The sequence below is a fragment of the Phodopus roborovskii genome, unplaced genomic scaffold, assembly GCF_943737965.1.
Source record: "Phodopus roborovskii unplaced genomic scaffold, PHOROB, whole genome shotgun sequence".
NCBI lineage: Eukaryota > Metazoa > Chordata > Mammalia > Rodentia > Cricetidae > Phodopus > Phodopus roborovskii.
Window position 1 is genome coordinate 147,795 of NW_026126547.1, and position 227,316 is coordinate 375,110.

Below are 227,316 nucleotides of genomic sequence, written 5' to 3' on the forward strand. Positions count from 1 at the left end.
TCTCTCAAACTGCCATTACCCAGAGCTTCAGACCTGTATACATAATGAAATCCATCACTTAGAAAAGGGCATTACCAGCCTTGAAAAATCTTTTGTCTTCCTTTCAGAGGTCATCCTCCAAAACAGGCTAGGCTTAGACCTATTGTTCTGACAACAAGTAGGAATTTGTGCAGCACTCAAGGAGGAATGTTGCTTCTATACAGATCACACAGGAGTGACAAGAGACACTAAGGCCAAGGTCATAAGGACTAGTACATAGAAGGAAACAGAACAGGAACTAGACTGGTTCTAAAATTGGCTCTCAGCCTCACCCTGGCTTACCACCATCCTCCCATCCATTTTAGGACCCCCTTGCTGGCCTGTTGATTCTGCCTGTTTTTGGCCTTGGGCCATTAAGAGGTGAATTGCAGGGAGCAATTGTGACATAAGCCTTAGAGGTTGCAAGCTTCTTCTTAGAATAGCACATTGAGTTAGGAGACTGCCACCTTCTGTCCCAATCGATCTTCTCCTCCTTCTCAGCTTCCTGAGAAGTAGAACTTAGGGCTCACGAGAATGCAGTTAGGTAACCCCTCCTTATACGGTTATATAGCAACTCCAAAGACCTCTTCCCCTGCTAATAACTGTCTTATCTGCATATCCTGCTCACATTCTGAGACCTATGGTGAAGAACAACAAACAGTCCAGACACCAGGCAATGAACCCTTCTGATTCCCACCTTACTTAGCTTCCTGCCCTAACCACTATATAGCATGCTCAAGAAAAGTAAAACAGTCCAGCTTGATCAGAAAGCCTTTATTGCTGGCAGTTTCTATTGTCTCCCATGCATTCATTCCAGGTCCTTTGGGGATCAGGCCTTCCTTGCTAAACCCACTGGGCAGGGAAAATAATGCTAGATAATAGTCCATACCTACACAGCCAGCAACTAGGCCTTTTCCTTGGACATTGGAGTCACTCTTTTCTTGAGAACAATTGAGACTTCCTCCAAAATTAGTAGCATTAGTTACAACAAGAGCCAGAAAACAAGTGCCTGAAATGAAGGTGAAATTCTTATACTTTGGACCAAAATGTAAATTTATGGCTGCTTTTCCCAAACTATCATTAGTGGTCAGGAAAAAGGGCCACACCTGTAAGAATCTTATAGACCCTTCAGAGAAAAGGGAATGGCTAGCACCTGGCCCCCACTCAGTGTGGTTCTCCAGAGCTGCATCCAATCACGAATGATACAAAATGCTGTGAAAGACTCAAAAATTGCATGACCGAAAGGAGCATGAGGCCCAGAAGCAGTTTACACTCCCCTTGAGTTGTTTTAAATCCTTGAACTTTAGTGGGTTGTGTTCTGTAACCCTGTTCTCCTGAGAATCCATTGTCTCAGTCACAGGATAAGCTTCTCTTTCCGTTCCCAAGGCTTCTACTTCGGTTATTAAATCTTTGACCTCCTTCTCTATCCCTCAAGGCGCAGAGCTTCCACTAAAGGGATCACAAGAAAAGCAGTTGTGCCCTGGTGGACAGCATCTGTGCTCCTAAGCTTCAGCAATTCTTTGCTTTAATTGTTCAATTTCTGCTTACAAAGTATCTTCTACATCAGTTGTGGCAGGACTAACACCTCCTAGTTGGGATCCCTGTTGTTCCACGATAGATTTCACAGATTCTAAATCTTGTACTTCCTCAAAATCTTATTCATCCCTGCCATTTGTTCTTTTGACATTGTTGCTCAGGAACACATCCTTAACTAGATCCAAAGGGAAAAGGTGGCAATTCAGGAAATTATCAGACTCTTCTTTTTCATAAGGCCTTTTGAGATCTCCTTTTATCTGTTCCCAATCAGGGATGTTTAAGCCTGCACAGTGTATAACCAGGAACTATATTTCTCTAATATGGTAATGAATTCTTTAGCTGTCTTCTTTTATTCCCTTTTCCCTGTCTTTTCAATAGGGCCACTACTTGCCCACTGAGAATTTCCTTAGAGTTACTGGCACCCATCTTTCAGTACACCATCATTCACTTACTTTGCCAGCCTGCCTCGGAAGGCAATCCTTCTGAAAGGTGGTCCTTTCTTCCCGATCACCCTGAGACCTCCACTTGAAGTGCCCACAATACAGTCTGTTCTACTGATCAGGCAAAGGCCTAGAGATTGAAATAAAACACAAGACAGGGGGACATTGGTGCAGCTGGAATGCTAACGCTGAATGTCGTTTATTGAGGGGAAGGTGAGGGTTTATATACTGACTCACAGCACAGTGGAAAACAATCAAGGGTCAAGCATGCACGTTCTCAGGCTTAGTTCCTTTACAGCAGATGTGTGTTATAAATCAAGAAGATTACCAAAAACCACTGTGGTGCAAGATGTTCCAGCCAACAGCTTCAGACTTGATCAAAGTGCCTCAGGGGTCCATGCAGAGCCCTACACTACTTGATGCTGACATGGCAGTTCCAATGTTACAATGGTCCTGACAGATTTGGAGTTCTCTAATGGACTGGACCTCAACATAGTAAAGATAGTTCTCAGTGTGTTGGTTTTTGTTCCTGGATATGTTTGTTGCTCATATTTACATATACAAAGTTAGTTTTCCTTCTACGGTTATTTTGTGTTTATATTGTCCCTTTCTGCACTAATTATTATCTAATTTTCATTTTTGAAAATTAAGTCTCTTATTGCCATTTGGTTTCATTTTTTTTTCTGTACTAAAAGTATTTAAGTATATATCATAGATGCCCATTTTTATTATGCCTTTTGAACATGCCTGTCCTGGACTCTGATCATATTCACCTGCATTATTTCTCTCGTTGCAGCATATATTTGGATTTCACTAGAACTTTCATAAAAGCTCAGCTCTCTGCTTCATGACTCAGACAACACAAAATCTGTCTGATTTCTCTCTGTGAGACTCTTTTGTTTCATGTAAACCGATATCTTGTTCTACCTAATTTCATAAGTACACAAGGTTGTTCTAGTCACTGTGAGTAGTATGTTCTCTTCCCCAGAGTTTCCTTTTGTGCGATTCTATTGTCCAATGTGTTTACTTTGAAGTATCCTACTGTCCCAGTGTGAGTCCCTTTTGGATTGTGAATGAAGAGATCTGTAGTGTCTTGCTGAGAAGGGCGTGAAGTATCAAGGACTCTCATTAATGATTTTATCATCTATGTTTGTTGAAGAAAGTAGTTTATTTGTGCTGGTATTTGATTGCGTTACAGGGGAATGCTGGCACAGGGATCCGTTTGCAGACATTCCTTTCCTTTCTCTTTCATCAAGCATTATCTGTAACCTTGGTGTTTGGCCTACGGTTTCTAAGGCTGCAACAAAAGACCATAACCAAGAAGATAGCTTAGGATGAAAGGGTTTAATCATCTTACACTTGCAAGATTGCAATTTACCTCTAAAGAAAGTCAGGAGAGGAACTAAGAGGGAGCAGGTTCCTTGAGGCAGGAGCTGATTCAAAATTCATGAAAGAATGTTCCTCATTGACTTCATCTGTTTTAGAATATAATCCAGAACCACGAGTTCAAGAGCATCACCTTCTTTGGGCTTTACCTTCCCCCACTGATTACTAATTGAGAAAATGCCTAACAACTGTGTTTCATGGAGGCCTTTCCTCAACTGAGGTTGGCACCCAATTCCCTCCAGTACAGTGTTCATACTTGTCCAAAGTTTTTATAGATTCGGGGAATCCACGAAGCCTGGGCTCTGCCTGGTTTGGTGCCATTTTGTTATCTGCCCCCCCTGCCCCATTCCTTATGTTTTGTTTGTTTAAGTATTTTTCTTTTGCCTGATTTCAGTATTCACACATGTCTAGGAATTCCCTTTCAAGTTTTAAATGGTTTAATAGTTGAAATCCTTGAAAGGACCTCTGGATTATTAGATGTTTAGAATATAACAATTTTCCTATACCATGTATCTGCTGTCTCATAATCAGATTATGCATCACTTTGATGCGCTCTTGACTATGACCATATCATTGCTGATTTGTCCCCAGTACTACCCTTTCCATATACATAGCAGTGATTCCAGCTGTACTATTTACAATGATTTTCAATCTAATGTCTTCAGTTTGGGTTCTTTTAATATATGAAGTGAATCATTAGGGTTTTTTTTTTTTCGATATTTGTTCAGTAGTAGAAAATTCATAGTGTTTTCCTTCATAAAATTTCCTGAATTGACGTTTCTAGCATTGATTCCACCAGGAATTATCAGCAAGATAAAATGGTTGAAATTGAGATGAACATCATGGCCAGCCACTTGGAAGAGGACATCCTCCAACAGGACTTCAGAATCTTAATATCTCTAGGCTTTGGTTCATTTGGGGAGGTGATGCTTGCCTGCCACCTTCCTACAAATACACATGGTGCTGGAGAAAAATCCAAATGCTGTGGCTGACAACACCTCTGAAATTGAGATCCGTCAGTCTTTGAAACACAAAAAAATAGTTCATTATTTTCATGCCATTGACACAGTGAACATGACTTATATTGTTATGGAGTATATTCCAGGAAAGAATTTGGACATGTTCCTCAGGAACATAGCCTATCTGACAGAAGATGAAGCTAGACCAATTTTCCAACGGGTGGTGATGGTGGTGCACTTTCTCCACCAAAGACCCATTGCACATCGTGATATTAAATTGCAGAATATCCTTATTGACAGAGCTAGAAACGTCAAGCTTTGTGGCTTTGGATTGGCCATTCAGCTCAAAGAGGGGCAGATGTTGAAAAAGGGCTGTGGCTCCTTGCAATATATGGCTCCAGAGATCTTGGCAGGGAAACCCTATGTTGGGGTGGCAGTTGACATGTGGAGCTTGGGAGTTGTCCTCTATGTGCTGGTCACAGGACAATTTCCATATGCAGAAAGGACTTATCATGGTATGTATAAGGTCATCAGCAACACAAAGTATCCCATTCCTTACCACCTATCAAAGCCCTGTTGCCAAATCATTGCACAATTACTGGCAGTGCCCACACAACACAGGATAACAATATGTCAGTTCAGGGAAATAAGAAGGCTGGGCCACATTAAAGAGCATGTAGAACCAAAAATGAAAGAAATCCATCTCCAAATCGTAGACACTATGTGTAACATTGGATATACTTGGGGAGAAATTGTGCCAACCCTAACACAAAGACAACCAAATAATAAATTAATAGCAGCTATCAATATTCTTAAACATAATTTGAGATCTGGGGGCTGTCATCTGGGAAATGAGAAGTCCTGTTTAAACACCAGGAGCTCTTCAGCCCTTTTTCCCATTAAAGAGGGCAGCCAGTGCACTAGCATTTCCAAAAATTATACAAGCTGGGAAGTATAACTTTTAGGAGGAAGGTGAAGAAGGAAAAGGCAAAAGATTCCAAAGTTATAACATTCTCAATAAACTCTCCTGCTTGGAGTTGATTCCCTGTTCATAGGAAATAGTCAGGGAAGGAAAAGTCTGGATGGCTAATGATATCTGCAGTGCTACCAGGGACTTTGTAAAGCACATGAAGTCTGTGGACAGCCAGCCTAGTGATCTCCCCACATGTGAATCCACTCTTAATGCAATACATACAAAGATTTTGAGCACAGACTCCTCGTCAGAGCAACCATACTTGAGGACCAACATGTCCAATGACCAGCCTCAGGTTGGACCCACAACCTCTGGATTGAGGACATTCAGGGCCTCAAAACTGATGAAGAAGCAAATATCCCATGCACTCAGAGAATTGTGCTTCCTTCCTGAACAATCCTGGTGAGTCCTGGCCCTCATGTAATATAATAAATATAAATAAATAAATAAATAAATAAATAACAAGAAAGAACAAGAAGACAGTTCAGTTCATAAGAGACCTATGTGCTCCGACCACTAAAACGTTTTACCTCGTTTATATTTTGACTGTGTTATTTTAATAAACAATCTATTGTAAATAAAAAGAATCTGAAACAGTCTGCAAGAAGTAACCAAGCTAAGACTCCTAGCAATAATGGAGAGGAGCCCGAACTGGTGTAAGCTTGTAATTAGATTGGAGTGTACCTCAAGAATCATCATACAGCCATCATCCAGTAACTGACTGAACCAGAAGAGATCCACAACCAATCACATGGCCCAACCTCTAGGAAGGCAGTCCAAGAGAGTGAGGAGGGAATCTATGAGTCAGCGAGGACAAGATCATGAAGGAGAAATCTCAGAGACACCAAAACCAAGCTCCTGGAAATCATGAGCCCTAGACCATCAGCTCTGGAGACTCCAGGTGACTGAACCAGGCCCTCTGTACTTAAAAACACTTGTGAAACTTAGTGTATCTGAGGATCCCTGACTGAGGGTGGAACCTTGGAACTTGAGCTAGCTTGTTGGCACCCATTCCCTATGGTGGGATTCCATGCACAGACAAAGTGCTTGGCAGAGGTACTTGTGCTGCCCTAACTTAATGTCCCAGACTTGTTGACTCCTCATGGGAGCCCTTACCCATGAGGAGTGGACTGGGGGAGGCAAGTGGTTGGGGAAATGGTGGGTACAAGAGGGAGGACTGAGTTTGGAATGTAAAATGAAAATTTCAACAATAAACAACTTATTGAAAATTGAAAGCATCGTAGGACAATATCTTCATACCATAGGTCTCAACCATAGAATGTTTTCTCTACCTCTCCCCTGAAATCATCTCTGAAATCAAACTGACAAGCAGGACTGTGTGTCTCCACAGCTGAGCTTCACGCAACAACACTTGATTGAAGGATAGGTGAGCCATAAACCCCATGCCGAGGCAAAGCTAGACAAGTGGGTTGGAAATATTAACCAACAAACTAAACCCAGATGACTAAGCACCATTACAAACACAGAGCTAACATGAGAATCCAAGAAACCCTTGAGTCTCCCCAAATGACCATTCCCAATATATCGGCCAAGTGGAAGAGCCCCTGAAACAAAATCTGAGACTACCCATTTAAAGGAATGATTGTAAATATGTTCAGATAACTCAAAATAGTATATAAACTCATAAAGCAACAGGGCAGTGGTGTTGTTTGCCTTGGATCTGGGCATTCCTTAGGCAAGGGCAGATGGACTTCTGTAAGTTCGAGGCCAGCCTGGTCTACAGAGTGATTTCCATGACAGCCTACAAAGCTAAAGAGATACCCTGTGTCCAAAATACAAAATACAAAAAACAATCAAAGCTAATTTAAAGAATTAAAAATCTCATGATGCCTCAGGGGAATTAGTTTGCCTTTTTAAAAGCCTAGGGCTGCTATTTGTTGAATTTTAAATATATGGGGAGGCTTTTGTTAGATAAAATGTCTAGACAGTTTCACTTGAGTGAGTATTGGATAGTACCAATTGTATAGATTTTTAGAATGTCAGCAGCACCTAGGGAAATGTAATTATCTTCGCATAGTTATGCTGAAGATATACAATTTCATAGCTTTATTTCTAACATGGAATACCATGTTTCAATTCTAATGATAATATATGCCTTTTCCAGTGTTGGAATTGTGTGTGTGTCACCTAAGTCTATGCAACCCCAGTGTTAAACAACACTTTTAAAAGAATCCTATTCATTGATTTACTTTGTGTAGTGGTGTTTGACTATGAGTAATTATTGACTGTGTACAGGGTTGTGCACCTCCCATGTGCACTGTCCCCATAGGATAGAAGGGAGTGGCAGATTCACAGAGTAGATTTAGAGACCATCGTGAGCCTCTGTGGGTGTAGATATATGTAGGAAAATGTGTAGAAACTGATTTAATATCTGTGCTGTATAGTCTTTCATTAGCAACATGGCTCAAACAACAATCACCTGGTAATAGGAAATGGGCTCCATCAGATTGACTTACCAGCATGTCTGTGGGGCGTTTTCTAGATGGATGACTTTCAAAGCCTTGCTCTTCATATCAGGCTAACCTGACACCCCTCATTTTCATAACTATATTTGGAAGAGGAGAGGTCTGAATATTACCTAGTTACTGAAAACCTTGTCCCAATCTGTATGTTTACACCTTGTGTGAATAACAGTGCTCTTTGCTGTGCAGAGGCTTCGCAGTTTCATGAAGTCCAATTTATTCATTTGTTGATCTAGATAAGTGTGCTAAGGGTGATGTGTTCTCTAAGTTTTCCTGTTCTAATGTGTTCAAGGTTCCTAGGGATGGAGTTTTTCTGTGATAGGCCAGACCATGTTTTATTTGAAGGAATATTGACCTTGGGACTATGGATAAAAAGGCAGTAGAAAACTTTAAGTGCAGATTAATGGGTCATTCTAGTAAAAACTAGGAAGACAGTGCTATTGTGTTTGATTTGATCTGTGTGGATGACCGAACCAAGGGATTCCGGAAGAGAGGAATAGCAATTTGTTTGTATGAGCCTTAATTATGCTGATTAATATAGATGGACAATAGTCAAATCAGATGATATATCAAATGCGTTGTCAAGACAAACATTGTAGGGGTGAGAGATTGGAAGTGTGAGTAGGACATGATGGCATTACATTACTAAACTCCATGACTGGCATTCTGTGTCTTCTTGATGGCTTGCTCACTGTATGAATATACACACACCATATTTTCCTTTCATATCCTCCATGGATCTCAGAGCACCAGGTAAGAAGCTCATAAACGACCCGAACTCTCATACAACCTAAGTATTATTCAAGACCTGGCATTACCTTTTCAAAAAGAAAGGCATACTCAATATAAAATTAGAAGATAGCTGGGAAAAGGGGAGACAGGAGATGTGAGCCTGAAGTTGAAATTGGGAAGGGGTGAATGTTGGCTACAAGGGACATACTGCTAGATTTCTGGGAACATGCCCTCTTCAGGCATCAAAGAAAGGAGCCAATGGCTCAGCAATTTTTTGTAAATCGATATTTATATATTTATTTGTTACACTCTAAAACACAAAATCACAAGTTTCTAGAACATAAACCCACAAGGTCAGCAGATATACAGAGAAAGCAAGTGTCCACTGCAAATGCAGAGAAAGCCAGAATCCATGTCAAATGTTGCAGTTGAATCCTCTTGTCAGTGAAAGGCTGGTCATAGTCCTGAGTAAAATTTCCAGTTCCTCATGTCACCACCATTTGTTTCTTTTCACACAGTGTGAAAGCTCCAGGCTGTGGTACAGGGAGAGATAGAGTAGTCCTTTGTTGAGCCAGAGTGTCACCTGTGCTTAGGAGGTTCTCCTGTCCTTAGCTAGGAGTTGTCCCATGGCTGTCAAGATCTGTGATCTTCTCTTCTCCCTCCAATGAAGAACTCTGAGATGCACTGCCAGACAGATCCTGAGGGTCAGGTACTTGTCGTGGGACAAGCCAGCCCTCTGCAGGGAAGCCATATGCAGCCTGAGTGGCCATTCTGTAGAAGGTCTGAATCATGGCATTCAGAGACCCTGAGAGCTGTGTGAGCTCAGAGAGCTGTTCCCCAGGGAGCCGGGAATGATGCTGCTGGGCCTGCAGCTGGACTATGTCTCCATACACTGCCTCAGACATAGCCCGAAGGAAGAGCACCAGGCTCTTTCGAAGTGGTGGTGGGCTTGTGTGCTGAGATTCTGGAAAAGCTAATTCTTGTTGGCCATTGACTTTTGGTTCTGCCTCCTTTGCTGAGGTCTTTTTTCTCTTTTCTTTGTGGAAGGCCTCCTCGTTTCCTATGGAAAGCCATGAGCATGAGAGGATTAGCAGAAAAGTTCCAATCCACCCTCACCCAGAACTTCCCTAGCGCCTTAAGAAGCCCAGAAGGGGTGGCTGACCATTGTGCCCCTGCAGGTCAAGCCTCTGTGCTGAGATCCCACTAGTCAGGAGAACCTGGCCTCTCCGAGGTGATCAAAGGCACCATGACACCATCTTGCCCCAGCCTAGTGTAAGGCATGGGGGGATGACACTTGGGGAAAGGCAGCACTTACTCCTTTTCACCTTCCTGGAGTCCCTGGAACTGTGTTTTCTCTTCCTCGGGTTTTCCATCATCGGAGCTGAAAATTGATTGTGTGGATGAGGGCAGTGACAGAGAAAACCCCAAACAGAAGCTGGACAACAAGAAGTCAGCATGGCCCAAACAGATGCTACCCAGAGCCAGGAAGTGAAGTGACAGAGAAGCCTAAGCGCTCTCGGGATCTTTCAAGAACTATGACTTCACCCCTTGCCACCCTCACTGTACAATAGGAAAACCTACCTGGTCCATCACTGCGCTCTCTGTAATTGTTCTGTGATTCACTGTAGTTGCCCTCGTTTTCCTTTGGCTCTGATCCTAAAGCCAGATGGAGGTTAGGTTACAGGCTGCCTTGTGTCAAACAATCCCCCCAGTCTGGGACTAACCCACCAGGTTTGGAATTCCTCTGTGGACTCATAATTTCATGCTAGTACCAAGAGGCTTAAGTACTCATCCAAATCTGCTTCAGATGACTACTGTCCAGTGGTTCACACCCCACACATTCCACTTTGTACCAATCCCTGTAAACCTTGCCCCTTCATTGGCTGGGAATCTGCCCCCTACTGCTCCCGTCTCCCCATCCTTTTTGCCCATCTTGGGAATGCCTCCACACCCGTGATTTCTTCACAGGGCTCACTGGAATGGGAAGACAGTTTGTCCCTCTTTCCTCTCGGCTGTTTGTCCTCATCTGCTGTGATCTGTTTTTCTGTAGGTAGGGGCAATGGGGGGCAGCCAGCATCGGGGTCACGCGTTCCTGATTCCATGCTCATGTTGAAGAGTAAGGGCAGAACTTCCCTCTTCCCTGAACAGAAAGAGTGTGGGTTACTACATTTGGCATGGTTCTCTGAGAACAGAACTCACAGGATGGAAGTCTCCCTCTTCATACAAGGAAACCTATTAGAGTGAATTACAGGCTGTGGTCCAGCTCATCCAGAGATGGCTGCCTGTGAATTTGAGGCCCAGGTATCCAGTGGCTGTTCCCTCCACAGTGTTGCATGTCTGTGATGTGGATTAGTATTTGCTGGTTCTGGAATCCTAAAGGAGGAGGCTCTCATGCAAGTGAAGGAAGGCACTTGACTCCAGCAGAGAGCAAGCAGGAAAATGGAGACACTTCCATCCTTTGAGCCCCTCATAGACTTCAGACCTCCTGGCTTCCCTGATTCAATTAGAATTGATCCCTCACAGGGGTCCCAGACACTTATGCCTTATGTTGAATTGCAGATGCAGTCAAGTTGATAACCAAACTGTCCATGACAATTAGCCTCCTTCAGGAGGGTTTAAAAGTCCCCTTATGGGCAGTGCTCTCTCATTGAGTGCAAAGCCCCCTCATTCCTGTCACTCTCGAGGCCTTGCCTAGGGAAGCAATCTATTTTCGTGGACTTGAGTCTCAGAGAATGAAGAGTACCACTAGTACTTCTTCCTCTTTTCACCGGGAAATATTTTAGAAGAGAGAGCCAAGTCTTCTGAAAATTAAATCATCATTTCATTGTCAAGCCTGTGAATATTGTGTCCAAGAGGAAACCTGCCATAGCAGTCCCTCCTTCCACAAATCCCTTTGTGGACACATATTTTAAATATCTCATGCACTCCGCAATGACACAAAGAAGGCTGCAGAAGGGTGTGTTAAGTAAGCGGGGATATGATACAGCCTCTGCTCTTGAGCGCTGGTATTGAAGGTGTGTGCAAGCACAGGCCAGCTGACCACAGCAACTCTTACAAAGAAACCTTTAGATGGGGTGGCTGCTTACAGTTTAGAGGTTCAGTCTATGATCATCTTGACAGGGAGTATGGAGGCATGCAGACAGATGTGGTGACAGAGCTGAGAGGGCTACATCGTGCAGGCAACCAGAGTGGGAATAACTATTGCACTGAGTGAAGATTGAGCAGGAGAATGCAAGGCCTGTCCCCATAGGGACTCTTCCTCCAACAAGGCCACACTTCCTAATACTGCCACTCCCTTTGAGGGCCAGTTTCTTTCAATTACCAAATGTATTAGCCTTTTGGCTTCTGTAGTCCTGCTTATGGCTAACTGTTCTCATTTACTGAAGTATGTTACTCAGGATATGGTCTCTATGCTTAACCCCTGAGGTGAACGGACAGGGCTACACTCTAGGGCCACACAGCCATTGTAGTCCAAGGATGCCTGGTAAAAATTTGTATTGGCTTTGACCTGTGTCTGAGTAGTCTTCTCCAGTGGATTCCTCACACCTTTTATCACATCTGCTGTGGGTGTTCAATATCAAATGAGGCAACCATCAGCTACAATAGGTTCTTCATTTGTATTGAGAAGTATTGCAGTCTAACCCAACATTTAGTGTACTTTAGAGAATGCTCCATGATCTGCCCAGTAGATGCTCAATGCCAAAAGGATTGTATGGGACATTGGGTAGATGTCTGTTAATTACATTCTATCTCTCATGGAATTTGATTGTTATTTGTGTAAAAATTAAGGAAATTAAAATATTTTTTCCTTGAGTATACACATTTCCCTGCATATATGTCTGTTCACAACATACTTGACTGTTACCCATGGAGTCCAAAAGATTCTGTAGGTTGCCCTGCTAATGGAGTCACAGGCAGACATTTAAGCCAATGATAGGGTGCTGGTAAAAGAACCACTGGGTCTTATTGCACAGCCAGTGTTCTTAACCACAAAGCCATGTCACCAAGCCTGACAAGTAGCCTTGGCTGTTCTGGAACAAAATAAGTTGATCAGACTAGTTCTGAACTCACAGGCATCAGTGTGGCTCAAGTGGATAAAGATTAGATTAAAGTATTTCAGGCTTTCTTACTGATTGTCTAAAACAAGGTATCAATCTTTCTTGTCCATTAGTCTTTGATTTTTGTTAGTTTTATTTTTGGTTTTTTTTTTCTTAGATAAAGCTCTCTCTCTCTCTCTCTGTGTGTGTGTGTGTGTGTGTGTGTGTGTATGTGCGTGTGTGTGTGTGTGTGTGTGTGTGTGTGTGTGTGTGTGTGTGTGTTTATTTAAAAGATATGTTTCTATGCTTTGTCTTGTAGGGCCTGCTGCTCACTGTGAGCATTGGCCCAGAGTGCCTGCCCACAACCCCTCCACCTCTGAGAAACTTCCTGGGTCTACTCTGACACACTGGTCCCACATATTCACTCAGGAATGCCTTGAGGATGCACGAGCCTGATCGTTGGGAGTGCAGTGGGCAGTGAGGGCAGAGGGAGTTAGGAGAAAGACAAGAGGAGAGGACACGAGGGGCAAGGAAGATTGAGATGGTGCTCAGATAGTTGAGGATAAAAAAGAGATATACCAATACCATAATATGGGGAGCCATTATAGCTTTGAAGAGAAAACTGAGTATAGAGAAATGTCCAGACACTTATAAGGATGACCCCAACTCAGAATCTGAGCAACAGTGGAAAGGCTCCCTTAAATGCCCTTCCCTGATAATGAGATCGATTAACTTATATGCCACCATAGAGCCCTCATCTAGAAGCTGATGTAAACAGGAAACCCACAGCAAAACAATGAGCCAAACTCCTGGAATCTCTGTGAAAATGGAACCAGGATGTATCCCTGGTGCAGGAAAGGACTTTGGGAGCACATTCCCATGGAGGGATGCACCCTTAACCGAGAGACAGGAGAGAAGGCCTAGTCTACTCCAAATGACAGATTTAGATGACCCCTCCTGGAAGGCATCACCCTATATGTGGAGTGGGTGGGGGGATTGGAGGGGAGTGTGATGGGAGGCATGGGAATGTAGGAGAGAGGGAAAAGGGGAGGAAAGGGGGGAGACAGAGGGAACTGAGATTGAAATGAAAAATAAAAATAAAAAATAATAATAAAATAATAAAATTTGGCAGAAAGAAAAAAAGATAGAATGCAAGACAGACTGTATACTGTATGCTATTCTGTTGTCTTTATATTATTTGATTCATGAGGAAATAGCAACAACTGTTAAAAGAAATGCTACTAAATTCATACAATTTATATATTTTAAAAATGGTTTGACTTCGAAATTTAAGTCCAAGGACAGGTTACTGGAAACAAGGATTTCTATTTTTGTTTCCGCAGAATATAAAAAGCTGACTAACATGGTTTGATCAAGCAAGACCCCCCCAGATTATCCACCATTGAAAACAGCTAGGACAAGGAAGACTTACACACCACTACAGCCAGGATTTCTCTGTCTTCTTAGGATCTCAATGACAGCGCCCCCTACCTGCAGGAAGAAATTGAGAAAGAAAGACGCCCAAATTCCCAAATATTGGTTGTTAAATGTTCATTTTTCATCTAAATGGGGTTGGTTATAAATGGTTAATGACCACTACCAATCTTTTTTTAAAGGTTAAAAAAGGGGATTATGGCATAAAAATGTATACTTTGTTTTGAAATGGATTTTCATTTATTGATACAAAATTAAGGTTAATTTTGTGAAATGTATATTTCTCCTTTTGTTTAGGTTTTAGATATGTAATGTATAATTTAGTACAGATTTTAGATAATAATCTACAATAGACAAAACTTACAGTTAATTTAGTTAGGGTTTCTAGTTATACAGAGATGTATTTGAGATGGATAGGTATTCTTCAAACCTTTCAAAGACCTACAGAATATGGCATTTAAAGTGGTTTAGGGATTTTCTTGACAGTGAGACATAACTGATCCTGGCTACACCACCTGTGTCAGAAAAGAAGTTGGACATCAAAGAAACTCGTTGTAGAGTTTACTTCCAGTATTCAAGACTAACCATTTGGAAAAGAAACTGCTCTTGTCAGAACTGTTTGACTTCATGCTGTATAAACTGGACATGCCGGACCCCAGGAAAGTGACTGCTGATACAGATGGACATTGCTACAGGGATCTGGCTTCATGGAAGAATCGGCCAGACATTCTGCAAGACACAGAGAAAAGGGACTAGCAAAATGCCAATACAGATGCTCAGTTCAAATTTTCATGCTGTGCTGAGGAGTCTTCCAGACACACTATGGCCTATAGGCTGAAGATGGATCTTTACAGGACTTCAGGTGACTGACCAGAGAGTGAGAAGTCTCTGTCATTTCTACAGTTATATATTATCCTTCTGTGGTCTTTGATGGAGTTGAAGACGGATAGTTATGGTTATAGCTTTGCTTAGTTAGGATTAAAGATAAGTTACATACAGGACTTTAGACTCACAAAGATAGGATAGATGATTAATTCTTGCTTTAAATCTTGCTGAATGATAGTGGACTAAATATTCTTAACTATGGTTCTTCCTTGATAACTGTTTTGATATATATTTTGCTATGTTAAGGTTAAGACCTTTCTTTCTATTTTGGACAGACAAGAGGTGATCGGAAATGTCATTCTCTAAATGTTTCTCTTATTGGTTAATGAATAAGCACTGTTTGCCAATAGGAAAGCATGATAGGTGGGACTAGGAGACAAGGAGATTTCTGGAACAAGGAAGAGGAGATTCAATATAGCAGAGGATGAAAGCAGAAATTTGAGTCCTCTCTCTACTCCTTTACTTAGTAGCAGATGGAAGCCTATACCCTCAAGTAAACACTGAGCTGAACTCCTAGAATCCAGCTGAAGGCAGGAAGGTGTAATGAACAAAGGAGTCAAGCAACTGCTGACCTGAACCAATAGAGCTCACCAGAAGGACTAGGATACAAGGTGTATTCTAAGAGATTCATATAAAGTCCCTCACAGAACCGGGAAGGGACAAGTCCTCCAGAGCACAGGGGAAGTGAGGGGGGCAGCAAATGGAGAGAGAAAAGTAGGAGAAAATGAGGGGGAGGAAAGAAAACACGTGAGACCAGGAAGATTGAGCCCGGTTAGGAAAAGAAGACAGGAGAGAGAGAGAGAGAGAGAGAGAGAGAGGACATAAAAGAGGGAGCCAATATTGGTTTGAAGATAAAAATTGAACACAAAGAAAGGTCTAGAGAACTACAAGACTGCCACCAACTAACAACTTGAGCTTCCATGGAAAGGCTACCATAAATGCCCTTCCCAGAGAATGAGATCAACAACTAACTTCTCCATGGAGCCCTCAACTAATGCCTGTTGGAAACAGGATCCAACACCCATACATAAACCCTCGAAGTAGAACCCAGATGTAGCTGCAGAGGACAAGACCAGGTGGCAGAAACACATAGAGACAGCTTACCTGAACAAGGAGGAGCAAATGGGTCACCAGACTGATAGCTGGGAAGCCAGCATGGGACTGATTCAGGCCCCCTTGAATATGGTTCTCAGCCAGAAGGACTGAGCAGTCTAAGGGACCTCAGACAGTGGAGCCAGGATGTATCCCTGGTGCACTAAAGACCTTGCGAACACATCCCCCATGGAGAGATAACTGCCTTAACCTAGAAACAGGAGAGAAGCCCTAGTCCCTACTTCACATGACCTGTCAGATCTACATGACCCCAACTGGATGGCATTCCCCTACATATGGAATTGGGGTGGGGAGAGGGAGGGGAGGGTGGTTAGGGTGCATGTGAGATGGCAGAGAGGGTAAAAGGGAGGGATGGAGGGAGGGAAGAAGGGAAAGGGAACTGGGATCGACATCTAAAATAATAAATTAAATGAAAAAATGCTTTGACTCCAAAATTTTCAAGGACAAGTTGCTGGGGAAATGGATTTCTATTTTTGTTTCCACAGAAAATGAAAAGCTGTGGATTCCTTCCAGACTAATGTGGTTTGATCAAGCCAGACTGCCTGAAACAGAGTACCAGGTGATCGTACATTCTAAACAGCTGGACAAAGCAGCCTTGCAGACTACAGCCAGGATTTCTGCATCTTCTTAGAATCCCCCGTGACAGTGCTCCTTACCAGCAGGAAGTAGTTTGGAAAGAACGCCGCCCAAATTCCCAAATATTGTCTATAAATGTTTGTTTTCATTTAAATGGATTTGTTTATATAAAATAAATTTTAAAAAAAAAGAAAAGAAAGAAAGAAATAGTCCAAGGGAATATGATCACAGAACAGCACAGGACTTTTGTAAATGGTATAAAGACAATGGCATGTATGACATATTCTTAAAAATGTTTTAATACAGGAAAAAATTCAGAGGGGAAATAAGAGACTTAATTTTCAAAACAGAATATTAGCTAATAATTAATGAAGAAAGAAAATTATAAGCATACATTAACCATACCACCAATACTAACATTGTAAATATAAATAGGAAAGACCAAATATAACTCTAGGTAAGGAAAATAAAATCACTGGGCAACATCTTAACTATGTTGAGGTCCTCTCCATTTGAGAACTCCAAAACTCTCAGGAGCATTGTAACATTCCTACTGCAGTGTGGGAATTGGACAGTGATTCCAATGTCCAAGAAAAAGCCAAGTTGAAGAGTCTGTGGATGTGGACTAATATCTAGTGTTGCTCATGAGCCCTCTGTGCAGTTTCACAAGCAACAAAGCAATCATGAATTTGTGAATTTTGAGAATTGGCTGAGTTTGTGGGTTTTTTGTTTTTTATCTTTTTATTGTTTTTGTTTATTTTTTTCTCAGCATCTTTACCTTACCAGTGCCCTATTCATTTTCTTCAGGGCTATAATCAACCCCTAGTGTAAAATAAATTCTGGGAGGAAGGGTATATTTGCACTCATATATCCATCAGACATAGAAGGCATGGGGCTGGAAAATTGTGGTCCATATAGAGCTCGGTTGTTAGGTGACTGGTGCCACTGCATCAAATTTCTCTGCACATCAAAGACTTCTTTTCTACAGAGCTTCATCTATAAGCTTTCTACCTCATTCCCAGCAGCAGTAGCTCCTGGAATCCAAGTTGTCACAATGCCTGAGATAATGGGAACAACAACATTGTGCGCCTTTGAATGAGAAATGTCTTTATAATCTTGAGCATTTGAGTATGAGTTTTGTCCTATGTGGGGAAGTTCATGTTGTGGAGCCTCAGTAATGGTAGTAGTCAGGGTTCTCTAAGCCACAGAGAATTTTATCCAATAATTCAATCGCCAACCTCCTTTTAGAATTAATTGCAATGACTTACAGGCTGCAGTAAAAATCCAGGAGTTTTTCAATCTGCAAGGCTGTATTTCTCCACTGATCTTCAGGATATGCTGGAATGGCAATAAAACAGTCTGATTTCAAAGCTGGAATGGACTTGCTAACCAGGCAAGGGCAAGGGGAGAAAGAGCAACTCCTTCCTTCTTGCAGGTCCTTATATAATCATCCAGAAGGAGGTGTGGCTGTAATAAAGGTGTGTCTTCTGTCCTCAAGTACTGGATTAAAGGTGTGGATCTTAACACCTCCCAGTTCTAGAACCTCCTAGAGAGGTATTTCATTCCTCTTATTCCTGAGTGAATTCAACAAAAAAGGATCTCCCAGGGGTGATCTCCATGTCTGGGTTGAGTTTCACTGGAAATGTAGTGGAGTTGACACCCAACAATTGTCATCCCAAAGGCAGATTTCCATATCTGGGCTTGTCCTTGAGATTAAGGAGTTTGGTCTACTTCATTCCCCCATCTGTGTCCTGATTTAATTGGAAGTTCTGAGAGATTCACCTTCCACTCAACTTAATGACTTTGAAAGACTGCAGTGGGTCACACAGTACATTAATCTGCCCAATGAGCTTTACATGCAAATATGCAATGCAAATACCTGTTGAATTTGTTCCAGATTTCTTTACTTTTTTCTTACTTCCTTTGTTGCTTTTCTCCCTCTCTTTCTCCCTCTCTCTCTCTTTTTATCTCTCTTTCTCTCTCTCTCTCTCTCTCTCTCTCTCTCACTCTTTTCTCGTTTTTTTGAGACAGTTTTTCTCTCTATTGTTTTGGATTCTGTCCTGGAATTAGCTTGTAGTCCACACTGGCCTGGAACTCACACATCCTCCTGACTCTGTCTCCTGCTGGCTGGATTAAAGCTGACCCCACTGTCAATAGGCTCATGCTTACTTTCTGTCCAGTATTTTGTTTGTTTGTTGTTTGTTTGTTTTGGTTTTAGTTTTTTGAAAGAAGTTTTGTGTATATCAGCTCTGGTTATACTGGAACTCCATTTGAAAATCAGATTACACTTGACTTTTAGAGATCTGGCTGCCTCATGCTCTAGAATGGTGGGATTAAAGATGTTAGCAATTCCTATCATAAAGTTTTTGGGTTTTGGGGAGAATAAGTACTAGAACATTACTGGGACTTCTTTATTTTTTTTGGATACATCATGCCATTGCCCAGTGTCAAAGTGATCTTGTGACTGGGTAGGTATTGCAGGGGTTGTGGAATGATCCATGTGAGCTTGTGGCTACCTCACAACTCTCTTCCATTGACAGCCCTCCCACCCAAGACTTGCCAGGTTCTACCTGTGTGCCTGTAACCTACAGGAAGCACTATAAGCCCACTCAACCCCCCACACTACCGCACTGAATGAGTCTCTCACTGGCCAGCAGAGCTCTGAGTCTGAAGTCAGAGGCTGGCAGGTGGGCCTAGGGTGTGCACTAATTAGGGAGGATGTTTGGAACTCCAGGGCCAGTTTCTCCATTTGCTCCAGCAGGTTGTAGATGGAGGATTTGTGGGGCAAATTGACTCAAAGAACTGCATCTGGACCCTGATTCCCCCTGAGTGGGTCAGTTCCACAATATTACATGAATTGGTAAACATTCATTCATGTTTCCTCTTTTGAAAATTCTCAGTTTATATTGTTCCACACTTTCAAGGTGGGTTGCTGTATTTATTTATATCTAGTTGTTTAATTTTTGTATATTGTGAAAAGCTTAGTTTGATACATACATAGTGAAAATCTTGTCGCAATCTATATGTTTCCAATTCCTCTGAATGACAGTGTCCATTGCTGTCCAGAGGCTTCTCAGTTTCATGAAGTCCAATTTATTAAATATTGATGAAGGTTTTTGTCTTACCAGTGCTGTGTTCAGTAAATTTTTCTGTGCCAATGTATTCAAGACTACTGTGGACGGGATACTGCTGTAAGAGGCCAAACCATAAATTTTTTTGAAGAAATAAAACTTAAAACTGTGCATTAGGAAAGCAGATGAAAAATTAAGTAAACCTTAATGGGCCATTCTAGTAAAAACAAGAAAGGCAGTGTGCTGTTTTGATTTCAACTGTGTGGATGACTGGCCCAGGAGGTTACACAAGAGTAGAATATCAAAATATTTGTATGGGCCTCAATTATACTGACTAATATATGAGAACCATGGTCAAGAGGATATATCAAATGTGGTATTGAAACAAACCTTGTAGGGGTGAGAGCTGGGAAGTGTGAGTAGGACATGATGGTGTCACATTAGTAACCTCCATGCCTGGCAAGTTATATCTTCTTGATGGCTTGCTCCTTGTATGAATATGCACAGACCATCTATTCCTCTCATATGCTCCATGGATCCCAAAACACCAAGGCAAGAAGCTCATGAAACACCCTCATACACCACCTAAGTATTATTCAAGACATTGCCTTAACTTTTCAAAATTAGAAACGAGCAGGCAGTGTCCCCAGCAAGAGGCTCCTGGTGCTGTGATTCACCCCACCCTTGCCACTAAGTGCCTGCCCTCCAAACACCCTGTGCCATAGCATGCACACTGTCCCTGTGCTATGGTTTAGCACTGGAAAAGAATGTGGGTCCAACAATCCCACCAACTTCCGGGAAATTCCTGGAGCTACTCTGAGCACACTAGACGAGCCAATACACACAGGACCACCTGTATCCCTGCCTGCTTCATCTCTGACCCCTACCACTGGTCCTCTGCCAGAGTTCTGTGTCCTGGCCAGAGATCCCCTTATCCCCAAGAGACCACCCAGAGTCCCTGCCTACTATATATTTGACCCCATTCGTTGGGCCTCTCCTGGAACCTGATATTTGACAACCATCGCCAGGCCCATGCCTCAGGAGAGACTTCATAGATAGCTTGGGACACCCAGAGCTACAGGCATTGAACTTCTGACGCACCTAAGCCCACCAGGGTGGGGCAGTATCAGAGAGAGAGAGAGAGAGAGAGAGAGAGAGAGAGAGAAACAGAGAGAGACCACACATGCACACACTGGAAGAAGCAATGGGATGATGGCAATACAATCAAACACCTAACAATAGAAAGAGAAGCATGACACCACCAGAATCTAGGGAATCTACACTAACTAGACCTGACCACCCCAAAGAAAGCAGATGAAGCAGAAGAGAACGACTTAAAAAATATCTTCATAAAAATGATTGAGGCCTTCAATGTTGATAGGAGACAATCCCTTAAAGAAATGGAAGAAAGAAAAAACAAACAAAAATTGGAAGAAATTAACAAATCTCTAAAAAAAGAAATTATGGAACACCAAGAAAAAACAATTAAACGTGTAAAGGAAACAGTTCAAGACTTGAAAATTGAAATAGAGACAATAAGAAAACAGAAACTGAAGGTATGCTTGAAATAGAAACTCTGGGCAAACAATCAGGAACTACAGACACAAGCATAACCAACAGAATTCAAGAGATGGAAGAGAAAAATCTCAGGTGCTGAAGACAAACTAGAGGAAATTGATTCATTGGCCACAGAAAATCTTAAATGCAACAAATCCTTAACAAAAACATCCAGGAAATGTGGGACATGTGAAAAGGTCATACCTAAGAATAATAGGCATAGAGGAAGGTGAAGAAGCCAAGCTCAAAGATGCATAAAACATATTCAACAAAATCATGGAAGAAAACTCTCCCAATCTGAATAAGGCCATGCCCATGAAAATACAAGAAGCATACCGAACATCTAATACACTGGTCCAAAGAAAAAAAACACTCTTCGACACATAATAATGAAAACACCTAACATAAATAATACAGAAAGTTTATTAAATGCAGTCAAGGAAAAAGGCCAGGTAACATATAAAGGCATGTTTTTGAAAACTACACCTGACGTCTCCATTAAAATCTCAATGTCAGAATGTCCAGGATACATGTTCTACAAGTACTAAGAGTCCCTGGATGCAAGCCCAAGCTACTATACCCAGCAAAACTTTCAATCACGATAGATGGAGAAAAAAAAGATATTTAATGACAAAGCCAGATTTTCACAATATGCATCTATGTATGTACAAACCTAGCCCTACAGAAAGTTCTGGATGGAAAACTCCAACACAAGTGAGTTAACTATGCTCACAAAGACATCGGCAATAGATAATCCCACTTCCACAGAACCCAAAGTAAAGCTGGGCAAATATGTTCACAATACCACCGCAAACAACAAAACGAAAAGAAATAAGCCTTAACAATCAATTGCCTTTACTTTACCTCAACAGTAATGGTTTTAACTTGCCTATAAAAAGACACAGGCTAACAGAATGGATAGGAAGACAGAATCCATCCTTCTGCTGCTTACAAGAAACACATCTAAGCTTCAGAGACAGACATTACCTCAGGATAAAGGGTTGTAAAAAGATCTTCCATCAAATGGACCCAAGAAGAAGGCATGTGTGGCTATCCTAATATCTAATATGTTAGACTTCAAACCAAAGTTAATCAAAAGAAATAAAGATGGTCATTTTGTATTCATCACAGAAGAAATACATCAGCACAAGTCTAAATTCTGAACATCTATGTCCCAAATACAAAGGCACCCACATTCCCAAAAAAGAAAAAGCTACTAAAACTCAAAGCTTACATAAACCTCACACATTTATAGTGGGAGAGTTCAACATGGGAGGAAGAAAACATCATCCGCAAATGGTGTTGGCACAGCTGGATGATAGTGTAGAAGACTGCAGATAGACCCATGTCTGTCTCCATGCACAAAACTCAAGTCCAAATGGATCAAAGTCCTCAACATAAATCCAACCACACTGAACCTCTTAGAAGACAAAATGGAAGGTACCCTTGAAAAAAATTGGTTCAGGAGACTGCTTCCTGAACATAACTCCAGTATCACACATTGAGACAGACAATTAATAAATGGGACCTCCTGAAACTCACAAACTTCTGTAAGACAATGGACACAGATGCCAAGACAAAACAGCAGCCTGCCAACTGGGAAAAGATCTTTACCAATCCTACATCTGACACAGGGCTGATCTCAAAATATACAAAGAATTCAAGATACTAGTCACCCAAACACCAAATGACACTATTAAAAATGGGGCACAGAGCTGAATAGAGAACAACTTTGAGATACCAATGTACTCTCAGAATGGCTAAAATTAGAAACATCACTGACAATTTATGCTGGAGAGGATGTGGAGAAAGAGAAACACTCCTCCACTGCTGGTGGGAGTGAAAACTGGTACAGCCATTTTAGAGGTCAGTATGGCATTTCCTCAGGAAAATGGGAATCAGTCTACCATAGGACACTGCAATCCCCCTCTTAAGCTTATACCCGAATCATCCACATCCATGCAACAAAGACAAGTGCTCAACTATGATCATAGAAGTATTATTTGTAATAGCAAGAACCTGGAAGCAACCTATATGCCCCTCAGCTGAAGAATGGATAAGGAAGATGTGGCACATCTACACAATGGAATACTACTCAGTGGAAAAAACAATGGAATATTGAAATTCACAGGTAAATGGATGAAAACTGAATAAACCATTCTGAGTGAGGTAAAACACTCACAATAAGGAGAACATGGTATGTACTTGCTAATATATGGATTTTAGACATAGAGCAAAGGATCACCAGCCTATAATTCACATCGGAAGAGAAAGTAGGATACACGGAGTAATCTCAGAGTTTCATATATGGTCCCTCACAGATAAGGAAAGACACAAAATCTCTTGAGCATGTGGGAAGTTGTGGGGGCAGTGAGTGGAGAGGGAACTAGGAGAAAGAGAAGGGGTGGAGAGGAAATCACAGGACACTAGGAAGATTGAGTGAGGAGAGGAAGATATGAGAGAAAGAGAGAGAGAGAGAGAGAGAGAGAGAGAGAGAGAGAGAGAGAGAGAGAGAGAGAGAGAGAGAGACCATAAAGAGGGAGCCATTATAGGTTTGAAGACAAGTCTGAATGTAGGGAAATATCCAGAGACCTAAAGACTGAACCCAACTAACAATTTGAGCTATCACTAATTCCCTTCCCTGATAATTAGATAGAGGATTAACTTATCCACTATCTTAGAGCCCTCACCTAGTAGCTGATAGAAACAGAAGCAAACACCCAGAGCTAAACACTGAGCCGACCATAAATCCAGATGTAGAGAGCAAAGACAAGAGCAGGCTACAAAAACATAGTGACAGCTGACCTGAACAAGGAGGAGCTAATGGACCCCCAGACTGATAGCTGGGAATCCAGCAGAGGACTGACTCAGGCCCCCTGAACATGGGTCTAAGCTAGAAGGCAGTCTAAGGACCTCGGACAGTGGAACCAGGATGTATCCATTGTGCACATAAGGATTTTGTGGGTGCAACCCCCCTGGAGGAATACTCTGTAACCTAGAGGCAGTAGGGTGGGCCTAGTCCCTTCTACAAAAGACTTGACAGAACTACATGACCCCTCCTGGAAGGCATCACTCTGTATGAGGAGTGTTGGGGGGATGGGAGGGGAGCGTGGTCAGGGGGTGGGAGATGTTGGGAGAGATGAAAAGAGGGTGGGAGCGAGAGGGAAGTGGGATCAAATGTTAGCCTGTGTCTTTTTATAGGTGAGTGAAGACTATTAATGTTGAGGGTGAGTAAGGACCATTGATTGTTGATGCTTGTTTGATTTAGGTTTGTTGTTGGCAGTGGTATTGTGAATATATTCGTTCTGCTTCACCCTTGGTTTCTGGTGTAGTTGGATTATCTGTTGCCTACATTTTTGTGGGTGTAGTTACCTTCCTTGGGTTGGAGTTTTCCTTCCAATACTTTCTGTAGGGCTAGATTTGTAGATACGTATTGGGAAAATCTGGTTTTGTCATTAAATATCTTGTTCTCTCCATCTATAGTGATTGAGAGTTTTGCTGGATATAGTAGCCTAGGCTGGCATCCGTGTTCTCTTAATACTTTTAGAACATCTATCCAGGACCTTCTGGCCTTGAGGGTTTCCATGGAGAAGTCAGGTGTAATTTTGATAGGTCTGCCTTTATATGTTACCTGTCCTTTTTCATTCACTGCTATTAATATTCTTTGCTTATTATATATGCTAGGTGTTTTGATTATTATATGTCGAGGGATCTTTTTTCTTTGGTCCAGCCTATTTGGGGTTCGGTATGCTTCTTGTACTTTCATGGGCATATCCTTCTTCAGATTTGGAAACTTTTCCTCTATGATTGTGTTGAATATGTTTTCGGCACCTTTGAGCTGGGCTTCCTCACCTTCCTCTATGCCTATTATTCTTAGGTTTGGCCTTTTCATGGTGTCCCACATTTCCTGAATGTTTTGTGTTAAGGATTTGTTGGATTTATGATTTTCTTTGGTCGATGAATCTATTTCTTCTAGTTTATCTTCTTCGCCTGAGATTCTCTCTTCCATCTCTTGAATTCTGTTGGTTATGCTTGTGTCTGTAGTTGCCGATTTTTTGCCCAGCTTTTCTATTTCCAGCATTCCTTCAGTTTGTGTTGCCTTTATTTTCTCTATTTCAGTTTTCAAGTCTTGAACCATTTCCTTCACATGCTTAATTGTTTTTTCTTGGCTTTCTGTACTTTCCTTAAGGAATTTGTTCATTTCTTCCATTTTTTTTTGTTTGTTTTTTCCTCCATTTCCTTAAGGGATTTTCTCACATCTTCTTTCAGGGCCTCTATTATTTTTATGATGGTAATTTTTAAGTCGTACCCTTCAGCTTCCTCTGCTTTGTTGCTGTGTTCCATTCTAGTTGGTGTAGATTCCCTAGATTCTGGTGGTGTCATGCTTGTCTTTCTGTTGTTAGGTGTTCTCTTGTATTGCCTTCTTCCCATAGCTTCTTCAAGTAGGTGTTGGTGGTGTATACCCCCTCTCCCTATGGTACTTCCCCGATGGGCTTATGTGAGTCTGAGATTCAATATCTGTAGCTGTGTGGTCCAAGCTCTCTAGGAGGTTTCTCCACAGACAGGGATCCAGGGATGGGGTCAAGGATGAGGATCCAGAAGAAGATGCCAGCAGGTACTCACAGTGGTCTCGCAGAGATAGGTGGATCTCTGGGAGGGGTCCGGGACTCCAGCAGAGGACTGGAGGTGGGGTCAGAGACCAAGCAGGTGAAAATTACGGGAGGTCCCGCGTGGATAGTCAGGTCTCCTTTGTTCAGAGTTGCTCCAAGAAGTCTCCCGAGTAGGGTGTACTGTTGGCTCCACCCTCTGTCCCAGTGCTCAACCAGAGCTACAGGACCATGGGTAGGGTAGGGCACAGGGTAGGGGGGTAGGGTGACAGTGGGGATGGGTGGGGGTGTATCAGAGCTCCAAGGGTGCTCTCGATGGGGACATGAGACAGGAGCAGCAGGATCAGGGGCCAACCCAGGGAGTTCAGGCCGGGGAAGGGGGAAAAGAGGTTGTAGGGGACAGGCAGCCCCGATTGGACCCAGACTCACCTCTGGCCTATAGCCGGGGGAAGAGGGCAAGGGCTGAGCTGGAACTTGAGAAGGTTTTCCAGGATAGTTGGATCTCACTGGAACCTGGAACTCTCCAGATGAGGCCTCTTTCTTTGGCAGAGGCCTGGATTTGGGGGTCAAGGATCTTGCCCACAGGAACTCAGAGTCTATAATACCATTTTCATAAGTTTCACAAGTTTCTAGAACACAGACACACAAGTTCAGCAAATGTACAGAAAAAACAGTATCCACTGACAATGCAGAGAGAGCAAACATCCAGATGAGGAGAGATCCTGTGGCAGGCTGTCCAGAGAAATCATATTGCTAGCAATGCCCCTGGTAGCATTTTTGATGGCATTCACCATCAGGACAGCTACTTCTGGTATTATTTTCTGATCAATGCATCAGATCCAATCACTAGTGTGTATTGAACATGATACAGCTTAGGCATCTATTCTTCCTTCCACACCCTCCTGCTGAAAGTGAGTCTTCCCAGATTCTGTAAATGTTGGAAAAGCTGGTTGGCTGGCTCTCCTCTTGAAGGGGAGATGTGGGGGAAGAGCAGGAACAGGGCTGGCAATTAACCAGGGCTTCTTGTTTTGATCATGACACAACTCAATTTGTGTTTCAGAATAGGGAAGGTTCTTTTTCCTTTATTATTTGGTTGCCTGTGTTTTAGGGATTACAAAATCCCTTCACAGGCATGTATTCATGCTCTGTTTGGTCCTGGGAAGGATTTGTTTCTGAGCGGGTTCTACATGATCTTCAGAGTGGCCCAGCCATCTTCTTTGCTCAAGCTGACATACTGTTATCCTCTGCTGGGTTGTCTAATTCTTCAAAGATGATATCACAGGGTCTAGATGGGTGGTAGCGAATTCAAAGTTTATGGTGGTGATGAGGTCTACAAAGCATGGGCTATGTTTTATTCATATGGATATTGTCCTGTGAGAAGTACATAAAGCACAACTCCCAAGCTCCACATGAGGCAACCATAACATCATGGAGTTTTTCTTCAGCCAAGGACTCTGGAGATATATTGGGGAAGGATGGAAGACCTCCTCCAATGTCTGCCCCTCTGTGAGATGAGTTGTCATTCCAAATTCACATTCTTTGATTTTTCCATCTCTGTTCATAAGGATATTCTCTAAACTTAATATCATGATATGCAATGAGTCTTTGTTGGAAAAAGTGCACTGCTGACACAACCTGTTGAAATATTAGTCCATGTCCCTCCTTCTTTAGATAGCCTTGTCTTTGAAGAACATAGGATACAGAGACCTCAATTTGTCGGTCTCCCTGTCTTCTGGATTGAGGGGGTCAAAAGCACATGGATTATTTGCTAGTTTGGTTTAGCCTGGCATAGATGGGAAGAAACTGAGTTGGAAACAGTGCCAAGGATAATTTGGTGTTTTGAAGAGTTCAATTAAAAAATAGGTGTGTATATAAAATGCTGCTGGATATCTACACTTGACAATCAAGGGAATGCTTTACTTCCCAGTACCGAGGATTGCTGGTAACCTGGGATGGTACAGCTCAAGTGGGGAATAATGATAACTTGGCCCAGTGTGCCTTTCTTTAATTGTGTGTACATTTTTCTGGTCCTCTTTGAAGCATCAGGGAGTTTTGAGAATGAATAGATGATCCTGTCTGTAGGCCAGTTACAAGATCAGTCCATGGAGTTCTGGAGGAGGTTCCAGCAGACATAGCTCTGCAGCTCAAGAAGGTGAACCTTACAATTGGGATCCTCTGCCTACCTTCCTACATGAACTTTCCTTAATTCTACTCATGAGGAATAAAGAAAGTCATTTGGGCCCTCTGATGTGGAAGAACCCTTTAGTACTCTGTGAAGTTGTGACACTCTGATCTGTTTACTTAAAAGCTGGGATTTCCAGGCACAGAGGGTTCTGAGGAAAAGGGCAGAGACACCAGACTCAGAACAAAGAGCATGGCCACTGCAAAGTAAAGGTAACTGATCCATGTATAGGAACACAGGATAAAAGACATTGGCTAATTACTGTTATAAAAACTAGTTAGGAATCAGCCTAAGCAATTGGCCAAGCTTTCATACTTAATTATAAGTCTCCAGGTCATGATTATGATGCTAGGTGTTTGAACAGGGAAAGACCTCTATACCCAGCAAGAGACCTCTCCTCTTGCAATTGCAGTTAAGGAAAATAAGGGGTTACAGGTTAGCCTGATCTGGAGAGAGTGGCTTTGAAACTTATCCATCTACAAAACGCTCCACTAACATGCTGGTAAGACAATCTGATTGAGAACATTCCTCAATTGAGGTTCCCTATTACCTCTTATTTGAGTAATGCTGATGAAGAAAGACTGTATAGAGGAGATATTCTCTGTGTCTACACTTCTACCTACACACATCTACACTCACAGAGACTCACGATGATCTCTAAATCTTCTCTGTGAATCTGCCATTCCCTTCTATACTATGGGGCCAGTGCACATGGGAGGTGCACACAACTGTGAGCAGTCCATAATTACTCATAGTCAGAGCACCACTACACAAAGAAAATCAATGAATAGGATGCTTTTAAAAGTGCTGTTTAGCACTGGGGTAGCATAGACTTAGGTGAAAAACACACACATTCCAACACTTGAAAAGGCATATTTTCATTAAATGGAACCATGGAATTCCATGTTGGAAATAGGAGCTCTGAAATTGTAGATGTCCAGCTAATTTTGTAAACATAATTACATTTTCCTAGGTGTTGCTGACAGTCTAATAATCCATACAATTTCTACTGTCCCAAATTCCACTCAAGAGAACCCATCTAGGAAATTTGTCTAACAAAACCTTCTCTCAACATTTAAAAATCAACAAACAGCAGCACTAGGCTTTTAAAAAGGCAAATTAATCTCTCTTATGCATCATGAGGTCTTTAGCTTTTTAATTTATTTTTGATTATTTTGATAGTATGGATTCTGGACGCAGGGTTTCTCTGTACCTTTGAAGGCTGTCTTGGAAACTGACTCTGTGGACCAGGCTGGCCTAGAAATTAGAGGTACATCTGCCCTTGCCTAAGGATTGCTGAGATTTAAGGCGAACACCACCACTGTCCTGCTTGCTTCATGGGTTTATCATGCTATTTTGAGTTATCTGAATATATTTACAATGATTCCTTCAAAAATTTTGTCTCAGATTTTGTTTCAGGGACCCTTCCCCTTGGCCTATTGGTCATTTGGGGAGACTCAAGGGTGTCTAGGATTTCAAATGTTAGCTCTGTGTTTGTAAAGGGGATTAGTCTTTTGGGTTTAGTTTGTTGGTTAATTGCTTCCAACCGACTTGTATTGCTTTGCCTGGGCATGAGGTTCATGGCTTGGCTATGCTTTCTTAGGTGTGTGCTGCACGAGGCTCAGCTGTGGAGACACATAGTCCTGGTTTGTCAGTGGGATTCGGAGATGATTTCATGTGAGAGGTCAAGATACCAACCCAGGGTTGAGAACTGTATGAAGACACTGTGCTAGGATGTTTTCTATTTTTAGTAAGTTGTTTATTATTTTAATTTTGATTTTACATTCCAGACTCAGTCATTGCTACTGTACCCACCATTACCCAACCACTTGGCTCCCCCAGTCCACATCTCATGGGGAAGGGCTCCCACGAGGATTCAACAAAGTCTGGCACATTAAGAAGGGGCAGCACAGGTACCTCTGCTAAGCACTTTGTCTGAGCATGGCACCCCAAGATAGGGAATGGGAGGCAACTAGCTAGCTCAAGTACCAAGGTTTGCCCCTTGTGCCACTGTCAGACATCCTCAATAGTCCAAGCTTCATAATTTTTTATGAGTACAGAGTGCCAGGTTCAGACCCCTGAAGTCTCCAGAGCTGTTGGACTAGAGCTCATGATTTCCATGAGCTTGATTTAGCTGTCTCTGGAGCATTCTCCATCATGATCTTGATCTTCCTGGCTCATAGATTCCCTCCTTCCTGTCTTAAACTGTCTTCCTAGAGGTTGGCCTGTTGCTTGGTTGCCGATCTCATCATCTGTTTCAGTCAGTTATGGAATGATGACTGGATGATGATTCTTGACCAAAACCACAATCTAATTGCAAGCTTACACCAGTTAGGTCATCCTCTCCATTATTGCTAAATGTCTTAGTTTGGTTACTTCTGGCAGATTCTTGTCATTAACAATAGGTTCTTTATTAAATTAACATAGACAAACTAATAAAGAGGAAAACATTTTGATGGCCAAAGCACATAGGTCTTTTATACACTCAATTTTTTTGTTTTTTTGTTTGTTTGTTTGTTTGTTTGTTTTTTGTAGGTTGCAAGAGTGTCCAGGATTCACCAGGAAATTGTTCAGGAAGACAGCACAGTTCTCTGAGTGCATGGGATAATCGTTTCTTTATCAGTTTCCAGGCCCTGAATGCACTTGATCCTGAGATTGTGGGTGGAACCTGAGGCTGGTCATTGGACATGTTGATCCTCAAGGGTGGTTGCTGCAAAGAGGAGATTGTGCTCAAAATCGTTTTCGGTGTTGCATGCAGACCTGATTCACATGTGGTACCATCACAAGGCTGGCTGTCCACAGACTTCATGTGCATTGCAAGGTACCTGTAGCACTGTGGATGACATTAGCCATGCAGACATTTCCTTTCTTGAGTCTTTCCTCTGAACTGGGCAACATCTCTAAGCAGGAGAGTTTCTCAAGCATGTTTTCACTTTGGAATCTCTTGGCTTTTCCTTCTTCACCTTCCTCCTCCAAGTTATACTTCCCAGCTTATATAATTTTATGTAAGGAAGGTGTACTGGCAGCCCTCTTCAATGGGAAAAAGGGCTGAAGAGCTCCTACACGGCTGGTGTTTAAACAGGACTTCCCATTTTTCTGATGACACTCCCCAGAGATCAACTTATGTTTAAGTATATTGACAGTCGCTGCTAATTTAGTATTTGGTTGTCTGTGAGTTAGGGTTGACACGATTTCTTCACAGCTATAGCCACTGGTGCACAATATGTCTACGACCCTCAGAAGGATTTCCTTCTTTGCTGGTTCTACATGATCTTTAATGTGGCCCAGCCATCGTCTTTCCCCGGAGCTGACTTATTGTTATCCTGTGCCTGGTCGGGACTGCGAGTAATCGTCCAATGATTTGGCAACAGGGCTTAGACAGGTGGTAGGGAAGTGGATATTTTGTGTTGCTGATGACCTTATGCATACCATGATAAGTCCTTTCTTCATATGGAAATTGTCCTGTGACCAGCACATAGAGGACAACTCCCAAGCTCCACATGTCAACTGCCAGCCCATCATAGGGTTTTCCTGCCAAGATCTCTGGAGCCATATAGTGCAAAGAGCCACAGCCCTTTTTCAACATCTGCCCCTCTTTGAGCTGAATGGCCAATCCAAAGTCACAAAGCTTGACGTTTCCAGCTCTGTCGATAAGGATATTCTCCAATTTAATATCACGATGTGCAATGAGTCTTTGGTGGAGAAAGTGCACCGCAGTCACCATCTGTTGGAATATTGGTCTAGCTTCATCCTCTGTCAGATAGGCTACTTTCCTGAGGAACATCTCCAAATTCTTTCCAGGAACATACTCCATAACAACATAAGTCATGTTCACTGTGTCAATGGCATGAAAAAATCGAACTATATTTCTGTGTTCCAAAGACTGAAGGATCTCTACTTCAGAGGTGTTGTCAGCCACAGCAGTTGGATTTTTCTCCAGCACCTTGACAGCAACCTGTGTATTTGTAGGAAGATGGCATGCAAGCTTCACCACCCCAAATGAACCAAAATCTAGAGATTTTAAGATTCTGAAGTCCTGATGGAGGATCTCCTCTTCCAAGTGCCTGACCATGATGCTCCCTGCAATTTCACTCGTTTTATCTTGTTGATAATTCGTGGTGAAATCAATGCTAGAAACAGGAATGAAAGTAATTTTACATGGTGGTCCAATGCTATGAATTATCTTCTGTGAAATATGACAGATCAAAAAATGTATGATGCACCCAAAGTCTTAGAGATATACAGCCACCTTGTATGTGTAAGCAGCTTAACCCCTTTCATTATGAACTTTCTTGTTGGTCATTGTGTTTGTGGCAGCAATAGAACCACGAAGACAAACACCAAGTTCCAGAAAACACTTCTTGAAAGAAAAAGGAAAGGAATGTCTGAAAAATGATCCCAGTGTCAGTATTGCCTTGAGCCACCAAGCAAATGAGCACACAAATAAACACTAAACTCCTTTCCTCAATGAACATAGATGAGAAAATCATTTCAGAGAGTCCTGTGTACTTTACATTCATCTCAGCAAAACACGACAGATCCCTTCATTCACAAGGTAATGGACTCACACAGGAAAAGGATTGGACTTCACACAAAACAAATTAACAATGGCATAGCATATAAGGAGACTCTGGGAGGAGCCCACACTAAGCACATTGAGTTATGAACCCCAGTGTTATAATTCAAGTAGCTAGAACCAGATATAGTTTCACAAAAAACAAAGCAGATACACAAGCTGAAATCAGATCTATTTTGTGTTGTCTGGGTCAGGAGCAAGCAGGGAAACTGAGCTTTTTCCAAAGTCATGATATCTGACACAAAGATATGCAGGAAGGATCGAAAGGCTCCAGGAGAATATGATCAAAGTACAGCACAGGCATGTTTCAGATGGTATAATCAGGACCCCCATCTCAGGGCCTCTGCTAAGGAGGCCTCAGCTTTAGAGTGCAAGGCTCAGGCTAGATCTGCCTATCAGCTTAAGGAACACCCGGAGTTGCAACATTTGAGATCTTTGACTCCCAGCTCCAGTCTTTTGCTGGAGCCTGATCATTGATAACCATTGTCAGGCCCCTGCCTGCAGTAAAAACTCCTAGAGAGCTTGGACCACCCAGACCTACAGACATCCAACATCTGACCCAACAAAGCCCATTGGGGAAGTACCATAGAGACAGAGACACCTACCGGAATAAGCTGTGGGAAGATGGCAATGCAACAAAACACCTAACAACAGAAAGACAAGCATGACACCAGCAGAATCTGGGGAATCTACACAAACCAGACCATAACACAAGTCAGATGAAGCAGAAGAGAACGACTTAAATATTATAATCATAATCATGATAGAGGGCCTCAAAGAAGATGTGAGAAAATTCTTCAAAGAAATGGAAGAATAAACAAGCAAAAAATTGGAAGAAATGAACAAATTTCTTAAGGAAAATAAAGACAGTACAGAAAGCCAAGAATAAAACAATTAAGCAGGTGAAGGAAACGGTTCAAGACTTGAAATCTGAAATAGAGAAAATAAAGACAAACCTAAGGAATGCTGGAAATAGAAAAACTGGTCAAATGATAGGGAACTACAGATGCAAGCATAACCAACAGAATTTAAGAGATGGAAGAGAAAATCTCAGTCGCGGAAGATAAACTAGAGGAAATAGATTCATCGACCAAAGAAAAGTGTAAATCCAACCAATCCTTAACAGAAAACATCCAGGAAATGTGGGACACCATGAAATGCCAAACATAAGAATAATAGGCATAGAGGAAGGGGAGGAAGCCCAGCTCAAAGGTGCTGAAACCATATTCAACAAAATCTTTGAGGAAAACTTTCCCAATCAGAAGAAGGACATGCCCTTGAAAGTACAAGAAGCATAATGAACACCAAATAGACTGGACCAAAGAAAAAAAACCCTCGACATATAATAATCAAAACACATAACATACAGAATAATGAAAGAATACTAAGAGCAGTGAAGGAAAAAGTACAGGTAACATCTAAAGGCAGACCTATCAACATTATACCTGACTTCTCCAAGGAAACCCTCATGGCAAGAAGGTCTTGGATGGATGTTTTACAATTCTAAGAGTTCAGGGATGCCAGCCCAGGCTACTATAGCCAGCAAAACTCTCAATCACTATAGATGTAGTAAAGAAGATATTTAATGACAAAGCCACATTTTCACAATATGTATCTACAAATCCAGCCCGACACGGGCTAACAGAATGGATGCAAAGACAGAATCCATCCTTCTGTTGTATACAAGAAACTCATCTAAGATTCAAAGATAGACATTACCTGAGGGTAAATGGTTGGGAAAAAAATCTTCCTATCAAATGGACCCAAGAAGAAAAAAGGTGGGGCTATCCTAATATCTAATAAGTTAGACTTCAAACCAAAATTAATCAAAAGAGATGAAGATGGTGATTTCATATTCATCACAAGGAGTCCATCAACACAAAGTCTCAATTCTGAACATCTATGGCCCAAATGCAAAGGCACCCACATTCGTGAAAGAAACAGCACTAAAACTCAAACCTCACACACTTATAGTGGGAGACTTAAACACACCACCCTCACCAACAGAGGGGACCACCAATCACAAAGTTAATAAAGAAACAAAAGAACTAACAGAAGTCTCAACTGGGTTTAACAGACATCTATAGAACTTTCCCTCCAAACACAAAGAATATAACTTCTTCTATGCTCTACATGGAACCTTCTCTAAAATGGACCACATACTAGGCAATATAACAAACCTCAATAGGTACAAGAGAATTGGAGTATCAGCTGTATCTTATCAGACCACCATGCATTAAAATTGGAAATCAACAACAACACAAAAGGCAGAAAACCTACAAACTAATGGAAACTGAACATGTACAATGGCACCACACCTGGGTCAAAGAACATATAAAGAAAGAAATTAAGGACTTCCTAAAACTCGACCAGAACATACTCGAACTTATGGGACACTTTGAAAGCAGTGTTACGAGGGAAGATCATTGCACTAAGTGCCCATATGAAAAAAACAGAATTATCTGCACAACTGAAATCCTTAGAACAAAAAGAAGCAAACTCAGCCCGGAGGAGCAAACACCAGGAAATAATCAATTTGAGAGCTGGAATCAACAAAATAGACACCAGGAAAACAATACAAAAAGATCAATGCAACAAAGAGTTGGTTTTTTGATAAAATCAACAAGCTACAAAACTTTCTCCAAACTAACCAAATTGCAGAGAAAGAACAACTAAATTAACAAAAATCAGAAACGAAGAGGGGAATATAACAATAGACAAAGAGGAAATCCAGACAATTTTCAGGTCATACTTTGAAAACCTATATTCCACAATATTTGAAAATTCAAAGGAAATGGACAAATTTCTGGGTAACTATCTCAGCATTATTTGTAATAGCAATGAACTGGAAGCAACCTAGATACCCCTCAACTGAAAAATGGATAAAGAAGATGTGGCACATCTACACAATGGAATACTACTCTGCAGAAAAAAATAATGGAATCTTGAAAATTGCAGGCATTGGACAGAAGTTGAAGGAACCATCCTGAATGAGGTAACCCAGTCTGAAAAAGATGAAAATGGTATGTACTCGCTCATATATGGATTTTAGATCTAGAGCAAAGGATCACCAGCCTATAATTCACACTTCCAAAGAATGAGGATACAAGTTGTATTCTAAGAGAGTCATACAAGATCCCTCACAGAAGGGGAAAGGAACTAGTCCTCCAGTGCACATGGGAAGGGGGGTGTTGGGCAGTGAATAGAGAGAGAAGTAGGAGAAAGCAGGTGAGGAGAGGAAAGCACGTGCGAGTCAGGGGTAGGAATAAAAGACAGAAAAGGGAGAGATGGAGAGAGAGAGATGGAGAGAGAGAGAGAGACCAGACATACAAGGGGGAACCATTATTGGGTTTGAAGAGAAAAATGAACCTAAAGAAAGGTCTAGAGGCCTTCAAGACTGCTGCCAAGTAACAATTGGAGCAACTGTGGAAAGGCTACCATAAATGCCCTTCTCAGATAGTGAGATCAACAACTAACTCATCCCCCATCATGCAGCCCTCATCATGAACCTGTTGGAAGGAAACAGAAGCAAAGACCCACAACTAAACACTTAGTCAAACTAGAATCAAGATGCAGAGAGAGAGGAAAAGACCAGGTTGCAGAAACACATAGAGACTGCTGACCTGAACAAGGAGGAGCTAATGCCCTCCCCCAGACTAATAGCTGGGAATCCAGCATGGAACTACCTCAGACCCACTGAAATTGGGTCTCAGCTAGAAGGACTGAGCAGTCCTAGGTACCTGAGACAGTAGAACCAGGATGTATTCCTGGTGCACAAAAGGACCTCGTGGACGCATCCCCCATACAGGGATAATCCATTAACCTAGAGCCAACAGAAAAGTCCTAGTTCCAACTTCAAATGACTTGACAGATTTACATGACCCCAGCTGGATAGCCTAGCCCTATACAAGGAATGGGGGTGAGATGATGGGAGGGGAGGGTTGTCAAGGTGCACGGGGGGGGGGGGGGGAGAGGATGAGAGGGAGGAAGAGAGAATGGGAGGGAGGGAGGGATGGAGAGGGAACTGGGATAGACATGTAAAATAAAAAATAAATCAATAAAAATGAAAAAAGATGATATTATCAAAACGGCATGTGTGTTACATTAAAAATGTTTTAAGACAGGACAAAAATGCAAAGAGAAATAAGATAAAGTTGAACACAAAGAAAGGTCGAGGGAAATACAAGACTGCTCCCAACTAACAATCTCAGCTTCCGTGGAAAGGCTACCATAAATGCCCTTCCCGGAGAGTGAGATCAACAACTAACTTCTCCATGGAGTCCTCAACTAATGCCTGTTGAAAACAGGAGCAAACACCCATACATAAACACTGAGTCAAACTAGAACCCAGAAGCAGATGGAGAGGACAAGACCATGCGGTAGAAGTACATAGAGACAGCTTACCTGAACAAGGAGGAGCTAAGGGCCACTAGACTGATAGCTGGGAAGCCAACAGAGGTCTGACTCGGACTCCCCTGAATATGGGTCTCAGCCAGAAGGTCTGAGCAGTCTGAGAGACCTCAGACAGTGGAGCCAGGATGTATCCCTGGTGCACAAAAGGACTTTGCAAACATATCCCCCATGGAGGGATAACTGCCTTATTCTAGAGATAGGAGAGAAGCCCTAGTCCCTACTTCACAGGACCTGTCAAATCTACATGACCCCAACTGGATGGCATTCCCCTACATATTGTATTGTGGTGGGGGGTTGGGAGGGGAGGGTGTTTAGAGTGCATGGGAGAGGGTAGAGAGGGCAAAAGGGAGGGAAGGAGGGAGGGAGGGCTTGGGGGGAGGGAGGGAGGGAGGGAGAGGGAACTGGGATCAACATGTAAAATAATAATAAAAAAAAAAAAAAAAAAAAAAAAAACGCTTTGACTCCAAAATTTAAGTTGAAGAACAAGTTACTGGGGAAAAGTATTTCTATTTTTGTTTCCACAGAAAATGAAAAGATGTGGATTCCTTCCAGACTAATGTGGTTTGATCACACCAGACCGCCTGAAACAGAGTACAAGCTGATCCTACATTCCAAACAGCTGGACAAAACAGCCCTACAGACTACAGCTAGGATATCTGAATCTTCTTCGAATCCCCCAAGACAGCGCCCCTTACCAGCAGGAAGTAGTTTGGAAAGAACGACGCCCAAATTCCCAAATATTGTGTATAAATGTTTGTTTTCATTTAATTGGACTTTGTTATATAAAATTAAATAAAAAATACTCTATATGCAAAAAAAAAAAAAAAAAAAAAAAAAAAAGAAAAGTCCTAGTTCCAACTTCAAATGACTTGACAGATTTACATGACCCCAGCTGGATAGCCTAGCCCTATACAAGGAATGGGGGTGAGGTGATGGGAGGGGAGGGTTGTCAAGGTGCATGGGAGGGGGGAGAGAGGATGAGAGTGAGGAAGAGAGGATGGGAGGGAGTGAGGGATGGAGAGGGAACTGGGATAGACATGTAAAATAAAAAATAAATCAATAAAAATGAAAAAAGATGATATTATCAAAACGGCATGTGTGGTATATTAAAAATGTTTTAAGACAGGACAAAAATGCAAAGAGAAATAAGAGACTTAATTTTCAAAACTGAATATTAGCTGAAGATTAATAGCGAAAGTAAACTATAGGCATACATTAACCATAGAACATATACTAACATTGTAAAATAAATAGGAAAGACCTCACATAATTCTAGGGAAGGGAAATAAAACCACTGGGAGACATCTTCACTACGTTGAGGTCCAGTCCACTAGAGATCTCCAAATCTAGACCATTCTAACATTCCAACTGCAGTGTAGGAATCAGACAGTGACTGCAATGTCCAAGGAAAAGGCCCAGTTCAAGACTGTGTAGACACTACCTAATATTAAGTGTTGCTCATGAGCCCTCTGTGCAATTTCACAAGAACAAACCTATGGTGAATTTGTGAGTGGTGAGAACTGGCAGTGATTGTGGGATTTTTTTCTTTCTTGTATTTCTTTCTCAGAATCTTGACCATACCAGTGCCCTAGTCATTTTCATCTTGTCTGTGATAAAGTCCCATGGAAAAGTCAATTCTGGGAGGAAGAGTTTATTAGCACTCTGATAAGGAACAGACTTAGAAGCCCTGGAACTAGGAAACTGTGGTTTTTACAGAGCTGGGTGTTTAGGTTGGCTGGTGACAGTGAATCAAATTTCTCTGCTCATCAAAGTCTTGCTTCCTAGACAGTTTCAGCAGTGCAGCTTTGTGCAGTGTTCCAAGCAAGCAACACTTGCTACTGAAAACCAAGTGCTCACAATGCCTGAGATAATGTGAACTAAAGCACGGTGCTCCTTTAAATGAGAAAGGTCCCTGTGGTCTTAGTCATTTGAGTATGAGCTTTTGCCATATGCAGGGAATTTCATGTGATGGAGCCTTTTTAAATGTATTACTCAGGATTCTCTAAGCAACAGAGTATCTCATACAATAATTCAGTCACCACCCCCACCACCTTCCATAATTCATTGGAATGACTTACAGACTGTAGTCAAAACTCCAAGAGGTTTTCAATCCTCAAGGCCGTATCTCTCAACAAATCTTCAGTATATGCTGGAACACCAAAGAAATAGTCTCTAATTCCAGACGTGGAATGGACGGCTAACCAGGCCTGGGCAAGGCAGGAAAGAGCAAACCCTCCTTCTCAAATGGCCTTATATAGTCAACCAGTAGAAGGTGTGGCCATGATAAAGGTGTGTCTTCTGGCCTCAAGATCCGGATTAAAGGCGTGTGACTTCACACCTCCCAGCTCTAGATCCTCCTAGAGGGGTATTTCATACCTCTTGATCCAGGGTAAATCCATCAAAAAAGGATGTCTCCCAGGGGTGCACTCCATGTCTAGGTTGAGGTTCATTAGAGATGTAGTGAAGTTCACACCCAACAATGTTATCCCAAAGGCAGATTTCCATCACTGGGCTTGTCCTTGAGATTAAGGAGTCTAGCCTATTTCATTCCCCTCTCTCTGCTTCCTGATTCAATTTGAAGTTCTGAGAGTTTCTTCTTACACTAAGGCCTTAATGACTTCAGAAGACTGCAGTGTGTCACACAGTACATTAATCTGCCCAATGAGCTTTACATGCAAATCTTCACTGTAATTAATTCTTGGATTGGTTCCAGATTTCTTATCTTTTGTCTTTCCTTCCTTTCTCCCTTCTTTCCTTCTTTCCATCCTCTCTCTCTCTCTCTCTCTCTCTCTCTCTCTTTCTTTCTTGCAATCTTCCTTCCTTCCTTTGTTTCTTTCTTTCTGGTATTTTTGAGACAGGGTTTCTCCCTCTTGTTTTGGAGCCTGTCCTGGAACAAGCTCTGTAGTCCACGAAGGTCTGAAACTCACACACATCCTCCTGCCTCTGACTCCCGCTTACTGGGATTAAAGGTGGCACCACTGACAATTGGCACAAGCTTTGTTGTTGTCTTGGATTGTTTTTTTGTTTTGTTTTGTTACTTTTAGTTTTTTAAAGATGTTCTTATGTATATCAGCTTTGGTTTTCCCGGAATTCTATTTGAAAATGAGATTAAGCTTGACTTTTTGTGATCTGGGTGCCTCTTTCTCTAGATTATGGGATTAAAGATGTTAGCAACTCCTACCTGACAGTTTTTGGGTTTGGGGGATATAAGTACTAGACCATCACTGACACTTTTTCGATACATCATGCCATTGCCCAGCTTCAAAGTGATCAAGTGGCTAGGCAGTTCTTACAGGGTTTGAGGAATGATCAATGTGAACTTCTGGCTGCCACCCACCTCTCTTCCCTGATAAGCACCACCACGAGTTTCTACTTTATTCATCTCAGCAATCAAAACGATTTTTCTTGCCATCTAGTCCTCCATGGTGAGTTTCCTTCTTTTTTCTGGGGCTTTGAACTGTTTATTCTTTAATGTGACTATCCTCCATTTTCTTCATATAGGCATTTAGTGCAATGACCTTTACTCATTCTACTGATTTCAAAGTGTACCATAACCTTACCTATGTCATGTCTTCATTTTTATTGAATTCTAGGAAGTCTTTAATCACTTTCTTTATTTCTTCCTTGAGCCAGGAATTTTGCAACTGGGCATTTTTTCAATTTCCACGAGTTTATAGTATTTCTGCAATCTGTTGTTGTTGAATTCCAACTTTAAAGCATGGTGGTCTGATAAGAAACAGGAGGCTATTTCAAGTTGTTTGGATATGTTGACATTTGCTATGTTGCCAAGTATGTGTTCGATTTTAGAGAAGGTTCCATGTGAAACTGAGAAAAAGGTATATTCTTTGTGTTTGATGGAATGTTCTATAAATGTCTGTTAAAGCCAATTGGGACATAATTTCTGTTAGTTCTTTTGATTCTGTTTTAAGTTTCTGTCTGGTGGGACTGTCTTGTGGTGAGAGTGGGTTCTTGAAGTCTCCCACTCTAAGTGTGTAAGGTTTTATGTGAGATTAGAGTTTTAGTATTGTGCCTATGTATTTGTTCCATAGATGTTCAGAATTGAGACTTCATCTTCATGGATTTCTCCTGTGATGAAGAGAAATCCCCCAGTCAACTAGTCCTCTTCAGGGGCAATGGCTCCCATGAGGATTCAACAAAGTCTGGCACTTTAAGTAGGGGAAGTACCAAGCCTCTGCCTTGCATTTTGCCTGAGCATGGCATCCCATCATCAGGATTGGGCTTCAACAATATAGCTCAAGTACCAAGGTTTGATCCTTGTCCTACTGTCAGGAGTCCTCCGATAGTCCATGGTTCACAAGTGTTTCCCACATACAAAGGGCCTAACTCACAGCCCATGAGTTACCATAGGTGATGGTCAAAGAGTTCATTATTTCCATGAGCTGGGTAAAACTTTCTCTTTGAATTTCTCTATCATGATCTTGACCTCCCTGGGTCATATTTACTCTCCTCCCTCTCTTGGTCTGTCTTCCCTGAGGTAGGCCTGGTGCTTGGTAGTAGATCTCTGCATCTGGTTCCATAAATTACTGAAAAAAATGACTGAATGATGATACTTGGTGTATACCCCAATTACAGGCTTAGATCAGTTTGGGCATCCTTTCCCTTGTTGGTAGGAGTCTGAGTGTGGTTCCTTCTTGTGGATACTTGTCACTTACAATATGGTCATTATTAAAATAACACAGTCAAAATGCAAGGGAGGGGAACATCTTGGTGGCAGAACCAATGGGTCTCTGAGAGATGTAATGTCCTCTGTTTTCCTTGAAGCTTACATTAGGGTCCAGGGCTCACAATGCAATGGCTCAGGAAGAAGGCACCGTGCTCTGAATGCATGGGAAATTTGCTTCCTCACCTGTGTCCAGGACCTAAATGGCCTGGATGCAGAGATTATGGGCCTATACTGGAGCGTGTCATTTTCCATGTTAGGCATCAAGGTTGGTTGCTCTATAGAGAAGTCAATATTCAGGATTCTGGTATGTGTGGCTTCCAGAGCTGATTTGCAGGCGTGGAGATCACCATTCAGGGTCTCTTCAGACTTCATTTCGATTGCAAAGTCCTCAGGACCACTGTAGTGGACATCAGGACATTTCCTTCACTGACTATTCCGTCTGAGCAGGGCATCAGCTATAAGCAGAAGTATTTTTTTTTATTTCATCTGAGCAGGGCATCAGCTAAAAGCAGGAGTATTTTTTTTTTTGAGCATGCTATAACTTTGGCATTTCTTGGCTTTTCCTTCCATACCATCCTCCCCAAAGTCACAGGTCTCAGTTATATGAGTCATGGGCAACAAGTGTGTATGATAACAAAATGGCTCCAAACGAGGCAGAGCCCAGATCTCTTGGATTTCCTGAATGTATTAAAACTATGGACAAGAATGAACCCTGTACTGGAGGCTGGAGGGAATCGTGTGCCAACCTGACACAAGCTAGAGTCATCGGAGCTCAATGGAACTCAGTTGAGGAAACACCTTCATGATCACAGCAGTTAGGCATTTTCTCATTTAGTAACCAGTGGGGAGGGCCAAGCCCAAAGGGAGTGAATCTCGTAGACTTTGGTTCTGGCTTCTATTCTAAAACAGACTGATAAAGCCAGTAAGGAGCACCCTTCCATGGATTCTGCATCGGCTCTTGCCTCAAGGAACCTGCTCTATTTAGTTCCTCTCCTGACTTTCTTTAACGATAAACAGCAATCTTGCAAGTGTAACATGATTAAACCCTTTTTTCTGAACTTTCTTATTGCTCATGGTGTGTTGTTACAGTCTTAGAAACACTAGGCCAAACACCAAGGTTATTAAAAATACTTGATGAAACGGAAAGGAAAGGAATGTTTGCAAACTGATCCCTGTGCCAGTATTCTCCTGTACCTCAAGCAAATACTGGGAGGATGGAAAAATTTGCCTAATTTTCCCTAGACTCTGCCCCCTGGCAGTGAGTAGGCAAAAGGTCATTCTTGACTGTTTACAACAGGGTGGTTTTACAACAGCATGTGACTGAATGAGAACAGGAAATGAACTATGTTACACTACCCAGAAGTCCTAGCAAAAGCAGACTTCCTGGGCTAAACACTACCCAGAAGCCCTAGCGAAAGCAGACTTCCTGAGCTAAGTGCAGGCTTGGATAGCTCAAATTGATTGGTCCGCACTGGATGCTATGAGATGATTGGTTTGCGATGCGGGGCTTTGTTGTAACCCTATAAAAGCTGTCTGAACCCTGTACCCAGGGTTCCCAGTCCTCTATGCCACGTGGAGTATGGCTATGGACCCCAGTGCACTGGAATATAAAAGACCTCATGCTTTTGCATCAAGACAGCTTCTTGTGAGTGATTGGGGGCGGGGGGGGGGCCGTCTGTCCTGAGTAGCAGCATGAGGCTCCATCCCCTCCGCTGGTCATTCAATACCAACATAAATAAATATAACCTGCTTTTCTTAATAAACATAAATGAGAAAATCATTAATATGTGTCCTTGATACTTCACATTCTTTCAGAAATACTACAAATCCCTGCATTTACACATCCAAATGGACTCACACCAGGACAGGAATTTACTTCAAAGTAAACAAATTGAACAATATAATACCATAGAAAAAGTATCTGGGCAAGACAACATACTATGCACAGTGACTAGTGAAACCTTGTGTTATTATGAAAGTAGCTCGAGCAACATACTATTTTATGTGAAACAAAGGAGACACACAAACAGAAATCAGACAGATTTTGTGTTATTTGGGTCATGAAGAAGGAGAGAGCTGAGCTTTTGTCAAAGTTCTAGTAAAATTCCCAAAGATATGCTGGAAGGAGAGAAACACTGCAGGCGAATATCATCCAAGTCTAGCACAGACATGTTACCAAAGGCATAATCAAAATGGATATCTTTGATAAATACTTAAATACTTTTAGTACAGAAAAAAAAGGAGGCCAAATGGAAATAAGAGACTTAATTTTCAAAAATGAAAATTACATAATAATTAATTATGAAAGGTACAATATAAAAACAAAATAACCCTAGAAGGAAATCTAACTATGTATGTGTAAACATGGGCAACAAACATATCCAGGAAAGAAGCCCAACACACTGGGAACTATATTTACTATCTTGAGGTCTACTCTATTTGAGACTATCAGGACCTATGTAACATTGGAACTGCTATGTAGGAATCAAAGAGTGTTGGTCCCTGCCTGGACCCCTGAGGCACCTTGAGCAAGCCTGAATCTGCTGGCTGGAACATTTTGTGCCACAGTAGTTTTTTATAATCTTCTTGATTTGTTAACACACATCTGATGGAGAGGAACTAAGACCAGGAGCACTTGCACGCTTGACCCTTGATTGTTTTCCACTGTGTTGTGAGTCAGTATATATGCCTGCACCTTCCACTCATAAAACAGCATTCAGAATTCCAGCTGCAGGAATGTCCCGCTGTCTTTTCTTTTATTTCAAACTCTAGGTCTTTGTTGGATTAGTGGAACAGATTGAAGTGTGGGTACTACAAGTGGAGGTCCCACTGAGATGGGGAAGAAAGGAACACCTAAGAGATTGCCCTCAGAGGCCTGCAAGCAAAGTACGTGAATGATGGTATATTGAAGGATGGGTGCCAGTAATTCTAAGGAAATTCTCAGTGGGCAAGTAGTGGCCCTATTGAAAAGACAGGACACCGAGAAAAAAAAGAAGACAGAAAATGAATTCATAACCATATTAGTGAAACATAATCCCTGGTTTATAGAGTCTGGAGGCTTCAACATCCCTGACTGGGAACAGATAAAAGGAGATCTCAAAAAGGCTTATAAAGAAGGAGAGCCTGATAATTTCTCCAATTGCCACCTTTTCCCTTTGGCATCCACTTAAGGATGTGTTTCTGAGCAACAATGTCAAAGTAAAACAATAAATGGCAGGGATGAAAAAGACTTTTGAGGAAGTACAAGATTCATAATCTGTGTAATCTATCAGGAACCAAGAGGGATCCCAAATAGGAGACATTAGTCCTGCTATAACTCATGTAGAAGTTACTTTGGAAGCAGAGATTGAACAACTAAAGCAAAGAGTTACTGAAGCTTGAGTATAAATGCAGTCTACAAGGACATAAACCATTTCTTGTGATCCTTTTAGTGGAGCCTCAGTGCCTGGAGGGATAGAGTAGGCTGTCAAAGATATCCAAAGTAGAAGCCTTGGGAAAGGAAAGAGAAGCTTATCATGGGACTGAGACACTGGATCTTCTGAATAAGAGGGTTAGGGAACACAGCCCACTCCATTTCAAGAATCTAAAACAACCTAAGGAGACTTTCCACTGCTTATGGGCTTCATGCTCCTTTCAGTCAGGCAATTTTTTAGTCTTTCAGTGTTTTGCAACCCCACTGATTGGATACAGCTCTGAAGAGCCAAAATGAATGGGGATCAGGTGCTAGCCATTCCCTTTTCTATGAAGTATCTAAGATGCTCACATGTGTGGCCCTTTTTCCAGACCACTAATGATAGTTTGGGTAAAGCAGCTATAATTTTACAATTTAGTACAAAGGATAGGAATTTCACCTTCATTTCAGGCACTTGTGTGCTGGCTCCCTTATTATTTGTTGTAACCAATGCTACTAATTTTAGAGGAAGTCTCAATTGTTTTCAACAAAAGAATGACTCCATGTCCAAGGAAAAGGCCCAGTTATTGGCTGTGTAGATATGGACTATTATCTAGCACTATTTTCCATGACCAGTGGGGTAGCAAGGAAGGCCTGAAGCCCAAAGGATCTGGAATGAAGGGACGGGAGACCTAAGAAACAGGTATCAAGAGAGGCCTTCTGATCAAGCTACAAAATTTTATTTTGCTCTAGCATGTTATCTAGTGGTTAGGACAGGAAGCTAGGTAAGGTGGGGGGAATCGTAAGTGGGGGCTGTTCGTTTCCTCGTAACTGCACTGCCTGTCTGCTGTTCTTAATTATAGGTCACTAAAGATGAGCAGGATATGCAGATAAGCAAGTTGTTAGCAGGGGAAGAGATTTTGGAGTTGCTAAATAACTGCATTAACTGCATTCCCCTGAACCCCAAGTTCTACTTCTCAGGAAGTTGAGAAGGGGGGGGAGGTAGATTGGGACTGAAGGTAGCAGTCTTCTAACTCAATCTGCTATTCTAAGGAAAAACTTGTGATCAGGAAGGCTTATGTCACGATTACTCCTGGCAATTCCTCCCTTTTTTTCCAAGTAAGAATGTGAGCTATTGACACTATCTCACCATGAGTGGGAGCAGGGACCTGGTCCCCCTAGATGGTTATCTGATATATATCTTGAAGCAAGCCACCCCGCCTAGGTGGTGAGATTGCTCATGCCTGCAGCAATTTTTTTTGTGGTGGGAAGGGTTTTTTGACATTGACCTTCATGCAACCAGGTATACTCCCATGAAGGCCAGGGTAGGTGTCCTTGCTGGCCTCTCTTCATTGCACTCACAATGATGTTTTAGTTTTCTCAATAGCAGAAGGAGGCTTCCCTGGGAAGTGGCTCCCTTGATCATGGGTTATTTATCACCTTCTAAAGGTTCACTTTGACCATGATCATCGAGGTCATGCCCTTGATAACGTACCTGAATAGTCTTTCCAATTGGATCTGTTGCCAGATGAAGCCAGTTAACTTCATAATGGCCCAAGAACCTTAGTTAAGCAGAATCAATAAGCCAGCAATGGATGGGCGTATGATGGTAAGCTAGTGTGAGGATGAGAGCCTATTTTAGAATCAGCCTTGTTCCTATCCTCACTGCTTCCTTCTTTTTCAAACCCTTCCGACCTTGGCCATACTGTCTCTTGTCACTCCTGTGTGATCTGTATAAAAGCAACAGTCTTCCTTGAGTGCTGTACAAATTCCTCCTTGTTGTCAAAACAATAGGTCTAAGCCTAGCCTGTTTTGGAGGAAGACCTCTGAAAGGAAGACAAAAGATTTTTCAAGGCAGTTAATGCCCTCTTCCAAGTTATGGATTTCATTATCTATAGAGGTCAGAAGGTCTGGGTAATGGCAGTTTGAGAGAACAAGGGATGAAATCTCAATGCCTTCTACTGCTCCAGGTTCCGGACCCAAAAGCAATGCAAGGGTCAGTGCAGTCACAGTAGGGGTGAGAGCCCCTCCGGTTCCACCCAAATCTGGCTAAATTCTTAATCAGAATAATGGTTGAGTCAGGGAACTCACTCTGCCAAAATCGAACCCTAGGTGTAGTGTTTAGGAGGGGTGAAAAATGCAGGTGGTTAGGCCTTCCTGACATGCCTGCCAGGAATCTTTGTTATAAATTAGGTATAGAGAAGGGTCACCAGGTGACAGGATAAGATTGCAGAGATGGGGATGGGTCGTGGGGACTTGGAAACTGGGGGAAGTTAGAGTCCAGAGCCCATGATTTCTTTAAGGGTGAGCTTGGATGATGGGTTGTGGTTCCATCTTCAGTCAGTAGAGATGTTTGAGCAAGAAAAGTATCCAAGAAATGAAATTCCCCTGTGGAAGGATGAGGAAGAAAGATAGCAGAGCCAACATGATTCAGTGAGTTGGGGATTGATTTGTTCAAGGCCAAAATGATTTGATTAACAAGTTTTAAAATGAGCTCTCTAGAATTTGAATCAAACAAGGGCTCTTTAGGGTGAGGAGAGGACTGATTGTCACCAGATTTGAACAATGGGTTCTTGTCGAGGGGTGAGGACATTAGTCCCCAGTGATCTGTTAGGAACTATTTGGAATGGGTTGCCATATTAGGAACGGTTTTAAGGCCATCATTGTACCTCTCCTTATCGACTTGAAATTGCCAGGTAAATCCTGAGGTCCACTCCGTTTCTTGCCCTCAGTAGCAAAGGTAATGCTAACAGGGTGGCATAATGTGGAGCATTCTAGAACATTGGTCCATCCTGTATAAAGGACATCCTTGATAGTATAATTGGCTGTGACTATTATATAACCACAGGAGAAGGATGGATTCCAGAATGTCTGTCTACATGTTTCACAGCCCCAGTTAAGGTAACAAAACTAAAAAAAAAAAATCCCAATGTCACAATATTTGTAATATAGTGCTCTTTATCAATTGAATTATGGGCAAATGTAGAAGGGGAGGATGGGATCATGCTGCTCCTATCTTTAGTGCTACAGCCATCCCAGGGATCAAAGCCCATTTTCCCCAGAGGCAAGGGGGAAGTAGGGACCTTCAGAGGGTCAATATAAGATTCTAAGTCGCAATTGGTACCTGCCTCAAGGGCAAGTTTGCAAAGGTCAGGGTATAAGTTAGGCCACCTGGGGTCATGGGAGACATGGGATGCCTTCTCCTGGCCAAGGGATGACCACCCAGGTGTAATTAAGGGGCTGATGAGAGCTATCTAAAATGTGAACGGAGATCCAGAGGCGCAGCCTCGAACCAGATGTCAACGGTGGTGAATATAGGCCTAACAGTATGTGGAATGGAAGGAGAATTTATCTCAGGGCAGGGGGGACCCTGGCACCTGGATAGGGTGACATTAAATTGGCTGGCAAGCCTGTCTGGGAGCCATCTTGGACCTCCTATTTCTTGATCATAAGACCCAGGCCGAGCTTCATCCCCAAATTAGGACTGGATCAGGTCCTATCCATCTTGCGTTTAAGGGGTCCCACTATTTTACTGTGGTTTGTTGTGGTCTGCAGCCGATTTTCCATCGCTATCCACAACCAGGAAGTTAATCCCAAAGAGGGCATGTTGAAGATAGTTTCACAGGATACTGCAAATGTCATTTAAAAGAAAGTCCCCTTTTTAATTTGTGGCCTGCCATTAAGGAAAAGTTTGAGAAGGGGCACTGGGGCGAATCCTCTTGAACACAGTGTGTATGGGAGAACTCAGCAGGATGATCATTGTGGTCCCATTTGTGTTATTAAGCTGGTGAAGAGGGAGTAGAATGAACTGTGCCAGGCGCTCACCAGAGAGGACAGCATGTGAACCAGCCTGGACAGAAACAATTATCTTTATTTCTCCTGCAAAGTCATTATCAACAATTCTGGGGAAAATCTGAATTCCTTGGAGTAGAACTGGCTCTCCCTAGGACACAGCCAAACATACGACCAAGGAGTCCCATGCCTAAAGCCTAAGGAGCCTCAGCATGTGTGTCCTGTCCTGCTGTGGCCCACCTTGAAGTCTGAGATGAAACTTCTCAGCTGTGGGGGGTACTGTGCACGACTAAAGGGTTGGGAGTTTTTCAATGTGGGAGAAACCTGACACGTCCGGGGCCTGCCCTATGAGAAGAGTTTGACCCAGGCTCTTAGCTTGAGATCTGTATTCAGAAGCCCAGTGTTTGCCTTTGGGACAACTCTGGCATAGATTGGTAGGAGCTCCACTGCTCGGGTCCAAAAGGGGGGGATGGATGTATGAGGTGGGGGTCAGTATATGCTGGTGCTGAAATCACAAACAAGCAGGCTCTCATGTCAGTGAAGGAAGGGACTTAAGCAGGCAATGGAGGCACTTCCAGCTTTCAAGTCTAGCAGAGGGTGTGGCCCTGATTAGAGACAGATCTTTCACCACCAATGATCTGGATTAAAGGTGTGTGTTCCCACCAAAAAGTTCCAGGTTAGGAGTAGACCTCCCTACTTTCCTGATTCAATTAGGAAATGATCCCTCACACGTGTCCCAGAGTTTTGGCTTACGATGAATTGCAGATGCAGTCAAGTCGACAACCAAAATAGCAGAGAATCTTAGCCGCCTTCAAGGGGCTTTTATAATTCTCCTTTATGGTCAGAGTACTCATCATTGAGTACACAGCTCCCTCATTGCGGTCACTTCACGGACTTGCCTAGGGAAGCAATGTATTTTTATTGGACTAGCATCTCAGAGAATGATGAGGCATTTGTGGTGTCATGACATGATGACTCAAGATGGATAGCAAAGCTATAAGCAAAGGGATGCTCCCTGGACAGACAGACAGCAGACAGTTCTGCCACTTGTTCATTCACCACCATTCTCTGAACAATATTTTAGGAGAAAGAGCCAAGTCTCCTACAAATTAATTTGTCATTTTTTATCTTCAACACAACTAAGTAAAGATAATTACATAACCCTAGGTACTGCTGATAATCTAAAAATCCATATAGTGGGTAATTTCCCATATTCCACCTAGGTCAACCTGTCTAGGAAATTTCTCTAAATAAGCCTTCCTAAAGTATGTAAAATGTAACAAATAGCACCAGCCTTTTAAAAAGTAAAAGTAATTTCCTGAGGCTTTTTAATTTTTAACTTTTGATAATTGTGTATATTTGGTATTTGTGACAGGGATTCTTAGTACCTTTGAAGACTATCCTGAAACTTTATAGACCAGGCTGGCCTGGAACTCACAAAGAACCATCTGCATTTGTCTCCAGAAGGTGAGATCCAAGGCACATCCCACCACTGTCCTACAATTTTCATGAGTTTATCGAGCTATTTTGTGTTATCAGAATAGATTTACAATGATTCCTTCAAATACTTTGTCTCAATTTTTTTTTCAGTGGCTTTTACACTTGGCTGATATAATGGGATTGGTCATTGGGGGAGACTCCAAGGTTAGATCCTCAGCCTACTGTCACAGATCCTCAGATAACCCAAGATTCAAAACAAGTTTCCAAATAGAGAGGAACTAATTCAGATCCCTGGAGTTTTCTCCAAGTTATTCGTCTAAAGTTAATGATATCCATTACATGGTTCTGCTGTCTCTGTAGATTTCTCCATCATGATCTTGATCTCCATGGCTCATATTTTCCCTCCTCCCTCTCTTGGACTATCATCCTTGATCGTGCTCTGGTGCTTGGGTGGGGATCTTGGTAACTGGTTCCATCAATTATTGGATGAAGGTTGTATGATGATATTTGGGATCTACCACAATCTAACTACAGGCTTAGACAAGTTTGGGTATCCTCTCCACTATTGCTAGGAGTCTTAATTTGTTTCCTTTTTTGTGGATTCTTGCCATTTACAAGAGGTTCTTTATTAAAGTAACACAGTCAAAATACAAAAGAGGAGAAAATTTTGGTGGCCAGAGCAAATGGTTTTCTTGAGAGGCACTGTCCTCTATTTTCTTTATAGCTAACAAGAGAGTCCAGGACTCACCATGGAGTGGTTCAGGAACAAAGCACAGTACTGAGTGCATGGGAAATTTGCTTACCCATCACTTACCTATTTGCTTACCCTAAATGGCCTGGATGTAGATATTGTGGTTCTATACTGGAGCTTTTCATAGGCCATGCTGGGCCTTAAGGAAGGTTGCTCTGTCCAGAAGTCCATGTTCAGAATCCTTGTAGGTGTTCCATCTAGGGTTGAATCGCGTGAGTGGAGATCACCAGGCAGGCTGTCCACAGACTTCCATGTGGATTGCAAAGTCCCCAGGAGCTCTGTGGATGACATTTGGACACTTCCATCACTGACTATTTCATCTGAACAGGGCATCTGTTCAAAGCTGGAGTATTTCTTGAGCATGCTATAACTTTGCCATGTCTTGCCTCTTCCTTCCACATCATCTTACTCAAAGTCAAACTTCCCAGCTACTTTAATTGTTAGAAGTGCTGGTTCACTGGCTGTCTACTTCTAGGGGTGTGTGGGGGAAGACCTCCTACAGGGCCCCATTTTAAGCATGGCTCCCTATTTTGCTGACGACTATTCCCACAACTCAATTTGTGTTTGAGAATATTGAAAGTTGCTGTTAATTTATTAGGTTGTCTGTGTGTTAGGGATGACAATCTCTTCACATGTGTAGCCAGTGGTGCACATAGTGTGTATGACCATGAGAAGAATTTCTAATCTTGCAGGGATTACATTCTCTTCAATGTGTGCATCGGCCCTCAGGGACAGTTGGGGGTTACCACGGGGAGGGAGTGCAAATGGGGGGGCACAAGAGATGCAAGAGATGGACACAAGACTGTACTCTGATCAGGTCTCATTAAATGAATATAGCCACAGGGTTTAGGTCGTTGCTAAAGGAGGGAATGTGCCAAAGGGAGGATGAAGGGAGGCAGAATGTCTGAACAAGCAGGATGCATGTGTTCTGCTATAAGATAACTTGCCATACCATAAGTCTGCAGCTGGGACTCTTTCAGGGTCAGGCTGCATCAAGTGTTTAACAAGAGAACAGTCATAGAGTAATGGACAATTACCAGTATGTTTCTATCTAAGAGAGTAGTAGGATTGATGACTGTTAAGATGCTAACTTTGCTTTGGGTTGCCCCACATGCCCCGCTTTTAAATATAGTACAAAAAAGCCATGGAGTGGGATATGCTTGAGGGGGCTGTGACTGTCTTAGGTCAGAGGAATTCTTGGATCAGGAGTGTGGCGTAGCCTTACACATCATTGTAGATGGCATCTCCTGATGACCATTCCTGTCTTAGGGTCTATTGAGATAGAACCTGTTTACTGTCATTGGTTAACGGGCCCTGCTCACTAAGGGAGAATGTGTGATGAATTTATCCATACACAGGGTTAGCTGTGTATTACTTAGAATTCATCATAGCAGTCTCCCAAATTGGCCATATCATGGTAATGATAATATACCCAGTATGGGTTGTATTTTTATAGCATCAATTTGATTTTTTTTAATTTTTTAATTTATTTTATATAACAAAATCCATTTAAATGAAAACAAACATTTATAGACAATATTTGGGAATTTGGGCGTTGTTCTTTCCAAACTACTTCCTGCTGGTAAAGGGCGCTGTCATGGGGGATTCAAAGAAGATTCAGAAATCCTGGCTGTAGTCTGTAAGGCTGCTTTGTCCAGCTGTTTTGAATGTAGGATCACCTCGTACTCTGTTTCAGGCGATCTGGCTTGATCAAACCACATTAGTCTGGAAGGAATCCACAGCTTTTCATTTTCTGTGGAAACAAAAATAGAAATCCTTTTCCCCAGTAACTTGTCCTTCAACTTAAATTTTGGAGTCAAAGCATTTTTTTAATTTAATTTATTATTTTACATGTCGATCCCAGTTCCCTCTCCCTCCCTCCCTCCCTCCCTTTTACCCTCTCTGCCCTCTCACATGCACTCTAACCACCCTCCCATCCCATCCCCCCACCCCAATTCCATATGTAGGGGAATGCCATCCTGTTGGAGTCATGTAGATCTGACAGGTCATGTAAAGTAGGGACTAGGGCTTCTCTCCTGTCTCTAGATTAAGTCAGTTATCCCTCCATGGGGGATGTGTTCGCAAAGTCCTTTTGTGCACCAGGGATACATCCTGGCTCCACTGTCTGAGGTCCCTTAGACTGCTCAGTCCTTCTGGCTGAGACCCATATTCAGGGGGGCCTGAGTCAGTCCCATGCTGGCTTCCCAGCTATCAGTCTGGTGGCCGGTTAGCTCCTCCTTGTTCAGGTAAGCTGTCTCTATGTGTTTCTGCCACCTGGTCTTGTCCTCTCCATCTGCATCTGAGTTCTACTTCGACTCAGTGTTTATGTATGGGTGTTGGATCCTGTTTCCAACAGGCATTAGTTGAGGGTTCCATGGAGAAGTTAGTTGTTGATCTCACTCTCCAGGAAGGGCATTTATGGTAGCCTTTCCACGGATGCTCAAATTGTTAGTTGGGAGCAGTCTTGTAGTTCTCTAGACCTTTCTTTGTGTTCAATTTTATGTTCAAACCAATATTGGCTCCCTCTTTTATATTCTCTCTCTCTCAATTTGATTTTTTATGAAGGCCATCACTTTGTTAACAGAAAAGGTCCTAGACATAAAAGAATTAGTAGGCCAATCATGGGACCTAGCAGTTTACCTATCAGGGGAAGGTGGTAAGGCAGGAGTCCATACAAGGCGCTGCAAATGGGTTAATCAAACAGCTCTGCTATGCTTCTCAAGCTCTTCTTGATGTTTTTTGATTCTGTCTCAAACTATTCTGTATCTGTTAGTACACAAGTGGTATTTTTCCTGTAAAGTCAAAACAAATGCCTCCCTTGTCGACAGTGAGTAAATCGAGCCCTCTTCTATTTTGTAGAACCTTCTCTACTAGATATTCAATTTGGTCCTGAAGGTCCTGCACTGACCAATAGATGGTCTGTACAACATGAGCAAGCTTTGGAGACAGCTTGGAGTATGATTTTATTGTTGTTCCCATGCTGTGGAACCAGTGGCTAGGGCTCCTGAAATACCCAGTCCAACCAATATTGGAATGAATTGGACTGCTCTATTGTGCCTCAGAGTTTTATGGTCCATGCTGGGTAATGGGATTGGCTTATGCCCCGGTATCATTTCTATATCTGAAAGGAAGGTAGCCAGGACACACAACCCTGTCCACATAGCAGGCAGCAAGAAATAAGCCAAGCCATTGTCACAACCTAGGACTTGTCCAGACCTACCATATAGAACTGTGGATACATGCATTATTGAAAAGCAAGAGGTTAAGTAGGCTTGTGCTACATATATACCAAAATTGTCATTCTTAAACTGTTTATAAACGCATCAGGAATTATTAAATCTGTGGGCTAAACCTTAAAAGAACACTAAGTGTGTAGTTATCCTTCTGCATGAATAGGTAATTATGCAATAAGGAATCAGGAAGCACAGGGCTGCTAGGGGCCAGGAGGTTCCCATGGTCAAACACAACCAGCAGTCTGTTGCTAGGCTGGGGTTGGTAATGTTTAAAGCATAATGGGTAGGAAACAGTAAATCTGAGGTTTGGGAGTCGATGTCTGCATCTCTGGGTTCACTTATTTCTTGTCACATTTGTGGGGCTCACTTGTGAGGGCCTTGTACAGGGAGCCAACTCCCCTGAACAACTTCCTCTTTCTCTTTGTCTTCGTATGATTTTTGCCAGCACTTCCCTGCAGTGATCTTCACTGAAGCCCTCATACTTGAGCCCTATGTTGGCCACGAAATGTCCTCGTCCAGAGAGTCAGTTGACACGGACCCTGAGAAAGGGAATGAGAATGGGGGAAGGGGGTGGCAAGAGACACAAGAGATGGAGACAAGACAGTATTCTGATTACGTCTAGTTTTATGAATAAAACCACAGGGTTTAAGTAGTGGAGAAATGAGGGAATGGACCAAAGGGAGGATGTGAGGGAGACTGAATGTCCTTACAAGAAGGATGCAGGTGATCTGGTATAAGATAACTTGTTATGTGATAAGACTGCAGCTGGTGATTTTTCAGGGTCTGGCTGCATCATATGTTTAACAAGAGAACAGTCCTAGAAGAATGGAAAATTACCAGTATGGTAGTATGGAAGAGATTAGTTGCAAAGACGGCTGTTAAGATGATAACTTTGTTCTGGGGCTCCTCACAAATGTGGCCCAGCCATCGTCTTTCCAGGAGCTGAAGCATTGTTATCCTGGCTGTGTGGGGACTAACTATCATTAATCTTACAATGATTTGGTGACAGGGCTTGGACGGGTGGCTGGGAATGGGACACTTTGTGTTGGTGATGAGCTTGTGCATACCATGAAATGTGGATTCTACATATGGATATTCTGTGACCAATACATGTTGGACAACTTCAGGCTGTGGTACAGGGAGATGGAGTAGTCCTTTATTATGGCAGAGTGTCACATGTGCTTAGGAGCATCACTTGTCTTTTTCTCAGGACAAGTCCAGTGGGTTATCAATGTCTGTGATCTTCTCTCATCCCTCCAGGAACTCTGATGTTCACTGCCCGACAGCTCCTGGAGGTCAGATACTTGGTGTGGGACAAGCCAGCCCTCAGTGGCTTGGCATGGGCATCCTGGGTTACCATGCTGCATAAGGTGTTAAATATCAATTGAGGCAACTATCAGCTACAAGAGGTTCTATATTTGTATTTGTTAACTGTTGCAGTTAACCAAAACTTTAGTGTACTTTAGAGAATGCTCCATGATCTGTCCAGGAGATGTGCTGTCAGTGCTATGCCAAAAGGATTGTATAGGACATTGGGTAGATGTCTGTTTATTAAATTTTATCTCTCATGGACTTTGATTGTTATTTGTGTAAAAGTAGGGAAATTAAAATATTTTTCCTTGAGAATACACATTTGCCTGCATATATGTCTGTTCACAACACACTTGCCTGTTACCCATGGAGTCCAAAAGATTCTGTAGTTTGCCCTGCTAATGGAGTCACAGGCAGACATTTAAGCCAATGATAGGTGCTGGGAACAGAACCACTGGGTCTTATTGCACAGCCAGTGTTCTTAACCACAAAGCCATGTCACCAAGCCTGACAAGTAGCCTTGGCTGTTCTGGAACTAACTATGTAGATCAGGTTAGCAATGAACTCACAGGCATCAGCCTGGCTCAAGTGGTTAGATTAAAGACCAAAGCCAGTATTTCAGGCTTTTTTACTGATTGTTTAAAACAAGGGATCAATCTTTCTTGTGCATTAGTCTTTGATTTTTGTTAGTTTAAATAGTTTTTTTGTTTTGTTTTTTTTTTCTTGGATAAAGCTCTCTCTCTCTCTCTCTCTCTCTCTGTGTGTGTGTGTGTGTGTGTGTGTGTGTGTGTGTGTATCTCTGTGTGTGTCTGTTTATTTAAAAGATATGTTTCTATGCTTTGTCCTGTAGGGCCTGCCGCTCACTGTGAGCATTGGCCCAGAGTGCCTGCCCACAACCCCTCCACCTCTGAGAAACTTCCTGGGTCTACTCTGACACACTGGTCCCACATATTCACGCAGGAATGCCTTGAGGATGTACGAGCCTGATCGTTGGGAGTGCAGTGGGCAGTGAGAGCAGAGGGAGTTAGGAGAAAGACAAGAGGAGAGGACACGAGGGGCAAGGAAGATTGAGATGGAGGTAAAATAGTTGCAGATAAAAAAAAGAGAATACCAATACCATAATATGGGGAGCCATTATAGCTTTGAAGAGAAAACTGAGTATAGAGAAATGTCCAGACACTTATAAGGATGTGCACAATTCAAAATCTGAGCAACTGTGAAAAAGCTACCTTACATGCCCTTCCCAAGGGCAAGTTACTGGGGGAAAGGATTTCTATTTTTGTTTCCACCGAAAATAAAAAACTGTGGATTCCTTCCAGACTAATATGGTTTGATCAAGCCAGACCCCCTGAAACAGAGTCACTGGTAATCCAACATTCAAAACAACTTGAACAAGGCAGCCTTGCAGACTACAGCCAGGACTTCTGCATCTTCTTAGGATCCCCCATAACAGCGCCCCCTACCAGCAGGAAGCAGTTTGGGAAAAAAACGACGCCCAAATTCCCAAATATTGTTTATAAATGTTTGTTTTCATTTAAATGTGGTTGGTTATAAATGGTTAATGACCACAAACAATCTCTTTTAAAGGGAAAAAAGAGGATTATGGTATAGATATGAATACTTTGTTTTGGAATGCATTTTCATTTATTGATGCAAATTTAAGGTAAATTTTGTGATATATTTCTCCTCTTGTTTAGGTATTGTGTTTATATAGCTCAGTTAGAAATGTAATATATAATTCAGTACATATTATAGATAGTTACCTATAATAGTCAAAACTAATAGTTAAGTTACTTAGGATTTCGAGATATACAGACATATATTTGAGATAAATAGGCATTCTTCAAACATTTCAAAGACTTACAGAATATGGCATTTAAAATGGTTTAGTGTTTGCCTTTACAGTGAGACATAATTGCTCCTGGCAACACCACCTGTGTTAAAAAGGAAGATGGACATTGAAGAAACTCGTTATGGAGTTTACTTCTAATATGGCAAGACTAGCCATTTGGACAAGATACTGCTCTTGTCTGGACTGTTTGACTTTATGCTGTATAAACTGGACATGCAGAACCCACAGAAAAGTGACTGCTCATTCAAGATGAACATTGCTACAGAGTTCTTGCTTTATGAAAGAGTCTGCAAGACAGTCTTCAGGACACAGAGAAAAGTGACTGACAAACTGCCAATACAAGAAGACAGTTTAAAGTTTCCTGCTTTGCGGAAGAGTCTGACAGATACACTATGGCCTATGGGCTGAAGATGGAAGATTACAAAAGAACTTCGGGTGACCAGGCAGTGAGATGTCTCAGTCATTTCTAGAGTTTATATATTATCCTTCTGTGGTCTTTGAGGGAGTGGAAGACAAATAGTTATGGTTGTAGTTTTCCTTAGTTAGGATTAAAGATAAGTTACATAGAGGACTTTAGACTCACAAAGATAAAATAGATGATGGAATATTTTCTTAATCTTACAAAATGTTAATGAACTAAACATTGTTAACTGTGATTCTTACTTGATAACTCTTGTGTTATATATTTTGCTATGATAAGGTTAAAACCCTCCTTTTTATTTAGACAGAAAAGAGGAGATGATGGGAGATGTCATTCTGTAAATATGTTTATCATACTGGTTAATGAATAAAGCACTGTTGGCCAATAGGAAAGCAAGATAAGAGTGACTAGGAGACAAGGAGGAAAGAGGAAGTAGTAAGGAGTCAACATGGAGAGTCTGGAGAAGGCAGAACCACCAGCTGCCTCTCCCTGGTAAGACCACATGGAAATACATAGAAATGGGTTAATAATTAAGACAGAGCCAGCCGATAAGAAACAAGTAACTCTGAACAAAGGAGACCTGCTTATCCATGTGGGACCACCCGTAATTTCCACCTGCTTGGTCTTTAACCCCACCTCCAGTCCTCTGTTGGAGTCCCGGGCCCCTCCCAGAGATCCACCTATCTCTGCGGGTCCACTCTGAGTTCCTGCCAGCAAGATCCTTGACCCCCAAATCAGGGCCTCTGCTAAAGAAAGAGGCCTCAGCTGGAGAGTCCCAGTTTCCAGTGAGATCCGACTAACCTGCAAAACCTTTCCAAGTTTCAGCTCAGCCATTGTCTTCTTCTGCAAGCCATTGGCTAGAGCCATTGGCTAGTGGCATCTTCTACTGTATCCTCAGCCCTGACCCATCCCTGGGTCCCTGTCTGTGCAGAGACCTCCTATAGAGATTGGACCACACAGAGTTACAGATATTGAATCTCTGACCCACATAAGCCCACCAGGGAAGTACCATAGAGAGAAGAAGAGACCCCAAAACACCTACTGGAAGAAGCTATGGGAAGATGGCAATACAAGAAAACACTTAACAACAGAAAGATGAGCATGACACCACCAGAATCTAGGGAATCTACACCAACTAGAACGGAACACAACAACAAAGCAGAGGAAGCAGAAGGGAACAACTTAAAAATTACCATCATAAAAATGATAGAGGCCCTCAAAGAAGATGTGAGAAAATCCATTAAAGAAATGGAGAAAAAAAACAAACAAAAAAGTGGGAGAAATGAACAAATTCCTTAAGGAAAGTACAGAAAGCCAAGAAAAACAATTAAGCAGGTGAAGGAAACAGTTCAAGACTTGAAAACTGAAATAGAGAAAATAAAGGCAACACAAACCGAAGGAATGCTGGAAATAGAAAAAATGGGCAAAAAAAAAAAAATGGGAACTACAGACACAAGCATAACCAACAGAATTCAAGAGATGGAAGAAAGAATCTCAGGCACAGAAGATAAACTAGAAGAAATAGATTCATCCACCAAAGAAAATCATAAATCCAACAAATCCTTAACATAAAACATCCAGGAAAGGTGGGACACCATGAAAAGGCCAAACCTAAGAATAATAGGCATAGAGGAAGGTGAGGAAGCCAGCTCAAAGGTGCCGAAAACATATTCAACACAATCATCGAGGAAAAGTTTCCAAATCTGAAGAAGGACATGCCCATGAAAGTACAAGAAGCATACCGAACCCCAAATAGGCTGGACCAAAAAAAAAAAAAAAAAAAAAAGACCCCTTGACATATAATAATCAAAACACCTAGCAACAGAATAAGGAAAGAATATTAAGAGCAGCGAAGGAAAAAGGACAGGTAACATATAAAGGCAGACCTATCAAAATTACACCTGACTTCTCCATGGAAACCCTCAAGGCCAGAGGTCCTGGATAGATATTCTAAAAGTATTAAGAGAACAAGGATGCCAGCCTAGGCTACTGTATCCAGCAAAACTCTCCATCACTATAGATGGAGAAAACAAGATATTTAATGACAAAACCAGATTTTCCCAATACGTATCTACAAATCCAGCCCTATAGAAAGTATTGGAAGGAAAACTCCAACCCAAGGAAGCCCACAAAAAGTAGGCAACAGATAACCCAACTACACCAGAAACCAAGGGAAAAGCAGAACGAATATATTCACAATCCCACTGCCAACAACAAACCTAAATCAAACAAGCATCAACAATCAATGGTCCTTACTCACGCTCAACATTAATGGTCTTAACTCACCTATAAAAAGACACAGGCTAACAGAATGGATATGAAAACAGAATCAATCCTTCTGCTACATACAAGAAACACATCTAAGCTTCAAAGATAGACATTACCTCAGGGTAAAGGGTTGGGAAAATATTTTCCAATCAAATGGAAATAAGAAGCAAGCAGGCATAGCTATCCTAATATCTAACAAGTTAGACTTCAAACCAAAATTAATCAAAAGAGATGAAGGCAGTCATTTCATATTAATCCCAGGAGAAATCCATCAACACAAAGTGTCAGTTCTGAACATCTATGCCCCCAATACAAAGTCACCCACATTCGTAAAAGATACACTTCTAAAACTCAAAGCTCATATAAAACCTCACACACTTATAGTGGGAGATTTCAATACACCACTCTCAATACTAGAGAGGACCACAAATCAGAAACTCAACAAAGAAACAAAAAACTAACAGAAGTTATGTCTCAACTGGGGTTAACAGACATCTATAGAACATTCCATCCAAACACAAAAGAATATACCTTCTTCTCTGCTCCACATGGAACCTTCTCTAAAATGGACCACATACTAGGCAATATAACAAACCTCAATAGGTACAAGAGAATTGGAGTATCAGCTGTATCTTATCAGACCACCATGCTTTAAAATTAGAATTCAACAACACATCTGCAAACTCATGGAAACTGAACAATGTGCAATTGCACCACACCTGGGTCAAAGAATAAATAAAGAAATTAAGGATTTTCTAATATTCAATGAGAATGAGAACACAACATACCCGAACTTATGGGACACCTTGAAAGCAGTGCTACGAGGGAAGTTCATTGCACTAAGTGCCCATATGAAGAAAACAGAGGATAGTCACATACAGAAATTAAGAGCACAACTGAAAGCCTTAGAACAGAGAGAAGCGAATTCACCCCGTAGGAGTAGACGCCAGGAAATAATCAACTTGAGGGCTGAAATCAACAAAATAGAAACCAGGAAAACAATACAAAAAACTCAATGCAACGAAGAGTTGGTTTTTTGAGAAAATCAACAAGATAGACAAACCTTTATCCAAATTAACGAAAAAGCACAGAGAGAACATGTAAATTAACAAAATCAGAAACGAAAAGGGGAACATAAGAATGGACACAGAGGAAATCCAGACAATTTTCAGGTCATACTTTGAAAATCTGTATTCCACAAAAATTGAAAATTCAAAGGAAATGGACAAGTTTCTGGATAACTATCACTTAACAAAATTAAATCAAGAACAGATAAACAAATAGACTTATAACCCGCAATGAAATAGAAGCAGTCATCGAAAGCCTTCCAACCAAAAAAAGTCCAGGGCCAGATGGATTCAATGCAGAATTCTACCAGACATTCAAGGAAGAACTAATGCCACTACTCCTCAAACTCTTCTACAAAATAGAAACAGAAGGCTCATTGCCAAACTCTTTTTATGAGGCCAAAATAACCTTGGTACCCAAGCCTCACAAAGACACAACTGAGAAAGAAAACTACAGACCAATATCCCTGATGAACATCGATGCAAAAATACTCAATAAGATACTGGCAAACCGAATTCAAGAATACATCAGAGAAATCATCCACCATGACCAAGTAGGCTTCATCCCTGGAATGCAGGGATGGTTTAACATACAAAAATCTATCAACGTGATCCACCATATAAACAAACAGAAAAAGAAAAACCATAAGATTATCTCCCTAGATGCTGAAAAAGCATTCGACAAAATTCAACACCCTTTCATGATAAAGGTCTTGGAGAGGTCAGGGTTAAGCGGAACATACCTAAACATAATAAGAGCAATATACAGCAAACCAACTGCCAACATCAAACTGAATGGAGAGAAATTTAAGCCAATTCCTCTAAAATCAGGAACAAGACAAGGCTGCCCTCTCACTCCATATCTCTTCATTATCGTACTAGAAGTTCTAGCTGATGCTATAAGACAACAAAAGGAGATCAAGGGCATCCAAATTGGAAAGGAAGAAGTCAAACTGTCTCTATTTGCAGATGATATGATAGTTTACATAAGCGACCCAATAAACTCTACCAGGGAACTCCTACAGCTGATAAACACCTTCAGCAAACTAGCAGGATACAAGATAAAACTCAAAAAAATCAGTAGCCTTACTTTTTTCAGACGACAAAGAGACAGAGAAAGAAACCAGAGAAACATTACCCTTTACAATAGCCACAAGCAACATAAAGTATCTTAGTGTAACGCTTACCAAACAAGTAAAAGACCTATATAATAAGAACTTTGTGGCTCTAAAGAAAGAAAGAAGATACCAGAAAATGGAAAGATCTCCCATGCTCTTGGATAGGTAGGATAAACATAGTAAAAATGGCAATCTTGCCAAAGGCAATCTACAGATTCAATGCAATCCCCATTAAAATCCCACCACAATTCTTCACCAACCTAGAAAGGATAATAATCAACTTTATATGGAAAAACAAAAGATCCAGGATAGCCAAAACAACCCTTTACAATAAAAGAACTTCAAGAGGCATCAACATTCCTGACTTTAAGCTCTACTACAGAGCTATATATAGTTCGAAAACAGCCTGGTATTGGCATAAAAATAGACAGGAACTATACAATGTTTTCCACTCTCTCCATATCTATTCAATATAGAACTCAAAGTTCTAGCTAGAGCAATAAAACAACAAGAAGATATTAAGGAGATACAAATTGGAAAGGAAGAATTAAAACTTTCAATATTTGTAATGGTATAATAGTATATATACGTGACCCCAAAAACTCTACCAGGGAACTCTAATTGCTGATAAACACCTTCAATAATGTGGCAGGATACAAGAATAACTAAAAAAAATCAGCAGTCCTCCTATATACAAATGGTAAATGGGATGAGATAGAAATTAGAGAAACATCACCTTCTACAAGAACCTCGAATAATATGAAATATCTTGAGGTATTACCAAATGGGTGAAAGACCTGTATGCCAAGAACTGTAAGTATTTAAAGAAAGAAATTGTAGAAGACTTCAAAAAATGGAAAGCTCTCTCATATTATTGGATAAGTAGGTTCAACAATCTTACCAAAAGCAACCTACAAATTCAATGCAGTCCCAGCAAAATCCCAACATAATTCTTCACAGACCTCAAAAGAATAATACTCAGCTTCATATGGAAAAACAAAAACCCAGGATAGCCAAAACAACCCTGTACAATAAAGGAACTTTTGAAGGCATCACCATACCTGACTTCAAACTTTACTATAGAACTATAGTAATAAAAATAGCTTGGTTGAGACAGCGCCCCTTACCAGCAGGAAGTAGTTTGGAAAGAACAACGACGCCCAAATTCCCAAATATTGTGTATAAATGTTTGTTTTCATTTAATTGGACTTTGTTATATAAAATTAAATAAAAAATTATATAAAAAATAGCTTGGTTGGTATTGGTATAAAAACATATGCATGGACTAATAAAAGACCCTGATATTAATCCACACACCTATGAACAGTTGATTTTGACAAAGAAGCCAAAACTGTACAATGGAAAAAAGAAAGAATTTTCTTTCAACAAATGGTGCTGGCATAACTTCATGCTGACATGTAGATGAATGCTAATAGACCCATATCTATTGCCATGCACAAAACTCAAGTCCAAATGGATCAAAGACTCAATATAAATCTGGTTTCATTGAACCTGATTTAGAAGAGAAAGTGGTCGGTAGCCTTGAATGCATGGGCACAGGAGACCACTTCATAAATATAACACCAGTGGCACAGTCACTGAGAACAACAATTAGTAATGTGACCTCCTGAATTGGGAAAAGATCTTCACCAACCCCACATCTGACAGAGGGCTGATCTCCAAAATATATGAAGAACTCAAGAAACTAGACATCAAAATGCCAGATAATCCAATTTTTAAATGGGGTACAGAACTAAACAGAATTCTCAACAGAAGAAACTCAAATGGCCAAAAGACACTTAACAAATTGCTCAATATCCTTAGCCATCAGGGAAATGCACATCTAAACAACTCTCAGATACTATCTTATACAAGAAAGAATGGATAAGATCAAGAACACTGATGACAGCTTATGCTGGAGAGGATATGGAATAAGGGGAACACTCCTCCATTGCTGATGGGAGTGCAAACTTTGGAAATCAATATAGCAGTTTTTCATAAAACTGGGAATCAATCTACCTCAAGACCCAGCAATACCACCCTTGGGCATATGCCCATAGGATGCACAGTCATACCACAAAGATATTTGCCCAACTATGTTCATAGCAGAATTATTTATAATAAGCAGAACCTTGAAACAGCCTAGATGTCCCTCGACTGAGGAATGGAGTATTAAATGACAGCTTGAACTCTGATTGCAAATTGAGGGAACTAGAAAAAAAACCATCTGAGTGAGGTAACCCTGTATATACAAACACTGTATATACTCACAAGTGGATATTAAATGTAAAGCAAAGTATAACCAGGCTACAATCCACAACCCCAGAGGAATTAGGTAAAAAGGAGGACACTAAGAGGGACACACAAGGAAGGTCCTGGAAAAGGGAAATAGTTAAGATCTGGGTAAACTGGGAAGGGGAGTAGGAAGGAGGGGATGAGAACATGATGGTTCTATATGGCCAAGTTGGGTGAGGGATGAAGAGTGGGACCAATGAAAAGATATTTTGATAGAGGGGACATTATGGGGTTAGGCAGATACAAAGTGCTAGGGAAATTCCCAGGAATCTACAAGGATGGCCCCAGCTAAGGCTCCTAGCAATAGTGGAGATGGTACCTGAAGGCTTTCCCCTGTAATCAGATTAATGACTACCCTAATTTTCATCATAGAACCATCAGCAGATGCAGTGACCCACAGTCAAGCACTGGGTTGAGCTCCTGGAGCTTAGTTGAAGAGAGGAAGGAAGGATCATATGAGTAAGGGGTGGGGGGTCAAGATCATGATTGGGAAAACCACAGACAGCTGACCTGAGCTAGTGAGAGCTCAAGGACTCTGGACTGACAGCTGGAGGTCTTGCATGGGACCTTACTAAGCCCTCTGAACGTGGTTCACAGTTATGTGGTTTGATCTGTTGGAGGGGCCCTGGCAGTGGGACCAGGACTTATCACAGGTACATGAACAGGCCCTTTGAAGCCCATATCCTATAGTGGGATACCTTGCTCAGCCTTGATATGGAGTGGAGGGGGGCTTGGTCTTGCCTCAACTTGGTATACCAGAGTTTGTTGACTTCCCTAGGAAGGGAGGCCTTACCCCCCTCGGAGGAGGGGGTAGGGAGCAGGATAGGGGAGAGGAGAACGGGAGGGATGGGAACAGGACTAGTATGTAAAATGAAAAACAAATTTTAATTGTTTTGCCAAGAGAAAAAAGAAAAATCACCAAAGCAGCATACTGGTGCGGGGAAGGGGAGGAGGCGGGGGGGGGTTTAAACAGCCTGTATGGAGATTCGAGAGAATTTCTTTGCTTGTTGAGATAGGATCTAGCTATGCCATCCAGGCTGCCTGAGCACTCAAGATCCTGTCCTCATCAAAGTTAGACTTCTGAGACTAGTCTTCAGCATCCTAAAGATCCACTCTAATGGAGTTACATTCCAAGACTGTGAGCAGGCCTTGAGCACAGCATCTGTACAGCATCTGTACTCTCCTCCTAGTGGTGGACATGTTTGACAGTTGAAGACCCAGTAGTTCACGAGCTTGACATGCGCACTGAGCACTGCTGGTTGTCTGAAGTGATTGGTGCTCGAGGTCCCCTCTGGATCGTGTGCAAAGGGTGGCATTGCTGGGCAACGACAGTCCTGCCAACCGCCTAAGAGGTGGAGGGATGTTAAACCTTGGGGCTCCTCTGTGGGTGCCTTCTGGCGAGATTCCGAGACTTGGTTGGCTCTGCACTGAGACTGCCAGTGGCTAAGACTGGGACCAGGAGGAACTGGGTTACTGTGAACACTGAGACCGCTAATGGGAGGGAGTAAAGCAATATAAACAAAAGTCTAGGGTGAAGGGCTACAGTCTGAGCCATGAAGAAGATCTTCAAGGGTCACTCACCCTGGGGCTTCCTGGGCTTTAGGCAGGAGAATCAAGAACTGCCCTGGTACCTTACTGGGTACACACCTGTCAAAAAGATCCACAAAGCTGCAAGCGTTGGGGACATAACCCAAGTGCAAAGGATGCTCGAGTTTGGAGATGTTAATGTGAACATTACAGACCGGAAGAAGAGGTCAGAGAGTGTGGGGGGGTGAGGGGATGGCAGAACGGCCTAAGGAGAGGAAACACCACCTTTCTGATCTTGGCCTCAGGGTGGTGGAAAAGGGAGGCTTAGACCTGCTTTCACGGGGACACTGGGCTTTCTTCCCACCACAGGCTCCTCAGAACCCGAAACCTGCACACCCTTGGATGGGTCTGGAGCCCAGGTGTCCTTCATGAGAAGGAAAGCAAGAATTAAACCTTAGTTGGTTTTCAACCCCCATATAATTCTGCTTTGAGCGCACTTTATTGTCAATTTAAATGTGATTTCACCCACTAAGTTGAGATGCCCAGAATTTTCTTTAAATGTGCAAGTGGAAAAATTCCTAATGCTATGGGTATCAGGGCAAAACCAAAACGAAACAAACAAACAAACAAAAACAATCAACAAAATCCTATATTCATTTTATTTCACGTGAACCAAGGAATGCACTCATGTCCTGAGGGACTTACGTGGAAGCTGAAATGAGAGGATAGTTCCTTGGGTTTTCTTCACAGTCTGTTCTTCGGGGTGGCCATCTTCACTTACCACATGCTGCCTCAGCTTAGCTCTAGCCTCTAGGTGGCATAGTTTGATTAACATCTGTAAGGAGTAAGGTTTTTTTTTTCCCTCCCGCTGCGGTCTTGTCCCACCGCTGCGCCAGCCCCAAATAACGCACTGAGACTCTATATTTGATATAATGCTGTTGGCCAGTTACTTGTTTCATATCAGCTAGCTCTGTCTTAAGTATTAACCCATTTCTACTAATCTATGTATTTCCATGTGGTCTCCTCTTACCCTCTGAGAGCCCACTGGCGTCCAGCTCTCTCCAGACTCTCCATCTTGACTACTCCTTACTACTTCCTCTTTCCTCCTAGTCTCCTAGTCCCACCTATCTTGCTTTCCTATTGGCCAACAGTGCTTTATTCAGTAACCAATACGAGAGACATATTTACAGAATGACATCTCCCATCAAACATCAGTGCTCATCACAGGGTGTGTGATGCTCTGAACTTCCCACAAGTGCCTCATTGCTTCAGTTGTTTCCTTGATGCCAAAGCAGAAGGTTCACTGGAAACTTTCTCATCTTTGAGACCATCAAAACCATGGTGATTCCCAATGTGGTCCCTGCTTCAGGCAGACCACGGTCAACACATTCCAAATCTCCTTTGCAAAATCCTTCATTGTCTCTGTTGCGATGTCATCCCCTTTGGGAACATCCGGGTTTCACTGCACTCCATTCCCAGCACAGCTAAGTGGAAAGAAATCCCAATAGGTTACTTTGCTTCAGAGGAAAGGTGAATACAGCATTCTCACTGTAACTCTGTAGAACAGTTCTCAGGCATGTGCTCTGTCTCTCACAGGACGGCTCTACATTATGCCTGTGCTCATGGCCAGTCAGAAATGGTGAACCTCTTGCTATGGTATGACTGCAACATCGAAGCCCGAGACCGTGATGAAAGTACAGCTCTGATCAAGGTAATTAGGAGCAGCAGTAAATGAACTAAAATAGCTCCCGGATATTCAGGTGTGGGGAGCAGACATGGGGCCTGTATCCTGGTTTATCGGAGGCAGAGGCATGAGGACTGTGATTCAATACAAGCCTAGGATGTGCAAGTTTCATTACAACCTGGGAAACACAAGAAAGCAGTCTCAAAACGTTTTGTTTTTTTGTTTTTTTTTTAACTTGAATAAAAATGAATTGCAGGCATTGAAGTGTAACTGTTTGGTGAAACTTGTGGAAAGATTATCTTGAATTTCTGTAGTTGACAGTCTGTTCCCTTGGGATAATCCCCATAGGCAACACAGCGCCAGCACAAGGAATGTGTAAAGATTCTACTGGAAAATGGTGCTGACCCAAATGCCATTGATGCAAATCATAATGCTGCTCTCCACTACGCAGTCTACAATAACTCCATCTCCATAGCTGCCACACTCCTGGCATTCAATGCAGACACTGAAATTAAGACAAAGGTAACACCCAACTTTATTTCCCAAATACTTGAAAGTCATTTACCTGGAACTATTTCTACATATAGAAGCTAAAATGAGTATTCATTGACTAAAAATGTATGTACTGTAAATATTTATGTATCCATAAAAATATTTGAGAAAATTGTATTAATATAAGTTAAATGTAAAATAGATGCATGTTTTTTCAAATATGTCACCAAAGTTTTTTAATTGTCTTAGTCAGAGTTCCTATTGCTATGAACAGATGCCACAGAAACTCTTATGAAGGAAAACATTTAATTGAGGTAGCTTACAGTTTCAAAGATTTAGTTCGTTGTCATGGCAGGACATGGTAGCTTGCAGGCAGATGTGGTGCTGGAGAAGGAGCTAGCAGGCAACAGGAAGTGAATAAATGTCATACTAGACCTAGCTTGAACATTTAAGACCTCAAATCACACTCCTAGTCATACATGTCTTCCAACAAAGCCACACCTATTCCAACAAGGCCACACCTCCTAATAGTGCCACTTCCTAGGAGCCTATGGGGGCCATTTTCTTTCAAACCATTACAACATGTTTTTGATGAAAGGAAAAGATTTGTTGTGCAAAAGCCCCATTGTCCATAGTCACTTAGACACATAGAGAAAAACTCAAAGGCTGGAGTCAAGGTGATCCAGAAACAGTTGTCCACACCTAAACTTAAGGAGGCTCAGGTAGCTGAATCCCATGGGTCTGCCTATGGACAAGACATCACTTATATAAAACACCCATGTGTTCTCCAGCTTGCTAGGGACACCTGAGCATTTCACGTTACCAAATCTTTCTCTATGTACTGAAGTTTGCATCTTCTATCTGAAGCATACCATTAACAAGATTCCATGGTTTCCAACATTGTTTCTATTAATGGATAAAGATAAATGGAACTAGAACCACAGAGAATTTTAAGTAGTGCATTTTCAGGGGTACCATGTTCTAGTTCATTGTGAGGTAAATGTATTGAACTTACTACTAACACACCAACCTTTCACCTTGTGCTGAGTGATTAAACTCCATCTGAAGCCTATGAATTTTAATGCAGAGTTGTAGGGACCATATTGGAGGAGCATCAAATGACTTTGGAAGGATCAAGTGTATCTTTCCTGTGACTTGATGGAAATGTATTATTAGAACATGAAACAATGCATTGCATTCTTCAACAAATAGGAAGTTTTCAAACTACAGAAGATCTCTTCCTCCAGGATTTATAACACAAAGCCTTGCAGAGTTCTCCAAACATGACCACAGGATATCTGCTAAGCTGATATTTTTGAAGAGTAAAAACTGCTCGAGAGAGGGCAATCTTAATTAACTCAGGACAAGCACTTGGATCCTGAGCTTCCTGGCACTATGTAAAAGACAGCCCGGACCTTGGGCAGCTCCTAATTTACTGGGCACAGCATTGTATGGTGTGCACCGTATTGATGGGTTTAGAGAAGACTAGGTCTCTGGAGAGGGACAATTGCTGTCTTTTTTAGGGTTTCTATTGCTGTGGTAACACACCATGAACAAAAAGTGAGTTGGGTAGGAAATGGTTTATTAGGCTTACACTTCAGCATTGCTGTTCATCACTGAAGGAAGTCAGGACAGGAACCACCTACACCAGTTGAAAGAACAGGTGAGTGACTGCTCTCCTAGCTAAACAGCCCCCAAACTAAGCCTCAGGGCACATCCAGTGCCCCTTCCCATCTCAGACAGAGCAAGGCACCTAGGCCCAGCCCCACACTCTGGTGGATTTCCACTTCTCTGGAGCAGACTCCAGTGAGAGTGCAGCAGGAAGGCTTCACCACCACCCCTGACACCCAAAGAACTTTGTAACCTCTACAACACACTCTACTGCCCAAACCCACCAAATCCATCATCCTCCTCTTGGCCAACAGTCAGCAGCCCCTATACAAGCATTAATTACAGCAGTTGGAAGAACAGCAGACTCTATAGGCACAAGGGCCACCCATACCAGTAGGAAGAACAGAGTCTAAAGCACAAGTAAAGCCTACATAAGGCAGAAGAACTGGATGATATGCTGCATTTAGGCACCCAAACCCCCACAAACCTCAGTTGAGACAACCCAACTGGACCTGAGGATCAGACAACCACTAGAACCCTTGGCCATTCAGAAGAAAAGACAATAAAGGAAACAGACAGTAAGGGAGCAAAAGACCCATCCAACAAAGACTTCACATGAATCAACACATGTATCAGTCCCAAACCTAAATGGGTAAATGGCAGCATAAGAATACAAGCAACAAAAAGGGCAATAAAGCACCACCAGAAACCAGTGGTCCTACAACCACAAGACCTGAACACCCCAATGCAGATGAAGCAGAATAAAATTACCTTTACAATAACTATATGAAGATGATAGTAAATGAAAAATTCCCTTAAAGAAATTGAGAAAAAGGCTAACAAAAAATTGGACGAAATCAATAAATCCCTTAAAGAAAGCCAAGGAAAAAAGTATCAAACAGGTGAAAGAAACAGTTCAAGACTTGAAAATTTAAATAAAGACAATAAAGAAAATACAAACTTGCCAGGCAGTGGTGATGCATGTCTTTAATTCCCAGCACTGGGGAGGCAGAGGCAGGAGGATCTTTTTGAGTTGGAGACCAGCCTGATCTACAAAATCTAGTTCTAGGACAGACCCCATATCTACAGAGAAACCCTGTCTCAAAAGAAAGAAAGAAAGGAAGGAAGGAAGGAAGGAAGGAAGAAAGAAAGAAAGAAAGAAAGAAAGAAAGAAAGGAAGGAAGGAAGGAAAACACAAGCTGAGGGAATTATAAAATGGGAAATCTAGACAAGTGAATAAGAACTGCAGATGCAAGAATCACTAACGAATACAAGAAATGAAAGAGAGAATCTCAGGTGTTGAGGATATGATGGAAGAAATAGATTCGCTCAAAGAAAATGGAAATGCAAAAAAAAAATATTAAAATATCCAGGAAATCTGGGCCATCATGAAAAGACCAAACAAACCTAAGAACAATACAGACAGAAGGAGAAGAATTCCAGCTTAGAGTCACAGAAAATATATTCAACAAAATCATAGAAGAAAACTTTCCCAACCTCAAGGACATGTCTATGAAAGTACAAAGCTTACAGAACACCAAATTGACTGGACCAAAAAAAAAAAAAAAAAGTTCTCTCACCATATAATAATCAAAACACACAACATACAGAATAAAGAAAGAATATTAAGGGCTGCAAAGGAAAAAGGCCAAGTAACATATTAAATCAGACCTATCAGAATTACATCTGACTTCTCAATAAAGATTCTAAAAGGCAGAAAGAAGGTTGTGGACACTAAGAGGACAAATATCAGTCCAGACTAATATACCCAGCAAAACTTCACCATGGGCAGAGAAAACAAGATGTTCCATGACAAAACCAAATTTAAACAATACCTATCTACAAATCCAGCCCTACAAAAGGAAAATTCCAACCCAAAGAAGTTAGCTGCACTCACAACAACAGTCAATAGATAATCTCATACTAACAAAACCCAAAGAAGGAAAACACATATACACACAACCATAAACCCCCTCCACTACCACCACTGCCACCAAAACAAAACAAAAAAAAATAACAGGAATTAACAATCACTGGTCAATAATACCTCTTAATATCAATGGACTCAATTCCGCTATAAAAAGACACAGGCTAACAGAATGGATATGAAAACAGGATCCATGCTTCTGCTGCATACAAGAAACACATCTCAACTTCAATGACAGACATTACATCAGAGCAAAGGGCTAGGGAAAAAGTTTTCCAATCAAATGTACCTAAGAAGCAAGCTGGTATAGCTATTCTTAGTATCTAATAAAATAGACTTCAAACTAAAATTAGTCAATAGAAATAAAGGACATTTCATATTCATCACAGGAAAAATCCATCAAGATAAAAATCTCAATTCTGAACATTTATGCCCCAAATACAAGGGCACCCACATTTGTAAAATTACACATCAAATCCCACACAGTAATAATGGGAGACTTCAACACCCCATTCTCAGCAGTGGACAAATCTGCTATACAGAAATTTAACAGAGAAATCGGGAACTAACATATGTTATGACTCAAATTGACTTAACAGACAACCATAGAACATTCCACCCAAACACAAAAGAATATACTTTCTTCTCAGCACCTTATGGAACCTTCCCTAAAATTGACCGCATACTCCATTATAAAGCAAATCTTAACAGATACAAGAAAATCCTAATAACCCCGTGTATCTTATTTGATCACTATGGGATAAAGTTAGAATTCAACAACAACACATACTACAGGAGCTTAAAAACTCATGGAAACTGGACAACTTTCAACTGAATTACCACTAGGTCAAGGAAGAAATAAATTAATGACTTCCTAGAGTTCAATGAAAATGAATGCAGAAAAATACCCTAACTTATGGGACACAATGAAAGCAGTGCTAAGAGAAAAGTTCATATCACATCTCACACTAGTGACTTAGTAGCACACCTGAAAGCACTAGAACAAAAAGAAGCAAACTCACGCAGGAAGAGTAGATGGCGGGAAATAATTAAATTGAGGGCTGAAATAAATAAAATAGAAACAAAGAGAACAATGCAAAGAATCAATGAAACAAAGAGTTGGTTCTTTGAGAAAATCAACAAGGTAGGCAAACCCTTATCCAAAATAACCAAATGGAAGAGACAGAATATCCAAATTAACATAATCAGAAATGAAAAGGGGGTACAACAACAGACAGATTCTCTGAGGAAATCCAGAGAATCATCAGGTCATACTTCAAAAATCTTTACTACACAAAATTGGAAAATCTAAAGGAAATGAACAATTTTCTTGATAGGTACCACATACCAAAATTAAATCAAGACCAGATAAGCAATTTAATATACCTATTACCCCTAAGGAAATACAAGCAAACCAAATCCAAGAACATATCAGAAAAATCATCCACCGTAACCAAATAGGCTTCATTCCAGAGATGCCCGCCGGGATGGTTCAACATATGAAAATGTATCAACGTAATCCACTATATAAACAAAGTGAAAGAAAAAAATCACATGACCATATCATTAGATGCCGAAAAGGCCTTTGACAAAATCCAACACCACTTCATGATAAAGGTCTTGGAGAGATTAGCGGTACAAGGAACATACCTAAACATAATAAAAACCTATATAGAGTAAACCAACAGCCAACATCAAACTAAATGGAGAGAAACTCAAAGTGATTCCACTAAAATCAGGAACAAGAAGACAAGGCTGTCTACTCTCTCTTTATCTACTCAACATATCAAAGTTCAAGCTATGGCAATAAGACAACAAAAGGAAATTATGGGGATACAAATTAGAAAGAAGTCAAACTTTTGATAATTGCAGATGATAGCATACATCAGTGACCCCAAAAAATCTGCCATGGAACTCCAAGAACTGATTAACACCTTCAGTAATGTGGCAGGATAAAAGATAAACTCGAAAAAGAAAAAACAGTAGCCTCCCATATACAAATGATAAATGGGAGAAAGAAATTGGAAAAACAACACCTTTATACTAGCCACAAATAATATAAAATATCTTGGGGTAAGTCTAGCCAAACAAATGAAAAACTTGCATGACAAGAACTTTAAATCTTTGAAGAAAGAAATTGAAAAAGACATCAGAAAATGCAAAGAACTCCCATGCTCTTAGATAAGTAGAATCAACATAGTAAAAATGGCAATCTTACCAAAAGTAATCTACATATTCAATGCAATCCCAACACAATTGTTCACAGATCTCAAAAGAATAATACTCAACTTTATATGAAAAAAACAGGATAGTCAAAACAATACTGTACAATAATGGAATGTCTGGAGGTATCACCATCCCTGACTTTAAGCTCTGTTATAGAACTATAGTAATATAAACAGCTTGGTATTGACATAAGAACAGCCATGTGGACCAATGGAAGACCCTGACATTAATCCACACACCTAGGAACACCTGATTTTTGACAAAGAAGCCAAAAGTGTACATTTGAAAAGGGAAATCATCTTCAACAAATGATTCTGTCATAACTGGATATTGGCCTGTAGAAGAATGCAAATAAATCCATATCTATTGCCCTTTACAAAACTCGTCCAAGTAGATCAAAGATCTCACCATAAACCCAGTTACACTAACTCTGATAGAAGAGAAAATGGGAAGTAGTCTTGAACACATTGGCACAGAAAACCACTTCCTGAACCAGTAGCACAGACACTGAGATCAACAATTAATAAATGGGACCTCTTGAAACTGAGAAGCTTCTGTAAGGCAAAGGACATGGTAAATAAGACAAAACAGCAACCTGCAGAATGGAAAAAGAACTTCACCAACCCCACATCTGACAAAGGGCCAATCTCAAAAATAATAAAGAACTCAAGAAAGTAGACATCAAAATACCAAATAATACAGTTTAAAAATGGGGTGAGTTCTAGACAGAATTCTCAACAGAAGAACTGATTGAAAGACATTTAAGGAATTGCTCAACATCCTTAGTCATGTGGGAAATACAAATCAGAACAACTCTGAGATACCATCTTATACCTTGTCAGAATGGCTAAGAAACACACACACACACAGAGAGAGAGAGAGAGAGAGAGAGAGAGAGAGAGAGAGAGAGAGATGACAGCTTATGCTGGAGAGGATGTGGAGTAAAGGGAACACACCTCCACTGCTGGTGGGAGTGCAAACTGCAAGCAAGTGTGTGAGGGTTATAGCTCTGGACCTGCAAGGGAACAGCTCTGAAGTCCTGAGTTGCAATAGGACAGCTCTGGGGGGAAAGGTATCCTGACTTGTCAGGAAATCAGGCTATACCTGGAGCTGCAATACGACTGCTCTGAGGCTGGATAAGTATCCTTAAGCTGGGGTGTGGTGGGTGATGGTCTCCCTGCAGGATGAATAAATCCTGCTCCTCTCAAGAGCAAACCATTACAGCTGAATTCTGCTTGGTTCTCCTAAGGGAAAGTCCTACCAGAGTTATCTGTTTCTTCTGCTGGGGCCTCAAGATGATACTTCTTCTGCTTCACTCTGCTGAAGGGGAAGTCCCTGCAGAAACGTAACAATCTCCTCCAGCTCTGGAGTAAAGCTGCTTTTTCTGCTCAACTCCCAAGGGAATATCCTAGCAGATGTAATTTTTTCTGGCTTTTCTGCTCAGCCCCCTAAGGGAGTGTCATAGCAGAGGTTATTCTTTGGTTTTTCTGCTCGACCCAGCTAAGGGAATGTCTCAGCAAAGGTTCTTTTCTGCACCAGGGGAAGAAGATCTTCACCCAACTCTCTTAAGAAAGAGATTCATTTGGGAAGAAGTCCAGGAGAGTGGCTGCCTCTGCCATGGTGAGAAAGGACATCCAGCAAGTGGACAATCAGAGGGGCTTCTTAGGGGCAGAGTTTTCCCAGGGAAAATATTTTTTTGCTCAGGGATTGGTGAGTTTTCCTGCTCAGTACTGATTAGTTTCAATTGGTCAGGGGCAGAGTTGGTTGGTTCTGGTTTCAGGATCAAACTTTATTTCTTTCACTGGCCTTTTAAAGCTTTTTGCCTCTAGTTTTGGGTCAGGGCATATTTCTTTCAGTGGCTCTGGTTCCATGGCCAAAGTGTGTTTCTTTGACGCTGGTTTAAGAGTCAGTGTGTGATTCAGGGTCAGGATGCTAGATTTTGTGCTCAGGAATTTGTTAGTTTCTTTGGCTAGCTCTTTTACCCTACACAAACTTGTACAGCCACTTCGGAAATCAATATGGCAGTTTCTTGGAAAATTTGGAATCAATGTACCTCAGGACCCAACTATACCAATCTTGGGCATATACCCACAGGATGCTCGATTATGCCACGAGGTCACTTGCCATGTTTATAGCAACATTATCCATAATAAACAGCCAGAACCTGAAAACAACCTAGATGTGTCTCAACCAAAGAATAAAGAAAATGTGGTACATTTACACAATTGAGTATTACACAGCTGTAAATCACAATGACCTCATGAGATATGCAGGCAAATGGATTACCCTTGCCCACCCTTGACACAAGGGGAGGAACTGGATCCTGCCTCAACTCGTTGTGCCATGCTTTGTTCAAGTCCATTGAAGCCTGAATGGGGATGGGGGAGTAGTGGAAACCACGGGAGTAGATGAGAAGTTCATGTCTTTTAGCTGTGGGCTCCTTTAAAAATCCAAATTAAATACCTTCTTCAAGACAGAGGAACCAGGGTATTATCACAGTCTCAACCAAGCAAAACCAAACTCCAACAGCATAAGTAACTCAGTGTTCAATGACCTGTGATTCCCTCATGATCTGGACTCCTCCAAAGGGTTTGAGTCACTTCTCCAGCTCTGCCCTTTGCAACACAGTTTATCTTCTAGGCTCCAGCTAGCTCCACTCGACTTCTGCTGCTGTTCTTAGTGGTTTTCCCATGGTACTGGCATCTCCAAAATGCTGGGGTCCCTCACTGCAACTGGGCTGCACTTTCACCAATAGCCTCCCATAGGGTCCCTTCATGGTGCACAAGCCTCAACTTCTTTGCCTGACCCCTTCAGCCCTGAGTTTTCAACTGCCACTGAGCCTGCAGCTTCACCAATGGCCCTTTCTGGACTCTCACAGTGCCAACCCTCAGCTGCTCTCCATGACCCCTTCATGCCTTCAAAACTAGTACCACCCAGGAGACTCTCACACATTTGTCAAGTCTGTCTGCCAGCATGAGGCACAACCTCAGCCACCTCAGGAACATGGCTTCTCTGTGTCTCAGGAAACACTTCCCAGGAGATCTCTACTGCAATCCTCTCCAAAACATTGTTAGGCCTGTCATAGCAATGCCCTACTTCTGGTACCAGTTTGTCTTCCTTAGGGTTACTATTGCTGCGATGAAACACCATGATGAGAAATCAAGTTGGGGAGGAAAGGGTTTATTGGGCTATACTTCAGCATTGATGTTCATCACTGAAGGAAGTCAGGACAGGAACTCAAACAGGTCAGGAATCTGGAGGCAGAGCTGATGCAGAGGCCATAGAAGGGAGCTGCTTACTGACTTCCTCCCCATGGATTGCTCGGCCCAGGGATGGCACCACTCACCATGGGCTGAGCCCTCCCCCACTGATCACTAAATGAGAAAATGCCTTACAGCTGGATCTCATGGAGGCTTTCCTCAGAAGAGGCTCCTTACTCTGATGACTCTAGCTTTTGCCAAGTTGACACACAAAACCAGCCAGTACAGTTGCCTCTGCAGAATCTTGGTAAATTTTCAGCTGACTGAGAAAATATGTAACTGCATGAGTTGTAACTTGTTTTCATTTTCACAGAATGGCTACACACCACTTATACTTGCGGTGATAGAAAACAAGCAGGAGATGGTAGAACTGTTATTACAGGCTGCGGCCAATATAAATGCCCTGGATAACTTCAAGAGGTATCTTTGAAAATTCTTTTAAATCCTTCCAACATTCTAGAGTGGTTATGGTCATTTAAAACATCATTAGTAAATTCGTAAGAATATAATTTATGCTTATAAGAAACATGTTGAAACAAATAACAGGTAGGTAGAAATTAACTGTTCAACTTAGTCACACACACAAGTGTATAGCAGGGCTCGTGTCTCCTTTTAATATTGACTGATCTTTGTTACTTTGAGTTGATTTTTAATTATTTATTTATTTATTTTGCCTGCATGTATGTTTGTGCATCATGGGCATGCTTGATTCTTGCAGAGCCCAGAGAGTTTGCTGGATCCTCTGGAACTGGAATTAGAGATGGTTTTGAGCCACCATGAGGGTGCTGAGAATTGAACCTGGGTCCTCTGAGAGAGCACCCAGTGCCCTTAACCACTGAGCCATCTCTCCAGCCCCAAGTTGATTTTTTTAGTCATATGTTTTATATTAACTAAATAGTTTCATATTAGCCTTTTTTAGATGTGTAGACTGCTAGTTTAACATTCCAGTAAAATTCTTAACAATTTTACAATATTTCCCACCTCTGTGTCTTGTATACATTTCCTTTAAAATGCTTTGTTAGTGAGAAATACTTTTGAAAAACGTGTTTTATTTTTGATGGTTCTTTGTTTTAAGTTGCTTTGTTTGAAGAATATCAATGTCAGCTTACCTCTAAATGACTGTGTATCATTAGAAATTGCTCTGTGTCTCCCTGTCCTTCTATGGTTTATGTTGATGTGTTCAGCTATTCACCAGTCTGACCAAATACATAAAATAAACCATTTGATGGGGGAAGATTTATTTTGCTTCATAGTTTCACAGGCTCAAATCCACAGTGGGCTAGACTTATCTTGGATCCAAAAGTATGGTAGAAGTGGAAGTATGAGGCAGGAAAGTGTCTCATTTCCTTAAAGTCGTGATGCAGAAAAACAGAAGATTCCCATGATAAGGCACACCCTTTTAAGGACCCTAGTGACCCAGGTCCTCCACTAGGTCCCCTATTCTAATTGACAAGTTATCTATAATCTCATGAATGAATGAATATACTGATGACGTTAGCACCCATATGATCCAATCACCTCATTGGTACAATCTACTCAATGCTTAAAATTGTAATAGATATCTGTCCATTGAACTGGCATGTACAGAGGGACTAATCTAACTTCCACTGGATAAACTTCTATTAGTGAAAGTAAGTTATAGGAGACTGATAAAGAGATGGTTAGCTTCCTTCACACAAGACTGGGTTTATTGGTGCCTTTCTAATCAATGCATAACATCAAGATTATTATTTGTCACCATACATGTTTTCTGATATGAACATAAGATAATATTCCTTTTATCATTTAAGAATATTTATCTTATTTATATGTATGAATGTTTTGCATGCATGCATGTAGGTATGTGTATGCACCATTTGTCTGTCTGGCATTAATGGAGATAAAAAGAGGGCATCAGATTCTCTGGGGTCACAGGCAGTTGTGACCCACCTGACCTGGGTACTAGGAACTGAAACTGGGTCTTGTCTACAAGAGCATTCATTAAATGCTCTCAACTACTGAGGTATCTCTCCAGTTTGCCAAAATAAGGATAATGTTCTTGAAGAATAGTTTCCAGAACATATATAGCATTTATATCAGCATCTAGCACAAGGAAGTCAGCCTCATTAACTAAATCAGTTACTAAAAATTATCTTTAATTCTTAAAATTTTACTTTATTTTTGATGTTTATGATTTTTTTGTCTGCATATATGTCTGTGCACCATATACATGTCTAGTACCTAAAGAAGTCAGAAGAGGGTGTCATATCCTCTGGAGCTGGATTTATAGATAGTTGTGATCCACATATGGGTGCTGAGAACAGAACCCAGGTCCTAAGCAAGAATAAACATTCTTAACTACTGAGTAATTTCTCCAAACTGCTATTATCTTTACTACTAATATTTTATATTAGTAACATTTGAAATAATACAAACCATGTTGGTCACCAAGTGAAGGTGGGTTTGAGGGAGTCCACAAACACTCAGATAAATAAATAACAGGTATTTATTAGGGGAGAACTCACACAATGATGATAAATAACTACTGTGGCTTCCTGCTCCTGGAGATGCAGTCTCTTCCCTTCAGGATGCTCCAACCACAATCCAAGAAAAAGCAATCCAATCCCTCCTCTTCCTTATAGGGGTTCACATTTGCACACCTAAAGCCATGCCCTAAGATGTAGTCAACACCCCAACTCCACTGGCAGAACAAGATGCCACTACAAATAACTTTTCCTTATTTGACCTGTTGCTGACTATGATTTATAGTATGTTATATCAGGCTAGGGAAGTAATGGAGACTGTTTCATTTCATTTTGCCCACTTCAGGTAAATGATCTAGAAATAGTACTATCCATTGCATGATATGGAATTCTACTGAGTAGTATAGCAATGGCACAGGAGGGCTCTGGGTTCTTCCCTTTCAAGATTAGAAGTAAAGATCAGTGAATGACTTCCCCCAAAAACCTTTGTCTGTTCTTAACTACTAATGGCCACTCTAACACACAGGCAAGGGAGGAACTTGAATAGTTATTTACATGACTTTATTAAAGTGTGTCAGGAAGCCCTGTGTGGTGACACTTGCCTGGTCTACACAGTGAGTACCAGGACAGCAAAGGCATAGAGAGATTCTGTCTCAAAAATACAAATACAATAAAGTGTGTCAGGGTAACATTAAATTTGTTCCCTTAGGTCCGCCCTCATGCATGCTATGAGAGCTCAGTCTAAAAATATGATCAGCCTTCTTCTTCAGCAAGGTGCTGATACTTCTTTGGGGAATGTCTACAGAGCGACTGCACAAAGACACACTGATTTTGAAACCTTTCAAGTGTAAGTGTTTATATTACAATACTGATAGACTTCAAATTGACAGCTTTTGTTGTTATAACCATCCCATACTTATATAACCAATGAGATTTCACAGTCCAGTCTGTGAAATTTTGGAATGGCCATGAGTTAGTTGACTTCACAGACCAGAAACCAAGCAAAATGCTAAACTAGGTTAGAATAGTGACAGATTCAGAGTTCTCTATCTTTGAAATTTTACTTTGGCAGTGCTGTTGATTGAACTGGGATTCACATATGGTAGGTTTGTTCTACCACTGAGATGCACTCCCAGACCATTGCTCAGGAATGTTAGGTACTTTGTCTTAGATCAGGGCACCACCCTTCCATTCCAATTATAAGACCCACACAAGGGGCATAAATAATAAGTTGTCTAATTGGCTGTATGGGGTTTTTCTAATGCCAAATTTCACCAAAAAAATGTGGTTATTTTCTCATGAGCTCCCTCCTGAACATATGCATTTTTATGTGTATGGGTGTTTTGCCTGCATGTATGTCTATGACTCTCTTGCATAAATGATGTCTGCAGAGGCCAGAAGAGGGTGTCAGATCATCTGGAACTGGAGTTACACACAGCTGTGGACTGCCAGTGACTGTTAGGATTAAAGCTAGATCTCTGCAAGAGCAGCCAGTGTTCTTAACTACTGGGCCAGCTCTCTAGTCCCTGACTTTTTAGTTTTTAATGTTTAACTGTTTCTCTCTGGGAAGAGATGTCCAAGAACAATGTCCAGACTTCCCTTTGAGTCATGTACATTCAGACTCTAATATTTTCAAGGGTTTTCTCAGCTAAGTTGATTCAGGTAGCAAAAGCTACAACAACTCCTCAGCTAATTCTTAAAGAGGACATTTGTGCATATAAATTATCCCCAGGTCCTTGTCCTGCATTGACTGTTACTTTTGGCTGTGGAATCTGAGGGAGAGTGTCCCTTGAACATTTCTTAGGCTAAGGAAGTGGAAGCAGAAAGAGGAAACTGCAAGCTTGATTGTTTCAGAAGTTGACATAGAAACAAATAAAAACTGCCATAAAGCTGGCCATGGTAGTGCATACCTTTAATCTCCCAGCACTCAGGGGAAGAAGCAGGTAGGTCTCTGAAAATTTGGGACCAACATGGCCCACATAGCAAGCTCCAGGTCAGCCAAGAATAGATATATAGTTAGACTGTCTCAAGAAAGAAAAGAGGCTGAGAGCTGACTCAGCAGTTAAGAATACATCCTGCTCTTGAGGAGTAACTGAGTTTGATGCAGCTATGAGCTCCCCTCCAAGCAGCTCACAACTATTGTAATTCTAGCTCAGGGCTCTGATGCCCTTGTTGGGCCTTTATGGGCACTTAAAATGCTCACATTACCTATGTGATAGGAGATGTCATTCTGTAAATATGTTTCTCTTATTGGTTAATGAATAAAGCACTGTTGGCCAATAGGAAAGCAAGATAGGTGGGACTAGATGACAAGGAGGATTCAAGGAAGGAGTAGGGAAGAGATCCAAGATGGAGGACACAGAGAGAAGAACACCAGCCCCTCTCTCCGGTAAGATAAGACCACGTGGAAGTACTTAGATTAATAAAAATGGGTTAATATTTAAGACAGAACTGGCCAACAGCTTTATTCATTAACCAATGCAAGAAACATATTTACATAGTGACATCTCCCATCACCTACAGGGTTACATAATTTAAAATTTAAATTTAAAAATATTTTTAAATGCCATTTAAAATCTAGGTGACAGGTAAGTGGTGCTGGCACACACCTGTAATCCAAGCACTTGGGAGGCAGGGTCAGAAGGATCTCAGAGTTCAAGGCCAGCCTGGTCTACAAAGTGAGTTCCCAGATAGCCAGAAATACACAGAGAAATCCTGTCTCAAATAAACCAAACCAAAACAAGAAGGCTTACTTTTCTTAGGACTTTTAAAAAGATCAAGCTCACCTCTCACTGTAGTTTTCACTCTGCAGGTTTTCCCAAGGTCCCAGTTCCAATAATCTTGAGCCCACAACAGGAGAGGGCAGACATAATTTTGACATCAAGGTAAAAAGTTCATTTGTGCTGCTTTTTGATCTGGGGCTTTTCTGGGGCTTTGGGGACTTAGCTCAGTGATGGAGTGCTTGCCTAGCTAGTACATGGGCTAGGTTTGGTCCTCAGCTCCAAGGAGGGAAATTAGTTGTAAATTTCTCTTCTTTTCTTTTTTCTTTCCTTTCTTTCTTTTTTTTTTTGTTGTTGTTTTGTTGTTGTTGTTGTTGTTTTGTTTGTACTCTAACAGCAAAGTTCAAGTTTAAAAAAAGGCTCTAACATAGATTTTTATGTATAAGCATTAAGGCAAAAAGGGACTCAGGAAAAAGAACAATATTCTGAAAACATGGGTGTTGGCTTCTCAATGTTATTGGTTTTACAAATAGCTGTACATACCATCTTGATAGCTTCAGTGGTAATAGTGTTCAGGGGTTTGGTGTGCTGGTTGGCTTTTGTCAGTTTGACACAAACCTGGATGTATCTTCGAAGAAGGAATTTTAATTGAGAAAATGCTCCCATAAAATGGTCATAGGCAAGTCTATGGTGCATTTTCTTGATAATGATTGATGTGGGAGGGCCTAGCCCATTGTGTGTGGCCCCACCTCTGAGCAAGTGGCTCTGAGGTGTGCAAGAGAAGGAAGGGAGCAACCCAGGAGGAGCAAGCCAGTAAGCTGCATCCTCCATGGCCTCGGCTTCAACTCCTGCCTCCAGTTCCCCAAGTTCCTGCCCTAGCTTCCCTGGAAGCTGTGAGATGAAATAAACTTTCCCCTCCAAGTTGGTTTGTCTTGGTTTTTTATTACATCAAAAGAAATCCTGACTAAGACAGGTGATAAGGAACATTTCCCCCATCTTTTTGTAAATGAGATCTTACAGTAAATGGCTCCCAGGTATGAACTGGGCAGTATTAGACACTAATAAGAAAACACCCTAAGTCACAAGGTCAAAGGACCTATTGAATGAGGTCCCGGGGAGTTGAAAAATATACTTTGTCTGTAAACATAGTTCATGAAACTGTGAGAGTTTCAGGTTAACAGCTGGGGTATGGTAAGAGTAACCCGGAAACTCACATTTGTTTGAGTCTAAGCTTAGTTCATTGTTATTTTAACATTATTATTTGAAGTGTCTGCACAAAACTTTTTGTCCCTCTATAAATAGTCTTCAAACTGAATATATTGTGTTGGGAGGCTTGGGTCAGCTGACTTCCATTTCACTGGGTTCCAGACCAGGGCTCCCTTCATTTACCATCATTGTACCCTGCCTGATTGTGATGTTTCTTCTCTGCTGAGTAGGGATGCAGGCCCTGTCCACCCAGGGACTCAGAAGTCTTGACCTTGAGAACATAATAGAGAATCATTAAGGTTGTGAATCTGGTGGGGAGGCTGTTCTTATTCAGGACATCAAAGTATGCTGTGCCTGGGCCCAAGATCAAGGCCGAAGGTAACAAGGCATTTTTAGTATGAGGTACCTGGTTTTCATGAAGATTTACTAGGAAACCATCATTTGAGTTAGATTTAATTTAGGTGAGTGAATCACAGAGGACCAAGAATGTGCTGCCCAAGTTGTCGGGAATGGATGCACGGCACTGCCATGATGGCAAAAGCTGTCTTATGTACTTCTCTTTAGAACTCCAAGGGCTTTCTGTAATGAGACCTATGGATTGAAGCTTCTGTCCTGTCCTGTCCCACAGCTCTTTAGTCCCAAATAAACACACAGAGGCTTATATTAATTATAAACTATTTGGCCTATTGCTCAGTCTTATTACTAAAAAGCTCTTGCAACTTAAATTAACCCATACTTCTTATCTATGTTTAGCCACATGGCTTGGTACCTTTTCTCACTAAGCTTGCTTTCTCTGCTTATGGCTGGTGACTCCTCTCTGTCTTTCCTCTTCCCAGAATTCCCCTCGTCTTGTAGCCCCACCTATATTTTCTGCCTGGCTAATAGCCAATCAGTGTTTTATTAAACCAATATGAGTGAAAAATCTTTACAGTATACAACAGCATTGTCCCACATCAGAGACCCCTTGATTTGTGAAAATAAATATTAATGCTTAACATCCTAACAGTATGCCTAAACAAACAGAATTCCAAGAAGTAATCTAGTGTCAAAATAAATGAAAAGGAACTACAGTGAAGTTGTAATCATTGTATCTGATTATATTCCAAGTAACTCCCAATGAGCAATTTAAACTGTAGTGAGGTCATAACTATGGATAGAGTTACACCTGGACTTGTGTTTGTACTTCATTATTTTTCTTGTTTTAGACTTTGCAGTCTTATGTTGTGCTGGCAACTGGCATTGCCCTTAAGTGGCTATTGGGACTCTTGAGACTCAGAGTGGATAGACTTTATTCTAGAATAAGGCTACACTAACTGGTTGAGTTCTTTCAGTCTGGGGAGAATAGGCCACTATGTACCCTTAAGGTGTTAGCAGATATGTATAGTCTTGGCATGGATGCATCTGAGTAAAATCTAATTGTATTCCTTTCTGGGATCATCTCTCCACAGTGGTTGAAGCAATGGTGGGTGCTGTAGCAGAGACTGAGCAGTAGATTCACGTGAGGTTTGGGGGGTTGCAGATTTTAGTCTCCTCCCTCCCAAGTCATTAATGAGAGAAATTGCTAAAGTTCTCAGATAACACTAATTGTAAATTCCTTAATTTCCCATTGGTCTCATGGGGTAACAGGATCTTGTTTTTTTTCTTGAGTTCCCCTGCCATTTTCATCTGTATCCTTGGGTGGCCCATTCACTCTCTGCTTCTGGATTAGGATGATTATATCTAATTCTTGCAGAGATATCAACCATTTCTTTACCTTCATCTATGTCCCATAACTTAGGAAAAATTCCAGATGTAACAACTTATCATTAGTCCATGTCTAGTGCAATTCCCAAAGCTGGCACTGACAATAACAATTCCTTTAGCTTTGGGGACTTCTATCAACATAAATTTCTACACAAGCTTGTTTAATAAAGAGTCCTGGATTATTAATGAAGACAAGGAACGAAGGATACACATTGAAAAGAAAACTAGCATTTCCCCTTGTCATGTCAAGAGTTATCCAAGGACCCTCAATGGTTACTTGCAGTCATTCAGAAATGACTGTCATCAGACTTTCAAAAAATATCTTTTAAGTTGAACATCCTTATTGATGTTAAAGTATATGATTTCAGATGATTTATTTTGAGGTACTACATCAAAAAATAGGTAACAAACCAAGAAAACATTGTAAATAGGAAAGAAGGCTTTTAGAAAGAAGGAATTTAGTTTAGCATTTCTTAAACTTTCTAAATGTTGCCTTCTATTCATTCAGTACATCTTTTCACACTGATTGTGAGATTTTGTTTTCTGTTTTTGCTTTCTGCCCAAGTGGAGTGAGGAGGTACTGGGTTTTTTTTCTCCTAATTTGTGTTTTTATTAGAAATATCACAGTTTGCATGTAATTGTAGATAGCTTTGACTGACTAACAGAATTAATTATGTCTAGCAATAAAATGAATGTTTTTATTATGTGGTGATTACAAAAAGGCTAATTAAAACATAAGAAAGGTGTCATTAGCACTATACTAACCAAGGGAAAATATTATTAAAAGACAGCCTTCTAGTTTTTCCCAAGAAAAAATTCATGAAACTTTAATTCATGCAAACACATTACAATATTTAACAAACAAGCAGGTAGATCTCCCCAGTGTCCCACTAGGAGAATGGGTGCCAGGTGTTGACAGCAGGTTGCCTGACACCTTAAATATAATCGACTTAAATGAGATTGTTGACATTGTTGGAAAGGTCTTCATGGTGTGTGTTTCTGAAGCCTGGCTTTCTTAACTCTAGACATTCGCCACAAAGCATGGAGCAGGATATACAGAGAGTCTTGAGTGTGAGTGGGAATAGTAGGTGCTTTAGACTATTAGGGACTACAAGAACCCCTGGAGAAGGTGTTAGCTGGCTCTTCTAACGGCCTGTTGAAGCACATAGGCCAATGTGGTTGTCTCATCCAGGAGGGAACACTCTAGAGGCCAGGCTACCACCACCATGGACCAGTATGTTACCAAGTGCAAGAATCTTTTATCAACCCTGGGCAGCAAGCCACAGCAGGCAAAGGGGTAGCCACCCCTGAGGAACAGGTATAGTGACCATGTAGGGATACCCTTGTCAACAGGACCTATGAGGAAAAAGCTGCCACTGGGGCTTTCCAGTTGCTTTCCTGTTGACTAAACAGGAACTTAAAATGCTTTTTTCCTGCACAATGCATAGCTTTATAATGTTCTCAGACACTTTGGGATAGAAATTGAGAAAGCCTCCTCTAGCTAATGAATTTAATAACTACTCCATGTAAATACTAGGGATTTATGGAATCAAAGAGTCCCAGATCAGCAAGCACTTATTATAAATGTAAGCAAGTGCCATGATAAATGCAATAAATGTGATGGAAGCAGCAAAGGACCTAGAAACGGGGGCATAGAAGGATTTTGAGGGAAGCCTGTGTAGTGGCACTAGTCAGTCAGGGGCCTTTCACAGTAGAGGCACCATCTGGAGGGAAGAGGGACCATTTCTTTACACTGTGCCCCATGTTCTAGTCACAGGTCCATTCATAAGATGCCAGTGCAGTTGAGAGATATGTAATTTGTTGAGTTCTTGGCCTTTTTTTCTTTTCTTTTTAACAGGATGACTGCATACCATGTACATATCCCACCCAGGACAACAAAGAAAGAATGGCACAATTGCCAGCAAAGGAAGAGGAAAGCATAGACACAGTTGACAAGCTGGGGAGGTACAGCTGCTTGTACATACCCTTAGTTAAAACAAGCTCAAGGGTGTTGTGGGATGGCTGCAGTAGTTCAATTCGCAAGTACTGGTAGTTGCTGAAAATCATGACAACAAAGCAGAGGCTAATTATAACAGCAATTATTTGAGTGGGGAAGACAAGACAATTAAATATAGTAATTTATTCTCCCGTAAAACGGCCTGATATTTGTCATTTGCAGCCTGACTGGTCATATGGGCTTACACCAGTGAAAAGGGACCCCAAGAGTTGCTTTCTTTTTTCCTTCTCAAGTGTATTTGTGGGAAGAAAATCATTTGACTTGATTAAAAAAAAAATCATAGGTATGTGGTAAGTCATAGATATGTGAAAAAAAGTCATAGGCATGATGTAAATGGAGTTCTTAATTGGTCTAGGTAGTAAAAAGCCAGAGTCAGATACAGAGGGAACCCTGAGAGATGAGAGAGAAGGAGCGAGCCACAGCACACCTCACCTCCTTAGCATCTCAGCAGACAAGAGAGCAGTTTCCTGTTTCTCCCTGTCTATATCCTGTTTCCACCCAGCCACCTCACTTCCCATCTGTCTGTACAGACCTCCAGACCTCTATGATTAGCTAGTGGCAAACTCCATTCTCCTACCCTCAGACAGGCTTTATTTGTATAAGCAAGATAATGCCACAGCATGTGTCTAAAAAAAAACTGCCATAGGTATATGATAAAAGAGAGAATTAGTTTAGTTCCTAGCTTTCCCACTTGCTGGGCATGTGACTTGGGACCATTTATAACTGTATTCTCTGACACAAGGCTGCAAGACACCATTGCTTCATTCGGTGCTGACTTTCAGATTATCAGTATCATCCACTAAACTACTCTGTTATTGTTATTAGTGGTTTATGCTAATGTCTTTTACTTTTTTGACCTTTACCTGACCTCCAGTACATTCTATGACAGAACTCTCCACTGCAGCACTGGCCTGCATCCTGCACCCATGACCCTTGCAGAGAACTTGTAAGCTTAATGATCACACTACAGCTGTTCTAACCAACTTTCACACACACACACACACACACACACACACACCTACATTAATCACTTGTAGAATAGCTTTAGCAGAGTTACCATCCATGGAAAGCCTTCGGATTAATACAAAGTAAATTATAATACCACAGTGAGCCAAGAGGCTTTCTCTTTTATCTAAATTTGTTGATAGCTCTGAAGATAATTTGAGAGAATGAATACTTAAGCTCCCAAGTTATTCATTCTGTTCCTATATGTAAATTTTTAGTTCTACTGGGACAGCTAAGATACCAAATATATAAAAAATATACCAACATATGAACAGACTGAAAGACAAAACCACATGTTCATTCCATTAGGTACAGAAAAGGTCTTTGACAAAACCTAGTGCCCCTTCATGATAAAAGTCCTAGAGAGACTAGAGATATAGAGGGCATATCTTAACATAATAAAGATAATTTTTAGCAACCCCACAGCCAACATTAACCTAAATGGAGAGAAACTACAAACATTTCCATTAAAATTAGGAACAAAGCAAGGTTCTCCCTGTCTCCATACCCCTTCAATATAGCGCTTGAGGTCTTCGAGCAGCGAGACAACTGATGGAGACTAAGGAGATGCAAATAGGAAAGGAAGAAGTCAAAGTATCTTTGCTTGCAATTAATAGGACTCTAATCATAAAAGAGCCTAAAAATTTCATTAGGAAATTTCTACAGCTAATAAACACTTTCAGCAAAGCAGCTAGATAGAAAATTAGCACACACAAAAAGTCAGTAGCCTTCTATTTTAATTAGGGTTTCTGTTGCTGTGAGGAAGGAAACACCATGACCATAAAGCAAGCTGGGGTGAAGGGGGTTTACTTGCCTTACATTTCCACATTGCTTTTCATCACTGAAGGAAGTCAGGACAGGAACTCAAGCAGGGCTGGAACCTGGAGTCAGGAGCTGATGCAGAGGCCACAGAGCGAGCGGCGCTGTTTACTGGCTTGCTCAGTCTACTTTCTTATAAAATTCAGGACTACCAGCCCTAGGGTGGCACCACCCACCATGGGCTGGGCTCTCCCCCATCAATCACCAATTAAGAAAATGCCCTCCAACCAGATCTTATGGTGGCATTTTCTCAAGTAAGGTTCCTTCCTTTCACATAACTTTAGTTTGTTGTCCAGTTGACAGCAGACTAGCTGCAACCCTTCCTATGAATGAAAAGAGACTGAGAAAGAAACCAGAAACCTTTACTAATAGGCTCAAAAATATCTTGGACAACTCTAACCATGCAAGTGGAAGACTTGTATAATAAAAAGTTTAAAGCATTGAAGAAGACACCAGAAGATGGGAAAGTCTCCCATGGTCATGGATCAGTAAAAGTAATATAATGAAAATAGCCATCCTACCAAAAGCAGTCTACAGATTCAACACTATCCTCATCAAAATTCTAACACAGTTCTTCACAGAAACTAGAAAAAACATTTTCAGCTTCATATGAAAACACACACCACACACACACACACACACACACACACACACACACACACACACACACCACAAACACACACACCACAAACACACACACACACACACACACACACACACACCACCACCACCACCACCACCACCACCACCACATTATTGCTAAAAATGAATAAAAGAACTGCTAGAGGTATCACAAGCTCTACTACAGAGATATAGTAATAAAAAATAACATGGTATTTGCATTAAAACATACATGTTGAGCAATGGAACTGAATCAAGGAACCAGACATAAGTCCACTCACCTGAATTTTGCCAAATATGCACAGTGGGAAAAAGACAGCAGCTGATCAAACTGAATGACTGCGTGGAGAACAACACAACTAGATATTTATCACCCTGCATAAAACTCCAGATGGATCAAGGATCCCGACATAAGGCCAGACACATGAATCTTGTAGGAGAGAAAGTGGGAAATAGTCTTGAGCTCATGGGCACAGGAAAAACCTTCCTGACAGAACACTGACATCACAGGCACTGAGAGCAACAATTAATAAATGGGACCTCATCAAACTGAAAAGGTTCTGTATGACAAAGGACACCATCATGCACACAAAGTGGCAAGCTAAAGAGCAGGAGAAAAATCTCTATCAATTACATATCTGATATAGGGCTAATATACAGGACTAAAAAACAAAAACAAAACCCTTGGTGTCAAGAAAACAAATAACCTAATTTAGAAATAGGATACAGAGAAAAACAGAATTCTCAACATAAATGGCTGAGAGACATTTAAAGAAATATTGAACATCCATAGTCATCAGGGAAATACAAATTAAAACTACTTTGAGATTTCATCTTACATCAATCAGAATGGCTAAGATCAATAAAACAAATGACAGCTCATGCTGGCAAGCATGTGGGGGAAAGGAAACATTTATTTCCAATAGGAGTGCAAACCTGTACAACCACTATGAAACCAGTGTGGCAGTTTCTCAGGAAGCTGGAAATAGATCTGCCTCAAGATTCAAATATACCACCCTTGGGCACATACCCAAAGGACTCAATATCCTACTCTATAGATACTTGCTCATCCGTGTTCATTGCTATTATACTTGCAACAACCAGGAAATGGAAACAACTCAAACATCTTTCAACCAACAAATGAACAAAGAAAATGTGGTACATACAAAGGAATACTATCCAGCTGAAAATAAATAGGAAATTGTGAATGTTGCAGATGAGTAGATGGAACTAGGAAAGATCATATTGAGTGAGGTAACCTAGACCCAGAGAGATAAATGTCATAAGTGTTCTCTCATTGGAGGCTCCTAGCTCCTAATCTTCAGATGTGAGTACATACCCTATGGTAACTACAGAAACAAGGACAGTAAATCAGGACCATTTCCAGGAAGAAGGTTTGGGGAGCAATAGAGAGGAATTTGGGGTCCAAATGATGTGATAGAGGGGAGGGGAAAAGAGGATCTTCCAGGAGGGGGAAGGTGAAGAATAAAGAAGGAGGGTAAAATAACAAGAATGTCTGAAAAGGCCAGAAGGAATGATACTATGCACAATTTACAAAAAAAAAAAAATCTGTGTTACATATAATTCAGTGTATAAATATGCATACGTAGTTTTAAAGAACTTCTCTCATCTGGATTGATGATGCACCCTCCAAGAGCCAAAGTCTACCAACCAAATCCCAGCAACAGACATAAGAACCCCCCTTTTTTTCCCACGTTGTTAGCCATGGCTGTCCTAGAAATTCCCAGCAGTTTGTTGCTGTTGTCCCTGGTTGTTCCCCAGAGTTGTAGAAGGTAAGTCCCTATTCCTGAAGACACCATGCTCAGAGATCTTTGAGCTAGAACTAACCAAAGCCTCCTCCCTGAGCAATAGCTTTCACAAAACCAGAAGGCATCATGCAAGCTTCCATAAGAGAGAAAAGCAAACAGTCCTACCCAGCTATGATGATTGTGAATCATATCAATGGCCAGCTTGATGCAATAACCTTAGTGGTACAGTAGTGTCACACATACCTTAGTGGTAACCGACAGGTCTATAAATGGACTTGAGACACACTCAACAAGAGGGAAATCATGCCTAGTACTGGAAACCTAGTCAACAACTTGATGCTAATGAATTTATGGATCTTGAAGGAGAATGTGCAGCCGCTACTTTACTAAACCAGAACAATTCCTAACAACAATCTATAAACATTTGTCATTATACAAACAGATAAGTGAAGTATTCATCCCCCATCAAGGAAATTTCCCATTGTACCTGCCAGAGACAACTATAGAAAACTACAACTAATCAGCATGCAGGGTTGTGGCGCTCAGTCCCAGTGGGTGCATTTATAAAACGGGCCCACAGCTAAAGCTTAGGGAACACTGTGGAAGAGGGAATGGAAAGATTGCAAGAGCCAGAACATGGAGTTTGCTGTGAGTGTGTCTCCTCTATAGAAATGTGAGAAGCCACATCCATAAAGTCTCACCAACATGACTGCCCAAACATGTGCTGAATAAGGACAATACCAATGGCCACGCCTAAGTGGCCAGGAAAAGCCCATGAGGCCTTAGCCTTACACAGAACTATAGGCAACTGAGGAAGTCTGGGAGTGAGTGAGGTGGTCGTCCCCGGGGAAGAGCATTCCAATTAACTGTCCAGTGCCAAATGGTCAGCTCTGAAACATAGAAGTAACATAAGAATAGAGCAGGTTATATTTAGGGCCTGTGTGTGTGTGTGCGTGCGTGCGTGTGTGTGTGTGTGTGTGTGTATGTGTGTGTGTGTATGTATATATATATATACATACATACATACATACATACATACATATATATATATATATACTGTAACAGTAAAAATAAGAGTCCATGAGTTTGAAGAATAAGGAATAAGGAAGGGTATAGGGTATATGGGAAGCTTTGGAAGAAGTAAAGGGAAGAGATAAATGTTGTAATCCTCTAAAATAATTTTAAATTGTGAGTTCTCAGCTGCTGCTGCTGCTGTGCCCCCACTCTGCCATCATGAGCTCTAACCCTGAATCCATAAACCACTAAATACTTTGTTTGTAAGCTGACTCGGTCATGGTGTTTATCACAACAGTAAAAAGTCGGACTAGGAGCCACACTTCAAGCAACTAGCTAGGTAGCCACACATGTGACACACACCCCAAACTTAATGTGAAATCCACATGAGCCATGGTGGCAGCCTTTGAGGGATTCCTCAGACTTTTCATTATAAGCCTGAATGGTTCAGATATGATGCAGGAAAAGTTTCTTTTCTTCTTTGAAACAACACCTTTAAGTCTCAGGTGGGGGAAGGGCCCACTGTGCCCTTCTCCAAGGCAGTTGCCAAATATGATTCCTCAAATGATCTGTTGTACATGGCAATGGCTCTCTCCCAGGGCACTTCTCTGAACATCATGGAGATTAAGCATCATTCTGTGGGTGGTATGCTGTGTGTGTCAAGCCTTGGTTTGACATCTGCCATGGCAGTGCATGCCTTTAATCCCAACACTCAGAAGGCAAAGGCAGGCAGATCTCTGTGAGTTCCAAGCCAGGGCTACAAAATGAGAACCAACCAAACAAACAAGGTGGTTAAGTATGGAGGGACAACCAAACAAAAAAGGTGGTTAAGTATGGAGGGACAGTAGCATTCCCTCTGGCATTTACTAGTGTCCATGCACAGCTGTGATTCATTAGTGCTGCAATTACTGACAGTCATGTTGAGCGAATGAGAATTTATGATTACAAATGACTGTCTTATCTCTTCTGAATCACCTGCCACTGAAATAAAACATGCAATAATCTTACTTAAGACATTTCTGTAAGTGAAGCCATCCGTTGCGGAACCTGTGATACAACACATCTTTGGGATTCTAAAGCAGTTCAACCGTAGAGAATGTAAGTATACTGCTATATTAATTCTCTGCTCACATTCTTGACATCTCAAATCTTGAAAAATCCTTGGTAAATAAGCCAAATGAATTCTTAGTTTTTAGAAGAACTTGGGCATAAGAAAAGAAACTTGTCTGTGAGGAAACAAGGATACAGTCTTGGGTACTTTCCATGCTATAAAGCTAATCCAGTTCCTGGTCTGAGCTGTGTTATTTTTAATTCATGGCCATTTTATCTACAGTTTTACATTTTCTTCTTTGAATGGAAACTTAGCCTCATAATATGCATTCTCATAATGTATATAAGCCTTCAACTATCTAACGTGCTTGTTTAATTTTTTTCACATAACTACTAAAATAATGATTTTGTTTCTCCTTTTATCACACACAGCATAAGCCAAGTTGCTTTAGAACACCAAGAGAAAGAACCTGAAATTTCTGAAGATTACAGCTCAAGTGAGTGGCTAATAGTGAATTATCTAGGATCCACCTATCCTTGATAAAATAAAGCAGGGAGTGAAAAAGTCTGCTCAAAAGAGTAACATTTATGAAATCAGTGTACAAATAGAGTCTGTATTTGCATGCAGGTCTCTGTGTGTGTGTGTGTGTGTGTGTGTGTGTGTGTGTGGTCAACTCCATCATTGACCTGAATCCTTAACCTTCCTTTTACAGTAGATTTTCTTTTCTGGAGAAACACCTAATAAAACCCAACTATTTGTTTTCTTTAAGTAAATGAGGGAGGCTGGGAAGTTCTCTGGTTACAGAGATCCCATTTGACTTAGCTTCATTTCCTGTTGCTATGATTAAAAATACCCTTTAAAAAGGCAAGTTAGAGGAAAAAAGTGTTATTTCAGCTTACAAGTCCTTCTTAGCAAGGAGTTGGCAGAGCTGAGATAACTGGTCACATTAAGCCTGTGTTCAGCAGAAGTGTGTATGCTTGTGTTTAGCTCCTTTGTCTGCTGTTGCAGAGCTCAGGATCTGTTGCCCAGGAAATGGTGCTACCCTCAGAGGTAGGGTCTTCCCACCTCAGGTAACAAAGCAAAGGTAATCTCCACAGAACAAACTAATCCAGACAATCCTTCACTGAGATACCCCACCCAGGTGACTAGATTGTGTCATGTTGACAACTAAAAACCACCATCACACTATTACTGCTACATTCTGAAATGTTTATTTTATTTTATTTTGATGTTTATGGGTGCTTTGCCTGCATAGATGTTTGCGCACCCTGTGCACATCATATGCCCCCAGAGGCCAGAAGAGGGGCATCAGAGTCCCTGGAACTGTAATTACAGATGGTTCTAAACTGCCATGGGGGTTCTGGGTCCTGACCTCAGACCCTCTGGAGGAGCAACCAGTGCTCTCAACTGCTGAGCCATCCCTCCAGCCCCAATAGTTTTATTTCAACAATTTTCCTGTCATATGCCAACTTTCTTGAATGTCTACAGTGCCTTTCTAGGCATCTGTCTGTTGGTTATGGTTAAAAGGAAATAAAAATATAAAGTAATGTTCTTCCTGTGAGATCTTTCTGTTGTGAGCAAAGGGAAGAGGCTGTTAGCATCTTCTGGGGCAGCCACGGGAAGAGAGTGACTCCAGACAGAGCCTTTCCCCTGCCGAGCCACACAGAGCCTGCACACCAGCCATCTTGTGTCTTTCTTCATCTTACACAGCACAGATCTGAATGAAAATCTAGAGACACCATGCTTTGTAATAACAAAATAAGAGCAGAAAAGTCCCTAGTGTCATTGGTTCCAAAGACCACAAAGCCATTTAACACAGCCAGTTTCTACTTTTGCAGGTTGCATGCTTTGCTGTCAGTCTGGTGGGTTTGCTTGTTACTGTGGGAGTGGGCAGCAGCACTTACTCTCAAGGATTACATTTTGAGACATTTCTCTCTGCCATCTTTCATGAGAAATATATAAGAGCTCTCGGTGAATTAACCTCCACACTGGTCTACTTGACCTTCCTGGTAGAACATTATAGTTCTAAGGAGAGTCATTCTACCAGAGATGCCTCGGCTATATAATGTCAAGATTATACACCCCCAATTTCTTATTTCTATTCATTTTGTTGATTTAAAATATAGTTTTTCTTTATCTTCAGAAGCAGAGATGTGTCCTGAATGCTACTCTAAAACAAGGTAAGATGGGAGTAATTATTTAAGGTAGTCTTTAGTGAATGCAGAAAAAAGAAACTAATATTTGTTACATATTCTCTGGGCTAGATGCAATATGATATAAATACCACTTGCCATCTCAGAGAAATCACAGAATGTAAACAAAGAATTCAATTATGATATACTTCTCGTGCTAGATAGTGCTGGCACATGCCTTTAAACTCAGCACTGGAAGGCAGATGGCAGATGGCAGATGGATCTCCATGAGTTTGAGGCCAGCCTGCTCTACAGAGTGGTTTCCAGGACAGCCAAGACTGCACAGAGAAACCCTGTCTCCAAAACAAACAAACAAACAAACAGTACTCCCCATAATTGGTTACTCTCATTTGAAGGGCAGCTTAATTGGCTCTAAACCTGTCTGCCTGTCTAGCTCTATGATGCTGTCTGTTCTTCCTCTTCTCAGACTGAAAGGGCAATAATACAGGTCTGTATAACACCAGTTCAGAAAGTAAAATTTAGACACAATATTGAGTTTTTCTTTCATGCTTTATCACAGTCCAGTAATTTAATGAAATGCTATGCTGCTTTAGCAGTTAAAGGTTTTAGGGGAGATCTCACTAACATGTGGCCATAATACAAAGTGTTGGTATATGAAAATTCTGTTAGAAGTGGGAGAGAGCATCAGTGGCTAAGCAAGAGGACCAGAAGCAGCATCGACAGCAGCGGCTTCCAGAAACTATCTTAAGAATTGCCTCTGGGGGGCTGATCTCCAAAATATACAAAGACCTCAAGAAGCTAGTCAACAAAACACCAAATAACCCTATTAAAAAGTGGGGTACAGAACTGAAGAGAGAATTCTCAACAGAGGAATCCAAAATGACTGAAAGTGCTCAACATCCTTAGCCATCAGAGAAATGCAAATCAAAACAACTCTGAGATACCATCTTACTCCTGCCAGAATGGCTAAAATTAGAAACACCAATGACAACTCATGCTGGAGAGGATGTGGAGAAAGGGGAACACTCCTCCACTGCTGGTGGGAGTGGAAACTTGTACAGCCATTTTGGAGGTCAGTATGGAGGTTCCTCAGGAAAATGGGAATCAGTCTATCACAGGACCCGGCATTCTCCCTCTTAGGCATATACCCAAAAGATGCACATTCATACAACAAGGACATCTGTTCAACTATGTTCATAGCAGCATTATTTGTAATAGCAAGAACCTGTAAGCAACCTAGATGCCCCTCAACTGAAGAATGGATAAAAAAGATGTACACAATGGAATACTACTCTGCAGGAAAAAAAAAATGGAACTTGAAATTTGCATGCAAATGGATGGAACTAAAAGAAACAATCCTGAGTGAGGTAACCCAGTTACAAAAAGAGATGTACTCACTCATATATGGATTTTAGACACAGGGCAAAGGAACACCAGCCTATAATTTACACCACCAGAAAAACTAGGATACAAGGATGAACCTAAGAGAGTCATACAAAGTCCCTCACAGAAGGGGAAAGTAACAAGATCTCCTGAGCATATTGGGAGTGGGAGGGGGAAGTGAGTGAAGAGGGAGTTAGGAGAAAGAGAAGGGGAGGAGAAGAGAACATGTGGGACTAGGAAGATTGAGTCAGGGGACAAATAGACAAAAGCAGAGAGAGAGAGAGAGAGAGAGAGAGAGAGAGAGATACCATAATAGGAGGAGCCATTATTTGTTTGAAGAGAAAACTGACTTCAGAGAAATGTCCAGAGACCTACAAGGATGACCTCAACTAACAATCTGAGCAACAGTAGAAAGGCTACCTTAAATGCCCTTCCCTGATAATGAGATTGATAACTAACTTATATGCCATCATAGAGCCCTCATCTAGTAGCTGGTGGAAATAGAAGCAGACACCCACAGCTAAACACTGAGCCAAACTCCTGGAATCCAGTTGCAGAGAGGGAGGAATGATAAGAAAATGGGGTCAAGACCAGGCTACAGAAACCCACAGAGACATCTGACCTTAAGGAGGAGCTCATGGACCCCATACTGATGGCTGGGAAACCAGCATTGTACCAACTCAGAGCCCATCAACATGGGTCTCAGTTAGAAGGTCTGAGCAGTCTAAGGGACCTCTGACAATGGAACCAGGATGTATCCCTGTGCACGAAAGGACTTAGGGAGCACATTCCTCATGGAGGGATACTCCCTTAGCCTAGAGGCAGGAGGGGGGCCTAATCCCTACTCCAAACTACTTGACAGATTTTGATGATCCCTCCTGGAAGGAATCACCCTCCCTATGGAGTGGGGAAGAGGGATGTGATGGGGGTCAGGAGGCATGGAAGGGAGGGAGGGAGGAAGGGAGGGAGAGGGAACTGGAATCAATATGTAAAATAAGAAAAAATTATAATATATATAAAAGAATTGCCTCTGGGAACCCTTGCAGTCAGTGTCAGTACCATGGCAGGCCCAGGGAAAACTGGGAGATAGCATGAGAAACAGCAGTGGCCTCCAGAAACTATCCAATCAACGGAGCTTCAGCCATGCCTGTACCTAGAGGAGCAATCACCAAACCCATGGCACTGCCGGCACTCAGAGGAGTGACCATCTGAGACTTGGGTCCATCTGTACCTGGAGGAGCAATTACTGGAGGCTCAGGCCTGCCTGCACCTAAAAGAGTGTTCAAAGGAGACACAGCCCCAAACTACACGAGTTGGAGGAAGAGGAACCTCTGAAGCACAGGCTCCACCTGTACCAATTGAAGGAAGAGATGGGTAGACAACACAAACAGCAAAACTGCATCACCTGACACTAGTGGTTCTGCAGCAACAAGACCTTTACATCCCAATGCAGATGAAACAGAAGAACATTACCTTAAAAATAACTTTATGAAGATGATTGAGGCACTTAAAGGGGTAATGAAAAAATCCCTTAAAAACTGAAAGGAAAGACAAAAAATGGAAGAAATCAATAAATCCTGTAAAGAAAACTAAGAAAAACAAACAAACAGGTGAAGGAAACAGTACAAGAGTTTAAATAGGGGCAATAAAGAAAACAGAAACCAAAGGAACTCCGGAAATGGAAAATCTGGGTAAATGATCAGGAACAAAAAATGCAAGCATAAACAACAGAATACAAGAGATGGAAGAAAGAATCTCAATTACTGAAGACACAATAGAGGAAATCAATTCATCAAAGAAAATGTTAAGTCCAACAAATTCTTAACACAAAATATCCAGGAAATCTAGGACACAATGTAAAGACCATACATAAGAATATTAGGAATAAAAGAAGGTGCAGAAAACATATTCAACAAAATCATACCAAAAAACCTTCCTAACCTAAAAAAAAGACATGCCTATGAAAATACAAGAGCCTTACAGAACACCAAATAGACAGGACCAAAAGAAAATTCCCTCACCACATAATAAAACACTAAATATACAGAAAGAATATTAAGAGCTGTAAAGGAAAAGGGCCAAGTAACATATAAAGGCAGATCTATCAGAATTATACCCAACCTCTTAATGGAAACAATGAAAGCCAGAAGGTCCTGGTCAGATGTTATGTAGACACTAAGAGACCACAGATGCCAGTGCAAACTACTATATCCAGCAAAGCTTTCAATCATCATAGATGGAGAATAAAAAATATTCCATGGCAAAACCAGATTTAAACAATACCTATCTACTACTGGGACAGAGGGTGGAGCCAACAGTCCACCATACTTCAGAGACTTCTTAGGGCAACTCTGAACAAAGGAGACCTGCCTATCCAAGCGGGGCCACCCATAATTTCCAACTGCTTGGTCTCTGACCCCACCTCCAGTCCTCTGCTGGAGTCCCGGGCCCCTCCCAGAGATCCACCTATCTCTGCCGGTCCACTCTGAGTTCCTGCCAGCAAGATCCTTGACCCCCAAATCAGGGCCTCTGCTAAAGAAAGAGGCCTCAGCTGGTGAGTTCCAGTTTCCAGTGAGATCCAAATATCCTGCAAAACCTTCCCAAGTTTCAGCTCAGCATTTGTCCTCTTCCGCCAGCTATTGGCCAGAGGTAAGTCTGGGCCCAATCGGGGCTGCCTCTCCCCTACAACCATCCCCCACCCCGGAATCCCTGGGTTGGCCCCTGTCTCCTGTCCCCATCGAGAGCACCCTTAGAGCTCTAATACACCCCCACCCATCCCCACCGCGAGCCTGCCCCCCCCCCCGTACCCTGTCCCCTATCCTGCCCATGGTCCTTCCACTCTGGTTGAGAACTAAGACAGAGGGTAGAGCCAAAAGTCCACCCTATTTTGGAGAATTCCTGGAGCAACTCTGAACAAAGGAGACCTGCCTATCCACGCTGGACCACCAGTAATTTCCACCTGCTTGGTCTCTGACCCCCACCTCCAGTCCCCTGCTGGAGTCCCGGACCCATCCCAGAGATCCGCCTATCTCTGTGGGACCACTGTGAGTACCTGCTGGCATCTTCTTCTGGATCCTCAACCTTGACCGCATCGCTGGGTCCCTGTCTGCTGTGAGACCTCCTAGACAGCTTGGACCAAACAGAGCTACAGATATTGAATCCCTGACCCATATAAGCCCACAGGGGAAGTACCATAGAGAGAGGGGGAGAGCCCACCAACACCTACTGGAAGAAGCTATGGGAAGAAGGCAATACAAGAGAACACCTAACAACAGAAAGACAAGCATGACACCACCAGAATCTAGGGAATCTACACCAACTAGAACGGAACACAACAACAAAGCAGAGGAAGCAGAAGGGAACAACTTAAAAATTACCATCATAAAAATGATAGAGGCCCTCAAAGAAGATGAGAGAAAATCCCTTAAAGAAATGGAGGAAAAAACAAACAAAAAAGTGGGAGAAATGAACAAATTCCTTAAGGAAAGTACAGAAAGCCAAGAAAAAAACAATTAAGCAGGTGAAGGAAACGGTTCAAAACTTGAAAACTGAAATAGAGAAAATAAAGGCAACACAAACGGAAGGAATGCTGGAAATAGAAAAAATGGGCAAAAAATCGGGAACTACAGACACAAGCATAACCAACAGAATTCAAGAGATGGAAGAGAGAATCTCAGGCGCAGAAGATAAACTAGAAGAAATAGATTCATCGACCAAAGAAAATCATAAATCCAACAAATCCTTAACACAAAACATCCAGGTAATGTGGAACACCATGAAAAGGCCAAACCTAAGAATAATAGGCATAGACGAAGGTGAGGAAGCCCAGCTCAAAGGTGCCGAAAACATTCAACAAAATCATTGAGGAAAACTTTCCAAATCTGAAGAAGGACATACCCATGAAAGTGCAAGAAGCACACCAAACTCCAAATAGGCTGGACCAAAGAAAAAAAGACCCCTCAACATATAATAATCAAAACACCTAGCATACAGAATAAAGAAAGAATATTAAGAGCAGCGAAGGAAAAAGGAAAGGTAACATATAAAGGCAGACCTATCAAAATTACACCTGACTTCTCCATGGAATCCCTCAAGGCCAGAAGGTCCTGGATAGATGTTCTAAAAGTATTAAGAGAATACGGATGCCAGCCTAGGCTACTATATCCAGCAAAACTCTCAATCACTATAGATGGAGAGAACAAGATATTTAATAACAAAACCAGATTTTCCCAATACGTATCAACAAATCCAGCCCTACAGAAACTGTTGGAAGGAAAACTCCAACCCAAGGAAGGTAACTACACCCACAAAAATGTAGGCCACAGATAATCCAACGACACCAGAAACCAAGGGTGAAGCAGAACTAATATATTCACAATCCCACTGCCAACAACAAACCTAAATCAAACAAGCATCAACAATCAATGGTCCTTACTCACCCTCAACATTAATGGTCTTAACTCACCTATAAAAAGACGCAGGCTAACAGAATGACACGAAGACAGAATCCATCCTTCTGCTACATACAAGAAACACATCTAAGCTTCAAAGATAGACATTACCTCACGGTAAAGGGTTGGGAAAAGATTTTGCAATCAAAAGGAAATAAGAAGCAAGCAGTCATAGCTATCCTAATATCTAACAAGTTAGACTTCAAACCAAAATTAATCAAAAGAGATGAAGACGGTCATTTCATATTCATCAAAGGAGAAATCCATCAACACGAAGTCTCAGTTCTGAACATCTATGCCCCTAATACAAAGTCACCCACATTCGTAAAAGAAACACTACTAAAACCCAAAGCTCATATAAAACCTCACACACTTATAGTGGGAGACTTCAATACACCACTCTCAACACTAGACAGGACCAAAAATCAGAAACTCAACAAAGAAACAAAAGAACTAACAGAAGTTATGTCTCAAATGGGGTTAACAGACATCTATAGAACATTCCATCCAAAGACAAAAGAATATACCTTCTTCTCTGCTCCACATGGAACCTTCTCTACAATCGACCACATACTAGGTGGAATAACAAACCTCAACAGATAGAAGAGAATAGGAATAGTCTCCTGTATCTTATTGGACCACCATGCTTTAGAAATGGAATTGAACAACAACACAAATAGCAGAACACCTGCAAACTCATGGAGACTGAACAATGTGAAATTGCACCACTCCTGGTTCAAAGAAGAAATAAAGAAAGAAATTAAGGACTTTCTAATATTCAACAAGAATGAGGACACAACATACCCGAACTTATGGGACACCTTGAAAGCAGTGCTACGAGGGAAGTTCATTGCACTAAGTGCCCATATGAAGAAAACAGAGGATAGTCACATAAGAGAATTAAGAGCACAACTGAAAGCCTTAGAGCAGAGAGAAGAGAACTCACCCTGTAGGAGTAGATGCCAGGAAATAACTTGAGGTCTGAAATCAACAAAATAGAAACCAGGAAAACAATACAAAAAAGCAATGCAACGAAGAGTTGGTTTTTTGAATAAATCAACAAGATAGACAAACCTTTATCCAAATTAACGAAAAAGCAGAGAGAGAACATGCAAAATAACAAAATCAGAAACGAAAAGAGGAACATAATAATGGACAGAGAGGAAATCCAGACAATTTCCAGGACATACTTTGAAAATCTGTATTCCACAAAAATTGAAAATTCAAAGGAAATGGACAAATTTCTGGATAGCTATCACTTAACAAAATTAAATCAAGAACAAACAACTTAAATAGACCTATAACCCACAATGAAATAGAAGCAGTCATCGAAAGCCTTCCAACCAAAAAAAGTCCAGGGCCAGATGGATTCAATGCAGAATTCTACCAGACATTCAAGGAAGAACTAATACCACTACTCCTCAAACTGTTCCACAAAATAGAAACGAAGGTTCATTGCCAAACTCTTTTTATGAGGCCACAATAACCTTGGTACCCAAGCCTCACAAAGACACAACTGAGAAAGAAAACTACAGACCAATATCCCTGATGAACATCGATGCAAAAATACTCAATAAAATACTGGCAAACCGAATTCAAGAATACATCAGAGAAATCATCCACCATGACCAAGTAGGATTCATCCCTGGAATGCAGGGATGGTTTAACATACAAAAATCTATCAACGTGATCCACTATATAAACAAACTGAAAAAGAAAAACCATATGATTATCTCCCTAGATGCTGAAAAAGCCTTCTACAAAATCCAACACCTTTTCATGATAAAGGTCTTGGAGAGGTCATGGATAACAGGAACATACCTAAACATAATAAGAACAATACACAGCAAACCAACTGCCAACATCAAACTGAATGGAGAGAAACTTAAGCCAATTCCTCTAAAATCAGGAACAAGACAAGGCTTCCCTCTCTCTCCATATCTCTTCAATATTGTACTGAAAGTTCTAGCTAAAGTTATAAGACAACAAAAGGAGATCAAGGGGATTCAAATTGGAAAGGAAGAAGTCAAACTGTATCCATTTGCAGATGATATGATAGTTTACATAAGCGACCCAATAAACTCTACCAGGGAACTCCTACAGCTGATAAACACCTTCAGCAAACTAGCAGGATACAAGATAAACTAAAAACAAAATCAGTAGCCCTACTTTTTTGAGACAACAAAGAGACAGAGAAGGAAATCAGAGAAACATCACCCTTTACAATAGCCACAAGCAACATAAAGTAACTTGGTGTGACGCTTACCAAAGAAGTAAAAGACCTATATAACAAGAACTTTGTGGTTCTAAAGAAACAAATTAAAGAAGATACCAGAAAATGGAAAGATTTCCCATGCTCTTGGATAGGTAGGATAAACATAATAAAAATTGCAATCTTGCCAAAAGCAATCTACAGATTCAATGCACTCCCCATTAAAATCCTACCACAATTCTTCACTGACCTTGAAAGGATAATAATCAACTTTATATGGAAAAACAAAAGACCCAGGATAGCCAAAACAACCCTATACAATAAAAGAATTTCAGGAGGCATCAACATTCCTGACTTTAAGCTCTACTACAGAGCTATAGTTCTGAAAACAGCCTGGTATTGACACAAAAATAGACAGGTAGACCAATGGAATCAAATTGAAAATCCTGACATTAACCCACACACCTATGAACACCTGATTTTCAACAAAACAACTAAAATTATACAATGGTGCGAGGACAGCATCTTCAACAAATGGTGCTGGCACAATTGGATGATGGTGTGTAGAAGACTGCAGATAGACCCATGTCTGTTGCCATGCAGAAAACTCAAGTCCTAATGGATCAAAGACCTCAACATCAATCCAGCCACACTGAACCTCTTAGAAGAGAAAGTAGGAGGTACCCTTGAACAAACTGGTATAGGAGACTGCTTCCTGAACATAACTCCAGGGGCACAGTCACTGAGAGAAACAATTAGTAAATGGGACCTCTTCAAACTTAGAAGCTTCTGTAAGGCAAAGGACACAGTGGACAAGACCAAATGGTAGCCCACAGACTGGGAAAAGATTTTCACCAACCCTATATCCGACAAAGGGCTGATCTCCAAAATATACAAAGAACTCAAGAAACTAGTCAACAAAACACCAAATGACCTATTAAAAGATGGGTTACAGAACTGAAGAAAGAATTCTCAATAGAGGAAATCAAAAAAGCTGAAAGACACTTAAGAAAGTGCTACACACCCTTAGCTATCAGGGAAATGAAAATCAAAACAACTTTGAGATACCATCTTACTCCTGCCAGAATGGCTAAAATTAGAAACACCAATGATGACTCATGTTGGAGAGGATGTGGAGAAAGGGGAACATTCCTCCACTGCTGGTGGGAGTGCAAACTCATACAGCCATTTTGGAGAACAGTACGGTGGTTCCTCAGGATAATGGGAATTAGTTTACCACAGGACCTGACAATCCCCCTCTTAGGCATATACCCAAATGATTCACATCCATGCAACAGAGACATCTGTGTAACTATGTTCATAGCAGCACTATTTGTAATAGCAAGAACCTGGAAGCAACATAGATGCCCCTCAATTGAAGAATGGTTAATGGCACATCTACACAATGGAATACTACTCTGCAGAAAAAAAATAATGGCATCTTGAAATTCGCAGGCAAGTGGATGACACTTGAAGAAACCATCCTGAATGAGGTAACCCAGTCTCAAAAAGAGGAACACTGTATGTACTCACTCATATATGGATTTTAGACCTAGATCAAAGGATCACCAGCCTATAATTCACACCACCAGAGGAACTAGGATACAAGGTGTATTCTAAGAGATTCATATAAAGTCCCTCACAGAACTGGTAAGGGACAAGTCCCCCAGAGCTCAGGGGAAGTGGGTGGGGGGCAAGTGAATGGAGAGAGAGAGAATGGAAGTAGGAGAAAGAGAGGGGGAGGAGAGGAAAACATGTGCAACTAGGAAGATTGAGTCAGGGTAGGGAGAGAGAGAGAGAGACAGAGAGACACAGAGAGAGAACATAAAAGAGGAAGCCAATATTGGTTTGAAGATAAAAATTGAACACAAAGAAAGGTCTAGAGAACTACAAGACTGCTGCCAACTAACAATTTGAGCTTCTGTGGATAGGCTACCATAAATGCCCTTCCCGGAGAGTGAGATCAACAACTAACTTATCCATGGAGCCCTCAACTAATGTCTGTTGGAAACAGGAGCAAACACCCATACATAAACTTTGAGTCGAAGTAGAACTCAGATGCAGATGGAGAGGACAAGACCAGGTGGCAGAAACACATAGAAACAGCTTACCTGAACAAGGAGGAGCTAACCTGCCACCAGACTGATAGCTGGGAAGCCAGCATGGGACTGACTCAGGCCCCCCTGAATATGGGTCTCAGCCAGAAGGACCGAGCAGTCTAAGGGACCTCAGACAGTGAAGCCAGGATGTATCCCTGGTGCACAAAAGGACTTTGTGAACACATCCCCCATGGAGGGATAACTGCCTAAATCTAGAGACAGGAGAGAAGCCCTAGTCCCTACTTCACTTGGCCTGTCAGATCTACATGACCCCAACTGGATGGCATTCCCCTACATATGGAATTGGGGTGAGGGGATGGGAGGGGTGGGTGGTTAGAGTGCATGTGAGAGGGTAGAGAGGATAAAAGGGAGAGAAGGAGGAGGGGAGGGAGGGAGGGAGGGGGGAAGGAGGGAGAGGGAACTGGGATCGACATGTATAATAATAAATTAAAAAAAAATGCTTTGACTCCAAAATTTAAGTTCAAGGACAAGTTACTTGGGAAAAAGATTTCTATTTTTGCTTCCACAGAAAATGAAAAGATGTGGATTCCTTCCAGACTAATGTGGTTTGATTAAGCCAAACCACCTGAAACAGAGTACCAAATGATCCTACATTCAAAACAGCTGGACAAATCAGCCTTACAGACTACAGCCAGGATTTCTGAATCTTCTTCGAATCCCCCATGACAGTGCCCCTTACCAGCAGGAAGTAGTTTGGAAAGAACGCCGCCCAAATTCCCAAATATTGTCTATAAATGTTTGTTTTCATTTAAATGGACTTTGTTATATAAAATAAATTTTTAAAAATTTAAAAAAAAGAATCTACAACATTAAAACTTAGTTTATTTTTTCCCTAAAAAAAAAAAGAAGAAGATAGAAAGAAAATAAGATGGAAGAACCTTTATCCAAACTAAGACAGAAGGAGAATAACCAAATTAACAAAGTAAGAAACAAAAGGGGGACATAACAACAGACACTGAGGAAACCCAGATAACCATCAGGTCATATTCTAAAAACCTGTACTCCAACAAAATTGGAAAGTTTAAAGGAAATGGACAATATTCTGGATAGGTACCACATATCAAAATTAAATCAAGACAATATAAACAATTTAAATACACCTATATCCCCTATAAATTAAAACAGTCATCAATAGTCTCTGAACCAAAATAAGATCAAGGACAGATGGTTTCAGTGCAGAATTCTACCAGAACTTCAAAGAAGAGCTAATACCAATACTCTTCAAATTGTTCCACACAATGGAAACAGAAGGAACGTTGCCAGTGTCGTCTTAAAAGGCTACTGTTATCCTGGTACCCAAACCACATAATACAACAAAGATAGAGAATTATAGATCAAACTCCTTCATGAACATTGATACAAAACTACTCAATAAGAAACTGGCAAACTACAAAAGGACCTTGTGAACACATCCCCCATGGAGGGATACTCCCTTAACATAGAGACAGGAGAGAAGTCCTAGTCCCTTCTTCAAATGACTTGTCAGATTTACATAACCCCACCTGGATGACATAGCCCTACATGTGGAGTGGGGGGGGGGATGGAAGGGGAGGTTGGTCAGGGTGCATGTGATGAGGAGAGAGGGTAAGAGGAAGGGAGGGAAGTAGGGAGAGAGGGAGGGAGAGGGAACTGGAATCGACATGTAAAATAAAAATAGATAAAGAAAAAAATACTGACAAACTGAATCCAAAAAAATATCAGAAAAAATTATCCATCATGACCATGTAGGCTTCAACACAGAGATGCAGGGATGGTTCAACATACAAAAAAAATCTGTCAATGTAATTCATCATATAAACAAATTGAAAGAAAGAAACCACATGATCATCTCACTAGATGATGTAAAAGCCTTCAACAAAATCCACCACCCCTTCATGATGAAGGTAGAGATTAGGAATAAAAGGAACATACCTAAACATAATAAAAGTAATACACAGCAAGCCAACAGCCAACATCAAATAAAATGGAGAGAAATGCAAAGTGATTCCACTGAAATCAAGAACAAGACAAGGCTATCCATTTTCTCAATATCTATTCCATATAATAATTGAAATTCTAGCTAAAGCAATAAGAAGACAAAAGGAGATCAAGGGGAGACAATTTGGAAAAGAAGAATCAAACTTTCCTTATTTGATGATGATATGATAGTATACATAAATGACCCCAAGAATTCTGTCAAGAAACTACTGCAACTGACAAACACCTTCAGTAATATAATAGGATACAAAATTAACTCAAAAAAGTCACTAGCCCTTCCTATATACACATGATAAAAGGGCTGAGAAAGAAATCGGAGAAACAACATCCTTTACAATAGCCACAAATAACACAAAATATCTTGGGCAACTCTAACCAAATAAGTGAAAAACATGTATGACAAGAATTTTAAGTCCTTGAAGAAAGGAATTAAAGAAGATATCAGAAAATAGAAAGATCTCCCATGCTCTTGGATAGGTGGGATCATCATAGTAAAAATGGCAATTTTACCAAAAGCAATTACAGATTCAATGCAATAACTATCAAAATCCCAGCACAATTCTTCACAGACCTCAAAAGGACAATACTCAACTTCATATGGAAAAATAAAATAACCCTGTACAAGAAAGGAACTTCCGGAGGCACACCATACCTGACTTCAAGCTCTATTATAGAGCTATGGAAATGAAAACAGCTTGGAATTGGCATTGGAGTTGGACCAATGAAATTGAATCAAAGACCCTGATATCAACCCATATATCTATGAACACCTGATTTTTGACAAAGAAACTAAAATTATACAACAGAAAAAGAAAGCATCTTCAACAAATAGTGCCAGCATAACTGGATGTTGACATGTAGAAGAAAATAGACCCATATCTGTCACTTTGAACAAAACTTAAGTCCAAATGGACCAAAGACCTCTACATAAATCCAACCACTCTGAACCTCAAAGAAGAAAATGTAGGAAGTACCCTTGAACACACTGGCACAGGAGACCACTTCCTAAATAGAACACCAGTAACACAGACACTGAGAGCAACAATGAATAAATGGGACCTCCTGAAACTGAGAAGCTTCTGTAAAGCAAAGGATACAGTCAACAAGACAAAACAGCAGACTACAGAATAGGAAAAGATCTTCACCAACTCTGCATCTGACAGAAGGCTGATCTCCAAAATATACAAAGAACTCAAGAAAGACCAAATAATCCAATAAAAAAAAAAGTTGGGTATAGATCTAAACAGAGAATCCTCAACAGAAGAATCTCAAATAGCCACTTAAGTGGCTCAAAAAGACACTTAAGGAATTGCTCAACATCCTAAGCCATCAGAGAAGTGTAAATCAAAACAACTCTGAGATATCATCTTACACCTATCAGAATGGCCAAGATCAAAAACTCTGATGACTGCTTATGCTGGAGAGGGTTGCAGTAAGGGGAACACTCCTCCATTGCTGTTGGAGTGCAAACTTGTATGGATGCTTTGGAAGTCAATATGACAGTTTCACAGTAAATTGGGCATCAATCTACCCCAATACCCAGCAACACTGCTCTTTGAGCATATACCCAAAGGATTCACACTCACACCACAAAGACATTTGCTCAGCTATGTTAATAACAGCATTATTTGTAATAGCCAGTACCTGAAATCAACCTAGATGTCCCTCAACTAAAGTACAGATAAGGAAAATGTGCTTCATTTACATGATGGTTAAAAAAAATGATGTCTTGAAATTTGCCAAATGGATGGAACTAGAAAAAGCCATCATGACTAAGGTAACCCATATCCAGAAAGACAAATATACTCATTCATAATTGGATATTATACATAAAGCAAAGGATAACCAGCCTACCTTCCACAACCCCAGAGAAGCTAGGCAACAAAGAGGACCCTGAGAGAGACATACATGGATCCTTCCTGAGTAAACTGGAAGTATTGGAAGTGTGGGGACAAGGAAGGGAAGAGGAGTGTGGGGAAAATGTATGGCTCAAAGAATGGCAAAATAAAATAATGAAGTGAATAATATTTACATGTTGTATAAGTAATATTCAGAATCTCTTTGGAAGATATTTCCATTGACTTTTCTACTTAATGACATGAGCTGCCATATCAGTCTAGTTCCTAGGTCACTTTTTTTCTAGTCTATTTTCTTATGTGTGTGTGTGTTTGTGTGCGTGTGTGTGTGACTTTGATAGTTTTTTTTTTAATTTTTTGTTTATTCTCTTTTTCAATGAATATACCACTTTTATGAATGATGAATGATTACTCCTTTTGGCTTCTCTTTCATTATTTTTGTATATATATACAAGTATTCCTTTGCTTGTACAGTTTCATAACTTGGGCATTCTGGGGACTAATCTAACCACCCATGGTTACTTGAAACTGTGTTCAGGATCTTGCCTACATGGCTGCTCTGTTGGAGACTGTGTAACTAAAAGATTCTGAAATGACTTCTTTGGATATACTAGGTGGCAGCAGTGAGATTCATGACCCTTAAGTCTATGACCAGTAGCTCCCCTCACTAGTGATGAGTATTTTAGTAAGATGGTGGGTGACTATGGAGAATGCCAGTGAAGACAATAAAGATGGAAGAATGAGTTCACTCTTGGCTATCCCACAGAGTTAACAGAAAGAACTGGGTTTGCAAGGAACAAGTTATGAGCGGTGCTCACATTTTAGGAAAGAGATGAGCACTTTGGGGATTGTAGTACATGTGATAAACATGTGGAAATTCTTGACACAGAATGTTGGGGAATCTAAAAGAACATATTAAAATAGAGAACTCAAAAAAGTTCTGGGGAAAGCTCTTTTTTAGACTGTAGAAACTGACAAAATTCAAGATTTCTGTTAAATGATGCTGAAATGACTTCAGGCACTCAGTGAATCTGTACTAGGTAGCATTTTGCTCTCTCCTCCTTCAGTGTTAATTTATACATAGTCACCTAGGAAAACGCAAATTGAATCAATGGCTGAGAGAAGTCAGACCAGGTCGACCTGTGACCAGGGTGTTGATGTTCCAGAGGGTTTGGCAGGCTCAGAAAATATTCCTGTAATCTTAATCATTTGAGGCCATCTTTAACTCAGGAACCTGTGCTTTCACAGGACTGAGGTTTAAGATCAGAGAACTCGTGAATTAAATCAATGGTGACTGACTGTTACTAATAATGCATTGGTGCCCCATTGAGGAAAGAAAGAAAAGCACTTCCCTTTGGAGACATTTAACCTGGAACAAGTCCATATTTGAGTCCTCTACTTCATGCCCCCACCCTATGTTTGTCTCTCCCTTGACAAAGGTATTTTTTTTCTGTCTATTGAACAACACAGCATCACATGGGGAAGAATGGGACACTTCACAGAAACTTTGCATAGGGTTTACAAGGGATGAAGTCATCGGCTCCAGCTGATCTAGACAGTCAGTATTACAAACATTATTGTTTACCAACCAATGCCAAGTGCTATGGTTAACATTTATGATGAATATTCACTTTCAAAGATTCTCTTAACCTCCATATTTGCTGCTTTCAACAAATGATACACATGCATTAACTGGGTCAGGGGCATGGTGTAGTATATAATTTAAGGTTACAGCTATGCATTAGCATAGGATGTAAAAGTTGATAGTATGGGAAATCCAAGTGGTTCTTTTTTATACTCGTGGATGATTTGCCTGCATGTATGTCTGTGTGTGCCTAGTTCATATGGAGGCTAGAGGAGGGTATCAGATCTCTGGGAACTGGAGTTACAGACAGTTGTGAGCTACCATATGGGTGCTGGGAATGGAACCCAGGTCATCTGGAAGAACAGCTGAGCAATCTCTCCAGCCCATGGTTCTGTTTAAAAGCAGGTGAAATAAAGGCTGAGTACACAGTAGGACAGCAGTCTTAGTGGTTATGTGACCTCAAGGTGTATTATTAATCTGGCTGTGAGGTCCAGCAAAAGCTCCAGCCTTTCAGAATTTATCATGATGCATTGCCACAGAGAATATGAGTGATCCCTGAAGAAAGAGGATCTTGATGTGTGAATGCACAAAGGGGAGATATTCCTGGGGAATCAGAACTCCACCACCAGGACTTTGCTTTCCCCCACATTCTCCCTCCAGTGTGGATATACCCAAGAGGGATTGTTATTGCTTGCTGGTTTGTGAAGAGCTGAAATGAAGGTCATCTAAAGAAAAATAATTGGTTTTTATAATTGTTAATATTTTAATCTTTCTGAAGGGACTGTGGTCAGTGACGTGTAGACATATGATCTTTAACTACTGTCCATTGACATTTCAAAGGTTCCATCCATCCTGGGAGACCCTGTGCTATTTTAAGGAGATGTGAAGATGGTATCTTTCAGTCTATGGCTTCAACTATGAAGAATCACGATGTCTAATTCTGAATTAGTCGTTAAACAGGGAGACAGCAAGGAAGGAGCATTATATGTTTTAGTCTTCTGTTGTATTTTTTACAATTCAGGCAGCAGAAATACATGTGATCCAATAGCTGGGTTTTCAATTCAACCTTCAGGAGAGTAAATTAGTTTGGGGCTCTGCCAATATATGGTCTGCCATTCTTTGTCATGGATATATGACCAAGTCTCCATAAACAATAGAGAGTTGAAGCAGAAAGACACAACAATCACTTGTTCACTTGGTTTGTTTGTATTTTTTTAAACAGAGATCAACTTTAAATATATCATAAAGAAATGGCATCTAGAGCACATGCCTTTAGTCCCAGTACTCGGGAAGCAGAGGCAAGCAGATCTTTGTGAGTTCGAGGCCAGCCTGGTCTACAAAGCAAGTTCCAGGACAACCTCCAAAGCCACAGGGAAACCCTGTCTCAAAAAAAAATTAAGGAAGGAAGGAAGGAAGGAAGGAAGGAAGGAAGGAAGGAAGGAAGGAAGGAAGGAAGAGCATCTAGTATACAGATAACTGATAACTGAAACACCTTCTTCTTGTTCATTTTTATTCTTAAGCCTCGCCCACGAATTTAGAAATCCCAAGCCCACAACAGAAGAAGATGAACATAGCTTCAACTCAAAGGTAAAATGCCCCTTTGTGAGATTAGTTTTCTCATTTTGAATCAGGGTTTTTTTTATTGTTCTTCAACTCAGCAGTGGTCTACCATCATTGCTTCTCAGAAGCTGACCAGAGAAAACCCTTTATAGTTGGGTTTGGGTTATGGCTTGTTTGTTTTAGTTTGAGAAATGCCAGAGGTAGTAAGTACTCTGAAGTAGTGGGGTTGGAGTCAGGCATGGAAAATCCATAAAGGAAAGAATTTATTAAGGCGTAGTTTTCATGATAGAGCAAATCTGAAATTTGAGGCAGGAACTTTGGGATAAATACACATTATTGTGGTTTAATTTACTTTATTGGGGGCTAGATTTCTCAGTGGTTAAGAGCACTTGTTGCTCTTGCAGAGGACCCAGATGCGGTTCTCACTACCCACATGGTGGCTCACGTCCATCTGTAACTCCAGTGCTACGGAATCTGATGACTTCTTCTGACCTCCACAGGCACCATGCACGCACGGGTGCACATACATACATGCAGGCAAGCACTCATACACATAAAATAAAATAAATGAAAAAAGACTTAAAAAATGAAGAGCTTACTGGTGTGACTTTCATTACATGGCTCAAAGTTAAAGAAACTGAAAACATCGGACAATTGATGGACCGTTGTGATTTCAGAAGTGTCCTTGGGCATAGCTTCTTTCTCCTCCAAAACTTTAGATTCATTTCATTTTGTTTTATGACAGACTGTGTCCTTGGTTTCAACCCTTGTTTCTGTACTGAATAACATAAGAAAGTATGGAAAATTACACAATTACAGCTTATCAAAATTTATGCTAGAGATTTCCCTGTATTTTTCTTATTGATTTAATTAAATATGCACATGCACAGGTCTGCACCAGGTCCTCTGCACATGTTATTACTGTTAGCTCGCTATTTTGCAGGAACTGGTGTATCTCTGACTGTTAAGATTCTTTTCCTCCTACAGGGTTGCCTTGTCCAGCCTCAATGTAAGGACTTTTGCCTTGTATTTTGTTTTTCTCATGTTTGGTTGTTGTCTCTTGGAGATGAGAGAGTTGGGAGGAGTGGATGGAGGGGAAACTGTGGTAGGGATGTATTATACGAGAGAAGAATCTATTTTTGACCTATTTTTAAAATCTGTAGAATTGAATAATACATTTTTTTGTCCAAACAGTTACAAGCTGTACAAGTAGAGATTCAACCAGGGGTAAAAAAAAAATATAATTTCTGAATTTTTTGTGCTAAGTTTTTAATAACAGCTCACATTCTAAGTTTTGCATTCTAATGTTTTAAATTTTAGAAGACATTTACTTACTCATTCAAATAATTATCTTGAGTCTTCTGCACATCAAGAGGTAGCAGAGGGCAGGCTAATGCTTAAGGTGTGGTTTGCTTTAAGGAGATCTGTCATAAGTGAAAGGGAACAACCTAGAGGATGGCCATTAATAGCAAAAATTTGCTGGGTCCTTGCCGTCTTCCAACGATGGCTTTAGATTGGGTTTTAGATGAGTGGTTCTTAGACATTTCAGCTTATGTCTTTTTTTATTAAATGTGTTTTCATGTTGCACATTACTGTCTAGCAGCCTAAGTACCAATTATTTCTCTTGATTAAAAGTTGAAGCAAGGGGGCTAGAGAGATGGCTCAGAGGTTAAGAGCACTGGCTGCTCTTCCAAAAGTCCAGAGTTCAATTCCCAGCAACCACATGGTGGCTCACAACATCTGTAATGAGCTCTGGTGCCCTCTTCTGTTATGTAAGCTTACATGCAGGCAATACACTAGACATAACGAGTAAGTAAATCTTCTTTTGTTTGTTTGTTTTGGTTTGGGTTTTTTGGTTTTGGTTTTGGTGGTTTTGGTTTTGTTGTTGTTTGTTTGTTTGTTTTGTTGGGGTTTTTTTTGAGACAGGGTTTCTCTGTGCAGCCCTAGCTGCCCTGAAACTCAGGGTTTCTCTGTGTAGCCTTGGTTGTTCCAGAGCTCTCTCTGTAGACCAGACTGGCCTGTAACTCATCCCAAGTGCTGGCACTGAATGTGTATGCCCCCACCACCCAGCAAGTGAATCTTTAAAAAAAAAAAAAAAAAGGAAAGCTGAAACATTTTCTAAGCTGTCCAGTTTTCATTCTGGTCCAGTTTTCATTCTGGAGTACATGGTTTTGGTGTCTATTTCTCATCTCATAGTAATAAATAAACCTTTTATCTTTGCAGTGTTTACAAAAGTGCTCTTAGTTTAAGAAAAACAATTATTGCCAGGCAGTGGTGGCACACACCTTTAATTCCAGCACTTGGGAGACAGAGGCAGGCAGATCTCTGTGAGATAAGGCCAGCTTTTTCTACAGAGTGAATTCCAGGACAGCAAAAGCTACACAGAGAAACCCTGTCTTGAAAAACAAAAAAAAAAAAAAAAACAGAAAAAAGAAAGAAAAACAATTATTATTAGCAATACATAAATCCATAGGTCAGCAGTATTTGTGACATGACTTATTTTGTGTCTGTCAACCCAATATTGTATTTGCCAAAAGTCAGTTCACCAGATTTCACACACACACACACACACACACACACACACACACACACACACAATGATCACTGCTAGTATGGCAATTGGATCCAAATTGCTAAGGGTTTGCTAAGTATGCAAGACCAATATCTGCAATTTAACAGTGGCAAATATATGCTGTTTATTAGATCATTTGTCCAATTTTAAACTACATTTTCATGTGTGTGGTCCCAGTAGGAAATATGATCCATCAGGATGTTGATTAAGCATAGAAAAACCAAGATGGTTTTTTCTTTGTGGTATCATAATGGTACCTTAAAAAGCTTAATTGTCCTGTCATATAGATTCATATTCTCAATATGTTGCCCACATTTTCCTTAGGCTGTTTGACTCAGGCCTGGAGTGATGGCTCAACAGCTTAGAGCACTTGCTGTTCATTTCCCAGAACCATGCAGCAGCTCACAGTATCAGTAATTCCAGTTCCAGGGAATCCATATCCCTCTACTGGCAGCAGACATACGTGAGATATATATACACCTATGTATACAAATATATAAATATGCATATGTATGTATATATATGTATATATATATGCAAAAGCACATAAATTTAAAATTTTTTAGATCATTGAAAACGAAAACCCCACTTGGCTCAAGTGATCTTCCTGCTCACATCCAAATGGCTTGGACTACAGGAGTGCAGCACCAGCCTCAGCTGAGAATGTAAAGATTCAGGAATTATTTTCAAAAGGATCTTTCTTATAACATTTTTTTAAAAATGTGGTTCTGTAATATTTTCAATTTTTTGTTTTATATTGAAATCTTTTAATTATATGTACCAATTCATATTCATATAAGGGAAATTACTTGCATGTTATTACAAATGTACATTTTCTGCCCTTGATGGCATATTGCATATATAATTGCATAATTGACATTGCTATCTTCTCCTACCTTCTTATTTTCATTTTCTAAACTTAGTTTTATGTAGGTTTGTGTCACTTAATTGTTTCAGTTCAGTGTATTTTGCAAATCACTGTTCTGGTTGGTTGGTTGGTTGGTTGGTTGGTTGGCTGGCTGGTTTTTTGGGATAGGGTTTCTCTGTGTAACTGCCCTGGCTGTCCTTGAACTCACTCTCACTCTATAGACCAAGCTGACCTTGCACTCAGAGATACACCTGTCTCTGCCTCCCAAGTGCTGGAATTAAAGGCATGAACCACCACTGCCTGTCCAAAATCAGTGTCTTAAATACATGTGCTTTTCAAGTAATTTAATTTCCTCTTCCAAATGGAAGTATTCATTTGTATCTTCTAAGTTGTCTGGGTGCTTCAAATGTCACACAACAGCAACTGAAGACACTTTTCCCAGCCCATTCCTTACAGTGTGTTCATTTTCTCACCCTAAGAACAATAGTATTCAGTGAATTCATTACACTAAACTGATGAAGTTGGCGAAACCCTGAACTCCACCCCTCCCCTTCGCAACAAAGCAGGCCTTTCCTGCCTGTCTCAATTGATGGGGAGAATAGATACATTCCTATGGTCCAAACTCATGGATGTTGAGAGCCTGAGACTGCAAGATGGGACCTGTGGCATTAAAAGTGGAACTGTTAACAATTATTTCAACTCGGGAACATTTGTAAATAACAATAGTGGTCATTGCTATCCATTAGAACTGCATTCATTACAGAGAGCCACATGGCCATATAGTCTGTGAAGTGTGGTAAGTTTCTGAACTTTATGTGGCTTTTGGTTTATCTTCTTTACGGGATGGTTAATTTTTTTTCTGTCTTTTGAAAAAGTGATTTGCCACTGGTCTAAATTTTTTTCTTATTAAAAAAAATGTCTTTAGTGTCTTTTTGGTCCATCTTTATGTCAAATCTTTGCTTATTTAGTTCACTAACTTTATGTGGCTTTCTTCATTGACTTTTGTCCTAGTAATGTATTGTCTTTTGTCATTTTTGGAAAGAGAGAAATCCATGTAATCGTTTGTCTTAACTCTTATATTCACTGAGAGACAATATCCTATATGAATCCAGTGCATCCAAAACAGATGTTACAGAGGCAAATTTTCCCTCAGGAAGTCATTCATGAAAACACAGCAAGCAGTTAACAAATCCCTCCCGTGAGCTATGGAGAGTGAGCTCTTGGTCTTGGGGCCAGAGTTGCAGATGCCACAGACAGAAATAACCAAGTGGTGCTTACCACAAGCAAAAGGAATGGCCATGTAATTGGAAAGTTCTGTGCACTGTTTCCCTGAAACTCTGCTCCATCAAATGTAAATGCTTGTAAATGCTTGTAAGACAAAAATGTCTTATCACATATGGACTGGGTTGCCAAGGCTCTTTAGTAGTGGACCTATATCACATAGTTTTGTGTCATTTCTCAAACACATGAGCTTGGAATGTTCTTTGCAGGGCATGTCACTTTAAGAGACATGTGCTTTGGATAGCACATTGATATACTGATATACTCTGTAGTTGAGACAATGAACCTTATTAATTTAATAAAATATTCAAAACCTCCATCTTCACATGCTGAAGTTTGCAATCCTAGAGGTCAAGAGAGAGCCCTTGCCCTCATGAAGCCTTTCATTATATGAAAAACAAGCAGGACACCAAAACCATATGACAAACACTGACAGAAACACAGGTTTTCAGAACCAGTAAAAGTGGAGGGAGATGTGGAGAGCGAGGGGACTGTTAAGGGTCAGCATGGGGGAAGGACAGTGTGGGGAGAAGGAGGAACTATCAATCATTACCTCTGTTCATTGCATATCTATAGACACAGGATCTTTTATAATGAGAATTATTTTTAAGTTTTTTAATATTAGTATACAAGCCAATGCATTTTCTTACAGGATTGTCATAGGTACTTTTGTACTAGTTTTTTGTTGCTGTGATAATCACCATGGCCATTGACAACTTACGGGGGAGAGAGTTTATTCTGGCTTAAGGTACCAGAGAGAAAAGAGTCCATTATGGTTGTGCTGAGGAACAACAAACAGCAGGCATGGCAGCTCCCTTCTTGAACAATGCAGAGCAAGGGAGCCACCTGGGAGTGGTGGGGACTTCACTTCGCAAAGCCAAGCTCAGAGACAGATTTCTTCCAGCAAGGCTGCATCACTCAAGCTGCCCAAAGAGCCACCTCCTGGGGACCATGAGTTCCGATGCCAGAGATTATGGGGGCCATTCTCACTCTAACATCTATGACTTTGGTCTCTTGGCTCTCTTTTCCCACTAACTGAGCCTCTTTCTCCCCACCCAGCTCACTGGCTTCTTTCTTTTCATAGGAATTTTGTTGCACTATTTTATCAGTGTCCTGCTATCTTTAAGTACTCCCCTGTCTGTAGTCTATAGCACAAATAATAAAAACTCACAGACAGATATTGGGGTTAAAGCTAAAGATCAGAGAAACAAAGTGGCCAGCCACTAGACAGTTCTTACCTCTACCAATGCCCAGACCAAAGGGGCCATTCTGTCTTCAGACTGCATCTCCAGACTGCACTGAGCTCCTGTCTCCTCCTGCCTTATATCCCTCTCTCCAGCCAGTCATATCACTCCTGTCTCTACCTACCTAGTACTGAGATTAAAGGCATAACGTCCCAACTGCTGGGATTAAAGGTGTGAGCTCTGTTTCTCTTTTAGACTGATTCACTCTCACGTAGCCCAGGGTGGCCTTGAACCACAGAGATCCGTCTGCCTCTGTCTCCTGAGTGCTGGGATTAAAAGTGTTTACCACCACTCCTGGCTTCTATGTCTGTCATTAGCATTGCACTTTGATCTTCAGGCAAGCTTTATTAGATCTAAAATAAAAAAGAAGGATATCACTAATATAAGAAAAACTATATACAATAAGTACAATAACTATATGCAATACAAGCAGGCAATCATTAACAATATCTAACCCATTTGCATTTGACAAATTCAGACAAAACACTCCATTATCTATCCTATGTTGGCGAGTCCAAAGTATTCTACCTAAGATAATTTCTATCTATGTTGTATTACTATCTTTGGATATCTCTCAATCTTATATACTTTACACCTCTTTAGTGACTTTTTCTGCATCTTGTAAACAAAGAAAACTATAACTATCTAACCTTAAACTCCCTCAGAAACCCAAGAAGGAAATAGTATTAACTGAGTAAGAAGGAGACTTCAAAAAACATGTGAGAAATGACAGAAAGAGCTGCCTGTCTGGGAAGTCACCCAAGGTTCCTCTGCAATGTTGGGGCATCCATTTTCAGCTTATAGGCCTAGCATATTTGACAGACTTTTCTGTGAAGCAGGGTTTTTGAAGGACTGTCCCACCTTGTCTTGGAAAGGTTTGGAAGTCACTCTCTTTTGTGTCCTACTTGTCCAGTTTGGACAGCACACTGTCAGCAGTCAAGGCAAGGGCACTTTCTTGCCCAGTAGCTTAATTTTGCCACAAAGAAAGTAAACTCCATGTGGAGTTTCTTCAACGCCCATCATCTCCTCTGAATTAGATTAGTGTTGCCAGGAACAGACATGTCTCATTGTCAAAAAAAAAGAAAAAAAAAAGAACCTGTTATTAAAACATCTTAAGTGCTATATTCTGTAGATCTGAAGTGTTTGAAGATGATCTATCTAAAATATCTGTTTGACCTTGTAAACATAGTTAATGTGACTACAAATTCAATTGTAGTAGGTGACTGATTACTAACCTACACTTCTTTATTATCCTATATAGTTCATGATGATAACTTTCAATGACTAGAAATTTGCATTACTTTGTTGAATGAGCTGTATGGGTGAAATACCTTGAACAAGATTAGAAACATATGTACAGTATGTTTTAACAAAATTAATCTCAAATTTGAATCAATATACAGAAGTCCAATCCAATCTAAAATATTTAAAACTAATAGTTGTTTTTAAAAAGTAGATTGAAGAATCTACCTTTTATCTTATCATATCTATATCTTCTAAATTTTTCTTTTTAGAATAGGTTCAATAATTATCCTTTTATAATATCATTTCTGGACCCCCCCTTTTATCTTTTTCTTTTCAAAACAAGAACCCTAAATCTCATCTCACTTGTTTAGCCTTTTTCATGACCATTACCAATAATAACTTATATATATATATATATATATAATAACCAAGTCCATTTAAATTAAAACAAATATGTATAGACAATATTTGGAATTAGGGTGTAGTTCTTTCCAAACTACTTCCTCCTGGTAAGGGGCGCTGCCATGGGGGATTCTAAGAAGATGCAGAAATCCTGGCTGTAGTCTGTAAGGCTGCTTGGTCCAGCTGTTTTGAATGTAAAATCACCTGGTACTCTGTAGCAGGCAGTCTGGCTTGATCAAACCACATTAGTCTGGAAGGAATCCACATCTTTTCATTTTCTGTGGAAACAAAAATAGAAATGCTTTTCCCCAGTAACTTTTCCTTGAACTTAAAGCATTTTTTTAATTAATTTATTATTTAATTTATTATTTTACATGTCGATCCCAATGCCCTCTCCCTCCCTCTCTCCCTCCCTCCTTCCCTCTCTTTTACCCTCTCTGCCCTCTCACCTGCACTCTAACCACCCTCCCCCCATCCCCCCACCCCAATTCCATATGTAGGGGAATGCCATCCAGTTGGGGTCATGTAGATCTGACAGGTCATGTGAAGTAGGGACTAGGACTTCTCTCCTGTCTTTAGGTTAAGGCAGTTATCCCTCCATGGGGGATATGTTCACAAAGTCCTTTTGTGCACCAGGGATACATCCTGGCTTCACTGTCTGAGGTCCCTTAGACTGCTCAGTCCTTCTGGCTGAGACCCATATTCAGGGGGGCCTGAGTCAGTCCCATGCTGGCTTCCCATCTATCAGTCTGGGGGCCCGTTAGCTCCTCCTTGTTCAGGGAAGCTGTCTCTATGTGTTTCTGCCGCCTGGTCTTGTCCTCTCCATCTGCATCTGGATTCTACTTTGACTCAGTATTTATGTATGGGTGTTTGCTCCTGTTTGCAATAGGCATTAGTTGAGGGCTCCATGGATAAGTTAGTTGTTGATCTCACTCTCCGGGAAGGGCATTTATGGTAGCCTTTCCATGGAAGCTCAAGTTGTTAGTTGGTGGCAGTCTTGTAGTTCTCTAGACCTTTCTTCGTGTTCAATTTTATCTTCAAACCAATATTGGCTCCCTCTTTTATGTTCTTTCTCTGTCTCTGTCTCTCTCTCTCTTTCCTGTCTTCTATTCCTAACTGGGCTCAATCTTCCTGGTCACACAGGTTTTCCTTTCCTCCTCCCCGTTTTCTCCTACTTCTCTCCATTCACTGCCCCCACACTTCCTCTGTGCTCTGGGGGGACTTGTCCCTTCCCAGTTCTGTGAGGGACATTATATGAATCTCTTAGAACACATATTGTATCCTAGTTCCTCTGGTGGTGTGAATTATAGGCTGGTGATCCTTTGATCTAGGTCTAAAATCCATATATGAGTGAGTACATACTGTGTTCCTCTTTTTGAGACTGGGTTACCTCATTCAGGATGGTTTCCTCAAGTGCCATCCACTTGCCTGCGAATTTCAAGATACCATTATTTTTTTCTGCAGAGTAGTATTCCATTGTGTAGATGTGCCACATCTTCATTAACCATTCTTCAATTGAGGGACATCTATGTTGCTTCCAGGTTCTTGCTATTACAAATAGTGCTGCTATGAACATAGTTACACAGATGTCTTTGTTGCATGGATGTGGATCATTTGGGTATATGCCTAAGAGTGGGATTGTCGGGTCCTGTGGTAAACTAATTCCCATTTTCCTGAGGAACCGCCATACTGATCTCCAAAATGGCTGTATGAGTTTGCACTCCCACCAGCAGTGGAGGAGTGTTCCCATTTCTCCACATCCTCTCCAGCATGAGTCATCATTGGTGTTTCTAATTTTAGCCATTCTGGCAAGAGTAAGATGGTATCTCAAAGTTGTTTTGATTTGCATTTCCCTGATAGCTAAAGATGTGTAGCACTTTCTTAAGTGTCTTTCAGCCTTTTTTATTTCCTCTATTGAGAATTCTTTCTTCAGTTCTGTACCCCATTTTTTAATAGGGTTATTTGGTGTTTTGTTGACTAGTTTCTTGAGTTCTTTGTATATTTTGGAGATCAGCCCTTTGTTGGATATAGGGTTGGTGAAAATCTTTTCCCAGTCTGTGGGCTACCATTTGGTCTTGTCCACTGTGTCCTTTGCCTTACAGAAGCTTCTAAGTTTGAAGAGGTCCCATTTACTAATTGTTTCTCTCAGTGACTGTGCCCCTGGAGTTATGTTCAGGAAGCAGTCTCCTATACCATTTTGTTCAAGGGTACCTCCTACTTTCTCTTCTAAGAGGTTCAATGTGGCTGGATTGATGTTGAGGTCTTTGATCCATTTGGACTTGAGTTTTCTGCATGGCGACAGACATGGGTCTATCTGCAGTCTTCTACACACCATCATCCAATGTGCCAGCACCATTTGTTGAAGATGCTGTCCTCACACCATTGTATAATTTTAGTTGTTTTGTCGAAAATCAGGTGTTCATAGGTGTGTGGGTTAATGTCAGGATTTTCAATTTGATTCCATTGGTCTACCTGTCTATTTTTGTGTCAATAAGATCTGTAGTAGAGCTTAAAGTCAGGAATGGTGATGCCTCCTGAAGTTCTTTTATTGTATAGGGTTGTTTTGGCTATCCTGGGTCTTTTGTTTTTCCATATAAAGTTGATTATTATCCTTTCAAGGTCAGTGAAGAATTGTGGTGGGATTTTAATGGGGAGTGCATTGAATCTGTAGATTGCTTTTGGCAAGATTGCCATTTTTATTATGTTTATCCTACCTATCCAAGAGCATGGGAGATCTTTCCATTTTCTGGCCCTGGACTTTTTTTGGTTTGAAGGCTTTAGGTGACTGCTTCTATTTCATTGCGGGGTATAGGTCTTTTAAGTTGTTTGTCTGTTCTTGATTTAATTTTGTTAAGTGATAGTTATCTAGAAATTTGTCCATTTCCTTTGAATTTTCAATTTTTGTGGAATACAGATTTTCAAAGTATGACCTGAAAATTGTCTGGATTTCCTCTGTGTCTGTTGTTATGTTCCCCTTTTTGTTTCTGATTTTGGTAATTTGCATGTTCTCTCTCTGCTTTTTCATTAATTTGGATAAAGGTTTGTATATCTTGTTGGTTTTCTCAAAAAACCAACTCTTCGTTGCATTGCTTTTTTTGTATTGTTTTCCTGGTCTCTATTTTGTTGATTTCAGCCCGCAAGTTGATTATTTCCTGGTGTCTACTCCTACGGGGTGAGTTCACTTCTCTCTGCTCTAAGGCATTCAGTTGGGCTGTTAGTTCTCTTATGTGACAATCCTCTGTTTTCCTCATATGGGCACTTAGTGCAATGAACTTCCCTCGTAGCACTGCTTTCAAGGTGTCCCATAAGTTCGGGTATGTTGTGTCCTCATTCTTGTTGAATATTAGAAAGTCCTTAATTTCTTTCTTTATTTCTTCTTTGACCCAGGAGTGGTGCAATTGCACATTGTTAAGTTTCCATGAGTTTGCAGGTTTTCTGCTATTTGTGTTGTTGTTGAATTCCAACTCTAAAGCATGGTGGTCCGATAAGATACAGGGGACTATTCCTATTCTCTTCTATCTGTTGAGGTTTGTTATGCCACCTAATATGTGGTCGATTTTAGAGAAGGTTCCATGTGGAGCAGAGAAGAAGGTATATTCTTTTGTCTTTGGATGGAATGTTCTATAGATGTCTGTTCACCCCATTTGAGACATAACTTCTGTTAGTTCCTTTGTTTCTTTGTTGAGTTTCTGATTTGTGGTCCTGTCTAGTGTTGAGAGTGGTGTATTGAAGTCTCCCACTATAAGTGTGTGAGGTTTTATATGAGCTTTGAGTTTTAGTAGTGTTTCTTTTACGAATGTGGGTGACTTTGTATTGGGGGCAGAGATGTTCAGAACTGAGACTTCCTGTTGATGGATTTCTACTGTGATGAATATGAAATGACCATCTTCATCTCTTTTGATTAATTTTGGTTTGAAGTCTAACTTGTTAGATATTAGGATAGCTACGACTGCTTGCTTCTTATTTCCATTTGATTGCAAAATCTTTTCCCAACCCTTTACCCTAAAGTAATGTCTATCTTTGAAGCTTAGATGTGTTTCTTGTATGTAGCAGAAGGATGGATTCTGTCTTCGTGTCATTCTGTTAGCCTGCGTCTTTTTATAGGTGAGTTAATATTGAGGGTGAGTAAGGACCATTGATTGTTGATGCTTGTTTGATTTAGGTTTCTTGTTGGCAGTGTTACTGTGAATATATTAATTCTGCTTTACCCTTGGTTTCTGGTGTAGTTGGATTATCTGTTGCCTACATTTTTGTGGGTGTAGTTACCTTCCTTGGGTTGGAGTTTTCCTTCCAATACTTTCTGTGGGGCTGGATCTGTAGATACATATCGGGAAAATCTGGTTTTGTCATTACATAACTTATTTTCTCCATCTATAGTGATTGAGAGTTTTGCTGGATATAGTAGCCTAGGCTGGCATCCGTGTTCTCTTAATATTTTTAGAATATCTATCCAGGACCTTCTGGCCTTGAGGGATTCCATGGAGAAGTCAGGTGTAATTTTGATAGGTCTGCCTTTATATGTTACCTGTCCTTTTTCCTTCGCTGCTCTTAATATTCTTTCTTTATTCTGTATGCTAGGTGTTTTGATTATTATATGTCGAGGGGTCTTTTTTCTTTGGTCCAGCCTATTTGGGGTTCGGTATGCTTCTTGTACTTTCATGGGCATGTCCTTCAGATTTGGAAAGTTTTCCTCGATGATTTTGTTGAATATGTTTTCGGCACCTTTGAGCTGGGCTTCCTCACCTTCCTCTATGCCTATTATTCTTAGGTTTGGCCTTTTCATGGTGTCCCACATTTCCTGGATGTTTTGTGTTAAGGATTTGTTGGATTTATGATTTTCTTTGGTCGATGAATCTATTTCTTCTAGTTTATCTTCTGTGCCTGAGATTCTCTCTTCCATCTCTTGAATTCTATTGGTTATGCTTGTGTCCGTCGTTGCCGATTTTTTGCCCATTTTTTCTATTTCCAGCATTCCTTCCGTTTGTGTTGCCTTTATTTTCTCTATTTCAGTTTTCAAGTCTTGAACCGTTTCCTTCACCTGCTTAATTGTTTTTTTCTTGGCTTTCTGTACTTTCTTTAAGGAATTTGTTCATTTCTCCCACTTTTTTGTTTGTTTTTTCCTCCATTTCTTTAAGGGTTTTTCTCTCATCTTCTTTGAGGGCCTCTATCATTTTTATGATGGTAATTTTTAAGTCGTTCCCTTCTGCTTCCTCTGCTTTGTTGTTGTGTTACATTCTAGTTGGTGTAGATTCCCTAGATTCTGGTGGTGTCATGCTTGTCTTTCTGTTGTTAGGTGTTTTCTTGTTTTGCCTTCTTCCCATAGTTTATTCCAGTAGGTGTTGGTGGGGTCTCCCCTTCTCTCTGTGGTACTTCCCCTGTGGGCTTATGTGGGTCAGAGATTCAATATCTGTAGCTCTGGGTGGTCCAAGCTCTATAGGAGGTCTCTCCATAGACAGGAACCCAGGGATGGGATCAGGGCTGAGGATCCAGTAGAAGATGCCACTAGCCACTGGCTCTAGCCAATGGCTGGCAGAAGAAGACAAAAGCTGAGCTGAAACTTGCAAGGTTTTGCAGGATAGTCGAATCTCACTGGAAACTGGAACTCACCAGCTGAGGCCTCTTTCTTTAGCAGAGGCCCTGATTTGGGGGTCAAGGATCTTGCTGGCAGGAACTCAGAGTGGACCTGCAGAGATCGGCGGATCTCTGGGAGGGGTTCGGGACTCCAGCAGAGGACTGGAGGTGGGGTCAGAGACCAAGCAGGTGGAAATTACGGGTGGTCCCGCCTGGATAGGCAGGTCTCCTTTGTTTAGAGTTGCTCCGAGGAGTCTCCGAATTAGGGTGTACTCACCAATAACAACTTATAACCAACTTCCCCTAAACAATGACTAATATCCATAACCTATTGAATGGCCAAAAGCCACCCACCCCACCTCTTGGGAGTGTGGGCATTGTATCCTTAAATTTATTTCCTGTGTCTGGGGACAATGGCATCTTTATGGGGATCCTGAAAAGAAAATTTGGGGTTAATTGTCAAGTTCTAGGAGAAGTCGCCGTATCATTTGTTCTCCAGTCTCTGCCTAGTGGGAAAGTGCAGCGTTTGTCTCAAGTCCTGGCTAGAGTAGTCTGTGAGGCTGGATCATGTCAGTTAGCCAACTTGAAATTGTCCTGAGCAGTTTGTTGCCCAAAGCTGATCTTCAAGTGGTATTTTCTGCTTAGTAGCTTAGTAGTGTTGTCACAGTCCTGATGGAAGTGTTATTGTAGGACCCCATCATCTTTTTGGAGACTTCAAAGGTTGCTGTTAGCTGTGTTTATGGTTCCCTGCAGGAAAATGAGACTCAAACCCAGGCAGCTGGAGGAAGACTTTTTCTAAAATTAGTTAGTACTCTATATGATCATTAATATCATGACAGAAACTTTAAAGGATATATAGTAATGTTATAAATTTTTAGATTAAATTTAAACCTCAAGAATAGCTTCAAAGACTCAAAATAGAACCAAAGGATTATGAAATTAGTGGCAATAAAATAGTTCTTTAATTTTGTTTGTTTGTTTTTCTTCTGTCCCATATCAGGTGGCTCTTCTGACATGAGACAGAGATTTTAGATTTTACTTTTAAAAATATGCTTGGATTTAGAGAAGGAAAGAGCTGTAGCATGAAAAATAAAAACCCAGAGATAGATATTGGGGTTAAAGCTGAAGATCAGAGAAGCAAAGCAGCCAGCCCAATAATATCACTTCTGTCTCCACCTCACTGGTGCAGGGATTAAAGATGTTATGATCCCAAGTGCTAAGATCATCTTTGTGTAAGCTGTTTTTCTTTAATCAATTTCATGTAGTTGAACTAACAGAGATCCATCTGCCTGTCTTCTGAGTCCTTGGATTAAAGGTGTGTGCTACCATTACCTAGCCTCTATGGCTTATGGCTGACTTTGCTTTCTGAATCCTCAGGGAAGCTTTAATAAATCATATATAATATATCACCACAGAGAGCCATAGTCCAAAACCAGGTTTAATTTTTAATTGATTAGGACTACAAAAAGAACATTTATATTATATGTCTGTAGAGAAAAACAGAAACAAACATTTGGCAAATTTAATGAAATATTATCCTGTTGGATATATGATATACCAATAGACCAATTTATTCTTTTCTTGGGACATTTTTTTCTTGATAATTTGTCCTTTTTCTTCAGATGTCTTATTTGTCCAATGGTCTTTGGGTTCCTTAGCTGCATGCCTTTATTATCCTGGAAAGAGAAACAAAACCCTTCCCTAACCCCAATTTTGGGGAAGTTTCAATTTAGCAAATTATATCTCATCAAATGAAAAGCATTTGTTAGTTTTATAGGTTAGTTTAGACTGAACAGCCATGCTCTTTGATGAAGTAACATTTGTTTTTATAACAATGAGGAACCTAACATTCAGTGTTGTTTTTCATTCAACACAGTGATTGCACCTTAAGCACCTGCTGTCCCAACTAGCAATTGCAACTCCACAGCTACCAGCAGTGGTTTGGCCACAGGGGCCGCAGCCATACAGGCACCAGTTCTATCATGGCCACTAAAGGAAACTTTATCTAAATGTCTATCCTTCTACAGAGCTCAAAATTCAAAGGTTTAGGTGAAATCCTGCTAACTCAGAGAGTTTGAATAGCAAGTAGCTAACCTTCTCTCCCTGCTCATGTCTACCATAAAAAGGGGTGTCCTTCTGCTCAGCCCCCACTAAAAAACCCTCACTATACCTAGTTCCTCTCTACTACTTCCTGTCAGCTAGTTGCTGACTCAGTCTCCTGACCCCAGGTTACTTTTATCTGACCAAACAAATGTAACATGTCTTTGCATCATTAATTAACAAAAGCAGCAGGAACAAATGTAACACACCTTTACACAGTTAAACTAACATTCCACAACAATTCAGCACATAAAAACCTGTGCTTCTTCCATGTTCTTGAAGAATTACTGCCTGCCCTCTCTGCACCCTTCTGGTGAGCTACGGCTTGCATTCCTCTTATCTGCTGTGAGAGTAGTTACACTAACGCAGCCCACATGCTTCATAGCTTGATCTCTCCTCTTTGATCAGTTTTCGGGTGTCTTTGGCTGTGCTTTATATTTCTTATAAACAACCAACAGCTGAGTTCTGGTCCTTCAGAGTGGTTATTTTGGGGGGTGTATATATAATGTGTAAGTGTGTATGCAACTGAATGTGCGTGTGAGTGTCTGTGTGTTTGTATCTATGAGTGTGTGTATATCTGTGTCAGTGCACACATACTTGTATGTGTGGTTGGATGGGTATACCTTTAAACACAAAACCAGAAGGTGTGGTGTGTGTGTGTGTGTGTGTGTGTGTGTGTGTGTGTGTGTGCGTGCATGTGTGTTTGAATGTCTGTGTCTATGTGTGTTTATATCTGTGTGTGAATGAGTGTGTCAGTATTTGTGTGTGTTTATATCTGTATGCACATGAGTGTGTACGTGTGTGTGTGTGTGTGTGTGTGTGTGTGTGTGTGTGTGTAGATGGATGAATGCACATATACTTGTATGTGTAGATAGATGGGTAACCCTTCAAACACAAAACCAGAAGAAGGTGTTGAACCCAGTAGCTGCAGTTCAGGCACTTGCTGGATTCCAAGCATGTTACATAGGTTCTGGGATTTGAACTCTGATCTACCTGGCTACACAGCAAGTGATCTTAGCCACAGAGCCATCTCTGTATTCTTTGTCCTTTCATTGAAGAATTGGGGCTATTTTCATTTAAGGTTATAATTGAGAGAGATTTGTTATTTCCTATGATCTGGTTTTGTGGTGGTGGTGGTGGTTTGGTTTGGTTTGGTTTGGTTTTGGAGGTTCTCTCTCTCTCTCTTTAGTGTTCTGGATGGTTTGATGGTATGAGAGGTTTGCTGTGTTGGATATATGGATTTCTTCCTAGATCTCCTATGTTCATCTAGTCCTTTCATGAAGCGTATTCTATTCTAAGCATTCCCAAGGATGCCTTTTTCCTGCGTGCATTGTATTCTCTTCAGCATTTTCTGCACTTCTGACCCTGATGCCATAAATTAAATAACTTTTGGTTTTGTGCATCCTTTATTTCCCATCTATTTTAAGAGAATGTTACTGGCTCTCTCAGTCTCAGATCACAGTTACTTCAAGGTTCAAGATATATCAGTCTATGCATTCCTTATTTTAACAACTGCCAGTGAGAAATGAGATGTTTTTACCTTGGTATGTCCCCTTAACAATATTTAATATTGCTTCTTTGCTTTGTATTTCTGATATGGTATGGAGAAATTATTGTCTATTTATGATTATAAATGCCTCTTGTATTTTGATATTTATTTTTCGAGCTTCTAGACATTTTCTTGTTTTCATAGAAGAAATTCTTGGTGCCATTAGGCTTTATCTCAGCACCCTACTCGCACTTCTGGTCAGATTCCTATGTTTGGTCTCTTAGATACACTGAAACACTCAAAACTGAAATTTCAGACATGTTCATAAATAGCTTTGAATTGAAGCGTTTTAGTATCAAAATAAAACTTTTAACTTATAAACACAGTCCACCACTATATAAGAGTTTCTTACATGATTCAGTTTATCAAAGTAGCTTAAGCTTAACAAAGTTAGCAAAGATATGGAGGCTAGACATATATTCTTAAACATGAATAGACCTTAGGTAAGGAGAAGAGACATTGTTTAAGCCGGTGGCCCTCAACTTTCCTGATGCTTTGACCCTTCAACTCAGCTCCCCATGTTCCCACAAAAATCATTCCCATTGATATTTCACAGCTGCAATTATATCACTATTGTGAATCGCAATGCAAACATCTAACATCTAACCCCTGTAAAAAAGTCTTTTTGACCAAAGGGGTCAAGACTCACAGGTTGGGAAGCTACCCCCAGTTCTTTGCCAGACTGCTTAGGCCATTGTCTTGCTGTATCATAAGAATACCCAATTTCTGCTCTTTAGTATTTAGTGTTCATAGCTGTGACCCTAATTTTTAACCTTTTTATTTATTTTTAAGTTCAAATATTAATAATACAAAACGGATTTATAAACTGAAAATGTCCCATAGCCTTTAAATTTAAATATTTTTAAAGCCGTTTTTAAAAAACTATCTAGTTTTTTATTTAAACTTTCTGTAAAGCTCCAAAATTTTTCCTTTAAAAACAAGTTTAAAATCTCTCAAGCATTTGCTCCTGTAATATCAGTGAAGTACCATTTTTCACTTCAAGAGGTAGAAAACAGAGCATGACCACAACATGCATAAGGCAAAACCAAGTTCCAACAGTGCAAACAATCCAGAGCTCAATGTCTGAGATTCGTTCACAATCCTCTGGGTTTTCCGGAGGGGCTTGGGTCTCCTCTTGGGTCCCACCCCCAGCTGCATGGCCATAGCCTATAGCCTGCCTTCCAGATCTCAGCCTGCTCCATCTCACTGTGGCTGGTGCTTTTCTGTCACATGGCACCAGCATTTCCAAATCTGCTAGGGTCCACCATTACAATTGGGCTCTCTAGCAACTCTAGCCCTGCTATGTCCTCAAAACCATTATCACCTGGGTGACTCTTGTATTACAAAGTTTGGCTGCCAGAGCAAGGTACATTCTTGCACATGAAAGCATCGAGGTACAGCTTTAATATCTTATTTAAAAAGCGTTGTTTTAAAATTCTATCTTTCATAAACCTTGTTTTCAGGAGACAGGACTTATCACACAAAAATCCATCAGAATGCAAAATATCTTAGAGACCTGCTGTTGCCTCTTTAATAAGTCCATACTACATGGTCGGTCACCTTTAATCAAGAAGGTGGTGAAGTTACATGGCATATGCCCTCTCCAATCCTAGCAAAGATGGTTTCTGGCCATGTATGTGGCTGCCTAAAAATAGAGCCAATCCACATGTTGCTTATATCTCAAAATGGAATCATGTCATATGCTTCCTTTAAAATTACCTATTCATAGATTTTTAACTGTCAGCCGTATTATGAACTTTTTAATTATTTATTTTTATTTTATGTGCATTGGTGTTCTGCCTGCATGTATGTCTGTGTGAGGGTGTCAGATCTTAGAGTTACAGACAGTTGTGAGCTGCCATGTGGGTGCTGGGAATTGAACCCAGGTCCCCTAGAAGAGCAGTGGGTGCTCTTAACTGCTGGGCCATCTCTCCAAACCCATATTATGAGTTTTAATGTTAACATTTTCACAGATTTTTAACCATATTCCATAAAATAAACTTCTAAATCTTGAGGCACAAAAATGTTTACATAAACAAAGTCTAACTGTTTGGCTGGTCTGCTTTGCTTTCTTTTCCGTCACAGCATCGGGTGGCTCTTACTGACACAGGACTTAAAGGAAACTTTTAAATATGCTTGGGTGCAGAGAAGGGAGAGCCATAAGCCAACTCTAGAACCATCTTTCCACTAAAGCAGATCAGCATAAAACAACTGTAATGTTATCCACACCAAAAACACATCTGAACTTCAGCTAACCCAAATCCCGTGGCTGGAGAGTCCAGAAAATTCTGAACCCTGGCCACAAAAGTAGGTCTGGCAGTGGTGGTGAGTAGTGGCTGGTGGCAGCAGAGACAGCAAAAATATTTGACCCATTTCTGTCTCTGCTCTGTGTTTAAACAACACACGCTCCAGAAAACACAGGAGACAAAACTTTCTAAGAAAACAGGTAGAGACAACTTTCTAAAAGACAAAATTTTCCATGGGAAATAGACAAAACTTTCCAACCAATGAGAACCAGTTGTGTGGGTGATATCTTGCTATTTACCCTGGGTGGGAGAATATCGGGGTTCCATCAAACCCCCTTCATGTCCCAGAAACAGAACCAGTCTATGACTCACTGGAAACCTCTGTAGGTCCTTGCAGCATTTCTCAGCATGGCAGTCCCCTCCGATAGCCCACGAACTGAAGGCAGCCTTGGAGTCTTGGAATGTCTCAAGGCATGTGTCTCCTGAAGCAGCCCTCGGTCCCAGAGCTGCAGAGTGAAGGTCCACCTTTAGAATTTGGGTGGGTGTTCTGAATCTCACTGGGGCCTCCAGAAAATGTTAATCCTACCGGTTGAGAATAAGATCACTTTATTTACCTCAATTTATATACCTCAATTTAAAGTCAAATTTGAAGCAAGCTTTAATTAAAAACTGGCCATATGGATGGACTCTCTGGCCAGGTCCATCCCAGAAAATGGTCCCAAGTCATGGTTTGCAGGGGCTTAAGTGTTTCCCATCAGGTCCAATCAGGGGCAAGCATATATCCTGATGCATGCCTTTACACCTCCAGCCTACATCCAATCAGAGTAGGGCAATCGACCCCAAAGTGTTTAGTTTGTTCAGAGCCCTGGCAGCAGGTGAGGCACAAGTTTTTCTCAGTGGTTAGTGTTAACCACAATTCAAGTGGAATTGTTTTGTCCAATCTTCTTTGGAGATTAAAAATGTTTTTGTCAGGTGGAACCAGGATGTATCCCTGGTGCATGAAAGGACTTTGGGAGAACATTCCCCATGGAGGGACACCCCCTTAGCGAAGAGGCAGGAGGGAGAGTTCAGACCCTACTCCAAAGGACTTGACAGGTGTTGATGATACCTCCTGGAAGGCCTCACCTTCCCTGTGGTGTGGGTGGGGAATGGGATTGGGGGGGGGGGTGGTCATGGAGCATGGGAGGATGGAAGAGAGAGGGAACTAGGATCAATATGTAAAATAAGAAAAAATAATAAAAAAAGGTTTTATCAGGAGCTGGCATGTCTCTATAATGGGAACTTAAAGTATTTTAAATGGCATATTCAGCAGCTCTGTGAAGAGTTTGAGAACCTTGGTGGTTAAAAGAGAATTGAAAGTGGAGATAAGAGACTTTTGGAAGTATAGAAGAAAGCAAAATATAAGAGGTTTGGGGACCCTGTGTTTGTGTCAGCTGCAAGAAGAGTGCCACCAGAGAAAAAACTGAGCAGGCAGCTCCTAGGAGGAAGAGAGAGCTATTGCAGGGAACTGAGAGCAAAAGCAGGCTGGGCACACGCAGGCAAGAGCTGAGAGATGGCACAGTCTGCCTGTGGTTCCTAGGGAGAACGTGGAGGGAGGTGGAAGATGAGATCTGAAAAGGCAGGCGTTTGAGAGTTGCTGGGAAGGCTTATCACTGGTGAAGAGCTTGCCTTCAGGACAGGAAGAGGTATGCAGCTGTGTGGGGGGTCAGGCTCTGGCAGTGGGCTTTGGCACTGTGTAGCAGGGACAGTGGCACCCGGAGCAGGAGAGGGGCTTCTGGAGAGTGAAGGGCACCTAGAGCTGCATGGCCATGGCAGCACCGGCAGCAGCAGCGTTGCATGTGGGTGGCAGGGAGACGTTGGAGGGGTGGTGACAAGCTGAGTGTATGGGACCAGAGCTCCGAGCCATCCATCAGTCAGTCACAGCAGAAGAGGTTTCAATGGTCAATAGTACGTGAGATGGGGAGCAGAGAGGGGACAGCTTGGGGAAAAGGGAAGCAGATAGAGACATAGAAAATTTTCAGAGAGGGAGGAAAGGGTGTCTCCTTCCATTGGTCAATGTGCCCACAAAATTGTAAAGGCTGTCATTTTGTATGATTATCTAAGGGAGTATAAGGACCATTTTTGAATACTAAGATGCACCAGTAATGTTAGGTGTGAACTGGAATCTTTAGGAGACATCCCAAAGGTGTATCTCTCAGAATGGAGAGAGCTGATCCCTTTAGCTAGTGGTGGCTGGTAGCCAAGGACCAAAGCTAAGTGAGTCCCTATGGTTCTCACATGACTAATAGAGAGGTCCCTGGGAGGGAGGGGTCATCACCCAAGCTCTATCACCAAGAGAGGGACACTGGACCAAGGAGAAATCTAGGACCTGTCAAAAAGGATTTTCAGATGGTTAGGAACAGACTTGAGATTCCAGCAAGAGCAAAAAGAAAACTTCCAGCCAAGCCAAACTGAATGAAATGTGCCTGCCAGCCATCCAAGGGAGTCTGCCATGGCTGCTGAAGTCTGTGGTGAGGTGCATTTTCTTCACTCCCACAAGATGGAGTGGCGATGCTGGATACTCAGAGATCATCACTGATGACCTGGGGGATGTTTAGGATGGCTGGTGTCTTCTAGTGTTATTACTGAGCAGAGACACCATGACCACAGAAACTCTTGTAAAGGAAAACATTTAATTGGGACTGGCTAACTGTTCAGAGGTTTAATCCATTATTTTCATGATGGGAAGCATGGTGGCATGCAGGCAGACATGGTGCTGGAGAGGTAGCTGGGGATTCTACATCAGGATCCGCGAGCATCAGGAAGCGAATGAGACACACTAGGCCTGGCTTGAGCTTCTGAAACCTCAGAGCCCACTCCTGTTGACACAATTCCTCCAACAAGGCCACACCTCTTACTAGTGCCAGTCGCCATGAGCCTATTGGGCCATTTTCATCCAACTTACCACAGTGAGTAAGGAAAAACTCACCTATTAGCCACTGTGGGATGAATGGAACAGGTACCTTATGGTCCAGAAAGTACAAGAACTGGACTGGGGTCCTGTAGACCCATCCAAATCACGCTCCAAGTCACAGAACCAATGTAGAGAGCCCTGGAGTTGGCACAGAGCATGCCCACACACCAAAGTCTGAGCACAAAGAAGATGTATTACCCTGGAGGAACAGGCAGTGGATGGAGCTGCCCCTGAATCAGACGAAGACAGCTGCAGGTGTCTCTGAAGGAGTGGCTTTTACTGGGAAAGGCAGTCTGTGCTAGGGTGAGTTGGTCAGTCTTTATTGGACTGGCTATCCAATGCAGCCAAGTAATGAATTTTGATTGCTAGACCTTGGTGGTTTAGTCTCAGGTTCAATCAGTGGCCAAACAAGGGAACAGACCTTGAGGGCTAGCTTTAGGAATGTAATCTAACAGTTTAGCAAGGGAGAGGGAAGGGGAAAGGTCAAAACCTGCCTGTGCCATGTCTGCCATGCTTGGGCCTATTAGACAGCCTTTCGCTAATTTTGCAGAAGACCCAGATTCCATTTTTCTAGCACCCACATGGTACTTCACAACCATCCATAACTCCAATCCCAGGGGTTACAGTGCCCTTTTGTGACCTTCAAGGGTACCAGACATGTACCATATATACAAACATATACAGAAGCAAAACACTCATATTTATAAATAAAATAAATAAATTGGTGTCTTTGTTAGGATTTTGTTTCTGTAAAAAAAACACCATAGTCCCTGCTTCAAATGACTTGACAGATGTACATGACCCCACCTGGATAGCATAGCCCTACATGTGGAATGGGGGTGGGGAGATAGGAGGGGAGAGTGGTCAGGGTGCATGTGAGGGGGGAGAGAAGGCCAGAGGGAGGGAGGGAGGGAGTGGGAGGGAACTAGGATGGACATGTAAAATTTAAAAAATAATAAATAAATAAATAAAAAGAAACACCAGGACCACAGCAGTTCTCAATAAGGAAAACATTTAATTGGGGCTAGCTACAGTTTCAGAGGTTTAGTCCACTATCATCATGGTGGGACATGGCAGCATGCAGGCAGACATGTGCTGGGGAGGTAACTGAGAGTCCTGCATCTTGATCTGCAGGCAGCAGAAGCAGACTGTGCTACATTGGGCATGCCTTGAGTGTAAAGACCGTAAGCCTGTCCCCACAGTGACACGCCACCTCCAACAAGACCACACCTACTCCAGCAAGGCTACCACACCTCCTAATAGTGCCACCCCCTATGGGCCAAGCATTCAAACCCGTAAGTCTATGGCAGCCATACTCACTCAAACCACCACGATAGTTAAAACAACATGAAAGTCTAAAGGTATAAAGTCTAAAAAAAATAAATAAATAGAAAAGATTAAATTGAAAATAAGCAATTAAAGTGAAAGATGTTATGGCTACAGTCAGTGTGTGTTCTCACAAGGGAGGCCATCTTCCTCTTCCCCTTCCTTTGTTTCCATTGGCAGGCAGAGAAGAATGGCCTGATCAGTGCACCACCCCAGTTCAGACAGAGTTCTGTGACCAAAGTGTCCTTTCTGCTGGTGTCCCAGGTCTGACAATGCAGACCTGCAAGTCAGCAGTTTATCTTTGGTGTCTGTGGCATCTGTCTGTCTGCCCAATGCTTCCTGAGACTGAGGTTCGAAGTGGTGTAGAAGGCTCAATCACCGTATTTACCTTTTATGGTGTCAGGATACAGCAGTCGGTGGTGTCTGCGCTTCCTGAGAGCCAGTGTAGCTCTTCCAAGCCGCGGTGGGGATGACAAGTAGGTGTTAGGAGATGATTCTCTCACACTCAACAGCACACTTCCTTTCTGTACAGACTTCTGTGGCCCAGTCGCCCATGCTCACTGAATCCAGCCTCTGGATTGGGTATCCAGCAGATTGGCCGGAACCTGTTAAATTCTCCAGGCAACCAGCAGTCTACAACCCAATCGAATGGAGGGTAAAACTGGCTTTAACAAGATATTAAACTTAGCTGAAAAGTATGTAATATTGTGTTTTTAAAATAATTTAAACTTTTTTTTAATACAGGAAGACATGGAATCCCGGTCTGTTCCTCTACAGGAAAATCAACATCCAGCTGCAGTCTTATCGGGAAAGGAGGCAAACGTACAGACCCCAGAGCGTCCAGCCAGGTACAGCACTCATTCCTCTGAGTAAAACCAGCTTAGTGGAGATCAGAAGATGTGAGAGCCATGTGCATTGGAACTTAACACACAGTGATGAGAATACAGTGTGAATTATCAAAACAAAACTAAATCGATAGAAAAAGTAATTTCCTGCTTTGTGAAGAGTTTGCAGTTTTCTGTTTGATTCTACATTGGCCTAAGTTTTGTGTTTTGTTTTGCCAGTTTCTAATATACATTTTCCTAGAAAGTAGACACAAAATTAATTTACATTTATATGTATATAAAATTGAGTCATTAAATGCAAATTGGCACTGAATGCACGTTTTTTCCTGTAGTCCCTGCTGTGAATCGCCTTTGAAGCCTGCTCTTGTTACCCTGTCTCTGAGTGACGCTGATTGTGACTGTGCCTCTTCCTCTGTAGTGAATTTTGAAGGTTCCCATTTTACTCTATCCACACTTGGGAAGTGTGGATAAAATAGCTTTCAGTGAATTAATTTTCCTTATTGAGGACCAGTGATGTGGGTGATGAGGAGAAGAGAGTCAGGTTTTAGAGGCACGTGGTACTGGAGTTGACCCCTGCCTTTGAACCTGCTCTGTGTCATCTTGGAAATGTTATTTGTCATCAACTATTTTTCCTCTGATCTAAAAAGGAATATGATATATCCAAGATTATTATTTAATATGTAAGTTTACATTTAGCTCAGTGTCTACCTCAATCTCATTTACATTGTTAATTGAATTACTATGACTAATAGTATAATTGTTGTAATTAAAATTATCATTTTATGCAAATGGATTTTACATGTTTAACTTCTATCTGACTATATTTTATAATATTTTAAAATCAGAACTAGAGATAAATGCAGAATTCTTCATTTAAGTTGTGACAAACATCAAAGTTTGAATTAAAAGGTGCTCAAATAATACCAACAATACAGGAAGGTCTCTGTAGCTGAGGGCCCTGTGCTGTCATCTACTTACATCTTGTTTTACAGAATGTCTTAGGGCCAGCCTTAGTGCTTCTGTTGCTATAATAAACACCATGACCAAAGTCAACCCGGGGAAGAAAGGTTTTATTTCTATTACACTTCCAGATAACAGATAACTGAGGGAGGTCTGAGCAGAAACTCAAGTTGGTCAGGGATCTGAAGACAGAAATGAACAAAGGCCATGGAGGGGTGCTGCTTACTGGCTTGCTCCTCATGGCTTGCTCAGCCTGCTTTCTTATAGCTCCCAGGACCACCTGCCCTGGGGTGGCATCATTCACAGTGGGCTGGGCCCTCCTCACAGACTCACCCACAGGTCAGTCTTATGGAGGTGTTGTCTCCATTAAGATTCCCTCTTTGCAGATGACTCTAGCTTGTCATGTTGACAAAAGCCAGTAAGCCCCAGGTCCTTATGGAGGCAGGAGACTAGAACTGAGTTCAGTGTGCTAGAGTGGGTGTCTCCTCAGCTCCACCTGTTGGCACAAGTCCTTCCATATCCATCTGGGGTATGGAAGGGCTAGGACTGACTGACACCAGGATCCTGTATGTTTGGTAGCATAGTTGTTGCTGTGCCTATATTGAAGATAGGTGAGTCCTGCATTTGATCATTTGAGTCTGTCTCTGTTCCAGGAGTGCCTGGTTTCATAGGCTTCGGATTTTTATGTTGGAGGACCCTTTCAATCCTGCTGAAGAGGGACTTAGGGCTGCCAGTTCCTAAAAAAGATGTCCTGGTATCTCGTAGGAAAGCAGACATAGCCATAGAGTCTGGTGCTTCTGCCAGCCTCTCCTTGGGAAGGAAAAAAATGAGGAAACTGAAGTTGCAAAAACACTTCACCCTAGCCTGGGCCTGCACAGCCTGGCAGGCATCTTTGTCCCTCCATCCTTCTTTAGAAAGTGGTCATGGTCATCATGGGGCAGACAAAAAAGCTGCATGCCTCAGCACTTTTTCACCTTCCCCTTCCACCCTGACAAGGGGGTCCTGTTGGCCCTGGGGTGACACAGGGAAAGCACTTCCAATGATTTTCTCTCTCCTCTTGGCTCTTTCTGTCTGAACTCGTACACCTGTGAGTAATGTCCTTGAGACGAACCTCTTCTCCCTCTCCCTCTCCCTCTCCCTCATCCCAGGGCACCCATGGCCCCTCAGGTCATGGCTCTGTTTCTGGCCCGTCATATAATCAAGCTCCATATAAGTTACTATTTGGGTCTCACTGCATATTTTCCAGTCTCAGAAGCTCAGAGCTGGCGCATCTGCGGTTGCAGCTCTGATTAAACTTTCCAAAGACTGAGTGAGGATCCATATATAATTGCTGCTGAACGTTACTCAAAAGAGAATTCCAAGAACACTAGCTCAAGATGGAAAGGGAAGCCAGGTTTCTGCTCCGTATGTGGGCTCAAATCAAAGGGCACATTTCATTTCCAAATCAATGCAAACTATATTCTTATTTTAGGAGTACAGAAGTCAGTGTATCACACACTTGCCCATTTGGATCCTTTCAGACAGTTGTGAGAAAAGAAAGGAATCTGTAATAGAAACTCACGTTATAGATGATGGCTGGCTCAATTAGGGTTACTATTGCTGGGGTGAAACACCATGACCAACAGCAAATTGGGAAAGAAAAGTTTTATTTGGCTTATAGTTCCACATCCCTGTTAATCTCTGAAGGGAGTCAGAACAGAAACTCAAATAGGGCAGGAACCTGGAGGGCAGGAGCTGATGCTTCTTACAGGCTTGCTTCTTATGGCTTTCCCAGCCTGTTTTCTTATAGAACCCAGGACTACCAGCCCAAGGATGATGGTAACACCAAGGATAGACTAGATCCTTCACTATCAATCGCTAATTAAGGAAATACTATACAGGGTTGCCGACAGCGGGATCTCATAGAGGCATTTTCTCGATTGAGGCTCCCTCCTTTTTTTATGACATTAACCTCTGTCGAGTTGGCATACAACCAGCCAGCATAGTCTATCAATACTTTAGTCTTAGGAATGTCCTATGTTGTTTAGAGTTAAAGGTGGTCAATGGGGTCTTTTAAATATGTTGTTTATATGTGTGGGAGCCAATTTGTCATCTTTAATTGCATAGTTTATTGTTTAATCAGTGATAGACAGTGAAGATGAGACCATGTCTCTCTCCGCCTTATTTCCTACTATCATGTTAGTATCACTCACTTTATGTAGCAAAAATCATGAGAATCAGTAATTGGTTTTTTAGTTAGCTTTGGAGAGAGGAAATTTGCCTACCAAGTGTCTAATCATTCTTAACCCCTGTGAAATTTTTGGCTGTCATCACTCAAGAGAGAAGCAGAGGCAGAGAAGATAACTAAAAGCTTTGTTTTGTTTTTAACAAAGATTGATTCTTAAGTATACAGGTAAAATACACTTAGTATGCGGAGTTGATCATGTTGCAGGATTTTTCAAAGAACCAAACTCATGTCTTATTGTATGTTTTCACTCTGAAGGGTTTCCAAGGAACCTGGTGCTACTGATTCTGATCCTACAGAAAAAGAGAATGCTAAGGTAATTGCTGCTTTATTAGATTGATTTAGGGTGATTTGCGACATCCGCCCTCTGTTTGAGATATGGCCTATTTTTCTCATTCCAACTCTCCTTCATAAACTGAGTTTAGAGGGTGGCTGGTGTAGCAGCCCCAGCTGGGAAACAGCACCTCACAGGGAAAGAACTGCACAAGTGAAGGCCCAGTGAAGGGAAAAGACACCATTGATTTCCTATCTGCCTGGCACTATCATGATCACAAAGCATGTTAGGGGATTTTTCATTATGCTGAATGAGTTACTGTTTTGTTTTGTTTTTTAATTTTATGCAGGATGAACTGGTGTCACTTTTAGCTCCACTGGAGGAAAACAAACCACAGATGAAAGAATTTTCAGTAGCTGAAGCTGCCAAGTTCCAGACAGATGTCAAGCTGGATGGGTACCCTCGTTTCCTCTTTTCTCTGAGTTGTTGTGTTCCAGGTGGTTACAGTCAGTGCTGTGATCTGAAAAACTCAGTAGAGAGGAACAAATTTTGTTTCTAGTTTATGAAATATAGTTATCTAACAAAGTATCTTCGATGGGTTTCAATTGCGGTAAAGTGACACCATGACAGCAACTCTTATGAAGGAAAACATCTAATTGGAGTGGCTTGCTTCTAGTTCAGAGGTTCAGTCCATTTTATCATCATGACAGGACATGGTGGCATGCAGGTGGCATCATGCAATTGGAGAAGAGACTGAGAGTTCTATATCTTTGTTCCACAGGCAACAGGAAGTGAACTGAGACACTGGATGTGGCTTGAACATATATGGAACCTCTAAGCCCACCTCCATAGTGACACACATCCTCCAACAAGGCCACACCTACTCCAACAAAGCCACGCCTCCCAATAGTGCCTCTTCCTATGAGCTTATGGGGGCCAGTTACATTCAAACTACCACATAAAGCATAAGTAATTTATAAATGAACTATTTAGTGCAAGCACAAAAAAAAAGAAGTATTGGAAAGGATTGATACTCCATTTTAATAATGCATGGTACCCATTATTCATACAGTTGCATGTTACATGATGCTAAAGGATTCCTCATTAGTTTTACTAATTTTGTAAAATACAGACTTGATCATATTTTATTCAACATTGAGCATGAACATCTTATTTTCTTTTTATCACTGCTTCTCATGTGCATGTCTTATAAAAGCACATTTTAAACATAACAGGAATTGAAAATCACATTCTCGTTTGGATGACTGAGCTTTAGACTGCTATCTCTGAGGAATGTTCTGAGTGACTATTCATTGTGGCTACCAGAGTCCATTTAGGTCTTTTTAATTTTTTTTTAAATAATGTGTTAGGCTTTCTGTGTAGTGAGGCTTTCTGTTTATGCTGAGCATAAACTATCTTTATGTGCATTAACCATTTTCCGGTGAATGTATGTGATAGGTGGATGGTAACAACAACACAAGTAGGTTTTAGATTCATCCAAGAGTGCATTTCATTCCTAGATTTCACACTTGGTAGATGTGTGATCTTCAGACATTGGTTAGTGACTGTATCACTTGGTTTTATTCTTATCTTTATGTGTTTGTTTGTTTAATTGCAATTGCCACAAAACTTTAAGGCTTTGAACATTTGAAGTATAGGTGACAATTTCTCTTGTATTTAATAAAACATTCCTTAAGAAATTTAAAGTCTTTAATGAATGTTTTAATACCTCTGCTAAAATAGTAATTAATACTTATCATGTTTCTCATTTATGGAAAAAGACAAAGTGTTTTAGAATATGAAGAAAATGGACTTAAAACTTGTCAAGAAAGCAATCTAGGTAAGGCCTGGATTAGGAATTATTCTACATAATCTTTTATTTGGTTAAAAAAGTGAATTAAATAATTAAAATAAAATTAAGTAAATAAAACCATGAAAGTGGTGTTTACAAAGTGAACCCATAAAATGATTTTGTATTTTTAAATTGCTTATTTCTCTAGAATTAGAGCTGTTCAGTAAGTTAATCAATAAATGTATTTTGCTTTTTGACACAGTGTAACCTGAAAAAAAAACTTGTTTTCCTTTTGTGATTTTGGGGTTGAACCTAGGGCTTTCCCGATTTTGGATAAGTGTCCTTCCACTGAAATACGCCTGTCTTCTGTAGTTTCTTTCATTATTATTTATGGGTGTGAGCTCTGATGGAATGCTTTTCAGGTGTGCAAAGACTTTATTTCTTTGAAGATATGCAGTAGTATGAGAATGGCTGAGAGGAATGACATTATGCTGCAATACCCAGGAGAAACATGACCATCCTGCCCCATTTGCAAAAAATGGGAGTATAAACTGTTCAGAATTCATATATTGGAAAATGGCCATCACAATGACTTGTGTACCTATCCTTCCATTGGAAATAAGGCTAGAGTCTTGTTCCAGTTTGCTTTTCTGGAACTCAGTCAGAAACTATGGAGTAAAACTGCTGACTGGCTTACTCACTGGCTCATGCTCAGCTAGCTTGCTTATATAGCCCAGGCCTACCTGCCTAGGGATGGTGTCACCCACAATGGGCTGAGTCCTCCCACATCAATCATCAGTCAAGACAATCTCACAGTCATGGACACAGGCAAATCTGATGTAGGCAATTCCTCAATTTAGACTCCTTTAGAAGGTGATGGGTTGTGTCAAGTTGATAGCTGACAGTCACCAGGAAGAATCTGAATAAGAGGTATTTGGTTACACATGAAAGAACACTAGGGATGAACATTAGCATGCTTTGTAAGTTTACAACCCAGTGAAGTTCCTTTTGGAAACATTTTTATTTTATTCCCTAGTTATGGGCCTTGAACCTAACACCTCTGTTTTAGTTACCTTTTTATTAATACTAAGATACACCATGAGCAAGGCAATTTATAAAATAAGGAATTTATTTGGGGCTTACAAATTCAGAGAGTTAGAGTCATTTCATATGCATTGCAGGAAAAATCCATCAACACAAAGTCTCAGTTCTAAACATCTATGCCCCAAATACAAAGGCACCCACATTCATAAAAGAAACGCTACTAAAACTCAAAGCTCATATAAAACCTCACACACTTATAGTGGGAGACTTCAATACACCACTCTCAACACTAGACAGGACCAAAAATCAGAAACTCAACAAAGAAACAAAAGAACTAACAGAAGTTATGTCTCAACTGGGGTTAACAGACATCTATAGAACATTCCATCCAAAGACAAACCAATATACCTTCTTCTCTGCTCCACATGGAACCTTCTCTAAAATCAACCACATACTAGGTGGAATAACAAACCTCAACAGATAGAAGAGAATAGGAATAGTCCCCTGTATTTTATCGGACCTCCATGCTTTAAAATTGGAATTCAACAACAACACAAATAGCAGAAACCCTGCAAACTCATGGAAACTGAACAATGTGCAATTGCACCACTCCTGGGTCAAAGAAGAAATAAAGAAAGAAATTAAGGACTTTCTAATATTCAACAAGAATGAGGACACAACATACCCGAACTTATGGGACACCTTGAAAGCACTGTTACAAGGGAAATTCATTGCACTAACTGCCCATATGAAGAAAACATAGAATAGTCACATAAGAGAATTAACAGCCCAACTGAAAGCCTTAGAACAGAGAGAAGTGAACTTACCCCGTAGGAGTAGACGCCAGGAAATAATCAACTTGAGGTCTGAAATCAACAAAATAGAAACCAGGAAAACAATACAAAAAATCAATGCAAATTAACAAAATCAGAAACAAAAAGGGAAACATAACAACGGACACAAAGGAAATCCAGACAATTTTCAGGACATACTTTGAAAACCTGTGTTCCACAAAAATTGAAACTTCAAAGAAAATGGACAAATTTCTGGGTAACTATCACTTAGCAAAATTAAATCAAGAACAAACAAACAACTTAAATAGACCTATAACCCGCAATGAAATAGAAGCAGTCATGGAAAGCCTTCCAACAAAAAAAAGTCCAGGGCCAGATGGATTCAATGCAGAATTCTACCAGGCATTCAAGGAAAAACTAATACCACTACTCCTCAAACTGTTCCACAAAATAGAAACGAAGGTTCATTGCCAAACTCTTTTTATGAGGCCACAAGAACCTTGGTACCCAACCCTCATAAAGACACAACTGAGAAAGAAAACTACAGACCAATATCCCTGATGAACATCGATGCAAAAATACTCAATAAAATACTGGCAAATCAAATTCAAGAATACATCAGAGAAATCATCCACCATGACCAAGTAGGCTTCATCCCTGGATTGCAGGGATGGTTTAACAAACGAAAATCTATCAACGTGATCCACCATATAAACAAACAGAAAAAGAAAAACCATATGATCATCTCCCTAGATGCTGAAAAAGCCTTCGACAAAATCCAACACCCTTTCATGATAAAGGTCTTGGAGAGGTCAGGGATAACAGGAACATACCTAAACATAATAAGAGCAATATACAGCAAACCAACTGCCAACATCAAACTGAATGGAGAGAAACTTAAGCCAATTCCTCCAAAATCAGGAACAAGACAAGGCTGCCCTCTCTCTCCATATCTCTTCAATATTGTACTGGAAGTTCCAGCTAAAGTTATAAGACAACAAAAGGAGATCAAGGGGATTCAAATTGGAAAGGAAGAAGTCAAACTGTTTCTATTTGCAGATGATATGATAGTTTACATAAACTCTACCAGGGAACACCTTCAGCAAACTAGCAAGAAACAAGATAAACTCAAAAAAAAAAATTAGTAGCCCTACTTTTTTCAGACGACAAAGAGGCGGAGAAAGAAATCAGAGAAACATCACCCTTTACAATAGCCACAAGCAACATAAAGTATCTTGGGGTAACGCTTACCAAACAAGTGAAAGACCTATATAATAAAAAATTTGTGGCTCAGGATTTCTAAATCTTCTTCGAATCCCCCATGATAGTGCCCCTTACCAGCAGGAAGTAGTTTGGAAAGAACGATGCTCAAATTCCCAAATATTGTGTATAAATGTTTGTTTTCATTTAATTGGACTTTGTTATATAAAATAAAATAAAATAATAAAAAAATTGTGGCTCTAAAGAAAGAAATTAAAGAAGGTACCAGAAAATGGAAAGATCTCCCATGCTCTTGGATAGGTAGGATAAACATAGTAAAAATGGCAATCTTGCCAAAAGCAATCTACAGATTCAATGCAATCCCCATCAAATTCCCAGCACAACTCTTCACCAACCTTGAAAGGATAATAATCAACTTTATATGGAAAAACAAAAGAACTAGAATAGCCAAAACAACCCTATACAATAAAAGAACTTCAGGAGGCATCATCATTCCTGACTTTAAGCTCTATACAGACCAATATCCCTGATGAACATCGATGCAAAAATACTCAATAAAATACTGGCAAATCAAATTCAAGAATACATCAGAGAAATCATCCACCATGACCAAGTAGGCTTCATCCCTGGATTGCAGGGATGTTTTAACATACGAAAATCTATCAACGTGGTCCACCATATAAACAAACAGAAAAAGAAAAACCATATGATCATCTCCCTAGATGCTGAAAAAGCCTTCGACAAAATCCAACACCCTTTCATGATAAAGTTCTATACAGAGCTACAGTTCTGAAAACAGCCTGGTATCGGCACAAAAAAAGACAGGTAGACCAATGGAATCAAATTGAAAATCCTGATATTAACCCACACACCAATGAACACCTGATTTTCAACAAAACAGCTAAAATTATACAATGGTGCGAGGACAGCATCTTCAACAAATGGTGCTATCACAATTGGATGATGGTGTGTAGAAGACTGCAGATAGATCCATATCTATCGCCATGCACAAAACTCAAGTCCAAATGGATCAAAGACCTCAACATCAATCCAGCCACATTGAACCTCTTAGAAGAGAAAGTAGGAGGTACCCTTGAACAAACTGGTATAGGAGACTGCTTCCTGAACAAACCTCCAGGGGCACAGTCACTGAAAGAAACAATTAATAAATGGGACCTCTTCAAACAGAGAAGCTTCTGTAAGGCAAAGGACACAGTGGACAAGACCAAATGGTAGCCCACAGACTGGGAAAAGATTTTCATCAATCCTCCATCTGACAAAGGGCTGATCTCCAAAATATACAAAGAACTCAAGAAACTAGTCAACAAAACACCAAACAACCCTATTAAAAAATGGGGTACAGAACTGAAGAAAGAATTCTCAATAGAGGAAATCAAAAAGGCTGAAAGACACTTAAGAAAGTGTTCCACATCCTTAGCTATCAGGGAAATGCAAATCAAAACAACTTTGAGATACCATATTACCCTTGCCAGAATGGCTAAAATTAGAAACACCAATGATGACTCATGTTGGAGAGGATGTGGAGAAAGGGGAACACTCCTCCACTGCTGGTGGGAGTGCAAACTCATACAGCCATTTTGGAGAACAGTATGGCGGTTCCTCAGGAAAATGGGAATTAGTTTACCACAGGACCCGACAATCCCCCTCTTAGGCATATACCCAAATGATCCACATCCATGCAACAAAGACATCTGTGTAACTATGTTCATAGCAGCACTATTTGTAATAGCAAGAACCTGGAAGCAACCTAGATGCCCCTCAATTGAAGAATGGTTAATGGCACATCTACACAATGGAATACTACTCTGCAGAAAAAAATAATGGCATCTTGAAATTCGCAGGCAAGTGGATGGCACTTGAAGAAACCATCCTGAATGAGGTAACCCAGTCACAAAAAGAGAAACATGGTATGTACTCGCTCATATACGGATTTTAGACCTAAAGCAAAGGATCACCAGCCTATAATTCATACCACCAGAGGAACTAGGATACTAGGTGTATTCTAAGAGATTCACATAAAGTTCCCCACAGAAGGGGGAAGGGACAAGTCCCCCAGAGCTCAGGGGAAGTGGGGGGGGGGGCAAGTGAATGGAGAGAGAGAGAATGGAAGTAGGAGAAAGAGAGGGGGAGGTGAGGAAAACATGTGCAACTAGGAAGATTGAGTCAGGGTAGGGAGAGAGAGAGAGAGAGAGAGAGAGAGAGAGAGAGAGAGAGAGAGGACATAAAAGAGGGAGCCAATATTAGTTTGAAGAGAAAACTGAACCCAGAGAAAGGTCTGAAGACCTACAAGACTGACGCCAACTAACAATTTGTGCATTCGTGGAAAGGCTACCATAAATGCCCTTCCTGGATAATGAGATCAACAACTAACTTATTCACCATCATGGAGCCCTCATCTAATACCTGTTGGAAACTGAGGCAAACACCCATAACTAAACACTGAGTCAAACTTGAACTAGAACCATTATAGAGTTTTAATGCATTATACTTACCTCTTTTTTTTCTATTATTTTATATTGCTGACTAATAATATACTTTTCCTTTACCTTTAAAAGCAGCTGAAAGTTCTAAATCCTGCTCTATACTAAGGTAAGGCTTTAAAGATTAATTTAAGTAGAGAAAACAGAAACCAGAGTTTGTTAGTGCTCTCTGGCTCACTGCCACATGACATACCTGACACTTGGTACTTCCTGTAATTGTCAGGAAGCTGGCTCATGTAATTAGCCTGTGCACTTTCTCAGGGTGTTTTCTTGCTCTTCTGCATAATCAATAGACCCAAGAAATTACTTCATATAGCATCAGTTCCCAAAGTCCAGGTGTGTGCACACTCATGTACAGTGTTCCCACCAAGCATGGTGGTGCTCTAATCATGGTCTTAATAATTTTACAGTTGCAGGCATAACCAATGCCTGTCTTCACCAGGGAAGGATTTAGGGCAGGTCTCAAACCTGTGACCATGGTGCCGTTGATTTTAAACATAACACAATCATGTAGCTTCTGGAGAGAAATTATTTTTCTGGTAGTAAATCATTTCAATATGTAGAGAATGTTCAGCTAGCAATGTTTAAATCTGTCCAGAAGCTATTTGAATTCCTTTTTATTTTTTTAAATAGTGTCTCTCTGTGTAGCCCTGGCTATCCTGGAACTCACTCTATAGACCAGGCTGGCCTCAAACTCACAGAGATCTCACTGTCTCTGTCTCTCAAGTGCCACCACTGCTATAGGCTTCTTTTTTCTGACACCCCATTCATATCTCCATTGAACTACTACTGCTGCCTGCTTCCTTAAATTTTGTCTACTGTCTTCTCATTGACAACGAGCACATTTGTTGCTATTGTTTTCCTGCATTACTTTATCTTATTTCCTACAGACACATATTCCTTTGCTTGTATAGAGCCGATTGAAAGTCCACATGGTATCAGGATTTTAGAGACTTATCTGGGCACACTAAGTGGCAGCAGTTTATTTGACCTTGATATAGTCTCCTGCATCCTACAATTCTATTTCCTATATTTCATAACCAACTATATTTGACTTTAATCAGATAATACACTCATAATTTTCTGATTATAGTATTATTGGTACAGCATTCTCCAGTTCCTATGAAAAACTACAAAATGGATTGATCTTAACCTGTGCATTTATTAAAGACAAATGTTTTATATGTGGTTAGCTTCAAATGAATTAGAAGACTGTCATTGATAAACATTCAAATCACATATGTTCTTCATAAGACCAATACAAAAACCTTGCTAATTCTCTCTGAGAAAAGTATAGTGGTTATAGTGTAAAACGAGTTGTTGAACCTCAGCACAGAGAAGTAGGTTTTCTACATAACACAGTTTCAGTGTGCCCAACAATATCACAGATGGGAAGAGCCAGTTTTTAAAGAACCAGAACTCATTCATTATTATACATTTTCATCCTGAAGGTTCTTCACCAAACCTGATCGTAGTGATGCTGAGCCCACAGCAAGAAAGGACGAATATAATTTTGACACAAAGGTAAAGTTCTTTGAGGTTAGTCTTCTTGTTCTGAGTATGAATTGTTTTAACATTTATCCTTAAATTCAATAACAATCTACTTATTATCCTTTATACTGAAAGTTGGTCAGAGAAAACATCCTACATAATCAGAATTAGTCAATTGGCTTACACTTTGAACCCTCACTGAGGGATAGTAAGTACTTTGAGGCAGCAGGGGTTGAAGGAAGAAATGGTAAGAAAAATGCAAAATGTTGTGAACCTTAAATTAGGTAAACTTTCCCCCAGAACATAGCAAAATTAAACCTTGGGGAGTATTTATGGGGCAAATAATTTTAGGTCATTTTTTAATGCACTAATACAATTTTATTTATATTCATGCTTACAAAAATAATCTAGTCACAGAGCTGGAGAGCTGGTTCAGTGGTTAAGAAAACTTGCTGTTTTTGTAGAAGACCTAGATATGGGTCCTAGAACCACACAGTGCCAGTTCCAGGATTCAGATGTCCGTCCCTTCCTACCTTCCTTTCCCCATCCCTTCCTTTCCTCCCTCCCTCCCTTCCTTCATTCCTTCTTTACTTCCTCCTTCCCCTTCTCTCTTTTCTTTCTTTCTTTCTTTTTTTTTTTTTTTTTTTTTTTTTTAGGCAGAGTTTCTCTGCATAGCCCTGGTTGTCCTGGAACTCATTCTGTAGATCAGGCTGCCCTTGAATTCAGAGATCTACCTGTCTCTGCATTCTGAGTGCCGAGATTAAAGGTCTGCACTACAACCACCCACTACAACCTTCTTCGGACTTATATAGGAATTAGGCACACACATAGCACACAGGCATACATGCAGGCAAAACACTCATACACATAAAATAAATTTAAATTTTTTAGTATGGTAATTTATCATAGTGACCAAGGAATTTTCTGATGTCCTATGATTCTAACTACCTAATGGAGACATGTAGATTTTTATTACTTCAATGGTTTTTTGCTTTATTATCATGTAGAGTTTTTTAAATATTTGTTATTATTTTCGTATGTATGTATGTGCATATGGGCACCTTGTATGCTTTTACCCGTGGAGGTGAGAGCCGTGTTGGATCCTCTGGAACTGGAGTTAGGCAGTTACATGTGGGTTGTGTGAGCTGCCTGGTGTGGGTGCCTGAAAACAAACCTCTAGAAGAACAGCCAATGCTCTTAACTACCCAGTCATATTTCTACCCCTTACTGTGGTACTTTAAGAAAATTAATTATACCATAAGAAAAACAAGAATTATTAGCAGCGTAGTAATGAAGGTGTCCGCTGTATTCCTACATCCTGTCTTTAGGGTGTTGGTTATCAAACCAACTACTAAGCCACACTCTCAGCAATGCAGAGGATTCTTCATCTGTTATACTTGAAAAAGAAAGAACATTTGGGACCTGCTGAAATTGAAAAGCTTCTGTAAAGCAAAGGACGCGGTCAACAAAACAAAACCGTAACCCGCAGAATGGGAAAAGATATTCACTAACTCCACATCTGACAAAGGGCTGATTTCCAAAATATACAAAGAACTCGAGAAGCTAGTTACCAAAACACAAAATAGTCCGATTAAAAAGTGGGATACAGAACTGAATAGAAAATTCTCAATACAGGAATCTAAAATGTCTGAAAGTCACTTAAGAAAGTGCTCAACATCCTTAGCCATCAGAGAAATGCAAATCAAAACAACTCTGAGATACCATCTTACTCCTGCCAGAATGGCTAAAATTAGAAACACCAATGACGACTCATGCTGGAGAGGATGTGGAGAGAGGAGAATATTCCTCCACTGCTGGTGGGAGTGTAAACTCATACAGCCACTTTGGAGATCAGTATGGCGGTTCCTCAGGAAAATGAGAATCAGTCTATGACAAGATCCAGCATTGCCACTCTCAGGCATACACCCAAAAGATGCACATCCATGCAACCAAGACATCTGTTCAGCTATGTTCATAGCAGAAGTATTTGTAATGGCTAGAACCTAGAAACATCCTAGATGCCCCACAACTGAAGAATGGATAAAGAAAATGTGGTGTATTTAAACAATGGAGTACTATTCAGTGGAAAAAAAGCAATGTAACCTTTAAATTTGCAGGCAAATGAGTGGAACTATAAGAAATCATTCTGAGTGAGGTAACCCAGTAACAAAAAAAGAAAAACATGGCATATAGTCATTCATATATGGATTTTAGACGTAGAGCAAAGGATTACCAGCCTACAATCCACACTGCCACAGAGAAGCTAGGATACAAGGAGGACTCTAAGAGAGATATACATGGTCCTCCAGAGAAGGAGAAAGGGACAAGATCTCTGGAGCAAATTGGGAGCATGGGGGGAGGGGAGAAGGAGTTAGGAGAAAGAAAAGGGGGAAGAGGAGGAGAGAAGAGAACATGAGGGAGCAGGGAGATTGAGTCACGGAAAGAATAGAGGAGAGCAAGGAAAGAGATGCCATAATTGAGGGGGCCAGTATAGGTTTAAAGAGAAATCTGGCACTAGGGAAATATCAAGAGACCTACAAAGGTGACCCCCAACTAACAATCTAAGTAATAGTGAGAGGCTACCTTAAATGCCCTTCCCCGATAATGACATTGATGACTACCTTATATGCCATCCTAGAGCCTTCATCCAGTAGCTAATGCAAGCAGAAGCAGACACCCACAGCTAAACACTGAGCTGAATTCCTGGAATCCAGTTGCAGAGAGGGAGGAGTGATGAGCAAAGGGGTCTAGACCAGGCTGGAGAAACCAACAGAAACAGGTGACCTGAACAAGGGGGAGCTCATGCACCCCAGTCTGATAGCTGGGAAACCAGCATAGGACCAACCCAGACCCCCTGAATGTGGGTGTTAGTTGAGAGAACTGGGAAGTCTATGGAGCCTCTGGTAGTAGATTAGTATTTATTCCTAGTATATGAATAGATTTTGGGAGTCCATCCCACATAGAGGGATACTCCCTCAGCCTAGACATATGGGGGAGAGCCTAGGCCCTGCTCCAAATGATATGACAAACTTTGAAGTTTCCCCATGGAAGGCCTCACCCTCCCTGGGGAGCAGAAAGGGGATGGGATGGGGATTGCTTGGGGGGGGACAGGGAAGGAGGGGAGGGTGAGGAAACTGGAATTGACATGTAAAACAAGCTTGTTTCAAATTTAAATTTTAAAAGAAAGTTACAAAAAAAAACAGAAAAAGCGTTTTAAAATGTAGATGTTGCATTTTTGTGTGCAGTTCAGATTTGTCTTCTCATAATAATGTCACCATGCTATAGAAACACACGCGGGCACATCCAGTGACCCACTTAACAGTTGTGGTATGTTCTAAGAGTCAGTGTCTGTCATCAAAGAATGAAAAGCGAGATGGGCAATAATAGAATCTACACTCTCTCTGAAAAACACTTGTCAGCATTTTCAAGTATCCCTTCTACTAAAGTCACTTGGTAGCGCTCTCCAAAAGCTTGATTGCCTTTAGTATTTATTGCTCCCCCTCCTCCTTTTAATTGTGTGTTTGAGCCCAGATCCATGTGTATGTAATTAGTGCTCTACCCCATGGCTGCCCTGCCTCAATATCGATATTTAAGTATTAACATAAAATTTCTTTCAACTTTGAAACTCAGGGACCCTCAGGATTGTATCCTTTAAGCACCCCCAAAAGAACCCACATGTAAAGATTTAGTGACTATGGGTGTCACAGCTGAGTGTGGAACTGACTAGGGCAGTGTGTCTATGTTGGGTCTAAGTTTCCAATATTTGTACAGTATCTGGAAAGTATTTGGAGGTTTGTAAATCTAATATTTGAATAGTGATAAATGTATGATTTTATTAGCTTTAACTTCCATAGCATCTGAAAAAGCTAAGAAGAACTATGTGCCTGCTATTAGTACAGAATTAGGAAAACCAGGGTGATTCTAAAGTAAAGTTTTACATGTCTAACATCACATGATACTTTAACTTATCCACCATCATGGAGCCCTCATCTAGTACCTGTTGGAAACAGAAGCAAACACCCACAACTAAACACTGAGTTGAACTAGAATCCAGATGCAGAGGGAGAGGACAAGACCAGGTTGCAGAAACACATAGAGACAGCTGACCTGAACAAAGAGGAGCTAACGGGCCACCAGACTGATGGCTGGGAATCCAGCATGGGACTGACTCAGGACCCCCTGAATATGGGTCTCAGCCAGAAGGACTGAGCAGTCTAAGGGACCTCAGACAGTGGAGCCAGGATGTATCCCTGGTGCACAAAAGGACCTTGCGAACACATCCCACATGGAGGGATAACTGCCTTAACCTAGAGACAGGAGAGAAGCCCTAGTCCCTACTTCACATGACCTGTCAGATCTACATGACCCCAACTGGATGGCATTGCCCTACATGTGGAATGGGGGTGGGGGGATGGGAGGGGAGGGTGGTCAGGGTGCATGTGAAGGGGAAGAGAGGGTAAGAGGGAGGGAGGGAGGGAGGGGAGGGAAGAAAGGAGGGAGGGAGGGAAAGAAAACTGGGATCGACATGCAAAATTTAAAAAAAAAAATTAAAAAAAAAAAAAACACACACACATAAAGTGGCAGACCCAGAGTCTCTCTAACCCCGTCATCCTCTTCTCTCCAGACTTACTCATAGACCTGTGCAGCAGAACCCCTCCTCCCCTAACACCTTACTGCCATTTCTTGAGGATGCCACCTCTTGGTGGGGCCCCAGGGTCCCTCTAGTCTTTGCTGCTGCCCTGCTTACTCTTTCCTTCTTGCTCATCTCCATGCCTCTATATCATCCATCAACCCATAGACACACATAGATCCCACAGCCATCACACTTGCCTAGGGTCTGGAGTGAGCAACAGCAACCAATGAGCCAAACAGTCAACCAACAAAATGAAATCAGACATCTACACCAAGCAACTCAAATATCCTAACTCCAGATGCCTCAAGCCCAGAACAAAACCACAAACACAAAGTGTCAAGGCAAAATGCTTCCTCCAGAAGCCATCAGCACTACAGCAATAGGCCTGGGAAAGGCGGTTTAGCTGAAAAGCGCAAGACAAGGACTTCAAAATAGCAATTATTAATATGTTCAAGACCTTAAAGAGGATATTAATAAATGCCTTACTGGAGACGATAGAAATGCAGCAAACAGTTGAAGGAAATAATAAAAAAAATACAAAACATGAAAGTCAAATTTAACAAATAGAAGTACCAAGAATACCCAAGCTGAAATAAAACTGGAAATGAAAACCTTAACATGTCAAATAAGATAAGACTCGCCAACAGATTAAAAGACACAGAAGAGAGAATCTCAGGCACTGAAGACAAGATAGAAAAACTGGGTACCTCATTTAAAGAAAATGTTTAATCTAAAAACGTCCAGATACAGACCATACAGGAAATACAAGACATTATAAAAAAAGACCAATCCTAAGAATAACAAGGAGAAGAAACCCAGGGTAACAGCACAGAATGTGTTTTCCATTAAATCATAGATGCCCCTAACCTAAAGAAGGGAGTATCTATCAGTGTGGAAGAAACATACAGAACAGCAAATAAGCAGGGCCAGGAAAGAAAATCACCTATGACACATAATAATAAAAACACTAAATGTACAGAACAAAGAAAGGAAAAATAAGAAGCCACATATGAAGACAGGCCCATTATAGCAGCACCTGATTTCTCAGTGGAGTCTGAAAGTCAGAAGGGCCTGGGAAGATGTTCTACAAACCCAAAGATGTCAGCCCAGAATACTATACCCAGCAAAACTATTAGTCACAACTGACAAAGAAAGAATAATATTCCATGATAAAACCACACTAATTTCTATCAGTCCAGTCCTACCAAAAGCATTAGCAGGAAAACATCAGTCTGAAAGGTTAATAGCACTCAATAAAACACAAGGGATAAATAATCCTAGGCCAGTAAATCAAAAGAGGGGGAAATTTCCACAATAAAAAAAAAACAAAAAATGAATAAATAAATAATGCTTATTAAGAGCTTCCAATATAAATGGTCTCAATTTCCCACAAAAAGGATACAGACTAACAGCTTGCATTAGGAAGCAGGATCCACCTTTCTGCTACATCCAAGAAGCACCTCACCAAGAAGGACAGACATCAGCTCAGAGTAAAGGGATGGAAAAAGGGATTCCAAGCAGATGAACTACAGCAAGCAGATGTCGCCGTTTTAATATTAACACAATAGACTTCAAAGCAAGACTAACCACAAGGGATAGGGAAGCATTGCTTATTGATTCCTGCTTTGTTTTTATTGTGAGAATCCCTCGCTTTGATATACTGGTCTAGCATTATTTTTTGTGTTTTCTAGAGTGTTATTAACCTTCCAGACTGATGTTTTCCTTCTAGTGCCTTCTGTAGGACTGGATTGATAGAAACTACTATGGTTTATCATGGAATGCTTTTCTTTCTCTGTTGATTATGACTGATAGTTTTGCAGGATAAGTATTCTGGTCTCACATCTCTGGGTTTTTAAAACATCTGTCCAGGCCCTTCTGGCTTTTAAAGTCTCCATTGAGAAGTCAGGTGCTATTATATTGATGATGCATATTCATCAAAGGAAAAATCCATCAAGAAGATATTGCAATTATAAATATTTGTGCTCCAAATACAAGGATGTCCAAGTTTGTAAAAATAAAAAATAAAAAAATAAACTACTAAAACTACTGTAGCTAAAGTCACATGTTGTAATAGTTGGTAACTTCAAATCTCACTCTCACCAATACACAGGTCATCTAGACAAAAACTAAACAAAGAAATGCTGGAACAAACAACATCATAAACCAAGTGGGCCTAACTGATGCTTGCAGAACTCTTTACCCAAACACAAAAGAATAAACTTTTTTCTCAGCAGCTCATAACTTTCTCAAAAACTAACCACATACTGGGACACAAATCAAGTCTCAATGGATGCAAGAAAATTGAAATGACACCCTGCTTCCTATCTAACTACCATGGATCAAAGCTTGATATTAACAACAGCATAAAGTATACAAATTCGTGGAAACTGAACAACTTTGAAAATGTATATCTTTGAATTACTCTAGCCAAGCAAATGAAAGACTTGTACAATAAAAACTTTAAGACATTGAGGAGAGAAATTAATGCATCAGAAGATGGGATCATTACAATTGATATAATGAAAATGGACATCCTACCAAAAACCATCTACAGATTTGATGCAATTCCCATCAAAATTCCAACACAATTCTTCACAGAAATTGAAAAAATAATCTTAAATTTAATATGGAAACATATACACACACAAACAGGATAGCTAAAATACTCTGAATAATATAAAAAAAAACTGTTGAAGAAATCACCATCTCAGATTTAAAGTTATACTGCAGAGATATACTAATAAAAACCACATGGTATTGGCCTAAAAACAGACACACTTATCAATGGAATCAGAACAAAGAACCAGACATAATAAGTCCACACACCTTCAGACACCTGACTTTTGACTAAAAGAAAAAGCCAGAAAGACACACTGGAGAAAAGACAGCATCTTCAACAAATGGTGCTCATCTAACTGGATCGCTCCATGTAGAAGAATGCAAATAGATCCACACTCATTACCTTTCAAAAACTCAACCCAAATGAGTTGAGGACATCGGCATAAGGGCAGATACACCGAATCTGATAGGACAGAATGTGAGGAATAGACCTGTGGAACAGGACACCCCAGCACAGACACAAAGACCAACAGCAAGTGGAACTTCATGAAACTGGAAAGCTTCTGTATAGCAAAGGACGCCATTCAAAGAACAAACTAGTGAAAAGAATGGCTCACCTCTGCAGGCTTCCTGCGCTGCCTTCTTTTGTAAAGTGACCTTCTTTCTGAAGAGATTTCAAATCTCTGAATTTTCTTTTGCTGTTACTGTCATTTCATAGAGGTAACTAGAGCGAGATGTATATGTTTTTCAAATCACAGTAATAATTGTCATAATTCGTTGACATGAGACTACATTTTATAGAGATCACATGAACACTGGGATTAGTCAAGGAGACAGATGAAAAATTGCCTTGAGATTCTGAAGTATTAGTTCCTTAGTGTTCTATTATTTTTAAATAAGCATCAAGTGATGTTACAGAATGAACGGGGGTCAGGCATACTGGTGCGTGCCTCATCACACAGGGCTGAGGTAGTCAGCCAAGGGGACATACATAGTGACCCTTCATGCCTGCCGAGAATTATTTCCTCACATTTCTCATGTAGAATTAACAAGGTAGTGTGTACTCCCTACCTCAGTCCTGGTGATTGGTTCCTGGTTCTTCATATGGATGATTAGTACAATTCTGCTACTCCGTAAGAGTCATTTTAATAAAACTGTTATGGTGTGTGTGTGCATGCGTGGGGTGGGCTGTGACTAATATCTACAATTCTACAATCTGAAGAATGATCCCAGGTTACTTGATGTTCCCTATGATTCTTTGGCATATTTTGATGTGTAAAAGTCCTAATGAGATTCAGAAAGGAAGGTCAGACGATCAGTTTTATTTCTTTTTAGTCTTTGGGTGTTTTGCCTGCTTATGTCTGTGCACCATATGCATGCAGTGCCCATGGAGACCAGCAGAGGGCACCAGATTCCCTGGAACTGGGGTTATATGTGTAGTCTCAGTGACAACGCTGGGAATTGAACTCCAGTCCTCTGGAAGAACAGCCACTGAGCCATCTCTCCAGCCTTCCATAGTTTACCTCTTAATATCCTGAAATAACAGAGAAACCGGCAATAGAACAATCACCTCCAAAGTCATTTTCTTCTCCTGACTATAGAGAGAAGAACCTGACATGTTTTAGGACTGGTGAGATGGTTCAGAGAGTAAACAAAAGTGCTTGCCACCAAAGAGTGACAGTCTGAGATCATACCCCAGAATCCACCTGTAGATTCTGGTGCATGTGGCCCATGCACAGAGAAGGACCTGGCATGTTTTAGACACTTGATGCATCAGTGTTCCCAGGCATCTGTTCTTGGTAAGGCTTGCCATACTTCTTGAAACTTATCTCAACTGGCAAAGCTTAGGAAACCATCACATCTGCAGGCTATTCAAACATCACGTCAAAATTGTCTTCTTATAATGTTAATTTGTTTTGCACATATGGTGTCACCCTTTGGAAGTGAACATCTTAACTCTACTACTATTCAGTTACTGATTTTCAGAGACTAAATAAATGCCATTGAACATCGGGGCTCAATATTTTAGGAATGGTGAAATACAAACTTTTTATGTGACAATGTTCTTGTGGTATTTAAAATTACCTAGCACACACCAAGTGAGAATTAGTCTAAATAGTAGTGTTAAGTAGTTAAGTCTCCTGGGTTATGTTCTCTATGGGGTGGACTCAGGTATATAAGGTATTTTTATTTATGTATTTACTTACTTATTTATTTATTTATTTATTTATTGTGGGAGCATGCACATATCTCAGTACCTTTGAGGATCAGAGAACAACCTGGGGGAATTAGTTGTCTCTTTGGAGGATTCTGGGGGTATGACCTCAGACTGTCATGTCAGTCTTTGGTAGCAAGCACTGTTATTTCCTCTCTGAACCATCTCACTGGCACTAAAGTAGTTTTGTTTGTTAATTTTGTTTGTGTGATTTCTGTGTAAATAAATATATATTATGAAAAGCCAAATGGTGCACATTAAACCTTTTTTAATATTTTTGTTCATGTGCTATGATTTCCAAGGCCAAGGATAAGTTAGAGAAACATTCCTTGCCTCAGAGAGCATCCCAGCATCCAGGCAAGCAGACAAGCGCTCCCCCTTTACAACTCCAAGAGCAAGGGCAGGAGCCAGAGATGAGCACATCTTCTGATGGAGAAAATATGGCCAAACATTCAAGATCTGCTAAGGGGCAAGTGCTCAGGGGAGCGTTGATAGGAGACAAACTGAAGGGTAAAGACGCTCTGCAACTTGTTGTAAACAAGCTAAGCCAGAAGGTTGGTGATGTTTGTGAACCTGTCAAAAGCTATGTTCACCAAGAGGAAGAGCGATCACGTGATGACTGTACAGGAAAACCACCCCTCAGGTTGGCCTCCCCTAAACTGGCCGGTGATGTGCTTGATTGTGAGGACAGAGATGGGGCTGCAGCGCTGGTGTCTGAAGCACCGCAGACCTTTCCCGAACAGAAGGAAGGTGGCCTTGGAAACGTCTTTCCATGTCCCTGGTCCTCTCAGGTTGTGGAAAACAGTGGCCAGTCAATCTCTAAATTTCCCTTAAGGAAGAATAAATTAGACTATGAAGGTAACAAGTTTGAAATAGAGGAATCCCTTCATATATGCAAGGAGAAATCTTCTAAAAATACAGAAAGTAAAAAGATAAGATGTAGATGCCCAGAAGTGTGTCTGGGTGAAAAGCAAGAAGGCTGTGAGTTCAAGAGCAAGTTGAAAAAATCTACAGAACCAAAACACATGGACTGGCCGTTAGATATCAGATACATGCCGAAGTTCAGTGAGTCCAGAGGGCTTTCGGATGCCAAAGAAAGAAATCACGTGAGTGAATTAAAAAGTTGGGGTGATTCTACCCTTTGCGACACTTACAAGAAAATTAAAGGCACACAGAAGCCACTCCACAGCTGCTGCGAAGCTCCCGTACATACCGTGGGAACCATCAGTGCCACGCCGCCTGGTGGCAGGACAGCAAGCAATTTTGCGGATGAAGATTTTCAGGACAGGCTGTCCGACACTGAGTTCCGCATATTAGAGGAAGAGATCCTGGCTTGGGAGAAAGTCCACCTAGAAAACGAGGTAGTTGCTCTTTTGCTGACATGAGATTCATTCCGATTTTCTGTTAGCGACAACTGTTCACTAGTAAAAATCGGATTACGTATGCACGATATTGCGTAGCCATGTAGATGGCTCTATTTCCTAAGCAATGGAACGTAGTGCCATGACATCAGCTGCTTCAACCACCTCGAGTGTCATTTGAGATGCTAGAAGCACCTGACATTTTGTAAACATTTAATAACTGTCAGGTTTTGTTGTGGTGATAGTGGTTTGGTTTGATTTGGTTGGGTTTGGTTTGGTTTTTGGTTTTTCAAAACAGGGTTTCTCTGTGTATCTCTGGCTGTCCTGGAACTATTTGTAGACCAGTCACAGTGATTTGACTGTCTCTGCCTCCCCAGTGCTAGGATTAAGGATGTGAGCCACCATTCTCTGTATAAGTAATTGTTCTTAACATCCCTTTTTCTCTAGACTTGAAATATTCTGTGATCTTTATGTAATGGAGAAAAAAAAAAAAACCCTCGGCAGGTCTAATATTTGCATAGTGGTTTCCCTTTTTTAGATTTATATTTATTTCTAAGTGTGTGTTTTGCCTACACATATGTCCAACTAGAGTTACGGAGGTTGTGAGCTACCATATGAGTGCTAAGAATTGAACCTGGGTCCTCTGGAAGACTAGCCAGAGCCACCTCTGCAGCCTCTCCCAGGGGTTTTAACATTATGTGAAAGGTTTCCTTACTGCTTTCACATTTTAGTCAAGCACCTCCATCAGTAACTTTCCACTGTATATCTAGATTGTCTAAGCTCTTGTTTACCTAGATGAAGGTTCTACCACCTGTGCCTATGTTCACCAAGATGTAATCTAGTGCCTCTCGTGGTGGTGAGTATGGAGCTTTGCTACCAAAGCAGGCTCACGAGAAGCAGTTGGGTGTTTTCTGGGTTTGGTTGCGCAGGCTAGTAACCCCAGCACTTGGTAGGGGTGAGGCCAGAGCACAATGTGATGAGGCCACCAACCAGTCAGCCTGAGCTACATAAAAAGATACTCTCTCAAAGACATAGAATGTTTTTCTGCCCTCATCTATTTTAAAGGCACTATACATATGAAATTTTATTTAAATTTTTATATAGGCATTTAATTTCAGTGACAATGCAGATCAGAGGCAGGGATCCTTAGTGTAGCTCCTTGTTGACATGTGCATGCCATCCAGTTTTGGTTCATGTATTTGATGGTCACGGATCCCATGATCGGTACACAACGTTTGGTTACCATATGAAGACAAAGTTTTGACTGTACAAAAGATGCTGCACAGAGATGTTCTGGAACTCAACATACACCTATTTTTAAAACAGTGACTTTAGAAATAGGAACTTCATTAAGAACTCATTAAATTGTATTGTCTTTGGATCTGGTTAATTTCAGTGTGTGATATTTTTCTTTATATATATATATTAATTTATTTTTTATTTTTATTTTACATATCGATTCCAGTTCTCTCTCCCTCCCTCCCTCTCTCTTTCCCTCTCTCCCACCCTCGCATGCCCCCTGACCACCCTCTCCTCCCATCCCCACCCCCCACCCCCCGACTCCACATGTAGGGTAATGCCCTCCAGGAGGGGTCATCTAAATCTCTCACATCATTTGGACTAGGGACTAGGACTTCTTTCCTGTCTCTAGGTTAAGGGAGTATCCCTCCATAGGGAATGTGTCCCCAAAGTCCTTTTGTGCACCAAGAATACATCCTGGTTCCACTGTCTAAGGTCCCTTAGACTGCCCAGGCCTTCTAGCTGAGACCCATGTTCAGGGGGACTGAGTTAGTCCCATGCTGGATTCCCAGCTATCAGTCTGGGGGCCCGTTAGCTCCTCTGTCTCTATGTGTTTCTGCAGCCTGGTCTTGTTCTCCCTCTCTGCATCTGGATTCCAGTTTGGCTGAGTGTTTAGTTGTGGATGTTTGCTTCTGTTTCCATCAGCTCCATGATGGTGGATAAGTTAGTCGTTGATCTCATATCAGGGAAGGGCATTATGGTAGCCTTTCCACTGTTGCTCAAATTGTTAGTTGGGGTCAGTCCTGTAGGTCTCTGAACATTTCTCTAGGTTCAGTTTTCTCTTCAAACCTATAATAGCTCTCTCTCTCCCTCCCTCCCTCTCTCTCTCTCTCTCTCTCTCTCTCTCTCTCTCTCTCTCCCCTCTCTCTTCCTCTCTCCCCTCTCTTCTGTTCCTCCCCTCACTCAATCTTCCTAGTCCCACCTGCTGTCCTCTCCTCCCCTTCTCTTTCTCCTAGTTCCCTCTCCATTCACTGCCCCCCCCACTCCCCATGTGCTCTGGAGATAGGAACTTCATTAAGAACTTATTAAATTGTATTGTCCTTGGGTCTGGTTAATTTCGGTGTGTGATATTCTTCATCTACAATTTTTTAATAACTAAGGAAAAAATAAATAGGAAAACTTCAGATACCTTCTTATGCAATGATTGGATCTTTGCAGACTAATTATGGACATTAATTTTTTTCAGAGTGTCTGTGAGAATCTTCCAAACAAGTATGAGGGATTTTCATCTGATGCCACAGATCTAAAGGGGAAATACAGAGAAAATGAACACACAGGAGGTAAGAGTGGCTAGTCCTGAAAGTCACTGGAAGCTCACCCACTGAGTGATAGAAATGTAACCTACAGCCAAAGAAATGTACTGACTAAATACACGGAAACGAAAGGACAAGGAAGTGGGAATTGGATGTCTGTCATTCTAGGGCAGCCAAGTTGTTTCATGTACAGATATTCCAAGATCTGAGGGAAATTAGGACTTAGAAATGAGAGGGGGGAGAGGCCAATAGGGCAGGTGCGGATGCAGGGCACAAGACTTTACTGTCCAGTGAAGGGGGGATTAGAACCCTTCTTCACAAAGACAAATACCAGTGCTAGGGAACACAGGACGAACTGGGAGACAGCCTCCAGCCTCAAATAGAACCAAGTCCTCTCACTCCTGTCTTCCCCATTGTTGAGATTTTCCCAGAAACCTAAGGAGGCAGGTCACACACAGTTGTGTTACATTTTTAATCATGAATAAATGTAAATGTGTGTGCTCAGTCACATAGGTGTACAGGTTAATGTTGTGGAGAATGTTATTCACATTATTTCAAAGGCTTGAAAGAAGAAAAAGTAGGATTTGTCATTAAGAAATCAAAAAAGAAATATGCCTTTAAAAATATTACCATGGACTTAAACATTCCTTTGGCAATCTTAATGTGAGTTGTCTGATAAGGGCAACTTGAGGCCAGAGTCCAAAATGGAAGACTTTGGAAGCAGGCTGTCGTCAAACAAGGTTGCCAATCTCTGGAATCAGCAGGCTGTCCATCAGCTTTCCTCCTTCTCCAATCCCCAGTCTGTTTAGCTACATCTTGTAGTGATATGTTTAGGATCTAATAAAGCTTACCTGAAGATCAGACGCGCAAAGCAGCCAGCCGCTAGAGAGTCCTCACCACCACCAATGCTCAGGCTGAAGGGCGATCTGGTCCTCTGATTGTACCTCCAGACTACACTGTCCCTCAGGCTGCCTAGACTGCAAAGCTCTCCGCCAGAAACCAGACTGCTCTCTCTCTCGAACTGCACTGAGCTCCTTATATTCTCTCTAGTGCTGGGACTAAAGGCATGAGCTCTGTTTCTCTCTTAGACTGATTCGCTCTCATGTAACCCAGTGTAGTCTTGATCTGTCTGCCTCTGTTCCGTGCGTTCTGGGATTAAAGGTGTGTGCTACCACTTCCTAGCCTCTATGGCTATTGTTCCCTACCTCATCTTCTTTTTCTCTTTAATCACCTGTTTCTCTTGTGCACGCGTGTGTGTGTGTGTGTGTGTGTGTGTGTGTGTGTGTGTGTACCACACAGGAATGTGCCATAACACACATGTGGAGGTCAGAAGACAACTTGTGGAAGTCGGTTTTCTGCCTATATCGTGTAAGGCTCAGGGATCACCCAGCAGGAGGCGTCTTTATCGTTGAGCCATCTTGTGGTCCCCACTTCACCCCCACTTTATCTCTTATGACATCATCCCTCGTTGAGCCCAGAGTTCATCACTTACCGACAGCGGCTGGCCAGCATGCTTAGGTTACAGATTTGTGCAACCTCACTCAGCTTTTAAGTCATTGCTAGGGATTTGAACTCAGGTCCTCATGCTTGTTCATCAGGCCCTTTACCAAATGAGCCATCTCAGGAATTGAATGCTAGTAAATAACTTGAGTTCTGTTGTTGGAGACAGAGTAGACACGTAGCTAAACTGTAAGGGAGCCCATAGGAAGGACATCTGTGTATCTGTGTAGTCATTATCTGTGAGGACTAGGCATATGGCCAAAAAAGGGAAATTGTCACAAAATGAACAAAAATACTTCTGATGAAAGGAATAGGGTATTCATATGTATAAATGTGCAAAAACATCCTATTGATTTTGGAATCAGTAATTAATAACATGAGGGGGGAAAAAAGGTGTGGTTGTGAGTTTTTCCAGTTCTGTTTCACTGTTTTGCTTCTAAGAATCCTCTTCACAAAGCCAAGCCTTTGGGTCTGTAGGATCTTCCCAGCATGGGTGAGGAGACGCTGCTCACTACTGTCTGAACTGATGTTGTATGGGATAGTCACAGTTTTTCCCATTTAGGAGAAGATTCCATCAAGTCCAATATTGCAAAAGGGGTGTGTGTGTGTGTGTGTGTGTGTGTGTGTGTGTGTGTGTGTGTGTAGGGGTGTGTGTGCATGTGTGGGTGTATGTCTGTGTGTGTGTGTGTGTGTGTGTGTGTGTAGAGTAGCTTGCTTATAATATTTTCTAATAAAGGAGCTACCTGTGTATTAAGCTTGATTTAAAATTTTAATTTGAAATTGAAAATAGCCATTATTCTTTTAGAACTTTTCTTCTCACCTAGTTTTTTTGGTTGGTTAGTTGGTTGGTGGGTTGGTTGGTTGGTTTTAGAGACAGGGTTTCTCTGTAGCTCTGGAGCCTGTCCTGGAACTTGCTCTGTAGACCAGGCTGCCCTCAAACTCACCACGATCCACCTGCCTCTGCCTCTGCCTCTGCCTCTGCCTCTGCCTCTGCCTCTGCCTCTGCCTCTGCCTCTGCCTCTGCCTCTGCCTCTGCCTCTGCCTCTGCCTCTGCCTCTGCCTCTGCCTCTGCCTCTGCCTCTGCCTCTGCCTCCCCAGTGCTGGAATTAAAGGCATGTGACATCACTGTCCTACCATCTTCTCATCTATTTTTAAGTGCTGCTCTTCTAAGTGAGTGTTTTTTTTTTTAAAGAGAAATGTATATGTATTACAGCAGAATTGGACTCTGAGGTGACAACCCAGTCAGAACAAAAGAGTCTTGATGGCAGTGAAAATAACCAGCTACAAGTATGTACGATTTTAATATAAATTCTCATTCGGGTTTTCTTTGTGTTGATAATGTTGCCATACTTCAAATAGTACTTTCATAATAACCTTTTCAAAAGCAATTTTTGTTTTTGTTTTTCAAGTCAGTTTTTCTTTTTTATTTTTTTAATTTATTATTTTTTTTTTCTTATTTTATGTATCTATTCCAGTTCCCTCTCCCTCCCGTCCTCCCATTTCCCCCACCCCTACCCCCTTTCCCATCCCATCCCATTCCCCACCCACTCCCCAGGGAGGGTGAGGCCTTCCAGGAGGGATTATCAAAATCTGTCAAGTCATTTGGGGTAGGGCCTAGGCCCTCCCTCCTGCCTCTAGGTTAAGGGAATATCCATCCATGGAGAATGTGTTCCCAAAGTCCTTTCATGCACCAGGGATACATCCTAGTTCCACTGTCAGAGGTCCTATAGACTTCCCAGGCCTTCTAACTGAGACGTGGGTTGGTCCTATGCTGGTTTCCCAGCCATGAGTCTTGGGTCCATGAGCTCCCCCTTGTCAAGTCAGCTGTCTCTATGGCTTTCTGTAGCCTGGTCTTGACCCCTTTGCTCATCACTCCTCACTCTCTGCAACTGAATTCCAGGAGTTCAGCTCAGTGTTCAGCTGTGGGTGTCTGCTTCTTTTTCCATCAACTACTGGATGAAAGCTCTAGGATGGCATATAAGGTAGTCATCAATCTCATTATCAGGGAAGGGCATTTAAGGCAGCCTCTCCACTGTTGCTTAGATTGTTAGTTGGTGTCATCCTTGTAGCTCTCTGGACATTTCCCTAGTGCCAGATTTCTCTTCAAACCTATAATGGCCCTCTCAATTATTGTATCTCTTTTCTTACTCTCCTCTATTCTTTACAAGGGGGACCTTGTAAAGACAGGATTTCTTTATGTATCCTTGACTGTCTTGGAACTTGCTCTGTAGACTAGGCTGGCCTCAAACTCACAGAGGTCCACCTGTCTCTGCCTCCCAAGAGCTGGCTGGGATTAAAGGTGTGTGCCTGGCTCAGAAGCAATTTTTGTATCATAGTTGACATTTTATTTTTAAACATTTAACAAGTTGTAAAACAGTGTACTCTTAGAAACTATAGTCAGTAAAATTTGTTGCTTGAGAGTAGACATTTTTTGGATTATTTCTCTGCTTCTGAGTGCAGCTTCCTCTCAAGATGAAGCAAGGTCAGCTTGTGCCATAGATCTATGTAGCTGAGTGGCTTAAATTTACTGTATCATAGCTGCGATGACTAGTGGGAAATTCAAAGGATTAATAGTGTCTCTGGTCAGTAATTGCTTTTAGCATCTGTACTGAAGGAGATAGTAGGCTTAAAGATAAGCTCATACCTGCTGGGAGATACTTCAACTGTAGTCAAGTATATAACTGTATAAACAGTCACTTTCTATATTGTTCAATTTCAGTGTCATAAATTGGTACATACCATGAAGCGTTTTTTATTAATTAAGTCTGTTCCCAAAAATAATCTCTCTCATATCCATGTCTATTTATGTTGTTTTGTGACCCACTGAGTTTTACAAGGGGTATCTGTATAACCATGCTTCCAGAGCTATCTGTTGATGCCTGGTGGGCTCAGCTGTGAGCACACAACTGAAGACCATGATTTCCCTTCTCCCAATAGTTAGCAGTAAAAGGTGGACTCCTGAGCCCCTCCCCCTTCCATGACTGATTATTGACAGGCCAGTCTTGTGTAAACCTAGTGCAGGTGGCCACAGCTGTTGCAAGTTAATGACTGCATTGCTTTTGTTGAGTCCAGGATGGCATTTCACAGCCATCACCCTATCTTTCAATCTTTTTTTTTTTTTTTTTTTTTTTTTTTGCCCCTTCTTTCACAGTGTTCCTTGAGCCCTGAGTGGTTTCCATGAATGCCTTGTGCTCACTGTGAAGACAGGCTCCTCCAAGCCTAGTAAACCTAAAGGGCAGTCAGTGGCTTACATACCACAAAGAAATGAATTCTGTGGCTGAAATTACACAAAATACAGGCTGTTCTTTTAAAGGATTTGGATTTGATTCTAGGCTCCCACATGGCTGCTCACAACCGTCTGTAACTCCAGTTCCTGAGGATGCATTCTTCTGGCCTGCTTGGATGCCAGACACGTAGTGCACAGACACATATGCAAGCAGTAAAAATACACAACACCTATACAAATAACAATACTTTTTAATCACAGCATTTCTGCAACTAAAGACCTTGATAAGATAATATAAATAATTGGGGATTGCCCTTTTGCTGCAATGGCAAGTGAGCTCTGTGAGTTCAAGGCCAGCTAGGGCTGCAGAGTGAGACCCTGTCTCAAAGATAAAAAAGAAAGAAAATTTTCACTTTCAAAACGATGCTGCCACTCTTGCTTTGCTTTCAAAAATCAATCACACTGACTTTTGCTGATGAAAATCTTCCATACAGACTGGCATGGCGGTCCATGCCTCTTATCCCAGTACATGGGAAGCAGAGTAGACAATCTCTGCAAGTATGAGGTCAGCCTGGTCTACAGATCAAGTTCTAGGACAACCAGAGCTACATAGAGAGGCTGTGTTTCAAATAAACCAAAAAAGAACTCCCCTAAACAGTGGAATTATCCATGTATGAAACTGTCTAGGTAGAGGTGGTTTCTACTATTTAAATAAAAGTTAAGAAAAATGTTTTCAGAATAATTTTTCACTAATCAAATCCAATCTTTCTTTCTTTTTTATTATTTTTTTTATTTTACATGTTGATCCCAGTTCCCTCTCCCTCCCTTCCTCCCTTCCTCTCTTCTTCTCTCTTACCCTCTGTGCCCTCTCACAGGCACCCTAACCACCCTCCCCTCCCATCCCCCCACCCCAATTCCATATGTAGGGGAATGCCATCCAGGTGGGGTCATGTAGATCTGTCAAGTCATTTGAAGTAGAGACTAGGGCTTCTCTCCTGTCTCTAGATTAAGGCAGTTATCCCTCCATGGGGGATGTGTTCGCAAGGTCCTTTTGTGCACCAGGAATACATCCTGGCTCCACTGTCTGAGGTCCCTTAGACTGCTCAGTCCTTCTAGCTGAGACCCATATTCAGGGGGTCTGAGTCAGTCCCATGCTGGCTTCCCAGCTATCAGTCTGGGGACCCGTTAGCTCCTCCTTGTTCAGGTAAGCTGTCTCTATGTGTTTCTGCAACCTGGTCTTGTCCTCTACCTCTGTATCTGGATTCTAGTTCGACTCATTGTTTATGTATGGGTGTTTGCTTCTGTTTCCAACAGGTACTAGATGAGGGCTCCATGATGGTGGATAAGTTAGTTGTTGATCTCACTCTCCGGGAAAGGCATTTATGATAGCCTTTCCATGGAAGCTGAAATTGTTAGTTGGCAGCAGTCTTGTAGTTCTCTAGACCTTTCTTCGTGTTCAATTTTATCTTCAAACCAATATTGGCTCCTTCTCTCTCTCTCTCTCTCTCTCTCTCTCTCTCTCTCTCTCTCTCTCTCTCTCCTGTCTTCTATTCCTACCCTGACTCAATCTTCCCAGTCACACGTGCTTTCCTCTCCTCCCTTCTCTTCTACTTCTCTCTCCATTCGCTGCCCCCCCCACTTCCCCTGAGCTCTGGAGGACTTGTCTCTTCCCCCTTCTGTGAGGGACTTTATATGAATCTCTTAGAATACACCTTGTATCCTAGTTCCTCTGGTGATGTGAATTATGGCTGGTGATCCTTTGCTCTAGGTCTAAAATCCAATCTTTCTTTCAAGTAGCATACAACCTAGAAAATCAGTTTATCCCATGTCATGTGATCTTTTGACTTAAACATAGAGGAGTATGAGTGTTGGCTTTTGATAGATGTACTTGCATTGGCTTAAGGATAAGTTAAGTGAACGGGTGGACCAAGGAGGCAGGTTTAGCTGTCGGTGGGAACTAAGCAATGAATAAGAAGAAATAAAAATGTCTCGAAGTTTGACAAACTCAAACCAACACAGTCATTGAGCTTTGATGTGTGCAAACTGGACATTTTCTGTTTGGACCATTGGAAGCTGTAATTCCCACATTACTCAGGTATACTCCACAGTTTCACGTGAATCAAAAAGATTCTTTAGTAAATCTGGTTTCAGAACATATGATTTTTATATCGTGTAAGAACAACATACATCATCGGGGAAAAAAAAACACTGAGTTCTAAGATGCCTTGAATTGTAAAGATTCATAAAAATCTAGAGATATATTGGAAAATATAGATGAGACATTTCCCCTCCTAGGAAAGTACTAAAATATTTTGCAAATTTGTAGCATCCTGCCTCCTTGTTCAGCTGTACATCGTAAACACACTAATCCATCTAGTGCTTCATCCTCTCCGTTAAGACCTGGCCCACTGATCCCAGCTTCCCCTCTCTGTCCCAGTCAGGTCAATCCCAGGGCGTTTCCGTGTCAGTGAGCACCTTCACATGTTTTGATACCCCGGTATCGAAGTAATTTTAAAAAGTTGTCAGTGTTAAACAGGGAGAGAATGGCTGTGCGGGGAGAAGACACTCATTTCTGCTCCTAGCACCCATGATCGCACATTCCCAGACTCTGTTGCCCCATGTTCCCGTGTGCAATCCTGGTAGTGAACCCTGAAGGTGGCGTGTTTTCTCCTGTCCTTTACAGTTCTTGCATCCAACAGGCAGTGAAAATGCTAGATGGCAAAGAGTAGTTCAAAAAGACACAGACTTGAGGATGCCTGTTTCTCAAGTTTTATAGAACTGCTTTCTTTAACAGAAATAAAATACAGCAGAATTTACAAAAAAATAGTCAATAGTCTCTTATGCTAAAATTAAAGTAAAAACCTTTTTTCAAGATGTATCTATTTTTACTTTATAAATATTTGCCTACATGTATGTATGTATGTGCACGTGTGTGTGTACTGCCCCCCAGAAGACAGGAGAGGGCGTTGGATCCCCTGGGACTAGAGTTACAGACTTTGTGATCTGCCTTGTGGGTGGGTGCTGGGAACTGGACCAAATGCGTTTAACCCCTGTGCCATCTCCCCAGCCCGACAGAAATCTTCTTATCCACTAAAATCATGCAGTAAAAACAATAAAAGTTAGTTTTTCTGAACAGTAACATTTCTCCTTGCCTCAAACTTACTTCAAAGGTTGAAGAAATGAGCAAGCAGTGGCCGAGTCCAGAAGTGGAAGTCTCAGAGAGCCTGTGTCTTACCGTCACTGACTGCAATGACAATGGGTGGATTGTCAAAAGGAAAGGAGGAAGGACCAAGAAGCTGTTCCCTTCTGAGGACAAAGATGAGCTTGCTAAGTAAGACTGCAGGGACAGTTCAAAGTCAATCATCATTTTGCCCTAAAATTATTCCTGTTTTGGGCTAACATGCATGATTAACAAATTTTACACTTCTGCTAGGACTACTGTTCAGGTTTATCAGAAGTACATAAGCAATTTGATAATATTTATCTAATTAAATTTATAAGTATTTTTAAAATAGTAAAGGTTGACTGATGTAAGTGATGACCATTCTAACACACTGTTGTTCAGTGACATGGCTGAGTAGAGGAATTGAGTAGCATGTATCAACAATTTCTTTGGTGTCATTCTTTGAAGCTAAAAAATCTTCATTTCTAGTGCAGGGTCCTTCTGAGACAGGGATATTTTGCTTGGAAACACATAAAAACTATATGTTAAGGACATTTATTACGTATTGTATACAACACAAATAGGTGAATACATGGTCATTATATAATATGAATACAAAGGCATATATAGTAAAATGTTTATATATTTTACATGTTCATAAGTATGTATGGGTACTTAAACTAGAATTGTTAGTTCAGAGATAGTATATTTATTAATAAGGATATATTTATAGTTTTATGTACACAAAGTACTGTTGTATGTAACCATTTAAGAAATGAGCTCTAGACCAGAGAGATGGCTCAGCAACTAAGAGCACTGGCTGTTCTTGCAGTGAACCCTGGTTCAATTCCCAGTACCTGCACAGCATCTCTTAACTGTTGGTAACTTCAGTTCCAGGGGACACAGCATCCTGGCATTCACAGGCATCTGGCATGCAAGTGGTGCACAGAGAAACGTGCAGGCAAAACACTTATACACATAAAATATAATGAGTTGTTAGGCTGGAAAATAAAGCTGCTGTATTTACTGGTCTCCTGACTTGTTGGCAACATCATAAGCTACTGAGTTTTCCTTCTTTGCTCCCCATGTGTTAGGAATCCACCCAGGCTCTCTTCTGAGTCTAGAGTACTGCTGAGGGATTGCATGAATATCCATGTGTGTCAGCATGTCACTGTATCAGGCAGAAACTACAATAGACTGTATAAAGTATGTTTAGTATGCTAATTGGGACTAGAAAACACTAATACTTCTTCCTAGGCATGGCAGAACATGTGTCTCTATTGCTGTAGTGTGGAATCTGCTGTGGATGATAAGCCAGTGGGTGTGGCTGTGTTCCTAACTAACTTTATTTAGGGGGGTGGGGGAATGACCCAGGGACTGATTCTATCTAATGTATTTGATGCCCTGATTTGCCTTCCTGGAATAGCAAAACAAGCAACAATCAAATTCAAAGACCAAAGAACAGCTTCCATGTGCCATAGATGCTGACTCACTGTTGGCTACTTTGCTGACGTATATATTTAATCGAAACTCAAGACGCAGCCAAAGCAGTGAACCCTGTTTCTAAAAGTACTTACAGGCATGCTGTAACCCCTTTTTGTTGTTTTGTTTGAGATAGGGTTTCTCTGTGTAACCCTGGCTGTCTTGGAACTCACTCTGTAGACCAGGCTGGCCTCAAACTCACAGAGATCCGCCTGCCTCTGCCTCCCAAGTGCTGGGTTTAAAGGCATGCGCCACCATGCCCGGCTATAATCTCTTTTACAGAAAATTTATTTCAGTGTTTATCACCAGATATTATAGCACATTGACTCCATGCATAAAAGTTGAATTTTGTAAATAAGTTCATTTTCCAAATTACTGGTAACTTGTTGTGTAATAATTATTTTAGCCACCACCACTTTTCTCTCCCACTCCATGTGTATACATGTTCTCTCTCTCTCTCTCTTTCTCTCTCTCTCTTTCTCTCTCCCTCAAGCTTCCTGAGTGTCTTTAGAGCTGACTGTATGTTCATTTGTGTAAGACCATCTGCTGGAGCTTGGAGGGGCAGCCTCTCAGGGGCCACACCTGTGAAGAAAACTAACTGTTCCTCCTCTGCAGCCATCAACAGCCTATTGCTTCTCAACCATGAGCTCCCCCAACCCATGCTGGAACTGTGATTGACTTGATCATGTACCGGTCTTGTGCACACGTCACAGCAATGTGAATTCAGGCATGGCTTGGATCTGTCATGTCCAGCAAATATTATTTTCCTGCAGATACCCACTACTAGTGACTCTTATAATCTGCCTGTCCCCTCTTTTGCAATGATCCCTGAGCCTTGGGGACAGGGACCGTGATGTTGATGTTCCATTTAGAGCTGAGCACTCCACAGTCTTTGTGAATGTTGATCAGATGTGCATCTCTGACCATCTACTGTAACATACTTCTCTAATGAAGCTTGAGAGGTACACTGATTTATGGATGTAAATAAGAACTCAGGGGCTAGATCAGTTTAGTAGTACTAAAGTAGTTCTATCAGGTTCACCTGATAATGTAACAGGGTAAAATGGAGGGGGGGTGTAACTAACATTTAAGACCTTTGAAAATGTCATATGGAAACTTACTACCCTAGACGCTTCCTAAAATATGCATATACAGACATAAAAGCTTAAATGGAGTTACTCTATAATGGGAGATAATGTCCCTCACAGACACCATAGGCTATTAAATAAAAATCCCAGTGCCATGCAGGCTCTGTTGCCAGATATCCTGGCCATTTCCATTGCTCTTTGTTGCCCTCCAGAACTTGATGGTGAGACCCTATTGCTGACGACACCAAATATGGAGTTATAAAACACTGAGAAATCTAGCTGCTACCCACCTGGAATATCTATCCCTACATCTCACTTTCATAATGCTGGAAGGTCCTACCTGCATTACCAGGGGAGAAGAGTAGCCAACATTGTAGTCATGATTCTTTTTACTTTTTTTTATGCTTTCACAACTGCAATTTTATTGGTTGAGGAACAGAGTACACAGATATTTCAATTCTTAACTCATGCACCCAATCTCCGAAGTCATACACTGTGTTCGCGTTCCCCAAACAGCCACGTATTGTTTCTCTTTGAACTTATTCCAGTGATTCCAACCTCACACATGTCAGGTTTTCCCTCAGACCTCACATAACACTCAAATGCTCACAACCCTCAACCCCACTGAGTCACAGTTTTCTGCCACACACAGTACATACTCAGATTGTCCATCTCTCACAGCACATTACCACAGCTGTTAGGAAAATGGACGGCCAGAAGAGGATGTTGAATTCCTTGGAGCTACAGATACGGGTGGTTGCATGAAATCAAAACTGGGTCTAATGCAAAAGCAACAAGTGTTCTTAGCCTTTTGAAGTCCCCCTAACTAGTTTTTCTACTGTTTTTTGCCTGGTGGGCGCTTTTGTTTTATTGGATCTCTTCTGTAAAGCCTTGCATAGAGTCAGACACAATTGATGACGCACAAACTCATATTCCTATGTTTGCCTATTTTAAGAAGAATATGACTTTCCTTGTCCTTACCTGGTGTTTTAATGATTTTACAACAAATAAATGGATTCAGATAGGGAAGAGCTGAAACGTCACCAAACTGCTGGTCAGCCTTTATCAGCAGATGTGCTAGAAAATGTTATGTTTATGAATTTTTCAAAGGAGTGCACCTGACACATGTATGAAAGAAATAAGGAAAACTGAAAGGGAAGCATGGACCCCCAGACAAGCTGTGATCACACCAGTGTTTGAGAAGTCCCTTCCAGAAGCTGCTGGCCTGCTGCTGGTGAAGGATGGCCACCATCTGAGTAAAATGGGTCAGGCTGAAAGAAGGTAAAAACTGTAAATTCTTTATCTCCTGTGAAGGAATGCTAATGAGGATTACCTTTTCTGGAATAAAGTAGAACAGAGTCATTATACTCAAAATAAGGAGTACTTAATGTCATTGAAAGTAGAATGACAAATTTGCCTTTTTTTTTTTTTCTAAATCCAGTTCTTCAGGCTTTGATGACAGTGTTGGACTTAGGGCCTCGTGCATGCTAAGCAAGCATACCACCACTGAGATACACCCCAGGTTCCTTGTCACCATTTTAACAGTCTGACTCAGACTCCCAGACTGACCTGGAAATCACGCTATGGTGCACGCTGCGTTTACAAGCCTATGACTCCATGCAAAGTTCAGCCTCTTTTTGTTAATTTCAAGATTCTGAATTACTGTTTGTAATTATAACCATGAATGACTTGAAAACATGGATTGATTGGCTGTTATATCACTTCATAATGCATAGTTTTCATAGTGTGCTGTGGCATGGGGCATTTATGGTTTATACAATCTCATCCAATCTCAGCGGTTCCGAGGAAGGCTCTCTTCTGAACCAGTCAGTTCTCTGTGTGTGCTCACATAGTGGCTTGCCCTTCCTTCTCTTACCACCATCCTTCCTTCACAGATTATCTAGTACATTATCCCAGAGATTATGAGGAAAAGAACAGCCTTGACACAGAGAGAGGGCTTGAGTTAGCATGCACTGCCTAGTAGATAGAGAGTACTAACCCTGGTTATAAAAGAAGGGTGCTTCTGGGTGGGAGACATGGCTCAGTAAGTAGGCAGGGGCTTCTTGTGCAAGAGGACCTCGGTTTGAGTAGCAGCTCGGAACTATTTGTAACCCTAGTCTCAAGGGGTCCAAACCCCTCTCCTGGGCTTTGGGGGTACCGGCCATACATGTAGAGACATAGACGCAGGCAAATTCTCGTGCACTCTAAATAGATAAGTAAATAAATGCTTGAGAGGGGTTCCTCTAAGAAGAGGACTTAAGTAACGCTTTGTGAATAAATTTTAGTGTCTGTAATTCTGGTGTTGTCTTTTCATGACAATAAGAATGAAACCTTGTGCTGAAATCATATTTTTTTTTCCTTTTTGCATTAGTGAAAAACTTTGATCGAACTGTAATTTCTAGTTTTGTTTCTGTTGGTAGGATAAAATACCCAAGCAACAGGCAACTCAAGGGAGAAAGGGTTGATTTTAGCTCACAATTCCAGGCCACAGCCCGTTACAGTCCACTGTGGGGTTACCACAGTGGTGGGAGCTTGAGAAAGCTACTCCCATCACATCCACAGTCAAGAGCAGAGAGAAATGCATGCATGGTTCCTTGTATTCTCTATACATCTACAATGTGGGATCCACAGCATGGGGAATGGTGCCACCCACCATGGACGGAGCATTCCCACATTATTTAATCTGTAATCAAGACTGTCCAATATGGATATGACCTCAGGTCAATCTGATCTAGAAATCCCCCACTGAGATTCTCTTCTCTGGTGACTCCTGTTTGTGTCAAGTTGATAATTAGAGCTAACATCACAAGTACTATTATTCTCTACCCCTTAAGTTTAACTTCTGTTTATAGTTGAATCCACTTTATAGGAAAGGATTGTACTTTAAGTCAAATATAACTATTATGGACATGTGAAGTAAATTATAACTACAGAGATTTTTATATAAAAATACAGTGTTTTATTTTACATATTTAACATTTGCCTGAAACAATTTTATTTTTTTTAAGGCTTACAAAGAGACAAGTTACAGAAAAGCACAAGGTACTGTAAATGAACAATCAGAAACATAGTTTGATTGGATGTGGAAAGGAAGCAGACCCTGGGGAACCTGGGCTGCAGGCTGAGTGGCATCTCACTGGGAGGAGCTACAGCTGTCACAGCTGCCGTCCGTATCACCATAACCCTGAGCCGCCAGGATGTGAACCTGCAGCCTCCCAGTCCCCATCCCCCAGTACTGCCCACCCCAAGCCCACACCATGGGTATCTGGTAGGGAATTGGGCCTGTGAGTCCTCACAAGAGTAGTGTCTGTCCTACAGACATAGTCATGGCAAGGAACATTTTGGAAACAACACTAGGTTTTATTGTGTGAAAAATAAGAGTTTGAATGAGACCATGTTTCTGTGTTCCAGGCTGCCAAAAAGAGTAACCCGGGAAGCCACTCCTCCATGAAGGTAATGGAGACTGATGCTGAGAAGGAAGGGGGTATAGTAGCTGCAGATTTTCAGGTCCTGGTGGTCTCAGGTCAAGGCAGTAAATACATAGCAGATCTTACCCACCCTAGAGACTGTCCACGGCCCAGGCTCCTTCACTAAATTCACCTGCAAAATTAGCAGAATCATGAGGTTGCAGGGGAAGAATGAGGAGTTGAAGAATGTTCCCAAAGTCAGATGAACAAGGCTGTAAAGGCCCAAAGTTAGGCAAAGGTTTCCAGTGCCTGCATCTGGTGACCCCATGACATCCACTACAGCTTCCCAGTGCCTGCATCTGGTGACCCCATGACATCCACTACAGCTTCCCAGTGCCTGCATCTGGTGACCCCTTGACATCCACAACAGCTTCCCAGTGCCTGCATCTGGTGACCCCATGACATCCACTACAGCTTCCCAGTGCCTGCATCTGGTGACCCCATGACATTCACTACAGCTTCCCAGTGCCTGCATCTGGTGACCCCATGACATCCACTACAGCTTCCCAGTGCCTGCATCTGGTGACCCCATGACATTCACTACAGCTTCCCAGTGCCTGCATCTGGTGACCCCATGACATCCACTACAGCTTCCCAGTGTCTGCATCTGGTGACCCCTTGACATCCACTACAGTTTCCCAGTGCCTGCATCTGGTGACCCCATGACATTCACTACAGCTTCCCAGTGCCTGCATCTGGTGACCCCGTGACATCCACTACAGCTTCCCAGTGTCTGCATCTGGTGACCCCATGACAGCTTCCCAGCCCACTGTGCAGGGATGAGCAATGGAGGGTGCTGCATACCAGAGTACAGAGAAACAAGCTAAACAGCGAGACCAAGTGTGTACCATGGCCATAGGCCATGATTCTGCAGAAGCTTCCTCCTTGCCTGAGACAGAGAAGAAGGCAATGGAGAGGATGAAGAGAATCCAATGAGACCCTGAGTTGGTAGCCACCCCAAAACCATCCTGTTGAAACTTCAATTACCAATACAGATGCCCAGAGATCCCCAAACCATGGCTGGAAAAGAATTAAAAAGCTCATTCATTAGCTCTGCAAGCTCAGCTGGCAGGCTAGGTAAAGGCGGGCTTCCCCCTCTCCACAGGTCCCTTCTTGGTCTAAGGAACTGCAATCCCAGCAAAAGCAAAGGAAAGCAGGCAAGCGGCCAACAGTGCTCACCTTTTCCCTATTAGCCAGACAGCTAGAAATAGCTGCTTTCTCTATATGCTGTGAGGTTCTGATTATTTATGTATGTTTAATCCTAACTTGGAATAAATATTTAAGTTGGCTTTTTCTTTAAAAAAAAAAAAAAAAACCCCGAACTGTCCTCAACATAAAATGGGGGAAAAGGTTTTTTTTTTTTTAAAAACAAAAAACCCCACACCCCCCCCCCCCCCCCCCCACCCCCCCCCCCCCCCCCCCCCCCCCCCCCCCCCCCCCCCCCCCCCCCCCCCCCCCCCCCCCCCCCCCCCCCCCACCCCACCACAACCCCCCCCACCCCCCCCCCCCCAACACCCCACCCCGGGACACCGGCCCCCCCCGCCAGCAATCAAAAAAAAAAAACTGTTTGTTTACTATGTATAATACAGTGTTCTGCATGCTCACCAGAAGAGGGCATCAGATCTCATTACAGGTGGTTGTTAGCCACCATGTGGTTGCTGGGAACTGAACTCAGGTCCTCTAGAGGAGCACACAGTGCTCCTAACCTCTGAGCCATCTCTCCAGGCCTTAAGCTAACTTTTTAAGTAAGTGTCTGATGCTGGTGAGGTGGCTCAGTGAGTGAGCATGCTTGTTACAAAAAGCCAAGTGGCCAAGTTAGATCCCTGGAACCCATGGTAAGGGGGAAGGGAACAAGACTCTTCACATGCACAGTGTGGCAGCTTTTTTATTACATACAGTAATAAATACTTAACTAAAAATAACTGCAAGCAACTGTTAATATTAGGCTTAGTTATAAGTAAAAATGTATCAAAGCCTTATTTTATTAAGATATGTTATCAAAGACAATATGATGTGGTAGCAACTGAAATATAGAGGTAAAGTAAAAACTTTTGTAAAGGAGTATGTTTTGAAAAATAAAGAAACATGAGACATTAGGGCTGGGTGTGATGGCACACACCTTTAATCCCAGAGACAGTACCTGTGAGTTCAAGTCTAAGCTCATAGAATGTTCTAGGCTATAATAAAATCTGTCTCAAAACTAATAATTACTAATAAACTGGAGATGTTAATTAACCAGGGTTTCCTTTGACAAAATCAATTTTATATAGAATTTCATTTCTACTTATGTGTTTTATTAAAGTTGAAAACTGGCACTTCTGTGCATTTACTACATGCTATATAAATTTGGGGGACGTTTTGAACTAGTACTATTTTACAGATGGAAACTCAAGTACATCAAGTAAATGAAACAGAAGAAGCCAACAGCCAAAGTCAGCCCTCTGCGACAGCCTCTGGCAATGGTGAGTTGCCCTGTCATTGCTGTGAGTCCATCTGCAGTTGAGTGAGCACCTTGAAGGGGTGTGAGATGGGGCTGTATGTGACAGGAAGCCTCTGCTGTATTTGGGTCCTATCTGTTCATCCCTCAGTCCTGAGTCACAAAACACCAAAGTGTTCAGCTCCTGGGCCCACAAGAGATGACCTCCATGTCATACTAGATGGAGAACCACTTCAAACTCGAGGCTGAATGGCTCTGTGGACTCCCTCTGTGCTGTGCCTGATGTGAGCAGCATCCACAGCCTGCTCATCTTGCTGTAGTAACCTTAGAACTCTACCTCCTTGAATCTTGATCCATTCTGCCTTAGAACTATCTATTTTGAAAATTCAGAACCTATCTTGTTCCTCTGATGTCCAGATCCCAGCTGTCACTTCTACCAAGAGCCCACTCTCTCTGGCTGCTCTAGCTTTTTATGGGTCTCTTTTTTAGCCCATTACCCCTTAGACATTTGTTACTGTAACAGAACCATGTGTTTTCACTAACTGCTGAGATCTTCTTGTGTTGGGGATGTCCTCCTGTATACGTGTTTCTCTTATCGGTTGATGAATAAAACACTGTTTGGCCAATAGCCAGGCAGAAAGATAGGCGGGGCCAGGAGACCAGGAGAATTCTGGAGAGGGAAGGCAGAAAGAGGCTGGAAGAGATGCCGTGTAGCTGTCCAAAGAGTAACAGGTCCGGACATTCTCTGGTAAGCCAAGACCATGTAGAAATACATAGATTAGTAGGAATGGGTTAATAATTAAGATACAGCTATCCAGTAAGAAGCCTGAGACATCGACCAACAGTTTCATAATTAATATAAGTCTTATTTGGGGCAAAGCAGCTGTGGGACCAGGTAGGACATTCTTGACCAAAATAAATTACATGTACATAAGTGTATCATGTGTTAGGTGTCTGATGTTGAAACACACACTTAACCACCATTGTCAGTGTGGGTAGCAATGCATCTTCCTCCACAGCTGTTTCAGTTGTCTTATATCCCCATTAAGAAGCTACCAGTTCATCTGAAAAGTCCTTGAATCATTCTCTGCCCACATCAACAGTACATGAGAGTTATAATGTCCAACTCCTTTGTATTTTTACATAGTAGTATCATGGGCTTTTTTTCATTTCCACAATTCCAGTTAAATGGCTACTGTGTATATCGTGACTTTTTTTAAACAATGTTTTTACTAATTCTTTGATAATTGCATATGGCCTATTTTGGTCATATTACCAGCCCTTCCCCAGTTCCTCCCCAAACCACCCTTCCCTCCATTTCTACCAAACCCTGAGTTTTGCCCCCTCTACCCCATATTGCACAGTTAGTCTTGGGGATGGGACCCACGCTGGCATCTTTGTGACCTACCAGGGGTCTCATCATTAAAGAAAACTGACTCTCTTCTCACTGCTATCAAATGTCAATAGCTCCTCGGCTAGTCGTGGGGTTTTATGCCCACTTTCCCCCATTCAGTGTGGGGGTGTTTTTTTCTGCTTGAGCTTATGCATGTCTTTTACATGCCATAACCACTGTGACTTCATATGTGTAATTGTCCTTCTGTCCCTTGTTGATAAGCACAACTCTCCCTCTTACAATTTTCCAAGTCCTCTTCCTCGAAGATCCTTGGGGAGGGGTGTGATGTGTATGTCCCGTTTGGGGCTAAGCACTACTGCACAGCCTCATTTTGTCTACACGTTGGCTATTGGGAGTCTGTATTAATCGCCATCTGCTGAAATGAGATGCTTCTCTGATGAGGGTTGAGAGATGCTCTGATTTATGTGTCTAGCAATAAATCATTTTGGTGTTATAATAATTAGGGGTCATTTTAGTGCCTAGTCAATTTAGCTGAATAATAATTTTAGATTCTTCCCTAGGGCCTCTGACCTATCTATTCATGATTTCTTGGCCCCTTTAATAGTGCTAGGTATGGTTTCCATCTCATGGCGCAGACCTTAGACCCAATCAGAAAGTGGTTGGCTAACCCCACGACATTGATGCCACTATTTCTCCTTGTCAGGCTAGTCATTGCTGTCCTCAGGGTTCACAGTTGAGTGAGCCTGATGAACACTTTTCTCCTCCAGTAGCTTCTACAGAACCTTCCAGTGCCATAACAGCTAGTCTCCAGGTTGGTAGCAGCTTCATTTTTCCATGTCCTGTTACTCGAGTGCATGGCATCTTCAGCAGTAGGGTCTTAGTGTCAGGGTCTGGAGGGTAACCAAGAGTATTGGCAATAGAGTATAATGTAACCCCTTTGGCTCAAAAAAAGGTAACCTATCCCTGATACAGGGTTTTTATTTGCTAACATGGGGTACCTAGTTGGGTTTTATTCCCCCATTCTGTTGTTGTAGTATTGGTCTTTTTAACTTTTTTTACTCTTTATTCTTTGGGGGTCTGCCTAGCCGAGAAATAAATTCTACACAGAGGCTTATTCTTTCTTGTCTTAAATTGTCCCATCTATCTTTTGCCTCTGGGCTTTTGTCTTTCTCTATTTCAGTATGCTCTTCTTGACTTCTTTCTCCATGTCTGGCTGTGTAGCTGGATGGCTGGCCCCTGACGTTCTCCTCTCCTTGTTTATCTTGATCTTTCTTCTTTTCTTCCCAGATTTCTCCTTCTATTTATTTTCTCTGCCTGTCAGCTCCACCTATCCTTTCTCCTGCCTCACTATTAACTGTTCATCTCTTGATTAGACCATCAGCTGTTTAAGACAGGCAAAGAACCACAGCTTCACAGGGTTAAACAAATGCAACATTAAAGAATGCAACACATCTTTGCAGCATTAAAACAAATGTTCCACGGCATATATGAATGTAACACATCTTCAACTAATATTCTACAACACTAGTCAGTGGTATTTTTAAAGTCAATGTTAAGCTTCTTTCCATGTGTTTATTTTCTATTTGTATGGTGTGTGTGTGTGTGTGTGTGTGTGTGTGTGTGTGTGTGTGTGTGTGATTCAGGGGATTAAACCTAGGCCCTTGTTCATGCTGGCCATGTGTTGTACACCTGAGCTGTATCTCCAACTTTCTGGTTACTTTCTTCCTTTGAAAGAGTCTTGGTAAGTTCCTCAATTGACCTAGAACTCATGGTGTGGCTCTGGTACTGATAGGGTTTGATACTCCTGCCTCAACCTCCCGGGTAACTAGGTTTACAGGCCTGTGCTACTGTGTATTCTGGTTTCCTTTTGTCACTTTGATAACCCACACAAATGAAAGCACCTGAGTTTATTTCAACTCAAACTTCTAGATCAGAATCCATCACTGAGGAGAGTCAAGGCAGGAACTGGAAGAACATTGTTGCTAACTCACCAACTGACTCTTGTAGGGTCACACCCAGCTAGCTTTTTTTATACAGCTTAGATTACCTGCCTGGGATAGTGCGATCCACAACAGGCTATGCCTCTCTGTGCCAACTAACAATCAAGGCCATGTCCTATAGAATGTCCACAGGCCAGTCTGATTGATTAGTTGAGGTCCCCTCTTCCCTGATGACTCTAGGTTATGTGAAGTTGACAGCAGAAACTAACCACACACCAGGCCTGAATTGTATATATCCTTTAATAAACTGTCTTTTTTGATACTTTTGCCAATATTTATTAAATTTTGATCATTAAATTACAGTTTGATATCTTTATCATCAGGGAACACATTTCTTAAATTGTTTTGACTTAATAGCCCTATGAAGGTTTGCTTCTGATCTTAGACCGTTATTGATGAGATGAATGATGCTTATGCTGCACACTGTCCCACTGACTGTTCCATCCCTTACTGAGTAGGTGGGTTTGGAATTTTAAATGGTGTCTGTGAATAATTTCTTTGAACACTGTGCCCAAATTTTGCATCTTGTTTTTGTCCCTGGATGCACAAACCAGGCAGTGTGCAACCTTCTGGTTGTGTCCTCTCCGTCCATGCTGGAATGTTGAGCGTCTTAGTATTTTTCAGGTCATATGCAGATAGCCAGGGCTGTTGTGAGTTCATGAACACAATGGTCTTGCATTACATTGCATTTTTAGGTTGTATTTTATGTGTATGTGTGTATGCCTGAATGTATGCATGTTCACCATGTGTGTGCTGTGCCAGCAGAGGTCAGAAGAGAACATCAGATCCCCCTAAAACTGGAGTTACAGGAGGTTGTGAGCCACCATGTGGGTGCTGAGAATCCAATTCAGGTGTTCTGCAAGATCAATCAGTCGTCTGAACCTCTGAACATCTGTCTCTCTAGCCCTTAGGTAGTGGTGGTGGTGGTTTGCTTTTGTTGTTGTTGCAGGGTGTAGTTGTAGCTTACTTTGTGTTTAGCCTGGCTTGACAATGTATTTCATCTGAAGTTTTCAATCATGGTCATGCTACATAATTACTTAGAGTCTATTGACTCTTCAGTAACATTTTACTGGGCATAGAAGTGACAACTCCGACAATCCAAAATTTTCAAGCATCCTTTGACTTCTAAACCACAACTCCTAGAGAACTGTTGTTCAGTGAACACAGATTCAATGTGGTAAGGACATGAGAACTGTGAGAAGTCATTTGGATTGCATTCAGCAATCTATCTGAGAGTCAAAGAGATCTGCTCTGCTAAGAGGCATCCACATCGTGGTTAAGCAGATGCCCTCACACGGGGGCTTCTAACAGGATGAGCAGCAGGCAATTTTTAGGTTGCTTCGGCAGTGTGGTTGTAGAACGTGGCTCTTTCTTCTTCTTCTTCTCCTCCTCCTCCTCCTTTTTTTTTTTTTTTTTTTTTTTTTTTTTTTGCCATAGTTTAAATTTGTCTTGACTTCAGATCATTCCACTTAGGACAGACAGAAGTATGCTCATAACTCTGAAAAGCTACTTGTTACAGCCTCCTATGTTTTCTTTTATTAACAGATTATAAAGTAGTCTATTTTGTATGTTTTATACATTCATGACATGCAACTTATGTTTCTTCAGTATTCCTATGGTATGTGATTCTGCGAATTTTTCAGATTATATGAAAGCTCAATAGAGTGTATACATGGACTGACACTGTTTGAACCTGCCTTGTTTGAGGGGAAACTGTAGTTAAATTTGTCCACCATTGTGCTCTTAAGTTCCTATTGATTTGGATTTGTTTGAACAAAAATTAAATTTTTAAAAGGGAAGCTCTCATGAGTCTACCCCTCTTTGAATTTCAATATGGGATATGTTTAAGTCACATTAAACAACTTGACCCTTCCTTCCTGTTCTAATGACAGCCTCCAGTCCTCCCTGACCCTGCCCCCAGTGTTGGTGGAACTATTTGGGAGGTGTGGTCTAGCTAGAGGAGGTGCGTCACTGGGGGTGGGATTTGAGGGTTACAAGGACTCCTGCTGTGTGGTTCCCAGTGTGTCTCTTTTGCTTTGCCTCTTGGTTATGTGTTAAGATATAAGTGATGTAAGGTCTCAGATAATGCGCCAGTACTGTGCCTGCCTCCTGCCATGCTCACAGCCATGATGGTCAATAGACTGTAACCCTCTGAAAGTAAACCTCAAATTAATTTTTTTTTTTTTTTTTTTTTTTTTTTTTTTTTTTTTTGGTTTTCAAGACCTTGCTTTGGAGGTTGTCGTGGAACTGGCTCTGTAGACCAGACTGGCCTCAAACTCATAGAGATCTGCCTGCCTCTGCCTCTGCCTCCTGAATGCTGGGATTAAAGGCGTGAGCCACCAACCAATTAAAATTTTATAAGTTGCCTAGACCATGGTGTTTTATCACAGCAATAGAAAAGTAACTAAGAGCGATTCATTTAAGATACATTAAACATCTCTACCCTTCCTATTCAGTCCTATTCAGACAGCCTCCAGTTCTCCCCAGAATTAGCAGAACCTTCCTGCTAACCCAATTAACCCTGACTTAGAGTTTATCCAGTGACCTGCTGGGAATGGACGCTCCTCCTGGCCTTCTGAGAGTGCCGCAGTTCCGTGGAAGCTTTCCACGTCTTTCCACCATCGGCAGATGCCTTCCTGCAGGCGTCCTGTCAGTGTGCTGTTGAAGGGGTCCCGGCAGATCTGCGGCGTTCTGCCACGCTGCTCTCATCCCTCCTGTGTGCTGTCCTGTGGTCTCCGCAAGCCACAGTCTTACCAGATTCACCTCCCTCGCCAGAGTGAGTCCAGAAGGTTCCACATCAGTTCCTTCTCCCTCTCTTCTGGCCTGGACCCTCTCTTTACAGGGAGACACGACATTGGATGACCTTTTTCATCTGTTTTCTGTCAATCGTAGATCATTATCTTCATAATCCATTGTCTTAATAATTGTCAAAGTAAATAGTTCGGATGTTTTGGTTTTCTTGTTTCATGTTGAAGTGAAATCTGAACCTATTACACCATCTTGGATGGAAGTAGATTACAAGGAGTCTCCATAAATGAATGGGACAGCTAGAGAGTTCTTCTCCATAAATGAGTGGGCCAGCTAGAAAGTTCTTCACCTTCTGTGTGTCTCAGTGTAGCCTTTTCTTCCTTGGGACAATTTTCCTTGAGCCCATTTTGGATCAGTTTTCATAGGTGATCATAGGACTGTCTCTTACGGTGTTTATCTGAATATATAATGCTCATTTATCTGAAAATATAATATGCATTTATCTAAATATATAAATTTTCTTTTGTGTCTTCTCTTCCCTAGATTTGAACCTAAACAAAAGCAAGATGTATTAGGGTTCTCTAGAGTTACAGAACGTATAGAATGAGTATATTTATATAAAGGGTATTTATTAGGATGGCTTACAGGCTGTGGTCCAGCTAGTCCAACAATGGCTGTCTACCAAGAGAAAGTCCAAGGATCCAGTAGGTGTTCAGTCCATGAGGCTGGATGCCTCAGCTGGTGTTCAGTACATGCTGGAATCCTGAAGAAGTGGGCTCTAATGCCAGTGGAGGCATGGACTTGATAGAAAGCAAGCAGGCAAAAAGAGAGAGCTTCCTTCTTCCATGTCCTTCATATAGGCTGCCAGCAGAAGGTGTGATCCAAATTAGAGGTGGGTCTTCCCACTTCAAATTACCTGATTAAGGGGGGAAAAAACCCTTACAGGTGTGCCTAGCCATTTGGGTTTTACTTAATCCCAAACATAGCCAAGTTGACAACCAAGACTAGCCATCACGCAAGCTCTCATTTGTTTTATCTGCGGAATTTAACACCATACATCCTCATTATAGGCACAGAGTGCTTATTGTTCAAGCTTTAAGTAAACATAGTTGCTGTGTACAAAATGTGCTCATGTATAATTCATTCCCGTGTTATCCTCTCTCATACAGATTCTGGTAGCCTGCTGAAACTTTGGGATATAGTGCATTCATATGAAAGACAAATGGAGCTTAAAAACAGTCACTATGAACTACTTACAAGAAAACTTGAAAACATGGAAAATATGGCCAGTGGTATACAGAGAGAACAGACAGAAATTAATAAAATAAAACCCTGGTTACAGAATAAAAGAGTAGACTTGGAAGAACTCTGCACTTTGAGGCAAGATATCTTATCTAGTTTTCTAAATTTGTATCTTCATTTTATACGTATGTGTGTCTGCCTACCTGTGTGTCTGTGTATCACATTGCCCACAGAGGCCAGATTCCCTGGAGCTGGAGTAACAGATGATTGTGAGCCACCATATGGGTGCTAGGGACCCAACCCAGGTCCTGTATGTGAACAGCCAGGGTTTTTCACCACTGAGCCATCTCTTTGGCCCCAGGACATCTTAGTTCTGAACCATCGTATTGTATTATAGATCTGCAATGGATTTTCATAATTGCTTGGCTTTCCCCAAGAGGGAAAGAACATTTTCAGTCCTGTGGAGGGAGTCCTATTGGAGAGAGTGTAGCCACCTCATTTTGGTGTGATCATTTTAAATAAGTAAATTCATAATCTTCAAAACTGGAGTTCAAATGACTATGTTGAGTTCTACTCTTCACTTGGTAATGAGAATTTGTGATTATTCTTATATTTTTTCTGTTACAGTTGATGCTGCAAGAAATCCAATTGAACTTTGTTTTCTGAATTCTAAATATTTTGGAAAAATTCATCCATATACAATTAGTTGTTCAAAGTATAGGAATCTTTTTTAAAGACTTGGGTCAATTCATCTTACTTGCTCTAAAGAAAGCTTAATATTCATTGGTAACAGATTCCAAAGAGTAAGAAAGAATCATTATCGCTCAACTCAAGTATTTCTAAATTTATACAATTGTACTCTTGAATTAATTTATATTGCCAGGGATCCTACAAAGGTAGCCATGAGTGACAAGCCATGTAGAAGCTGATGAACCAGACCCCATCTGTACTTTGTTAACACAAATTAAATAAAAAGATAATGGAGATCACTGGTTATTTTATTCTATATGTCTCTTTCCTACATTGACAAAATTAATTCCTATTTCAATGTTAAAGAGCTACTCATTCATGCTGAATGATCAGTTCATGTATTGTTCACAAAAGTCCATCAAGCTTCCTATGTAATAAATAACATTGAGATATGCTTGAAATGTTAGGAACAAACAGAATGAGAGCTAACAGATACTAGATTCCTTCTAGTCTTGGTTATGGCTACGGACAGAATCTGCTGTGTGACCATCTGGAAGTTCTCCTTTGCAATTCAGATCACTGTGAGGCATGTCTGGCACATTTTATGGTGATGAAATTTTATTTCAAGTCAACATATTCAATTGTTTAGAAGGGTAGTATAATGAAATCACATCCCACAGTGAACATTTTCCTAAATGTAATATGTTTTAATACTTCAGATTCCCCTTAAAACAAGGTGAGAAGCAAGAAAATGCTGAGTCTACGTTTCAACAAAAGATGCAGCTGAGCAGGAAAGAGGAGCTGTGTGATGAAAATGCAGAATGGACTCAACACCCAGAAAACAGGACTGCGAATATGGATGTAAAGGTCCTAGAAAATGGTTTGAGACAGGTAAATCGGTCGTGAGTAAAATTTCATATTTCTGGTGGGTTTGATATTAGTTGGATCACTTCAATCTTATATGTTTTTATATAAATACCTGTGACTAACAGAAAATGATTAGGAAAAAAAAGATATTACTTGCCAACTCATCACTATGAAAACATGAAAGCATGCAATTATACCAACTTGAGACATGCGCCTCATCACTTGATAGTGTGATTCACAGAACACTGTGGACACTGTGCATTTAGTCTACTGTTGACCTAAATGTTGTTATGCCATCCATTCTTGAATTAGGACAAAATAGTACCCCACTCTAGAGTTAAATTAAGACATTCATAGCTAAGTTTGTGAATTATAAAGCTTGGCATCTAGTGGCGCTCACCATGTGTTTCCTGAGGGAAGGGCTAAAAGGTCTCTAGAGTTTAGCCAACGACCACCACCTAGAGAACCATTTAGTGTTTTATGTTAGAACATGGGCTGTCCTTATTTGGATCTGTAACGAATCTTGCTAGATCTTTTATAAAGTACCAGTTTTATCCATGCCTGTCTTTGCAGCTGCTTTTGCTCTTTGAAAAGCTTACTTTACTTATTCATGCAGCTAAAGTGATTTTGTGGGGTATCCATCCTTGAATAGGTCACTTCCCTTTGGTGTTTTTGATTTTTGTTGTTGTTGTTGTTTGTTTATTTGTTTTGGGTTTTTATTTTGTTTTGGTTTTGGTTTGGGTTTGGAGGGTTTTGTTGGGTTTGGTTTTGTTTTTTGTTTTTGTTTTCTGTTTGTTTGTTTGTTTGTTTGTTTGTTTTTCAAAACAGGGTTTCTCTGTATAGCCCTGGCTGTCCTAGAACTCACATTGTACACCAGGTTGGCCTCACAGAGATCCACCTGCCTCTGCCTCCCAAGTGCTAGGATTAAAGGTGTGCACCACCATCATCTGCCTGGGTTTTGGTGCTTTCTTTTAAGGTTCTGCTGTGCTGCCTTCGAGGTATGGGAGCTTACTCATTACTAAACCCTTAGTGATATGAATCTCTAACAATCATTTTTTTGAGGACCCAAACAAGCCCAACTGCAAGTTTCTCAAGAACAAAATCCCAGCATCTTAAAAGATAGTGTTGGGACAAATCATCTTAGCAATAAGATCTGAGCACAAAGCTCAGAGGCATTTTCCAGTGTGTAAAACTTGTGTCGTGGAAAAGGCAGAGAATTTGAGGCTTATGTTTATGCATATAATGTACATATCTGAAGAAAGGTAGTGGCATAACCAAAGCTGGTCTTGAATTCCTAACCATTCTACTTCTATTACCCAAGTTACAGTAATGTTCTTAATTTAGCTCTGTCTGTCTAAGTCATGACATTCATAATAGGCCAATCCAAAGAAAAGGCTTTCGGTGTTTTTCATAGAAATTTGTCACTCTAATGATTTCAAACACATCTATGACAGTAGATTTTCTAGTTTGGGACAGTGGTTTAACCTCCTTCATGTGTTATTGTGGAGATTTGTGTGCAATTTTAATACTGTAACCACTATGTAAGGAGGAGAAATGAGGCCAGCAGAACATCCCTCCATTTAAGAAGACTATGACTCTATTTCAATGTACACAGCCATTGAAAGTCAATATATTCCATAATATATATTTATCAAATATTCTTCAACTGTCATATCCTCAGCCATAGATCTACATATCTTAGTTTATGAATTTCAAAATAATTTGTGCAGAAATGCCAATAGTTTTATTCAAAATGTTTTAAATTATTTTTAATGCATTTTGATCATATTTACCTCCCCCTCCTAACTCCTCCTAAGTCCACTCAACCTCCTATTCTCTTCAGCTTCACATCCTCCTCTATTTTATTACTCACCAAGTCCCCTTGTGCTGCCCATATGTGCGTGCCTCAGTGTTGGAGTCAACATCAGTTAATTTTCTATAAATGGCAGATAGTATTATTTTAGGTATGGTGTCCTGTTGTGACAACTCAGTTAATTCTACTGTTACAGAACAAGAGTTCCCATAGACAATATCCAGATGAAAATGGGTAAAGGGCAAACTGAATGATATTAACAACTTCCTTTTTCATTGCTCATTTTAGTTACAAGGGCCACAGGATCAACTCTCACAGACAGAACGGAGTTCTGAGAAGACACAAGCTATCTTACAAAGGTATAAAGTAGAGTGGCACACAGAGTATCATGAGTTTGTAAAAAACAAAAACAAAAACAAAAACAAAAAAAACCCCAAGAACCGTATAGTATAGAAAATCATGATAATGAATATCCTTTTAGGAAACCAGGAAACTCTTTGAAAATTAAGATAGTTGAAGTACATTGTTAACAGTTGGATGTAGTTCAGTTGGACAGGGCTTGATCTGTGTGTACCAAGTGAAGGGTTTCATCCCAAACTCTGTAAAAGATAATGTGTAATTTTTACACTATTATGCACATTATCCACAAAACACAGCAGGAAGAAAATGAAAACTTCCAAACCACATGCTTTTCAAATGGTAATAATGAAATTATTCTTTTAGATGTTAGTTCAGAAATTGTGATAATGTTTTTTAAAGAATATTCGTGAATTATTATCAAATACATTTTAGGCTTGAAGTTCGACTTTCCAAATTAAAAGTCACACTGAAAGAGCAATCAGCAAAAATTGAACAGATTCAGAACCAACTGCTGCACGAAGATTTGGTGAGTCCTCTTTCCTTGTACCATTCTAAAACTGTTTCCCCCTTGTGGGGTTATATGTTGCTTGAAGTCACCCATAGGTAACGCACTCCAAGATGCTAAGCCTTCATTTACCAGCTGGCTCATTCCAGTCACTTTATTCAAACGTATGCAAGGTTAATAGGGGCTGGGAAAGATTCCAGCCACCAAAGCCATCTTGCTCTTGCTGCCCAGGAGGACAGACAACCCCCACAAATCTCAGTCCCTTTTGACTGAGGCAGCCATAATCAAATGCAAGAGCTCCAGGTCTGCCAGGAGTGTCTAAGGGCCAAGGTCAGTACAGCTGCAATCTCTGTGTAGCACCAAGTGCAGACTCCAAAGACACAGCGTTTCTTCAAGGCTTACACAGTGTCAGAACAGTTTCTCTACCTCTACTGATTCACCCAGACATAGCAAAGGCTTTGCCAAAACATTTCACTCAAAGCCAGGCACAAAGTCTTTACTTTACACATCATTACAATTATGTGGGAATGTTTTAGGATATATGAAAAATGCCATTGATAAAAAATATTTCCTGTATTTGGGCACAGTGGCAAATGCCTTTAATCCCAGCACTCAGGAGGCCAAGATGGATGGATCTCTGTGAGTTCCAGATCAGCCAGGGCTGCATAGTTGAGGGCATGGTGTGTGTGTGTGTGTGTGTGTGTGTGTGTGTGTGTGTGTGTGTATGTGTGTCTGTGTGTCTGTGTGTATTTGTTGTTCATAATGCTACTACTTTTTTTTTAACCAATAGTGGACATCCTCTTGGTTTTATAGAAGTTCAATGAAATGATAGCAATAAGGAACTTTGGTAGCAAGATTTTACTAAACAAGCAGCTAAAGAAATGGCTCAGGGGTTGAGAGCATATAGTGTCCTTGTATAGGATCAGAGTTCAGTTCTCAGCACCCACATCAGGAGGCTGGAAGCCACCTGCAAGTCCAGCTCCAGAGGATCTGATTCCCTCTTCTGACTTCTATGGGCACCTGCACACACAAGGCATATATACACCTAAATGAAAAGAAATCCTTTTTGAAAATCAAGAATTCACCAGGCATGATGGTGAACACCTTTAATTCAAATATTCAGGAAGAAAGACTTCACCATCACATGGTTACAGTGTTAGCCCCCACCTGGAGCCAGGACATGGCTGCCTCATGTAACCTGTTAACTCTCAAAAGCAAGATGATGCATGCCATTGAATGCATAAAGTTTGAAAAGTGACTTTCAAAAAGGGCACCAATCAAAATCAACAGGAAATGCACACCATTAGCATCTCCAATGGAATCCATTCAGTAATGGATGGTGGGTGGTAATCCACGAGGACTGAGCTAGAAGGAAGGTATAAATGAAAGGATGACCTCAATAATGGGCCGAGACTGGAACTGTGGGTTAGATGATCTAAGGAAGCCTCGAGGAAGTCTAAGAAATGGGTGACTTACACACAGAAAAGAAGCAGCAGAGTTTCTGCACTCAGGAATGAAGTAAGGCTCCAGCTGACTATGGAGAAGCATGGGCATCTCTAGAATTTGCTCGAGACATAAAACATGATGAGGACGCCAAAATGTCCTTGTCACCCTGTATTTTGTTAATGAATTTGTAGGATTAAATCTTAAGAGGTTGGAGAAATGGCTCAGCGTGCATTTCTCTGGCAGAGGACCCAGGTTCCATTCTCAGCACCCACATGGTGGCTCACAGCCGTCTCTAACTCCATTTCTAGGGGGACTGATGCCCTCCTCTGACCTCCATGTGCACCAGGCATGTACACATACATACAAGCAAGCAGGTTCTCACACATGCACATAAGATAAAATAAATCCTAAAAAAATCAGAATTTAAGTTAATAGAAAGTGCTAGGTGATGAAAAGAGATTTTAGATGGACTGTGTATTAAGGATTTTGAAGCCCACTGGGAGGGCTTAGTCAGGATGGGAGAGGGAATCTAGAAGAAGCAAGTACAGAGTATGCTTTCTGGTGTTATTGGGAAGACACACCTTAAAGAAAGATAAGTAGAGAAGAAAATTTCAAACTCCCCAGAGATTTCTTACAGAAAATGAATATTTTTTTCTCATACTAAAGTCAGGTGAGAATGACTTAACCAATTAAAGGAGTGTAAATTCTATAAAAGTTAATGATGCAGGGCACCTGAGAGATGGCTCATCAGTTAAGAGCCCTGGCTGCTCTTCCAGAGGATCCAAGTTCAGTTCTAAGCACCCACTCTGGCGGTTCACAACTCCAGCTCCAGTGCATCTGACACACTGCTTTGGCCTCTGCAGGTACATGTCCTGCACACAATTGGCATGTATACATGCACTTGCACACGCACATGGGGGGGAGGCACAAAATAAATTTCCTCAAATATTAATGATAATATGTAAATAAATGAGAGCTGGTTTTAAGGGGTTATTTTTTAATTTGATCCTAAGTGGAATGCTACAAATGTGTACAAATGCATATTACTCATAAGCTTATAAGAAATGATTTGTAAGAGAAGAACAAGACTCCTGACAGGTTTAAATGTTTTTATAATTTTTTTAAAGCTTGGAGATGAAATGGAGAAACTCATTCAGCAAACACAATCTCTAGAATGTACTTTGGAAAAACAGACAGATAAAAATGATGACTTGATGATAGAGCTAGCTGGGTAAGATTTTAGCATTTTAAAACTTTTCAATCATTAATTAGATTTATTGCAATTTTTACTCATATTTTTGAGGATTTTGTATATGAGTGTCATATTTACTTTATTTTCCCTCCCTCTGATTCCTCTCATGCCTCCCAACTCCCTGTCAAAATCATAGCCTCTTTTTCTTTGATTTTTCATTGTTACACACATGTGTGTGTATAAATGCATAAATACAATCTACTAAGTTCAGCTGATGCTACTCCTATGTGTGTGTTTTAGGGGGTGACCACTTAGTGTCATACAACTTCATTGTAATTTCTTCATTTTATGTGTGTGAGTGTTGTGCCTGCATGTATGTTTGAGCACAATATACATGTCTGGTGCCCACCAGAGAGGGTGTTGGCTCCAGAATAAACAACTACCAACAAGTGTTTGCGTCTTTCAGTGACATTCACATGTAAGTATGTTTTCTACTTCACCCCAGTTACTAATCTCTGGGCTGCAGATTATCTTTAATAATTTGTCAGTGTTTCGTGCTAAAATAGATAATAACAGTTATAAAACATCTAAATGTGCTTCTAATACTTATTCCTCAAGTGATGTAAATGTCATAAAATTCTTCCTCATATCATTTGTTAAGTTTATAATTTGCCCAAGAGCCATAGACTATCTAATAAAACCCCCCAGCACCAGACATGGAAAGCCAGTTTTTGAGTTGTTGGTCAGAGATATCCAAGAGACTCCAAAAGCAGTATAGGCTATTGATGTTGTTGTTTAATATTTCCCAGAGGTTGAGAGTAAGTTCCTATTCTGGATAACACCAAGCACTTCAGACATAGGGTCCAGGGGTCCCTGAGCTGGATCTGACCTGAATGCCTCCTCCTTGGCTATCAGAAGGTGCTATGCAAGATTTCCAGGTGGGGAAACGACAATAATTCTGCCTAGCTGTGATGCCTATGAACTACAATGGCAACCAGCATAATGCAATATTCATAAGGGTGCAATAGTGATCTGCATACTTAAGGCCCACTCAGCGAAAGGGGAATCTCACCTGGTCCAGGAACCTAGGCAGTAACAAGGCTTGGAGGAACACCTGCAACCCCTACCTCACTAAACCAGTGCAGTTTCTAACTATATTCTAAATATTCCTCCTTAAACCCTCAAATAAGTGTAGCTCTCACACCTCTTCAAAGAAATGTCTCTTTGCAATAAACAGAGATAATTACAAAAAAAAAAATCACAACTGATCAAAATGGAAAGAACAAGTACTTGTGTGGTGCCCGGTTCCAGCGGATGCATCTTAACACGGCTGCCTACCTAAGGCTCAGGGATCAGCGCAGCAGAAGGGTGGGAGGGTGTAAGAGACAAAGGAGCATGGAGCTGGTGAGAGAATGTGTCTCCTAGAAGTGTCGAGAAGATACAGACCCAGCAATAGTCACGCTGACATGGAAGGGGACGCTCATGGGCCTCAAGTCCAGAACTGCAGGCAGCTAAGGAAGGGATGCTGAGAGTGGGAGGCACGGTCTGCCCAGGGTTCAATTCCCGGTACCCACATGGCAGCTCAAAACCATCTGTAACGACAGACCTGGAGATCTGGCACCCTCTTTTGGCGTCCATGAACATGAGACATGCTTGTTATACACATTCATACATGTGGGCAAAACACACAAAAGAATTATTTAAAGGTTATAATTTCATTAGAATATTTTCAATTCATTTTAAGTTGAGACAAATGAGAAATTCATGACTTACAGTTTTGTTCCTTTTATGATATTATACATTGTCTGCTTAAATTATTAAATATCGATGCTGAAAATATGCCAATCCTGTACATTTTCAGATTTAAGAAGCTCTTTGAGGAGACAAAAAAGAAGTTAAGTAATCTTGAAGGCAGAGAGCTTAGTGGCCGTGAAGATTTAAAAACTAGCCAATTTGACATGCATATTCCAATCAGTACACTAAGGCATGAGGTAATTTCAATAATCTGTAAGATTCAATATCTCTTACTTTGGTAAATATAGCTACATAATTCTTTGGCCAGTAAAACAAAGATTCAAAAAAACAACTTCACTGACTTGAAATCAATGAGGATGTATGTTTTTTCTATTAAGGTGAGTTGTGCTGATTCTCTTTATATCTTATTTATTTAGATTTATTTATTTTATAATGTATGAGTGCTTTGCCTGCATGACTATATGCCATGTGCATGACTAGTGCCCTCAGAGGCCAGAAAAGGGCATTGGATCCCCTGGAACTGGGTGGTTGTGAGTCACCCTGTGGAAACCTGGAAGGGTGACAAGGACTCTTGATCACTGAGCCATCTTTCCAGCTCCACTTCATGCTGGTAGATGACTTAACAACAGTGCACCAATTACAATGTCAAAATCTTAAGTGCCTTGTTGGTTCTATTTGCTAGCAGCATTATCAGGCTACAGTTGACAGGCTGTGAAAGCCAGTCACTTGAAATATACATTACACAGTGTATATTCACAGGTACACAAATATCATCTCAACTTTTTAGTATCTTTATCATCCAAATATGTTCTAAACCTCTTAGCAATTGCTCTGTCACCCTTAACTTAACCCAGTGTGTGTTTAACTGCTATCACGTTCATCTATCTGGACGGTTTCAGGGAGAGACACATAGTCTGCATTCTAGCTGCCTTTGTGTCTGGCTCCTTTTATTGGACATACTTTATTGCTCAGCCTGTTCAAATACCTATACATACTTCATTTCTTCTCATTGCTGATTAGTGTCCCATCATACAGGTAAATCGTACACTTTGGTATATGCTCACCGATTGATGGACCTCTGGGTTGTCCCCACTTTGAATTTTGATTGCTGACATTGCTCCAGCAGTACAGGCCAAGTTCTGCATGAAATGGCTTCATTTCTGTTGGTTAGCTGGGTCATGTGATAGCTGAATACTTGCTCTTCTGAGGAGCCACCAGCAGTGTCCCTTGTCCGTCCAGTGTTTGCAGTCTGTCCACTAGTCTTGAAGGGCACTAAGACTTCTCCACTTCCTTGCCAACACTCACTCCATCTTTTTATTTTTTGTTTATTTGAGACAGGGTCTCACTGTGTAGCCCTAGCTGGCCTCAAACTTGAAGAAATCCACCTGCCCCTGTCCCTGCTCCTGCAGCACTGGGATTAAAGGTGTGAGCCACCAAACTGGCTTTTTCTGTCAAAGCCAAGTTTCCATAAAGTGGTAGATCACAGGAGTTTCCATCTGCATTCCCCTAAGGTGGAGCCCAGGTGTCTCCTTGGGCCCATTGGCCATTAGTGAACCTCTACAGAGAAGGTCTATCTAGACTGTTTCTCCAGTTCCAGATTAACTCTTCACTGGTATCTGTAGTCCTTTGTATATCTTGGATATGAGTTCTTCGAACATTCCAGTAATTTCTTCTTCTAACCAGCTTGTCCTTGCACTTTGTACCGTGTCTCTGAGATACACTGGCATGTTGTGTTGATGGAGTCAACTCTCAACTGTTTATGCTGTAAGTGTACTGATCCAGTCATGGTGAGGTATCCCGTGTCCTTTTCTTAGAATTTGCACATCTCATTTCACACTTCAATGTTGTGTTTTGAGTGAATTTTATTTATGTTGTTTAGTAGTCACCCACACATGTGGATACCAACTTGCTCCAGAATCATTTCTTGTTGAAAAAAAAAATGCTCTTAAGAATAATTTTGCAGCATTTTGTTGAGATTCATCTGTTCATAAACATGGGAGTTTGCCTTGGGTCCTGTAAGCCAGTGTCTTATTGCCAGTTGTCTTCTGACAAGTTGCAGACTTTCTCCTTGAAGGAACATTAGAAGAAACAGTAGGCTGTCCTTCCTGTTCTTGTCACCTTCCCTGCTGGAAAGGCAGCAAAGGAAAAATAAGGGCACCATGTTTGCTATGAGGGAATAACAGTATCAATAGGAAAGTAAGAGCCCTAAGACCGTCTGTCCATGGCTACAGGGGTGCCCACAGAGAGAGGTTGGTAGTATGCCAGCCCTAAGCCCTCAGCAGGCTTCTGGGTGTCAACCAAGTGACTGTAGTTGTCAGAGCTGGAAGGCTCTGAAAGGGGTAGGTGCCAGCCAAGTTCAAGGTCTTCCAGAGCAAGCCTGCAGTTCACAGACCAGAACAGCAGGGACCCATGTATATCCAGCAGGCTTCAGTCAAGAGAGGAGCAGGGAGTAGAAGTTCTGCTATTCCAGCCAGTCCTCTTCCTCTACTATAGAACTCTCAAGCCTTCTGTTCTTGCAGCCCCAGAACATCAGAAATTATGGGCCCTGGACCCTGACTGGCATGCAACTAAGGTTATAAATGGGGCCAATCAAGGAAGAGCCGTCAACAAGCTATCAGCAGCTCCAGTTGGTATGGTGTCACCTGTCACTTTTCTGGCCTGATCCTGCTTGAGGCTCTGTCGGGAGCCCAGGCCTTCATGCAGCTGAGGAGGACTTAGCTCCCCTGCAGTCCCCTTGCTCTCAGGAAGGCCCACTCGGGTGGGAAGCTCTTTATCCAGTGAGGGTTGACGTGGCCAGTTTTATGCCTTGCTGAGTCCATAACATAGTAAGATCTGGCCTTCAATAATAGCTGGTTCTTTCTCTCGTCTCCGCTGAAGCACTCCAGCTCTTGCCTAGTCTTTCCCTCTTTGGTCTCATCTCCTCAAATCACGGTCACAGAATCTGTTGACCCAGTTCACTGCTGACAGCATTTAAGTTTTGTCGCTTCATTTTAGTTCGCATGTCTTTTCAGCAGCTTATCTGGTTGGGAATTAGATCAATGGTCATCTTACAGTTGGCAGTTAGATTCCCTTTTCATGTGGTGTTGTGAGAGTTGTCTGGGGGAATGGAGTATGATGACAGACCAAAACAAAAAAGCAACAAAACACCACCACATCCAAAGCTGGGCAGGGTGGTGCACGCCTTTAATCCCATGGCTCAAAAAGCAGAAGCAGGAGCAGGTAGTCCTCTGTTTGAGGCCAGGCTGGTACATAGTGAGTTCCTGGACAGCCAGAGCTACATAATAGAAAGACTCTATCTCAAAAAACAAAAAAGAAAAAGAAATGAATCCACCCAAGCCTAATGAGTTTGCTGTGGTAACTGCCAAGAGCATGGTGACTGGCCCACAGCTGTGTCACCCCACTGGCCCCTCTCACGGGAGCTGCACCCCAGTTCTCCTCACAGATTTACGGCAGCTCTGCAGAGGGCACCCTCTCCCCAACAACACTGCTTTCAAAACTCTGGGAAAGGCCTTGCCCACCGGTTACCTCAGTGAGTTTCCTGAGCCAGTGGGTTTCCATGGCCTCCACGGCCCTGGGAGCCTCTTTCTCCCTCCAACAAGGGTGCTTCAGCTTAGAGGAAGTGGGTACAACACCTGGTATCTAACTTTGCGCTAGAACCAAAGTTGATCCTGTTCACAGCACAGACTTCATTCTTGAACACCACAGTTCCTTACATTCACCTCTTGCACCTAAACCACTGGAGCCACAGCCCAGCCCAAGATTCACAGGCCAGTAATAGGCCAGCCCATTAGAAGAAATTCATGGCCAGAGTGTTGCTCCTAAACCAGGGAACACAGCAATGAAATTGTGATCATAGTAATAACTTACTAAGCATTGTTCCCCTAGAGAAATCCATGTGAAAGCTGAAAGCTGAATCAGACTAAGTCTTAACCCCAGTTCTTGGGGAGCAAGAGGATCTCTATAATTTTGAACCCAGACAGGTCTACAGAGAGAGTTCCAGGTTAGTGAAGGATACATAGTGAGACCCTGTCTTAACTAAACAAAGCAAAAACCCCATACTAGAAACTAGTTATCAAAACAAGCTCACACTCAGGAGATGGGTCTCATGGGAGAAGGGAGCCATATTTGAATTCACCACCATAGAATATCATAATAACCAAAGGGAAGTAAGTCATCCCAATTCAGCCAACTAAATTTTGTCACTACTGTTGTTTAATGCACTCCTGTATTTTATGGAATGAGTCCAAAGTTTATAGGCAGTGCTCTAGATCATAACATTTTTGTTTAAAAAAAAAAAATTATGTTGCTAGCCAGGTGGTGGTGCATGTGTTTAATCCCAGCACTCATGAGGCAGAGACAGGTGGATCTGAGTTCAGCTAGGGCTGCAGAGTGGGTTCCAGAGCAGTTGGGGCGACACAAACAAACACTGTTTCAGAAAGAAAGAAAGAAAGAAAGGAAGGAAGGAAGGGAAGGGAAGGGAAGGGAAGGGAAGGGAAGGGAAGGGAAGGGAAGGGAAGGGAAAAAAAACATAAAAAGAAAGAAAAGGAAAGAAATTAGAGGCATTGCGTATTCTGGAGGAAAGGGCCAGAGACTTCCATTGGTATGTGACTTACCATATTATTAATGAAAGAATAAACTAGACATGGAAAATGACAGCTGTGGTTCAGCTGTAAGTGACGAAGATGTGTGTAAAGAGCCTATTTTTGTCACTCCTGCTGGGTTTAATTTTGCTTATTTTCTAGATAATCCGATGGAGTACATTCTAATAGTCTGCTACAGAGTGTAACCTTAACTTATTACAACTGAACTGGCATCACCTATCTATTGGCCTAGTCTCGGTTTATATCCTTCAGCATGAAACCATATTTTTTTTATTCATACAGTTATATAAGCTGAAAGAAGATTTGGAAACTACATATTACAAATATCTACACATGGTTGTCAAACTTCAGTTTATGGAGCAAGAGCTGATAGTGATAAAAACAGAACACAAGAAGCGTGGACACCTACTCAAGGACCATACACACTCAGAGGAAGTTCTTCCCTGCAGAAACCAGATGCGAGAGTGTGCGGTAGGTGGCTTGAGAGCCTTGGAGCCCACACAGGGCCTGGGGACAGCAGGCAGCTTGCAGAATGCCTTTTTCTTTTTAATTACTCTGCAACAAGCTTGAATTCATTTCAGCACAGCGGGAATGTGGATTCTAACCCTTGCATTTCCTCCTCTTCCCATAGCAATTGACTTTGTAGATTTCCGAATGGCATACATCTGTCTTTAAAGTTTCCAGTGTATGTCACTGGTTTCTGTTGCTGTTAAAAACAAAAACAAAAAAACACTGACTAAAAACAACCAGGAAAGGTGTACTGGCTACTTTTATGTCAACTTGATGTAAACTAAAGTGATCTAAGAAGAGGGAACCTCAACTAAGAAAATGCCTCCAGCTAAACTGTGTGGTGCACACCTTTAATCCCAGCACTTGGGAGGCAGAGGCAGGCGGTTCTCTGTGAGTTAGAGGCCAGCCTGGTCTACAGAGCACGTTCCAGGATAGCCAGAGCTACACAGAGAAAAAAAAAAAAAAAAAAAAAAGGGTGAGCAAGCCATGAGTACCAAGCCAGTAAGCCCCACCCCTCCATGACCTCTGCATCACCTCCTGCCTCCAGGTTCTGGCTCTGCTTGAGTCCCTGCCCTCACTTCCTTCCATGGAAGTGTAAACCACATAAACCCTTTCCTCCACAACTTGCTTTTGGTCCTGGTGTTTCATCTCAGCAATAGCAACCCTAAGGCAGGAGGAAAGTGTTTATAATGGCTTACACGTCCTGCTCATAGACCCACACTGAGAGAAGTCAGAGCAGGAACTGATGACTCAGAAAGTGGAGGAACACCGCTTACTGGCTGGAACTCCATTGCCCACGTCAATCGCTAATCAAGGAAGTGCCATATAAGCTTGCCCACAGACCAATCGGATGGAGGTAATGCCTCAAGGGAGGTTCCTTCTTCCTAGATATGTCTAAGTTAATATCAAATTGACAGAAAAATTATTGCATTTTAAGACAACTGAGAAGAAAAGTTTCTATATAAAAGTTAAAACATTCTGTTAAATATTTCTTCCAGTCACAGTTACATCTTTACAATATTTTGAGCTGATTCTTTTGTTCGGTGACTTGTGAAACTACATTGGGGCTAGGATGTGCAGAATTAACAAACACAGGGCCCAGGGCTCAACCCTAGCACCATTCAAAGGAAAAGAGTATACTCTTTTTTTAAATTTTATTAGGTTTTGGTTTGCTTTGTTTCTTTTGGGATGGGTGTATTATTGAACCATCCTGACCTCAGATCCAGAGATCCACCATGCCTGCCTTTATGTTTTAAATGTGATACAGTTGACATTAGTAACAAAAATTTTAAATCCCAACATCTTATTTAACATATTTAAACTGCCTGTGAGTAAAGGGAACAGGAGTAAAGTAACAGTTAAGATTAATTATTTTGGAATTTTGTACTTTTTGCTTTAGACCCAAGCAAGAGACCAAAACAACACTGAGGACTTAAGAGACACTAATGAATTTGTAACGTTAGACCAGATGGAACTCCGAATTAAAAACTTGGAATCCCAGCTAGCCATGAGGGAAGCTCAGCAAAGTCTCCATGAAGGAGGAGTGCTAAAACCCGAGCACTGCTATGCAGAAGAGAGCAGCATGATGCCGCCATTGAGAGCGGAGCTGAGCGAGCAAGCCAAACAGAGTCCTAGGAAATAGCAGAGCTCGTTGTGTCTCTGCTGCAGGAATATGGATACCAGGGAACAGACCTCCCAACAGACTCGGAATTTGAAAATGGACGTGCTCTTGAACTGCCATTCAGGGAGGCTCTTGCTTCTTCCCCTTTTCACTTTGGATTTCTGTGGCCCTTTGCCCCCTAATGCTCTCATGTAGCTAACGTGTTCATTAGTCTTTTGGATTAGTATTCTAAAGCTTTCTAAATAAGGCATTTATATTCTTATTAAACTACTTCATGCCATTTTATTAAATAGAAATCTCAACATGTGTAACTATTTGGGGAGTATTACATTGGAACGGTAATGGAGAAGGGGTAATGGCAAACTTCCCCTGGCATGTTCTGACATGGGGCTCACTTTCTTGGATTGGGATCCCTGTTGACAAACTGTCATTGACAGGTTTTCCAGGTTGTATAAAGACATACTTAATGACCCAGGAAAGAAATACACAAATGAAGGGAAAAAAGACTCATAAAATCAACAATATGACTGCATGATCAGTGTGAAGGGTGTGTGACCTCAGAAAGAACAGGCCCCACCCTGGATGGCTTGGTCATGTCACAATAACGGACTCAGAAATGACTCTCACTGCCTCTGATCACAAAATCCGCTTATTCCCCCTCCCCCAGAGACTGCCTTCAGTGTTAAATACTTTAGCCCAGGTTTCAAGTAAATTGTGCAGATAGTAAAAGCAAAACTTTTAAATCACTTCAAGGAAGGGTTTTTTAAGTCCTAAGCCAATTTACAAAACACAAGTTACTTCTAGATTGGTTTTCAGTTTTGTTTTTAATTAAATACACTTAAGAGCACAATAATTAATGAGTGTTTATTTGTAGTTAAACAGATTATTATTCCGATCATCCACATAATTTTACTCTTTAAAGTACAAGTATTAGGTTGGAGAGATGGCTCTGTGGTTAAGAGGGTTTGCTGCTCTTCCAGAGTGCTGGGGTTCAAATCCCAGCATCCACAGAGCAGCTCATAACCATAGCTACAGCCCCACGGGATTCAATGCGCTCTTCAGGCATCCCAGGATACTGCATGCACATAGTACAGGGCCATACATGCAGACAAAACACCCATACACATAAAAATTAAAATAAAGGAATAAAAATTCCTAATGCAAACATTTTCATGGCATCATAAATGTTTTTAATTTAACTTTGTTAATTGTGTGTACATGTGTGGGGATGTGCACATGAGTGCAGGTGGAATCAGATTTCCGTGAGCTGGAGTCACAATTGGTTGTGAACACCCGATGTGGGGGGTGGGAACTGAACTCGGTTCCACTGGAAGAGCAGTATGTGATCTTAACTTCAGTGCCATCTCTCCAGCCCCATCTTCTAGAATGTTGTCAGTGGATCCCTTATTTTTAGAGGGCACAGTGTTACCTTCCTGTTAAGTCATCTCTCGATTTGTTAGAGCCACTCTTTAGCTCAGCATCCCTCTAGAAATGTTTATTTAAAGTAATTTTAAGTCTATAATTGTGCGTGGTGGCATCTTCACTACATCTCCTCCACTACATCTCTCAGAACCCTCCTTCTCTCCTCCTAGTCCCTACTCTCTTGCTTTCCTATTGGCCAACAGGGCTTTATTCATTAACCAATAAGAGAAACATATTTACAGAATGACATCTCCCATCAATTGTTGATGTGGTGGAATTTAGATAGTCAAGTTAGCATATATTTGAATTTTATCTATATTTGCACAAATAAGTGAGGTACAACATGACATGATCATACACCCATACTTTAAAATTCTGACAGTATCCACCCCTGTATTGACTTCTTCATACCTCCTCCTCATCCTTTCCCCCATCTACATCCTTAATAGTCCTCTGTTACTTTACTGTCACATACACACACACACACACACACACACACACACCTAAATTTCACACTTGAAATAACTTGTAATACATATCTTTGTGATGTAGTTTATTTCACTTAACATAATGGTCTCAGTCTATTTTTTCTGAAAAAAATATATCACCATTTTTTCATTTTTCTTTCTGGAAAAATAAACTTATATGGTGCACATACATAATATTTTGTTACCAATTAATCTGTTGATAGGTGCCTGGGTCAGTTCTGTAGTTTGAGTCCTATGATTGGTGCTGCTGCAGACAGATCCAAACAAGTATCTGTATTGTCAGCTTTTATTCTTTTTAGTACATACCCTGAAGAGGCACAGCTGTATCTGCCGACAGTTCTAGATTTATCTATTTATTTATTGTTAACTTAGTTATATGAGTATTGGTACTTTGCCTATATGTGTGTTTGTACAGCATGTGTATGCAGTGCCCACAGAGGGAATAAAAGGGCATTAGGTCCCTTGGGACTGGCTGTGAGCCACCTTGTAGGTGCTGGGAATTGAAACTGGGTCCTCTGCAAGAGCAGTCAGTGTTCATAACCAATAAACCATAACTTCAGCTGTGGTTATTATTATATAGCATATAATAATGAAATATATAGGGATATTCCATACTAATTTGCACAGAATTACATTCCCCCAAGTATGTGGAAGGGATATTTTTTCTACTTCCTCGCCAACAACTTTTATAGTTGTTACTTGGCTTTATTGGTGCTAGCCATTCTGAATGGAGACAAATGGACTTTCAATGTAACTCTGCTTTGCATTTCCCTGGTGGCTGAGAATAGTGGACATTTCTTCTTCTATTCACTGGCAGTTTCTACATCCTTTTCTGAAAAGTTTCTACTTGATTTGTGCATGTATTTATTGGAATGTTTGTTCTTTGGGCATTTAAATTTTTGAGTTATTTATATGTGCTGTGTCTCAATCCTCTGTTGCATATCTGGAAAATATTTCCCCCATTCTGTACATCTTCAAGCTGCCAATCACTTTTAAATTTTGTACATGCAGGACAGTGGTGGCACAGGCCTTTAATCCCAGCATGGGGAAGGCAGAGTCAAGCTGATCTCTGTGAGTTCGAGGCCATTCTGGTCTACTGAATGAGTTCCAGGACAGACTCTAAGGCTACAGAAAAACCAGTCTCAAAAAAACAAACAAGCAAAAAAAGAGTAAGTTTTACACAATCTTGTTGGGTGATTCTTACTGCTCTTTCCTGAGATCTTCAAATCCTATACAGAATATCATTGCCTATTCCTCTCCACTGAAGCCTTCCCACAGTTCCGGTCTTCCACTAATGTGTGCTCCATTTTGAGATGCTTTTTTTATAGAATGGATCATGGAATGTCATCTTAGTCTTGTGTGTCTTCACTTTTCCCAGCACACTTGCTGCCTCTTTCTAACCTGTGTGTTTCAGGCACCTTTGTAGAGACTCAAACAGCTGTATTGCTGTGGGCTAGCATCTGGTTTCCATTGGTCTACATGTCTGTTTTTCTGTCAGTATCATGCTGTTTGGTTTTGTCTCTTACCATGGCTCTGAGCCGCAGCTTGAAGTCAGGTGGATGTTTCTGATATGGCTGTTTTTTGCTCATGTGTAAAATGAAGTGTCTCTTGCTGTCATTTGGATGCTATTTTCCTAAGATGGCAGTGACATCCAGTCTCTTTAAATACTAGCTTCAACAAACAGCATCAGCCCCTCAAAACCGCATGTTGCTCTAGCTCCAGGAGAGCCTTTAGTCTCTGCAGGCAACAGAACACATATGTACACACACACACACACACACACACACACACACACACACACCACAATCAAAAAGTTTTTTAAAAAGAATGTAAAATCTCACTGATGAAGTTTAAATTCTTAATTCCACCTGACATGTAAAAGCCAGATTCCTTTGCCTTCTTTATGCAAACGGTCCTTATAATGCAACCAGAATTCAGTCTGTGCCATCTGTGACAACACAAACCAAGAATTGAGCCTTTCAGTTGCACTTTATTCAGAGAGCTGGTGATCCAGGCAGTCGGTGGAAACTGCCTTCCCCAAGCCTTTCCCTAGAGAACCAGATGCAACTCAAAGTTGCATCTTGTCCCTCTGGCCAGGAGGTTGACGTCGTCTCTGTGGTTCTGCCTTTCCTTCATTATAGTTGTCGGAACACGGCCCAAGAATGGAGTCATGTGAGGGGAATTCTGAGCCTTGTGACCTCAGTTTCTTCAAAACACAGAATTGTTCTTGGAACGTGTTTCCGTGTTCCTCCCAGGTGTAGCAGATAGAGTGAGTTTGCTTCAGCTGTACCTCTATGAAAAACATGTTTTTGCCATGTGCAGTTTGTTCATGTGATTAAAGATTTATTTATTATGCATACAGTGTTATAGAGAACACTAGATCTTATAGATGGTTGGAGCCACCATGTGGTTGCTGGGAATTGAACTCAGGACCTCTGGAAGAGCAGCCAGTGCTCTTAACCTGTTCTTGTGATTATATCCTTCACTCAGGTGACTCTTCTTAACCCTTAGAGTATAAATTGTATGATGCTCTGAATATAGTGGGCTTCTCATTTTCAGGCCCTGCTCTCCCAGATTCACCCTGCCTACTACAGTGGTAAACCATTGTCTTTCTGTGGACAGCAGGGCAGAATGTGCACACACCAAGACCACTGAGGCTCATATCTCTCCCAAAGATGCTGCTGACATCTAGAATGAAGGTTGACTCAGAGCAAGCAGATTGTTGGCAGTGTGTACCTGCTGAGCTTCTCAGTGTGCACAAGTAAATTCTTGTCTGCAGAGCGAAATGCAAATATGCTCTTACAGCAAAGAATAGAAGGCATTCCCATTTGTCCCCTGAGCATAAGACCAATACCATACTAGTACACACAAAAGCATGTGCAATAGTGGTAAACATTAAGCCCGGCTGTGGTGGCGCACACATTCAGTCCCAATTCCAGAGACAGAGGCAGGCAGATCTCAGTGAATACAAGGCCAGACTGGTCTACAGAGCGAATTCTAGGACAGTGAAGGCTACACAGAGAAGCCCTGTCTGGGAAAACCACTCACTCTGCCTTTCAGATAATCCTGGGCAAGATTCAACAGCCAGGGGCTTCCTCCTGCCTCTGTCCCCCAGCTTTTACTGTCTTTAATGTGCATATATCTAAGTGCCTCCTGAACCTTCAAGACGCTAAATGACCCTACAGCTGTAAACTCTTCATCCACTCACAACAAGAATCGCTTTTCTCATCTTCCTTCTAGCAACTGTCTTAACATCTTAAAAGCAGACGCAATAAACACATTTACTTTTGATGGGAGATGTCATTCTGTAAATATATTTCCCTTATAGGTCAATGAATAAAGCACTGTTGGCCAATAGGAAAGCAAGATAGGTGGGACTAGGAGACGAGGAGAGAGGAAGTAGTAGGGAGGAGTTTCAAGATATAGGACCAACAGGGTAGAACTCCAGGCCTTCTCTCCAGTAAGATGAGACCATGTGGAAATACTTAGATTAATAGAAATGGGTTAATATTTAAGATAGAGCTAGCCAATAAGAAACACTAGTAACAGGCCAACAGCTTTATATCTAATACAGTGTCTTTGTGTTATTTGGGGCTGGCGCAGCTCTGGGACCAGGCCAGCGGAAAAAACGCTTGTAATACATTCTCTTCTCCATGGGGAAAAAATGCTTTAGACAGGGAGTAAGGGAACCTCAGAGCCTGGTGTGTGGCTTTAATTCCAGTTCTAGGGAGGCAGAGGCAGGACCTGTTAGTTCAAGGCCAGCCAGGGCTATGTAGTTGAAATCCTGTCTCAAAAATAAAAAAAAAATAAATAAATAAAGGTTCCCTCGGGCTAGTACTTAGCCCTGTATGTTGCCATCAGCACACTGGGCTCCATTCCCCAGGACATAATTGATATCAGCTCATACTGGAAGCACAGCTATTTGATATTCAGTAGACTTGCCTAGAACTTACACTCTCCTTAAGGCCCCAAAGGAAAAGAAATCCACAGCTAGAGCCTTTTAGGTATTTAAGGGGAGGGGGGGTGCCCCCACTGTAGAAACTTGTTCATTACAAATAGAAAGGACTACTGGGTAAATGGACCTGCTCATTTGGATAGAAAGCAAGCCTAGGTATCAATGAGATGCAGCCCTTCACCTTGAGTTCCCTGCAAATCCTGAAGCTCCTCTGGGACACTCAGGCCCCCACTAAAAGATGGCTGTTGGCTAAGGACTATTATGGAGGATCCAGCTCAGTTCTCTGCACTGATCTGGACCAGCTATATCAGGGTTCCAGACAGGATCCCAGTGAGGACTGCCCCCCCCCCAAAAAAAAAGAGGAGGGCATAGAATAACATGAGTCAAAAACTGGGGTCAGGAAGGTTCACTATGGGATGGCAAATGGAGCATTCCACATCTGTGTCTGGAACATCTGACCACATATATAGGTAAGTCAAGTTCCAGTTCCCACACTACAGCCCTCTCTCCCCCAGACCCTGGCACCAGTCCATACCCAGCATTGCCTAGTACCATCTTCCTGGGTGAGGGACAAATGCCTACATCCCAACATCAGGGCCTCCAGGGAGTCTCCAATGCAGTCTAGAGCCCAGCATAGCACCCACACTGAGCAGCTCGGTCACCTGTGACTCCTGCTCCAGGAATATCCAATACCATCCACTCACACGCACAGACACACCAATCCACATATAGTTAAAAGTAAAATCTTTAGAAGAGACACAGAGGCACAAGACATTAGCAGGATTTTTATTCAACAGCAACTTGGAGTTGATGCCTCCATCCCAAGAGCATCCGCTTTACTTCTCGGGGTCTTTGCAGACCCCAGCTTGATGCAAGAAAGAGTTGTTATATGTACTTGTACACGACCTTGGAGGGCACAGTCTGAAGGTGGAGTCGCACAGGACACTTGTAAAAGTGTGACAACAGAGTCTCACTGTAGCCCACAAGAAAGTAGAATTTGTGTGCTGGCAGCTGCCTCAGGACCACCGCACAGATGTCCACTTGGTTAGCCCGGCGCTTCAGAACAATCTGGTCAGCTAGGCAGCCTGGAAAGGTGCCCATCATGAACTTCCGAAGGAAAACATCTTCCAGTGTTCTCTCTGCAGCATGATCTTCTCCATCCAGGTTACCTGAAGGGGATGCCATAGATGAGTCAGCCAGGGGAGATGTGCAGACCCCAGACCTCACATCATTCAACAGGACTGAACTCTCGACTCTATCCCATGTCCACAGCCACTTCCCTTTTCTTCCAAAAGAGTGAGGCTAACGTCTTAAAATTCAAAGCACAAGGATCCCAAGATGGCTCAGCAGGTAAACATGCTTGCTGTCAAAGTCTAACGACTGAGTTCAGTCCCCAAAGCACACCTTAAGAAGCCAGATGCACTTTCAGGGTTGTAGCTGCCTTCTGCTCCCATGCATGAAGGGGTTCCATTAAACTCATTAGTCCACACCTCCCACAAAGAAGCCAGATGCAATCACATGCATCCACAAGCCTAGCACTCCTACAGCAAGATGACAGGTGGAGACAGGAGAATTGCCCAGGAAGCTCCACAAACAGATGCCCGTATAGCAGACACAAGAGAGACACCTGTCTCCCACTAGGTGCAGAGGCAACTGGCTCCTGAAAGCTGCCCTCTGACCTCCACAGGTGTACCATGACACACGCTCGTGCACTTGCACACCATACGAATTTAAATAAACTCAAAGCACCACAGTATTTCCCCAGTCAATCTTTTAAAGTCAGTACTGTCACCATCCTCATTCTACAAAAGGCTGAGAAGAGCTAGAGCACAAAGTTGAGTACAACCTCTACAGTTAGCCTCCTTTCCATCTTCCTCAATTGCATGAGTAATCCCATGGGCCAACTGATGAGGCCACTTCCCACTTCTGACAGTAGGTTTATTAGGGCTTCAGCTTCCCTGTGGATGGATCCTCAGTATGCCCTCTGGGTGCCCACAGCCATGTGGCATATTTTCAGAGACTTTGACTTCAGGGACCCAAAGCTGTATCTTATATGTTTTGGGAGATGGAAGGGGCTAGGCACTGAACCAGAAACCTGTATTTCCAATGTTTTACACGTGCATCCTACTGAATGTTACAGTGAGAACTCACATGCTAAACAATACAGATTCTCATGGATTCACAACAGTTATGTTCTACATTGTTACACACTGAGCCAGTGAGTTAAGAGCTACTGCCCCAGTGGTAACAACAGCAAGGTTTGTGCAAGCCTCTAGTCACAATATTTTTATCAATCTATTAATACATAACTAATTTTATGTGTTCTTTTATTTATTTAGGTACTGCACGTGCGTGTGTGTGTGACTCATTAATGTGTGTGTGTGTGTGTGAGAGAGACTCATTAATATTAAGCTCTCATAACTCAGACCAAAGTAAAGTTTATCTAACATTTCCTCCATGAAGCACACCAGTCTTCTTGAGCTCACAGGAACACAAGACATCATTTCAGGGCCATTCAAAGTGCCATGTCCCCAACATAAGGCACAGTAATGTTTGAAATACAGATCAAGGCTAAAAAAGAACACATTTTACATCATACACTTGTTCTACCTCCGCTGGGAACCCACATGTGAGCCTTGCTCTGCTCACATCCCTGAATGGCCTTGAATGACTAAGAGGTTACAGATACATTTTAATCAGTGTAAGAATATGCAAGGGCTGGAGTTGGGCAGACAGCTCACTGGGTGTAGTCTACTAGTATGAGGACCTGAGCTCAGATGTCCAGAACTCACACACAGGACCTCACAACAGTGGGTACCAGCATCTGTAATCCCCATGTTCCTACTGTGAGAGGGAGGACAGAGGCAGGAGAATCCCCAGAAACTTGCATGCCAACCAGCCTGACATACACAGGTGGTGACAAGAAAGACACGTGTCTCAAACATGATGAAGGTAAGGTCTAGCCTGAGGATGTCTTAACATTCACATACATGCAGTGCCACACCCTGCAGTCACACATGAATATGTACGTATAAACACATATGAATACCATATATACAGATTATTAAATACACACACACACACACACACACACACACACACACACCATGCATACAGAAATGTAAATGAATAAGAAAAATAAAAAACAGGGAAGATCTCTGTGCATTCAAGGCCAGCCTGGTCTACAGAATGAATTCCAGGACAGCCAGGGCTACACAGAGAAACCCTGTCCCAAAAACCAAAAGGGAAGGAGAGGAAAAGAAAATAGAAATTTGCAAATATGGGTTCTGTGAATAACAAAGACTGTCTTCGAGTCCATGCTTTGGTGAATGCTGCACTATTTGAGGCAGTCTCTCCCAGGTCTAGGATTCTGTGTAGATGTCACTACCTAGCTGCCTCTGAGTCATTACATCTTTCTATAAATTATGACCAACCACAGCAATGTCAACTCTCACAGAACAAGGAATGTTCAAATTTCTTTCAACATCCTAATCTGTGGGTCTGGCTGTAATGTATTTGGGTGTGCCCCCAAGATGGACAAGTGGAGGAAACATGGGGTTAACAGCCAAAGTGTTCCTGTCACTCTCCATTTCCATTTCTTTATTTGTTGTTTACTTCTTTTTGTCAAAGCAGCAGCTCTTGCGAGACTGGCTGGCCAGTGACCCCTGGGACACGGCCTGTCTCCTTCACCCTTGCACCTTACTAATCTTTATTCATCATCCAGCCCCATAACTATATGTCATTCATTCATTCATTTACTTGCTTTAAGGTCTCACTATGTAAGCCTGGCTGGCCTTAAACTCGAGATCTGCCTCCCGATCGTGCCTGGCGCGATCTTAGTTCGGATCTTAGAGCAGGTTAAAGCGTCACCCCGTGCCACGTTTCAGTCAGACTGGGTGGTGGTCCTTGCCAGGTGCCCTCACCTGTATGCAGCGACAGCCAGCCCTTTCGGTGCGCGATGTGGTGCGGGGCGTGCGCCTCCTCGTAGCTCACCGGCTTGTCCCCCTTGGAAACGCGGACTCGAGCCGCCCGGTTCTAGGAGCAAAGAGGCCGTCGCGGGACAGGCGCCCCCAGCCGTGCCCGCACCGGCTCTCCATCCTCCCCAGGTTGCCCCCAGCCTCCCCCCCCCGACCCCCGCAGCTCGTGGGGCGGCCCGCGGCACTCACCTTGGCGCAGACCGCGGAGGTGTGCAAGGCGCGCCCGGCGCAAGGCAGCTCCCGGCCGCGCGCCAGCACCTGCGGAGAGACGGGGAGTGAGCGGACACCGAGCGGCAAGCCCAGCCCTCCCGCGCGCAGCCCACTCACCCGCGCCCCTAGCCCGCGGACGACCGCGGATGACGCCATATTAGACCGGCGCAGGTCGGGACGCCTCAACGCGCAGCCGCAGGAAGGAGGAGCCACAAGGCAAGAACGAATAGGAACCCGGGCGGGGGCGGGGCGGGGCAAGGAGAGGGCGGGGCGTGGGCGGGTGCTCCGTAATTTCCCTGGTGCTGCCCCAGTAGTGGGTGGTCGTTTTTAAATGCGAAAAATTGATAGTATAAAACAAGAGGGTTTAGCCGGGTGGTGGCGCACGCCTTTAATCCAGTACTCGGGAGGCGGAGGCAGAGGCAGGTGGATCTCTGTGAGTTGGAAGCCAGCCTGGTCTACAGAGTGAGTTCCAGGACAGTCAAGGTTAAACAGAGAAACCGTGTTTCAAAAACCAAACAAAAAACCAAACCATGAAATTTTTACCCTCAACAAGCAGGTGATAGGAGAGGCTTCATGTCCTGTAGAGAGTCGAGAAAACGCGTCAACCCTTAGACCCCTCCCTTCCGTGTTCACACTACCTCCTGAGCCAGCATTTTTTGCCCGAAACTCCAGCATCAGCCTACCCAGACCTGGGAATAGAGTCTTTGTCCTTCATCTGAGCAGATCCCAGAGAAGAGGTTGCTGGGCTGGTTCCTAATCTTTTAAAATAAGGGGAAAGAGAGGTAGTGTATTGAGGGTATATTTCAGTGAGCCAGCCAATGGCGAGAGAGAGAGAGAGAGAGAGAGAGAGAGAGAGAGAGAGAGAGAGAGAGAGAGAGAGAGAGAGAGGAAACTTATAAGGATATGGCAGGGCTTGCTAATGCTCAAGCTAGAGCGATGCAGATGTAATTGGTGTCCAGGAATTATTAAAGGCAGGCAGTAGGGGAGGGAATAACAGACAGGTGCCTTCAGAAGAGAACTCCTTTTAAATAGCACCTTCAAGGCATCCTTTCCAGTCAGGCTTGGTGATACATGCCTTTAATCCCAGAACTTAAGAGGCAGAAGCAGGCAAATCTCTAAGTTCGAGGCTAGTCTGTTCTACAGAGAGAAACCCTGTCTAACAAAAAAGTGTCCTTTCCTTTATTACAAATAAAGGGGTATGAAACAGGCTGAGTAAGCCTGAAGCACTCTTATTCAACAAAACCTTAGACTTTTAAGCTTATGTGCCATGACTTTTGGCTAACCACGCCCAGATATATGTCTACAATTTTTCCTTCTTAAACTAGGAATTTAAAATGGAAGTGGTTATGTGCACTTTTAATCTCAGGCCTTGGAAGGCAGAAGCAGGTGTGTTGTTAACGAGTTCAAGGCCAAGCTCGTCTACAAATGGAGCTCCAGGCCTGCCAGGGCTACATAGTAAGACCCTTGTCTCAAGAACAATAAACTAAAAGAGCATGATCAGGAATGCACTCAACTGATCATACTTACAACTAAGCCAACTCCTATACAAATATGCACAGGTTCTCTGGGCAAAACCTCATTCCATCCTTGTTCAAGGAGGGCAGTGCTTTAACTGCGATGCTACCTTGCCTGCTGCAGGTAATATGTTTTCAAGACAGGTCTCGTGTATCCCATACTGGTCTGGAACTCAGCACCTGAGCCGCTTGCCTCCACCATCCCACTGCTGAGGTATGTACCACCTTGTCTGACCACAGGTAACAAATCATCCTCTACTCTTGTGTATTGGCTATCTTTATTTTGACTTTGCACTCACCAGGAGTCAAACATGTTACATTTGTAAAGTTGATGCTCGGTTCCATTATGCAGAAATGGAACATCTCACCCACAGGGCTAGTGAGATGGCTCAGCTGATAAAGCACTTGCTACCCAAGCCTGTTGCCCTGAGTTCTATCCCCAGAGTCCTTGTAAAAGTGGAAGGAAAGGACCACCATGGAGGTATGAATGAGAATAGGCTCCAATCACCAGGGAGTGGAGTTGTTGGGGAAGGGTTAGGAGGTGTGGCCTTATTGGAGATGTGTCACTAGGAATAGGCTTAGAGGTTTCAAAAACTCACACCAGTCTCCCCACCCCAGCCTGCAACTTGGGGATTAGATAGATGTAAGTTCTCAGCCACTTCTCCAGCACATGCCTGCACCTATCTGCATTTTGCCATGTTTCCCAACCATCATGATATTGGCTAAACCTCTGAAACTGTAAGCAAGCCCCCAATTAAGTGCTTTCTTGTATAAGAATTACCTTGGTCATGGTCTCTCTTCATAGTAACTGAGCAGTAACTAAGACACTCCCTACAAAGCTCCACCTGCATCCTTGAATTCACACACACACACACACACACACACACACACACACATAAAATTTTAAAAAGTAACCACTTCTTTGAGCTGGATGTGGATGGCTTTTAATAGTCAGGCATAGTGGCTCACTCCTATAACCCCAGGACTTGGGGAGCTGGAGCAGGAGGACTGCTTTGAGATCAAGACTATCCTCATGTATAGAGAGATTTGATGAACGGCAGCTGGTATTGGTTCTATTCACCTGAATTGTGTTAAGCTGCCAACATTTGGCTGTTTGAGATATACATGGGTCACCTGATGATACTGGAACCCCAGTGTTTCCTGAGGGAGAAGCTTAGACCTATGAAGTGGGAAATGGGAACAAAGGTAGATTGTTAGTGCCTGCTCTGATAATGAGGCAGAGGCAGTGACCAGTCTGTTGGCTTCCATCTCTGTTTTGAGGGTCAAATTTTCTTTGAATCTGGATCCTTCATCTAGAACTCACTGGGAGTATTTTATTCTCAATGTTTTTAGACTGCAGCCTCCAACTATTCCAAATATTGGATAAGGGAACTTACAGGGATATGGCCTTTTTCAAAATCCATAGTTGCTTGAAAATGTAAAATCTTGTGTAGTGAGGTAGTCCTTCTGTAGCACTGACCACGCCCATTGGGGGGTGGAGCTATGGGCGGAGGTGACCTGAGGAAGGAGGTCGGAGGGGGCCAGGAAGGCGCTCTCTTTCTGGCGTGACTCGGACAGGAGAGGATCGGGTTGAATTTCCTGGTGTTCATCTGTCTAGGTTGTAAGTTATTTCTCCCTGAATAAACATCTATTCGGCCTATTTGTTTATCCTGATCCTTATTTACCGCAATATCTGGTGTCAGAAGCGGATTTACCTGGGTTTTGCCCCCAGGCGGCAGAAGCCGCCCCCTCCCACACCTTCCCCAACGGGCAGGGTTTAACCAGGTGGACTCACCACAGCTTTGGGACATTTGCCTCTTCCTTGCTGCAAAGGAGATCTTTGCTGCTAAAGCAGACCTGAGAAGGCACTTACCGCTTAACATTTTTTGCCCATTTCCGCACGGGACTTTGCATTTGCGCAGAGCCGCTCGGCGGCACCCGCCCGGCTTGCACACATTTCGTCTTGTGTTACAAGTAACTCCAAAAGTCCCCTTTTAACAAAATTCTGCTTGTCATAGTTTGTTAAGAACTATTTTACAGGAACCGGGATCAGACGAGCCTCGGCGGCTAGGCGCTATTTGGTGACACACCTCCAGGTGTAGCTACCACAAGTTGAGATATACAACTAAAAGCATCAAAGTTCCAGGACAGCAGAATTACACCTAAGGTAATTGTAACATCCTTTGCAATTTAAGCTGATATAAAATCTGAGATAAATTGTTCTATAACTATGGCAGATAATTTTACTATGCAGAACTTTAGGAATTATTTTACTTCATATGTAGAAGGGATTTTAGCCGAAGAAACTTATGACTGGACCAATATATACTTTTATTTTGTAATAGCAATGGGTTTCATCATTAACATGATATTCTTAAAGAAATGGTTTGAGATTACAGCAAACAATAAGGAACTTGTACAAACCATGGGAGACTTAGTAACAAAGATTCGAAACATTGAAAATGATAGAATTCAAAGCATAGAGACAAGGATTCAAAACATTGAAAATGATGGAATTCAAAGCATAGAGACAAAGATTCGAAACATTGAAAATGATAGAATTCAAAGCATAGAGACAAGGATTCAAAACATTGAAAATGATGGAATTCAAAGCATAGAGACAAAGATTCGAAACATTGAAAATGATAGAATTCAAAGCATAGAGACAAGGATTCAAAACATTGAAAATGATGGAATTCAAAGCATAGAGACAAAGATTCGAAACATTGAAAATGATAGAATTCAAAGCATAGAAAATATAGAAAGAAAGATTCAGAATATTGAAGATGGCGTTGGCGAGCTGAAAGGTATAATTTGTTTAATGTCAGATACTTCAATAACCAGAACAGAAACAATGCAATGCATTAACAAACTAGCAGAAACAGCCCACTCCTGGTCGGAGGAAGCTACTAATAAGTTTAAAAAACTGGAACATCAGATAGAAAGACTAGATGACAGAATCTCTTCCATGTCTGAGGATAATGGCAAGCTAGCAGATAGAACATTGTTTCTGGAAGGCAGTTTACATGCCATTCAGATAATATCTAAGGATGATAAGATTAAAAACATGGAATCATTTGTAGTTGGAGAAAGTAAGAAACTGACTGATTCAATGAAGTCTTTGGAAAATTCTGTGATTCAACAAGTTCAAATACTGAGAAAAACAATGAATAGATTGCAGACCTTAGAAGACCGTCGATCTAATAAACCAAAAGAAGAGGTACAGGTAATAGGGCATAAGAGAGACTTAGAATTTCATACATCCTGCGGGGTCAGGGGAGACCTGCTTAAGGTCAATGTGTCGTCTCCTATGGCTTCCCGTGTACCTGTTACTGAAAAATCAACAATGAAAAAACACCCAAAAGGTGTCGTTGCATATCAGTGGGAACCAATATGTATGAAAGTTTTAAAAAGTGTAAAGGAAGCGGTAGTCTCCTATGGCATGCACTCACCATATGTGAAGCAATTAGTAGAATCATGGGCAAGGAGTAACAAGGTAACCCCTAAGGATTGGGATCAATTAATTTCAGCTGTCCTTGAAAACTCCTGTCAATTAGAATGGAGGGCTTTATGGAGAGTGGAAGCAAAAGCTCTTGAACTTCAGGGATTAAAGAAAGGTTATAAAGCTCCCCAAGATAAAATCCTTGGTGAGGGTCTCTATGCTGACCCAGAAACCCAAGCTGCCTATGATGAACACATCTTGTCTCTATGCAGTATAGCAGCTCTGAATGCTTGGGACAAGGTTCATGAACTAGGGGAGAGGATAGAATCCTATACCAAGATAAGGCAAGGACCCAGAGAATGCTTTAGTGTATTTCTAGAAAGATTGTTTAGGGAAGTACAATTAGAGGTAACAGACCCAGATGCTAGGCGAATACTCATAGAATCATTAGCTTATGAGAATGCGAATCCTCAATGCAAACAGGTGCTTTTGCCTTTAAAAATGCGATCAGCACCCTTGGATGAATGGGTCCTATATACAGGCAACATTGAGTATAATGACAATAAGACTGAAGCATGGGTAGGAGAAGCCATATCTAAAGGTCAGAGAAGACATCAAGATAACAGAGTTCCTTACTATGGTGACTTAGAAGCTTGGGTAGGAGAAGCTATCTCCAAAGGTTTAAAAAAATATCAAAATACCAGATATCTTAATTGTGGTAGGGTGAGACGTCTAAGAGGAAATTATAGTATTCCTAGGAGTAACACTCCCGGGAATGAATCAAACAGAGGGCCTCAGCCTTCTGGGTTATGTAGAAGGTGTGGCAAAGGCCGACATTGGACAAATGAATGTAGATTGACCAGAGACAAGCAAGGAAACCCTTTATAATAGGGAAACTCCTTGGGGGGCCTCTAGAAGGCCCCCATGTCAAAGGTGGTCTGGACATTCCCAATCACTGTGGAGGACAATCTCCCACAGGACAATTAGAAAATTGTGTGTCTATTGTAAAATCTCATACCTCTGGATGACAAACTAATGATGGAAGGTGACTCAAACATGAATGAAGGAAACAAATGTTTATTTTGGCAAACTTCTATGAACAGTCAAAGACCTAGATTGATAGTTAAGATGAGTAACAGGCTTGTTAGGAGGATTGTTGACATGGCTGCTGATGTAATCATCATAACTAATAAATCTTGGCCCCCAAGATAGTCCCTGTAAGAGGTAAATGTTCAATTCTTAGGGATTGGAACCCTATCTCAGGTAAAACAGCAATAATTTTATGGGGTTGTGATCTATTGTAGCAATGGAATACACAGATTAATATTCCTCCAGTGTTAGATATGAACCAGAAACGAACTTATGGTTGTAGAAAAAAAACATTATAAAGTACTATACAAGACAGACACCACATATACAGGCTGTACAAAAACAGAATACAAGTGCTGAACAAAAGCTCTACCCTTAAAATGGCTAACAGATGAACCTGTCTGGGTAGGGCAATGGCCTATGACCTCTGAGAAGATAGAAGCTTTAGAAAGCCTGGTTCAGGAACAGCTAAATGCTGAACATATCTAGGAATCTACCAGCCCTTGGAACTCTCCTGTATTTATTATCAAAAAGAAATCTGGTAAATAGAGAATGTTTACAGACCTGAGAGCCATCAATAAAGTTATCCAGCCAATGGGCTCTCTACAGCCTGGAATGCCCTTGCCTTCTTTGATAGCTGAAGAAAGGCCTATTATAGTTATTGATTTAAAGGATTGCTTCTTCACTATACCTTTACAAGAACAAGACAAAGAGAAATTTGCCTTCACGGTACCTAATTATAATAATTCTCAACCGGTGAAGAGATATCAATGGAAGGTTTTGCCACAGGGAATGCTAAATAGCCCCACCCTGTGCCAATATTTCATACAAAACCGTTAGAAATAATTCATAAACAGTTTCCACAATCCATAATCTATCATTACATGGATGATATATTGTTAGCTGACTCTAAAGGAGAAATATTAGAAAAAATGTTTGAGAAAGTAAAGGAAGTTTTACCTCGCTGGGGATTACAAATTGCACCTGAAAAAATACAAAAAGGAGAGTCTATCAACTACTTAGGATATAAAATAGGTCTACAGAAAATTAGACCACAAAAAGTACAGATCAGAAGAGATCGCTACCAGACTCTTAATGATCTTCAAAAATTACTAGGAGAGATTTCTCAACTGCAAACCATAATTGGAGTAGAAGGGCATGATTTGAAAAACTTGAAAATGGCCCTAAAAGGAGATAAGGACTTGAATAGTCCACGAATACTATCAGCTGAAGCTGAGAAGGAATTAGAATGGGTAGAAAAGAGGATACTAGAAGCACATGTGAACCGTGTGGATCCAAACCTAGACTGTATTCTGGTTATATTACCATCTAGAGAATATCCTTCAGGGATTTTGATGCAGAGAGAAGATATTATATTAGAATGGATATTCCTACCACATAAACAGAATAAAAAACTAAAAACATATATAGAAAAGATCTCTGACTTGATTATAAAAGGTAAATTAAGACTTCGTCAGCTAATAGGAAGGGACCCAGCAGAAATTATAGTACCTTTAACTAATGAGGAAATTTCTTCCTTATGAAAAGATAATGAATATTGGCAGAGAGCTTGCAGTAACTTTTTGGGAACAATTAGCAACAACTATCCCAAAACTGAGAGAATCAAATTCATAAAGAAAACGATTTGGATTCTTCCACGCATTGTAAGAAAAACACCTATTTCTGGAGTTCATACATTCTACACTGATGCAAATAAATCAGGTAAGGCAGGATATAAATCAGGAAAAATTAGCAAAGTGGTTAAAGCCCTTACAATTCTGTACAAAAGGCAGAATTGTATGCCATTCTCATGGTACTTAAGGATTTTAAAGAACCCCTCAATATAGTTACTGACTCTCAATACGCAGAGAGAGTCGTTTTACACATTGAGACTGCAGAATTTATTCCTGACAATACAGAATTAACTTCATTGTTTATACAGTTACAAGATACTATCAGAAAGAGGACTCATCCTATATATATAACACACATCAGATCCCATACGGGTCTGCCAGGTCCTCTAGCACAAGGCAATGATGAAATTGATCGTTTATTGATAGGAAGTGTGCTAGAAGCCTCAGAGTTTCATAAGAAACACCACGTGAACAGCAAAGGTTTAAAAAAGGATTTTTCTATCACTTGGGAACAAGCCAAGGAAATAGTAAGGAAATGTCCTACTTGCTCATTCTATAACCAAACTCCTTTACCACCAGGCAGTAACCCTAAAGGTATAAATAGGAATGAAATATGGCAAATGGATGTGTTTCATTTTGCAGAATTTGGAAAATTAAAATATGTACATCACACTATAGATACATTTTCAGGGTTTCAATGGGCTACTGCTCTGAGCTCTGAAAAGGCTGATTCTGTTATAACGCACCTTTTAGAGGTAATGGCCATTATGGGCATACCTGCACAAATAAAAACTGACAATGCTCCAGCATATGTCTCCAGCAAATTGAAAGAGTTTTTTGAGTATTACAAGCTAAAGCACATAACTGGTATACCACACAATCCTACAGGACAAGCAGTGGTTGAGAGATCCAATCGTACTTTAAAAGAAATGCTCCATAAACAGGCAGGAGGAACCAAAACACCCAAACACAGATTACATAATGCTTTATTAACATTAAACTTTCTTAATGCTGATGAAAAAGGAAAAACAGCTGCAGAAAGACACTGAACAATAGAAAAAACTTCTGAACTAAATCAGCCAGTGTATTTCAAGGATGAACTGACCTCAGAATGGAAAGCAGGATATGTGTTACGTTGGGGTAGGGGTTTTGCATTTGTATCTACAGGAGAAGAAAAACTATGGATACCATCTAAGTTAATCAAGATCCGAGCTGAACAAGAGAAACATCTTAATGAAGAGAAATGACAAGTCATCCAACAAACTAGGTCCTATGAGGTGTGCGGAGGCCTCTCAAAGGTAGGGGAAGTGTTCTGTTCTTGTTTTTACAGGAAAACAGAGAAAACCTATCATCAAACAGCCAAAAGACACTGAACATGTAGGTGCCTACAGAAGAGAAGACGGCTCTTCAGAAACAATCACTTAAGGAAGCAGAATCTGATATATGGTAAAAAAAAAATATTTAATTGTAGTAAACTATTTCTATATAGAAATCTATTTCTCTCTACTATCTAGTATTCCTGAAGTCCCAAATTTTGTAAACCAATGCTGGCTTTGGAGTTGGATTTGGCTTTCCTTCTCTAAATTCAAGCATGTTAAGATTAAATTCATGGTTTCTGCCTTAAATCAAGAAGCCAATTGGTGTAAGGCAGAAGAAAACAAAATCTGGGGACTCATATCTTATATGCAATTTTCTCTCTGAAATCCTAATTTCCTCACATACTTTTAATGCTTATTGTTGTCTTTCCCTAATGCATACCTTAAAACTTGAAAATTTTACTTTAATATTGATGTGTAACTTTTCCACAAGGAATAATAACGATTCCTAACAGCAGTCTTTGAACTCTCCGGAAAGAAGATGGGGCCCCACATCATCGTTTCCACTTGACTCAACCTGATGCATCGGAACTACAAACATCACCCTAAAACCGGTTTGAGACTGTTTTGCTCGAGACAACTCATGACTAGCTAGCTGTAATGGTGCACCTTTTTATTACACCCTGGCCAGAGTTTCAAATAGAACTACAGTCAAGAATTTTCTGCCACACAGTGACTAACTACATATGTCACAGCCAGTTCTGTTGAGAAATTTGATTGCTAAAAATTTTCTTCCTACAGGATCCATTGGAGCAATCATCGTCCCATTTCAGCAGGAAGTAATCTTAATATGACTACGCCCCCTTTCCCTACCCTTGGAATTTTGGGATAATAGTCATCGTCTTTGGGTTGGTTTTAGTTATTTGGGGTTGGGTGATGCTTACACTCGGGTTTCTCTTTTAGACAGGAATAGGGAATGGTTGGTAAAGGTATGGTTTAGATGGGATATAGGTAGATTAGCCTATTTTCTTGAGAATTTGAGTAAGAATGAGATAGTATTTTACAGCTTACATTGTTGTGTATTCTTATGTGGTAAGCTATGTAAAATTAAGTTTATATTTTGTTATATTGTGTTAAATATTTCCACTTACAATGTTTTATGCACATTATTTTTTACCATATTCTATGTATGTATACTTTTCTTGTATTCAAGACATTTTGTATATTGATACAATTTGGGATATTTATCTTGCTGCCCTTTATAGTTCTACCTCTTGTCTTGACACTTATACTCTACCTCTATTTTAGGGATTTACATGTATGTATATGTAAATAGTTATATTGTTTAAGTATTTGTTCCTGCTTTACTCAGGAAAGTTTTAATCAGTCTTTTTAGCTAAGTTCCCGAGTATTACAGATTATCTTCACTCACATTTCCTGTACCTATGAGATTAGTCAGATATAGATGCTTAATCTTCAGTCACTTCATAGACATGCAGAACATGGCATTTAAATGTTTTAATATTAGTATTCCATTGACATGAGACACTATTGCTCCTGACAGCACCGTACACTTTCCCGAAAATATGTTGGACACTGTTGTTGCTCCTGCTGGAGTTCAATCTCGCCTCAGCTAATGGCCTGTTGGGCATAGAATTGCCCCCACCTTGACCACTGATTTGGACATGCAGTCCTATGTGCTTGCAGGAGACAAATATAGAAGACTGCTTGACCTTGCCAAGTCAGGGTAAGACAGCCATTCTATTTCCCTGCTGTTGTTGTGGTCTGTCAAGTTCTCTTGGCCTTAGCCAAATCTGGGTGTACCAACGTTGCTGTGAGACCTAGGGTGACTGTTCAGGTGGCTTGCTGTTTCTGTCCTTGCTGCACCTTTTGAAGTTGTCCATCCACATTTCCTGTCTACTCTAGTATTGTTAATTTCCTTCTCAGGTCTTGATGAGGTTGAAGATTAAACTATCACAACTATTATTCTCTCTTCCTAGTTAGATATATTAGGTACTAGACTTACGTTTTCCAGCTTAGGACAACTCTATTGTAAACTCCATTATGCCCTCACCCTAGGACTAGATATGTAGGTCATTTTGTTCTCGATTTTCCTTTTCTTAGAGCACACTTGTTATTCACTGTTTTGTATATAGTTTTGTATTAAGCCTAAATCTTTTCTTTAGACTAAAAGGGGAATTGTAGTGAGGTAGTCCTTCTGTAGCACTGACCACGCCCATTGGGGGGTGGAGCTATGGGCGGAGGTGACCTGAGGAAGGAGGTCGGAGGGGGCCAGGAAGGCGCTCTCTTTCTGGCGTGACTCGGACAGGAGAGGATCGGGTTGAATTTCCTGGTGTTCATCTGTCTAGGTTGTAAGTTATTTCTCCCTGAATAAACATCTATTCGGCCTATTTGTTTATCCTGATCCTTATTTACCGCAATAATCTTGTAATTTTTCCTAAATGATTTTAAAGCTGTTTTCCTTTTTAAAATTCACATAAAGTGTGATCACTTTATAGTTTGATAAATATAAATAAGTTCCAACATGGAGAGAGATGGTATCCAGCATCTGAACTATCCATATCCAAATCTGAACACACTTCCTAGCTGTGTAACATCAGCAATGACAACCTCCCTCTTTCCAAGCTTCCTAGTGTGTAAGATGGGGTCAATATGGTGTCTGTAGGGTTGGGGGTGTAGCTCCATAGTAGAGAGCATGTGTATGGCTTTGGGCTCCCCCAAGCACTTGAAAAAATGTGGGTGCTGGAGAGATGGCTCAGCAGTTTAAAAAAAAAAAAAACTAGCTACTCTCCCAGAGGACCTGGGCTCAATTCCCAGCACCCACATGGCAGCTCACAACTGCCTTCAGAGCTCCACCTTCAGAGGATCTGACACCATCATACAGACATACATGTAGGCAAAATACCAATGCACATAAAATAGAAAAATGTGAAAACTAATACCATATTTCCACAGTGAGAAATTAAATGTCATCTGGGTTTGTTGGCTGATAGGTTGGGGCCCTACTGTATCTTTTGCTTGTTTTTGTTTTATTGGTCCTCTGGAACAAAGAGAAGAGGTGGCCTTGGGCTACCCTCCAGTCTCTTAAAGGTGAAGTGACAAAGTCACAAGCTCCTCTCAGGTAGCAGCAGCAGCAGGTGGGGCTAGCTACTTAAGGAGGGCATGCAGACTGCTTGGCGTTCGTGTCAATCAAGTATGTTCTCTCTATTGAAGCCACCATTATGCTGGGGGCTTCTTCAATCACTCCACACTATAGTAACTGAATCATGGGCTCTTCCAGAGCCTCTGCAGAGATCACCAATTCAGTTACTCTACCTTGGCGGCTTGCTTCAGGGGTCCTATCTTCCTCTTTTGCTTGTTGTATGACACTGTCAAACTCTGACTGGTCCACAAAAGCCATCGTCTCTGCCTCTCGGGTGCTGAGATTAAAGACATGCACCGCCAAGCCAGGCCCACTCCCTCCCTTAAGCAATAGGATTATAGCCCTCCCACTTCTGATCCTCATGCACAGGCAACACTTTACCCACTGAGCCACTTCCCCGGCCCAACCAATGGAAATTTCATTTTTAACGACTATGCTTTGTGTGTGCCTCTGAGTGTATCCCAGGTGTGGGCAGGTGCTGTGGAGGCCAGGAGAGTGTAAGATCTCCTGAAGCTAGGGAGTTGTGAGCTGCCTGGTATGGATTCTGCGAGTGCAGGTCCTCTGGAAGAGCAGAAAGTGCTCTTAACCACTGAGCCATTTCCCCAGTGCCAGGTGGAAACTTAAGGGAGATATTTTTCCTGTAGTATGCGCTTGTTTTAACGCATCCCATCCATCATGCTATAGCACTATCTCCAGGCTTTACAGATGAGATAATGGAGGCTCCAGATTCACGAAGTAGCTGGTACAGACCATGTTCAGAGCATGTGTATCTGAAGCTCCTGCACTTTTGGTAGGGTAAAAGTTCAGAACCAAGTTAGGATGAGGGGATGACCCTGGCCTTTGTGGCTAGTTGAGTGGTTCCTGGGTATGGGGCAGCCTCAGCCAGGAGTGATCCCCACACAAATTGCCACAACACCCTTCCAAGCCCAGTGCCAGGCTGGAGGTATGCACTGCTCTCTGATGTGAGTTCTTGTTCTCCATCCACATGACAACCAGGAGCCTATGTGCTCAGAAGTTCCAGACGCTGATGGAGCCCAACCAGCCTCATCTCCATGAGAAAGCAAGTGCATGAGCTTTTTGAAATCCCCTCAGAGATTACAGTTTGCAGTGGAGTTGTGAACTAGCTTGGAATGATGATTGATGATGATGATAATTGTCTAGTAAGTGATTATTGCCTGCGTGTGTGCATACCCACCACATTTTGTGCCTGATGCTGGGTGGGAGGCCAGAAAAGGGCACCAGTTATGAGCCACCATGTAAGTGCTGGAATAGAACCCAGGTCCTCTGCAGCAGCAAGTGCTCTGGACCACAGAGCCATCTCTCCAACCCACAAACTAGTGTCTTAACTTTTTTTGGTGGGGGAGGATGCCCCAAACTGCTGCTATCTGGAGACCTTCCTGGCGGAAAGACTGTGGCACTTCTCTGCCTGGTCCACTAGGTGGAGGAAGAGGTCTTAAAAATGATTTGTCTATCCCTGCATAGGCAACAGTGTTCAAAGACTGAACTATGGAGTGACTTCCTGCAAAAGCAACAATCCAGCCAAGAGCACAGGAATGTTTCCTACATCACTAGAATCCAGTAAGGTGTTTCCACTTCCAAGTGTAGCCCAATCTGGTCTCTAGTTCATGGTCTTTCCACCATAGCCTCCCAAATGCACCATCAAATCCAACCATTGGTTCTTTACGACTGACTTAAGTCAACTCAGAAGGATTTATACTCACTTTCTGAACATGCTTCCTGATAATTCATCTTACCCAGCCAGTAAACAAGAAGATCCCCACCGCTTTTCCTGAGAAGTCAACCAGTGAAGCCCACAAGTTAAAACAGAGAGGAGGGCCACAGGAAGCCCGTGCAGCTCCAACCTCAGTCTTTCTGTGGAGGCACAGGGAAAGGGGCCTAAGTGTGTGGCTAAGTACACACTACAGTTAACATCACCTCTGGGGACCTAAGAATGCTCTCTCCTGACATTAGAGCCAAGGGCACTCAGAAAGGCTAACAGCCTGCTGCCCGAGTCCTGGGAATCACAATCATATTGTCCAGCTACTGAAGTCCTCTCTGGGATCTTGGGCTAGGAACATCAGCCCTTCCAAAGGGCATGGTGAACAAGCAAGTGACTTCCTGTAAGTCACCCAGTTCAGACTGACCTCTTCTGTTCCTAAATCTAAGTGTCAATGGTCTCAGCTTGACTCTAACAGCCACAGAATTCTTCTAACATGCCCTGCTTCCAGGGGAGCCTCCGCAATAGAGCTCACCAAAACTGGTCTGTTGTCCAGGTTTGACACATAAAGCAGATGGGTCCTGATGATAATAGGTGGAGTAACTTTATTAATATCCATTGTTATTTGATTTTCTGTTTTGAGACAGGTTATGGAGCTTGATATATAGACAAGACTGACCTTGGACTTACAGGGACCTACCTGCCTCTGTCTCTCAAGTGGTTGGGGTATTTTGTAGGTAGGGTCTCACTATGCAGCCCAAGCTGGCCTTGAACTATCCTTTACTTGGTTTCCCAAATGTTTAGACTACAGATATGTACCCCCAAACCCTGTCCTATAATGTGTCCCTTTGAAACTCTGACTTGAGGAACAGTAGGAAGCAATCTTTGAGGAGATTCGTTGAAATTCAACAATTCTTGAACTTCTAAGAGTGGGACTCTAAAGCTGACTACCCATTTTCTTAGCATGCATGCCCATGATATGCATACCAGGGAAGGTAGCATGGCACGTGTGAAGGTCAGTGGACAACTTGATGGAGTTTGTTCTCTCCTTCCAGTTTTATGTGAGTTCCAGGGATCAAATTCAAGTTGCCATGCTTTGCTGCAAGTGCTTGTATCCGTTGAACTATATCATGGGCCCCATGCAACAGTGAGTTCCAAGAGGTATTTCCTGGAACTTGGAACTAGGAATATGCTGGGTGAAATTCCAGCAATGCAGGAGGATGCCAGGGAAGCTTCTGTGTCTGTGGTGGAAAGCAGGGGAGGGATGTTTTTGTTTTTGTTTGTTTATAGTCTTGGTTGTCCTTGAATTCCCAGAGGAGACCAGGCTGACCTCAAACACAGAGATCCACCTGCCTCTGCCTCCTGAGGGCTGGGATTAAAAGTGCGTACACCACCATGCCAAACCAGCAGAAGTTCAGTTTAAAAAAACAAAAAGGAAAAGAAAGGT

At 41.4% G+C, this 227,316-nt stretch overlaps 3 protein-coding genes across 3 annotated transcripts; 1 reads left to right on the top strand and 2 right to left on the bottom strand.

The window, feature by feature from the left end:
- Positions 1-31,263: 31,263 nt before the first annotated feature.
- Positions 31,264-42,034, bottom strand: LOC127233882 (sperm motility kinase-like). Its single transcript, XM_051200553.1, has 2 exons — positions 41,846-42,034; positions 31,264-32,175 (listed from the first exon to the last, which is right to left on the bottom strand). The coding sequence occupies exons 1-2, from the start codon at positions 42,032-42,034 to the stop codon at positions 31,264-31,266; spliced, it is 1,101 nt and encodes a 366-aa protein (XP_051056510.1).
- Positions 42,035-66,130: 24,096 nt separating this feature from the next.
- LOC127233883 (putative coiled-coil domain-containing protein 144C) lies at positions 66,131-201,963 on the top strand. Its single transcript, XM_051200554.1, has 29 exons — positions 66,131-66,354; positions 67,725-67,839; positions 68,161-68,334; positions 77,642-77,748; positions 80,500-80,637; positions 82,603-82,675; positions 87,318-87,424; positions 113,013-113,079; positions 136,942-137,064; positions 137,154-137,257; positions 140,697-140,754; positions 141,062-141,168; positions 142,494-142,552; positions 143,375-143,377; positions 148,140-148,173; positions 149,516-149,588; positions 159,265-160,323; positions 162,809-162,902; positions 165,592-165,662; positions 170,039-170,106; positions 170,738-170,932; positions 174,445-174,615; positions 176,343-176,376; positions 176,746-176,841; positions 185,221-185,368; positions 186,510-186,720; positions 187,992-188,163; positions 200,094-200,282; positions 201,721-201,963. The coding sequence occupies exons 1-29, from the start codon at positions 66,155-66,157 to the stop codon at positions 201,961-201,963; spliced, it is 4,293 nt and encodes a 1,430-aa protein (XP_051056511.1). The 5' UTR covers positions 66,131-66,154.
- A 6,614-nt stretch (positions 201,964-208,577) lies between these two features.
- Positions 208,578-212,189, bottom strand: Mrps24 (mitochondrial ribosomal protein S24). The gene is made up of 4 exons (XM_051200564.1): positions 212,112-212,189; positions 211,974-212,042; positions 211,731-211,842; positions 208,578-208,976 (listed from the first exon to the last, which is right to left on the bottom strand). The coding sequence occupies exons 1-4, from the start codon at positions 212,148-212,150 to the stop codon at positions 208,693-208,695; spliced, it is 504 nt and encodes a 167-aa protein (XP_051056521.1). The 5' UTR covers positions 212,151-212,189; the 3' UTR covers positions 208,578-208,692.
- Positions 212,190-227,316: the final 15,127 nt, after the last annotated feature.

Coding starts and splice junctions, on each gene's coding strand:
- LOC127233882 (XM_051200553.1), bottom strand. CDS start 42,034: ATGAAGTCTGAAGAGACCCTGAATGGTGATCTCCACGCCTGCAAATCA. Junction 32,176..41,845: donor CATTTAGGTCCTGGACACAG/GTGAGGAAGCAA, acceptor CATATTTCACAG/AAGATAATTCATAGCATTGG.
- LOC127233883 (XM_051200554.1), top strand. CDS start 66,155: ATGAAGAAGATCTTCAAGGGTCACTCACCCTGGGGCTTCCTGGGCTTT. Junction 77,749..80,499: donor GCCCTGGATAACTTCAAGAG/GTATCTTTGAAA, acceptor TTGTTCCCTTAG/GTCCGCCCTCATGCATGCTA. Junction 200,283..201,720: donor ACCAGATGCGAGAGTGTGCG/GTAGGTGGCTTG, acceptor TTTTTGCTTTAG/ACCCAAGCAAGAGACCAAAA.
- Mrps24 (XM_051200564.1), bottom strand. CDS start 212,150: ATGGCGTCATCCGCGGTCGTCCGCGGGCTAGGGGCGCGG. Junction 212,043..212,111: donor TCCGCGGGCTAGGGGCGCGG/GTGAGTGGGCTG, acceptor GTCTCTCCGCAG/GTGCTGGCGCGCGGCCGGGA. Junction 211,843..211,973: donor CCTCCGCGGTCTGCGCCAAG/GTGAGTGCCGCG, acceptor CTTTGCTCCTAG/AACCGGGCGGCTCGAGTCCG.